The sequence below is a fragment of the Gopherus evgoodei genome, chromosome 12 (genome assembly GCF_007399415.2).
Source record: "Gopherus evgoodei ecotype Sinaloan lineage chromosome 12, rGopEvg1_v1.p, whole genome shotgun sequence".
Taxonomy (NCBI): Eukaryota; Metazoa; Chordata; order Testudines; family Testudinidae; genus Gopherus; species Gopherus evgoodei.
Window position 1 is genome coordinate 1,499,710 of NC_044333.1, and position 268,554 is coordinate 1,768,263.

At 45.9% G+C, this 268,554-nt stretch overlaps 1 protein-coding gene across 1 annotated transcript; it reads left to right on the top strand.

Annotated features, from left to right (window-relative positions):
• The first annotated feature begins 59,709 nt into the window (after window positions 1-59,709).
• Window positions 59,710-241,437, top strand: GLG1 (golgi glycoprotein 1). Its single transcript, XM_030581154.1, has 26 exons — window positions 59,710-60,056; window positions 155,739-155,771; window positions 156,534-156,620; window positions 163,022-163,237; window positions 178,348-178,551; window positions 179,384-179,455; window positions 182,665-182,848; window positions 185,255-185,469; window positions 193,425-193,546; window positions 194,324-194,425; window positions 196,242-196,398; window positions 198,321-198,458; window positions 200,206-200,292; window positions 201,271-201,333; window positions 202,301-202,414; window positions 203,482-203,570; window positions 204,479-204,596; window positions 206,148-206,240; window positions 206,762-206,899; window positions 208,370-208,493; window positions 208,876-209,018; window positions 209,325-209,426; window positions 229,448-229,555; window positions 230,330-230,450; window positions 231,686-231,792; window positions 235,481-241,437. Exons 1-26 carry the CDS (start codon window positions 59,736-59,738, stop codon window positions 235,646-235,648), a joined length of 3,426 nt encoding a protein of 1,141 aa, XP_030437014.1. The 5' UTR covers window positions 59,710-59,735; the 3' UTR covers window positions 235,649-241,437.
• The last annotated feature ends 27,117 nt before the right edge of the window (window positions 241,438-268,554 follow it).

Below are 268,554 nucleotides of genomic sequence, written 5' to 3' on the forward strand. Positions count from 1 at the left end.
GCAACATTGACTCTGGCCCTGAGAGGAGAACTGTTGAGTCCAGTACCACTGGACTCCCCGACTTGCAATGTGGTAGAAGTCCAGCTGCCATCCATGCTGGATGCTTTAGAGGCTGCAAGGGACCTTATTACCATGACAGCATCAGCATCCCCTCAGCTCCAAGCCAAGGTCCCAGTGCTTCTGCGCATGGCACCGTCTCAGGCCAAGCTGACCCTGATTCATCCATTGGCACTATTGGTTGAGCTACAGCACCGATTCCACTCTCGGCACCATTCCAGATCCTGCTGCCACTCAGAGTCTCGGCACCGCTCTCCTTCACGGTGCCAGTCGTATTTGTGGCTCCAGTCGTATTCATGGCACTGCTCTGGCTCCCATCGCTGATCCTGTTCGCGGCACCGTTCTGCTCGCCAATCATGGTCAGGGAGCAGATCCCAGACACAATGCCGTTCCCGATGCTGGTCAACATCTCATCCCCAATCCAGGTCCAGACACCATTCCCCAGTTTCACGGCACCATTCCCCGTCACCTCATCAATGTGCACTGGCACAGATCTGCTCGGCACCGCCATGGCCTTCACGATCCGCTTCTCACTCTTTGGGATCGGAAGCAGGATTGCAATTTTCAGACCGTCGTCATTCAGACCATAGCCACCTGGAGGCAGGGTCTGGGTCTTTGCAGGGGCAGGGATCACTCAGGAGCACACTCAATGGCCGTTCTGGACGTCATGGGCATACCACCAGGCCCAAGGTGCTCTGTCTGAGGCTTCCCAATTGGCCCTGTCCAAGCCACAAGTACCAGAGGCTACTGCCAGTCAGCCTGCCCTAGAGGGCATGGAGGCTGTGGCGACTTCTCTACCTGCTACAGGTCCTCCTCCGACCCCGATTCCTGGGCCGGTCTCCGAGGTTGGGGGCACAGAGCAGCAGGCCCCAGCACCTCCTCCTCCCCTGACAAGGCAGTGGCAGGTACCGCGGTCTCCAATCCCCCTCCAATAGACCTCTGTGCCCACCAGGACCTCCTGCACAGGGTGGCACAAAATATGAACCTACAGGCAGAGGAGGTGGTGGAGTTGGAGGACCCCATGGTGGACATCCTGACCGTGGAAGCCCCATCCAGGGTGGCCCTGCCCCTTATCCTGACCATCCAAAATAACCCCACGATGATCTGACAGACCCCTGCCTCCACACGTACTTTGTCCTCGAGGATCTCGATGAGGTGTACCCAGGGATGAAAGTAACTGAGGACACTTACTGGTATGGGGGGGTGGGTCTGGCCCCCCGCGGAAGGGGCAGGGTTGGGGGGTCAGCTTCCCCCAGCCGGCCCTTCCAGGCTGCCTGGCTCATGATGCCTGGGGCTCCCATGTTAATTTAAAGGGCCCGGAGCTCCGGACACCACTGCTGCAGTAGCAGTTTAAATTGCAAGCCCCAGGGCAGCTCTCCCTTTGCCCCCCTCCCCACCCATCAGCAGCTGCGGGGAACAAAAGGGGCAAGGACGTTAAAACACTGCGGGGTCCTGTGCTGTGGCAGCGCTTTAACATTGCTGTGCGGCCCCACCACCACCACCCAGGGCTGGTACAAGGATGTTTTGCACCCTAGACGAAACTTCCACCTTGCGCCCTCCCCTGTCCCCGAGCCCCTGTCCTGAGGCACCCCACCCACCCCAGCTCACGCCTGCTCCACCTCCTCCCCGAGCACACTGTCGCTGCTTCACTTCTCCTGCTTCCCAGGCTTGCGGCGCCTAAACTGATTGGTGCCGCAAGCCTGGGAGGCGGGAGAAGTGAAGCAGCCACGGTGTGCTCAGGGAGGAGGCGGGGCAGGGGTGAGCTGGGGCGGGGAGTTTCCCTGTGTGCCACCCACCCCCCCTTACTTGCTGCAGGCAGCCCTCCCCTTGTTCCCCTGCCCCAGCTCCCTCCGCCTAAATGCCGGCGGTGACCTGGGCGGCCAAAGATCCGGCCGCTGCCAAAGAAAATGCCACCCCCCCCCCCACAAATCCTAGTGCCCTAGGTGATCACCTAGGTTGCCTAAATGGTTGCACCGGCCCTGCCACCACCTCCACTGTTGGCGGCTCTGTCAGTATGGACCCTACTGGCAGGGCTGCCAATGCGGGGGAAGGCCCCTGCGGCAGCGCTTTAATGTCCCTACACAGTACCGGCTCACTTTCACCCCTGGGTGTACCTCCTGGCTGCAAGACTCCAGCCTGCCCCCGGACACTGCAGGACCTCCCCTTTGATGGAGGGGCCTGTTGTTGGAAAAGACCGACTCAAGGCTACATAGCCTTAAGGACTCAAGGGCAACAAGGAAGTCCCTGGGCATGCACACACCAGCTACCCAGCAGAAACCCTTCAAGCCTCAGCAGCCACAACAGCGCTCGTATCCTCCTTGGCCGAGGCAGGATTTCTATAGGCGGCGGGGGCATAATGGCAGATGGAGGCCCACCAACCCACTGTCAGGACAAGGCCAAGGCCTGACCAAACCTTTGTTGGGCTCAAAACAGGCCTTTGAAGGGACACTTGAGGATGGCATACCGGACCTCATTCAGGATCCTACTCCCTCTTTCTTGAACTGTTTATACCATTTCCACTGTGCTTGGTCTCAGATAACCACGGATTGCTGGGTCCTCCACATGGTGGAAGAGGGATACTCTCTCCAGTTTTCTTCCTCCCCACCCTCCTTCCCTGTCCCTCTTCAGGGACCCTTCTCATGAGCAACTCCTTATTCAGGAGATTCAGGGGGTGATCGAGGAGGTTCTGAGGGAACTCAGGGACAAGGGGTTTTACTCCCGATATTTCCTAATTTCCAAGGCAAAGGGGGGGCTTTGGCCCATTCTGGCCCTGCATGGACTCAATAAGTTCATGGTAAAGTGAAGTTCCTCATGGTCTCCTTGGGGCACCATTATACATTCCCTGGATCCTGGAGACTGGTTTGCCGCCCTCGACTTGAAGGACGCGTATTTCCACATAGCGATTAATTTGGTGGACAGCCCCTTCCTCCACTTTGTGGTCAACTGTGAACACTACCAGTTCATGGCTCTTCCCTTTGAACTCTCCACCAAGTGTATGTCGATCGTGGCAGCCTTCCTTTGCCGACAGCGGGTGCAAGTGTACCCTTATCTCGACGACTGGCTAATCCGGGGATGTACCAGAGAACAGATGCAGTCCCACCTTCGCTTGGTCATGGACACGTTTCTTTGGCTGAGCCTCCTCCTCAATGTGGCGAAATCGACCCTAGAACTGACACAGAGAGTAGAATTCATTGGGGCAGTTCTGGACTCCTTCCAGGCGTGAGCCCTCCTGCCGGACACTCGTTTCCAAGCTATCGTGGGCCTCATCCGGAGCCTTCAGAGCTTCCTGACCTCATCAGCAAGAAGTTGCCTGAGTCTTCTCGGCCACACGGCTTCCTGTATATGTGATCAGGCATGCCAGACTTCGACTCTGCCTGTTGCAAGCCTGGCTTGCATCAGTCTGTCGCCCAAGTCGAGACAGCCTGAACTTAGTGGCCACCATCCCGGAGTGGGTCCTGGCCTCTCTCCAGTGGTGGCTAGATCCCCAGGTGGTAGGCGAGGGAGTCCCCTTTCACAACCTGCAGCCTTCCTTGTCCCTGGTCACGGATGCATTGGCCCTGGGATGGGCGCCCACCTCAGAGACCTTCAGATGCAGGGCCTGTGGCCCCCAGCTGCACTTACCCTTCATATCCACATTCAGGAGCTGATGGCAATGTGCCTTGCCTGTCAGGCTTTCCAGGAGCAGCTAAAGGGTTGTTGTGTGGTAGTCCTCACAGACACCACAGCCATATTCTACATCAACAAGCAGGGGAGGCCTGCTCCTCTCCCCTCTGTCAGGAAGCCATTCGAGCCCACTCCATTCACCTGGCGGCATCCTTTCTCACCGGGGTCCAGAACACACTGGCGGACCGCCTCATCAGGTCCTTCCGCTCCCATGAGTGGTCGCTCCGACCGGATGTCATCCACCTCATCTTCCAAATGTGAGGGTTTCCCCAGGTTGACTTGTTTGCTTCACAGCAACCGGAAATGCCCGGCGTTCTCCTCCTTCCAAGGTCGCTGCCCAGGCTCTCTCACAGACAGATTCCTACTCCTGTGGACGGGTCCCCTATTTTATGCATTCCCATTTCACCTTATGCACAAGGTCCTGCTCGAGGTTCCCAGGGACAGGGCGTGTGTGATTCTGGTGGCTCCGGCGTGGCCCAGGCAGCATTGGTACACCTTGCTGTTGGAACTGTCCATGGAAACTCCAGTCCCATTGCCTCTTCTTCCCGACCTGCTCACTCAGGATCATGGTTGCCTCTGCCACCCTAACCTGCAGTCTCTCCACATCACAAACCTCCTCTCCAGGCACCTGTGCCTCTCATTTTGGAGTACCTCCTGGACCTGAAGCAGCAAGACCTGGCGGCATCCTCTGTGAGAGTTCACCTTGTGGCCATTTCGGCCTTTCACCTGGTCATGTCTGCCTGTTCTGTCTTTGCCATGGTTGGTAGGTTTCTCAAGGACTTAAACCGCCTCTACCTCCAAGTCTGGCAGCCAGTCCCCACGTGGGATCTTAACCTGGCCCTTTTGAGACTCATGGGGCCCCCGTTCAAGCCGCTGGCCACTTGCTCCCTCCTCTATCTCTCCTGGAAGATGGCTTTCCTTATCGCTATCATGTTGGCGAGGTGGGGCTCTGAGCTGAGGGCTCTTACCTTGGAACCAGTCTTTCATAAAGATAAGATGCAGCTTCAACCTCACCCAGCCTTTCTTCCCAAGGCGGTGTCAGCCTTCCATACCAGCCAGAACATTTTCCTCCCAATTTTTTATCCAAAACCGCATGTCAGTCCCCAGGAACAGTGGCTGCACTCCCTTGATGTCTGTAGGGCCCTTGCATTCTACATTGAATGCATGAAGCTGTTTAGAAAATAGACCCAGCTTTTTGTTGTGGTGGCGGCCTGGATGAAAGGCCTCTCAACAGATGTCTTCGTGGATCACATCCTGCATCCACGCTTGCTTTGAGCTGGCCGGTTTACCAACCCCAGCCCTCACTCCATGAGGGCCCAGGCCTTGTCTGTGGCATTTCTGGTCCTCAGTGCATACTTTTTCCTCGTACTACACCATTGTCCAGCACACCAGAGACAATGTGTCGTTTGGTAGAGTGGTACTGCAGTCCACGTTACTTCACTCTGACCCCACCTCCTAGGTAAGGCTTGGAGTCATCTAATTGGAATCGATATGAGGAACCACTCGAAGAAGAAAAACGGTTATTCACCTTTGTCACTGTTGTTCTTCGAGATGTGTTGCTCATATCCATTCCAAACCCACCCTCCTTCCCCTCTGTCGGAGTAACCGGCAAGAAGGAACTGGGGAGGCACCAGGTTGGCTGGGGCATATATCCAACGCCATAAAGGCGCCACTCCAGGGGGCTCCACAGTCGACCCGCTGGCTGTTGCTAGGGTAAAGATTTCCAACAGACGTGCATGCGCACACCTAATTGGAATGGATATGAGCAACGCATCTCGAAGAACAACAGTTACGAAGGTGAGTAACCATCTTTTTCCAGCCCCTGGCAGTAGAAGCGGGACTAGTGCACAGGGGGAAGTCATCCTTCCTTGGGAAAGCGTGGCTCTAGGCATTAGTCCGAGAACATTTAAAAAAGCAACCCCCCTCCAGGTTTTCTGTTCCCTTCCAGGCACCCGGTTCAGCCTGCACTTTAATGCTGAGCCTGCCCCATGCGAATCAGTGAGCAGGCAGAGTGGGGAAGGGCCATGCCATCGCCTTCTGTCTTTCTCCACTGCTCAGCCTCACCTGTTTCTGTTGTGTCCCTCTCTTTCCCTCCCCCCACCATCGCATCACCTAACAGGTCGTTATACTAGGACACTCTCTTTTTATGCGAACTGTCCATCTCTGTGCTTTAATCAGTGAACTCTACTGAGTGCCCCGAACCAATTAAAAACCCTCTGCAAAATGCAACCCTGTCCAACCCTGTCATTGGTGCAGAAATTCCAGAGCTTTGATTTTCGCTGTTCCCCCAGCAGGAGCACGATCACACACAGACACAGACACAGACACAGACGTTACCGAAATATCGGGTTTGCCTAGCTGAGAGTTAATGACAGCTAGACAGGGATACGGAAAAGTTGCTTTATTTTGCAGAAGAAAGGAGAGTTTGTACCTTGGTACAAAAACTTTGTTTTATACAGAGTTTATGAATTTTTTTATACATATTTAGATAAAGATTTTTGCCGTGTTAATACATGATTGGTGGTTGCTAGATCCCGTATTTTTGCTTTTTGGTTAGTGAAAACCGGTTTAGGCCTGATTCCTCTGCCTTAAGGCAGAGGAGAGAAGATAGTTTAAAAGTTTAGGTTACTGTGTATGTGAGGCTTTTGCTTTTTTTTAATGGCCGCCTGTTAGTTGTTAAGGGGGGTTGCTAGTAACTTTTACAGTTTTTTCTTCGGGCCTGACAAGCCCAAATTGTCAGGCCCGTAGTGCAATTTGCGATTAAGCTGGAGGGAGAAATATTGGGTTTTTTTGTTTTTTTGTTTTTTTTTTTAATGTACAGTTGAGCTTTTAGTAACAGCACTACACAAATATTTTGCGCATTGCAATGTTACTTAAATTATTTTCTTCCTTTTCTTTCTATATGTTGTTTATTTGACAATTGTACAGAAAAGGCCAGTAAATTATGACCCAAGGTTTGGGAGGAGGTTTTTTTAAATTAAGGGTATGATTGAGAGAGAGAGCGTGGAAAACAACAACTGCATTTTGTTTTCATATAGGTTTGTAGCGAGGCGGCCTGGCTCCCAGTCGCGCCTGAGAGGGCCGAGGCAGAACAGATGCCAAAGTGGGCGGAGCCACCGCCACCTGTTCCCGCCCCCCAGAAGTCAAGGGGCGGGACAGGAAGCATAAAGACCCGGCCCCAGTGCTCAGTTGGCGGCGGGCCGCCGGAGAGGACAGACGCTGATGCCCTAGCTCCCGCTGCGCCGAGCCAGCCCCGTGCCCGCTACCCTGAGGAGGACCGGCCGGGCCTGCCCCTCACCCGGTATCCTGAGGAGCCGCCTGAACTTCCCCGCGCCCGGCATCCCGAGGAGCAGCCCCGCTTACCCAGCGCTCAGTATCCGGAGGAGCCCATGGTGTGGGACGTTGCAGAGGACACACAGGTACCAACGGGGGGGAGATTGGAAGTGGCCCGGGGGTAGCCGACTCTAGTCTGGCTCCAGGAGACCCCGAACCAATGTCAGTATGTTGCGGCCAGGATTCCCACTGACACAGCAGCAGACTGCCTGCCGCTGCTAGGGCCCCGGGCTGGGATGCAGTGCAGTGGGAGGGCCTGCGTCCCCCCTGCCACCCTTCCAGGGGTGGCAGACTCCCCCTCTTGCTGGCCTGAGAAGGGCCTGAGCCTTGAACTGCTTGTTGCCCCGCCCTGCCCTGCCCTGCCCAAGGGCCTGGGCTTATAGACTATTTGTTGCTCAGCCCCTGCCTGAGGGCCTGAGCTCCTGACTGTTTCCTGCCCCACCCGGCTAGGTCAACAGCTCACCCAACTCGTGGAGCGAGGCGGCCTGGTTCCCAGCCGTGCCTGAGAGGGCCGAGCCCCCACACTGGACCCTTACACGTGGTGCCTTCTCTGAGGAGTTCCGCCCAGGATGTGGGCGCGGGCTCTTGACGCCGGTGAAAAGGGGGCTGGGGGAGAGAGACCTCCCTCCCAAGAGATGGATCTCTCACAACTCTTCGCTCTGGTGACGGAGAACCAGGAGCAACAGCAGGCGGCCCAGTCGCCGCAGCAACAGGAGCCGCAGGCCGCCCAGCTCCAACAGCAACAGCAGCTCATTGAGCAGCTAGGAACCCAACAGCACCACCTGGTTCAAGACCTGGTCACTCAGCACCAGGATTTCCAGCGGCAATGTATCCAGCAGCTCGCGGCGGCGCTGGCCCAACCTGGGGAACCCCAGCTGGGAGGCACGGCTGGGGCCCCGCAGCCCAACCCCCCAATCTGGCTGACGAAGAGGGGCCCCGGTGATGATCCCGAAGCCTTTCTCGTCACGTTCGAGTGGGGGGCCATCGTCACGGGGTGGGCCCAGGACCAATGGGCGTCCATCCTGGCCCTGTACTTGACAGGGACTGCTCAAACCGTCTACCGAGGCCTGTCTGCAGAGGCAGCCCAGGTAAAGGTCACGATTCTGGACGCCCTGGAGATGAGTCCAGAGACTTTCTGACGGCAGTTTAGAAGCCTGGCCTACCCCCATGGCCCAACCTTGGATGGTGGCCCAGGAACTCCAGGAAACTTGCAAGCGGTGGCTGCAGCCTGAATGCCGAACATTGGAGGAGCTGATGGAGCAGGTGGTGCTGGAGCAGTTCACCTATGTCCTCCCGCCGCGAGGGAGGGGCTGGGTCCGCTGCCACAGGCCCGCGACCCTGACTGCTGCCGTCACATTGATGGAGGACTTCCTCGCGGCCAAATCACTGGTGGGTCCAGCCGATTGAGCAGCCCCACCGGGGGCGGAGCGCCCTAACCCCAAGAGGAAGGCGGCGCTCACCCGGACTGACTTGCGAGTTCCCTTCCGGGGAATGGAGGCCTGGACCCTGGCCGCGGTGGCACCCGGGTGACCGCTTTGGCCCCAGCTCCAGCGGTGCGAGGGGGTCACTGGAGCCCTCCCAGGGACAACCCTGGGACCCAGCCACCGACGAGACGGACAGACCTCTGGGGCCCTGTTTCTCCTGCGGGGAGTATGGCCATCTGCAGCGGGACTGCTCGGGACTGGAGTGCATCTTTGGCCAGGTCTGCTCGGGGGAAGCTCGTGCCTGCCATTCACAAGCAGCCAAAATCACTGTGCCTGTGGCTATTGAGGGGTACCCGACGGTGGCCCTCCTCAATTCGGGCTGCGGGCAGACACTGGTCCGCCAACACCTGACGCCCACCTGGGGAAAATCCAGCTACAGTGTATCCATGGGGATATACGACCCTACCCCAGTGCCTGGGCCCAACTGACCATTGATGGAGTCACCCGACCGATGGTAGTGGGACTTGCTCTGCAACTGGCACGCCTGGTGATACTGGGGCGGGACTGGCCCGAGTTTCCGGCAGTCTTACACCATCACACTGGGGGCAACCCACGGGTCACGCCAGTCTTGGAAGGGGAAGCCCCCAGGACCGAGGAAGATGAGAGGGAAGTCCCTGACCCCACCAACCCGGCGGGAGAACTGGAGGACCCTTCCCCGGGGGAGTTGGAGGATCTGTCGACCCCCCACGGACTTTTGCCAAGATCAAAAGGCCGACCCCACACTGAAGCGGGCGTACAAACAGCTGGCCGCTGTTGATGGGACCGTCCTCGATCCACATCGAGTGGCACAGTGGCCATACTTTGAGCTGCGGCAGGACCGCCTGTATCGGGTTGAGAGGGACCCCCACACAGGGGAGTCCCAGACCCAACTCCTCATGCCCTGGTGTCATCGGTGGGCAGTTATGAAGCTGGCCCATGACGTCCCGGCAGCCAGACACCTGGGTCACGAGAAGACTCTATCCCGGATACTGAGGCATTTCTTCTAGCCGGGGATACACCAGGAGGTAAAGAACTATTGCAATTCCTGCCCAGACTGCCAGTTGGCTGCCCCAGCACGAACTCCCAAGGCGCCCCTGGTCCCCATGCCACTAATTGAGACCCCCTTCGAGCACGTGGCCATGGACCTGGTGGGGCCCCTCCCAAAGAGCACTGCGGGGTTTCAGTACATCCTGGTGATGCTGGACTACGCTACCCGGTGCCGCGAGGAAATCCCCCGCCGGAGCATCACAGCCTGTATCATTGCAGGGGACCTGATGAAAGTATTTGCCCACATTGGCCTGCCCCGGGAGATCTTCACGGACCAGGGGACCAACTTTACCTCGTAGCTGCTACAGCAGGTGTGTGGACTCCTGGGGATCAAGCAACTGCGGACGTCGGTCTATCATTCCCAGACCGATGGGTTGATCGAAAGGTTCAACCGGACCCTGAAGGACATGCTGCGGAGGTTCCCCAAGAAGGACCTCTGCCGGTGGGACCAGCTACTTCCACCCTTGCTCCTGGCGGTACGGGAGGTCCCCCAGTCGTCGACCCAGTTCTCGCCATTTGAACTGCTGTACGGCTGCTGGCCCCGGGGCCTATTGGACCTGATGAGGGAAACGTGGGAGCAAACCCCATCACCCGCCCAGGGCCTCTTAAAATAAGCGGCTTAAACAGGCTGGGGCCCTGGCGCGAAAGAACTTGAAAGCCGCTCAAGAAACGCAGGCCCAGACCTACAACCGGGATGCACAGACTCGCGACTTTCAACCCAGAGATTGGGTCTTACTCCTCCTTCCCTCCAGCGAATCAAAGATCCTGGCTCGGTGGCAAGGGCCATATGAGGTGGTTCGAAAAGTGGGCCTGGTTACATATGAGATCAATCAGCCTGACCGGCGAAAGAAGAGACAGTGGTACCACGTCAATCTCCTCAAACCCTGGCAGGAACGAGAGGGTCTTTTGAACAACCCCTATCCACCGGAACCCGAGCTCAGATCCCAGGTAACCCCTTCTGAGGACACAGGGGGACCCCAGCTTGGGGAGACACTGACGGAGGAACAACTCAGACAGACCCAGTGCCTCCTTCAAGCGTTCTCCCACACTTTTACGGCCCAACCGGGGTGCACCTCCCTAGTCTATCATAGGATTCAGACTGAGCCTGGGGTGGTGATTCGGGGCGTGACCAGGCCCTTTCCGTATCAAAGGAGACGGGTCGTCGATGAGGAGGTACGGGCTATGCTAGACTTGGGGATGATTGAACCCTCGCAAAGCAAGTGGCGGAGCCCGGTAGTCCTGGTACTGAATCCCAACGGCTCACAACGATTTTGCATTGACTTCAGACGCGTCTATGCCATCTCCAAGTTCGATGCATATCCCATGCCCCGAATAGATGAACTGTTGGCCCGATTAGAACAGGCCCGGTATATCACCACCCTTCACCTAAGTAAAGGGTACTGGCAGATCCCCCTCGAACCAGCCTCCAGGGAGAAGACCACGTTCGCCACCCCTACAGGCCTATACCAATTTACCAAATGCCATTTGGTCTCCATGGGGCCCCCGCCACGTTTCAGCGCCTGATGGACCGCCTTCTCCAACCCCATCAGGACTATGCGGTGGCCTATCTGGATGACATGGTCATTTACAGTCGCCAGTGGGAGAACCACCTGGAGAGGGTCGTCGCCGTCCTGATGTCCTTGCGGGCAGCCGGGTTAACGGCCAACCCTAAGAAGTGCCGTATTGGCTGGCTAGAAACCACCTACCTGGGATACACTATTGGAAATGGACAGGTAAAACCCCTCGTGGGCAAGGTTCAGGCCATCGCAACCTGCCTGCCGCCCACCACAAAACGCCAGATACGCCAGTTTCTGGGGCTGGCGGGATATTACCAACGGTTCATTCCCCAATTCGCAGCAATTGCCGCCCCCTTGACTGGGCTCCTGACTAAGGACAGCCCACGGCAGGTGAGATGGACCCAAGAGTGTGACGAGGCCTTCCAAACGCTCAAAGCAAGCCTCTGCAGTGAACCCATCTTGTATAGCCCTGATTTCAACCAGACTTTTATCCTGCAGACGGGTGCCTCGGAGGTGGGGCTTGGGGCTGTCTTCTCCCAAGAGGTAGATGGGGAAGAGCATCCGGTCCTCTACATCAGCCAGAAGCTGTTCCCCCGAGAAAAAAATTATGCGGTGGTTGAGAAGGAGGCCCTCACAGCGAAGTGGGTTTGCGACGCCCTGCGGGCCCTACCTCCTTGGGGCCCCGTTCACCTTAGTCACCGACCACGCCGCGCTCCAGTGGTTGGCCTGCATGAAGGACCATAATATGCGGCTGCAGCGGTGGTACCTGGCCCTGCACCTATGCCTTCACCGTTCGCCATAGGGCCAGGAAGGACCACGCAAACGCGGACTTCCTTTCCCGCCTGGGAGGTATGGAAGGGTCTGGCCCCGCTGCACGGGAGCCAGCCTTGGGGGGGTCATGTAGCGAGGTGGCCTGGCTCCCAGCCGAGCCTGAGAGGGCCGAGGCGGAACAGATGCCAAAGTGGGCGGAGCCACCACCACCTATTCCCGCCCCCCGGAAGTCAAGGGGCGGGACAGGAAGCATAAAGGCCCGGCTTCAGCACTCAGTTGGCAGCGGGCCGCTGGAGAGGACAGACGCTGATGCCCTAGCTCCCGCTAGGCTGAGCCGGCCCCGTGCCCGCTACCCTGAGGAGGACCGGCCGAGCCAGCCCCATGCCCGCTACCCTGAGGAGGACCGGCCGGGCCTGCCCCTCGCCCGGTATCCTGAGGAGCCGCCTGAACTTCCCTGCGCCCGGCATCCCGAGGAGCAGCCCCGCTTACCCAGCGCTCAGTATCCGGAGGAGCCCATGGTGTGGGACGTTGCAGAGGACACACAGGTACCAATGGGGGGGAGATTGGAAGTGGCCCGAGGGTAGCCGACCCTAGTCTGGCTCCAGGAGATCCCGAATCAATGTCAGTGTGTTGCGGCCAGGATTCCCACTGACACAGCAGCAGACTGCCTGCCGCTGCTAGGGCCCCGGGCTGGGATGCAGTGGAGTGTGAGGGCCTGTGTTCCCCCCTGCCACCCTTCCAGGGGTGGCAGACTCCCCCTCTTGCTGGCCTGAGAAGGGCCTGAGCCTTGAACTGCTTGTTGCCCCGCCCTGCCCAAGGGCCTGGGCGTATAGACTATTTATTACTCAGCCCCTGCCTGAGCTCCTGACTGTTTCCTGCCTCACATGGCTAGGTCAACAGCTCCCCCAACTCGTGGAGTCAGGCGGCCTGGCTGCCAGCCAGGCCTGAAAGGGCCGAGCCCCCACACTGGACCCTTACAAGGTTATTTTGATATCTTGTTTTTTTTATTTTTAAGAGACGCCAGTTTATTTACATATTATTAAATAAGGTTAAAATAACTTTTTATATAGTTTGTTTTTGTTTGTTTTATACAATTTTTGCTTTTATAAATTTTGCGTTATTAGGGTTACAGCTAGCCTAACTTTGGCTAACAGAGACTGTTATGCATTGTTTTTTTATAAATTTTTGTTAGTTTTTTTTGTATTTTTATATTTTTTTGTACTTTTAGTACAACAAATATTTTTAAACTTTTTATTTGCATTAAGCTATGGATTTTAGATTTTATATTAGATATTTTAATTTTAGCAGTTTTGATTAGATGTAATGACAATGCATGATTAGCATGGACATGAAAGGTATTATTTTTAGTACATTTTTTATTATAACAACGACATAATTTTAAGCTAACTAATAGCAATATATGCAATAACAGTTTTTATAGCAATAATATAATGGGGTTGTTGTACAGTTTTAGTCATAAAGCACAATATATTATACTTAGTATATAAAGAAACATTTTATAAGCTGTATGAAAGGCATACTTTTTAATTTTGCTATATAATTTGAAGCATGTGAATTTGCCCTTATATTTTAGAGATTTTTTTGAACCTTTGGTAACAATGAAAGCAAATTTTGAAATTGATTAGGTACTAAGCTGGTTTAATTAAAGGGTATCTGGAAACTAAGGTCTACTTGCAAAACTTTATTTGCCGGCCAATAAACAATATGATTGCTTGCAGTGGTAATGAGATTAAAATACACACAGCTATTATTAGCTTGAAAAAGTAGGTGTTTTGTTAGGATAGTTTTCTATTTTTTATTTTTTTAGCAAACGTTATTATAAACAGTGACAACTTTTTTTGGCTTTAGTTTATGGATACACTGAAGCTATAGGGGTTTTAACAGCCAAAATGTTTATTGATTTTTTTATTTTTATTTAAAATGTTAGGTGTTATTTTAGGGACATTGACTATAAATTAGTTAGGTATCCAGGTGTTTTAATTTTTTAGATGTTACAGTTAATAATTTAGTTTTATGTGCATTTTTTTTATGGACCTGTTAGGATTCGGTATGTGGAAGCCCACACCTCCCTAACCAGTCCAAATGCTTGGAAGGAGCATTGTGAATGCTCTGGGGGGAAGGGATAGCTCAGTGGTTTGCACATTGGCCTGCTAAACCCAGGGTTGTGAGTTCAATCCTTGAGGGGGCCACTTAGGGATCTGGGGCAAAAATTGGTCCTGCTAGTGAAGGCAGGGGGCTGGACTCAATGACCAGTCCCTTTCAGTTCTAGGAGATTGGTATATTACCTTACACTTTCACTCAGAAAGTGTTCAAGTATGTTTTTATGACCACAGATTAGATGGTACTTTTGATGTGTTTGTAAGGGCAGTGGGCCAAGTTTGGTACTTAAGATTACTTTGAATGGCCATTAGCTGGTCATTTAGGATATTCTGAATTTTTAAACATACTAGATTTTATTGCAATGCTTTTTTAGCCTTAGTGATATTTAATACTATTTTTTGTTAGTAACTTTGGGGTTATAGAACTAAGAGTGGAAATGATATGTAATTTACTAACTCCAGCCTGTACTTGGGTGTATTACAGGGGTAATAGTGTAATGGAGAAGATGGCAGGGGCAGTGGTAACAAGGTGCCTTTGGTACTTGTTATTTAAAATTTAATTATGGAGAGCAATACATGCTGAAGGATTTATTCAGAACACAGGGCACAGCCTGTAGAATAAACGCCAAAATTTAATATCACATTTTTAAGCATGGGTTCCACAAATTAATTAATTAATTACTTAAGGAAATGTATTAGACTTTAGTATATTACATTTTTTTGATTTATTTAAACACTTTGTATTTTAAGTTGAATAAAACAAGTATTTGCATTTTAATGTAACTTTTTTTTGTTTGATTTTAAACTAGACGATTTTATAAAAATATTAAACACAACAATTCTGGCCATGAGACAAACATCATAAGACAGAACATAGAACACAAAACGTAATTTTTATTGTGCTAGTAAATGCATGGTACGTTGAATGCTGTTTAGCTGGCATTAGTTTTTTTTTATTATTTGAAAGACAAAAAACAGAGGTCTACCCTTCTTCGGCTTGACAGTAACAGTGCAAAGGGCAGCTTCAGAGTTTAGAAGACAAGAATAAACGGTTTTTTTTTTGGACATTTCTCTTTTGAACACCGGGTAAAGGCCATTTATTTAGCATATAATTTAAAGGGCTATCCTTAGAGGGGGTTTTTTCAGACCCACCCATTTGTTTTTTGACACTAAAACAGAGAATTAAACAGAGCAGAGGGAATTACGGTTTAATTCAGGATTTTTTTACTTTTATTACACTGACCGCTAAAGGGGATGGGTCAGAAGGATCTCAATTCGATCTCAGAGCTTCATTGCTCACTATGGCTTCCACCCTGAGGAATTACGAATGAGAGGCTCAGTTCCGCCCACACACCTAATGTCCAATGTACAAAGCAAAAAAAACAGTAATTGGTTAACTAAAACAGAACAGAACTAGAACCAGATAGCGTTTTTTTATTTTATTAGGACTTACTTTATTGGAATATGAACCCCAGGAGCCACAGTGAAGTGAGGAAGAGGGGCTAAACGTCCCGGTGGCGCCGCTCCTAGTTTGCCGCAGCCGTCCAGAGTCTGATGTCCGAGCTAGGAGAGTCCCACCTGGGTTGCCAGAAACTGTTACTGAAATGTTGGGTCCGCCTAGCTGAGAGCTAATGACAGCCAGACAGGGATAAGGAAAAGTTGCTTTATTTTGCAGAAAAAAAGGAGATTTTGTACCTTGGTACAAAAACTCTGTTTTATACAAAGTTTATGAATTTTTTATACATATTTAGATAAAGATTTTTGCCATGTTGTTGGTGTCACTCTGGCATAACCCTAGGTAACTCGGGAGGGTGGTAGACCACAAGTGTCAATGAAGCCCTCCTGTTGTAGGCCTCAATGAACCAATGTTCCTCCATGTTAAACACTTTGTGTAACCTAGTGTAACCTAATGTACTAATAGCTGCAAAAATGTAGTGTTAGCAGTTAGTTTTCGGTTGTAACAGCCAGTTCTCTGCTGTAATACATTAAAGCTAGGCTAAAGCACGCTCAAGGCCATTTTAAGATACTGTATACATGTCTTAGCAGCGGAGAGTGGGGAGGAAGGTGGAAGACAAAAGATTGAATGAGAAAAGATACTGCAGCTGGATGGGAAAGGAGGGGGAAGCGAGAAATCAGCTAGTCAGCATGAAAAAGTTTTGTAGTAAACAACTGGGATATAAAAGGAAGAAACTGCTTGTTTTAGGGGGGCAGGATTTGAGAGTTTCTCCCTTGCACCTTATTTGAGCTCAAATAAACTTGGTTTGCTTCTCCACCCTGGTGTGTTTATTGGCGCGGCATACCAGGCAACGGACCCCCCCAGTGTTGCTTGGCCTCAGGCAGTTATCTGCCGGCAACAGTGTTAATATTTGATTGGTGGTTGCTAGACCCTGTATTTTTGCTATTTGGTTAGTGAAAACCGGTTTAGAGCCAGATTCCTCTGCCTTAAGGCAGAGGAGAGAAGATAGTTTAAAAGTTTAGGTTACTGTGTATGTGAGGCTTTTGGGTTTTTTTTTAATGGCCACCTGTTAGTTGTTAAGTGGGGTCGCCAGTAACTTTTACACACACATATATGCAAACTTCCTGCTATTCAGCTCCCCTAATCACTGATTATTTTGTTCCTGCCTGCTCAGCCTGGCTACAAGCAGCTAGAGTTGGAAATGGCTTTGCTGCCTTTCTGATACCTCTCTCTCTCTCTCTCTCTCTCTCTCGCACTTGGTATATCTGAGCACAAAGCTTCGGTGTTGGCAGAGTGGTCTCCACTCAGAGGCAGGATAACTGGAAAGGCTCACTAGCTGGGGAACAGGCATTGTAAAAGGAAAAGCTGATGCCATGCCCTAAAGTGATGCAAACGGGAGCAGGCAAATGATCCAGTGCTCATTCTACACTGTAATTTCAGACCAAAAGCAATTAGGAAAAAGCAGATTCTGCACTTAGAGCGCATGTTCCATAATTAGGCTAAATTTAGTCATCTCACTCTCTAGCGAACAAAAGAAGAATTAAACCTCACAGCCTGCAGCGGTATCTGCTCAGACCTGAGGATAATTGAAACTGCTTCATTGCTAACTGTTTGCGCTTGGATCAGTCCCCAAGGGTTTGAGGGAAGCTTTCTAAACCATCATCATCAGTGAGACCTGTCTGGAAAGCTCTGAAGAGGCTTTCTGGTAATTCCTGCTTCTGGCTGGGCTGCACCTCCCACCAGAGTCACAGTAGGCTGTCACTGCTGCTTCCAAACCCAGCTGATAAGCAGAAGTGCCAGGACACAAGACTGTAAAAGTAAATACCTCCCATACACAGGTGACTCCTGAAGAACAAGCAACCAGTAAGTTCCCTGCTCTGTGGGAAACCTTTGACTCCAAGGATCAGTTCAAATGTATGTTTCTTGTTCAGCCAGCACCTGATATCACTAGTCTCTTTGCCTGCTCCTCCGCCCTTGCTGCTGTGCTTCTCACTGACTAGCCTTTACCTTAGAGCCTGCTCATGTCCCCTGTTCTCTGTTTATTCCTCAGACAGTAGCCCAGAGAGTTCCTCCCATGAAGGCCTGGACACCACCCCCTGCAAGTGGCATTGCCAAGCAGTACCCTCATGATGAGTTATTTCGAATCCCACCTTCTTCTCCCGGTCTCTGCCAGCTACTAGCACAAGCCCTTTGGGCACAAATGGACTTGGCAAGAGTGAGACTGGCTCAGCACAGCTCCTACTAGCTTAGCCAGCCAGGAACACAACCCTTAGCTCAGCTCCTGCTGGTTTGACCAGGTCGCAGCTCCCCTGCCAAGCACAGCAGCAATATGCAGAATCCAGCTGGGGACTGTCTGTCTAACCGTTATTGTTGTGTCTGCCAGCTGGTGCCCAGACAATAGAGCAGGTCTAGCCAATTAGCAGGCAAGTCACCTGCTCATATTTGTATAGAGTTTTGTCTGAGGATGACACTGGCACTCCCGGCATTGAAGCAGAACCTCTCTTATCTTGTCCACTACCACAGGTATCAATGCCAAGGAGTTTTGCACTGTCAAATAAGGTATCGCACCAAGTTCTGCTCCTATCTGCTCATTAAAGGAGCAGGGAGTGCTACCCTCCCACGTGACAGAACTCTTGATCTCTGGCTCCAACACACTATTCCTCTAGCCCTCCTCAGACACGACTTTCTGCACTAACTCAGCCACGGCAAAGCAATGGGATCCCATGCATTTTGAGCAAGCCAGAAAACTTCAGCCAACAGAGGGCAGCAGTGACATGCATGTGCACACATAGACACACTCACTCAGCATGTTCTGGCTAACTTCCAGCATGAGTAAAATTGCATTCCACCGCAATCCCTACTGTCGCTTTAATGAATGAACAGGCGTCTTCATTCCCTTCCCTAGGCAGTGGTGCTGTGGACGGTCTTTGGCTGTGGGTGATAGGATGGCCAGTTCAGCCCTTTACCCTGCCAAGACAGAGGCATTTGAGTTCCATGAAAATGGTAGGTTGTGCCTTTTTTTAATGAGCCTTTCAAAATCTAAGGCCCTGCCTCTAAAAGGGTATCAAATATGATGATGATGATGATGATTTGTCTCCTCTTCCACTGTGCATCAGTTGTTGTGCACCAGTTGTCTGCTTAGCTGCAGTCCTTTGCCCCAGAAATGGCCACATTTCAGGGGCGAATGGAGTGACTGCAGCACATCTGATTAGTGGCTTCAGTGTGTGAAGCACTATACAAATCTCTGTAACCCTTGGTCCAGCACCAGGAATAGCTATTCATTTGAGAGAGCCAATGTTTTCTGACATGGCATAGCTAAGAATCAGCCTAAGAGCAAATTGTAACAGCAAGAGGATCAAAGAAGAGAATGATAGCGGGTGGAAGGGAATACCAAATATTTGGAATCCTCGGTCTCTCGTTTAGAGCCAGAATACACATAATTCCTTTCTGAGGGGAACTGACACCACTGAATAGATGATATAAAACAGGGTGGCTGAGCAAATCAGAAAGATAAGATTGATTTACAGCTTGGGGAATTGTGTAATGATTTTCCTTGTGACTTATGTTCCTGAATTTCACAGGTGCTTTTGAAACTCCCCCACCCCCACAGTCCTTTGGATCAACCACCCATAGAGACACCAGAGGGAAATCAGAGTCCTGTGGCTCATGAGTTACAAACTGGACAAGGTTGACATTTGTGGTCAAGAAGGGGCAGTGTCAGCTAATCAGCTCGATTAGCAGAATAGAAATCACCAGGAGGTGCTGGGATTAATGGGAGGTGGACCCTTGGAAATGTCAGCCCAGTGTACAGCAGTGACTAGAAAGCTGGGATATATTAGATGGGGAGGGGAGGAAAGGAAAGCTCAGGAAATGTGTTGTCTGGAAAGGTTTTGTTAGAGTATGTTTAGCTAAGCAGACACTGTGCGCTACACACAGTGTCCATGTTGGTCTGGAAGAGAGCAGCAAGAACATAGAGCTGGTAACCTCTGGGGAAAGGAGACAAGATCTGGGTCTGGCTATGCCCAAGGATAGCAAAGACTCAGGCGGGATCACGTGGTGAGACAAACCTGATATGAACAAAGGATAAATCTCTGCTCAAGAGAGCACTGGGTGAAAATAAAGAGCCAGCCAATCATACACAGATTAGCTACCACGAGTAGCTAACACCCCTGCATTATTCTCCCTGACCCTGCGAAGAGAGAGGCAAATGCTGGTGTTCTCCAAGTCCCCGTCTCTCCCCAGCAGGGGACCCTCTCCCTGTGAGTCCTCTTGCATAAGAAGGGAATTAGAAATAGAGTGGGTTCCTGGCTATGATTTTTTAATAAGCTCCAGGATGCTTTTCTGGCTCATAGCTGTTGCATGCTCTCTGTGGGACTCGTGCCAAAGAGGAGGGTAGGACTGTGGGGGCAGGGAGTGCTTTTCTGCACAGCAACAGTGAACAGGTGCCAGCTGGCAAGGGAATCCAGAAGCTCTGGCTCCACGTCTGTGCTGCTCCACCCAGCAAAACCCTCCCTTCCCAGTCTATTGTCCTCTCTAGAAGGGTCAGTGTCGCAGAATGTTTTTTGTTACAGTGAAATGGTGTAACCCGTTTTGTCTAGTCAGTGCCCGAGTGTCATAAAAACACAAACCTTACAAAGGAATTTCACTTAGGGTATGTCTACATCTACAATTTTGCAGCGCTGGTTGTTACAGCTGTATTAGTACAGCTGTATAGGGCCAGCGCTGCAGAGTGGCCACACTTACAGCAACCAGAGCTGCAAGTGGTGTTAGATGTGGCCACACTGCAGCGCTGTTGGGCGGCTTCAAGGGGGGTTCGGGGAACGCGAGAGCAAACCGGGGAAGGAGACCAGCTTTGCCGCGGTTTGCTCTCGCGTTCCCCGAACCCCCCTGCAAACTGCAGGGAAGGAGACCTGCTTGCACGGGGGTTCGGGGAACGCGAGAGCAAACCGGGGAAGGAGACCAGCTTTGCCGCGGTTTGCTCTCGCGTTCCCCGAACCCCCCTGCAAACCGCAGGGAAGGAGACCTGCTTGCACGGGGGTTCAGGGAACGCGAGAGCAAACTGGGGAAGGAGACCAGCTTCGCCGCGGTTTGCTCTCGCGTTCCCCAAACCCCCCTGCAAACCGCAGGGAAGGAGACCTGCTTGATTACCAGACGCTTCCTCAGGTATGCTGGGATACCTGCTTATTCCACGGAGGTCAAGAAAAGCGCTGGTAAGTGTCTACACTTGATTACCAGCGCTGGATCACCAGCGATGGATCCTCTACACCCGAGACAAAACGGGAGTATGGCCAGCGCTGCAAACAGGGAGTTGCAGCGCTGGTGATGCCCTGCAGATGTGTACACCTCCTAAGTTGCAGCGCTGTAACCCCCTCACCAGCGCTGCAACTTTGTGATGTAGACAAGCCCTTAGAAAGGCACCAGCAGAGCACGCGTTAGGGAGCCTCTCAGGGAGGAGAGGAGGAGGCTGGCTAGGAGCTGGGCTATTGACTACTTGCAGAGTCGTTAAGGACTCCCAAGGGCGGAGTGGAATAAGTAGGCCAATTCCACAGAAATGATCTTGGCTACAAAGGATCCCTCACAACTCCTTTGAGAATCAGGGATGGATGATGGCTATCAGATTCTTTATGGCCTGTGAGCTTGTGATGAGATCTCCTTGGATTTCTGAGGCCAGGCACTGCTGGAATGCAAAGGAAAACCTGCAGCCAGGAGTCAGATAGGGGTGGTAATCTCCTTTTTTGTCACTCAGGATGTAGGAGATAAGATTCTGGATGCAGCCACCAGGAAAAAATGCTGGCTTGTCAGGTTGTTGTGAGCATGCCCAATGGAATCTCGGCCTCTAGGGAAAACACAGAAGCTGTGAAAAGTTGCACCAGTTATTCATGAGTAAGGCACCAGGTTTGTCACGGAGGTTATGGAAGTAATGGATTCCGTGACTTTCCATGGCTTCTGCAGTAGCCCCTGCGGCTGGCCCAGGAGCCGCCTGAGCAGCTCAGGCAGCCCCTGGGCCAGTTACACTGGCTGCTGCTGGGGCAGTTTTGGGCTCCCCCACCCCCAGCAGCAGGAGTTTGGGGGGGTTCAGGGCTGAGGGTTAGGGTGCAGGGCAGTGCTTACGTGGGGGGGGGTTCCCCCAGAAGGGCGACAGGAACTCCTCTCCCTCAACTCCTAGCTCCAGGTGCTGCCTCTGCCCTCAGGCACCGCCCCCGCAGCTCTCATTGGCCACAATTCCTAGCCAATGGGAGCTGCAGAACTGGGGCGTGGGGCAGAGCAGGGTGGAGGCAGCACATGGAACTGGGAGCTGGAGGTCGCTGCTTCCCAGGAGCCGGATAGGGAACCAGCCTCAGCCCCTGTGACAAAGTGGGACTGTTCTTAATGTTTCCTCTGAATACTGTGTGAGTGCCTCAGTTTCTGGCTGACTCTCTGTCGCCTAGCAACTAATGGCCAGGCACTTCCCCCCCCTGCAAGGGGATGCTAAAGGTGTGGGAGAACAAAGAGGTCAGGTGACCTCCTGGGCTGGGAAAGGGAAAAAGCCCAGAGAAGGAGGGTCTGGAGGGGGTTTTCGGTTTGGGAGCTGGCTGGGGATGAGGGGTGAGGGGCAGATGTGGGGGCCTGCTTCACTGGGCCCCAGTTCCAGTTCTGCTGATCCAGGGCACGAGCATGCAGGCAGGGGTGGCAAACTGTCTCTCAGACAAAATGCCCTCTTGCACTTATTGACGATTCCCTGGTGTTTTTTACAGGCTGGTTTTAGGAGCTCTTAGCAAAGCAAGTCTGGCCCCTTGGATTGCATTACAATCTTCACATCGCGATATGGCTTCAATGCATGGGGCACTGCTTTACCATCTATCACTGCAACGTCATCACACAGTGACAGTGAAAAGCCGGAAACAAGATTTCAGGATGGATGGAAGCCCACCCAATCCCACCTTCCCTGCAGCCAGAGTGAGTGGGAGCACACCTTTCCCTCTTTAAAGCACCAGTTCCCTGGAAACGAAGACTAAAACACCGAGACTGTAAGTGTGTCCTCTGCATCTGGCTAATGCCTGGCACAATGGGGGGGTCCTTTTAAAAAAAATTTGGAGTGAAATTTAAAAACATTAGAAAGCCAGGGAATTAGGAGTGAAGGTTGCATTTCTCAAGCCAGGAGTGAGGCAGATAGAAGGAAGCTACCATGTAGTTCTTTTTAACCATTGTCTTCTGCACACCTGGAAGAAATGCTTAGGCACAAGAAAGCACCTGATTGGTCATTCCTATGGTGCTCCAAAGCTCTGCCCAGGTTTACATGCAGACGCATTTTGAGAAATCTGCACCCAAGCAGCTCCACCATGGTAGCAATGGCAGATCTGCTAGTGCAAAAAGGGCATAGGTGTTTCTAAACATTGCTAGTGATAAATATTTGTATTACAATAGCATCCAAAGGCCTGGTGCCCTATGGTACTGGATGCTGGTGCAAGCATAGAAAAGAGACAAGTATCAGAGGGGTAGCCGTGTTAGTCTAGGTCTGTAAAAGCAGCAAAGAATCCTGTGGCACCTTATAGAGTAACAGACATTTTGGAGCATGAGCTTTCGTGGGTGAATACCCACTTCGGCAGATGCATCTGTTCCAAAATGTCTGTTAGTCTATAAGGTGCCACAGGATTCTTTGCTGCTAGAAAAGAGACAATCCCACTCTTACTATTCACTTATTATTTTCCCTTAGCTTTAGTTGATACATACGATTACTGCTTTTAATTTATAAACCAGATCCTCAGCTGCCGTGAATCAGAGCGTCTCCAGCTAAGTCAATATGTTTCATGACATACAAACAGAGAAATTAGATAAACATCATCACTAATCTTGCTGGAAGGTTGCTGTGTAGTGCTTCTTTATTTCTTAGAAAAAAGAACAGGAGAACCTGTGGCACCTTAGAGACTAACAAATTTATTTCAGCGTAAGCTTTCGTGGGCATAAGCTCATGTCTTCGGATGCATAGAATGGAACATCCAAAGAAGTGAGCTTATGCCCACGAAAGCTTATGCTGAAATAAATGTGTTAGTCTCTAAGGTGCCACAAGCCTGTTCTTTTTGCGGATACAGACTAACACGGCTGCTACTCTGAAACCTTTACTTCTTAGAACACACAGACCTCCAAAAACAGAGAGAAACAAAGCCGCCTGCTCCCTAAAACAGACAGGCACAACTCACCCCACCTTACTGTAGGCTGGCTGGTTCCAAACTGGCTGCTGCTAGATTGCAGGCTTCCCAATAGAACCCCATAGCCTTCAAGCAAGATCAGGGAACCCCTCCCTAGTCCTGCTCTTAAAGCAATAGCCTGCAATTACAACACAGTCCTCAATACGTAAAGGCCTGTGTTTTTTGCAACTGCGAAATAAAAAACAACAAATAATACAAAATAAAATCCATTCGCCCCACAGCGGCGGCTCCTGTCCCATAGGGTCGGGCCAGGCTCCCCCCTCCAGGCGCTGTGACCTGGTGCATGGGATTGCAGAGCTGCTCAGGCTTGGCCAGGCCACGTGCTATCATGATAATGAAGGGGCAGTAGAGCCAGGTTCAAGTGAGTTGTGCTGCGATCCCATGTGCCAGGTTGCAACAGCCAGAATGGGCAGCCAGTTCCAACCCCATGCGGAAGCAACTGCTGCTGTGGGGTGAGGGCAGGCCCTCCCTGTGCTTCCCTTCCTCCCTTCTAAGACAACATTCACAGGGCTCTGTCAATACCCCTCATGCCCCAGCCCACGCCAGCTGAGGACCTAGCCCTGTGACTTCAGGATTGTACAGACCCAGCCCAGAAAGCAAACCAAGGACTTTGCTCGCAAGTGTTTGCATAGTGCCCAAGGAGGAGATAAGAACCTCAGGTCAAAGGGCCTGTTTGAAGGGATGTGGAAGGAAAAAAGAGCTGCTGGCAAAGAGGTGAGCTCTTTGGGGCAGGGGCCATCTCTTTGTTCTGTGTTTGTTCAGTGCCTAGCACTCTGGGGTCCTGCTCCGTGACTGGGGCTCCTAGGCACAACCATAATACAGATGGTAGTGGTGGAACAGCTTGGGACTAGGCTACACTAGGAAGGTTTTGCCAACACTGCTATATCAGTATAGCTATACCAGCTGAGGCCCTCAATGGAGACCCAGCTTATACCAGTATGACATGGGGTAGGACAGGGGTTCCCAAACTTTTTCCCTGCATGACCTAATTTTCAGACACAGTACTTCCTGTGACCCCAAACAGTCTGGAGAATACCAATTTGTAAAATGGTGTCCTCCATACACTCGGGAAGGCCGTGACCCAATTGCTGATGGAGTGTTCCCACTTCGGTCATGACCCACAGTTTGGGAACTACTGGTATAGGTGAACCATCTCCCCAAACAACATAAGCTGTATCAGCAAAAAGACTCTTTCCCCGGTATAGCTAGAGCTCCACAGGAGGAGTTGAGATTTTTTTCATGCCCCAGACATGGTTATGCTGACAAAACTTTGTAGTGTATACCTGGCCTGTGCTGATGTAAAACAAATCTAAGCAAAGGTCTTGCCTAATGGGAGAAGTGCAGTGGCCTTAAAAGTGACCTGGGAAAAGAAATGGATTGGTATCGCCTCCTGATTTTAATCCCTTCTTTATATTGTCTGTGATGAGTGGCTGCTTACAAGTCTTTTTTGGTTATTTATTTATTTTTTTTTAAGAAGTGGAGTTCACTACATTTTTTTTAAATATTAAATTCAGATTTCCTCTCGCATGGAAGTTAGTGACTGAAAAACAAGTCCTGGATGAGTGGAAAAAGGCTAATGTAGTGCCCATCTTTAAAAAAGAGAAAAAGGAGGATCCGGGGAACTACAGACCAGTCAGTCTCACCTCAGTCCCTGGAAAAATCATGGAGCAGGTCCTCAAGGAATCAATTCTGAAGGATCTAGACTGTTCTCAGTGGTAGCAGATGACAGAATAAGGAGTAATGGTCTCAAGTTGCAGTAGGGGAGGTTTAGGTTGTATATTAGGAAAACTTTTTCACTAGGCAGGTGGTGAAGCACTGGAATGGGTTACCTAGGGAGGTGGTGGAATCTCCTTCCTTAGAGGTTTTTAAGGTCAAGCTTGACAAAGCCCTGGCTGAGATGATTTAGTTGGAAATTGGTCCTGCTTTGAGCGGTGGTTGGACTAGATGACCTCCTGAGGTCCCTTCCAACCCTGATACTCTATGGTTCTGTGATTCTAAGTGAAATGGTGACATCACAAGAGGCAAGAGACTAAAAGCCGAGACCTGGGCAGTGCTCCAAAGCTTGACCATGCCTGAATGTGGTTGTGAACAGTCATTTTAGGTGACACGATGCTGAAAACATTTTAGGGCTCAATGCATCTGTCTACACTGCACACTAAGCCCAGGTTCTGACTCAGGGTTGAACCCAAGCACCCCTTCCATCCACATACACATCAGTTTGACTCAGGTCAGCAAGCAGTCAGGGCCTGGGTCCTAAAACCCAGCTAGGGAGATGGATCAGAGCCTGAGTCCTGCTATGAGTTGGTTCCAAACCATCCTTCTGCAGTATGGGTGCAGGTCAAGCCACAGACCCAAGTCAGAAGGTCTGCGTAGCGCAGTATGGACACATTAGCACAGCTGAGACACCCAGGTCCAGCAATTGTAAACTCAGGTTTGCAATAAAGAGTGGATGCTCAAGTGCAGGCTTGAAGACACTGAGTCCACAAGACTGGGTCCTACAGATCCAGGTTTACAATCCCGTGTAGATGTATCCAATGTGAGAGCAGGACAGATCATAAGTAGCATTGTGTTAGCTAAGTGTGAGTAAACATTTTAGTTCTAGATTTTTCCAAAGCATTAGCACGTGAACAAGAAGTGGATGCCAAATGCTCATCTGGGTGTCTGTGGGCAAGTCATATTATCTCCCTGTGCTTTAGTTTTTCAATCAGTAATATGAAGTTACTATCTCCCTTATGGGGCTGTTGGGAACATAAATTCACTTGTGTATTTGTAAAGTGCTTTGAGATCTGGCAATACAAGGGACTAGAGAAGTACAAAATTCCACCAGCTGCAGTCTTCTTAAGGAAACACCCCCTGCCCCTGCTCTTGAAATGACTATGGGCAGGTGATCAAGAACAGTCAACATGGATTCACCAAGGGCAAGTCATGCCTGACCAATCTGATTGCCTTCTATAATGAGATAACTGGCTCTGTGGATATGGGGAAAGTGTTGGACATGATATACCTTGACTGTAGCAAAGCTTTTGATACAGTCTCCCACCGTATTCTTACCAGCAAGTTAAAGAAATATGGATTAGATGAATGGACTATAAGGTGGATAGAAAGCTGGCTAGACTGTCAGACTCAATGGGTAGTGATCAACGGCTTGATGTCTAGTTGGCAGATGGTATCAAGCGGAGTGCCCCAAGGGTCAGTCATGGGGCTGGTTTTGTTCAACATCTTCATTTAATGATCTGGATGATGGGATGGATTGCACCTTCAGCAAGTTTGCGGATGAAACAGCTGGGGGGAGAGGTAGATAAGCTGGAGGGTAGGGATAGGGTCCAGAGTGACCTAGACAAATTGGAGGACTGGGCCAAAAGAAATCTAATGAAGTTCAACAAGTCCTATGTGGAGCACAGGATCTGGTTCAACAAGTGATTATAGTTGGACTGCTTGATATAGTGACCATAATATAATTAAATTTAACATCTCTGTGGTGGGGAAAATTCCACACTGGCCCAGCACTAATATTTAATTTCAGAAAGGGGAACTACACAAAAATGAGGAGGTTAGTGAAACAGAAATTAAAAGGTACAGTACCAAATAGAAAATCCCTGCAAGCTTTGTGGAAACTTTTTAAAGACACCATAATAGAGGCTCAACTTAAATGTACACCCCAATTTAAAAAATAGGTAAGTCTCCATATATTTATCTCATAGAACTGGAACACAGACAGTTTTGCAAGGGAGTTCTCTAGGTGAAAGGGGAGCAAATACAACATCTGTGGGGTAAGTGACTGTCTGTAGTGTATGTCTGTTTGTGTTTGGGGGTTACTTGCTGTATGCTGAGCTCGTGTTTGTCAGTCTGTTTGTTTGTTTGGCTGTTTGACGGACCATGTGCTGTGGCTGGCAGTTGGAGGCTGTGAGCGTTAAAGGAAGGTTTGAAAGCTAGAAGCCTCTGGTAATTGGCTGAGCCTTAATCAGTGGGTGGGGCATTCACACAGGCCATGGCTTTTATATAAGCAACCAGGGGCTGCTAACAGGGAGTTTCGCAAGGGAGTTTGGAGGGGGAGTGGGAAGGGAGCAGGAGTCCCTTGTCGGTCCTATCTGTGCCCCTTTAGTCCCCTTAAAACCTATAAACCAAACTACATTCAAAACTGCTTGCTTTAAACAACCGTTTAAACAACCCTTTCATTAACTAGGAGACAATGAAGGCAGAAGCCCAGCTGCAGAGTGGGGGCTATCCAGTTTATTGCATTGAGTGTAACATGTATGATTACATGCCCTGTGGGCGGGTGGCGTATGTGTGCAGTTGGTGCAAAGAGCTCCTGGCCTTCAGAGACCACGTATGCACTTTGAAGGCCAGGGTGGTGGAACTGGAGGAACTAAGAGAGGCAGAGAGGTATGTTGATGAGTCTTTCTGGGACACTGTAGAATTGTCCCACCTACGGTCAGACAGCCCCTGCGCTGTTGAGGAGGATGAAGTGTCCAGGGAAGCAGAGCAGTCAATGGGAGTAGAGGGAAACCTTCCCACAGTTGGGAGCCTCCTTCCAGATGGTGCTGGGGTTGCCTCTCGCACTGAGGTTACGTCTCTGGAGGAGGGAACTCCAGTTACTAGAAAAGGCAGGTGTTAGTAATGGGAGATAAGATCATTAGAAACGTAGATAGCTGGGTTTGTGATGACCGGGAGAACCGTATGGTGACTTGCCTGCCTGGTGCAAAGATTGCGGATCTCTCAAGGCATCTAGACAGACTTATGTGTAGTGCTGGGGAGGAGGCAGTGGTCGTGGTACACGTAAGTACCAATGACATAGGGAAGGGTAGGAGAGATGTCCTGGAAGCCAAATTTAGGCTGCTAGGGAAGAGACTAAAATCCAGGACCTCTATGGTGGCATTCTCAGAAATGCTCCCAGTTCCACAAACAGGACCAGGTAGGCAGGCAGAGCTTCAGAGTCTCAATGCGTGGATGCGATGGTGTAGGGAGGAGGGGTTTACGTTCATTAGGGACTGGGGAAACTTTTGGGATGGGGAGAGCCTATACAGGAGAGATGGGCTCCACCTAAACCAAAGTGGAACCAGACTGCTGGCACTAAATATTAAAAAGGTTGTAGAGCAGTTTTTAAACTAGGAGATGGGGGAAAGCCGACTGCTGCAGAGGAGCATGTGGATCGGACAGACTTCTCTTAGGGGAGAGTCCAATGATAGAGAATCTCCAGGTTATAGTCAGGAGCAGCGGATGGAAGAGGATAACGTAAGGGCCAGATCAGATGATAAACATTCACATAAAAAAGAATCTGACACATCAGAAAAGGGCAGACAGATAAACGGGGACAAGTTTTTAAAGTGCTTGTACACAAATGCTAGAAGTTTAAATAATAAGATTGGTGAACTAGAGTGCCTTGTGATAAAGGAGGCTATTGATACAATAGGCATCACAGAAACCTGGTGGACTGAGAGCAATCAATGGGACACAATCATTCCGGGGTACAAAATATATCGGAAGGATAGAACAGGTTGTGGGGGAGGTGGGGAGTGGCACTATATCTGAAAGAAAATGTAGATTCAAATGAAGTAAAAATCTTAAGTGAATCCACATGTTCCATAGAATCTCTATGAATAGAAATTTCATGCTCTAATAAGAATATAACATTAGGGATCTATTATCGACCACCTGACCAGGACAGTGATAGTGATGATGAAATGCTAAGGGAAATTAGAGAGGCTATCAAAATTAAGAACCCAATAATAGTGGGGGATTTCAATTATCCCCATATTGACTGGGAACATTTCACTTCAGGACGAAATGCAGAGATACAATTTCTTGATACTTTAAATGACTGCTTCATGGAGCAGCTGGTACGGGAACGCACAAGGGGAGAGGCAACTCTAGATTTAATCCTGAGTGGAGCGCAGGAGCTCGTCCAAGAGGTAACAATAGCAGGATCGCTTGGAAATAGTGACCATAATAAAATAGCATTCAACATCCCTGTGGTGGGAAGAACATCTCAACAGCCCAACACTGTGGCATTTAATTTCAAAAGGGAGAACTATGCACAAATGAGGGGGTTAGTTAAACAGAAGTTAAAAGGTACAGTGACTAAAGTGAAATCTCTGGAAGCTGCATGGGTGCTTTTTCAAGACACCATAATAGAGGCCCAACTTCAATGTATACCCCAAATTAAGAAACACAGTAAACGAACTAAAAAAGAGCCACTGTGGCTTAACAACCATGTAAAGAAGCAGTGAGAGATAAAAAGACTTCCTTTAAAAAGTGGAAGTCAAATCCCAGTGGGGATTAAGTGCAAGAGTATAATAAGAAAAGCCAAAGAGGAGTTTGAAGAACGGCTAGCCAAAGCTCCAAAGGTAATAACAAAATGTTTTTTAAGTACATCAGAAGCAGGAAGCCTGCTAAACAACCAGTGGGGCCCCTTGATGATCAAGATACAAAAGGAGCGCTTAAAGATGATAAAGTCATTGCGGAGAAACTAAATGGATTCTTTGCTTAAGTCTTCACGGCTGAGGATGTTAGGGAGATTCCCAAACCTGAGCTGGCTTTTGTAGGTGACAAATCTGAAGAACTGTCACAGATTGAAGTGTCATTAGAGGAGGTTCTGGAATTAATTGATAAACTCAACATTAACAAGTCACTGGGACCAGATGGCATTCACCCAAGAGTTCTGAAAGAATTCAAAAGTGAAGTTGCAGAACTATTAACTAAGATTTGTAACCTGTCCTTTAAATCAGCTTCGGTACCCAATGACTGGAAGTTAGCTAATGTAAGGCCAATATTTAAAAAGGGCTCTAGAGGTGATCTCGGCAATTACAGACCGGTAAGTCTAACGTCGGTACCGGGCAAATTAGTCGAAACAATAGTTAAGAATAAAATTGTCAGACACCTAGAAAAACATAAACTGTTGAGCAATAGTCAACATGGTTTCTGTAAAGGGAAATTGTGTCTTACTAATCTATTAGAGTTCTTTGAAGGGGTCAACAAACATGTGGACAAGGGGGATCCAGTGGACACAGTATAATTAGATTTCCAGAAAGCCTTTGACAAGGTCCCTCACCAAAGGCTGTTACATAAATTAAGCTGTCATGGGATGAAAGGGAAGGTCCTTTCATGGACTGAGAACTGGCTAAAAGACAGGGTACAAAGGGTAGGAATTAATGGTAAATTCTCAGAATGGAGAGGGGTAACTAGTGGTGTTCCCCAAGGGTCAGTCCTAGGACCAATCCTATTCAATTTATTCATAAATGATCTGAAGAAAGGCGTAAGCAGTGAGGTGGCAAAGTTTGCAGATGATACCAAACTGCTCAAGATAGTTAAGACCAAAGCAGACTGTGAAGAACTTCAAAAAGATCTCTCAAAACTACGTGATTGGGCAACAAAATGGCAAATGAAATTTAATGTGGATAAATGTAAAGTAATGCATATTGGAAAAAATAACCCCAACTATACATACAATATGATGGGGACTAATTTAGCTACGAGTCTGGAAAAAGATCTTTGAGTCATCGTGGACAGTTCTCTGAAGATGTCCACGCAGTGGGCAGAGGCGGTCAAAAAAGCAAACAGGATGTTAAAAATCATTAAAAATGGGATAGAGAATAAGACTGAGAATATATTATTGCCCTTATATAAATCCATGGTACGCCCACATCTCGAATACTGTGTACAGATGTGGTCTCCTCACCTCAAAAAAGATATACTGGTACTAGAAAAGGTTCAGAAAAGGGCAACTAAAATGATTAGGGGTTTGGAGAGGGTCCCATATGAGGAGAGATTAAAGAGGCTAGGCCTCTTCAGCTTGGAAAAGAGGAGACTAAGGGGGGATATGATAGAGATCTATAAAATCATGAGTGATGTGGAGAAAGTGGATGAGGAAAAGTTATTTACTTATTCCCATAATACAAGAACTAGAGGTCACCAAATGAAATTAATAGCAGCAGGTTTAAAACAAACAAAAGAAAGTAGTTCTTCACACAGTGCACAGTTAATTTGTGGAACTCCTTACCTGAGGAGGTTGTGAAGGCTGGGACTATCACAGCGTTTAAAAGAGAACTGGATACATTCATGGTGGTTAAGTCCATAAATGGCTGTTAGCCAGGATGGGTTAGGAATGGTGTCCCTAGCCTCTGTTTGTCAGAGGATGGAGATGGATGGCAGAAGAGAGAGATCACTTGATCATTGCTTGTTATGTTCACTCCCTCTGGGGCACTTTGCATTGGCCACTGTCAGCAGACTGACCTGGTACAGCCGTTCTTATGTTATAAAGGGACCTTGAAATATCATTGAGTCTAGTCTCCTGCCTTCACCAACACGACCAAGTATCGTCCCTGACAGATCTCCCCCCACCCGAATCCCTAAATGCCCCCACCCTCAAGGATTGGTCTCACGACCCTGGGCTGAGCAGGCTAATGCTCAAACCACTGAATTATCCCTCCCCCTTCACTGAGTTATCCCTCAACCTAAGAGAACAAAAAAAAGGGCCACCGTGGTTAAACAACAAACTGAAAGAAGCGGTGAGAGGCAAAAAGGCATCTTTTAAAAAGTGGAAGATAAATCCTAATGAGGAAAATAGAAAAGAGCATAAACTCTGGCAAACGAAGTGTAAAAATATAATTAGAAAGACCAAAAAAGAATCTGAAGAACAGCTAGCCAAGACAACATAAGTAATAGCATTTTTTTTTTAAATACATCAGAAGCAGAAAGCCTGTTAAACAACCAGTGGGGCCACTGAACTAGAGCGATGCTAAAGGAGCACTCAAAGATGATATGGCTATTATGGAGAAATTAAATGAATTCTTTGTTTCAGTCTTCACTGTTGAGGATGTGAGGGAGATTCCCAAACCTCAGCCATTCTTTTTGGGTGACAGATCTGAGAAACTTTCCTAAAGTGAGGTGTCATTAGAGGAGGTTTTGGAACAAATTGATAAACGAAACAGTAATAAGTCTCCAGGACCTGATGGTATTCATCCAAGAGTTCTGAAGGAACTCAAATGTGAAATTGCAGGACTACTAACTGTCATCTGTAACCTATCATTTAAATCAGCTTCTGTACCAAATGACTGGAGGATGCCTAATGTGATGCCAATTTTAAAAAGGGCTCCAGAGGTGACCCTGGCAACTACAGGCCTTTAAGGCTCACTTCAGTACCGGGCAAATTGGTTGAAATATCATAAACAACAAAATTGTCAGACCCATAGATTAACATAATTTGTTGGGAAATAGTCATCATGTTTTTTGTAAAGGGAAATCATGTCTCACCAATCTACTAGAATTCTTTGAGGAGGGTCAACATGCATGTGGACAAAGGGGATCCAGTGGATATAGTGGACTTAGATTTTCAAAAAGCCTTTGAGAAGGTCCGTCACCAAAGGCTCTTAAGCAAAATAAGCAGTCATGGGATAAGCGGAAAGGTTCTCTCATGGATTGGTAACTGGTTAAAAGATAGTAAACAAAGGGTAGGAATAAATGGTCAGTTTTCAGAATGGAGAGAGGTAAATAGTCGTGTCCCCCAGGGATCTGTACTAGACCCAGTCCTATTTAACATATTCATAAACGATCTTGAAAATGGGATAAACAGTGAGGTGGCAAAATTTGCTGATGATACAAAACTACTCAAGATTGCGAAGAGCTACAAAAGGACCTCGCAAAACTGGGTGACTGGGCATACTGCGTACATATGTGGTTGCCCCATCTCAAAAAAGATATATTGGAATTGGAAAACATTCAGAAAAGGGCAACAAAAATGATTAGGGGTATAGAGCAACTTCCATTTGAGGAAAGATTAATAAGACTGGGACTTTTCAGCTTGGAAAAGTGGTGACTAAGGGGGGATATGATAGAGGTCTATAAAATCATGAGTGGTGTGGAGAAAGTAAATAAGGAAGTGTTATTTACTCCTTCTCATAATACATGAACAAGGGGCCACCAAATGAAATTAATAGGTAGCAGGTTTAAAACAAACACAAGGAAGTATTTTTTCATGCAGCACAGTGTCAACCTCTGGAACGCCTTGCCAGAGGGTGTTATGAAGGCCAATACTATAACGAGGTTCAAAAGGGAGTTAGATAGATCCATGGAAGATAGGTCCATCAGTGGCTATTAGCCAGGATGGGCAGGAATGGTGTCCCTAGCCTCTGTTTGCCAGAAGCTGGGGTTGGGTGACAGGGCATGGATCACTTGATGATAACATGTTTGTTTCTTTCCTTTTGGTGCATCTGCCATTGGTCACTGTCAGAGGACAGGATACTAGGCTTGATGGACCTTTGGTCTGATCCAGTATGACTGTTCTTATGTAACAGGAACGGAAGAATCCCATGCACTGCTACAGGCTGGGAACCGACTGGCTAAGCAACAGTTCTGCAGAAAAGGACCTGGGGATTACAGTGGACGAGAACCTGGGTGAGAGTCAACAGTGTGCCCTTGTTTCCAATAAGGGTAATGGTTTATTGGACTGCATTAGTAGGAGCATTGCCAGCAGATTGAGGGAAGTGATTATTCCCTTCTATTTGGCACTGGTGAGGCCACATCTGGAGTATTCTGTCCAGTTTTGGACAAATTGGAGAGAGTCCAGTGGAGGGCAATGAAAATGATTAGGGGGCCGGAGCACATGAGGAGAGGCTGAGGGACAGGACCATCCTTAGGCATACGCAGCCTACGTGGTTGTGTAGGGCACCCGAAAATTTGGCACACCATTTCCCTCACTGGCTGTGACTGAAATCCTCTCTTCTCTGGCCCCTCCCCTGCTCTGGGCCAGCAGGCTTCCCCCTGACCCCAACCTCACCCCCTCCCTCCCTCGCTCCTCAGCCACCTCCGGCTCTGCTGTCCCAGCCCCGGGGAGCCCAAAGTGGCGCGGTTGGTCACTGGCTGCACGGTGGCCTGGCCCACTGCCACCAGGAACGGAGTCCCTCCCTGGACTCTGCCTGCCTGCACCACTTGGTCTCTGGTGGGGGCCGGGCCAGGGCCAGGACAGGAAGTGGGGAAACTTCCACGAGTTGGTGGTGGGGAAAGCCGGGCCGAGGAGGGGAGTGAGGGGGGGACTTAAAGTGACAGTGCGCTCACGGTCGCTCATACTTCCCTAACACACACAGACTGGCTTTCACACCCACATACACTCTGCCTCAAATGAGTCACCGTCCCCCAATACAGATTCTGTCACACACACACAGGCCTGGTACATACTACGACTTTAGGTCGAATTTAGCAGCATTACTTCGATTTAAGCCTGGACCCATCCACACGACAAAGCCCTTTTTTCCGACTTAAAGGGCTCTTTAAATCGATTTATTTACTCCGCCTCCGACGAGGGGATTAGCACTGAAATCAGCCTTGCCGGGTCGAATTTGGGATAGTATGGATGCAATTCGATGGTATTGGCCTCCAGGAGCTATCCCAGAGTGCTCCATTGTGACCGCTCTGGACAGCAACTCAGATGCACTGGCCAGGTAGACAGGAAAAGGTCCACGAACTTCTGCATTTCATTTCCTGTTTGGCCAGCGTGTTTGCAGAGCTCATCAGCATGATGTGCACATTGCTGGGGCACATTGCCCGGCCCGTACTTTGTGAGAAGTCTATGACCATGTCCCTCTCGTCACCACACTGCCGTCGCCTCCTCGCTTGGTTTTACACGAAACAATGATCTGCCGTTGCTCTGATGGAGGGAGGGGTGACTGACGACATGGCTTACAGGGAATTAAAATCAACAAAAGAGATGGCTTTGCATGAAGGAGAAACACAAACTGTCACACAGAATAGCCCCCTCAAGGATTGAACTCAAAACCATGGGTTTAGCAGGCCGTTGATTTTACAGAACAAATCAGGTCAATTTCTTGTTTTGATCCATCTATCTTTTACATCTTAGGCTGGCAGCAGACGGTGCAGTACAACTGCAAGCCATCATCATCTCTTGGGTGCTCGGCAGAAGATGCTGCATTACGACTGCTAACCATCATCATCTCCTGGCTGTTCGCCAAAGGACAGTGCAGTACGAGTGCTAGCCATCGTCATCTCCTGGGTGCTCGGCAGAAGATGGGGCTGAGTCACTCCCATGTCTGCCCAGGCACCCCTGACCGACCTCACCGAGATCGGCTAAAAGAGCACCCAGGAATATGACAACAATGGCTACCAATCGTAATGCACCATCTGCTGCCAAAAGGTAACGAGCTGCTGCTGTGTAGCTATGCAGTTCCACGTCTGCCAGCACCCAGGAGACGTACGGTGATGGTGAGCTGAGCGGGCTCCATGCTTGCTGGGATATGTCGTCTGCTCAGGTAATCCAGGAAAAAAGGTGCAAAACGATTGTCTGCTGTTGCTTTCACGGAGGGAGGGAGGGAGAGCGGGACCTGACAACTTGTACCCAGAACCACCCGTGACACTGTTTTTGCCCCGTCAGGCATTGGGATCTCAACCCAGAATCTCAATGGGCAGCGGAGACTGCGGGAACTGTGGGATAGCTATTCACAGCTACCCACAGTGCAACGCTCCGGAAGTCGATGCTCGCCTCGGTACATGGACGCAGTCCACCGACTTAATGCACTTAGAGCATTTTGTGTGGGGACACACACAATCGACTGCATAAAAACAATTTCTAAAAAAACAACTTCTATAAATTTGACCTAATTTCATAGTGTAGACATACCCACAGTCTCACACTCCCCAACACACAGCCACACGCGCGCACACACACAGGCTCGCTCTCTGTTTCTCACACGCGCTGGCGCTCTCTCGCGCACACACACACACACATTTATAGTATTGTTGTCATTATTACTGCTTGGTACTTGCTGTCAAAATGCTCATGGTGAGCCAGGAGTGGTTAGGGGCTGCAGGAGGGCCATGGGCTCTGGCAAGATGCAGCCCCCATGTGACAGTGCGAAGCCTGCCTTGAGCCACTGTTGCAGAGTCTGCTGTGTATGAAGCTCTGTGTGTGTCAGCAGTAGGCAAGGGCTCTGTCTCCTCGCCACACTGGGGTCAGCAGTGCCGGCTGGGAAACTCCTTCAATGGAGCATAGGGGCACCAGTTTAATAATACTGCGTAGGGCCCCATAAATCCTAAGGACGGCCCTGCTGAGGGAACTGAGGCTATTTAGTCTGCAGAAGAGAAGAGTGGGCGGGGGGATTTGATAGCAGCCTTCAACTATCTGAAAGGGGGTTCCAAAGAGGATGGAGCTCGGCTGTTCTCAGTGGTGGCAGATGACAGAACAAGGAGCAATGGTCTCAAGTTGCAGTGGGGGAGGTTTAGGTTGGACATTAGGAAAAGCTGTTTCACTAGGCGGGTGATGAAGCACTGGAATGGGTTACCTAAGAAGGGGGTGGAATATCCTTCTTTAGAGGTTTTTAAGGCCTGGCTTGACAAAGCCCTAGCTGACATGATTTAGTTGGTGTTGGTCCTGCTTTGAGAACTGCCACTGAGAACAGCCGATCTCCATCCTCTTTGGAACCCCCCTTCAGGTAGCTGAAAGCAGCTATCAAATCCCCCCTCACTCTTCTCTTTTGCAGACTAAAATAACCCCAGTTCCCTCAGCCTCTCCTCATAAGTCATGTGCCCCAACCCCTTGATCATTTTTGTTGCCTTCTGCTGGACTCTCTCCTATTTGCCCACATCCTTTCTGTAGTGGGGGATCCAAAACAGGATGCAATACTCCACATGTGTCCCCATGAGTGCCAAATAAAGGGGAATAATCGCTTCCCTTGATCTGCTGGCACTGCTCCTACTAATGCAGCTTAATATGCCATTAGCCTTCTTGGCAACAATGATCTAGCATAGTGTCTAATGGGCCAATGGGATCTTAGACCCAGTTCTGTACATTTACCATAGATAACTTCCCAAAGTTTGAGATGGTGGAGCAGTTCCACCAAAGGTGTCAACTGACCACACAGTCTCCAGCTCTTCTCCCTGCTATCCTTATATGTCTGGGAGATGCTGGATTAATTTGCAATGGCTGCTGATGAGCAGAATGTGGCAGTCACTTTCCATTTCCCAAACTCTCCCTTTATCCATCTAATCAGGGCCAATAGGCCCTGGAATCTGTAATTGCTCTCTCCCTGCTGTTTTTTCCCCTGTTAAAACTCTCAGGGGAGGCTCTGCTTGGAAGGCACCGAGTGGGAAGATGGAGTGCTGCAGTGTATTGGCCACTCGTTTCTCTCTTCAGTTCCAGAGTTTTGAAGGCCCTCTTCTTTAAACAGCCCCTCTGAATCAACCCCTGTTCTTCCCATATCTGAAACTGCATCTAATACACTACTAGGCTCTAGAACTAGCTATTGGGCCAGTGGAAAGAATTTGCTAATAGGAAAGATGGGCTGGAAGAAAATACAGTTCTTATTTTTATGTTTAAACAACACAGGTCAGGCAGAAATTCTGCCAGTCCCTGCATTCCAGCTGATAGCCAGAAGTCAACTATTGTTGCAGATAGACTTCTTATGGTGTTTCTTTATGAAAAATAAACCTATTTTCTGACCAGTGCTAGTTCTGAGTGCCTCAGGTGGAAAGTGGTATATGAGTCTGCTTCTGCAAGAGTGAATGGGCTGGATCACTGACGGATGGGGGTGTGCTGCACCTTTGGCAGATAGGGCTCTGTTTGCCAAATACTATATAGATCCCTGGCACTGTTTTCATTCTTCGCTGTTTCTCTGGTTTATACAGTATTACATCTCTAATAGTGTACTGTCAGAAAAGACTGGCACGTGTAATATTTCATCAGCCTCAAAACTGTCAGCAGTGCAACGTGTCATACTAAATTGGACCAACTCCTCAAACAGAAGGAAAGGAAGGAAAGAAAAACAAAGCTTTCTAGTTCCGCCAAAAGAGGGGGAACGGGAGTCCTGTAGCCACAGGCTTTGCAGAGCCTGCAGGCTGATACTGAGACCAGGCATGGGACGGTGGTTCAGGTGAAAGATGGAGGGCCGGTGAGACTATTGCTCAGGGCGGTAGGAAGGATTCCTGGACACAGTGAGTTTGGAGGAGGAGACGGAGGGCTTTTGGCGGACAAGTAACTTCTCTTCTCCATTCTGATTGTGAGTCATCTCTGCAATCGGGCAGTTCACAGCCTGGTGAATGCAAAATGGGAGATACACCATGACTCAACACTCCAGGGAATGTTGTAGCTGGGTTGTATCTGGTACCTGGGACAGAAAGGAAAATTGTGACAAAAGTGAACCCCTGGGATAAAATTCACAGGAATTCTCCGGGTGAGGCAAGGTCCCCGCTAACAGCAGGAAGAGTGAGAGTGGCCAGGCTCCGGCGGTGGTGGTGAGCTCAAGCTCTGTGCCGAAGGATTAGAGCCTGGGAACCCCAAGGTGTCCATCCCCATGGGGGAAAGGGCACCTTCCTAATTCAGCCTGAGACACAACGTTAGGCTTTGTCTCTCTAGAGGACCAAAGGGCCTGTGGCTCTGAGGAGCCGTTGATCATGTTTCAAACCCATGTTTCCAGAGCAACAGGTATCTCCCTCTTTCTCTACTAGAGCCTAGAAAAAGTGCTGCCTTTTTTTGCCCTAGGAGCAGCAGCAGGGTTAGAAGAGAGAGGGATTGGATGGCACCAAAGGAGCTTTCTTCTACTTCCAACTGAGTTGGCTCACTCAGGGCCCAAGAACAAGGATCAATAACATCGAAGAGGAACAATGCTTACATCGCCTGGGGAGAGAGCTCTGCATCTCCTGCCAAACCACCTTTTAAGGGTTCTTTGAAGGAAAGAACAAAGCTTTTTGAAGTTCAGTGAGTTAAAAGCTCACAGCTATCCTTCCCATCTGCAACAGACCCTTATGGCTCCCACACTAACACCCTCGACCATTTCAGCCCTGAAACACCCTGCGGTTTGATTTGTGTAAGCTTTGTCTCTCTATCTAGTTTTTTAAACTGTGCACATTACCATAGTGTCTGAATACATCAAAGAGCTGTTGGATTCAAGGGCATGAGGGACAGTGGGACCCCTGGATTTCCAAACAAAGGAGGAGAAAGAAAATAAACCAAATGAAACCAAGTATCAGGGGGTAGCTATGTTAGTCTGTATCCACAAAAACAACGAGGAGTCCGGTGGCACCTTAAAGACTAACAGATTTATTTGGGCATAAGCCTTTATTGGTAAAAAATCCACTTCTTCGGATGTATAGAGTGAAAATTACAGATACAGGCATACATATATATTGGCACAAGAAGAGAAGGGAGTTACCTTACAAGTGGAGAACCAGTGTTGAAGGCCAATTTAGTCAGGGTGGATGTTGTCCATTTCCAATAATTGATGAGGAGATGTCAATACTAAGAAAGGTAAAATTGCTTTTCATAGATTCATAGATTCTAGGACTGGAAGGGACCTCAACAGGTCATCGAGTCCAGTCCCCTGCCCCCATGGCAGGACCAAATACTGTCTAGACCATCCCTGATAGATATTTATCTAACTTACCCTTAGAATCTCCATCTCTGGAGATATTTACAACCTCCCTAGGCAATTTATTCCAGTGTTTAACCACCCTGACAGTTAGGAAGTTTTTCCTAATGTCCAACCTAAACCTCCCTTGCTGCAGTTTAAGCCCATTGCTTCTTGTTCTATCCTTAGAGGCTAAGGTGAACGAGTTTTCTCCCTCCTCCTGATGACACCTTTTTAGATACCTGAAAAGTGCTATCATGTCCCCTCTCAGTCTTCTCTTTTCCAGACTAAACAAACCCAATTCTTTCAGCCTTCCTTCATAGGTCATGTTCTCAAGACCTTTAATCATTCTTGTTGCTCTTCTCTGGACCCTCTCCAATTTCTCCACATCTTTCTTGAAATGCGGTGCCCAGAACTGGACACAATACTCCAGTTGTAGTGAGCCAGCCACTCCCAGTCCCTATTCAAGCCCAAATTGATGGTGTTAAGTTTGCAAATGAATTGTAGCTCATCAGTTTCTCTTTGACGTCTGTTTTTGAAGGTTTTTTTGTTGAAGAATGGCTACTTTTAAATCTGTTATAAACTGTCCAGGGAGATTGAAGTGTTCTCCCACTGGCTTTTGTATGTTACCATTCCTGATGTAAGATTTGTGTCCATTTGTTATTTTATGTAGAGACTGTCAGGTTTGGCCAATGTACATGGCAGAGGGGCATTGCTGACATATGATGGCATATATCACATTAGTAAATGTGCAGGTGACCAAACCTCTGATGGTGTGGCTGTTGTTGTTGGATCCTATGGTGGTGTTGCTACAGCAGATTGGGGACAGAGAAGGCAATGGGGTTTGTTACAGGGATTGGTTCCTGGGTTAGTGTTTCTATGTTTCTACTCCACCATCAGCCACACAAGAGATCCACTTCCTGGACACTACAGTGCAAATAACTGATGGTCACATAAACACTACCCTATACCGGAAACCTACTGACTACTATACTTACCTACATGCCTCCAGGGCCGCCCAGAGGATTCAGGGGGCTTGGGGCAAAGCAATTTCAAGGGGCCCTTGCATTAAAAAAAAGTTGCAATACTATAGAATACTATATTCTCGTGGGGGCAGAAAAAATCACGGACAATGTCTGCTTTCCTTCAAAATTTGTTGTGGTTTTTTTTAATTGAAAAGCTGAAATTCCTCTGCCAAAACCTGGACATGGTTTGGGGTTTCAGAAGTGTATGGCCAAATATTTGCTGCTTGCTGTTTGATTGTTTAAAGAAACAATAAAAAAATTCTGCTTAAAAAATATCCAAAACGTTTGAGCCACCTCAGCTTGTGACCAAACGCTTACGCCCATCCAGTCAGAGATATTTCCAGGTTTCTGATACTCTGCTGGCTTCCTTGATTCATATCTGTCTCTATAACTTTGGGTTCATTTAGGTTAGAACATAAGAACAGCCATACTGGGTCAAACCAAAGGTCCATCCAGCCCAGTATCCTGTCTACCGACAATGGCCAATGCCAAGTGCCCCAGAGGGAGTGAACCTAACAGGTGATGATCAAGTGATCTCTCTCCTGTCATCTATCTCCACCCTCTGACAAACAGTGGCTAGGGACACCTTTTCTTACTCATCCTGGCTAATAGCCATTAGTGGACTTAACCTCCATGCATTTATCTGTTTCCTAGAGACTGGTTCCATGGGGTCCCTCACAAACTGGAGACGGTTCCTGTGAGTTTGTTTTGAGTATGTACATAAGCTATACTACACGAACTGAGCATTTGAGTTTGTTCCAGAATCTGGGATGAGCCTATGTTATGAAAACTAAAATGTTCAAAACAGCACATGCATGTGAATTAAATTAAATTAAATTGCTAAAATTAAATTAACCAGGGGTTCTCAAACTGGGGGTTGGGACCCCTCAGGGGGTCACGAGGTTATTACTGGGGGTCATGAGCTGTCAGCCTTCACCTCAAACCTTGCTTTGCTTCCAGCATTTATAATAGTGTTAAATATTTAAATGTTTTTAATTTATAAGGGGAGGTCGTATTCAGAGGTTTGCTATGTGAAAGGGATCACCAGTACAAAAGTTTGAGAACCACTGAATTAACCCCTCTGGAGCCTCAGGGAATGCAGGGGTGAGGGGGGTCTCCCTTGATAGGGTTAGGAAGCAGGTAGGTGGTGTAGGATATTGCTCTTCTCACGTGATCCCTCCCCCATGCTCTCTTGGCTCTATCACTGTTAATCTAAAGTGGCTAATTTTAAATGAAACTACCCTCCCCTGACATGAATCTCCGTATGGCACCGAAATTAAATGTAGACTAAAATTTGGCATTTGAGAAGTGAAAGGGATGGTAGCCCTAAGGGAAAAGATAACAGCTTCGCTCTTTGTGTTAAATAGCTGTTCGCAAGCCTCAAACTGCTGAATGAGCTTTAGGGTAGGGAAGGCTGTGCCTCCCCTAACAGCCTCCCCTTGCCCCTTATCCAGCCCCCACACATTTCCTGTCCCCCAACTTCCCCCCATCCTGCTGCTTGTCCCCTGACCACCCCCCCGAGACCCCCTCCAACCACCACCCCAGGACTCCACCCCCACAACCCCTGTCCCCTGACTTCCCCAACCCCTATCTCCCCCCCAAGTCCTGACAGACCCCCGGAATGCCCACGATCCAACCCCCCATCCCCTGACCTACCTCCCAGAACCTCTGCTCCCTCCCTGTCCCCTAACTATCCCTGAGACTCCCTGCCCCTTATCCAACCCCCCAGCCCTGGCCCCCTTACCATGCCGCTTACCCCACACCCCTTCCAGAGCCTCAGCATGGCACATCCAGGAGCAGCCTTGGACAGCACTGCAGCGGCGTGGCTCCAGTGGGACCTGAGCTCCTGTCACTCAGCCACAGCTTGTAGCCCCACTCCCTTACTACGCAGCTCTGAGTGGGAGGAGCTCAGGTCTCGCCGGAGCTTGCAGCCCCGCCCTGCCCCCTTACCATGCGGCTCTAAGTGGGAGGAGCTCAGGCCCCACTGGAGTCACGCCACTGCAGTGCCGTCCAGGGCCGCTCCTGGATGTGGCACGCTGAGGCGCCAGGGAATGGGGGAAGGCGGAGGTGGGAGGGAGCCTCCAACATTCTCGTGGGGGCCCTTGCGGGGCCCGGGGCAAATTGCCCCACTTGCCTCCCCCTCTGGGTGGCCCTGCCTGCCTCCAACTTTCATCCAGACCATATCACTCAATCCATTGTCTACAGCCAAGCTCTAAGATACAACTGCATTTGCTCCAATCCCTCTGACAGAGACAAACACGTACAAGAGCTCTATTAAGCCTTCTTAAAACTACAATACCCATCTAGGGAAGCGAGGAAACAGACTGACAGACAAGACAGGTACTCAGAAGTCACCTACTACAGAACAGGCCCAATAAGGAAAATAACAGAAGATCACTGGCCATCACGTACAGCTCCTACCTAAAACCTCTCCAGCACATCATCAACGATCCCCCACTCTCACAGGCCTTGGGAGGCAGGTCAATCCTTGCTTACAGACAGCCCTCCAACCTGAAGCAAATACTCATCAGCAACTACACGCCACACCACAGAAACACTAACAGCCCCTTGCCAGGCTGCCTCCAGGAAACCAACCGGAAGGTAAAGGAAGACTACAAGCCCTGGAGCCTAAGGGCTGATTGATTAGTTTTATGGTAAATTGATGGACTGGGCTAATTTGAGTTGAAAAGAGCAAAGACTTTGCAAAGTTGGGCCATTACAAAGGGACTACACACAGATCCTTTGACAGGGCTCCTCCTCTGGAGGATGTGCTACGTCTGTCTGTGCGTACAGATCTTTACCTGCATCACATCCCACAAAGTTTGACTTTCAGTCCTCCGCCCTTGCTCATGTTATCTCTGGCTGGGCTATTCAGGGTGCTTCAGGGAGTTAGGTACCCAATGCTCATTGACCAGCGGTAAGCGCTGGAAGTCTAACTCTTGTACATATCTTTGCAAATTCCAGCTTTAGCCTTTAATGTTACTGACCATCTTGAGAACAATATTCAGTATGTGTGCATTTATTCAACTGTCTCTCTATTTGGAGAGAGAGAGATAGTTCAGTGGTTTGAGCATTGGCCTACTAAACCCAGGGCTGTGAGTTCAATTCTTGAGGGGGGGTAATTTAGGGATCTGGGGCAAAAATCTGTTTGGGGATTGGTTCTGCTTTGACTAGACTAGATGACCTCCTGAGGTCCCTTTCAACCTTGATATTCTATGAAATCATCATTGGTGGGGCCATTTTCTTATGTATCCTGCACATTCAAGGCAGCTTTATTTAACACAAAAATGGACATACTGGTTTTGTGTACTTTAAATCTGAATTTCTATTAAATGTAAAAAATAAGACTATAAGGTTACGGTATAAAATTGTTTAAATAAATATGTATAGCTATAGTATTTGCTACTGGTTAGGAAAAGGAAGCACAAACTGTAATGAAAAGGCTATATAAAATGTGGATTAAGGCAGACAGCCAGTGTGACGTTCCCCTATGGTGTTATCTGGACTGATGATCTGCTAGGCCACTCCAATCCTCAACTCTGGGAGCCAGCCTTACCTTGCTTTGCTGTGAGAACCCCCACTCCCAGGATGTTCATGCACAGTCTCTGGCATGTAAGCTGCTCCCAGCATGTGAGTGAGCACTTTTGGCCAGCTGCTGCTTGGATTGTGCAACCAAATGACACTAGTCAATATCTCCAGTCCCATACACAATCCTAGGCACCTGCATCTTGCAGTGTCCAGTTATGCCCGCTGGACGCTGCAAGCTTGTATGAGAAATTGAAACAAAGAAATTGATATATACCAGGCTTGTTATCCCAAGCGAAGTCTCTGACAAGCTTCAAACCAACACTGTGCTTCAGGTAAAATAAACGAACAAATTTATTAATTACAGTAGATAGATTTTAAGTGATTATAAGTCAAAGCACAACAAGTCAGATTTGGTCAAATGAAATAAAATAAAATGCATTCAAAGCTGATCTTAACACTTTCAGTGCCCTTACAAACTTAGATGCTTCTCACCACAGGCTGGCTGGGTGCCCTTCAGCCAGGCTCTCCTCTTTGATCAGCGCCTCAGTCGCTTGGTGGTGATGTCTGTAGATGCAGGTGGAAGAGAGAGAGAAAGAGCCTGGCAAATGCATCTCCTGTTTATCATGTTCTTTCTTCCCTCTTGGCTTTGCTCCCAACCGCTTCAGGGTCATGTGAGCATTACCTCATCGTAGACCCTGACTGACCTAGGAAAGGTGAGTGACTCACGTGAGAGTCCAATGGATTGCTGCCTAAGCCACTGTCCTTTGTTCCTGTGAGGCTGGGCTGGGTTTGTCCCATACATGCCCTGAGAGTTTTGCCTAGGCTTGTTTTTATGCCATGAGGACATATTTCAGCCTCATAACTATATACATGAAATTACAACCCATAACATCACTGTAACAATGCTCAGTGCATCATGAGCCTTCCAAAGACACCCAACATGACAAACTTTGCACTAGATACAGCACAATCATATTATAAGGATGAACATGGGGGTGCAGGTGTTCCCCCGAGATACAGCGTGTCAGAACCAGCATGAAAAATTTCAGCCCCCGTGGCTAAAGTTGGGCCAACTGGGGAAAAAATGTCTTGTAATGGGAAGTGTTGGGTGCTCCCAGCCCTACCTATACGACATACACTGACACCTTTAGTGACCCCTCTCTGTCTGCTCTTTTGAGACAGATGGATCTTTGGGACATCTTACTGTACTAAGTTCTGTATCACTGTGGGCCAGGGACTATATCTAATTCCATGCGGGAGGAGGACTACAGCTCCTCGTGGAACTAAGAACAGTGGGAGACGACTAGGCAGATTCACTTTGACCAGTACCACCACGTGAGGAGGATCACATATACTAGTTCGCCATCGGAATCTCTAGAGACCAACACATAAAGAAAGGACTTTTGGATATACAGCCTCAGTTTAAACTAACTCGGGCCTTCTTTCTGTTCCAGCAAACTGATGGGACCTGCTGTCTGAAGGGGCCCCATCCTTCCTGGGAAGGGGTGGAAGGACCCCATAAGACTGATGGGTGCCCTCTGGTAAGTATTTAATATGCATATAGGATTTCTATTGTTTTTATATGTATTCTCCTTGATGCTTTTCACTTTAAGAATAAATGTGCTAACTTAGAAAGAGCTGTGTTGTAAATTATAACCGGTGGCCATTACATAAGCCATCAGAGAGCAAGCAAAGTGCAGACACAGGCCTGTTTAGGCAGTCTGGCTTGCTGGGGATATCACAGTGTAGGCAGGGAACTGTGCAGCTTGGAAAAACCCTGATCAGGATGGAAAGAGATGTGGGTCTCTGTCCAAGAGGTGATGACTGGAAGCCTAGAGCGGGTGCCCTCAAGGGATCACAAAGCGGAAATACAGGTGCAGTTGCCCTGAATTATTAAAATATACACTGACACCTTAACTCCTCTCTGTCCATCCTTTCTACTTTCCTTGACCAAAAAAATGTGTGGATTCACCTCAACTGAGACAGTTTAATCTATTCTATTGCCTTCTTTCCACTTCCCACTACTGCATAACCATGTGTGACAGGATCGGGCCAGATGGCTACAGGAGAGTGATAGAAGGCTGATATGTTAGCCTCAGATTAAGCAGGTCCCTTTTCCCTGGGTAAGGTAACAGAGGTGGTTCTAGAACAATCAGGAACTTGCTGGAACCAATTAAGGCAAGTAGGCTAATTAGGACACAGCCCTATTTGAAATGAGAGGAGTTGATCTGGACTGTGGGTCCCACCAGACGGGACGGTCTCTGGCCTGTCCCACGACCCATTAGGTGGGTCAGCAGAGACTGCAGGGGAGTGTTCTCCTCCTTTTCCCTATGCTGGCCAGTGATGAGGTTAGCTGAGTGAACAGCAGGTTTGTGCCACTAACAAAAGGAGCCAAACTGAGGATTGCCGAAAACCTCTGAGGCAACAAATCCGCCAGGAAGCGCAGAACCCACCAAGGCAGAGGAGGAAGTTTGTCACACATGGTGTTGCTATTGAGCCTGACCCTTTCTCTTTTTTCCCATATCCCCATGTATGTAAAACTGACTATTGCCACCAAATACACAGCATTAAGTCTCACATCAGTGCCTTGAACCCCCCTCCGCTTGCACTCCTTTTAAGGCCTTTGCCTCGTGGGTATCTGCCTGTCTGGCTTCCTCACATCCCAGCTCAGCAAACTCCAGCATGAGCAGAAAACTGGTTCTCTCCTCCTTACCCATAGAAAGAAGCAGAAGCAGGGGTTCCCCATTCAGATCAGGAGATAGTTCAGAGTTGCTCTCTGTCTGTATTTCTAAAAGCTGTCATGGCAGGTTCTGGCCCCCAGCTCCTTCTCCTCCTGTGCAGTCCTGATTTAGAGGGGCGCTAAGGCAGGGCTGGAGCAGAAAGAGGCATGTTGGGAAAGCGGCCTAGAAAACTATGGGCAACTATAGGGAAGTTGCTGTAGGTCAGAGCAGCCCTCAGAGTGTCTCTTTCTTATATCGGTGGCCATTCTAATCTTAGGGCAGCCCAGAATCCAGGAGGCACAAAGGTGATTTTAAAGCACCATTTCCCTGCCAAATTGGGTCATCTTTTCTGGTATCTGGCCCCTTGTTTCTGTCCTGTTCTGCTCTAGCAGTGGCCTCTTCACACAGCGTCAACATAAAGGTAGGAAAAGAAAGATGCCATCTGGAAACCCCTTCTCCTTTCTCATCCAGTCTCTCTCATTCTAAGTCTTCCCTCAAACCATCTTTTCTCCTTTAATGTCTCTCTTACTATTTACTAATAAACATTATTTAGCTCTGTAATTGTATTATTTATTATCAGTGGAAAGCTTTTCGGGATACAATTTGCATTAAAGATGTTACACACAATAAAATGTTACTGTTTAATGACTATGAAAACATCTGTACCTGGGAACCTATAAAATCTATGCAATGTGGCTGGCTCAGGACTGTCCTTCAGGGAGAAAAAAGCAAGCTCACATACTTGATTTGGTTTCTTTTTGGATTTTTACACACTTAATATCCAGAGATGGAACTCTCATGCACCATCATAAACGCATGTTTCATATGAGTGTATTCTGTGGAGTAAGACTAAGGGAATACAAATGCAGCAGAACCTCAGAGTTATGAACTGACCAAGCAACCACACATCTCATTTGGAACTGGAAGTACGCAATCAGGCAGCAGCAAAAACCAAGGGCTGGAGGGAAGAAAACCAAAACAGTGCTGTGCTAAATGTAAACTACTTTAAAAAAAAAAAAAAAGTTTAAAAAAAAAAAGATTTGACAAGGTAAGGAAACTGTTTCTGTGCTTGTTTCATTTAAACTAAGATGGTTAAAAGCAGCATTTTTCTTCTGCATTGTGAAGTTTCAAATAAGTCAACGTTCAGTTGTAAAATTTTGAAAGAATAACTATAATGTTTTGTTCAGAGTTGTGAACATTTGAGTTATGAACAGCCTCCATTCCCGAGGCGTTTTTGAGGTTCTCCTGTACATTAATAGGCATCGGTGTTTTATGCAGCAGCTACAACAGACCTAGTGTCAAGATGACAAGGATGACCAGTAAGGAGAGAGCTAGTTACCAGGTCAAATAAGCTGCAGAAAAGGGCATAATACTGAGAAATATAGAATTAAGTGATAAAGAACTAGTTGGCTGGATGTTATCAGTCCAGTAAGGACAGGAGGAAAAACTCTGGCTACTAACACATTGTCAGTCCTTAATGAGCTAATAAAGGACCATTGTCACCACCAGAGCAGCATCATCACATTGCAGCAAAAAAGCCTGGTAGCTGTCATAGCAGCTGCAGCAGCAGGTGTTGGGGACAAGGCCACGCTGGACTCCCTTCGCACATCCCCTGCCCCCCCCCCCAACCTCCCCGGACACAACACATGGCCCCATCACTCCATCCCCTACTCTGGGAGCACCATATGGGCTGGGACATCCTGCCTCCTGCTAGGATGAGCTGTGCTAGACCAAAGTCCTCCAGCCATTTCCTGATCCCAACAGCCCATCCCTTCCATGGAATCAACAGCCTTCTGTGGCTGCCAAGTCAAGCAGTCAAAAAGTTACAAAATGCCAGCTGTTGGATTGCCTGTGCAACTTCAGTTCAGCCCCCCTTGTGCATATGCACGTACTTTAAGTACATGATCACATTCTGTTTTTTTCCGCACGACCCCTGCCTGACTTCCCTGGAGTTATGCACAAGGAGGCAGAATTAAGGATGTGCAGGCCAACTGGAACTCTAACTTTCCCTAACTTTCTAGAGCTTGACTTTGCATCTTAAAAAAATGTTCTTTTAAGGTAGTTTTTGGTATGTAATTTAAATGTATCATGAGAATGTCTGCAGTTACATTTAATGGGAGAAAACAAAAATCAAAGGGCTATAAAACCTCCTGGTTCAGAGCATGAGACAGCCGCTAAGTGCTAGGGGTTAGGAAGACACATTCCCCGTAAGGGCAGGTTATACCATAATTGCCCACTGCAGATCTGCTTACATCTTCCTCTGCTGCTGGCCACTGTCAGAGTTTGGATACTGGAGACTCTATTTCCACACTGTTCTGCCCACAGCAGGAATGACAAACTTGATGGATTTTAGGGGGACTTGGCTAATAAAATGAGGCAAGGGAAGTGCCAACTGAGAACTCATTAGCCAAACATGCTGTGGCAGATCCACTGAGTCTGAGGGGAGGCCTCTGAACTGCCTCCCTTTCCTAACCTGAGACTCTGATCTCTGGGTCAGTTTGAGACAGCACAGAGATACTAGAGCCCAGGGCGGTTTGTTCACAAAGTCATCCCTGCTTTTAGAGAATCAGGGAGATACTGAGCTCTGGAAAGACCAAGAAAAGAATAAGTAGCTCAATAAGAAAGCAAGAAAATGAGCCATGATCCAAATCAGGTAGAATAAAATGTGGAAGATTAGCTGATCTGGTCAGTCAGGATGGACTGAAACATTTAGCTACCACAACCCTCTTTTGTAGGGAGAGCAAGGACCAAATTCAGCCTTGGAGTAAGTGGGGACAATTCCCACAGACATCAGTTACTCCTACTTATAGCAGGGCTTTCTTTGGCCCTTTGTCATAAGACTGCAAACTCCTCAGTGCAAGGGTGTCTCTGTTTTATTGTTCAGGGCCAAACTCACTAATGCTGATAATGAATAAATAATATGGTAACAATTTCCTATTTCCATCTTCTGGCAAGAGTCTGTAATAACCACTGGGAGGGCAGGTGTATTAGGGAAACTGGAGAATTAGCATTTGGGGATGAAATTGTAATGCCAAAGTTCTATCAATTTCCCAGCCACATCTCTATGGGACAAAAGCTGCTTTCACAGGACACAATATTGTGGGATTTGTTCTTTTGTATAGATGGGAAATGAAACATTAAATCCATTGTGCCTTGTGTTCTGAGACGTGTGAAATACTTGGCTCTGCTAGGTTTGTATACAGTACAAAAATCTAGCATGCTGTCAAAGTCCCATACCAGACATGGACTGGCTACAGACCTTGCTTCTTAGTGAGATACACACCGGATATTCATCATAAGATCCCATAATGTTCTGCCAGGTATGGCTGTTGTGAGCTTAAAGAAGGAATTTTACACACAGCACCATCTAATAGCTGAACAGTATAAATACAGTTTAGCATTCCATTAAATCTCCCCCTTGAAGTTCTACATTCCTACCATTTACACTATATTTTAAATTCAGTATCAGTCTGTTCAGCGTCTGTGAATCCTTCTAAATACACAACCCAAACACACAACACCTTGGTCATCTGACTGTCTATTAGTTGCAATGACTGGCTGTGGACAGTGCAGGATCCTTATTGGGGTTGATTTGTAACTCAGAAGAGCAAAGAATGCATTTTCCTGCTGTAGAATTTTCTTGGCTGTTTGTATAGCTCTCTCAGCCTCTCCATTCACTTGTGGGTAATGTCAGCAGTGGGTAATGATTTTGATCATGTTGTTACATGATAAATCATATTTTGTTTTGAATTACTTAAATTCTGCTGCAGTGAAATGTGGTCCCTTGTCCATCACTAGTTGTTCAGGAACATCAAAGTGCACTTCAGTTTCTCAATAACACTGCAACGTGTTATGTCTTTCAAGTACATGATTTCTATATACCAGAAAAATAGTCCACTGCAACCAGGTCCTCTGATGATGTCCTCTGAATTTGCATCAATCTGCAGCTAATCTGTTCCCAGGTCCCTCTGATAGACGTGTTTGTACTTGTACGATTCAACATTGTCTCTTAAGTTGATTTGTACTGGGTCGTCTTTCAAAACTCCAGTTCATCAAATCCTCTGTCAAGTTCTTCCACCTTTTCATTAAACCCATCATGACTGCCATACTGTCACTGAGAAGGCTGTTGGTCTTTGATTCTTTGCACGTACTCTGAATGCAAAGCTTTTGTCTTCATAAGCTCTTTCTGTGGTGAAGTGGACTATGCAATTCAGAATACCACTAGGGCTAGTCAAAGTTTTGTCAGGTGTTTTCAGCTCTGAAAGGGGGTGAAAAGGTGATTGTAAGACCCTTCTGAAATGACTGTGATGTCAGTTTTAAAGTCAATAGTATTGCCATGAATATTCAGTTTCACTCTTCAGGTAGGCTCTAGGTCATCACAAGTGATAGATCCCAGTAAGAATAACTCTTGATTGACTGACTGTCTGTAACGAGTCAACTCCCTGACTACTTTGGTACAGCAAACAGCTGCAAATTGTCAATATTTTCTGCATTTATTACACCGTGCATCTCTGTCTGGACAGGCATCTCTTGGAATATGACTTCTTCCATACCTTGAGCATGCAGGCTGGAATTTGTTTTCTGGCCCTGGGAGTTCTCTCTCCTTGCTGCACAGGTTTTATGATAATGAATGTTAACAGTCAAGTGTCTTTGTAGCTTCTAAGCTAGTTTCAGGTTTTTCAGGTTTCCCCCTACCTTTTGGTCTGTTGTTTGACTAGTTTAAACTGCTTTGCTTTCTGTATAGCTATGGCTAGGATTAAGTCTGTCTTCAATTGTAGCTGCTGTGAAAGATTTTTATCTGTTAACCTAATAAACATCCTGTCTCTGACATTGTCATGTTTTTTGCATTCCCCAAATCAGTTTTCAGCCAATGTATGCAGAGCTCTTATAAAACATTGAACATTTTCCCCCTGGCTCACGGTGAAAATGTGCTCTTTCATAAACCACATTTCTCTGAGGTATAAAGTATGCATCAAACACAGCTAGAACCCTTGCATGGTCGTCTTTGTGTCATCAGTAAAGTCAAAGGATTTAAAGAGATGCTCTGCATACTTCCTCATAGCAAACATTAAAGATGATACCTATGTATCTCCAGGGTTTTTTTGTAGAATTTATTTGCATTTACAAATCTTGCAAAATACTAGGTCCAGTCTATCCATTTGTCAAAGCTGACGTTCTCTGGGCATTGAAGAGTGGCATGCTGATGAGACCCTGCAAACTTTGTTGCTTTGTTCATTCTTTTTGCAACCTTTGTTGCTGTTTTCCTTCTGTTTCTGTTCTTCTCTCAATGTAGCTTACTTCTGACTCCATGTCACATTCCTGTACCAGATATGAGCTGACTATAAGCTTGCTTCTGAGTGACAGGGCGTGTCTACATTACCCACTGGATTGATGGGCAGCGATCAATCCAGCAGGGATCAATTTATTGCAATAAATTGACTACCGAGCGCTCTCCCGTTGACTCAAGTACTCCACTTGGGCGAAAGGCGCAGCCAGAGTCGACTGGAGAGCGTCAGCTGTCATCTTACCGAAGTGAAGACACCGCAATAAATAGATCTAAGTACATCAACTTCAGCTACATTATTCCACCCCCACCCCCACTCCCCAGTGTAGACCAGGCCACAGACACAACATATGTGTTCATCATGAGATCCTTAGTACTGCCAGGTATGGCTGAAGTAAGCTCAAATAAGATATTTTACAGACAATGCCACTATGACCAGAATCTCAGGGGAGCCATACTGAGGTTACTCAATTAGGGTAAACTGCAAAGAATGGAGCGGACAGTCCCCAAATCTGGTGAATATTCCAATACTTAGATTTACCAAGCAAGCACAAAATAGCTTCTATAATACCTTACTGGTTAGCCAGCTTTAACTAACACAGTTCCATTAAAGCAACCCAGCCTTAGGCCTCAACCAAGACACCCAAGTCAAATATGATGAGGATTACTGAAAATCTTATTTATCATATAAGAAAGTTCTACCAATCCCAAAGGATCGGACACATTGCCTCTCAGGTAAATGAATATTTCAGATCTTACCCAAATACACACTTACAGTCAATTCTTATTAACCATATTAAAATCTGTTAAAGAAGAGAGAGAGTATTGGTTAAAAGATCAGTATACTTACAGACATGAGTACAGTTCTGAGATCAGATTCATAGTGGAGATGGTGAGCTTCATAGTTGCAAAGAATCCTTTTAAAATTAGTCCATAGGTTATAGTCCAATGTTCATATTCAGGCTGATCCAGATGGGACTGGAGATCTCAGTCTTATGACTCAGCCTTCGTCTGCATGAAGCATCAAGCAGATCTGAGATAAAAGGATCAAGACATCTTTATACAGTTCCAGGCCTTCTTTTGACAACTTGAAGACCTCAGGCGAACAATAGGCAATCATACAGACTTTGAAGTAGACCTATTTCCTAAGCATCACCAGTAATTAGCTACAGGGATTAACATAAAGCAATTGCTTGTTTTCCACCATTTGCAGGTGATTTGCTATACATTTCAAAGAGAGATCAATACAGTCATATTGCTGTTTTTACAGTTCATTTAAATTTTGGGATCTCCTTTTGATCTCTGAATTAACAGAATATAACAGATAGGAACTGTTCGATTACATTGTTAACTTCTAACTATATTATTATATATAATGTAAACACACAAAACCACAAACATTATCTACCAATATGTCCTTAAAGGTTGAATCTGGGTCATTTAGCCTGGGAGCTGCTTAACCCTTTCTGGCTATGTGTCACAGCCACATAGTGACCGACTAGTATAATAGAGTTCAGCATGGTTTAACCAGCATATTGTCCTCTAAACACGCCTTTAACATCACACTTTCACAAATGCTCCCCACAGTAAACAGGTGACCACACTATTTGGATTCACTACCTTTTGAGCATGGCTAGTCATCTGTCCTGGGTCAGTCTCCACCAGTTCTCTCTGACTGTGGACAGATCACTGGTGTAACAGCTGCAGTAGTCCACACAATTCTTATAGTGCCTTCCCACAGCATGGTGGTCACCTGGACTGTCTGGTCTACTTTTTGCACTCCACTGCCCTGGAGCCAAGTTTGCAGTTACATGACTTCTTCTAATCTTATGGAGAGAGCTCATGTCGACTCAACAAGAGAGCGCTTACCAGTAAGAGCAGCAAAAAACTGAAAAGGCAGCAGAAAATCTGTGCACAGAAAATGGGAACTTTTGCAAAGGCTGATCTAAGACTGTTGTACTAACTCCTGAAGGTTTCAGAGTAGCAACCGTGTTAGTCTGTATCCGCAAAAAGAACAGGAGTACTTGTGGCACCTTAGAGACTAACAAATTTATTTGAGCATAAGCTTTCGTGGGCTAGAGCCCACTTCATCGGATGCATAGACTGGAACATATAGTGAGGACATATATATATATACATACATACAAAGAACATGAAAAGGTGGGAGTTGCCCAACCAACTCTAAGAGGCTAATTAATTAAGATGAACTGTTGTCAGCAAGAGAAAAAAAAATTTATAGTGATAATCAAGAAAGCCCATTTCAGACAGTTTGACAAGAAGATGCGAGGATACTTAACATGGGGGAAATAGATTCAATGTGTGTAATGGCTCAGCCATTCCCAGTCTCTGTTTAAGCCCAAATTGATAGTATCTAGTTTGCATATCCATTCAAGTTCAGCAGTTTCTTGTTGGAGTCTGTTTTTGAAGCTTTTCTGTTGCAAAATTGCCACCTTTAAATCTGCAAAAAGAACAGGAGTACTTGTGGCACATCAACTTCTCCACCTTTTCATGCTCTCTGTATGTGTATAGGTATCTCCTCAATATATGTTCCATTCCATGCACCCAAAGAAGTGGGCTGTAGCCCATTAAAGCTTATGCTCAAATAAATGTGTTAATCTCTAAGGTGCCATAAGTACTCCTGTTCTTTTTGCGGACACAGACTAACACGGCTGCTACTCTGAAACCTTTCAATCTGTTACTGAATGGCCAGAGAGGTGTTCTACTGGTTTTTGAAAACAGAAGCTGGCATAGACCTCACACCTTTCTGATCCTAGTGGATGCTTCTTTGACCTTGACTTCTCCATTAACAACACACAGCACATCAGTTAAGAAACAGAAAATTAAGAGATCATCACAAAACAAAATCCCATGACACACTCTCTCCCGCTGTAGGGAAGAATTAATAGAAATTCCGCTTAATATTTGACAAATGTTCATTTGGCTTAATTTAATTTTAGAAGATACTAAGCACAGTGATGAACAGCATATAAGAATCTTAACAGAAATGGGTAACCCAGAATCACAGATGTCACTGTCATTTAGTGGGAATGGAGCTCCCCTTTGCCTGCTCTTGAGAAATCTGTTGGCGTGATATACTTGGGTGAAAGTAACTGAGGACACTTACCCGTATGGGGGAGGAGGGGTGACTCTGGCCCCCTGGAAAGGGCAGAGCCTCAGGCGGAAGGGGCAGGGCTGAGGTCAGCATCCCCCAGCCATCTGTTCCAGGCTGCCTGGCCCGCACCACTGGGGCTCCTGTGTTGATTTAAAGGGTCTGGAGCCCTGGGCCCTTTTAAATCACGGGCCCCAGGGAAGCTACTCCCTTTGCCCACCCCTGCCCATCACCAAAAGGGGCAAGGACGTTAAAGCACTGCAGGGTCCTTTGCTGTGGCAACTCTTTAAGATTGCTGCAACCCCCCTCCCCCTGCCGACGGGGTAGTGGTGGTGTACCAACATTAAAGCACTGCCGTGGCAAAGGACCATACTTAAAGCACTTTAATGGACCCTCCTGGCAGGTTCACCAACAGGGGGAAGGGGCAGCAACATTAGGGTTAGGCAGCACTTTAATGTTGCTATCCCTTCTCCCCCCCCCCCCATTGTACCCCTTTCAGGCAATACCCCTGGGTTTATTGGTGGAAGGAGCGCAGAGCACAGGCTTATGTGGTCCATCAGTGTCTCCTTCAGTTTGGAAACTCCAACTGTTCAAATTCCTCTAGGATCTTTGGCACATAAGAAAACTTGAACGCATACCCCAGCTGCCCATGAGGTTTGCCCAGCAAATCTCCATGACAAGAGCCTCCCAACCTTAGCTGGAGTTAACTGACTTAACTATACCCAAAGCAAGCCAAATGCTGACTGGTGAGGGGAGTTCTCACCTTCTTGGTTTTGTGCTGCAATGGCAGGGCAAATTTATTACAAAGAAGTAAAAAAGTCTCCTTCCTCCTCCTGAGGAAGCTTGGAGACATGAAATAATGAGGGCTAAGGTGGCAGGGTGAATGAAGGGGCCTGGAGTAATGTGGTTTCTGGGGAGCAGGCAGGGAAGGGATGGCCCCTGGAGCATGGGATATCAATGGCCTGGTGCAGAAGGGAAGCTGGGGGTCCTGGATGTTTGGGGACAGAGAGGGACAGGAAGGAGTGGAGGTCCTGGGGCCCAGGGCATGGAAGAACTGGAGAGCTGGTGCCTTGAGACTGGGAAATCGGACTCTCAGAGCATGGCTGGGGGTCACAGGGCCGGAAAAGTCAGGCGCACTGGAGAGATTCAGGGGCCTGGAGCACTAGGGTGGGGGCTAGGAAGGCTGCAGGGGGTCCTGGGGCACAAGAAGACTGCGGGGGTCCTAGGGCAGGGGGCGGAGGAAGGCTGCGGGGGTCCTAGGGCAGGGGGCGGAGGAAGGCTGCGGGGGTTCTAGGGCATGGGGCGCAGGAAGGCTGCGGGGGGTCCTGGGGTGCAGGAAGGCTGCGGGGGGTCCTAGGGCACAGGGCGCAGGAAGGCTGCGGGGGGTCCTGGGGCGCAGGAAGGCTGCGGGGGTCCTAGGGCAGGGGGCGCAGGAAGGCTGCGGGGGGTCCTAGGGCAGGGGGTGCAGGAAGTCTGCGGGGGGTCCTAGAGCGCAGGAAGTCTGCGGGGGTCCTAGGGCAGGGGGCGCAGGAAGGCTGCGGGGGGTCCTAGGGCAGGGGGAGCAGGAAGGCTGCGGGGGGTCCTAGGGCAGGGGGAGCAGGAAGGCTGCGGGGGGTCCTAGGGCGCAGGAAGCCTGCGGGGGGTCCTAGGGCACGGGGTGCAGGAAGGCTGCAGGGGGTCCTGGGGCGCAGGAAGGCTGCGGGGGGTCCTAGGGCACGGGGCGCAAGAAGGCTGCGGGGGTCCTGGGGGGCAGGAAGGCTGTGGGGGGTCCTAGGGCACGGGGTGCAGGAAGACTGCGGGGGGTCCTGGGGCGCAGGAAGGCTGCGGGGGGGTCCTAGGGCACGGGGCACAGGAAGGCTGCGGGGGGTCCTAGGGCGCAGGAAGGCTGCGGGGGTCCTAGGGCAGGGGGCGCAGGAAGGCTGCGGGGGGTCCTGGGGCAGGGGGCGCAGGAAGGTTGCAGGGGGTCCTAGGGCACGGGAAGGCTGCGGGGGGTCCTAGGGCAGGGGGCGCAGGAAGGCTGCGGGGGGTCCTGGGGCAGGGGGCGCAGGAAGGTTGCAGGGGGTCCTAGGGCACGGGAAGGCTGCGGGGGTCCTGGGGCAGGGGGCGCGGGAAGGCTGCGGGGGTCCTGGGGCAGGGGGCGCGGGAAGGCTGCGGGGGGTCCTAGGGCAGGGGGCGCGGGAAGGCTGCGGGGGGTCCTGGGGCAGGGGGCGCGGGAAGGCTGCGGGGGGTCCTAGGGCACGGGAAGGCTGCGGGGGTCCTGGGGCAGGGGGTGCAGGAAGGCTGCGGGGGTCCTAGGGCTCGGGGCGCAGGAAGGCTGCGGGGGGTCCTGGGGCAGAGGGCGCAGGAAGGCTGCGGGGGTCCTGGGGCAGGGGGTGCAGGAAGGCTGCGGGGGTCCTGGGGCGCAGGAAGGCTGCGGGGGTCCTAGGGCTCGGGGCGCAGGAAGGCTGCGGGGGGTCCTAGGGCGCGGGACGGCTGCGGGGGTCCTGGGGCGCAGGAAGGTTGCGGGGGTCCTAGGGCTCGGGGCGCAGGAAGGCTGCGGGGGGTCCTAGGGCACGGGAAGGCTGCGGGGGTCCTGGGGCGCAGGAAGGTTGCGGGGGTCCTAGGGCTCGGGGCGCAGGAAGGCTGCGGGGGTCCTGGGGCGCAGGAAGGCTGCGGGGGTCCTGGGGCTCGGGGCGCAGGAAGGCTGCGGGGGTCCTGGGGCAGGGGGCGCGGGAAGGCTGCGGGGGGTCCTAGGGCACGGGAAGGCTGCGGGGGTCCTGGGGCAGGGGGCGCAGGAAGGCTGCGGGGGGTCCTGGGGCAGAGGGCGCAGGAAGGCTGCGGGGGGTCCTGGGGCAGGGGGTGCAGGAAGGCTGCGGGGGTCCTGGGGCGCAGGAAGGCTGCGGGGGTCCTAGGGCTCGGGGCGCAGGAAGGCTGCGGGGGTCCTGGGGCTCGGGGCGCAGGGAGGCTGCGGGGGGTCCTAGGGCTCGGGGCGCGGAGAGGCTGCGGGGGTCCTGGGGCAGGGGGCGCAGGAAGGCTGCGGGGGGTCCTGGGGCTCGGGGCGCAGGAAGGCTGCGGGGGTCCTGGGGCAGGGGGCGCAGGAAGGCTGCGGGGGTCCTGGGGCAGGGGGCGCAGGAAGGCTGCGGGGGGTCCTGGGGCGCGGGAAGGCTGCGGGGGTCCTGGGGCGCGGAAAGGCTGCGGGGGTCCTGGGGCAGGGGGCGCAGGAAGGCTGCGGGGGTCCTGGGGCAGGGGGCGCAGGAAGGCTGCGGGGGGTCCTGGGGCAGGGGGCGCAGGAAGGCTGCGGGGGTCCTGGGGCGCGGGAAGGCTGCGGGGGTCCTGGGGCGCGGGAAGGCTGCGGGGGTCCTCGGGCGCGGGAAGGCTGCGGGGGTCTTGGGGCAGGGGGCGCAGGAAGGCTGCGGGGGGTCCTGGGGCAGGGGGCGCGGGAAGGCTGCGGGGGGTCCTGGGGCAGGGGGCGCGGGAAGGCTGCGGGGGATCCTGGGGCAGGGGGCGCGGGAAGGCTGCGGGGGGTCCTGGGGCAGGGGGCGCGGGAAGGCTGCGGGGGATCCTGGGGCAGGGGCGCGGGAAGGCTGCGGGGGATCCTGGGGCAGGGGCGCGGGAAGGCTGCGGGGGTCCTGGGGCAGGGGGCGCGGGAAGGCTGCGGGGGTCCTGGGGCAGGGGCGCGGGAAGGCTGCGGGGGATCCTGGGGCAGGGGCGCGGGAAGGCTGCGGGGGTCCTGGGGCAGGGGCGCAGGAAGGCTGCGCACGGGAGAGGAGCAGCGGCCCCAAGCCACGGGGGAGGGGTCAGGGGCCCGGGGGTGGGGGCTGGGCTCTGAGGCCGGGCGGCTGAACTCGGGGTCTCGGACTTCCAGCGATAGAAGGCGGCGCTAGGACCCTGAGCCAAGGCTGCAGTTCCGGCCATAGCCACCCAAGAGATGGGAACAGCGCATGCGCGGCGCGCGGATCCCGATAAGGCCTGGCCGCCCACGCGGGAAAAGGGGCGTGTCTCTATGCTGGAGGCGGGTCTGTCCAGTGCCCTGGCGTTGTTGTCATGGCGTGACGGCGCGCTGATTTGCATACGCGCTGCGTGCGGGGGGAGGGTCGGGCGGCAAGCAGGCTGGAGGGTGTCGGATCCAAGATGGCGCCGTGCGGACGTGTCCGGAGCCCCTGGCCGGGCCCGCTGGCGCTGCTGCTCCTCTCGCTCTCGCTCTCGGCCGCGGAGCCGGCCGCAGCGGGGCCCGGGCTGGGGGCGGCGGGCCAGGGCGGCCAGCAGCAGGTCCCGGCGGGCGGGCCGGGCCCCGGGGGGCGGGGGCCCCGCGGCGGCGGCGGCGGCGGCTCCAGCGGCGGGTGGAAGCTGGCGGACGAGCCCGCCTGCCGCGAGGACGTGACTCGCGTCTGCCCCAAGCACAGCTGGGCCAACAACCTGGCCGTGCTGGAGTGTCTGCAGGACGTGAGAGAGGTGGGCGCGGCCGGGCCGGGGGGGAGGGGCTCAGGCATGTTCTGCCCGCGGTGTGCTTCCCGGGGGCACGGAGAGAGCCAGAGCAGTGGGGCCCTGCAGGCCAGGTGGGAGCCTGCGGAGGGCAGCCGGAGTCAGGCCGTGCCTCTGCGCCTGCTGGGCTGAGAGCACTGGTCGTGGTGCTGCCGGCGGGGAGGGGAATGTGGTTCCGGGGGGGTCCACCCTCCCTTCTGATTTAAAGCGGAGGCCCCGAAGTCACCACAATTACCTCTCTGGTGTTTAAATTGCAAGTGCTGCTGGATGATGACAGCGTGTAGGGCAGTGGTTCTCAGCCACGGATACATGTACCCTTGGGCGTGCACAGAGGTCTTCCAGGGGGTACATCAACTCGTGTCGATATTTTCTTGCTTTTACAACTGGCTACGTAAAAAGCACTAGCAAAGTCAGTGCAAACTGAAATGTCATACAGACAATGACTTGTTTATACGGCTTTTATATACTGTTCACTGAAATGTAAATACAATATTTATATTTCAGTAGATTTTTTTATGTGGCATATATGAGAAAATAGACAATTTTTGCAATAGTAGTGTGCTGTGACACTTGTATTTTTGTCTGATTTTGTAAGCAAGTAGTTTTTCAGTGAGGTGTAACTTGGGGGTACACAAGACAAATCAGACTCCTGAAAAGGGGTACAGTTGTCTGAAAAGGTTGAGAGTCACTGGTGAAGGGCAGCACAGTTGTATGTATTGTTGTGTGTAGTGGTAGCTGGACTCAATCCCCTTTTGTCAGTTAACTTATTTCTGTTCTTAACCTCTGTTTGAAGCTTTAATGTTTGGTAGCTTGATGGTAAATATTACACTGTGTATTGCAGATGACACTAAACTGGGAGGAATGGTAGATACGCTGGAGGATAGAGGTAGGATACAGAGGGATCTAGACAAATTAGAGGATTGGGCCAAAAGAAACCTGATGAGGTTCAACAAGGACAAGTGTGAAGTCCTGCAGTTAGGACAGAAGATCCCATGCCCTAGGCAGCAGTTCTGCAGAAAAGGACCTAGGGGGTTACCGTGGATGAGAAGCTGAATATGAGTCAACAGTGTGCTTTTGTTGCCAAGAAGGTTAACGGCATTTTGGACTGTATAAGTAGGGACATTGCCAGCAGATCGAGCGATGTGATCATTCCCCTCTATTCGACATTGGTGAGGCCTCATCTGGAGTACTATGTCCAGTTTCGAGCCCCACACTACAAGAAGGATGTGGAAAAATTGGAAAGGGTCCAGCAGAGGGCAACAAAAATGATTAGGGGGCTGGATCACATGACTTCTGAGGAGAGGCTGAGGGAACTGGGATTGTTTAGTCTGCAGAACAGAAGAATGAGGGGGGATTTGATGGCTGCTCTCAACTATCTGAAAGGGGGTTCCAAAGAGGATGGATCTAGACTGTTCTCAGTGGTAACAGATGACAGAACAAGGAGTAATGGTCTCCAGTTGCAGTGGGGGAGATTTAGGTCGTAGATTAGGAAAAACTTTTTCACTTGGAGAGTGGTGAAGCACTGCAATGGGTTACCTAGGGAGGTGGTGGAATTTCTTTCCTTAGAAGTTTTTAAGATCAGTCTTGACAAAGCCCTGGTTGGGATGATTTAGTTTGGGATTGATCTTGCTTTGAGCAGGGGGTTAGACTAGATGACCTCCTGAGGTCCCCTCCAACCCTGATAGTCTATGATTCTGTTTATAATTGTGCTGCTCATAACACAAATGGGGTTGCTGATGTTTTGATAGTTTTAGGCAACATCCAGAGTATGGCGCATTTTTCTTGGTCACAGAATTCTGGATTGATGCCTTTATTAAACTAAGGGTATGTCTACACTACCCGCTGGATCGGCGGGCAGCGATCGATCCAGCAGAGGGTTGATTATCGCATCTAGTTTGGTCCTTATTTACTAGTAGAGTTGGTAAGAGTGGGGAAGGATTAGGTGTGTGTTAAATATGTTTGAACTGCTGTCTAGTAAATGTAATTGAAAAAAGGGGTATCTCATTATTAGATTCTCATGTCCTCTTTCAGGTGTTTAGCCTATGGACTGGGAAGGAATCCCCTTTCCTCTGCACAATGTACTTCAGTAATTATAATGGTTCTCTTTTCTTTGGAACACTGGTTATTAGACTGCTGTTTGGAGACAAAGGTACTGGAATTGAGGGATCTGTTTTCTGACTCATATGTCAGTTCCTGTTGAATGTGCATCATACTGTGTTTTTCATCAGTACACATTAGGTCTGTTTCACTAGATTAAATTAATGGCCAGTAAATTCAGAATGAGAAGAAATAATTCCTTCTATGTGCAGTCAGACATGGCTATTGAGAGTGGGATTAAATACTGTAGCTGAACTTAATTTTTATTAGAAGGTTTTTATGGTAAGAGAAGGGCAGTCATTTCTCCTGCTTCTCGATATACAGTACTGCACAACTGGCCTTGTTTTGCTTTCCTCTGAAGCAGCAGGTAACATCTACTTCAGGAAGGAGGATACCAGATGAACCTACAATCTCTTCAGAAGAGCGGCTCGTCCATTTGTTTCATTTTTTTTTCCTACTCGCTTCAAACAATAACTGGGTTTTTAATATTGAAATAATTTGATTTCCTCCCTTTCTTAAGTTTATCTCATATGTTTTTGATGGATGGTAAACTGAGCATAGGAATCAAAGCTTGCTCTGGGTTTCTGATAACCCTATTGGTGGGACCCTTTCTTTTGTTGACTTGTGATTTTTACTGCTGTAGTAAAGCAACCTGGTGAACATATGTGGTTATTTTACATCTGCCTCTTATTTTTCTAGAAGTGCTCACATAAATGGGGTACATATGTAGCTGTGGTACTAGTAAGAAGTCTGGAAGAGCAATCGAAAGCTATGTGCTCAAAGCATATGGCAGCAAAATCCAGCTGTGTGATAGATTCCTGTTTGAGTGAGAGAAGGGTCTGGTTGCATTGAGTTCTCAATTTAACAAAAAGCTTTTTGTCTTCTGTAATTGACAGTGATCCACGTTGTGAAACAAGATTCCTTAAATGAACTGTGGGCAGACCATATCACCTGTGGGCAAACACTTTTCACAAAGCGATCACTCCATATCTGACCTCTCAGTCCTCATTCTCAGAGGAAACCTGCACAAGGCCTTCAAATGGTGACCCTGGGTTCTCAAATTCATAATTTTGCTAGAAATTAGAAATCATGGATTAATAAACATGCTGGATTTATGTCTTATTACAACAATCTGTAACCCATTCGCTCACCTTTTTTATTCTGTGACTGCAGAGGTGTTACCTGGCCACTTCACCTTGGATTGTCTCTTTCAGTATGCGTTTACTGCTTATGCTAAACCATCCTCTGTTTAGCTGTGACATTCTGATTACCTTTCCCAGACCTGAAGAAGAGCTCTGTGTAGCTCAGAAGAGCGTGTCTTTTTCACCAACAAAAGTTGGTCCAATAAAAGATATTACCTCAGCCACCTTGTCTTGCTAATTATAAGGGTATCATGGCATTTCTTCAATTTTGCTTAATGAGTTGTATCTGTGTGCTCTGCATTTTTACATGCAATGTGTTTAGCCATATTCTGCATTCTTTTTGTTTTTAAACGGCCTACACTTTTTTTTTTTAACCAGTGGGGCTCCTTTTTATCTGTGTCTTCAGATGTTATATGGCTGCTAATCACCATAGTATCTCATTGCCTTCCACAAAAAATCAATAGCATTATTAACAAAGTCCCTAGCAGATAGACTTCATGGAGTTTCTGGCTTTGATTTTTTTGAAGTAAAATCCTTGCTTGGACTGGCTTTGGTGTTTTGTTTACAGATTTTTTTAAAAAATATTTTTAAGGGAAGTGTTGAGGCTGTTTGACTTTTAAAAATCAGTCAGTATCTTCCAGTGCCTATGGAAAGTACTGCTTTGCTAGCTCTGGAGATTAAGGGGGCTTGTTCCAGCGTTCTTGTGTACTGGAATTTTACCTCCTAACTCCATTGTCTTTTTGCTGTATGATCTCAGTCCCAGAGAGAACTCCAGTGGTTCTTTGCACATGTAGTTCTGTACATCTGTGTAGCTTGAAGCAATTTGAAGTGAAAGTTGTTAAATAAACACAATACACTTCTGTCCACCATGTAGCTGCAATAGGAGTCAGTTGTGCCAGTTTCCTCATATCAGCCTGGTAATATCAGATTTAAAGCTCTGGGAAGTACCTTGAGGGAGTGGTGGAGAAGGAGGGGTGAGATCAGCTAAGTTCCCTGTAAGCAGCTTTCTTAGCGGTGTGCAGGTGCTCAGGGAACCCACCCGGGGGCCTGGTGTGGCCGGGGTGCCCCTCCCTGGGCTCCAGCTTAACCTGGCCCTCAACCTGCTGGGGCAACCTGAACCTGGCCCAGCCCTGGCTGCAGTGGCCAGGCCTGCCCCAAACCTGGTTGTGGGCAGCGGAGGGATACCTATTCTGCGGGCCCAGCCCCAGAGCTGCCATGGTGGGGAGAGGTGCTTCTCTCCCCCCCAGCCCAGGTGCTGCTGTGGAGAGAGAGAGCTAGGGGAAGTCCTCTCTCTGCCCATTGTAGCCCCGGATCAGCCTCCTGCATCCCAAACTCTTCATCCCCGACCCCACACCAGGGCCCAGAGCCCTCATACCCCTGCATCCCAACCTGCCCCAGTCCTGAGCCCCTTCCCGGAACCTCTCGGCCCCAGCCCCAGCCCCACCACATGAATTTTATTATGTGCACCAATATGAAGGTGATGTGTCACACATCACCTCCCTATTGGTGCACATAATAAAATTAATTCGGCACATTGGTGAGAGTAATTAGAGGGAACGCTGGAAGTCAGTCCTTATGATCTGTTCAGTACTTGGTGCCTCTGTTCGTATGGGCTTCCATTACCAAAAGTAATGGTGTTTTGTGAAGTGGAAATATATCTGCAAAGAACTGTCCTCATTTCTCCTCTATTATCAGAGCCAGCAGATATCAGTGACTTATGGTTAGCTTCATTGGGTTGGGCTTGAATCATTGACTTAGCAATGACAGTTATCACTTCTTAAATTCAAAACCAAACACAAACAAACTGAAACTAAGGTTCTTTCTAACCTCAAATTAGAAGTTTTTGCTATTTAGTTACACTATCTTTCAGGGTTAATTAAAAAAGACGTGTCTCAAAATGGTGTAAAATAGATAACACTTTTTACAGACATGGCCCATTTTTTTTGTTTTACCATGGGTAATTAGCCCTTCCTATTGTTTGTTCCACTCATTGATGCCTGAATGGGATTTTTGGGAGGTAGTGTGGCTTCTCTAAGATGTACTATTTTGGGGGTAGATGCTTCTTGCATCTCTCTTTCACTTTCTTCAGTTTTTCTGTTATTACCACTTCTGCTTTTCTCTGTTCCCATTGCAACACATTTCTTTCTTACCCGTCTGCTGATATTCTTCCCTAAGATCTAGTAGTATCTGACATCTGGGGCTATTAGCGCTACAAATAAATCTTTCAATTTACACCCCACTTTGTGACGGCATCGTTCAATCCTGTATGATTTTGATTTCACTCCCAGGGTACAGTTCTGCAGTCTGAATTGAATCCCATGTTTTTATTTGACTTTTGACTGGTGAAGGATACAGTCAGGTACAGCGCAATGATTAACCTGCAGTGTAATAGTTCTGATGGGCAATGTCATGATATATCAGTGTCTGTTTTTACCTCTCAAAGATTCACTACCGAGAAGTAAATTAAAATGGTTATTTGAAGGGCCTACAGTATCTAAACTCTTTGTATACTGAGAGTTTCTACAGTTTACCCTGTCAGTATTTTGATTCTCAACAGTGTTAACCAGTTACTAACCAGCATTGAGTAGCGTGTGGGAAGCTGTGCTGTATGCTCTTTATTCTGTCCAATATGTCTTCCAAGACACCCTGCCTTCAGGTTGGAAATGGAGGGAGAGTTTACGGGAACAAATGCTGTCTAGAACTAGTCATCTTCTATAACGTTCTGGGTTTTTTTTAAGAGGCCCTACAGTGTTTGTAAAGCAAACATGCAAAGTGGTGCCCATAAAATTTTGGTTCTAGAAAGAGTTATTGTAAGGTGAGGAAGTTAAGACTCCTGAGCCCAGCAAAATAGCTAGATTGCAGAATCTTTCAGGAGACACTATCTTTTTACTGTGTGTACAATGATTAGCACAACAGGGTCCCAGTCCCTGAGCAGGGTCTCTAAACACTACTGCAGTACAAGTAATGAATAAGATTTTAAATGCTATCTGGCTGCTGAGCACCAAGTAGGTTGTAGTAACTTGATCATGATCTTATTCCTTTATCTTAAATATTCTCCTGTAGTGGAGAAGGATATAACCTGCTTGAGTTTACCCAGTGCTTCTAATGTCCTCTTCTGTCTGGACAGCTAGCTTTCTTTCCCATACCAGCAAGTTGTTAATGGGGGAGTTGCTGGTACATACATCAGTATGCAACCCCAGCAGGCTGACCTAGACTCAGTGTGACCTTGTTTTTTATGATGTCTAAAAAAAGCCTGAACATTGTTTGTTTTAATATCTACTTGTTACTTTGGATATATCAAAGGAAAGTAACACGTGTTTCCTGGTTTTGCTGCACAATTTTGTGGAGACTAGAGAACTAGAATATGAGCTTTCTCAGCCCTCAGTTGATGGATTGGTTGTGTCCCGTCTCATAGAGCCCTCAGTTGAAAAATTGGGGGTATCGGTCTCCTACAAGGATAGCTTTTCTTCCAAATGTCTATCATGAATGTGTTAAACAGGTGTTAACAAAAACAATACTCAAACAGTAACTAAAATCCCCTCCTTTCTTACTCTCACTAGCCCCCCGCCTGGTCCTTTTGGGCTTGGGGGGGGCATTAGCAAAAACATTTTTAGTGTTTTGAAGTATAAGCACCTTCATGGGGAGAAAATTCTGGATGCTAAAAGGCTCTTTAACCAAGCTTAGAAAAGTATAACAAGAACCAATGGCTGGAAACTGTAGCTAGACAAATTCAAATTGGAAACAAGATCACATTTTGAAGAGTGAAGATGATTGATCATTGGAACAAACAACTGAAGTGATGGATTCTCCATTTCTTGATGTTTTCAGTTCCAGATGGAGGCCTTTCTGGAAGCTATGCTTTAGCCAAAGACAAGTTATTGGGCTCACTTCATAACTGTCAGTGTTTCCAGTATCAGAGTGGTAGTCGTGTTTGTATCAGCGAAAAGAATGAGGAGTACTTGTGGCATTTTAGAGACTAACATTGATTTGAGCATAAGCTTTCGTGGGCTAAAACCAGGGGTGAAAGTGAGCCGGTACGAGCTAGTACTGCATACTGGTAAGAACCCGCACTGGACCATACCCAGGATGGTCCTTTGCTGCAGCAGTGCTTTAAGGATCCTCAAAGCGCTGCAGCGGCAAAGGACCATCCTTAAAGCACTGCCCCATTCCCCCCATCGATGGCCCTGCTGAAAGGGCCCGTATCGGCAGAGCCACCCACAGGGGAGGCAAAAGGGGCAGAGACACTAAAGCGCTGCAGCGGCAACACTTTAAGGGTGGTCTTTTGCCACGGCAGCACTTTAATGTTGCTGCGACTCCCTCTGTTGGCAGCAAAGGACCCTGCAGCATTTTAAGGTCCCTGCCCCTTTTGCTTCCCCCTTCCCCTGCTGACGGTGGGGCAGAGTGGGGAGGGCAAAGGGAGCAGCTGCCCTGGAGTCTGCGATTTAAAAGGGCCCAGGGCTCCGGACGCCGCTGCAGCCTCGGGTCCTTTAAATTAACACGGGGGCCAGGTGACCTGGAAGGACTGGCTGGGAGATGCCGCCCCCCGACCCTCCCGGTACCGGTAAGTGTCCTCAGTTACTTTCACCCCGGCTAAAACCCACTTCATTGGTTTTAGCCCGTGAAAGCTTATGCCCAAATTTGTTAGTCTCTAAGGTGCCACAAGTTCTTCTTGTTGTTTTTAGTGTTTCCTGTATCATCATAGACGTCCTCCTGAATTGTTAGAGGAGCTTAACATTCTTACCGTTAAAAGGACGGGATGTGTGCGTGTATTACTGCTCATTGAACTAACTTGATATAATGGTCATCTTATTGTGCTTGAACATGTACAAAGCATTAAAACATTAACTAATCCTTACAGCCCCCGTGGGGTAGGTGAGTAAGTGTTCCCATTTACAGATAGCTACTCTGAGGCAAAGAGGTAATGCAATTTGCTCAAGTTCAGACAGCAAGTCAGTGGCTGAGCCAAGATTAGAATTTGAGACCTGACTCCCAACCCATGGTCATTACTGTATAGCAGGGGTCGGCAACCTATGGCACGTGTGCCAAAGGTGGCACACGAGCCAATTTTTGATGGCATGGGGGGCGGACTGAGCCGCTCAGCTTGCTGCCACTCTGGGGTTCCTGCTGCTAGCCCCTTGCCAGCGGGGTCCCACTCAGCACCGGATGCTGGCCTAGGGGAAGGAACTCCAGCCTGGCAGCGGGCTGAGACCCTGGCTGGCAGGAGCCAACAGCTGAAACCCAGAGCAGGGTGGGCTGAGCCACAGCCCCACTCACCTTGCTTCCGGTTGGAGTTCCAGTGCAGGCCCCCTGCCAGACAGGGTCCAGGCTTCCAGCCCTACCAGCCGCCAGCTCCACTCACCTCAGCTGCTGATCTGGGGTTCCAGCCGGTTAACAACTGATCTCTCAGAAGCCTATGTGCAGCTTAAAGTACCCAAATACATGCCACCAGTCATTGGAAAACTTAGCAAGGAAAAGCAAGTGCAAGGATCACACTAAACTAATAAGGTCTGCATTTTAATTTAATTTTAAATAAAGCTTCTGGAACATTTTGAAAACCTTGTTTACTTTACATATAACAGTAGTTTGGTTATATATTACAGACTTATAGAGACACCTTCTAAAAACGTTAAAATGTATTACCGACACGGAGTGCCCTAAGTTAGAGAGTATACATGAAGACTTGGCACACCACTGCTGAAAGGTTGCCGACCCCTGCTGTATAGATACACTGCCTCCCAAGGTGAGTGAAACAGCTGGTTGTAAAAGGGAAACAGTAGAATCAGGTCTAAGGACTTGTTTGTACAGCCTGCACTGCAGGGTGCGAATTGCTGCGTGCACTAATGTGCTTTATGCCCTAACTGCCCTGTGTGGATTCTGGGGGAAGGAACTAAGACGCCTCTTTAAAGAGAAATGTAAACATGAACTAGGAAACTTTTAGTTCCTTTCTGCTGAGCTGTAGTTCACACCCATGTAGTCCAAACTGCAGAGCAGTTGCCAAGAAGGCTAATGGCATTTTGGGCTGTATAAGTAGGGGCACTGCCAGCAGATAGAGGGATGTGATCATTCCCCTCTATTCGACATTGGTGAGGCCTCATCTGGAGTACTGTGTCCAGTTTTGGGTCCCACATTACAAGAAGAATGTGGAAAAATTGGAAAGAGTCCAGCGGAGGACAACAAAAATGATTAGGGGTCTTGAGCACATGACTTCTGAGGAGAGGTTGAGGGAACTGGGATTATTTAGTCTGCAGAAGAGAAGAATGAGGGGGGATTTGATAGCTGCTCTCAACTGCCTGAAAGGGGGTTCCAAAGAGGATGGATCTAGACTGTTCTCAGTGGTAGCAGATGACAGAACAAGGAGTAATGGTCTCAAGTTGCAGTGGGGGAGATTTAGGTTGTATATTATGAAAAACTTTTTCACTCGGAGAGTAGTGAAGCCCTGGAATGGGTTACCTAGGGAGGTGGTGGAATTTCTTTCCTTAAAGGTTTTTAAGGTCAGTCTTGACAGAGCCATGGCTGAGATGATTTAGTTGGGATTTGGTCCTGTTTTGAGCAGGGAGTTGGACTAGATACCTCCTGAGGTCCCTTCCCGCCCTGATAGTCTATGATTCTATAGCATAAGTGTTTGTTTCCACCTAAATAAACTTCAGCTCCTCCTTAAACCATTGAGAATTTGGTTCAAAGTTGCAAACCTGATATGTTAAATTGTGAAATTGAATTCTATTGTTCTCAGTCTTATTTTTAGACTTTTAAGTGGGCCTGTCACTTCAGATAGCATAATGGTGGGAGCTATACAAGAACCTAGAAACAGTATAGGGTTTTCCTTACAGGGCAGTTAGCATATAGTCATTGATGGCAAATCATCTGGTTGTATTCCTGACTGCTACTGACTTGCTTCAGGAAGTAGATAAAATCACCTAACCTTTCTGTACATCAGTGTCTTAATCTGTAAAATGGAAATGATACTTATTCCCTTCTATGAAGCATTTTGAGAGTCTCTGAAAGGTACCCTAAGCAAAAAATCATAATGCATCTGCTTTGAAACTGAAGTATCTAATGCTTAAAAATTGTATTTGAGGCTCTCAATATCGTAGCTTAATCTGATTTCCTTTTTTAAAAATAATTCATACATTTAAGAATAATGATTATTATTGATACTATGAGACTAGAATCTTCCTTTGCCTGGGTATTTAACTTTAAAATGGCCAGGTAAAGCAGTTTGCTGCTTTAGCTTCTCTCTATTCCTTAGAAGTCTCTTTCCTCAAATTAATCTGACTTCCTGTTTTTACAGCTCAGATTTGCTTGATAAACTACTGTTAGTCAAATTAGACTACCTAGGTACCTAGACAAACTCCTACTGGGTATCGTCCAGGTCTCCTTTAGGATATCACTTCCCCACAGAGGTCCACTGTAGGAGGTGTGTGCTTAGCCACAGAACTGCTTTAGGTAGGATGGGATTGAGTCCAAAATCAAGGACATAAGTAGCCTTTGTATGCCAGTGGGTCCTCATTTGACCTCTGTCTGCTTGCAAGACTAATTGCACAGTCCATTTTTCCCCCTTTTGTGATGGAAGTAGTTAAGCATTTGTAAATGGCATTTTAGTAGCTAGTTCATAGGAATTAAATACATGCAGCAGGGGTTCCCAAACTTGATTAACAGCTTGTTCAGGGTAAGCCCCTGGCGGGCCGGGAGGCGCTTTGTTTACCTGAGTGTCCGCAGGTATGGCCACTCGCAGCTCCCAGTGGCCACGGTTCCCAGCCAGTGGGAAGCGGTGACCTGGCCCGTGCTGCTTCCCGCAGCTCCCATTGGCTGGGAACGGCGAACCGCGGCCATTGGGAGCTGCGACTGGCCATACCTGCGGACGCTCAGGTAAACAAAGCATCTCCCGGCCTGCCAGGGGCTTACCCTGAACAAGCTGTGAATCAAGTTTGGGAACCCCTGCTATACAGTTATTTCCTGTTTTTTGAGCCCATTCAAATTTTTAAAAAGCTGAATCAGCACCCTTCTTTCAAGAACCCCTGAGAGTGATTGGGATGGAGAGACCTCTTACTCTTGTCTAAAAATTCCTTAATCATTTGTGCAGTGGAAGTCTGCTGAACTGCTGTTTCTTGAGTCTAGCCAGAGGTGCTCCATTATGGAGAGGCAGTCATTGAGTATCTCTTGGAAGAAAATATTTAGATATTGAAATGTGTAACAAGTGTATTAAAATCTGTCAGTTATGTTGAAATATGCATTTCTTTGGATATGAAACAATGTCCATAACTATTTTTACTTTTAAGTGCTTGGGTTTTGTAAAGGGTGAGATAACTACATTGTTGACACTTAGCAACCTTAACTGGTATTTTTTAAACTTTTTTGTTTTGTTTTTTAAATACCTAATTCTAGCCTGCTTCTTGTGTGTGTGTGTGTGTGTGTGTGTGATATATATATATATACACACACACACACACCTGCCCCTGAAAATTTCCACTACATGCATCCGACGAAATGGGTGTTCACCCACGAAAGCTTATGCTCCAAAATGTCTGTTAGTCCATAAGGTGCCACAGGACTCTTTGCTGCTGATTGAAGATCCTTAATTATCTTTGACCACTTAAGTTATGGGATGCTTAAACATGGTAATGGCAAGAAAAAAATCTTGCTTTCTTATCCTGCATGTATGTGCTTTCTCTTGGAGCTCAGGCTTTCCTGGTAAATTGATTGGGTAATCTGAAATTTGACCAGGAACTGGATGGCGTTAGTCTGAAACATCAACTGTTATATGTTGGCTGTATAGTTACCTTCTGCTCTGACAATTGGTGGAACTCGGTGGAAGATGTTTTGTATTAGGAAACAACGTGTAGTACTGCATCTCTTTATTTTAGGTGGTCTCTGTTTTATTGCAAAGCATCAAAATGTGTGAAACCAAAAGTAAACCTTGGAATAAATATGGGATTGTGGAGAAGAACTAGCATATTGGTGAGTGATTTTTAAGCAAACTTGCTTAGTACAAACTCTTGCTGTTAGTTGAAGTGTCTAACTGGTCATAGTTCATTTCAGTATAGTACATCCACTGTCACTGCTTTGTTAATAAAAATCGGTTACTGATTAGACAACTCTACCTGTTTAGCTTGCCTAGCAATGAGATAAGATGGCTGCACAAAGGAGTCAGGAATGGATTGTTTTTTGTATGTAGATGGCTTTAATGAAAATCAGTTGTGTAGTGCAAAGGCTGTCCTCCCTGCTGAAGGGGGAAACGTAGTGATGTAAAGATTTGCAATATTTTCCTGAATCCCCATCTCCACCTCTGTAATGTTAATGGGCTGGGAGGATGACGTTTATAAAGGCCTCCTTTGCTGAATTGGAAGTAGCATTTGACCCTCTTCAAAAAGGCAGATATGAAAAAACTCAAACAACTGATAGTTAGGGTCCCATGGGAAGAAAATATAAGGGAAAAAGGAGTTCAGGAGAACTGGGAATTTCTCAAAGACAATACTGACGGCATAACAGCGAACTATCTTGATGTGAAGGGAAGATAGGAAGACTAGTAAGAAACCAATATGAGTACATTAGGAACTCTTTAATGACCTGAAAATCAAAAAGGAATCCTGCAAAAATTGGAAATATGGCAGAATTGCTGAAGATGAATACTAAATAATAGTGTAAGCATGTGGAGACAAAATCAGAAAGGCTAAGGCACAAAATGTGTACACCTAGCAAGGTATGTGAAAGGCAATTAAGAGATTCTATAAAGGTATTAGAAGCAGGAGAAATAGGAAGGAAGGTTAAGTCCATTATTTAGCAGAGGAGGAGATGACATCAAGAAAGCTGAGGTGTTTAATCCCTGTCTTCCTTCAGTCTTCACTAAAATGGTTAACTGTGACCAGAAATATAACACAATTAATACTGACAACAAGGGGGAAGGAACACAAGCCAGATTAGGGATACATGTTAAAGAATATTTAGATAAGTTAGATGTGTTCACGTTGGCAGGGCCTGATGAAATTCTTCCTAGGGTAGTTAAGAAACTAGCTGAAGCAGTTTCAGAGATGATTATCTTTGAGACCTCATGGAGGACAGGTCAGGTCCCAGAAGTCTGGAGAAGGGCAAACATAGTACCTGGCTTTAAAAAAGAGGATCTAGGGAATTACAGATCAGTCAACCTAACTTTGATACCTGGAAAGATAGTGTAATAAATTAATAATCAGTTTGTAAGTATCTAGAAGACAACGGTGATAAATAATACCCAACGTATTGGCCTACTGGGATGGGGGGGAAACAGTAGACATATATTTCTATTTTAGTAAGGCTTTTAACATAGTGCCACATGATATCCTCATAAGCAAACTTGGGAGATGGGGTCTAATTGAAATTACTATAATATAGATATGAAATTTATCATTTTGTAAAAGTGGTGAACATAAGGGTACAGACTGTGACACTGGATGCATAACTAGTTGAAAAACCTACTTAGAGTAGTTATCAGTGGATTGTTGTCAAACTGGGAGGACATATGTTGTGGGGCCCTGCGGGAGAATCCTAGGTCCAGTACTATTCAGTATTTTCCTTCATGACTTGGATAATGGAGTGAAGTGTATGCTTATAAAATTTGCCAGTGACATCAATCTGGGAGGGGTTGCAATCACTTTAGAGGACAGGAATAGAATTCAAAATGTCCATGACAAATTAGAGAATTGGTCTGAATTCAATAAGATGAAATTCAGTTAACACAAATGCAAAGTACTACACTAAGGAAGGGGAAAAAAAATCAAATGCTAATCAGTAGAACTGCTGAAAAGGATCTGAGGGTTGTACTGGATCACAACTTGAATCTGAGCAGACAATGTAATGCATTTGTAAAAAAAGGCAAATGTCATTCTGGAGTGTAGTAACAGGAGTTGTCGTATGTAAGACACAGGAGGCAATTGTCCTGCTCTACATAGCACTGGTGAGGCCTGAGCTGTAGTACCATGTCCAGTTTTGGGTGCCACATTTTAAGAAAGATGGGGACAAATTGAAGCAAGTCCAGAGGAGAGCAATAAAAGGTTTAGAAAACCTGACTTATGAGGAACGGTTTAAAAAAAAAAGGGACATGTTTAGTGTTGAGAGAAGATTGAGGAGATACCTGATAAGTCGGGGGTCGCAAACTTTTTGGGCCGAGGGCCACATCTGGATGGGGAAATTTGTATGCAGGGCTGGGGCAGAGGGTTGGAGTGCAGGGTGTGGGAGGGGGTACGGTGTGCAGGAAGCGGCTCAGGGCAAGGGATTGCTGCAGAGGAGGGGTGTAGTGTGTATGAGGGGGCTCAGGGAAGGGGGTTGGGATGCAGGAGGGGTGCGGATTGTTGGAGGGGGCTCAGGACAGGGGTGCGGACTGAGCCCTCTGCCCCCCCATTCAAGGGCCGCAGGGAAGTGGTGCCGGCTTCTTCTGAGAGCAGTGCAGGGCCCATGACGCCACAGGGGGCAATCCCGTGGGCAAGATCCAAAGCTCTGAGGGGCTGGATCTGGCCTGTGGGCTGTAGTTTGCCCACCCCTGTGATAAGTCTTCAAAGTTGAGAACTGTTACGAAGAAGGTGGTGATCAATTATTCTCCATGTCCACTGACAATAGGACAAGAAGTAATGGGCTTAATCTGCAACAAGGGAGATTAAGGTAAGATATTAGGAAAATATTTGTAACTATAAGGATAATTAAGTGATGGAATAGGTTCCAGGGGAGGTTGTGGAATCCTCATCCTTGGACATCTTTACGAACAGGTTAGATAAATCTGTCAGCGATGGTCTAAGTATACTTTATCCTGCCTCAGCGAAGAGGATGGGGGTGGAGTAGATAATCTATTAAAGTTCCTTCCTGCTGTATTTTTTTGAGTCTGTCTGTCTCTTCTCCCTCAGAAAACAATTGCTTTTATTAAGATTCATTCATGTCATGACGTTAACTCTTTGGGCAACAGCTGCCAGTTTACATTTCTTTCTTGAATGTAGAAACTTCCTTGGGCAGACAGTCTGTTTATACAGTGCCTAATACAGTTGGGACCTGATCTTGTGCTGGGACTCTAGATGCTGCCATCAAGTAGGAGTAATGAGAGGTTATTACTATGGCTGTTGATTAATCGCAGTTAACTCACGATTAACTGAAAATTGATCGCAGTTAAAAATTAATTGCTATTAATTGCAGGTTTAACTGCACTATTAAAAATAGAATACCAATTGAAATTAAATATTTTGGATATTTTTCTACATTTTCATATATATTGTATTCTGTGTAATTGAAATCATAGCCAATGAGGGTTGGAAGTGACCTTAGGAGGTCATCTAGTCCAACCCCCTGCTCAAAGTGGGACCAATCCCCAGACGGATTTTTGCCACAGATCCCTAAGTGGCCCCCTCAAGAACTGAACTCACAACCCTGGGTTTAGCAGGCCAATACTCAAACCACTGAGCTATCCCTCCCCATCAAGGTTATGTTTTTATTACAAATATTTGCACTGAAAAATGCTGTTTCTTTTATCATTTTTATGATTCACCTCATACAAGTACTGCAGTGCAATCTCTTTGCTGTGAAAGTGCAACTTACAAATGTAGATTTTTTTTTTACATAACTGCACTCAAAACCAAAACAACGTAAAACTTCAGCGCTTACAAGTCCACTGAGTCCTACTTTTTGTTCAGCCAGTTGCTGAGACAAACAAGTTTGTCTTAGCATTTACAGGAGATAATGCTGCCCTCTTCTTATTTACAATGTCACCAGAAAGTGAGAACAGGTATTTGCTTGGCACTTTTGTAGCTGGCATTGCAAGGTATTTACATGCCACTTATGCTAAACATTCGTATGCCCCTTCATGCTTTGGCCACCATTCCAGAGGACATGTTTCCATGCTGTTGACGCTCATTTAAAAATTGTGTTAATTAAATTTGTGACTGAATTCCTTGAGGGAGAATTGTATGTCCCCTGCTCTGTTTTACCCACATTCTGCCATATATTTCATGTTATAGCAGTCTCGGATGATGACCCAGCACGTGTTCATTTTAAGAACACTTTCACAGCAGATTTGACAGAACGCAGGGAAGGTACCAATGTGAGATTTCAAAAGATAGCTACAGCACTCGCCTCAAGGTTTAAGAATCAGATTTTGGAAGGCACTTCAGAGAGGGACGAGGTGTGGAGCATGCTTTCAGAAGTCTTAAAAGAGCAATGCTCCAGTGTGGAAACTATAGAAGGTGAACCACCAAAATAGAAAATCAACCTTCTGCTGGTGACATCTGACTCAGATAATGAAAATGAACATGCATCTATCTGCACTGCTTCGGATTGTTATCGAACAGAACCTGTTATCAGCATGAAGAATAGGAGTACTCTGCCATTAAACAAATTAAATCTATTTCCCCATGTTAAGTATCCTCGCACCTTCTTGCCAGATTATCTGAAATGGGCCATCGTGATTATCACTACAAAGTTTTTTTTCCCCTCCTCCTGCTGATAATTGCTCATCTTAATTAATTAGCCTCTTAGATTTGGTAGGGCAACTCCCACCTTTTCGTGTTCTCTGTATGTGTATGTATATCTCCTTACTATGTGTTCCATTCTATGCATCCGATGAAGTGGGCTGTAGCCCACAAAACTTATGCTCATATAAATTTGTTAGTCTCTAAGCTGCCACGAGTACTCTTGTTCTTTTTGCCGATACAGACTAACACGGCTGCTACTCTGAAGCCTGTCATCACATGGATGCATATCCCCTGGAATGGTGATTGAAGCATGAAGTGACATGGATTTTTAGCATATCTGGCACATAAATATCTTGTGAGGTCGGCTACAACAGTGCCTTGAGAATGCCTGTTCTCACTTTCAGGTGACGTTGTAAACAAGAAGCAGGCAGAATTATCCCCTGCAAATGTAAAACAAACTTGTATGAGCAATTGGCTGAACAAGAAGTAGGACTGAGTGGACTTGCAGGCTCTAAAATTTTACATTGTTTTATTTTTGAATGCATTTTTTTGTACATAAGTCTACATGTGCAAGTTCAACTTTCGTGATAGATTGCACTACAGTACTTGTATAAGGTGAATTGAAAAATATCATTTTTGGTTTTTTACAGTGCAAATACTTGTAATAAAAAAATGGAAAGTGAGCATTGTACACTGTATTGTGTAATTGAGATCAATATATTTGAAAATGTAGAAAACCTCTAAAAATATTTAAATAAATGGTATTGTATTATTTAACTGTGTGATTAATCTCCTGCGATTACTCCTTTTAATAGTGTGACAGCCCTTGTTATTACCCATTATATATGGTATTAGTGAGGCCATTATTGTAAGATTTGTGGTTCTGGTGTCAATGCTTCAAAAAGGATATTGAAAAATTGGAAAGGGTTCAGAGAAGGGTTCTGAAATCTGGAAAACAAGACTTACAGTAAAAAATTTCGGAAGCTCAGTCTGCTTTGTTTCTCTTAAGAGGTGACTTGATCATGCTCTAGAGGTACCTACATGGGGAAAAAAATCTGGTAATGGGCATCCCTTTAATGCAGCAGATAAAGGTATAATGAGATCTAATATTTGGAATTCACCAAGCAATACTGTGGGTTCACGATCTCTCAAAGTTTTTACATCAGGAGTGGGTATCTTCAGGATATGCTATACTTTAAACAGAAGTTATGGTCTTAATCCAGGATTTGCTGGGTGAGGTTCTGTGGTGTATTCAGGAGGTCAGACTAGATGATCATAATGATTCCTTCTGACTTTAAAATCTGTAACGGGAGCAGGCAGGAGGATCTACCAAATGGGATGTTGAAGTGAATGATCAGAGCTGATTGAAAGTCCTTAGAGAGGATGGAGTCAAGGAAGCCAAAGTTTCAAGGAAGTAGGTGTGATTGTCTGTCAAATGCTGTTGAGAGGAGGAGGATGGAATAGAGGTGCTGAGGATTCCTACTCCTGGATTTCTGCTCCTTAGCCAGAGACTGACCAAACTCTTGGTTCCTGAGTTTTTGACCTTTGGAGCAACTGTAATAGAATAGTTTAAACCAGGACACTATTTGCCATTGTGCATCATCCTTTACAGAGTAAAATGTTACCTTTCCTCTGCAAGTTTCCATTCTTTAGTGATGGTGGTTGATGAAAAGCTCCCCATCCCATTAGCCGCAGCTCAACCCTTCAGAGTTTCAGTGATACTTAATAGGCATCCTTTACCGCTTTTTATCCTTCCCTCTAGTATGGCTATGCTAAACATGTAAAACCTTGCAGTTTCTGCTTGTCTTTAGTGCTTCAGTGCCACTTAGCGGAACAGTACCAATGCAACAAAATTATCAGCTTTTATTTATCTACTTGAGACAACCACTGTGCAGAGGTGACTGAATAAATGCCACCCGCGTAGTGAAGATGTGGGGGAGTGTTTCAACCCACCCCCCAAGAAGGCACCTGAAAATTTGACACAAGGTTGGCCCACTCTGACAAACTCTGAAAACCATAGTCTGCCAGCAAAGACTAAGATTTTCTGGAAAAACAGCTATTTCAGAGAAGGAAAGGAGGAGCTGGGGAGAAGAGGTGATGGAATCAGTTGCAGGAGATGAAGAAGATTGGAATGGAAGGAAGACCCAGGCTGGGATAGATGTAACTGGAGGCAGATATTGTGGACATGGGAGAGAGGCATAGATAGAGCTGGTGGGTGGAACCTGTCACAGGGAGAGTAACAAAAATGGGAAGTTGAGCTGCTGGGGAAAAGGGAGCGGCTGCAATGCGGGGACGGGTGTGGTGAGAGGAGAGCTGTGTGAATGGTTGGCGGGCCTGCAGGGAATTTGGGTTTTTTTTTTATATGAATCAGGAAGACAGCAAATTCTGCAGAGTCAATTCTGTATGGATCAGTGAGTTAGAAATTTTTTTTAGGGAATAAATCAAGAAGCAGATAATTGATTATGAAATAGAGTAGTTAAGCAGAGAGGGTCAAGCATTGGGGACAATAGGTTAGCAAGAAAGCTGAGTTTTGGATTTCGAGTGAGGTCTGAGTGACATTTGCTGCAAAGGCCTAGAAGCTGTGCAGGTGTGCACTTGAGAGCTGTGGGTTTGGTTTTTTGCACTGTTGCAGATTCTCACACTAGGGCACAGTGCCCTCTTCAAAGGCCTCATTGTTCCCAGGTTATGCGGAGGTGCATTCCCATTTCTTGTAGGCCTCGATGTTTTGTGTCTGCAGAAGATGACGACTGGATGTTCAGTTTCTTCAGTAGTATGATTTCTCTGCATATGGGTACCATGGCTCAACACAGCCTTTGCCTACCCTTTGGTCTTTGGAAAATGCGCTCTTGGAGTTAGAAGGCTTTACGGACACTTTTTGGCAAGAACTCTTTTTATAATTTAACCTGAATAATTGCAAAGATTAGGTATGCACTAATTACCTTTTTTTATTTTAAACTTTTCCCTCAAAAAAGTCTCTTATCTTGCGGGGTCCCAGAGCCCAGGCTCCAGCCCAAGCCTGAACATCTACATTGCAATTGTATAGTCTTGCAGCCCGAGCCTTGTGAATGCAAGTCAGTTGACATGGGCCTGCTTCAGATGTTTTATTGCAGTGGAGACAGTCCTTGAATATTGACCTTTTATTGACAAACTACTGTAAGATTACAGAATCCAGCATATGTTGAAAAACTAAGCCTCCTTGTACCATGTTCGCTTTAGTTAAGAAGCCCTTCAAAATGAGTCGTGCTTCCTTTTTTGTTGCCTGCTTGTGACCTGCTGCCTGAAAGATGACCAGCCATTCTTCATTTAAATCTCATTGAAGGTATAGTTAGGCAGGGCAAAGGACTGAGTACAGCTTGGTTGTTCCAGTCTAATAAAACAGAGGCTGCACCGTCATGCCGGGCATAGAAACTGACATTGGTAAAGCACTCTTTACCATATACAATCAGAGGAACATTCCTGCCAGTATTTAAAGATCACTTACAGTTTACAATAAAGTCATTATTTAAGAAGTGTTATGCCAAATGAAACTTCATGTTAGCCAGTTAGGTTGCTTGGGTGGCTCATTACTATTACCTGATTTGTGAAGTGGTGTAATATGAAAAGTGCTGTAAGTGTGAAATAGAATGTTGTCACAATTTCATGGCATCCTGCTTTGGAAGTCTGGTTTTCCATCATGAAACTCCACTGTAGGAATTGCATTTCTAACCACAAAACCATTTTAAGCAGTAGTTGACAGTTAGAGATGTACATGCATTAACACCTTACCTCGATATAACACGACGTGATATAACATGAATTCGGATATAACACGGTAAAGCAGTGCTTTGGAGGGACGGGGCTGTGCACTCTGACGGATCAAAGCAAGTTCTCTATAACGCGGTTTCACCTATAACACGGTAAGATTTGTTGGCTCCCAAGGACAGCGTTATATCAGGGTAGAGGAGTACCTTAAGCCCAGGGTTCTATATGCTGGGAATAAATATCCTGTCTCTGCTAACCATCCCTCAGTTTTTCTGTTTCTGTCAACTGTACCAGTCACAGAATCCAACCCTTTTTCCATAACAGTTGACAAACTTAATTGTAGATCATTCTAAAAATTTGCTTTGGCAGCTTTAGTTTTGCCTTTATACTGCATAGCTGTGGGAGAGAGACTATTGTCCTCCGACAGCTTGTTCCAGAGATTTCCAAATTTTGCCACAGTTGCAATTGGGCAACTGTCTTACTATTCTAGTGTTTTCTAGGTGTAAATTAGGACATAATTGACAGTGTTTGGAACACAGTTAACAATTCTGTTAATGTTCAAGATAGAATAGAATACAGTTTTCTCAGACCTATATTGGCTCTGCATTGTGAACAGCAGTAAAAAGTACTTAATACTACTGTCACTAGCGTGGCAGATCTGACTCTGCACGTGCAAGGAACAGATCTGCTGAGCAAGATGGCATTTTTTTACACCATCAGTCTTGAGAATAGAATTACACTTAAAATTTTCATGGATTCCAAGGCCAGAAGGGACCATTGTGGTCAGCTCATCTTATCTCCTGTATAATACAGGCCAGAGAATAGCCCCAAAATAATTTCTAGAGCAGATCTTTTAGAAAAACATCCAGTCTTGATTTAAAAATAGTCAGTAATGGAGAGTCCACGAGGAACTGGTAAATTGTTCCAGTGGTTAATTACTCTAGCACAGGGGTCAGCAACCTTTCAGAAGTAGTGTGCCGAGTCTTCATTTATTCACTATAATTCAGGCCTGCACAACATGTGGCTCGTGGAGGCTCACTGTGCGGCCCGTGGGGGGATTCTAAATCCCCCGCACATGGCGCTCTATGGGCAGCCCAGAGCCCTTTGAATCCTGGCCGCGGCTGAGATTTAAAGGGCTCAGGGCTCCCCGCTGCTGCAGTCAGCCCAGAGCCCTTTGAATCCCAGCTGCGGCTCCAGTAGATGGTCTGGGGCTGGGATTTAAAGGGCTCGGGCTCCCTTCAGTGACAGGAGATCTGGGCCCTTTAAATCCCTGCCCCAGCCTCAGAAAGCTCCGGTTTCCCCCAGCCACTGGAGCCCCGGGCCCTTTAATTTGCCCCTGAGGGCTCCCAGCCACCTCTTCAGCTGGGAGCCCCTGGTTGATTTAAAATCAAGTATTACCTCTCCACCCCCAGCCTTCCTTTTTGGCCCACAGCTGTTTTGGTGGGGCGGCGCTGAGGAAGGAGGGTTTGTTTTTGCAGGGCTGGGCGGTGCTGGGGTGAGATGTTTTCGCAGGGCCGGGAGGTGCTGGGGGAGGAGGTGTGTGTTTCCGTGGGGTCGGGGGGTTTCGGCCCTCAGCTGTTTTCTTTGGAGTAATGTGGCCCTCGCCACTTTGAGTTGTGCAGGCCTGCTCTAATGTAAGGTTTCGCGTGCCAGTAATACATTTTAATACTTTTAGAAGGTCTCATTCTAAGTCTATAATATAGAACTAAACTATTTTTGTATGTAAAATAAATAAGGTTTTTAAAATTCTTAAGAAACTTCATTTAAAATTAAATTAAAATGCAGAGCTCCCCAGACTAGTGGCCAGGCCCTGGGCAGTGTGAGTGCCACTGGAAATGAGCTCGCGTGCCATGGGTTGCCTACCTCTGCCCTAGTATTAAAAATTCACACCTTAATCCAGTCTGAATTTGTCTGGTTTTAACTTCCAGCCAGTGACTGACTCTTTCTCTGCTAGATTGAAGAGCTAATTATAAATTATTGGTTCCCTGAGTAACCACTTACACTCTAAACAAGTCACCCTTAACCTTCTCTTTGTTGAGCTAAATAGATTGAGCTCCTTAGGTTTTGCTATAAGGCAGGTTTTCTAATTATTTAATCATTCTCCTACTCTTCTCTGAGCCCTCTCCAATTTATCAATATCCTTCTTGAATTGTGGACACCAGAACTGAACACCGTGTTTCACAGCTGTTGCGCCGTTGCCAAATTCAAAGGCAAAATAACCTCTCTACTTCTGCTTGAAATTCCCCTGTTTATATGTCCGAGGATCTCTTAGCTCTTTTGACCACAGACTCACACTGGAAGCTTATGTTCAGGTGATTATTTGCAATGACCCCCAAATCTTTTTTAGCTGCTTTCTTAATGAAACTGCATTGTAGTACCAAGATACTCTTCACAGCATGCATGTGATAAATAGGGATGACATATAGGAGGAGGTTTTTGGTGCGTACACTTTGCAGAGCAGCATTCACATTTTCTGTAGAAAATTTCATAGAATATCAGGGTTGGAAGGGACCTCAGGAGGTATCTAGCCCAACCCCCTGCTCAAAGCAGGACCAATCCCCAATTAAATCATCCAACCAATTTTTGCCCCGTATCCCTAAATGGCCCCCTTAAGGGTTGAACTCACAACCCTGGGTTTAGCAGGCCAATGCTCAAACCACTAAGCTATCCCTCCCCAATTAGTTGCATAAACAGATACAGCAATAAGAACACCAGAAAGCTCAGGTGGGCTAAATATAACTTTTACCCATACCTGGAATGAGTATTCAGAATTCTCCACTCTATAAATAAGTGAAATTCTTGCCAGAAATAGCAGCAAAGAATCCTGTGGCACCTTATAGACTAACAGACGTTTTGGAGCATGAGCTTTCATGGGTGAATACCCACTTCGTCAGATGCATGTAGTGGAAATTTCCAGGGGCAGGTATATATATGCAGGCAAGCTAGAGATAATGAGGTTAGTTCAATCAGGGAGGATGAGGCCCTCTTCTAGCAGTTGAGGTGTGAAAACCAAAGGAGGAGAAACTGGTTTTGTAGTTGGCAAGCCATTCACAGTCTTTGTTTAATCCTGAGCTGATGGTGTCAAATTTGCAGATGAACTGAAGCTCAGCAGTTTCTCTTTGAAGTCTGGTCCTGCTTCAATCTCCCTGGCCACGCTATAGCAGACCTTAAGGTGGTCATCCTGCAGCAAAAAAACTTCAGGACCAGTCTTCAAAGAGAAACTGCTGAGCTTCAGTTCATCTGCAAATTTGACACCATCAGCTCAGGATTAAACAAAGACTGTGAATGGCTTGCCAACTACAAAACCAGTTTCTCCTCCTTTGGTTTTCACACCTCAACTGCTAGAAGAGGGCCTCATCCTCCCTGATTGAACTAACCTCATTATCTCTAGCTTGCCTGCATATATATACCTGCCCCTGGAAGTTTCCACTACATGCATCTGACGAAGTGGGTATTCACCCACGAAAGCTCATGCTCCAAAACGTCTGTTAGTCTATAAGGTGCCACAGGATTCTTCGCTGCTTTTACAGATCCAGACTAACACGGCTACCCCTCTGATACTTGCCAGAAATAGTGAGTTATTAGTCTGCCAGTCTTGGTCAGTTGTAAAGGAATGCCACAATGTACAGATGTTGGCAGTGGTAGGAGTACATAACTGTCAGATCACACTCCAGCAGGCAGTGGAATATGAACAGGTTAAACTAACAGTGGCAGCCTGTTGCTGTGTTACAGTAATCACCATTAATTGTATGGTTGCTGCTGTTCATGTGGAATTCCAGCTTTGTCTCTCTAACTTAGAAGTAGGTGAGAATTAACTTTGGGCTGAAATTTCATGCAAAATATCAAAGGGTTATCTTTTAAAAAAAGTGTGACATGGGCCCCTCTTTAATAACTCTATCAGGTCACAATGACCAGGCTCTAAAGAGAAATTTTAAAAAGGTGAGAATATAATCAAGGTTAATGGGAAGCTATTTCATAGTTTATAGGTTTTTAAAAAACATGTTTGAAACCCATTTGTAACTGGAAAAACTTAAATTTTTGAAATGTAAACCTGAGTGGTCTCAAGTGTCTTATAATCAAAGTGATCAAAACAGGTCAGAAGAATCCTACCTATTTGAACTTTGTCTCACTGGTTGTCCTTGTAGTGAACTCATGGAAATTGTCTGATATACTATGTTTTAGTGGCCTGGGATGATAGTATCAGCAGGCTTGAAATGTTTTTTCTTTTTGAAGTGCTTAGCTCATATATTGTACAGTAACCCATTTTTTGTAGGAAATAGGAATAATCTTCAGTTATGGTTTAATCCCTTTTCAAGAGGTTGAGGATTTGATAGTTAACAGCTATATTTTAAAAACAGGAACTCTCCATAATGACTTGCAACAATATTTCTTCTCAAGCAAAGCAGTTAAAATCAGATGTTTGATAAATGCTGGAAAATGTATTTTCCTCTCCAGCTAATCGAAACTTATTAAGCTACATAATGTGAGGTTGGTACCTTATCCTGAAACACCTCATTAAATAATAGATCAAAAGGTCATCCCTCAAATGATGTTTAAAGGGTAGTTCGGAGTTTCCTGAAATGTTCTGTGAAAATGGTATTTTGGTAATGCAGATACTACTTGTTACCTTCTGTACAGAGCTCTCATTACTTTGGATTTTAGCAATAACTTATGGCTGAAGCAAGTTCAGTATTCTGGTAGTGGCTGTCTTGTGGGGCTGGAAGCAGAGGCTGGCTTAGAAGAGATCATGGGCCTGGGATATTGGGGGGTAATAATGTCTAATGTATGTTTAAATCTGTTTTTTGTGCCTGTGGGAAATGTGAGTTTTTGTCTTCTCTCCATAAACATCTGGTGACTTAGATTTTGAAATATTCCAACCTTGAGGTAATGCCCCTTACAGCCTTAGTGATAGAATTGTACATCTCCAGATTCTTTACAAGCAGGGCTAGTAAGTACTTTGTGACACATAGCTGGAAAGGGTTAAACAGCATGCAGGATGAATGACCCAAAGCCCACCTTTAAAGTCATGTTAGAAAGGTATGCAAATGATAATTAGGGCCATTAAATAGACTAGAACTTCAAAATACAAACCTATATTGTTAGAAGTCATACTAATTATGTGCATCTGAGATGCTACCTGTAAACAGACAGTTCCTGTTTGTCTCTAGAACTATTGATTCAGAGATCAAAAGGGAATATTAACATTTGGATGAATCTTGGGTAAAATGTCATTGTCTCTTTGAAGTTTGTAATAGACTGCCTAATTGATAAATTTCCCTCTGTTAATTTAGGTAACTAATTACTGGTGGTGTTTAGAAAGCAAGAGGTTACATCAAAAGACTATTGTTTAACTAGGACTGTGTGGTCAAGTGGATGCTAGAACACTGTATAAAAAGACCCTTGGTTCCTGATTGTCCTCAGATCTGCTTAGGCTTTGTCAGGGGACGTTTGAGTCACAAGACTGAGGTCCCATTTATGCTGGTATGCCTTGAATATGATATTTAGACATTGGACTATGACCTATGAACTGAATTCTAAAGGAACTCTTTGCAACTACAAAGCTCACCATCTCTGCTATGAATCTGAGCTTCAAAGGATTGAACTCATGTCTGTATGTATATTGATCTTTTACGCATACTCTTTTTTGTTATTTTAATACATTTTACTTTAGTTAATTAGAATGGTCTGTAACATGTATTTGGGTAAGATATGGAATGTTCATTAACCTGGGAGGTAATGTGTCCAATTCCTTGGGATTGGTAGAACCTTTTCTTTTATGTGATGAAATGATATGTTCAGAAATCATCATATTTGATGTGGGTACCTGGATGAAGGCCTGAGGTTGGATCACTTTAAGGGAACTGTGTTGTTTGGATTTCTGAGTAACCCCCAGTGAGGTACTACAGAAGCTGTTTTATACTGGTTTGGTAAATCTAAGTATTGGAATATCCACCAGCTTTTTGGGGTTTGGCTGCCCCATTCTTTGCAGCTCACCCTAATTGAGTGACCCCACTAGGACCCTGGTCTCTCTCACATACTGGCAAAACTTTGTGTGTTTTTACACTTCCCTTCAGGGGGATATTTCAGAAGTTCCAGTGCTGGGAGCTTCTTGCCTTTTCTGTCTCCTGCTTTTGTTTGTCAATAAGTTGTAGGCAAACCAACGCTACTGCCGAAAAACCTTCCTTTTGCAAACCAAATAGCAGTTCAGGCCCTTCCAAAACAGGAGCTATTTAGGTTTAATACAAGGAGGTTTTCTTTGCAGTTCAAATGTGTAGGAAGTCTCCGAAAAGTAATGAGATGGTCTTGATAGTAATAGTTTATAAAATCAGTTTTATGACAGTGACAAAGGTAGCCTGAGAGATGGATTCACTTCCATGTAGAAACAGACAAGGGTCTCTGCCAGGACACACTATTTGTTGGCCTCATGTTATCTTTCTGGGCTTTGACTCCATGTAACTGGTCATGTGTAAGAACTTGAAGAGTTCTTCTACAGCTCATGAATCTAGTTTGAGGTGAACTGTAGGGGAGCGTGTGTGGGGAGAGCATCCCAGCTGCAGCTTGGGTTTCAGCCTTCTGTGATATTAACATGCCGTAAAGAATTCTCCAGTAAAAAGAGGAAATTGGGGTCCCATAGTCAATATGTTGTGGTTAAAAAGAAAACAAACTACATTTTCCATGCATCAGAGGAATAGCAGAGGCACAGATTTTTCCTTTGCAGTTTATCTTTAATGTAACATTAAGACACATGGATATTTCTAACATTTTCCCAGTTGTTATGCTAGTCTGCTATCTTTTGGGGTTCTGAATTAATATCAAGCATTACAAAGTACTTGCTGCCTTTTATACTTCGCTACATCCCTTACTGTATAGTTTTTGGATTAAATGATTACGTTTTGAAGGCATTAAACAGGATCAGATATTCAGGATGAGTTTCAAGTTGGTAATGAAAGTGAAAATACATCTTTGGAGTGTTAACAATTAAAATACAAATCAAAACTAAAAGCTTAGTTGCTGTTTCACCAAAATGAAATTTGCAGGGGTTATTGCTTTATAGTCATGTAAAAGTATTCCTTGTTGCAAAATAAACTCCGTTAATCTTTAGACTGCTGATGGGACTTCTGAGAGAGATGCCCTCACTAAGTATAGCTAGCACATGGTAAATTAACATTATTTTAGAAAGCAGTTTTTTTTACCAGAAACTTTGTTCAGTAAGAGAGCATTCTATTGAACCTCCAATCTTGTCTCTCCAGAAGAGACTGAGCGCTAGTATATTAGCTGCATGAAGTCATATGTTGCAACAGTAAAACGGAAGTTAATCTTAGGACAAGTTTGAGATAAAGTGTAGGAATTAGCCAGCAGCTGTAAAATAAGTGCTGCACTGCCTAAGTATCTTCAAGATATTTGTATGAAGAATTAGATGGTACCAAAGAAATTAGTAGTGAATCATAGAATGTCAGAGTTGGAAGGGACCTCAGGAGTTCGTCTAGTCCAACCCTCTGCTCAAAGCAGGACCAATCTCCAGACAGATTTTTGCCCCAGATCCCCAAATGGCCCCCTCAAGGATTGAACTCACAACCCTGGGTTTAGCAGGCCAATGCTCAAACCACTGAGCTATCCCCCCGGAGTCTAATGGTGTCATCTGAATCCTCTGAAGAAATACCAAGGTGACACATTCATAATTACTTTGTGGTAGTGATGCTGCTCAAGGCTGTGTATCAGAACTAGTCAACTACCAGATATTTGGGTATCCTCTTTGTTTTCTGCCTCATGCTTCCAGAAGCTCCGGTTTTACCATTTGAAGAGAGATGTTGCCACTGAGGGGCTTCCTGATGATGTCACTTCAGTCTAACCAGCATGGGACCAACAGATCAAGTCTGCAGAGAGGGCTTGAAGAGCTCCTCTTTTGATTATGCACTCATAAAGTAGTCCGTTGCATGTGTTGTGAAATAGACAGTTGGAAGTATGAATATCAGGGCAAATATGCAACTTGGACAAAGTTTATTGTTCAGATTTCAGGAAGTCAGATACCCTAAATGTAAAAAATCCTGTACTCTTAAAACTTCTAGACTCTGGATTGTAGTCATTTGTTAATTAAACGTTATTTGTATGTCAGTATCATTCTGGAGGCTTTTAGTTTATATTCATATCCCCACCTTTCTCATGCTTTGCAGGTTATAGTGATTGATTTCAGTGTTAACATGTTGTCTAAAACACTGCCTAAGGTAAAATCTCATCATTGTAAGTATCTCAGCTGGAAACCATTAACTCAGTTCAACAGCAATTAACTTTCCCCCTTAGGTCCTTTTGATGTGCAAATGAGGAAGAATTCCTTCTTAAACAGCTGCTTGAGTATCTGAGCTGGCCTGCACACAAGCTTGTCTTGAAATAACTAAATGTGTTTGAATTCATATTTTTAGGTATTTTGATATAGGTTTGTGTGTGTGTGAATATTCTTACATCAAAATAAAGACAGCTCTTCTGAACTATGCATTGTAGTGTAGCCATGTCAGTCCCAGGATATTAGAGAGACAAGGTAGTGTGAGGTAATACCTTCAGAAGTTGGTCCAATAAAAGATATTATCTCACACCACTCTCTCTTCGATGTATAGTTTTTCTGAACTAAGAGTATGTTCATACACACAAGCTTACATCAAACAATGGATTTTAATGTTGCTTTTTAAGTTGCTATATGGAAGAAGTTGTTCCTTTTAGAATCTATCAACGTCTTGGTCTTGAGACAGACACTAGCTTCATTAGTATCACATTGTTATAAACGTTCCATAGAAGCGAAGCTCTGCATGTATAACCTTGGAAATCAGTAGTGTCTTTCTTTCAAATTGTTAAAGCTGTAATATTATTAACAATAGCCTAAATTAATCTGGTGAACAAATGAGGCATAAATTACGTTTACATGCTTCCAATCAATTTAAATGAACATAATGCTTTATAATGTATTTGCTAGTAAGACTTTCATATGCTGTGCATAACCTTGTACTGTACCTCTGAATTATATTATCTTCAGGTGTTGCCCTTTCAGTCCATCAGAAGCTCTGAGACATTTTGAAAACCCAGAAAATGCTCCGCTAGTAATTTTGAAGAGCTCTTTTCAGTCTCTAGCCTCTTGAAAAAGACTGGCTGTCTTAGGCTGAGTGTTGCTGGATTTAAAGCATTGTTTTGACTTTATTTTGGAGCAAAACTGCTACTTACTTGAGCCCTAGAATTCCTTTGGCCTAGTAGTCATGTAGCCAAGAATAGCAATATTCTGTTTTTGTACAAAATGCCTCGTGAGACTCCTATATGACAGGGCTGTGGTCTGAAATAGAATATGGCTGGCTTGAATAGCTTGTCTGTTCTTAGGCTTTACTTTCAGGTATTTAGTAAGTGCTCTCCAAGTAAACATTGCCTCCCCTTCTTCAAGAAAAGTAATGAGGGTTCCTCCTTCTCTATTCTGTAGGTTGAGATCTCAGGTCTTGTCTGTGCAAAAGTTGCACCAGTTTAACTAAACTCATTAAATTCAGCAAGCATTGTATGTGGGTCCATTTAAAGTCACTATATCTGTTTGTAGTAGGTTCTTAAATATGGATTTAGGATCCTAACTTTACAGAACCCAAATTAGAAAACTTTCACCTAGTGAAAGTAGCAAATGGTTAATGAATTACAAGTAATATTACTGGAATAAAATTTAAATGTGCAACATAGGATTAGTGGCTTTTTCCTTAAGTTTCTTATCAAACGTGATCTGGAGAAACGTGTATATGATCCTGAGTACTGGAGCCTAGGAGATGCTGAGCTCTGATCCTGTCTGGTGGTGCTACTGATTCACTTTGAGACCTTGGGCAGCCATCTGACCTCTCCTTTTCCTCATCTGTACATTGAGGGTGATAACCTCCGTGCTCTTCTAGAAGTAGTTTAATGTTAAAATGCTTTAAATATATACAAAGCTACATAAATGCTGAGCATTTATAGCTAAGTAGCATTGCAAGAGGACCTTGGACTTCAACCCTTCCTTCCCCCTAAAAAGGTCACCCAAATCCTGTCAAATTAGTGGCATGTTCCTTCTCTTCTGGCTCTGCAGTAAAAAAAAAAAATTAAAAAAAAAAATCTGACTATTCTGAAATTCTTTCCTCCCTGTCATATGTTAACTCTGTGCTCCTAGAGGAGCTGGTGGTCAGATGCTCCCTCCACTGTATAATTTGTTTGTATACTGGTACCATATGCTTCACCTTTGCTTTGCTCTCTAGAGGATGTACTCTTAGGGCTAATCTGCACTAGAAACACTACAGTGGAATAGCTGCAGTACTATAGTGCTTCAGAGTAGCCATTCACTACAGCAGTGGGAGGGGTTCACCACCTCACTAAGAGGCGGTTGCTAGGTCGATGGAAGAATTCTTCAACCGACCTAGTGTGTCTACACTGGGATTAGGTTGACGTAACTGTATCAGTTTGGCCACCCTTGGTATAGAAGCTGATAGAAAAAGAGGAGGCATTCGCAGTGGTCAGGGTGAGAGATGATTAGAATGTGGACAAGCATTTTAACAGTTGGGGCGAAATGTAAAGGATTGGTTTTTGAACTTTTTTAGAGGGGAAAAAGTGACAAAATGTGGTCATGTCTTGTCTTGTATGGAGAGAGAACCTGAATGGTGGGAAACTGAAGAAGACATTACATTCTGTTCCTGCCACACATTAAATGCTCATTAGGGTGAATTCAAGATTGTGTATCAATAGGGGTTAATGGAGAGATACTTATTGAGCTCTGACTAATTACTTTCCTGTTAAATCTTTGCTTAGTACATGGGAGACACCACAAATTACTTGCAGATCATAAAAAATACAGATTCCCAAGATTCCTATGTATTTTACATTTCTGCGCATTGATACCTAGAGGCACTTACCTTACAGTTTTCTGGTGAAAATGGTTTTATTTTCCTATCATTGAAGGCAAGTTAACTTAAAAGATTTAAACTGAGACTTTTCAGGCTCTGCTTTCAGAAATAGCTGTCATGACAACTTAAATGGGATTCCTTACATGAAATTCAAGTGAGCAGATGGTTCCTGGAGATTGTAGGTAGGGGAGTTCATAAGAGTAACTGGAGTTATCTGTCATTATGCACTGTTTAACCTGTTAGTTGAGTTCTGTTGGACTATTAAACTGGTGGCCTTATCTGCTGTTTATGGCTTTTGTATTAAAGCCTTGTCATAGCATTCCTTCTCAGATCTGAACTTCAGAGTTCAGAAAATGAGATACTAGCGCCTGAATCCTCTAAGCTTAATTACCAGCTTAGATCTGATAGCGCTGCCACCACCCAAAAATATAGTGTTTTGGGGCACTCTGACCTCCCCAGCCTTCCCTGGGGACCCCAAGAATCCAGATCCCTTGGGTTCTTAAAACAAGGAGAAATAAACCATTCCCCCACCTTTCCCCCTCCCAGAATTTCCCTCCCTGGGCTATCCTGAGAGATACTGATCCAACCTCTTAAACCACCATACAGAGAAGCATCTCCCTTCCCTTCCACAAAGAGGCAAACAGATTCAAGGAAAACAAAGAGATTCTATCTCTCCCCCTCCTGTTTCCCCCCCACCCGTTCTTTTTTAGAGAACAGGAGGGTTCTCTAAAAAAGAAATCTTTTAATAAAAGAAAGGAAAAAGTAAAGAATTATCTCTGTAACTTCAAGATGTAAATATTACAGGGTCCTATAGCTTACAGACACCAGAAAGAGACTTCCCCCCAGTACCAATACAAATCAAAATATTCCCAGCAACTACACATATAAAAGTTAACCAGCTAGATCCACAATTGCAAATAGAGTAAAACAATCAAAAAGCCTAAACTGTCTGTTTTTACTCACTATTTGAAAAGAAACTTAGAGAGCCTGTAGTAATGTCTGGTCTCTCTCAGACCCTCCGAGAGAAGAACATACAACGGACAAAGAACACACAAAAACTTCCTTCCACCCAAATTTAAAAGTATCTTGTCTTCTGATTGGTCTTCTGGTCAGGTGACCAGTTCCCTGCTTGTAACCCTTTACAGGCAGAAGAGACATTAACCCTTAACAATCTGTTTATGATAAGCCTATCTATGCGTTCCATACATGCCACGTAGACCAAAACAAGACATGTGTGCAGTTTTCTCCAAGGGGTAAGCTGCTGCAAAGAGAAATGACCAAGCTGACCAGTTTAAGGAGCATCTCAAACTGTCATAATCATAGAAACTTAGTTCTTGGCCTGTTTTGTTTATTGTGAAGTTCTGTGGACCAAAGGTTAAATTTTACATTAAAAATCTAGTAGGGCTTTTTTAGTCTCTATAATAATCATGACATTAAGGATAAAAGTTTCCCACTTCCTGATGTGTTTAAACTAGATTTTATTCAGGATTTTGAAGTATGTTTGTGTGGTGTTTGCCAGTTACCATAGTAAAAAGCGTAACTATTTATAGTTGAGTACTAGCATGCTAAACGTTGGCATAAGCTGTTGTGCTATCATTTGCTAATGCAGATGCCTTGCAGGAATACGGTGTAACCCAAACTGAATGGAGCAGTCATACCTTAATGTCTGACTGTTAATAGATGGCTGGCAGCATCCTCCCTTTGTGGCACACTTCAGTTTCCCTGAACTCACTGCAGAATTAACTAGAAATTCTAAGGCTGAAGCTGTCTGAACTGCTTTTTTTTTTTTCCTCAACCCACTGCATCCTCCTTTCGCAACATCAGTATGATAGTATCAGAAAGTAGTGTCAGTACCAACTGATTTGGCTTCTGCTGTGACCACATGAGAAGTCAGGTTAAGGGGTTAAAAGCTTTGTCAAGCAGCTTAATATGCCATTTAAAGGCTTGCCCTTTTCCTATACCCTGAGTGGGATGACATACGAACCTGCTAAGGGACATTGGAAGGTGACTTGCTTTTTGAGAAGAAATATGTGGTATTTGAATAGCAGCATTAGGGCCATAACTGGAAGCTTCCAGGTAGAAATGCTGCCTGTATACTTAAATGCAAATGACCTGGGCATTTGCACTAATTGAGAGAATACAATCCTTACAGACAAGTAGGTCTCTCTAAAAGAGACTAGCTATAAATCTCCATCAACTGCTGTTAAAATGGTCTAGCAATTAATGATTGAACAGATACGTTATACTGTACCTTGGAGCCTGCCAAAATGAAGACTGGCAGGCTGCCAGAGGGAGCAGGTTGCAGAAGCACTAGCAATCCACTTACAGATTTTTTTCTCAGGAGGTAGATCACAATAGTGACTGTTATCTGCACCCTCCATGACAGAAGGAGGGAAACAGCCTTGTACATGGGTCTCAAACTAAGTTAGTGCTTTATAGAGTATCATTAACCCTTGGAGTGTAGCCAGAGCTAAGCTTGGAGCGCTGAGACTATGCAGGATTGCCTAATTTAGGAGAGAAAGCCCTTGCTTTATGCTCTTGCTGAAACTTCCAGGTGTCTTTCAAGAGAAACATCATATTATTACAGAAATCAGCCTTGAAGTTACAAAGGTGTGTATCACAGTTGTGAGGGGGCTTATTCTTAGGTGGTACAGTCAATGTCCTGGTAATAATTTCCTTTCCTCTAGTTAGCTTGAATTGTTGAACCTTTCCTAAAAAGCAGCATTTTTGGGTGGTATTTGTACAGTTTAAAACTCTGCATAAGCCTTTTGGAAATCTATTTACCAAGTTTTCCTGATGGATTTCCTTCTGAACATAACCAAGGCAATGTTTCCTTCCTCAGTCTGAAACACAGGCCTGGGTATTGCTCAGAGCTATGCCAAGTAGGGCAAAATGAAATTAACAGTGATTGTAATGAGAACTAACAACACTGATTGTAATGAGAATTAGTGGGCATATGTGGTTTATAATTTCCCCCAAAGATTCTCTAAGCTGACAGAGATTATTGTCTCACTTTACATTAGCATCGTATGTTTACTTAGTTGGCATTCATTAGTATATTCACTGGTCATTGTCATTAACTAAAGGCGAAAATTAAAGCAAACAATGATGTAGCTGAACTTGCTATTAAAGGAATGAATATTAATGGAGTTTTGATCCAAAAGATCATATAATCATAGAATATCAGGGTTGGAAGGGATCTTAGGAGGTCATCTAGTCCAATCCCCTGCTCAAAGCAGGACCAATCCCCAACTAAATCATCCCAGCCAGGGTTTTGTCAAGCCTGACCTTAAAAATTTCTAAGGAAGGAGATTCCACCACCTCCCTAGGTAACCCATTCCAGTGCTTCACCACTCTCCGAGTGAAAAAGTTTTTCCTAATATCCAACCTAAACCTCCCCCACTGCAACTTTAGACCATTACTCCTTATTCTGTCATCTGCTACCACTGAGAACAGTCTAGATCCATCCTCTTTGGAACCGCCCTTCAGGTAGTTGAAAGCAGCTATCAAATCCCACCCTCATTCTTCTCTTCTGTAGACTAAACAGTTCCAGTTCCCTCAGCCTCTCTTCATAAGTCATGTGCTCCAGCCCCCTAATCATTTTTGTTACCCTCCGCTGGACTCTTTCCAATTTTTCCACATCCTTCTTGTAATGTGGGGCCCAAAACTGGACACAGTACTCCAGATGAATAGAGGGGAATGATCACATCCCTCAATCTGCTGGCAATGCCCCTACTTATACAGCCCAAAATGCCATTAGCCTTCTTGGTAACAAGGACGCACTGTTGACTCATATCCAGCTTCTTGTCCACTGTAACCCCTAGGTCCTTTTCTGCAGAACCGCCTCCTAGCTATTCAGTCCCTAGTCTGTAACAGTGAATGGGATTCTTCCGTCCTAAGTGCAGGACTCTGCACTTGTTCTTGTTGAACCTCATCAGGTTTCTTTTGGCCCAATCCTCTAATTAGTCTAGGTCCCTCTGTATCTTATCCCTACCCTCCAGCGTATCTACCTCCCAGTTTAGTGTCATCTGCAAACTTGCTGAGAGTGCAATCCACGCCATTCTCCAGATCATTAATGAAGATATTGAACAAAACCAGCCCCAGGGTCGACCCTTGGGGCACTCCGCTTGAAACCGGCTGCCAAGTAGACATGGAGCCCGACGATCTAGCCAGCTTTCTATCCACCTTATAGTCCATTCATCCAGCCCATACTACTTTAACTTGCTGGCAAGAATACTGTAGGAGACTGTATCAAAAGCTTTGCTAAAGTCAAGGAATAACACGTTCCCTGCTTTCCACTCATCCACAGACCCAGTTATTTCCTCATAGAAGGCAATTAGGTTAATTCTATCTTTCCCACATCTATAACACATCTTCACTGTTAGTGAGATCCTGGTTGGAAAAATAACTACACAAAAATGGTACCCTCTTAATCAAGAAATCCATGGGTGTTTAGTCATTAGCTTGTTTTGGTAACACAAAAATAACTTAGTATTACTACTTTTATCACTGCAGTTCTAACACAGCTATGGACAGATCTGTTCAAGTTTTGGTGCATAGAAGCTTTAGTGCCAATATTAGATAAGTGAGAGAGAACCCAGCTAGACTTTCCAATCCCAGACTGAGTCTCTGGTACTGCTGCTTAGAAAACAGATCTTACTTCTGCAGACTGCACAAACTTGGAATTAGGTAATTGAGATGCATCTGGAGCCCCATGCTGGCCTTTTAGTAATTCTTCAGAATAGAACCACACTTGAACCTAATAATGACCTTCAAACTGTTCTGTAGCAAACTGCCTTTAAAAACTTGAAAAAAATGAGCAGGAGGATTTGTCCAGTTTTTAACAGCAGAATTCTGGTAAACTTTGGCTGCTGATGGAGCCTTCTGTGGTAATTAGTATCTCTAATCTGCATTTTTTATTTTTGTGATTATTTTGAGAATAACATCCTCTTGTGCAGGTGGTGGCATATTAGGGTGAATTGGAATCCTTGTGCAGACAGCTAAACTCAAAACAACTGATATACTGCTTTTCATTGCGTACCATTGAAATGTGGGGATCTCTGAGGTGAAAGGCCCAATGTGAAAGCAACACATCACAACCAGTTTAGGACACACAGTGAAGGTTGAATATATACCCAGTTGAAATAGAGGGGAAACTGTAGGTCAGCACAATGTATTTTGAAAAATTGTATTTCAGACTAGAGAAAATGATTCAAGAATTCCATGGAGAAGAAGCCATCTAGAATGGCATCTAAACTTAGATGTACATTTTAATCATTTTTCAAGCAGAGGTTTAATTTTCCATTACCAAAGGAATTAGAACATCATCTTCCCCCTTTCAGTAATCTACATATCCTTACAGTACATGATACTGTTATGTAAAGCCTTTAGATAGTTGTGCTTAGAGGATAGAATACGATCAGATTGTTTCTTGTCCTTGTTTCTTCATACAGTATAAAGTGGTGGTGTAGTAATCCTACTTCCAGTGAAACTTTAAACTTAATAGGAATTATGGAAGATGAATCAAGCCCTCAATTCAAATAATTAATGGATTAATTTGCAGCCCTTTACATATTATAAGCAAATCAAGAACTGGTTTCTGGCTGCAGAATAGCCACTTAAGCCCCGCTTTCATTAGTGAGGGCTGGTTTATACTAATGAAATGTCCCTCTGCATAGCAGAACTTTTTAATGACAGTCTTCCAAAATCTGTGCCATGATAAGGGATAAACTTTACTGTGCCCTTTGTTTTTTTAAAAGTGACTTGGGGAGTAGCTGTTTCATGCTTCCCTCCAGAAACTCATCCCTGTTTGAAGTATTATTGGCACATTGTAATAGAATTTCAGTATCACTGTCCTAAGCTAAATTGGATGAGTAGAGAAGTAGTGAAGGCAGTTCATTCAGCCCTAGGGGTTGAATGAGTAAATCACATTTCCCTCCCTCCCTTTTCCCAAAAGCAAACCAGGCTTCCTGCTGGTGCTTACATGGAAATTGACAGTTCTGGTGAGCTCAGTATCTAACCCACTTTTTGGAGACCAGAAGAAAAAGGGAGACCTCAAAAATCTCAGATGTTGGTGCACTAATATGTGTTTACACAGCTAGAATTCAGGATTTTTCCCCATTGTACGCAAGATTGTTGTTGATTGCTGGTCACTAAACTCCAAGTTTGTGGAAGATGTTTTTAATAAGTAATCATTCAGCTATTGTTGCACATATTGTATACAACAAATGATCCAAGGTTGCTTTTGTCATTGAGGGGTTGTTGAGCTGACCACAGGACATGTTTGTTAAATACAGGCATTTCACTAGGATTAAACATCCTTCACCACTGCTTGAAGTTGTTTAGGCCCTTTTGGACCCACCTTCAATAGCGCAACTTCAACCTTCAATAGTGCAACTTCAACCCTGCTGAAGCTTGGAAAACCAGATGGAGTTCCCAAGAAGTCACACATAAACACCCCGTGAAAGACCCAGCGCAGAAGATCCCTGACTTTGATCTCCCACAAAGCTCATGGGGAATCCTAAACCACATCCACACAAACCATGGCAGAGGTGGATACACAAATGAAAAATGGAAGACTCACCAGTGTGCGACTGTGGTCACCCAGAACAGACCATGGACCATATAACAACTCAGTGCCTGATTCACAAATATGAAGGAGGCATCACAGCAATACACTCAGCTACTCCAGACACAATTACTGTATTTGCTTAAACATCTAAATGTAAAATGATAGTTGTTACTCTACATTTACATCAGCCATACGAAGAAGATGATTAGGACTAAATGAGTGGATTGAAGAGAGCTGAATATGTGCACTAAAAGTATTTAAAAAAAAAAAAGGCAAGGAGGATGCTAGGTTGACCTCAGAATACTGATACTTTCAATGACCACCACAACAGAAATGTCATTCTAATCTTGAAACTAATATGCCTCTGGGCTCCATAATAAATTACCCTTTTTAAGATCCGTTCTGTTGGTTTAGAAATGGAGAGACTGGTTTATTCAAAAAGAGTTCAAAATGTCAGTTTTAAAGGAATATAGAAATTATTCAGAGAGGAGTAAGATTTTGAAACTGGAAGTATTAATTTTGGGCAAAACCTTTTCCTCAAACAGTGAAAACAACCTGTTTTTTAAAAGTGCTGTTTAACCAACGGTCGCAAAATTTCCAGAAATGGGTTTCATTGGAAAGCCAGAGTAAGAACAGCTCTGGGAATAAGGTGTTACTAATTGTCTGTGAAGCAGCCTTGCAAATTCGTGTGTCTGGAGGCCTCTCTTGCCGTTTGTATTAAGTTGTGATTTTGTAACTGCAGGCTTATGTACTTCACAGTGTGACCCACAGGAAATGAAAGTAACACATTTATGACACCATGGGTCTGGTAGCCCAATCAGATCATAATCTAGGCCTTTTTTGCTGTGGTTGTAGTTTAGCTTGGGCCAAACTCCCTTACTGCAGTTGTCACACACGTCTGTAGCAATATACTGGCTTGCCTGTGAGATGCTGGACTTGCCAGACTTAGCCTGTAAAATATAATCATGAATTTAACAAATATGGAGCTAACAGATATGGAACAAAATAGCGTTTTTTTCTTTTTGCAGAGGCCAGTGATCTGTAGATCATACTTTTTTTCTATGCTGCATGTTGTAGCCTGGTGAAGACTTCAAGACTGTTTCTGATATTTTCCTGACATGCTAATCCATAATTCGCTATGGCTTCTTGAATACAAATTGTCTGAACAATTGGCAGCAGCCCTGGCAAGGGAGGACATTTTTATAAGTAAAAACTTGTTTTGTGAGTCAGCTAAGCTGCTCTGTCAGTCTGTAACTATAATTTCCCAGCAAGCTTCCCCTTGTTTGTTCTCTTGTGGTAACAGAGCTGCTCCCAGCACTTGAGTGATAGGTTTGGATTGATAGTTTAAATGGCCCTATGGGGAGCAGAAAGTGTATTTTTGCTTGCTTGTGGACTGCTGTCAGCATTTATTCAGGTATTCTCTGTGTGCTGGCTTCCAGAAAAAGTATTTGTTTAAAAAAAAATACTTTTAAGGCATTGTGTTAGTGATAATTTTACTCTTTAAACAGCCAGGGAAATACTGCGCTGTGCAATTATACTTTTTACACCTGACTGTCCTTTCTTCCTGATGTTTGTGTAGAAGTGCAGATTGTTTTGGCTGGAAAATAATATAAATCAGGGAGTTGAGTTGGCGAATCCAAAGCATTAGTTCGCAGCTTTGCGAACAGGGGGCTGCTAACAGGGAGTTTCGCAAGGGAGTTTTCCAGGTGAAGGAGGAACAAATACAACACCCTTGGGGTAAGTGACTGTCTGTAGTGTGTGTATGTGTGTGTTTGTGTTTGAGGGTTACTTGCTGTATGCTGAGCTTGGGTTTGTCCGTCTGTTTGGTTGTTTGAAGGACCCTGTGCTGTGGCTGGCAGATGAAGCTGTGAGCTTCAAAGGAAGGTTTAAAAATAAGATAATTGGAGATATACCTATCTCCTAGAATTGGAAGGGACCTTGAAAGGTCATCAAGTCCAGCCCCCTGCCTTCACTAGCAGGACCAATTACTGATATTTGCCCTAGATCCCTAAGTGGCCTCCTCAAAGGATTGAACTCACAACTCTGGGTTTAGCAGGCCAGTGCTCAAACCACTGAGCTATCCCTCCCCTAGTTTGAAAGCTAGAAGCCTCTGTTGATTGGCTGAGCCTTAGTCAGTGGGTGGGGCAATCAAGCAGGCCAGGGTTTTATAAAGCAGTGTGCAAGCAACCAGGGAGCTTTGCGAACAGGGGCTGCTAATAGAAAGTTTCACAAGGGAGTTTGGAAGGGGAGTGGGAAGTGGGCAAGAGCCCCTTGCTGTTGTTTTTGTTTTAAAACCTATAAACTAAATGACAGTCAAAACTTCTTGCTTTAAACAACCCCTTCATTAACTAGGAGACAATGCAGGCAGAAGCCCAGCAGCAGAGTGGGGGCTATCCAGTTTGTTGCGCTGAGTGAGGCATGTATGATTACCTGCCTTGTGGTTGGGTGGCTTATGTGTGCAGTCGGTGCAAAGAGCTCCTGGCCCTCAGAGACCAGGGTGGCGGAACTGGAGGAGCTAAGGGAGGCAGAGAGGTATGTTGATGAGGCTTTCCGGGACACTGTAGAATTGTTCCACCTCTAGTCAGACAGCCCCTGCGCTGTTGAGGAGGATGAAGGGCCCAGGGAAGCAGAGCAGTCAATGGGAGCAGAGGGAAATCTTCCCATAGTTGGGAGCTTCCTTCCAGATGGTGTTGGGGTATTCTCTCGCACTGAGGTTACCTCTCTGGGGGAGGGAACCCCAGTTACTAGGAAGAGGCAGATGTTAGTAATGGGAGATTGGATCATTAGAAACATAGATAGCTGGGTTTGTGATGATCAGGAGAACCGTATGGTGACGTGCCTGCCTGGTGCGAAGATTGCGGATCTCTCGAGGCATGTAGACAGACCTATGTGTAGTGCTGGGGAGGAGGTGGTGGTCGTGGTACATGTAGGTACCAATGACATAGAGAAGGGTAGGAGAGATGTCCTGGAGGCCAAATTTAGGCTGCTAGGGAAGGAACTGAAATCCAGGACCTCTGTGGTGGCATTCTCAGAAATGCTCCCAGTTCCACGCGCAGGGCCTGGTAGTCAGGCAGAGCTTCAGAGTCTCAATGCGTGGATGCGATGGTGTAGGGAGGAGGGGTTTACATTCATTAGGAACTGGGGAAACTTTTGGGATGGGGAGAGCCTATACAGGAGAGATGGGCTCCACCTAAACCAAAGTGGAACCAGACTGCTGGCACTAAACATGAAAAAGGTTATAGTCCAGTTTTTAAACTAGGAGATAGGGGAAAGTTGATGGCTGCAGAGGAGCATGTGGATCGGACAGAGACTTCTCTTAGAGGACAGTCTATTGATAGAGATTCTCTAGGTTATAGTCAGGAGCAGAGGACGGAAGAGGATAATGTAAGGGCTGGATCAGACGATAAACATTCACATAAAGAATCTGACACATCAGAAAAGGGCAGACAGATAAACAGGGACAAGTTTTTAAAGTGCTTGTACACAGATGCTAGAAGTCATCATAATAAGATGGGTGAACTAGAGTGCCTTGTGATAAAGGAGGCTATTGATATAACAGGCATCACAGAAACCTGGTGGACTGAGAGCAATCAATGGGACACAATCATTCCAGGGTACAAAATATATCGGAAGGACAGAACCGGTTGTGCGGGGGGGTGGGAGGGAGTGGCACTATGTGTGAAAGAAAATGTAGAATCAAATGAAGTAAAAATTTTAAGTGAATCCACATGTTCCATAGAATCTCTATGGACAGAAATTTCATGCTCTAATGAGAATATAACATTAGGAATCTATTATCGACCACGTGACCAAGACAGTGATAGTGATGATGAAATGCTAAGAGAAATTAGAGAGGTTATCAAAATTAAGAACCCAATAATAATGGGGGATTCCAATTATCCCCATATTGATTGGGAACATGTCACCTCTGGATGAAATGCAGAGACAAAATTTCTCGATACTTTAAATGACTGTTCTTGGAGCATCTGGTATGGGAACCCACAAGGGGAGAGGCAACTCTAGATTTAATCCTGAGTGGAGCACAGGAGTTGGTCCAAGAGGTGGTAACAACAGAACTGCTTGGAAATAGTGACCATAATATAACAACATTTACCATCCCTGTGGTGGGAAGAACATCTCAGCAGCCCAAACACTGTGGCATTTAATTTCAAAAGGGGAAGCTATGCACAAATGAGGAGGTTAGTGAAACAGAAATTAAAAGGTACAGTGACTAAAGTGAAATCCCTGCAAGCTGCATAGGCGCTTTTTAAAGACACCATAATAGAGGCCCAACTTCAATGTATACCCCAAATTAAGAAACACAGTAAAAGAACTAAAAAAGAGCCACTGTGGTTTAACAACCATGTAAAAGAAGCAGTGAGAGATAAAGACTTCCTTTAAAAAGTGGAAGTCAAATCCTAGTGAGGTAAATAGAAAGCAGCATAAACACTGCCAAATTAAGTGTAAAAATGTAATAAGAAAAGCCAAAGAGGAGTTTGAAGAACGGCTAGCCAAAAACTCCAAAGGTGGTAATGAAATGTTTTTAAGTACATCAGAAGCAGGAAGCCTGCTAAACAACCATTGGGGCCCCTTGATGATTGAGATGCAAAAGGAGCGCTTAAAGATGACAAAGTCATTGCGGAGAAACTAAATGGATTCTTTGCTTCAGTCTTCACAGCTGAGGATGTTAGGGAGATTCCCAAACCTGAGCCGTCCTTTGTAAGTGACAAATCTGAGGAACTGTACAAATTGAGGTGTCACTAGAGGAGATTTTGGAATTAATTGATAAATTTAACAGTAACACGTCACTGGGACCAGATGGCATTCACCCAAGAGTTCTGAAAGAACTCAAATGTGAAATTGTGGAACTATTAACTATGGTTTGTAACCTGTCCTTTAAATCAGCTTCTGTACCCAGTGACTGGAAGTGAGCTAATGTAATGCCAATATTTAAAAAGGGCTCTAGAGGTAATCCCGGCAATTAGAGATCTATAAGTCTAATGTCGATACTGGGCAAATTAGTCGAAACAATAGTTAAGAATAAAATTGTCAGACACCTAGAAAAACACAAACTGTTGAGCAATAGTCAACATGGTTTCTGTAAAGGGAAATTGTGTCTTACTAATCTATTAGAGTTCTTTGAAGGAGTCAACAAACATGGACAAGGGGGATCCAATGGACATAGTGTACTTAGATTTCCAGAAAGCCTTTGACAAGGTCCCTCACCAAAGGCTCTTATGTAAATTAAGTTGTCATGAGATAAAAGGGAAGGTCCTTTCATGGACTGAGAACTGGTTACAAGACAGGGAACAAAGGGTAGGAATTAATAGTAAATTCTCAGAGTGGAGAGGGGTAACTAGTGGTGTTCCCCAAGGGTCAGTCCTAGGACCAATCCTATTCAACTTATTCAGAAATGATCTGGAGAAAGGGGTAAACAGTGAGGTGGCAAAGTTTGCGAATGATACTAAACTGCTCTAGATAGTTAAGACCAAAGCAGACTGTAAAGAACTTCAAAAAGATCTCACAAAACTAAGTGATTGGGCAACAAAATGGCAAATGAAATTTAATGTGAATAAATGTAAAGTAATGCACATTGGAAAAAATAACCCCAACTATACATACAATATGATGGGGGCTAATTTAGCTACAACTAATCAGGAAAAAGATCTTGGAGTCTTTGTGGATAGTTCTCTGAAGATGTCCACGCAGTGTGCAGAGGCTGTCAAAAAAGCAAACAGGATGTTAGGAATCATTAAAAAGGGGATAGAGAATAAGACAGAATATATTTTTGCCCTTTTGTAAATCGATGGTATGCCCACGTCTTGAGTAATGCGTACAGGTATGGTCTCCTGATCTCAGAACAGATATATTGGCACTAGAAAAGGTTCGGAGAAGGGCAACTAAAATGATTAGAAGTTTGGAACAGGTCCCATATGAGGCGAGATTAGAGGCTAGGAATTTTCAGCTTGGAAAAGAGGAGACTAAGGGGGGATATGATAGAGGTCTATAAAATCATGAGTGATGTGGAAAAAGTGGATAAGGAAAAGTTATTTACTTATTCCCATAATAGAAGAACTAAGGGTCACCAAGTTAAATTAATAGGCAGCAGGTTTAAAACAAATAAAAGAAAGTTCTTCACACAGCGCACAGTCAACTTGTGGAACTCCTTACCTGAGGAGGTTGTGAAGGCTGGACTATAACAGCGTTTAAAAGAGAACTGGATACATTCATGGTGGTTAAGTCCATTAATTGCTATTAGCCAGGATGAGTAAGGAATGGTGACCCTAGCCTCTGTTTGTCAGAGGGTGGTGTGGACAGCAGGTTACCTGTTAGGTTCAGTCCCTCTGGGGACCTGGCATTGGCCGCTGTCCATGGACAGGATACTGGGCTGGATGGACCTTTGTTCTGACCCAGTACGGCCGTTCTTATGTTCTTTATGATGATTTTTTGAAGTTGATCTATAAATGCTTTTATTTAAACCAGAGGAAAGTTCTGACATGTTTTCAGTATTTGTTTGCAAAAGGGAGGGGGTGGTGAAGAGATGGAGCAAATGGCTCCCTAAGAGTACTCAAAGCATATTTATTTGTACACAAGTATATGGACTATGAGCTGTTAGTGAGTCCTTTTAAAGTGTCCATATGGCCTGTTCCATCTGATGATTAACTTGGGAATTTCTGTAACACATTTTATGAATCTTGGGATGACTCATAGTTTTGGCATAGTGCAAATCGATTTTCTTAGTAGCTAAATGAGCTATAATTAGTGATTTTGTTTTTCTGCAGTAATAGGACTGTAGATGAAAATGTTCAGATTTTGAACTATGCAATCTACATTTGTCCAACTTCATTTTGTACTACTTTTCCAGCCCCTCCTGCTTGAGCAAAAATTAATGGAAGTCTGCCTCCTGTGAGTGGAAGTCAGTGGCTAACACACACTACTGCGTTATCACAGTGCAAACAGGTCCTTGTCTTCATTTGCTTGTATTTCTTCATGAAAGATGAAATTACCTTGTTTTGTTTGCAAATCATAGACTCCCCCCTTACATAGATCCCCACTTACATCATTTAAATCCAAATCTTGCTTTTTCCATCTTTGTTGAGTTCATAGAATCATAGAATATCAGGGTTGGAAGAGATCTCAGGAGGTCATCTAGTCCAACCCCCTGCTCAGAGCAGGACCAATTCCCAACTAAATCATCCCAGCCAGGGCTTGGTCAAGCCTGTCCTTAAAAACCTCTAAGGAAGGAGATTCCACCACCTCCCTAGGTAACCTATTCCAGTGCTTCACCACCCTCCTAGTGAAAAAGTTTTTCCTAATATCCAACCTAAACCTCCCCCACTGCAGCTTGAGACCATTACTCCTTGTTCTGTCATGAGGTACCACTGAGAACAATCTAGATCCATCCTCTTTGGAACCCCCTTTCAGGTAGTTGAAAGCAGCTATCAAATCTCCCCTCATTCTTCTCTTCTGCAAACTAAACAATCCCAGTTCCCTCAGACTCTCCTCATAAGTCATGTGCTCCAGCCCCCTAATCATTTTTGTTGCCCTCCGCTGGACTCTTTCCAATTTTTCCACATTCTTCTTGTAATGTAGGGCCCAAAACTGGACACAGTACTCCAGATGAGGCCTCACCAATGTTGAATAGAGGGGAATGATCATGTCCCTCAAGCTGCTGGCAATGCCCCTACTTATACAGCCCAAAATGCCATTAGCTTTCTTGGCAACAAGGGCACACTGCTGACTCATATCCAGCTTCTCGTCCACTGTAACCCTCTAGGTCCTTTTCTGCAGAACCGCTTCCTAGCTATTCAGTCCCTAGTCTGTAACAGTGAATGGGATTCTTCTGTCCTAAGTGCGGGACTCTGCACTTGTTCTTGTTGAACCTCATCAGGTTTCTTTTGGCCCAATCCTCTAATTAGTCTAGGTCCCTCTGTATCTTATCCCTACCCTCCAGCGTATCTACCTCCCAGTTTAGTGGCATCTGCAGACTTGCCGAGAGTGTAGTCCACGCCATCCTCCAGATCATTAATGAAGATATTGAACAAAACCAACTCTAGGACCAACCCTTGGGGCACTCCACTTGAAACTTGCTGCTAACTAGAAATGGAGCCATTGATCACTACCAGTTGGGCCCGATGAGCTAGCCAGCTTTCTATCCACCTTATAGTCCCTTCATCCAGCTCATACTTCTTTAACTTGCTGGCGAGAATACTGTGGGAGACCGTATCAAAAGCTTTGCTAAAGTCAAGGAGTAACATCCACTGCTTTCCCCTCATCCACAGACCCAGACCATATTTGTGCGTTGCTTGGGGGAAAGATCTTCATATGGGCATTTTCATATCATAGGTGATATTTATGCATTGTTTAAGAGTAGACCGTCAACTATGTCTATGAACTTGGACTCCTCATAGATTGCTTCCAGGGCAAGTACCAACTAAGGAAGGAATAGTTTGAAAAATATGGCAGAAAACTCTACATAGGGCATCATTCCTGCATTGTTTCCCAGGTCTGTTAGTCTTCTTTGTACTGAATTTCCACTAGACCAACATCTCAGTAACATATTTGTAAGAAGCATATGTGATGAAATATTTACATGCTTTGTGGTTACGTGGAGTTTAGACAGACAAGCAAGCATTTTTTGAAATGTCTTCTGTTGTAGTTTTCCAGCAGTTGGTGTACAATGGATGCTAGGATACTAGCTTGATGATCTCATTTGAAGCCCTTGGCAATTACACTTAGAAGACACAGGAAATCTGCCAACTGACACTTTGCTGCTCTGTTTTGAACCGTTTCCTTCATGTTTTGTAAACAAGGAAAAGTGTAAATTCATTTGCTGGCCGCCTCATTCAGTGACTTCTTCTGTTCTGTATATTGTACCAAACTGCCTATCTGCAGAGATTCTTTACAAAATAATTGTTAAAAATACTCATGGGTTTTGCTGCACCAAGTTCCACCAAAAATTTTACTTAAGAGCATTCAGCTCTGTGCTCATGCCCTTCTGCCCTGTAAAACGCTACAGTGATGTGTGCACTATAGAAAGCTGTATGCAGTAGAATACAGTGTTAAATGACTGGCCTTAAAACAACCTGAGGACTTTCTATTGATTCATTAAGTGATGTGACTAATGTCTGTCATGTGGGTATGTTCTTATCCTCTGTCTAGAGAGCAAATTGTGTGTAGTGTAGTGTTTTGTTTTTAGTAGGGTTTTGCTTTTGGAGTTTTTAAAAAGGTGCTGCTGCATGTTTATCCTGTACTTGTTATGATCATGTGTATGTGGAGAAGACACAAACCATGTCATAACCAAGTTAAGAGAAAATATACCTTAGCCTTAAAAGTGGCTTAAAACGTGGGGCCTGCGTCTCCTCCTGCTAAAGCTACATTGGTGCACAGGGGGCTGAAACCCAGCAGATCAGGTCAGCTGAGAATTGTTGTGTAGGGAGAATCTCCATGTGTAGGGCCCTTCCAAATTCAGGGACTGTGAAATTAGCGCTTCCCCACAAAATCCGGTCTCTCCTTGGCTGTTGGGAGCACCCCAGTCTGGGGAGGGGCAGGTCTTGCCTCCCCCTGCTGTAGGAAGCTCCAGTGCTGGGCAGCAGTTCCTGCAGCTGGATGAGGAGATGGGTCTGATCTCCCTCTGTGGAGATGGGTCTGATCTCCCTCTGTGGCTAGGAGCTCCCCAGATGGGGAGTGGGGGAGATGCTTCTAGCTGCAAGTCCCTGCTGCATGCTGTCATATCAGTGTAATTCCTTTTGTGGCCAGTTTTATTCGAGAGTGAATGCCTCTTTCTGGTTTGTTGCTTTGGAAACTGTATAAGCTAGACTGGAAAGAGGCACTTGCTGGAAGATTCTCTGCACCTTGAAGCCTTTAAACCATGATTTGAGGACTTCAGTGGCTCAGACACAGGCTTGATACAAGAGTGGGTGGGTGAGATTCTGTGGCTGCGTTATGCAGGAGGTCAGACTAAATGATCATAATGGTCCCTTGTGACGTTAAAGTCTATAATTCTGTTAGTCCCCCCCCCATGTGGACATCTTATTCCAGAATAATGGTATAACTGCAGTGGTATAATTTATACTGGTAAGTGTTTCCCCTGTAGACAAACCTTTAAAGAGAGACCACCTTGAGGTAAATGAACTTGTTTTAACTGGGTTTTGACTATAACATTGCAGCCTTATGAAGTTATTGCTTGGCATTCTCAAGGAGTGCTTAAGACTTTCTAGATCAAGGATGGGCAAACTGTGGCCCGAGGGTTGCATCCAGCCCTCCAGACATCATAATCTGGCCCTCGAGCTCCAGCCAGTGAGCCAGGTCGGAGGCTTACCCTGCTCCTCATGGCTCCCAGAAGCAAAAGCGTGTCCCCCCTTCAGCTCCTACACATAGGGGCAGACGGGGGCTCCGCATGCTGCCCCTGTCCCAAGTGCTGCCCCTGCAGCTCCCATTGGCCGGGAACTGTGACACCTGCGGACAGGGCAGTATGCAGAGCTGCGTGGCCATGCTTCTATGTAGGAGCTGGAGGAGGGACATGTTGCTGCTTCTGGGAGCTGCTTGAGGTAGGCTCCACCTAGACCCTGCACCCCGACCCCTCCCGCACCCCAACCACCTGCCTCAGCCCTGATCCCCTGCCGAACCCCTCCGTCCCAGCCCAGAACAATCTCCTGCACCCCCAACTCCTCATCCCCAGCCCCACCCCAGAGCCTGCACCCCCAGCTGGAGCCCTCCCCTCATGCCCCAGTCTGGAGCCCCCCCCCGCACCATGAATTCCTCTTTTCTGGCCCCACCCCAGCCCCCAATTTCGTAAGCATTCACAGCCCGCCATACAATTTTCATACCCAGATGTGGCCCTCAGGCCAAAACTTTTGCCCACCCCTGGGCTAGATCATCTAGGTACAAGGTTACTTTATTAGCTTAATTACTATAGATGTCAGGGTAAAAAAAGATATGTTGAGAAACTTGCCATTTCTTACTGCAGCTACGAAAGTAAACATAACTCTGGTGAAAATGCATTTCATCTGCCTGCAAGGAGTCTGAAGACATTGTTCTTCTTCGAGTGCTGTCCCTGTGGGTGCTCCACTCTAGGTGACGGTGTGTCCCGGTGCCATTGATCAGAGATTTTCGATAGCAGTGCCTGGTCGCGATGCACGCACTCAGTTTTTATCTCCCATCTTGTTGGAATCTTCCTCAGTTCCTTCTTGGCTGAAGACGGGACTCGGGGCAGTGCAGCCTTTTCTTCCCTGGTCTCTATAGGAAACAGTAACAAAGAACATAGAAATAATTAGTTATATCCCAGTTGTTTCCCTTCCTTCAGTATAGTCACATAGGTAGTTACTTAGCTAAAAAAAAAATAATAATAATTTCCTCAGGCTTGTCTCCTGTTGAGACACTCTCCTTTGCCATTTGTAATTCATAATGCCAGGAGCTTCAGGATTCAAAAGGTGCATTTCCTGTCAGGACTCCATGCCACGGACAGATGGGCACTAACCTCCCTGCAATGTGCCTCCATTGCATAAGCCTCAAGTCAAGAGCTCATCGCAACAGGGACCTGCCGCTCCAAATGCTGATGGTGGAAAAATCCTTAAAGCCACTTTCGGAGAGGGGAAAGTTAAACCCACTCCCTGGCCAGATCTGAACCAGTTGAGAGCATTGCTTCACCCTCCCTGGAGCAGAGGTAAGAAGCAGAACAGTCTCACAGGAGAGACTTTAACAAGGGTAGGGGGTCTCCCATGAGATCCCTACGCTCTGTGCTGATAGCGCCAAAGGCAGGCGCCTCAGCTTTTTCTGATACCTCAGCCACGGCTCCGACAGAGCGCGGAGGCAGGGACCCGACTTCCTGTGCCGGGAAGGTCCTTGTGGCTCCGGTCCCCTCGGCACTGCAAACGGCCGCAGTGCTGGCAGTGTGCTCCTCCTCGGCACCGAGAAGAAGGTCAGCACCGAGCCTATCTTCCACCGGGGCACCAGCAGCGGACCCCCTGCAGGGCACCTCCAAGCACTCTGCAGCACTACTGTCGCTTGCACTTGCTCCTGCTAATGAGCTAGAGCAGAGAGCAGGCTCAGCTCAGCCCAGGGAGCAGGAGCAACAGTTTCTCATTCAATGTGACCTTCCACTGCCACCTGAGCCTCACTCTCTGCTCCTAGGTACACAGGGCTCATTTTTTGAATCACCGCTCTCTCCACCTAACCTGGCTTTCACTGACAGTGAACTCGATTTACAACAGCAAGCAGATTTCTCTCCTCCACAGGCATCTCTCCCACCTCAGGTCATGGCTCAAGGTCACCAGCCTCAATTTCCCTACTTCGCCCCCCTGTGGGCCGCACCTGGGTTCTCCTACCCTATGCCTTGGCCTCAGTGGTACCCTTGGCCACATCCTCCTACCAGTCATCCTCCTGTGCATCAATCTCCTGCTCCGTCCACTTCTAGGATGCCTCAGGCCGCTCCTGAGTATGCAAGTTATGCACCATATCCTGACTCACCGACCCCTAACTCTCCATCAGCCCTGTACAGAGCCTTCCTCCCTCCCCCTCCACAGACCATGAATGACTGTAAACAATTTCAAGAACTTTTCAGGAGGGTGGCACTCAGTCAACATACTCCCTTAGAAGAGGTTCAGGAGACGCAGCACAGACTCCTCAGAATCCTTCAACCGTCTGCACCCTCAAAAATTGTGCTCCCTATAAATGAAGCGCTTCCAGAGCCAGCTGACACTTTCTGGCAAACCCCAGCTTCTTTAGTACCAACTTGCAAAAAGGCCTAACGTAAACACTATGTCCGTGCTAAGGATGCTGACTTCCTATTTTCTCATCCACCACCGAACTCTCTTGTCATGGGTGCAGTTGCACAGAGGACGAAACAGTCACAATATTGACCCACCTCGCAAGACAAGGACCTTAAACGCCTTGATGTCTTGGGCCGCAAGGTTTATACGTCCTCCACACTACAATTCAGAATTGCAAACTATTCTGCTCTCCTCACCAGTTACGACTTTGATGATTACAATAAACTTTTTGAATTTGCCTCCTGCATTCCAGAGGATAGGAGAGCAGACTTCAAATCAATCCTGACTGGCATCTCTAGACCCGGCAGACACAGCAGCCCATGCAACTGCTGTGGTTATGCACAGATCTTCATGGCTCTCTGCATCCGGCATCTCCAAAGAACCGCAAACCAAAGTGGAGGATCTGCCTTTTGATAAGGACAAACTTTTCTCCAAAAAAACTGATGAACTCCTTCACACCATGAAAGGTTCTAGAGCGACACTGCGCACCCTGGGCATTCACCCATCTCTTCCCAGGAGACGATACCAACCCTACCAAAGAGCACGCATGCAACAGTACTATTGTCCTCAACCCAGACCATACAACGTAACTAGGAATCGTACTAGATCCCCCAAGCACAGACAAAATCAAAATCAAGCCGCCACCTTCCGTCCATCGGGGAATAAACAACAGTTTTGAAACGTTGGTCGAGGGTCTGCACGACCACCCCTTGATTCCGCCGCTTACTTGCCCATTTGGTCACCGCCTCCAGAATTTCCAATATGCCTGGCAGCAGATTACACAGGACTGCAGGGTCCTCAAAATAGTTCAGCCCAGTTACTCTATCCCTTTTATATCCTACCTTCCTACCCTACCCCATCCCTCTTCAGGGATCCTTCTTGCTACCACTTACTTCGTACAGATTTGGTGCATATTCTACAACTAGGTGCAGTGGAACCTGTGCTGACGCAACATCAAGAAAAAGGTTTCTACTCCCATTACTTCCTGACTCAGAAAAAGACCGGAGGATGGAGGCCTGTACTAGATCTACGTCGACTGAACAAATTCGTGAAGATACGAAGATTCAAGATGGTCACACTGGGCACAATAATACCTGCACTGGATCAAGGGGAGTGGTTCACAGCCCTCGACCTACAGGATGCTTACTTTCATTTATCAATTCATTGAGCTCACAGACACTTCCTATGATTCACAATCAGTCACTACCATTTTTAATACAGAGCTCTTCCTTTCGGACTCTTCACAGAACCAAGAGTTTTTTTCCAAGACTCTAGCCATGGTCGTGTCTCACCTCTGCAAACACGGGATCACGTTGTTCCCCTACCTGGACGATTGCCTCATCAAGGACAACTCCTATGGCAAGACAATCCAAGCTACCCATTTCACCATCTCCCTCTTTCACAGCCTAGGCCTCCAAATAAACATCCAAAAGTCCGCCCTGATGCCTACACAACAGATCGAGTTCATCGGAGCTCATTTTGACTCAATCCAGAGCAGGGCATCGCTCCCATATCGCAGATTCCTCGCTATCACGCAGCTCATACGCATGCTCTCTGTTCGTCCCAGGACACAGGCAAGAATCTGTCTACAGTTCCTTGGTCACATGGCAGCCACCACCTTCGTGGTTCAGCATGCCAGGCTGCACATGAGATGTCTCCAGGGCTGGCTCAATTCCAATTTCAAACCCAACAGACATACCTTAGGGATGCTGCTTACTCCTCTTCCCAATGTTATAGCTTCCCTTCATTGGTGGACAAGTCCAGAAAACCTCTGTACAGGGGTTTCCTTCCAGCAACAATCCCCAATGTTCGTGCTCACCGTGGACGCTTCCCTGATTGGTTGGAGAGCGCACCTAGGGGGACACAGGCACAAGGCTGGTGGTCCGCATCAGAGAGAGACCTACACATAAATCTCTTAGAGCTCAGAGCAGTGAGGCGAGCGTGCCTTCACTTTCTTCCCCTCATAAAGAACAAATCTCTTTGGGTCTTAACAGACAACATAGCATGTATGTACTACATAAACCGACAAGGGGGAGCCTGATCACATTCCCTTTGCATGGAAGCCATCCGACTACGGAATTGGTGCATACAACATTGAATACAAATCATTGCTTCCTACCTACCAGGCTGCCACAACACTACTGCAGACGCACTCAGCATGCGCTTCTCGACAGAACACAAATGGGAACTGCACCCCGTGATACTACAACAGCTCTTTTCCCTTTGGGACACCCCATCAATAGATCTCTTTGCCACGACCCAGAATCGAAAATGTCCTCTGTTTTGCTCCAGAGGGGGACTCGGGACTGCATCCCTAGGAGACGCGATCCTCATCCCGTGGAACAACTCCCTCCTGTACGCCTTCCCACCAATCCCTCTGTTACACAGGGTTCTTCAGAAAATTGCAGATGACAAACCCCGGGTCATCCTTATTGCCCCAGCTTGGCCAAGACAGACGTGGTATCCCTACCTACTCCGCATGTCCTCCTTTCAACCACGGGCTCTCCCCAACAGGCCAGATCTCCTTTCCCAGGACAACGGATGGGTTCTTCACCCCTAGCTCCAAAAGCTCCACCTCACAGCCTGGTTCCTTCATGATTCCAAACCCATGAACTAGCCTGTTCTGAACAAGTCCAGTACGTCCTCCTGCACAGTAAGAAAGACAACACTCGTAAAACCTACCTGCCGAAGTAGAAGCGTTTCGCCCTCTGGTGCTCACATAATCACTTGGCACCCAATAACATGACCCTCCCTAACATTCTAGACTGCCTCCTGAAACTAAAACAGGACGCGGACTTTCGCTCAGCTCCATCAAAGTGCACCTGACGGCGCTTACCACCTTCCGTGACCTATTAGAGGGTTATTCACTCTTTACCCACCCCACCATAAAACGCTTTCTCACAGGCCTTCAAAATCTCCACCCTGAAATTCACCCAACAGCGGCTGCCTGGAATCCTAACCTCGTTCTTCATGCTCTCATGAAACCTCCTTTTGAGCCCTTGGCTACCTCCTCTCATCTCCATGTGTCCATGAAGGTGGCTTTCCTAGTCGCCATAACATCAGCGAGGAGAGCTGGTGAAATGAGTGCCCTCATGGCCCACCCTCCCTACACAATCTTCTCCAAAGACAAAGACACTTTGAGACCACATCCTAAATTTCTTCCGAAGATGGTATCTACCTTCTACCTCAACCAACCTATATACTTATCTACTTTCTATCCCAAACCTCACAAGAGGCAACTCTGCATACTCTCGATGTTAGGCGAGCAATCGCCTTTTATTTAGACAGGACTAAACCATTTCATAAGTCCCCACCACTCTTTGTTTCCATTACTGAAAGATCGAAAGGTACGGCTGTCTCTAAACGACGTCTGTCCAGGGGATCTCTAACTGCATCAGATCCTGTTACTGTGCACAAAATCTTCAACCGTCTGAAGGCATTAGAACTCATTCCACTTGAGCCATGTCGACATTTGTTGCCTTCCTACGCAACATTCCATTCCTGACCTCTGCAATGCGGCGACATGGTCATCTGAATGCACGTTTGCAAGACACCATGCCCTCACAGAGGACACCACGGCAGACACCATAGTAGGCCATACAGTACTATCTACAGTACTCACTGCCGCATCTCCAAAGTCCCACCAACCCCATAGTGGGTACTGCTACACATTCACCTAGAGTGGAGCACCCACAGCACTTGAAGCACAGCACTTGAAGAAGAGAAGGTTACTCACCTTGCAGCAACTGAAGTTCTTCAAGATGTGTCCCCTTGTGGGTGCTCCACTCCCTGCCCTCCTCCCCTCTACTTCGGAGTACTAGTACGATTCTCCACAGTAGAGAAGGAACTGAGGAAGGTGCAGGGTGCACACACTCAGGAAGATTGCAATGAGACGGGAGATACAGCTGAGTGCATGCGTCCTGACCAGGCACTGCTACCGAAAATCTCCAATCTGCGGCACTGGGACTCACAGTCACCTAGAGTGGAGCACCCATAGGGACACACATCTTGAAGAACTTGAGTTACTGCAAGGTGAGTAACTTTATTTTCTTAGAATCCTTGACTGAGTTTCCATAGACAGAATAAACTGGGTTGTGATTGTTCAGTATATGCTTGGGCTGCTTTCAATTTGTTCTAAAGCTGTTCTAATCTCAGATCTTGTTTTTGAGAGGAGCTAGGTTGTGGATGAAAATACTGTACCCTAAAAACCATTGAGATGCAGTCGTCTCCTACTCGTTGCACTTCCATTGCATTCAGATGTTTCTCTGTTGTATGTAAGCAGTTTACACACCATAACTTCCCATTTATAGTCAAATTATTAAATGTCACATTTGAAGTCTTTAAAAAAAAAAAGCATCAGAGAAAATTCTGCTGAGTTTATCCTCCATCTGCTAGCTTGTTTAGATCTGTCTCATTTCTAAGTGGTGTTGGTTCATCATTGGGCTGTTAGATTATATGAATGAGGATTGGGAATGCTCAATTCCAGAATATATTTTGAGTTTTCCTTTTATGATTTTAATATATAATTTCATAGCTGAGATAGCTGCGGGCATTCCTCTATCAAATAATATGTACAATTTAAAACACTAACCCATGACAAGATGGCTCTTTACCAGGAGAGAGCCATACTGCTTGGAAATATTAGGTGTATGTCTGGAGATCTCACTCTAAGGCTTTGTCTACATTGAAAAGTTTCTGCGCGGTAAAGCAGCTTTCTGTGGTGTAACTCCCGAGGTGTACACACTGCCAAGCCACTTAATGTGCAGAAACTGCACAGTTACAGCGCTGTAAAAAACCCACGCTGATGAGAGGCGTACAGCTTTCTGCGCCGGGGCTACAGTGCCGCAGTGCCAGTGTAGACACCCTGGTCGATTCCAGCTCTGTGATTGGCCTCTGGCAGGTATCCCACAATGCCTGTTCTCGCCCCTCTGATCATCAGTTTGAACTCTACAGCCTTGCCCTCAGGTGACCAACTGTTGTCCCCACTCCTTAAATTCCTTTGGAATTTTGAAAGTTCCCTTCCTGTTTGCTCGGTGACGCGTTGCAGTGGTCTCAGCCCATCTTTCCAGATGACCATACCAGCTCTACACACCAGACAATCCCCTGCTTGGAGCAGTGCAGAGCAGCTGAATCTCATCAGCATTTGGGGAGAAATCCCAGCTGTGCTCCAGCCTTAGGAATGATGATGCCTGCGGACAGATTTGATGATGCGTGACAAAAAGGGGCCACGACCAGGACACACTGCAGTGCAGGGTCAACGTGAAGGAGCTGCGGAATGCCTGACACAAGGCACGGGAGGCAAACCACTGTTCCTGTGTTATGCCCATGCGCTGCCAGGTCTACAAAGAGCTGGACATGATACTCGGTGGTGACCTCACCTCCACCGCAAAGGCCACCGTGGATACTTCAGTGGCTCGTGTGCCAGTTGTGAGTGGACTGAGCCAGGAGGAGGACATCTTGGACAAGGAAGGGGACCCAGAGGCATAGGGCGACTCAGATGTCAGATGCATGCAGCCAGGAGCTCTTCTCTACTCTGGAGGAGGCTAGCCGGTCACAGCTGTTGGAGCTTGGCGAAGCACAAACAGGAGAGAGAGCCCCTGGTAAGTGGCTTTGATTTTGGGAATTGCTGAAGCGAATTGTTGGGAGCAGAAGGGTTGTAGAAAGCATACTTGTGTCTGTCCATATGATGCATGTACCATCACATGTCTAGTCTGAGCAGCAGAACAGGGTGTTGATTGACTCCCTCACTTCATGGGAATCTGCATCAAAGATCTCCATGAAACTTTCGTGGAGATACTGGGCAATCCGCTGCCCCAGGTTCTTTGGCAGAGCTGCTTTGTTTCTTGCCCCATTAAGGGTAACTTTCCCACGCCACTCTGTCGTCGCATGAGGGGGGACACCATTGCTGCACACATGCAAGCCATATAAGGGCTAGGGCGGAAGCTACAGTCTTGGAGAAGACCCTCCCTTGATTCCCTGCTCACCCTCAGCAGCAGCCTTCCATAATGAACACAGCCTGTGGAAAATATGGGGACAGTAATGATTACAAGGCTCCCTCTTACAGTGCTGGCTCTCCCCAGGAGCCACATGCCCAATGTAGAGGAGACTGAAGGGGGATATGATAGAGGTATATAAAATCATGAGTGATGTGGATAAAGTGGATGAGGAAAAGTTATTTACTTATTCCCATAATACAATAACTAGGGGTCACCAAATGAAATTAATAGGCAGCAGGTTTAAAACAAATAAAAGGAAGTTCTTCACGCAGCGCACAGTCAAGTTGTGGAACTCCTTACCCAAGGAGGTTGTGAAGGCTGGACTATAACAGCGTTTAAAGGGGAACTGGATAAATTCATCGTGGTTAAGTCCATAAATGGCTGTTAGCCAGGATGGGTAAAGAATGGTGTCCGTAGCCTCTGTTTGTCAGAGGATGGAGATGGATGGCAGGAGAGAGATCACTTGATCATTGCCTGTTAGGTTCACTCCCTCTGGGGCACCTGGCATTGGCTACTGTTGGTAGACAAGATACTGGGCTGGATGGAGCTTTGGTCTGACCCGGTTTGGCCGTTCTTATGTGTATAGTCCAGTCCTGGAACACTGATTTCCCCTGCCCCTGTGGTTACTCACCATTTTGGGGGTCTTGTGGCTTGTGTGTGCTTTCCTGAGGTCAGCCAGTTAGTGACAGGTATGTGAATAGTGGCTGTGTTTTAAATCACTGACTCAGTTGTCTGTGTGTTGCAAGCAACACTGCTTCTGTAAAACGTTGTATTTTGGCTTCACAGATATGAGCATGGGAGCCCAACCTCTTTGTTGTTGCCGGCTGAATGGCTGTGCAGAATTAGAAAGCGACCACAAAGAACTAAAGAGGACTTTCTGCGTGATGTCATGATGCACTCCATGGCCAAAAAACAGGAACTGAAGAAGTGATGGGACAGCGAGATGAGGGACCGAATGGAGAATGCGGCGCACCAGAATGAAGCTGCTCTTAAATGTTATGGAGCGCCAGCAGACATGCTCAAGGCGCTACTAGCACTACCAACCAAGCAGCTCCGCGCCCACCCTCCCCTGCGGCCACTGTTGCAAAACTCCTTCCCATGTGCCCTCAGACATCGCCAACACGCTTTTCAACCTTCTGGCTCCAGTCTGTACCTGCTGTTTTGTAATCCTGCCCCATCACAGTCCAGCCCTGCGGACTCTCAGTACCCACTGCACTCAACACCCACCCCTCTGCTGAAGTACAGTACACGCTGCACTGTACTCCAGAGGACAAGGTTGCATGTGATATCTGGATATACACAAATCTTTAACTGTACCGGGACCCCACCTCCTGCTGGGACCCTCCCTTCCTCCATCCCCCACAGTGCTCAGGTTGTTTTTAAATAAAATAATTGTTTTGGTTTGAAAGCAGTCTTTATCCATTAATTGAAAGCAAACAGAGCCCTGCAAAGCAGCATGCAGTTTTCTTAAACCTTCGTAGTGCATCTGCACCAATCAGTCACCTCCAAGCATTACAAGCACTGTACTCCTGAGCATAGCAACAAATATTAGTGTATTTCAGCTTCAAATTGCTGCCTCAAGGCATCTCTGATCCTTATGACCCTGCACTGTGCCCTTCTAGTAGCCCTGTTCTCTGGTTGTTCAAATTCAGCCTTCAGTTGCTGAGCCTCAGTGGTCCAGCCCTGAGTGAAGCTTTCATCCTTCTCTTCACAAATATTGTGACGCATACAGCATGTGATTATAGACGTAGGAATATTGTCATCTGCCAGATCCAGCCTCTCATATAGGCAGTGCTAGTGGCCCTTTAAATGGCCAAAAGCACACTCCTCAGCAGAGTCATTCTGCACTTGTTCAGCCTGTTGTTGAATCATTCCTTGCTGCTATCAAGGTGTCTTGTGTATGGCTTCATAAGCCACAGCATTAAGGGGTAGGCAGGGTCTCCCAGGATTACAGCGGGCATTTCGACTTCCCCTACGGTAATCTTCTGGTTCATGAAGAAAGTCTTTGCTTGCAGATTCCTGAACAAGCCAGCTTTCTGAAAGATGCGTGCATCATGCACCTTTCCAGACCAGCCTGCGTTAATATCTGTGAAACGCCCATGGTGGTCCACAAGCAACTGAAGAACCATAGAGAAATACCCCCTTAGGATTAATGTACTCAGTGGCTAGGTGGTCTGGTGCCAGAATTGGAATATGCATGCATATTCCATCTTCACTCCGCAATTAGGGAAGCCCATTTGTGCAAAGCCATCCACAACATCACGCACGTTGCCCAGAGTCACAGTCTTTCAGAGCAGGATCCGATTAATGGCCCTGCATACTTCTGTCAGCACGAGTCCAGCGGTTGACTTTCCCACTCTGAACTGGTTAGCAACCAATCAGTAGCAGTCTGGAGTACCCAGCTTCCGCAGTGCAGTCGCCACATTCTTCAACGACAGGGCAGCTCTCATTCTTGTGTCCTTGCTCTGCAGGGCTGAGGCAAGCTCATCACACAGTCCCATGAGTGTGGCATTCCTCATCCGAAAGTTCTGCAGTCACTGCTCGTCACCCTACACATGCATGACGATGTGACCCCACCACTCAGTGCTTGTTGTCTGAGCCCAAAAGCAGTGTTCCACTGTGGTCAGCACCTCTGTGAATGCCACAAGCAGTCTCGTGTTGTAGCTACTACGTGTGGGGAGATCAGTGTTGAACTCCTCTTGCCTTTGTAGTTTAAAGAATAACTCCACTGCCACTCATGACGTGTTATTGAGAGCGAGCAGCATATTGGTCAACAGTGTGGAATCCATTCCTGCAGACCGAAGAGGCAGAGCACGCAGTTCATAGACCATTGGAAGGAGGCGCCAAATGCGGATGGACGCACAGGGATTGCTAGGATGTGAAGTAATGCATCATGGGGCATTGGGACAGGACCCAGGATGCCCCCCTCTTAGCGGCAGAAGAGGAGGAGATACTCTGTGGGATAGCGGCCTAGAGGACACTGCTCCAAATATCGCTGCAAGCGTGCACACACAACAGCAGTTTCCCTTCAGAGCTTTCTGAGAGGTGCTGTCACTGCTGGCGATGTAACTCTGCCAGTGTAGACATACCCTAATGAACATTTAATAGCCCTGATGTGAAGGGTCCCAACCTTCCTTGATGAACTGCATGCCCTTGTGAAAAAAAGGTCTCTGAGCGATCACATTTCTTCAGTCTCTTTGTGATCTACTTTTATTGTAAGACCTCTCTAGCTCCTCCAGTCAAATTGCCCCTGGCTAAATTACAATACATTGTTATGACAGTTTTGAACAGCTAATTTAAACAATTAACCAGTCCAGGCTCAATCTTTGACCTTTGCTATGATTGTCGAAAATGCTAAGTTTCTCACCCAGAAAAGAAATACTTGTCCTGGGTGAGAAGGTAAGATTTTTGCAAGACTGGTTAAGGAACTCATTTGAGTGCATGCTTGCTAAATATACACATCTGAAATACATTCACTGGCATTGCTGTGTTGTGCTTTGACCTGTAACTGGTCAGAGCTTTTGTATACTTGTCAGCTACTACGCATGATTTCACTGGAGCATGTGACTGGAAGCCCATTGTTTTGAATGACCAGAGCAAATAAAACAAACAAAACAAATGTGCTGAAATCCCAGCAGGGTCAACTCAAGCCCTTCCAGTTTTTGAGGCAAATAAGCTGATCACCATGCAGTTTACTATTAATCTTCAAGTCTCATTAAAGGAGGGCCTGTTTCAATACAATGGTATGGACACTATTGGTTCTAATGCACTCTTCTAAACACTAGGGCTTTGCTCCCACATCACTTGTCAATTTGCCAAAAATGTCCTCCTGCACTGTGGAATGTCACACAGTTATCTGCTTGGCTGCTGCCTTTCACCCTAGAGTGGTTGCATTTAACCAATAGTATGGCATGAATATAGTTTTAAAAACACATAGAGGATCCTTCAGAATGACAGGAGCTACAGAAGTGTAGGAATGCATTGTTCCGTTAGAGAGACAAGGTGGATGAGGTAATATCTTTTATTGGACCAATGTCTGCTGGTGAGAGAGACAGACTTTTGAGCTTACATAGAACTCTTCTTTGGGTCTGGAAAATCAGTCCCTCCATGGGCCTAGCCATAAGCCATTAAAGCCATCCTTCTAGAGCATCCTGTTTCTCCAGGGGAGCCAGTTAAGAGATGAGGGTACAAAATGTGTTTTATTGTTCTGTCCCTTGAATTGCCATTCACTCCCAGTGTGGGTGTGTACATAAACTTGACTTAAGTTCTGTCAATATTGCCCATATCTGCTCTTCTCAAATCATCCTTCCATGAGCACATATGACAGCTTCCTGAATGTTTGAACCCAAAGTACCCTCAGTCCCTTAAGGGTAGATAGCACTGTGTATCTAGCTTTAGTTTAGACTTGTGAGTGCTCCATAAAAATTAGTTTGTCCCTGCCTTTTAAGGGAGGCAGGCATTTCAGGAACAAGGTGAATTGAGTCCTTAGGGGACCCATAAAGGGATCCCCACTTACATCATTTAAATCCAGCTCTTGCTTTTTTTCATGTTTGTTCAGTTCATAGAATCATAGAATATCAGGGTTGGAAGGGACCTCAGGAGGTCATCTAGTGCAACCTCCCTGCTCAAAGCAGAACCAGTTCCCAACTAAATTATCCCAGCCAGGGCTTTGTCAAGCCTGACCTTAAAAACTTCTAAGGAAGGAGATTCCACCACCTCCCTAGGTAACCCATTCCAGTGCTTCACCACCCTCCTAGTGATATAGTGTTTCCTAATATCCAACCTAAACCTCCCCCACTGCAACTTGAGACCATTGCTTCTTGTTCTGTCATCTGCTACCACTGAGAACAGTCTAGGTCCATCCTCTTTGGAACCCCCTTTCAGGTAGTTGAAAGCAGCTATCAAATCCCCCCTCATTCTTCTCTTCTGCAGACTAAACAGTCGCAGTTCCCTCAGCCTCTCCTTGTAAGTCATGGACTGAAGCCCCCTACTCATATTTGTTGCCTTCCACTGGACTCTCTCCAATTTTTCCACATCCTTCTTGTAATGTGGGGCCCAAAACTGGACACAGTACTCCAGATGAGGCCTCACCAATGTCAAATAGAGAGGGAATGATCACGTCCCTGGATCTACTGGCAATACCCCTACTTATACAGCCCAAAATGCTGTTAGCCTTCTTGGCAACAAGGGCACACTGTTGACTCATATGCAGCTTCTCGTCCACTGTAACCTCTAGGTCCTTGCTGCAGAACCGCTTCCTAGCCGTTCGGTCCCTAGACTGTAACAGTGAATGGGATTCTTCCGTCCTAACTGCAGGACTTTGCACTGTCCTTGTTGAACGTCATCAGGTTTCTTTTGGCCCAATCCTCTAATTTGTCTAGGTTCCTCTGTATCTTATCCCTACCCTCCAGCGTATCTACCACTCCTCCCAGTTTAGTGTCATCTGCAAACTTGCTGAGAGTGCAGTCCACGCCATCCTCCAGATCATTAATGAAGATATTGAACAAAATCCGCTCCAGGGCCGATCCTTGGGGCACTCCGCTTGAAACCAGCTGCCAACTAGACATGGAGCCATTGATCACTACCCGTTGAGCCAGATGATCTAGCCAGCTTTCTGTCCACCTTATAGTCCATTCATCCAGCCCATACTACTTTAAGTTGCTGGCAAGAATACTGTGGGAGACTGTATCAAAAGCTTTGCTACAGTCTAGGAATAACACATCCACTGCTTTCTCCTCATCCACAGACCCAGTTATCTCCTCATAGAAGGCAATTAGGTTATTCAGGCATGACTTGCCCTTGGTGAATCCATGCTGACGGTTCCTGATCACTTTCCTCTCCTCTAAGTGCTTCAGAATTTATTCCTTGAGGACCTGCTCCATGATTTTTCCAGGGACTGAGGTGAGGCTAACTGGCCTGTAGTTCCCCGGATCCTCCTCCTTCCCTTTTTAAAAGATGGGCACTACATTAGCCTTCCAGTTATCCGGGACCTCCCCCGTTCGCCATGAGTTTTCAAAGATAATGGCCGATGGCTCTGCAATTACATTCTCCAATTCCTTTAGCATCCTCGGATGCAGCGCATCCAGCCACATGGACTTGTGCTCATTCAGTTTTTCTAAATAGTCCCGAACCACTTCTTTCTCCACAGAGGGCTGGTCACCTCCTCCCCACACTGTGCTGCCCAGTGCAGCAGTTTGGGAGCTGACCTTATTTGTGAAGATAGACGCAGAACAGTCATTGAGTACATTAGATTTTTCCACATCCTCTGTCACTAGGTTGCTTCCCCCATTCAGTAAGTGACCCACACTTTCCTTGACTTTCTTTTTGTTGCTAACATACCTGAAGAAACCCTTCTTGTTACTCTTAACATCTCTTGCTAGCTGCAACTCCAAGTGTGATTTGGCCTTCCTGATTTCACTCCTGCATGACTGAGCAATATTTTTATACACCTCCCTGGTCATTTGTCCAATCTTCCACTTCTTGTAAGCTTATTTTTTGCGTTTAAGATCAGCAAGGATTTCACTGTTAAGACAAGCTGGTCGCCTGCCATATTTACTATTCTTTCTACACATCAGGATGTTTTGTTTTTTTTCCTGCAAGCTCAGTGAGGATTCTTTACAATACAGCCAGCTCTCCTGGACTCCTTTCCCCCTCGTGTTATTTTCCCAGGGGATCCTGCCCATTAGTTCCCTGAGGGAGTCAAAGTCTGCTTTTCTGAAGTCCAGGGTCCGTATTCTGCTGCTCCCCTTTCTTCCTTGTGTCAGGATCCTGAACTCAACTGTCTCATGATCACTGCCTCGCAGGTTCCCATCCACTTTTGCTTCCCCTACTAACTCTTCTCCGTTTGTGAGCAGTCGGTCAATAAGAGCTCTGCCCCTAGTTGGTTCCTCCAGCACTTGGACCAGGAAATTGTCCCCTACACTCTCCAAAAACTTCCTGGATTGTCTGTGCACTGCTGTATTGCTCTTCCAGCAGATATCAGGGTGATTAAAGTCTCCCATGAGAACCAGGGCCTGCGATCTAGTAACTTCTGCTAGTTGCCAGAAGAAAGCCTTGTCCACCTCATCCCCCTGGTTTGGTGGTCTATAGCAGACTCCCACCACGACATCACCCTTGTTGCTCACAGTTTTAAACTTAATCCAGAGACTCTCCGGTTTTTTCTGCAGTTTCATACCGGAGCTCTGAGCAATCATACTACTCTCTTACATACAATGCAACTCCCCCACTTTTTTTGCCCTGCCTGTCCTTCCTGAACAGTTTATATACATCCATGACAGTACTCCAGTCATGTGAGTTATCCCACCAAGTCTCTGTTATTCCAATCACATTATAGTTCCTTGACTGTGCCAAGACTTCCAGTTCTCCCTGCTTGTTTCCCAGGCTTCTTGTATTTGTGTACAGGCACTTAAGATAACTTGCCGATTGTCCCACTTTCTCAGTCTGAGATAGGAGTCCTCCCCTCTTGCACTCTCCTGCTCGTGCTTCCTCCCAGTATCCCACTTCCCCACTTACCTCAGGGCTTTTGTCGCCTTCCCCCGGTGAACCTAGTTTAAAACCTTCTTCACTAGGTTAGCCAGCCTGCTTGCGAAGATGCTCTTCCCTCTCTTCGTTAGGTGGAGCCCGTCTCTGCCTAGCACTCCTCCTTCTTGGAACACCATCCCATGGTCGAAGAATCCAAAGCCTTCTCTCCGACACCAGCTGCGTAGCCATTCGTTGACTTCCACAATTCGACGATCCCTACCCAGGCCTTTTCCCTACACAGGGAGGATGTACGAGAACACCACTTGCGCCTCAGATTCCTTTCTTCTTCTTCCCCGAGCCACGTAATCTGCAGTGATCCGCTCCAGGACCAGTTCTTGGTTTGTCCTCTGTGCTAAACTTTTGTGGATTTAGGACATATGCTGTGCTGCCCAAAACTGTGGCAAAGGGACCCAAGACTTATTCTCATGGAAGCATTCGGGTCTGTTCCTAAACATTCTCCTGCGTTCTCCTCAGTGGATGCAATCTGTATTTGCCAGAGGCTTGAGCAAATGTATTCATCTCATGCAGAGATCCTTCAGTGAATCAAGAGTATTGCTCTGTATCTGCCTTTCTCACCTCTCTCATCAGTACTCAGAAGGTCCATCCTATTGCTTTGGACATCCCAGCCAGATAAGTGTCTGCTCTTGGAATACTCTGAATCAGAACAGAGTAGATCTGACTAAAATCGCAAAGCTTTAGACAAAGCATAAGAACTAAGAGCTAAGATAAAAGAAGATGAACAGAAATCTAATTCCTTTTCAGCATCATAAACCACTGGAGCCCTGTGTTCAAAAGCTGTGCTTGCCAAGAAAGAGGAGTTAAACTGTTTATCAGGGCAAGATCATCCCTTCACATGCCATCATCAAAGCTCAGAAGCCAAAGGCCGCCTCTGAACCTCAGAAGACTAACATCAGCTAGCAGAAGTAACTGAAAACAGGTATTTACATCTTTGTTCTAAGTTTTCCTGGACTAAGAACAGAACATTTCACCATGCAACTTTCTATTTGTCCCTTCAGTCATATTTGGTGTTTGCCAATAGGGAAATCTTGATTTAATGTGCCTCAGAAGATCAGTTAATGAATAAACTTGTTTGGATCATTACCAGCCGACAGAGGAACATATAGATGGTACTAAAGATGTCTTAAAATTGACTGTCCGTGAGTTCTCTTTAAAATTTTTGTTTAATCAAATTCAGCTATAGAAATAATTAATGCATCAGGAATTGCCTCTAGCTAGCACAAAAATTCTTGCTGCTGCTGCTGCTCAGAGTGATTAGAGGAGTAGGCAGTCAGCTCTGAATTGGTTTCTTGAGATGCCATAATTTAATCAAAAGATGAAAATCATTTGTAAATCAGTGATATTAGCAAGACTCTGAGAGTAGTGTTAATTGCTGGTACAGAGAACTGCCAAATCAGAATAGCGTGAGATTTGGTTTTGGGAAGCTGCAATTAAAACTATCTCTAATTTGATAACAGTATAGGAGTTGAGAAAGAGTGTAACTTTTTTTGTTAATCATTTAAGGTGGGTCGGCCAACTGTAAATGGATGTGATGGGAGAGTGGTAGTCATTCTGAAGAAATGGGGTGCAGATGTTTAATTCTGCAGTCCAGGACCATGTCATCCTGCTTATATACGCTTGCAGAAAGTTCTGTTCCAACTCATTTTTTGCGTGCACAACAGAGGCAAGTCTGCTTGTCACTTGTCTGTAAAACCATTAAGGTGTAATTCTTGACTGAAGAGAAACTGCTGCTGGTGAGCTGGCTGTTTATAGCTGTGTCATCCTAATGGGAAACTGTCGAGCTTGAAATCACAGGGGGTTTCAGGCTGGAATTCTCAAACAAAACTTAGAAGTGGTTCAAATGTTGAGTCTCGGAAGCAGAGGGTCAGCAGAGAAGCAAGTTGTGATTTAGTGTCCCTGTGTTCTTCTGGAGACCAAGGCTAAGTTGAGTGGCTTCTTCAAGTGATGATCCCTATGTGTATTCCACACATGAGGCTGCATGTACGCCAAGTGCCTGAGTCCGGAAATTCTTCATAGAATATCAGGGTTGGAAGGGGCTTAAAAGCAGGACCAGTCCCCGCAGAATCAAATGCCTAAGGCACCTGGGAATCCCAGGCGATCACCCATCCAAGTACTAGCCAGGCCTGGGACGGGTAATGTCTGTTGGCCCACATGTGCACAGTATCGCTCCTTGTGCTCTCGACCGAGGGCATAAGACGCATCGTGGATTGATGCCTCTCCATTCCTCTTCTTGCCACAAATCCAATAGGATCTGAAGCAGAGGGGATGGAGGATGGGTAGTGGAATACAGATAGGGACCACACAGCTCTAAGAATCTCCAGTTACAGTAAGTAGCTTCCACTTCTTCAGTTCATGTGGAGTAAGTGTGTCTCAAAAAACCTAAGTCAAAATATTTACTACTTTCAATTGTAGAATCTGCTGGTTCTTTTGTATTATGTTTGTAGAAGGGAGAAGGTAAACCAAAGTGAAATTCCTTCAGCTGTTCCAGCATCCCTGTCTAGTAAAGTGTACAATCTGGTGAACTAAAATCATGAGGATAATTTCATTTATTTTGTACTGTATCAAGGCTCATAGCTGTTCCATGTCATCAACGTAGTTGTATCATGAAGTTGAGTAGAATTTTATCTAGTCATGTCTGCCACAGCTTGTTTTGAAAAGTTTGGTTTAGTGGTAGGCCTCTAAATACATTTTCATGTTACTGTGGATTTTTCATTTAGTAGTTAAGAAAAATTACTTCAAACTTTTTATTTAGAAAAAAACACCTTGAAAACAGGTGGCAATAATCAATCCAGGACGCATAGTGTCTGCAATAGTCCTCTGCATTCATAGTTAATTTCTGAAATTAAATGAGCCATAGTGTTTACGAGCAAGTCTTTTATAGTTTTACATGAACTCACTGTTCTTAATCAGTAGGGCCCTACCAAATTTGCAGCCATGAAAAATGCGTCATGTCCACGAAATCTGGTCTCCACCATGAAATCTGGTCTTTTGTGTAACTATTACCGTATACCAGTGGTTCCTAAACTTGTTCCACTGCTTGTGCAGGGAAAGCCCTAGCGGTCCGGGCCGGTTTGTGTACCAGCTGCATCCACAGATTCAGCCGATTGCGGCTCCCGGCCAGTGGGAGCTGCTGGAGGTGGCGTGGGCCAATGGACATACTGGCCACCACTTCCAGCGGCTATCATTGGCCTGGCACAGCGAACCTTGCCCAGTGGGAGCCACGATTGGCCGAACTGCGGACGCGGCAGGTAAACAGACCGGCCCAGACCGCCAGGGGCTTTCCCTGCACAAGCAGCTGAACAGCTTTGGGAACCACTGCCCTATACTATAGATTTCACAGGGGAGGCCAGTGTGTTTCTCAAACTGGAGGTCCCAATCCAAAAGGAAGTTGCTGGTCTGGGGAGAGGGGGAAGGTTTGCATGAAGGTCATGGTATTGCCACCCTTAGTTCTGCATTGCCTTCAGAGCTGGGTGGCTTTAAAGTGGTGGCTGCTGGCCAGGCGCCCAGCTCTGAAGGCAGCAGTCAGCAGCAACACAGAATTAAGCTTGGCAATGGGCGGTCAGAGAGTGGCGGCTACTGGCTGAGGGACCACCTCTGAAAGCAGCAGCACAGAAGTAAGGGTAACAATATCATACCATGCCATCCCCATTTCTATGCTGCTGCTGGCTGCAGCTCTGCATTCAGAGCTAGGCTCCCAGCCAGCAGATGCCGCTTTCTGGCCACCCAGCTCTGAAAGCAGCGCTACCATCAGCAGCAGCACAGAAGTAAGGGTGGCAATACAGTTGGCCCCCCTACAATAATCTTGCAATGCCCCCACTACTCCCTTTTGGGTCAGGACCCCTACAGTTACAACACCATGGAATTTCAGATTTTAATAGCTGAAATCATGAAATTTATGATTTTTAAAAACGAATGACCATGAAATTGACTAAAATGGACCGTGAATTTGGTAGGGCCTTATCAATAAGAGATTTATATATTGATAGGATACATTTCTGGTTACCTTACCAGTTCATAGTTACACTTTTTGGTTTAGTGTGCAGAGCTACCCATCTGAAGAGACTGTGGGACTTTACACCAATTAATAATTTTTTATAGGTGTTTCCAGAGTATGGAAGAAAACAAAGGCTAATTGTCTTAAATCGACATTGTTCCCAGAAACACTTTAACTGTTCAGTTACCAACAAAGCAGAAGAGGTTACAAGACCAATGGCTGGCTTTAAAAGTCTCAACACAGGCCATTTGCTAATTCACAGGGTAATGGAGACAGATCATACTGTGACATAGCTGTGTCTGCTAAGTCATGAATGTGACTCTACAAAACTGCCTATCCTGATGTGTTAAGGAAAGAAGACTTGAGAGTTACTATTGGGTTGAATGCCCTTTAGCAGATGCTCTTTTATGACGGAGGAGAGGGACAGACAACAAATGAAACGTTTAATTTATTCACAAACATGGGATTCAGGTTCTCAATTTGCCTCCTGGCTTGTCTTCTAAAATGCAGGATGGATAGGGTAGTATATTTTCTCCTCAGGCATGGCTCTTTCAAACTATCACTGGCAACAACTTAAAAATGGAAGGCAGGATAAACGGGCATGCTATTCTGAAGAACTAGTATGTAGTTCCTAGGACTATCTAAAAGCAGTAATCTGTAGACTTTCCCCCCATAAATCCAAATGGTGCAGCTGAAAAACTGTCAGCTGAACGCATTTCAGATGAAGTGGCGAAGGTGTCAACAGACAGTTTCATGCTTTCCCTAGGCTCAGAATAAAATGTTTTTCCACAAAGACTGAATTTTGGGATGGATATCTTTAAAATAGCTTTTTCCCAATAGGCTGACCAAACTCAGGCTCATTTGAGAGAACTGATTATATTCCAAGACATGAATACTGCAGGACACATGCCAGGGCCACTGCTATCCATCTCAGGTGCTAGAGTAGTGATTAATTTCTCACTCAAAGTGAGAATGCATTGTGAGAGTCTTATGTACAAGGAGGAAGAAGTTGGCACTGTTCTAGGTCTCATGTCACAGTATGTGTTGCTACCTGCAAGCCCTCATGATAGGCTGCCCTGCAAACTTTTAATGCCCATAGTAGAAATCAGATTCTCCACAGATGTTTGACTTGGCACAAGAGTGGTCTGACTTGTTCACATGAAAGACCAGACTTAGTGAACACAGGGAGAGAATCAATATTTTTGATCAAGTGTGCATTTGCCCAGTGCTGCATCAACCAACAATAGGAGGTAACTGGTCATACTTGAGAAAACAAGTGCTACTTAAGTGCTAACAATTTATTTTTTTTTTGCCACATTAGCTGCGGGAGGAGAAAATGTTACCCTTTACTTTTCCTTTAATTTTATACAATGAGCTGGTGGAGAGGAGGGTGATACAATTACTCTACTTAAAACTGAGTTTTTAAGTCTTTTTTTTTATGCTTACAATCCTGTCTATACATCATAGCAAACAGGATGTGGTATTTTTAATGACCCAGAAGCAAATTTATCTAAGAGAATGCTTTACCGCAGGGAAGTGTTTAGCATCATTTCGAGAATGAGCAGCACAGGAAGGGCAGATTTATTTATTTATTTATTTCCCTGAAGTAACCAGGCAGATGAAGTATTTTGAAGTTCAAAGGAATTGGCCCAAGGCCACTATCAACTTTAGGCACTTGATTGTCAAGTAGGGGTTTTTGTGTGCAAGGGGGTTCCTCTGCGGGATTTCTTATGCTCTTCTCTATCATTTCCAATATTGATGAAATGGGGAAGATAACTTTTAACCCTTTTCTGGTGCTGAAATGTGTCCTAGCAGTATTTTATAAGTAGTATATTCATTATGCTAAGACCCACAGATATGTTTTGATGGGTACTTCAGCCTGTTTGCTGCTCAGACCTGTCCTTCACTGATAGCAGGGGAATGCCCTGCCTCCTGAAGTACCCACGAGTTCCTTTTGCCTCCACAGTGGCTGGTGGGTGTAACCAAACCCTTCTGCTCCACAGCTTTTCGAAGGGAAAACTCAAACTTTTATTCTAAATCTCAAACAACAATTTAGCTGTCTATACCCCCAGCTATGTTCCAGGGCTGAATCTGCGTTTTGGGGAGTAAACAGAACAGGGAAGTTATCAAGTCCCACCATTTGGCAGTCAGAGGCTTAGGGATGGTGAGAGCATGGGGTTGCATCCTTGACCATCTTTGCTTATAGCCTTTAATGAGTCTATCCACTATGAACTTGACTAATTTTTTAAAACTACTTATGCTTTTGGCCTTCACAACACACCCTGGCAATGAGTTCCACAGGTTGACTGTACATTGTGTAAAGAAGTACTTCCTTCTGTTTATTTTTAAATCTGCTAACTATTAATTTCATTGGGTGACCCCTGGTTCTTGTGTTATGTGAAGGGGTAACTAACACTTTCTCCACACCATTCAAGATTCTATAGACATCTTTCATATCCCTCCTTAGCTATCTCTTTTCCAAGCTCAACAGACCATACCCTTAATTATTTGTGTTGCCCTTCTCTGTACCTTTTCTAATTCTAATGCAGCTTTTTTGAGATGGGGCAATGCAGTATTCAAGGTATGAGTGTACCATGGATTTATATAGTGGTATTAGGATATTTATTCTATCTATCCCTTTCCTAATGGTTCCTATCATTGTTAACTTTTGTGACTGTTGCTGCACATTGAGCAGATGTTTTGAGAGAACTATCCACAATGACTCCAACGGCTGATCCAGATCCCTTCATTTTGTATTATAGTTGGGATTGTGTTCCAGTGGGCATTATTTGGCATTTATCAACATTGAATTTCATCTGCCGTTTTTTTGCCCGGTCACCCAATTTTGTGAGATCCTTTTGTAATTCTTCACAGTCTGCTTTGAATTTAACTATCTTGAATAATCTCATATCATCTGCAAACATTGCCACCTCACTATTTACCACTTTTTCCAAATCATTTATGAATATGTTGAACAGCTCTTGTCCTGGTACAGATCCCTGGGGGATTCTATTTACCTCTCTCTCTTCTGAAAATTGACTATCTGTTCTTACCCTCTGGAAAGTTGAAGCAGTCTCAGCTACAACAGAGAATGCTGCTTTGCAAGTGCACCATCCCTAAACAAGTTCAGGGAAGGCAGGAGCTGAGGAGACATCAGTGGATGCTTAGAGCAATTCACATGACTCCAATTCAGCCCTCTCTGCAGCCATTTTTTTTTGGGGGGGGTGGGGACACGGGACAAATGGCTTCTCTCATCTCTGGTCAAAATGAGGGTACTGGACACTGTGTAGAGTGAGAATTCTCAAGAACTATGTAGGAATAACAGAAACAAGGTGGGTGAGGTAAGATCTCTTTTTGGATCAGCTTCTGTTTGGGGAGAGACAAGCTTTTGAGCCACATAGACTCTTTCTCAGACCTTCATTACAGGTTGCCTATACGGAGTGATTCTGATCACTTGGAAAACTGGCTGCAAACAATGTTTTAATATGGCCAAATGCAGTGTCCTATATGTAGTAACAAAGAATGTTAGTTCAAAGGACAAATTGGTGCTGATTTAAAGCTGAGGCCCTGAAGTCACCACAATTAACTCTTTGGTGCTTAAATTGCAAATGCTGCTGAATGATAGCGTGTAGGGGGTACACAGAGGTCTTCCAAGGGGTACATCAACTCATGTAGATATTTTCCTGCTTTTACAACAGGCTACGTAAAAAGCACTAGCAAAGTCAGTGCAAACTAAAATGTCATACAGACAATGACTTGTTTGTACTGCTTTTATATACTATTCACTGATGTAAGTACAATATTTATATTTCAGTAGATTTATTTTATGATTATATGGCATAAATGAGAAAGTAGGCAATTTTTCCAGTAGTAGCGTGCTGTGACACTTGTATTTTTATGTCTGATTTTGTAAGCAAGTAGTTTTTCAATGAGGTGTAACTTGGGGATACACAAGACAAATCCCTCTTGAAAAGGGTTACAGTTGTCTGGAAAGGATGAGAGCCACTGGTGAAGGGCAGCACAGTTGTATGTATTGTTGTTGTGTGTAGTGGTAGCTGGACTCAATCCCCTTTTGTCAGTTAACTTAATTCTGTACTTAACCTCTGTTTGAAGCTTTTATCTTTGATGGTAAATATTACACTGTGTATTGCAGATGACACTAAACTGGGAGGAATGGTAGATACGCTGGAGGATAGAGGTAGGATACAGAGGAACCTAGACAAATTGGAGGATTGGGCCAAAAGAAACCTGATGAGGTTCAACAAGGACAAGTGCTAAGTCCTGCAGTTAGGACGGAAGATCCCATGCACTAGACAGCAGTTCTGCAGAAAAGGACCTAGAACGAGAAGCTGAATATGAGTCAACAGTGTGCCCTTGTTGCCAAGAAGGTTAACGGCATTTTGGGCTGTATAAGTAGGGGCATTGCCAGCAGATTGAACGATGTGATTATTCCCCTCTATTCAACATTGGTGAGGCCTCATCTGGAGTACTGTGTCCAGTTTTGGGCCCCACATTACAGGAAGGATGTGGAAAAATTAGAGTCCAATGGAGGGCAACAAAAATGATTAGGGGGCTAGAGCACATGAATTATGAGGAGTTGCTGAGGGAACTGGGATTGTTTAGTCTGCAGAAGAGGAGAATGGGGGGATTTTATAGCTGTTTTCCACTATCTGAAAGGGGGTTCCAAAGAGGATGGATCTAGACAGTTCTCAGTGGTAGCTGATGACAGAACAAGGAGTAATGGTCTCAAGTTGCAGTGGGGGAGATTTTAGTTGGATATTAGGAAACACTATTTCACTAGGAGGGTTGTGAAGCATTGGAATGGGTTCCCTAGGGAGGTGGTGGAATCTCCTTCCTTAGAGGTTTTTAAGGTCAGTCTTGACAAAGCCCTGGCTGGGATGATTTAGTTGGGAATTGGTCCTGCTTTGAGCAGGGGGTTGGACTAGATGACCTCTTGAGGTCCCTTCCAACCCTGATATTCTATGATTCTATTCATTGCCTCTGGAAAGAACAATAAAGCATTCTGGCAACCCTCCAAATGCCAGGTCCTGGGATCAAAGTTGGCAGCAGATCTGTCTCAAAGCTAGCAAACAGGTCTTTGTGACATGCCTTTCCACTGCTCCCCAGGACCATTCAAAAATGAGAAAGAGTGTCATAATGATGATGATGCATTTCTGGGCAAAGAAGCCATTGTTCTCACACTTTTTCATCCCAGTATCAGACTTCCTTGGGCCTCTGCCACCCAGAGACTTGCTAATGCTAGAACCAATCCTCCACCCACAACCAGACAGGCTCAACTAGCTATCTTGTATTTGAATATCCATTTTAAGTGACTGCTTTCAGATGAGTCAGATAACATACCACTGGAACCTAGAAAAGTCAGCACACTTATTCTGCTCACTCATGTAAAGTCCATGGATTCATTTCCTTTAACATGGGAATTAAACTTAGCATGACATTCCTTCAGGTTGCCGTTTAATGTGGGTATATTTGAGTGTCCAAGCTAAAAGGCCAAGTTTCTTCACTATTCTATGTTCAGGAGGCTGTATCTATGCTGAGCATTTTCTGAAATTCTCCCCTGCTGTTAGAGCACGTGGGGAAGAATGTCTGGAAATCTTATGGAGACAAGATCAGTGGAGCCATTGGTTGAGTCCTGAGTATAGATGACTCAACTGTCAGTCCTCTAGTTATTAGCACTAGACCAGCGGTTCTCAAACTGTGGGTCCGGGACCCCAAAGTGTGTTGTGACCCCGTTTTAATGGGGTCGCTAGGGCTGGCATTAGGCTTGTGGGGGACCAGGGTTGAAGCCAAAACCCGAGCCCCACCACCCAGGGTCGAAGCCGAAGCCCAAGCACCACCATCCAGGGTTGAAGCCCTGGGCAGCGGGGCTCAGGCTTCAGCTTCAGCCCTGGGTGGTGGGGCTTTGGTTACAAGTCCCTCACTAGGGGCTGAAGCCTTTGGGCTTTGCCCCTCCGCCTTGGATGGCAAGGCTTGGGCAGGCTCAGGCTTCAGTCCCCCTTCTTGGGGCTGTGTCATAATTTTTGTTGTCAGATGGGGATCATGGTGCAATGATGTTTGAGAACACCTGCACTAGATCAAACAGCCTTTGCTTTAAAGATTAACTTGTAACAAATACAAGCTTATGAGTTTACAGGGTAGGAACTCTCCTTATAAAATATCCTGTTTTCACTGTTTATCCCATTTAGCTAAGGTGTTGCAAATCCCATTGGAAGCAATCCATTTTATTCAAAGACCGTTATAGCTGGAAATAGCCATCAGAAACAGCAGGGCCGATAAGGTACTTCCATTAAGCCGTGTTCTCATTTTAATATTTGTTTCTTTAAGAATAAAGTGCCATTATTAAATTCTTCCCACTTTAGCAATTAGACTTTAAACTATTACATGGATTTTTGTAGCAGTAAAAGCAATGCTGTCACTTTCCCAGAACTGAACCAAGTATAGACTAAGTGGCAAGGAAAAAAGTAATGGATGTTTCTGGCAATGAGGAAACTGAATTTTAATTCAAACATTTCATAGAATCATAGAAGTGTAGGACTGGAAGGGACTCCTGTAGGTCATCAAGTTCAGTTCCCTACACTCAAGGCAGGATTAAGTAATAACTAGATACTTCCTGACAGGTGTTTGTCTAACCTGTTCATAAAAACGTCCATCACAGAGATTCCACAACTTTACTGGGCAATGTGTTCCATTGCTTGACTACTCTGACAGGAAGTTTTTCCAAATGTCTGACCTAAACCTCCCTTGCTTCAATTTAGCCCATTGCTTCTTGTGCTGTCCTCAGAGGTTAAGAAGAATAATTCTTCTCCTTCCTCCTTATAACAACACCCTTTTATGTACTTGAAAATTCTTAATCATGTTTCCCCTCAGTTTTCTCTTCGCCGAACCATTTTTTCAGTCTTTCCTCAGAGGTCGTTTTCAGACCTTTAATTATTGTTGCTCTCCTTTGGACTTTTTCCAATTTGTCCACATCTTTTCTGAAATGTGGTGCCCAAGACTGTACACAATACTCCAGTGGTGGCCTATTAGCATGCAGTAGAATGGAAGAATTACTTCTGGTGTCTGTCTTACAACACCGCTGCTAATACATTCCAGAATATTTGCACTTCAACAGTGTTACACCGTTCACTCATTTAGTTTGTGATCCACTAAGACCTCCCCCCCACCCCTGGATCCCTTTCTTCAGTACTCCTTCCTAGGCAGCCATCTCACGTTTTGTGAGTTTGCAACTGATTGTTCCTTTTTACGTGGAGTACTTTGCATTTGTTCTTATTGACTGAATTTTATCCTGTTTACTTCAGACCATTTCTCCAGTTTGTCCAGATCATTTTGAATTTTAATCCTGTCCTCCAAAGCACTTGCAACCCCTCCCAGCTTGATATCATCTGCAGATGTTATAAATGTACTCTATGCAGTTACCTAAATCAGTGATGAAGATATTGAACAGAACCAGATTCAGAACTGATCCCTGTGAAACACTCCTCAATATTTTGACTGTGAGCCATAGTTTGACTGTGAGCCACTGATAACTAAGTCTACGATTATGTCACGGAATCCGTGACATTTTCTGCCCGTGACATTTTCTGGAGCTCCCAGCCAGCTCTGCCCTCACAGTTCCCAGCCCCCAACCTGGTGGGGGGGACCCTGCAGCTGGCCAGTCGTGGCGAGCAAAGTGGCCCAGCTGCCGTGGGCAAGGGAACTCCGGAGCTCCCATACACTGCATTGATGGGGGACCCGGGAGCTCCAGCAGCAGTGGCTGCTGAACCCACCTATCCCTTTTGTCAGGGATATTTTTAGTGAAAGGGACAGGTCATGGGCTGCCTTGAATTTTTGTTTTTCCTGTGACCTATCCCTGACTTTTACTAAAAATATCCCTGACAAAAACATAGCCTTACTGACGATTACTCTCTGAGAATGGTTGTCCAACCAGTTATGAACCCACCTTTTAGTAGGTCCATTTAGGTTGTATTTCCCTAGTTTGTTTGAGAGAGTCGTGCAATACAGTATCAAAAGCCTTACTAAAAGTCAAGATATACCACATCTTCCCCCTGCCTCCATGATCCACGAGGCTTTTTACCCTGTCAAAGAACGCTTAGGTGGTTTGACATGATTTGTTCTTGACAAATCCATGTTGGCTGTTACTTATCACCTTATCTTCTAGGTGTTGGAAATTGATGCTTGATTATTTGCTTATTTTTCCAGTTACTGAAGTTAAACTGACTGGTCTGTAATTCCCTGGGTTGTCTTTATTCTCCTTTGAATAGATTGGCAGTATGTTTGCTGTCTTCCAGTCCTTTGGAGACTTTCCCATCTTCCATGAGTTTTTGAAGGTAATCGCCAAAGGCTCAATCAGCTCCTTGAGTATTCTGGAATCTATTTCATCAGGCCCTGCCAACATGAAGACATCTAACTTTTCTAAGGCCACATCTGCACTGTCACTTACATCAGCAGAACTTGTGTTTTGGAAAAAATACCGCATTGATTGACATAAGTTTTGCTGGAATAAGTGTTAGTATGCATGACGTGATGTTGGCAGGAGAGCTGACATAGCTACCACCGCTTGATAAGGTGATTTTACTATGTCGATGGGAGAGCGCTCTCCTGTCGGCATAGAGTGGCTACACGAGCGATCTTAGCAGATGCATTGGTACAGCTGTGCCGCTGTAAAGTCACTGGTGTAGACATAGCCTAAGTAATTTTTAACGTCTTTCCTTGTTTTAGCCTCATATCCCACCTTACTTTAACTGGTGTTCACTGTTAGATGTCCTATCACTACTAACATTTTTGGTGAAAACTGAATAAAAAAGGCATTTAGCACTTCTGCCATTTCTACATTTTCTGTCATTGTCTTCCCCCCGATTGAGTAATGGGCCTATCCTGTCCTTGGTCTTCCTCTTGCTTCTGATGTGTTTGTAGAATGTTTTCTTGTTACCCTTTGTTTCTAGGTAGATTCATCTCATTCTGTGCCTTGGCCCTTCTAATTTTGTCCCTATATGCTTGTATTGTTTTTTTTGTATTTGGCCTTCACACGTAAGCAACTTCTGAAATTTTGTCCCTGTCCTACTGGGATTCCTGGAAAAAAATAAATGGACAGTTGCAGGATTAACGGACCATTGCAGGATGTAACCATTCTAAATCTTGTGTATATGACAGAACTGAACAGATCACCACATTTGAGATTGGGAAGGAATGACAAGCCATACAGTGTGAAGGATATTGATTTCCGCTAATGAGTTAAAAGGCATGATGTAAAATTTCCTTCTCCCCAAATACTTCAATTATAGGGACTCCATGTGCGGTAGCTTTTCACCACTAGACCCCTACTTCCACATCTTGAATGATTTGTCATTGCGTATTAGTTATCACCACTGCATAATTCTGCTTGATGGTCTGTGCTCTTCAAGCTAAGGACTAGAATAGCAGGAGGCACAGGCCAAGATTGAAGTATGTGGGAGAATCTTATTTTTCCAAAACAACTCTTGAGACAATGCTATTGACTACAACTTTGCTGAGTTGTGTTTTGTGTTGTGTTCAGTGCAGGGTTTGGATGCAGTGTAGTAAATAAGGGCAGGGGCAGAGAGAGATTGAAAAAAACATAGCGTGTGTGTGTGACTTTGCAACCTTAATGTTCTTTTAATGTTTTTTAATGTAACATGTATTAGATTCCAGAAGTTTGGCACCAAAGCTGAATGTTATCCTAGGAATATTAACTAGAGCATGTTGCACATACTAGACTATATACCGTGTTGTATATGGGGCCAAACAAGCTTTACTGTGACAGCGTTATTTTTCATTTTGACTTTTGTTTCAGACAGTAGCTTCAATGTTAGTATACAAAAGCTGAGGTTAACTTTACAAGTTTTAATAGTGCCATCACCCTTTCATCCAGCCTGGAATTCCCTGTTAACAGGAAGAGAAGACTGTTTAGAATGGATGTTACTTTTGGAAATCGGTACTTTGTCACACAGTGCACAACTACTCTTTGCAGTTCTAGCACAGTGGTTCTCAACCCACCGCCCAGTCAGCACGCAGCTGCAACCCATGTAGATGTACAGGTTGTGTGTGTGTGTAATATATATATAGTGCGTGGATGTGGCCCACGTAAAACACAGAGCTGCATATGTCGCCCGCAATGGTAAATAGGTTGAGAACCACTGTTCTAGCTGTTTAAAAATCTTAATTGGGTACATTAAACTCCCAACAGCATTGTACCTCAAAACCCAATGGGGGCTGGGAGTGTATGAATGGGCTTATAAAGTGCCCTCTCATGTGTTCATGTTCTACTTGATTTTGTATTCTGGAATGCAACTATAAAATTGCAAATGCAGTTTAGGTTGCTGTTGCTAATATTGTATTTTAAGCTGACGCTGCTAGTATACAGTTGGCTCTGTAATGGTAGATTTGTTTTTCTATGGGATCAAGACGTCCTCTGAAACCCCCTGCAGCTGTCCCTAAGCACAGAAGTATTACAAGTTCAGAAGCATGAAACTAAATTGTGCTTATGAATTCTCCATGCTTATTGCAAGTTTTGCAGTGATGTAGCTCATCAATTGAAGTTTTTGGGGCGGGAGGGGTTATAAGAGAAGTGGAGCTAAAGAATTTCTAATTTCTGTCTTTAGAGACAGGTTTCAGAGTGGTAGCCATGTTAGTCTGTATCAGCAAAAAGAACAAGGAATATTTGTGGCACCTTAGAAACTAACAAGTTTGAAAAAACTCATACAGATACCAGGAGACATCATTTTCCTTTCCAAATGCAAACAGATGGACATCATACCAAAAGAACTGAAGGTAAAAAATCCATTACAATCTATATACCACACAAACTATGTTGAGAGATTGTGCCACACACTCTCAAAGAAACTGTGAAACCATCTGATCAACATCCTATACAGCAAACAGGGAAAGATTAAGAATGAGCTCTCAAAACTGGATAGTCTCATAAAAAACCAACCTTCCACACAAACTTCCTTGTGGCTGGACTTCACAAAAACTAGACAAGCCATTTACAACACACACTTTGCTTCTGCCACAAGGGGCCATAACAGTGGTTCCCTTAACGCACCCAACAATATTGTTAATCTATCCAGCTATACTCTTAGCCCAGCGGAAGAATCCGTCCTATCTCAGGGCCTCTCCTTCTGCCCCTCTACCCTCACGAACATGATACAGTTCTGTGATGACCTATAAAAGCAGCAAAGAGTTCTATGGCACCTTATAGACTAACAGATGTATTGGAGCATGAGCTTTCCTCGGTGAATACCCACTTCATCGGATGTGGTGACCTAGAATCCTACTTTCGACATCTCCAACTCAAGGAATATTTCCAAGACACCTCTGAACAGCATACTAAACCACAGAAACCTTCCTACCAACACTACAAAAAGAAGGATTCTGCGTGGACTCTTCCTGAAGGTCAAAACAACAGACTGGACTTCTACATAGTGCTTCCACCGATGTGCACAGGCTGAAATTGAGGAAAAGCAGCATCACTTGCCCCATAACTTCAGCTGTGCAGAACATAACGCCATCCACAGCCTCAGGAACAACTGACCTCATAATAAAAAAGGTGACAAAGGAGGTACTGTGGTCATTATGAATAGGTCGGAATATGAACAAGAGGCTGCTAGGCATCTCTCTAACACCACATTCTACAGGCCATTACTCTCTGATCCCACTGAGGGTTACCAAAAGAAACTAAACCATCTGCTCAAGAATCTCAGTGAAAAAGCACAGGAACAAATGTGCACAGACATACCCCTAGAACCCTGACCAGGGGTATTCTATCTGCTACCTAAAATCCATAAACCTGGAAATCCTGGACGCCCCATCATCTCAGGCATTGGCACCCTGACAGCAGGATTGTCTGGCTGTGGAGACTCTCTCCTCAGGCCTTACGCTACCATCACTCCTAGCTATGTTCGAGACACCACTGACTTCTTGAGGAAACTACAATCCATTGGTAATCTTTCTGAAAACACCATCTTGGCCAGTATGGATGTAGAAACCCTCTAAACCAACATTCCATATAAAGATGGACTACAAGCCGTCAGGAACAGTATCCCCGATTAATGTCATGGCAAACTGGTGGCTGAACTTTGTGACTTTGTCCTTCCCCACAACTATTTCACCTTTGGGGACAATGTATATCTTCAAGTCACTGGCACTGCTATCGGTACTCGCATGGCCCCACAGTATGCCATTGTTTTTATGGCTGACTTAAGGGACAAGAGCTGAGGAAGCGTTCTAATGTCCCTACTCTACTTGCACTACATTGATGACATCTTCATCATCTGGACCCCTGGAAAAGAAGCTCTTGAAGAATTCGACCATGATTTCAACAATTTCCCTCGCACCATCAGCCTCAGCCTGGGACCAGTCCACACAAGAGATCCACTTCCTGGACACTACAGTGCTAATAAGCGATGGTCACATAAACAACACCCTATACCAGAAACCTACTGACCGCTACACTTGCCTACATGCCTCCAGTTTTCATCCAGACCACATCACACAATCCATTATCTACATCCAAGCTCTAAGATACAATCACATTTTCTCCAATCCCTCAGACAGACACACATACCTACAAGATCTGTATCAAGCACTCTTAAAACTACAGTACCCACCTGCTGAAGTGAAGTAACAGATTGACAGAGCCAGAAGAGTACCCAGAAGGCACCTACTCCAGGACAGGCCCAACAAAGAAAGTAACAGAACGCCACTAGCCGTCACCTTCAGCCCCCAACTAAATCCTCTCCAGCTCATCATCAAGGATCCACAACCTATCTTAAAGGACGATCCCTCACTCTCTCAGATCTTGGGAGACAGGCCAGTCCTCGCTTACAGACAGCCCCCCACTCTAAAGCAAATACCAGCAACCACACAACAAAAACACTAACCCAGGAACCTATCCTTGCGACATAGCCCGTTGCTAACTCTGTCCACATATCTGTTCAGGGGACACCATCATAGGACCTAATCACATCAGCCACACATTCAGTGGCTCGTTCACCTGCACATCTGCCAGTGTGATATATGCCATCATGTGCCAGCAATGCCCTTCTGCCATGTACATTTGCGTAGAGACTGTCTGGTTTGGCCAAAGAATAAATGGACACAAATCAGATGTCAAAAATTGCAACATTCAAAAACCAGTGAGAGAACACTTCAGCCTTCCTGGACACTCAATTACAGACCTCAAAGGTGCAATGCTTCAACAAAAAACTTCAAAAACAGACTCCAACAAGAAACTGTAGAACTGGAATTAATATGCAAACTAGATACCATTAAATTAGGCTTGACTAAAGACTGGGAGTGGATGTTCCATTACACAAACTAAAAACTATTTCCCCAGGCTAATTTTTCCCCTACGGTTACTCACACTTTCTTGTCAACTGTTGGAAATGGGCCATCCTGATTATCACTACAAAAATTATTTTTTCTCCTGCTGATAATAGCCCACCTTAATTGATTAGTCTCATTAGAGTTGGTATGTCAACCCCCCATTTTTTCATGTTTTCCACTGCATGTGTCTGATTAAGTGGGTTTTAGCCCACAAAAGCTTATGCCAATTAAATTTGTCTTTAGAGAGAAGTTTAAATTTAATTCCAGGGAATTCACAGAAGCACCCCGTTAACATCGGTTTTTATAATTGGATGCTTGGGCTGAAATGCTGTTTCTCTGAGGATCCAGTCCTTCCTCAGTTGCTCTAGAACAGGGGTCACCAACTTGTGGCTTTGGAGCCACATGCGACTCTTCAGACATTGATATGCAGCTCCTTGTATAGGCACCAACTCCGGGGCTGGAACCACAGGCGCCAACTTTCCAGTGTGCTAGGGGGTGCTCGAAGCTCAGCCCCTGGCTTTCCCACAGGCTCTGCCTGCACTCCACCCCTTCACGCACCCTCCCCTGAGCCTGATGTGTTCTCGCTTCCCCCCCCACCCCCCTCCAGCCTCCTGCATGCCATGAAACAGCTGATCAGGAGGTGTGGAGAGGGAGGGGGAGGCGAGGTGCTGATGGGGGCTGCTGACGTATTACTGTGGCTCTTTGGCAATGTACATTGGTAAATTCTGGCTCCTTCTCAGGCCAAGGTTGGCCACCACTGCTCTAGAAAGTCTACAACATCCTAGAGAGCAGCCGCTTATAGAAGTTTGTAAATGTAGTGCAGTAATGAATTCAGTAGCAAATTCAATAGACCAGCGCATAATATTGGAACGAGCCAGGCAGTCTGGATCAACTATTCACAAAGTTTCAAAGGAGACAGAAGCTGTGTGGTATATTAAACCAAAATGATGTCATTGGTACAGTACAAGTTTGAGGGCTGTGACAGACTTCAGGGCCACTCAAAAAAAATAAAATAAAATCAAGCTTAGATGATTACCTGTCCACTTAACAAGAAAATCCCTCCTCTTCCCCTTTTAATTGGGGGGGAGGGGGTCCTTTGGAATGGACATAGCTTCTACTTGCCATTGATTCAGGGCCTCCTGTGGTGGTGATTTCATTTGTCAGTCTAATCCAGGGGTAGGCAACCTATGGCACGTGTGCAAAAGGTGGCACACGAGCTTATTTTCAGTGGCACTCACACTGCCTGGGTACCGTTCCGGGGGGCTCTGCATTTTAATTTAATTTTAAATGAAGCTTCTTAAACATTTTCAAAACCTTATTTACTTTACATACAACAATAGTTTAGTTCTATATTATAGACTTATAGAAAGAGACCTTCTAAAAACGTTAAAGTGTATTACTGGCCACGCGAAATTTTAAATCAGAGTGAATAAATGAAGACTCGGCACATCACTTCTGAAAGTTTGCTGACCCCTTGAATCCTTCATACTCACCTTTCCTTACCTCACACATTGAGATGCCAACAGCTGGGGAAGCCCAAGCAACAGCTACCTATCAGTTCTGCAGTATCGTTGAATGGATGTGTTAAGACTAAGTGGAGGTAACTTAGTTTAAACCAACAAACAAACCCTCAGGGGGAAATGCCTCAGTTGTTACTGTTTTCTTTTTATAAACAAGTTCTAATCCTTCTAAACTTTGGAGTCTTAAGCAGTTGGGGGAGCCAGGAACTTTTTTAACCATGTTTTAACCATGACACCTCCTATTCTATTATATCTGACATGCTTCCGATGAAGCAGGTATTCACCCACGAAATCTCATGTTCCAATACGTCTGTTAGTCTATAAGGTGCCACGGACTCTTTGCTGCTTTTACTATATCCGTGTCCACAGTTCTGAGTCCTTCACAGTGAAATGTGGGTATTGTCAATATTCCCCAGTGAATCCACTTTTGAAACCAGAATTCCAAAAGTATAAACCCAGTCTGGGTAGGGTTGGCTTTCAAATTTGGGGGTGAATAGATAAGTTTTCAAGTCATGGTTGGCGGCTCCATATGCACTTTCTGAAATTTAAAGGCGGAAGGCCTGGACTTGCCTGCCTGATGACACTTGAGGGAGGATGGTTCTTTGAGTAGCCAGACTGGAATGCTGTCAGACCTGTGGAAAACCTGCCTTATTTAAAGCTAGGGATGGGAAGGTTTGATTTAAATCAAAGCAATTTAAATCACCAATTTTAATCATGATTTAAGTCAGCAAGCTGGAAACCTTGATTTAAATCATTAGTTTTAATTGCGTTTTGCATTTGTACTTTGTTTTCATTAAAAAAAAAAAGTTGATTATTAGTTAGTAACCATTAAAACATGTTGATTTGCATCTAAAAATAGCCTTTAGACTAAATTTAGTTCTTCTTTTTGCTAACCAGGAGGGTACACTCTGGCTCAGATTCTCAGAGGTATTTAAGATTCAAACTTGCATTGAAATCACAGGACTTTGAGGATCTGGGCCTTTATCTATACACTTTTATTTAAGTAGTTATATCGCTTAATTTACATTTATTCTTATTATTAGTTTTTACATTTTTATGTTGATAAACTATGAAAGATGCATTTCTTCTTTACCAGATTAACTTTTTACTCATGATTTGTGGTGATCTTAAACTACCTTAAGTGCTGGATAGATACAAAAATTATCAAAACATGTTTTGCATTTCAAACCAATTTATTAAACAAAGGAAGTGTTACTGGTAGTTAATAAATTGAGTTGATTTGTTTCTGGTCATCACATCTTTCAAGATTTTAAAACTAGTAGATCTCATCCTTTCATACCTAGTTTTATTCATAGATTGGAAGAAGAAAACAAGCTTTCCTGCTTTTTCAACTCCCAATTGATTTCTTAACTTTGAATGAACATTGAACTGAACTAGTTTACACTGAAATGTTGAAGTGTTTACGCTAAACCGTTTGAAGATGCTCATGTTGTCTAAGCTGGTTTAGCACTTCAACAAACTCTTTAACTCCAGGTACTTAGCCAGTGTCGTCTGTGAGTTTAATGGTTTAATTTTCTTAAAACTTGGTAGTAAACACACAATGCTTAGTTTTTGGATATAAATGATTTTAAGTAGATTGTTCAGGCCTTAACTTAGTTCATCAATTTCAAATTTAATTTTAAATAGGTTTATTTTAAAAAAAATAAACATACTTGTTTGAAATAAAAAAAAACTGGCAAAGCAAAAAATCCATTTTTAATTAAAAATATATTTTTATCCAGCCTAATTAGAGCATGGGCTGGGAGAGGGTGCGGAGGGAATCAGAATCCTAGTTTTTAAGGAGCAGAAACTTGCCAGCATGGAATGCCAGTGCAAGTTGGAAGTAGAGGAGGGAGCTCGACTCAAGTCAGCCATTAATGTCTTGCTACTTTTACTACTGGGCTTCCTTCCAATTTTCTTCCCGCTGTGCTGCTCACCGGCAGTATGTTTGAGACGTGACTGACTACAGCTAAAATGATTGCTCTAAATCAGTGTGGAATAATATTTCTTGTCTTAGACATCCTTCTAACCCTGAGAGTTCCAGGTATCTTTTAAATCACTTGGTCTAGCAGTACTTTTTGTCACTGATCCCACAGTGAATGTAGAGAGGTCCAAGATCTGATCATGTTCACTACAATTGCATTGACCTGTGAATTGTTGTGTAAATACCTAGTAGTTTCTCTGATATTAAACTGGAATTTCCCTTTAAAGAACAAAGATGGCTTGCTTGCTTTTTGTAGGGGAGGTATTCTGAACTGGTTCTCCTCCTAGACAGCCAGTAGAGTTCGTGAGCACTGTTACAAGAGGTGGATCCATTTTAGGCCATTAAATTGTACAGTGTAGGAGTTCCCTGAAATGCAGCTAAGCTCAGTTCCTAATTTTTCCATTTTCATGGCCTAAATTAGCCCTGCAAAATTCTGCTTGCCCACTCATATGGAGTGAGTCACTTTTCTTGACAGGTGACGAAAATGTCATGTTTTCTTAGGGAGGAGTTTTCGGGGGGAGGAATAGCTCAGTGGTTTGAGCATTGGCCTGCTAAACCCAGAGTTGTGAGTTCAATCCTTGAGGGGGCAATTTAGGGATCTGGGGCTAAAATCTGGGGATTGGTCCTGCTTTGAACAGGGGATGGAGACTATATGACCTCCTGAGGTCCCTTCAGACCCTAATATTCTATGATTCTATGAACTTTTCTGTGGCATTTGATACCCTAGATCACCAAATACTCTCACCTCACCCTAGGGACCTGCAGGGTAAACAGAAATATCCTGAAATGGCTAGGTTCTTTTGCATAGACCTAACTCACAGGGTCAGTGTGGGCTGGGCAACTGTTCCTCCAGCTCCAAAGGCCCTCTTGCTTGCAGTAGCCTGTGAGGCTGTCTTCTCATGTTGTTCAGTGTCTATATGAAGCTATTGGGGGAGATGGTGAGACATAATGAGTTGAATGCAGATGACACCAGATGACATTTCCTTTGTCACACATGCAACTCTGGCTCTTACCTTTCTCAGTGCGTAGCCAAAACCAGCACTCTGAGCTATTTGCTAGTTAAAACTGAACACAGGCAAGATTGGAATAATGCATGCAGAAAGGCTGCACTTCAGAGAACATTCCTCCTCTGTCACTCCCAGCTGGCCTGGGCATCCATACTGCCTGTCTGCAGCTTTGGGGTCTTCTTGCTGTCATTGGATGCCCAATAGGTCATTGCGACAAAAGGTTGCTTCATCTGCTCAGAATATTGGAATAAATTACACCATCAACCAGTAGGAGAGATCTGTGAGTGTAGGAAATAGAACTTTCATAGGAGCATGACCATGTCGCTTGCCACTTTCACATCTAAATATAAAAATCATTTTTTAACTTGGCTTGCGTGCACTACGCACCCACTTGTGTATCTCACAAACACAGTAGAGAGAACCCTGTAAATTAGTCTGATTGCTTCTCCTGCACTCAGATGCTATGGAGTTTGTGGGACCATATAAGTACCTAGGTAGAACATTGCAGTGAATAGATTGTCTTGATTTATAAACGTCTGTTGTTGTTCTGAGAGTAAATGTAGATAAACTATGAAATGAATATCTCTGCACCCTAATTTATTTTAGACCAGGCTTTTGCTTTTTTTCCTGGACCTACACAGTCAGAGAAGGAAGGATGTGTTTTGCAGTGACTGGATCCAGCAACATCCAGGCTTAGTCTGATACATCTTTCAGCTGCTAACGTCATTTCAGACCTGTGTATACTCACTGCCTTGTTGATCAGATCTGAATGAAAAGCAAGCTGTAGCTCCACTGGCTTCTTACAGTTTCTGCCATGCAACTTCTTGTCTGCAGACTCTCACCCTTTCAGTCTGAGGTAGCTGACAAGCGTGCACTCGCAGTAACCTCAGTTCTTCTGAGGGGATGAGTTAGGTTGCAGACAAGGAATGATACTAATGTTCCTCTTCCCCATACCAAAGCCTGTGCCTCTGCCTTTCAATGTTTTCTCCATGGCAGCTGCTGAGTTGCACTGTTCTAATTCTTCTTACCTATTCTGACTTATCAGAGGCAGAAACCTTCAGTGTGCCAACTTATCTCCTTTGTGTAGAAGCCTCATACTCTTCCTTGGACTAGTTTTCTACACCTTAGAGCTTAGTGACTGCTCGTCTTCTTGCCTCAGCAGAATCTTCCAAATACATTTAGATGATAAAAATCATAGATTATCAAGGTTGAAAGAGGCCTCAGGAGGTCATCTAGTCCAACTCCCTGCTCAAAGCAGGACCAATTCCCCGACTAAATCACCCAGCCAGGGCTTTGTCAAGCCTGACCTTAAAAACCTCTAAGGAAGGAGATTCCACCACCTCCCTAGGTAACCCATTCCAGTGCTTCACCACTCTGAGTGAAAAAGTTTTTCCTAATATACAACCTAAATCTCCTCCACTGCAACTTGAGACCATTACTCCTTGTTCTGTCATCAGGTACCACTGAGAACAGTCTAGATCCATCCTGTCTAAAGAGTTGTGGATTATTGAGATTCAGCCTCTAGAAAGACTGTTGATGGCCTCTATCAGCATTACATTTCCATAACGGGACTGTTGGACAAACATGGAAAGAGCATCTGCAAAAATCCTTAATGTGGTTCTACTCTGTAAAATGACTGTCCACTAGCTAATCATATTTCTGTGTGTTTGAGTCCAGAGTCTGAGTATGGACAAAGTTACTATATTGTCCTCCTGTTGGCTCTGCAGCTGTATTCTTGCTTCTATATCAACAAGATTAACTAAAAGTTACTACTTTCACTTGGGTTGCCAAATCTCTATTACTGGTAGTGAGGCACAGACCTGTAAACCCTGCCTGGGACTCAGCTCTCAGGATGACTTTGCAGAATTAGCAGGGTTTGGGAAGGGGATGTGGACTTATGTTGACTGAATGTGTTTGATTTGTAGTAATTAAGTGAAATAACCTGGAGCCCTTGTGCTTAGTCATCCTTAAACTGAAATTGCACTTTAAGCATTTATTCAAAGCAGCTGGTTGTTTGGTATTTATACGTGTAACAAGATCCCACCAAGTGATTTCTACTCTTAACCGGACAGTGACAGAAACAAGGAGAACTAGCCCTAGGATTCAGTGCAGTTTTGCTCTTCCTGCTCAGATGCTGTAGATCATTCAAACCATGGACCACCTTTCATTCTATTTACTGTAGCTCCTGGGAGCAGCAACACAGGTCAAACCATCTTCATCCTTAACTGACTTTCTCTGGCTTCTGTAAAAGCAAACCTTTAATATATTATTGTATTAATATTGTTTGGTTTTTGGCTTCCCAGTTTGATGTCACTGCATCTCATTTTAGTGTCTTTTCTGAAGAATGTGTCTGCTGCTTTCATGTCTGAAAAGATCAGTAACTTAGAAGAAGGGAGAGGAAGGGTTTGGCAGGGTCAGCAGAGATGGTTATGGAATCCCAATTTTTTTGGAACACAGAGAAACATGTTTTGTTGCAGAATACAGGAGTTATGAGATGGCTTTGTATTGGAAGCAGTGTCTCACACAAGTAAAAAACAAACCAAAAAAACCTATTTCTAAGACTAAAAATTGCTTCTGGTTCTCTTTGACATTTTAACCCTTCACTGTAAAGGTACAGAGTTGCATACATGTTTGGGTGGCAGTTCGTGCTCAGACATTTGGACATAATTTATATTGCATCAGCTAGGCATTCTTGGCCAGGGCACACCTGCTCAAGTAGAAACAGTTGTTCCAATTGATTTAAAGGACTTTCAGCCCTGCTTGCCTTTTTTTAGGTTGTTCCCTTTGCTTAGTGAGAAAAATGAAACAGCCAGAGCATCAAGGGAGTTGGAGTTGGGGGGTGCTGACTGTCTTCGGTGTGTGTGATCTTTTCATTGACATTTAAGCAAATATAATATGCAGTGTGAGTCCTCCAAACAGATTTGCTTTTAAAACACTAATTATCAAGTAGGGGCTTCCTACTGATAAATTACAATGCAAGATTTGTTTCCTGTCTTTTACTAAATGTGGAACTATAGACCATATAAAGGAGACTTCAGTTACCTTGGTGTATCATTTTACTATATATGTATTTAGATTGCTGTAATACTCAGAGTATGGTACATGCTTTCCACATATGTTTGCCCTGAAGAGTTTATCTTTCAGATTATAAAATGAATGAAATCTAGAAAAGGGGCTGAACCACATAAGCATTGATGGATTGATATCTGCATGTGTTGGTAGTACCAGGCTTTTTTTGCTTACATACGCTGTTTCCAGCTTCCCTGCATCCTAGCATTTTTTCCTGGTGAATTTCTTGTAGGCTTCATGTCACATGGTTCTTGAGGGACAGGCATGAGATGGGAGTGACCTGGCTTACTAGCTTGAAAAGGTCAATCCATTTGTAAGGTGCATTCCATATGTGGGAGAATTGAATGACTTGGATAACAAAGATGATATCAGTGTGTTCCTTTTTGTCCCTGTTCTGGCAGATACAAGGCTGGATAAATAGTGAGAGAACAGGGATGCAGAGCCCAGAAGGGTGACGACAAACCTGAACCTGATGAGAGAGAGAAGGAAGCCAGTGGAGAGATTCGAAGGGGGTATTAAATATAAATCTAAGTCTGAAACAAAAACAGAGTTCTCCAGCACTTGAAATGTAACCATTGTCAGTGCCAGCTGCAATACTTTTAGTTACTACTTCATAAAAAGTATGTCAGTGTGATAAATGCAACAAACTCTTTTCCAGTGGAGATAATGCTCCATCAACACTTTCTCTTCCTCAAAGCAGAGATCTTGAATGTGAGAATGGTGGAATTTGTGAAACTGACTGAGATCCTATCCCTTCCCAGTAGCATAAAAACTGGAAGCGAACAAAGGAGGAGAGGAAGCTCAGCCAACTGTGGTTAAGAGAATCTTAGATCTCCCCATGTCCTCAGACTCTACCCACAATTGGTGGTTGTCTAGTCCCACATCTGGCTGTGGATCATTTTCAGATAATGCTGAATCCCAAAGACGAAGGATGAAATTTTGTATATATGTCTTAGGGGAGGGCTCTGTGTATCTTGCAAATTGTGGGGTAGCAGTATACATAACCAAGTTTGTGTACCATAGAACAAACTATTTACGGTCTGTCTTTAGAAGAAATTGCATGACATTTGATAGTTCATGATATAGATTACTCCAGGGGGAATTCTGCACCACTGCACTTGCAGAGAATTCATATCCCTGCAGATTTCTTTGCTTCCCTGCAGAAAAATGACTTTCTGACAGGGAAGCAAAGGGAAGCCACAAGAGCAGTCACATGCCACTCCCCAGCAGTTGTGTTGGGTGTCCAGAGCAGCCAGCGGAGAGGTAAATCGCCATGGTGGGGAATGAGAGAGCTGGGGATGCCCTGACGGGTGGCTTCGACCCTGTGCTGGGCTCAGCTGCTAGTTCCATCTGGGCTGGGGGTGGAGGAAGACATGATTTCCTCTTCCTCTGCAAGGAGTGGCCTGGTCCAGGTCAGAACCACCCCCGGAAACCTCCCTGGCTGCAGGAAGCTCCACACCGCCACAGCTTCCTGCTCCCCTGTCCACCTAACACCCATGCATCTGAACCCACCCCAGGCAGCTGCACCCAGAACCACCTCCCTCTCCCAGGTGCCTTCACCCAGAACCCCCCACACCCAAACCCACCCACCCTGATGAGACCCCCTGCACCTGGATCACACTGATGAGACTCCCTGCACTCAGATTGCCATCCCACTGAATGCCAGCTGCACCTGATCCCCCACCCTTGTACCCAAACCCCACCACCTGCTGAGCCCCTGCACTTGAATTTACCCCCAGCCCCAACCACCTTTAGCTGGACCCCCACCCAGAACCCCACAACAAGCCCTTGTGCATCCAGATCACCCAGACTTGCCACTAAGTCACTCGTCCTCAGCTTGCCCCACCCAAAACCCTTTCACTCCACTCCTGGATCACACCCACACTAAGCCCCTCCACACTTGGATCCTGCTGGGCTGAGCCTGCCTGCCAGCACTTGATGTGGGAGGGGTCTTTCTGGGGCAGGCCCGGCCCTTGCGTAGGGTCAGGGGCTGGTGCAGCCTCACTGCCCAGTTCGTGTTGGCAGGGGAGGGGGGAGAACTGCTGGGTGATCTCTCATCTCCATGGAGCCAGTAGCCTGTGCTCCCTACTGCCATGTTGGAGCCTCCACGTTTATTTATTGACAAATAAAATTTGCAGAATTTCAAAATATCGTGCTGAGAATTTTTAATTTTTTGGCACAGAATTTCCTGAGGAGTAATAGCTTTGCTGGGAGGTAGCATGGTGACACTAGGTCCGAAATCTAAAATTAGAGCCGTGACTCCTTAGTTCTGTTTTTTGAATCAAGATTGGATATTCTTCTAAAAAATATACTTTAGTTCAAACACACTTATTTGGGGGAAGTTCTATGCCCTGTTAAGCAGGAAGTCAGACTACATGATCACGTTGGTTTCTTATGACCTTAGAATCTGTGAATCTAATTCAGCATGGGTTTTTATTATTTGTAATGCAGCATGGAAGCAAAACATTGACTTTATTTTGTGTCTATATACTGTGGGGGGTGGTCACTCTGAGGTATTGCTTTTCTTTAATTTGAATCAGGATAGTACCTTATTCTGTAAATCACATGTGCTGCCAAGTGTTGCTGAGTGTGCAAGGGTCAGTCATCCATGCTTTTTAAAGCTGCTAAGAAGTGGAAGTCCTACCAGTGCTACCCCTTAATTTTGATTAAGTGTTCCATATTTTAATAGTCTGGTTAGGAGGTGTCAGATGAATTTGAGTCTCCACCCCTCTCTCGTTACTTAAAAGTTCCTCCTTTCTATCCCTTCTACTTTCCCTAGAGCCTCTTGATTACTGCAGAAGGTCTGTGTCTCCACTACTCTATTCCTTTTTCATCCAGGGATCTCAAAACCTCAGTCGTTTGGGTAGTTTCTCCCATGCCTGCCTCTGCTGTTGCCCAGAGCTTTCATAAATAGCACCATGAAACTGTTGTGATTGACTCTTTTGCTGCTGCTTGCTGCCCATAGGGTTCTGTGTAGTTAGAACCCTGCAAATCTGTGGATATCTGCTTTATATCCATAGACCATTTTTGCCCAGCTGCAGATACAAATTTTGTATCCATGCAGGGCTCTATGTATAGTAGTCTTTCATTTCACTGGGCTGCTGCTTAGGAAACCATGTGTAGATGTAGAGCCACTGAAGTGATCGCTCTTCAGACTTAGGAAGGCAGCACTGCCATGGGTTACATTTAGAAGGCTTATTTTGTAGCCATAAGAGCTAATTATTTTACTATGCTTAAGACTATATAAAAAGATTAGAGAATTATTTTCGTTTTGTATGCTTGCTTTGAGTGTGTCACTATGTGTGTTTTACCTGTCCATATGGATCTCTCACATAGCAAAAGGAGAGAAGAATCTTTATGAAGGTAGAGAAATGCGACTGTAAACAAATTGGCAGGGAGATTTGGGATCAGACACTACCTCATCCCATCAGTAACTTCTGTTTTTAAAAGACTAGATTTCTAGTTGATACAGTATTTAAATTCTGCAGAAGGTGATGACTGAGTCCCCCACACTCATCATGTTTTCCCCCTTACCATTAGTATGTGAATCCTTCAAACCCTGGTTTATAGCTCATCACAGCCTTCCCTAGTTTAAGCTATTGCCACTTATGAGTGAATTGGCCTTGAATGTGCCTGGGGGCCCTTAGGAGCCGTTGTACTCTTTCAGTCAGGTTGTATGCAGTTAAATATTCCTACGCAATGAAAATAGTATAGTTCACCCCTCTCAAGAATTAGGACAAACAGCCCAGAATTGGACCTGAACCTACATCTCTACAGGAGAATGTTACTGGAAATAACGCGGCACCTAAGACCACATGACCCATCCTGTCCTTCCCAGTGAAAGCATGTTTCTGTTTAACACAGCAGAAGACTCACCGCAAAGTATTAGGAAAGCCACATTTTCATTTTTTAAGTGATGAATGTTTTTAATAAAAAGTTGTCTAATGCTCTCAGGTGAGTGTCCAGAGCCTATAGCACTTGTAGATATACTGTCCCACAGGAACTAAGCCCTAACCCTATGCAGATTTGAACCTAAACTGGTGAGATTGAAGGTCACTTGGTATTGTCATAAAAACAAATAACCAAATCAACTGGGAAGATTTCTGGGTTTGCGCTCTCATCCTTGCAAATCCTTTTGCTTACCAGACTCATTAGATCAGCGCTGCCCACCTTAGGGAAACTACAGTGCTAGCCTCCATCCTTCTGTGAAAAAACTCTGTCCTTGTCTAACAGATTTGATGGCAGGTTTAATTGAGGGCATTCTGGCTCTTGCTTTTCAATTAGTTCAGTCTGAAACTGATCTATTTTGGTTCCAACCGTTGCTGAATGATTAAGATGAGAGTAGAGAGGTGGAAACTTAATCTGTTGTAAATCACAGACATTTAGTGGTTAGAAGCAGATGTAACTTTTAAAATACTGTAAATTTGACATTTGTGTTTTAATATTTCATTTTGGAACATGCGCGCTGCAATATGAGGAAATTGTGAACTGGCTCTTATATCTTTTAACAAAGCTGACAGTCCAATCTTCAGGTTATCAAAAAGCTGGGAAATAGTTTTCTTGTAATGATACTGGGAGAGCCATCTAAATTAAATGCTAAACCTTCAAGTGCCACTTGTATTTCTCATTTGGGTTAGAGCTGGAGAGGTAAAAATCTACCCTTTGCCTGTGCACCAAATAAGTGGAAAGTATTTAGAGGTCACAAGTAACTGCTATAAGTAAGGAGTTGGGAAGTTTAGAAGAAACTTCCCATTTTAACTTGAGCTGCTGTCATTCATTCTTGCTCTGAAGCAGTATTGGGTGCATGCATGTCTCCATATTTAAAAAGCTGTTATAGTAAGTTACTGAAACCTCATGGACTACATCCTAACTTTCCATATTTAATTGACATGCAAGAATTACTTGAAAAATTGTTGTTGGCTCGTGACAATTGGAGTTTTTGGAGTCTTGTTTCAGAGACCTATAGCTGTGAAAGAGCAAATAGATAATGTGGACGTAAGTATGAGAAGTAGTAGTGTTGGGCTCCAGTGGAGTTATAAAATGTTATCCCTTGATCATGGGGTCATTTTCCTATGGGAGCAGAGATAAGTGGGTGACAGTAGGTGTCATATTCATGCCCTTCCTTTCTCAGTAGACAGGTGACACTGAATTGGTCTCGCTTAGGAGACCTGCCCAACCTGAATGGGGAAACTCCTAGCCCACTGAAATACTGATAGGGTGCTGACTTGAGGATGGGAGACTTGTGTGTTTTGAGCATCCAGCCCACAATTGCAATTTTTAAAAAAACTTACAGCTTTTAATGGTGTTAAATGAATTGGCACCTGCGATGAGGAAAGGAAACAAATGACAGGTTCATTTTAAGTGAAAGTGGTAAAATGGATCCCAAAATGAAGTCTTGAGGTCTGTGACCTGTTAGAGCTGAGCTGAAGTCTCTGGTACCAAGCACTGCACATCAGATCTACAAAATGATATTGAAGTAGATGCTGATCATGTGCATTCTTTCTGTCTTCACAGCACCATTATGGAAGAAACTTGGCTCTTCCAGAAGTTAGTAGTCTTTCTCAGGTGCCAGTGACTGTGGTATCAAGACACTACTCCCATCCACTTCTGTACCTGCCAAACCCTTTTATCTCTCTATATAGAGAGAAAGATAAATGTTGAAATGAGAAAAGTTGGTCTTGCATCCTGAGCTACTGATTCATCCTGGATAAATGTTTCCCTTTAGCCCAGGTCTCCTGCTGAATATGTTAGAATTAGACTGGTCTGGTCTGTTTGTTAGTAAACTTATCACTTGAATTTCTATGGGGCTTGGGCAGTATTTTCATCTTTATGGATTATGGAATCCAGTATGTACACACATTAAATCTAATCCATATGACACCAGAACATCAGAATCTATTCATTCCTCTTGGTGAAGGAATGAATTCCAACTTTACCTGTTGGTCCAGACTTCTCATCCTTCCAGAGCTGAAATATGGGACACTGCCTGCCAAGTGCAGAACACTGACACTGAAGTAAGGCAGCCATATCTTCTCTTTCTCTTTGAATTTGGGTGGTTATAGTCCGTCAGCATCTGTACCATCGGGTCTACTTGTGCTTTTTCAGAAGTGTTCTGCCTTCTTGGCTTTATAACACGTGGGTAACGGAGTACACATCAGGAGAAGCACATGAGACCTGGCTATGTGGGAGCTACATGAATACTGCTCTTACTGTGCAACTTAAAAACTGTAACGTGAAACTGTGCTTGGAAAATTGCTGAACAGTATCACGTCTCACTAAAACTGGGACAATTATGCGGTGGTGTTTTCTTTGTCAGTGAAGTCTTAATGGCATTTATGCAGCAGCATTCTTGTTATGTAGCTTTTAAAGCTTCCTAATTACTGGCTTTTGTGAAATAACTTTCATGGTAAGAAGAAATCTTAAAATGTTTTGAAAATGCAAATTTGTATCCTTAATTTTTTTGCAGTATTTTGAAGATTTAACATCCTCAACCTTTCACATACATTAACCAGTTCATGTTAGATCTGGACTAAAACGCCGTTCTTTCTTTTTCTTTCAGCCGGACAATGAAATCTCTTCAGACTGCAACCATGTAAGTATCAGTTGATTTTCTTTGCTCTCTGGCTAGCTACAGCATTTGAAACTTACTTCCTGTAGCAACCCCTGACTGTTTTGAAGAGACAGAAAACAACACTTTCCACAAGCTGTAATATTTTCTGTGCCAATATGGGTTGGGCTGACGCTCAGCAAGAGACCATGGAGCCAGTTTCTGTACCACTACACACCATGTCATTTAGACTTTCTAAGTTCAGATTTGCAGTAGGAAGGTGCTGGCCATTTAACTCTAAATCTTCACCTGCGGATCACTTGGGTTTAGCTAGGAGTGTCCAAAATTTCTAGAGTTCTCAGTGTGACCTCATCTTTCATGGAGGTTGCAGCTCCCAGTACACAATGTTTGGTCTTCTCTGGAGGTGAGTTCCTTGGCTCAAAATGGTAGTATAGTATAGATGCAATAAATCGACCGCTGAGTGCTCTCCCGTCGACTCCAGTACTCCACTAGAACAAGAAGCGCAAGCAAAGTTGACAGGAGAGCGTTAGCTGTCGATTTAACGCAGTGAAGACACCATGGTAAGTAGATCTAAGTACATTGATGTCAGCTATGCTATTCACTTAGCTGAAGTTGTGTATCTTAGAGCAACCCTGCGCAGTAGTATAGACAAGCCCTAAATGTATGTGAAGGAGATTGCCTCAGTTTCTGTTTTAGTCTGAAGCCAAAAAAATCTGTTTGTCATCTGTAGATGTAAAACTTCCAACCCTTCCTATACAAAATAATGTATTCTCTCTTTTTATTTAGCTGTTGTGGAACTACAAGTTGAACCTGACTACGGACCTGAAGTTTGAATCCGTGGCCAGAGAGGTCTGTAAGTCCACCATAGCAGAGGTGAGGGTGAAGAAAGGGGATGGCTTCACCTGTTTGTTATATTAGTAGGTTCTTCTTACCCCTCTGCCACCAAAGCAAAAGCACTTCAAATCCATCTAAAGAACACGTAGAGCTTGTCTAGATTGGGAAAATGAATGCTATGCTAAAATGATAGCTAATTGGTAATTAACGCGTTTAAACACTGCTTAGAACCTAATATAGACAAAGATGTTAAAAAATGAGTTAGCTGAACCAGTCTAGACAAGCCCTGTCTACAGGTAGATTGACCTAACAATAGACCATGTCCCATCTTCAACATTTGGAGGGAGGGAAAGAGGAGGGGAGGGGAGCGGAGGGGGGAGGCCGGGTTCCTGGGGATATTATTTGATATTTGCAAAAATGTCTAACTTGAGTTATAGTAAGTGGTTGGATAGGAGGAATGATAAGAACAGAATAAAGAGAAACAATAAACTAAGAACTCCTCAGTTCCTACTTGACCTGTCACAAATCCACAGGGACTAGTCTATGGTCCAGTCCCTTGGAAGTGGTCTCTTTTAGTGTGCTGCACCCCCGAGACCCACACAGTTCCATAGAGGCAGGCCCATGGCCTCCGAGACTCTGAAATTGGGCCTTCCACAATCCCTTTCTCTCTCCATGGCTCCCTGCAAAAATCCAGCCAAAACAGTCTCCTGTGGGAGGCTTGTATTGTGCCCCTCCAGGGCACAACGTTCTCAGAATTTGCAGCGACAGCAGCAACATTTTCAGAACAAGGGAACAATTTATTAGTCATCAAGCATACAGAATCTGAAAGTCCTTAGAGTAGTACAGAGAGACAAAAGGTTAAGACGTGGTCCATGCTGACCCAGCTTGTGTAATCAGCCAGCCAAGCTGTTATGGAATCCATTTCTCTGTCTGCTTTTCAGTCCCCAAGGAAAACATCTGTCCCCCACTGTGCCCAAAGGCCAGCCCTTGTCCCAGCCACCTGACAGCTTGCCCCTTTTTTCTCTACCTGGGGCCTTTGCTCCGCTTTCCTGTCTAAAAGTGGGGGATATCTACTACTACTTGGTCATTGGCTGCTAACTGTAACTGTCCTGTCTATTGGGGATCCCGTTGTTTTTCTGAATTATCTTGTTTAATGACCCATTCATTCCGCCACAGACAGCTAAATGAGAATCACCTCAGGTCTGCCCCCAAGAGCAGATCTACCCCTTGCACCCCCTGGATAGGAATGCAGAGTACATTGGGAAAGTGAGGCACACACAGGAATTCTAAAAATATTAAAGATTCCTACTTTGTCACACCTTCCACCAGGTGTTTTGTGTAGATTGGATTCTTTCATTCTTTACTGAGTACTAACAGCCACTCCATAGTTAAGGTTGCAACTGAGTTTCCATTACAAACCTCATTTTCCATGTTCCCTTCCCCAGTAAAATCCATGTGTCATATTGGCATCAAAATTGATTAGCTAGGTCTGGGATCAAGGTAGAATTTTTCTTTTAAATTTGAAGTGGTTCAAACAACGGGCTCCTGAACGACGAATTCTTCTAGTTTTAGCTTGCCCTAGGAGTTAGTCATCTAGTTTGGCACTCTGCTGTGTTTGGAAGTTTATAGCTACAAAATGGAAGCAACACCACAAATAGCTCTACAAGCTGACACTTTGCAGTCAGAGTTAAGCCAAATGCTTTCTATTTTCAACTCTTTGGTTTCTGTAATAGAGCTGCTGCAGAATTTTTACAACCCAAGCATGTTTGAGAATGCTCCCTTATCAAAGCACAGTTAATTTCCATTTTTATATGACTGTCTAGCATTCTTGTAAACATTACACTATAAATCTTAGATAAAAGCTCCTAAATGCAGTGGAGAAAGACACAGAATTTTAATGGTACATTAACTGCCATAGTCTTCCTCTTACATAATTTTGTGGTGAATAATGATACAAACAGGTGGCATCCTGGTTTTATAAAATTCCAGTTTGATTTTAATATCAATCATACATGCTACAACTCTTACTGATATTTAACAGCAAAGTAGATGCATGAAACAATCTTGGTTTTGCATTGGATAATGTAGATTATCAACTTGAAATTTTGCAAACTGACTAATAAAAAGGGGGAGCTTTTAATAGACCACCCTTTAAAATGTTTAAGAATTAAAGTGATACCATACCTTCCTATTGGGGGAACATGACTTCAAATTTTTATTTAGTACATTACATACCAATTTGAATTGTCCTGTTTGGTTCTAGACCACTTTGGCTACATTTTGATTTTAATATATTGTGATTTTTCTCAAAAGCACTTGAGGGAATTAGGCAACCAATTTCCATTGGATGTCACCAGGAGTTAGGCACCCTAAAAGTTTACTATTAAAATGCAACAAAAAGTCCTGTGGCACCTTGTAGACTAACAGATGTATTGGAGCATGAGCTTTCCTGGGTGAATACCCACTTTGTCAGATGTATGTCTATTAAAATGGTTAATGCTAATGTGAAATGGTAGACTCATAGACTTTAAGGTCAGAAGGGACCATTTTGATCATCTAGTCTGACCTCCTACACAATGCAGGCCACAGAATCTCACCCATGCACTCCTGTAACAAACCCCTAACCTATGTCTGAGTTACTGGAGTCCTCAAATTGTGGATTGAAGACCTCAAGCTGCAGAGAATCCTCCAGCAAGTGACCCGTGCCCCATGATGCAGAGGAAGGCTAAAAACCTCCAAGGCCTCTGCCAATCTGCCCTGGAGGAAAATTCCCGACTCCAAATATGGCGATCAGTTAAACCCTGAGCATGTGGGCAAGACTCGCTAGCCAGCCCCCAGGAAAGAATTCTCTGTAGTAACTCAGATCCCACCCCATCTAACATCCCATCACAGACCACTGGGCATACTTACCTGCTGATAATCAAAGATCGGTTGCCAAATTAATTGCTAAAATTAGGCTATCCCATCATACCATCCCCTCCATAAGCTTATCAAGCTTAGTCTTAAAGCTAGATATGTCTTTGCTCTCACTACTCCCCTTGGAAGGCTGTTCCAGAATTTCACTCCTCTAATGGTTAGAAACCTTCTTCTAATTTCAAGTCTAAACTTCCTAGTGTCCAGTTTATATCCATTTGTTCTTGTGTCCACACTGGTACTAAGCTTAAATAATTCCTCTCTCTCGCTGATATTTATCCCTCTGATATATTTATAAAGACCAATCATATCCCCCCTTCTTTTGGTTAGGCTAAACAAGCCAAGCTCTTTGAGTCTCCTTTCATAAGACAGGTTTTCCATTCCTCAGATCATCCTAGTAGCCCGTCTCTGAACCTGTTCTAGTTTGAATTCATCCTTCTTAAACATGGGAGACCAGAACTGCACACAGTATTAGAGATCTCTATCCATATACAGATCAGATCTTGGCAGTCTGTAGCACACCCCAAGCACTGTCTCAGGGGAGACTCTAGTAGCTTTCTTTCCCAGTGTGATTTTTGCCCAGACAGTCTATCTTCTTCACTCCATCACTTCTTATTTCTTTACAGTTAACCTCATCATAGATATACAGTGCTACTTCACCACCGTTGCCTTTATTTCTGTCTTTCCTAAATAGCACATAGCCTTCAATACCTGTACTCCAGTCATGACTAGTATTCCACCATGTTTCTGTTATCTCTATAATATCCGGTTTCATTTCCTGCACCGGTAGCTCTAGTTCCTCCATTTTGTTACCTAGGCTCCTCGCATTAGTGTACAAACATCTTAATTTTTGCTGTTTGGCTTCATGACATTTACCCGATTAGGCAACAGACATTCTACCACCAGTATCACCTATTAGACTGGTATCTACACTACCCTTCCTCCTTATGTCCATTTTCCTGCCCACGGCTGCATTCTCTCTTAGTTTGTTTTCTTCCCTCTCAATGTTAAATTCTGGCATGGAGATTACCTAGACATCTCCCAACCATTTCCCCCAAATTCCTAGTTTAAAGCTCTCTTAATCAGTTGTGCCAGCCTCCATCCTAGAAGTCTATTTCCCTCCTTACTCAGGTGAAGTCCATCCCGAGAGAACAGTCCTCTGTCCATGGATGCTTCCCAGTGGCCGTACATCCCAAAGCCCTCCTTATAGCACCATTGCCTGAGCCATCTGTTGACCGCCATAATCTTGTCACACCTTTGTTGCCCTTCTCTAGAAACAGGTAGAATCCCACTGAAGATCACCTGAGCCTCGATTTCCTTAAGCGTTTTCCCCAGTCTGGCATAGTCTCCCTTGATACATTCCAGTGAGAATCTAGCCGTATCATTTGTTCCCACATGAAGGACAGTCAGCGGATTCTTTCCCACTCCCGTTGGGATCCTTTTCAGCCTCAGGTCCACATCCCGTATCTGAGCACCCGGCAGACAGCACACCCTTCTGTTCTCTGGATCAGCTCTAGTTACAGGATTGTCTATTCTTCTCAGTAAGGAGTCCCCAATCACGTAGACCTGCCTTTTCCTGGTGACAGTGTGATTCTCTGGTCTATCCCCTGTTCCCTCTGGCTGCAAGTCCTCTTGATTCCTATTCACCCTTGCAATCCTCCGCAACCCATCCCGTATCCTCCTGGGGCTCATATTTCGTGTTGTCTCCATTGACTCTTCCCCTCTTCCTATAAGACTAGCTGCTCTTCTCTTTTTCCTTGCCCTCTCACCTTCAGCGACCACCTGCTGTGCCCTTTCTTCATTTTCCAACTCTGCAAACCTGTTCCTGAGCTCTATTTCTCCTTCACTGGCCCGTCGTTTCCTCTGCTGGTTCTCTTAGTCACATGCTTCCACTTTCCTCACCCAGCAGTCTCCCCTCAGAATTCTTTGGTCCTGTTTCCATCTGCAAGTCTGAGCTTATTCCTTCAGCCTCCTCATGTCTTGGCTCCATCATCCGCTTGAACCCCCTTCTACACTCTACCAGAGTTTCCACCTGCATCTCCAGTCCTCGGATCTTTTCTTCCATCAGCTCTATCAGGCGGCACTTCATGCAGATGAAACTCTTTTCAGGTACCCCCTCCAGGATCATGTACATGCCGCAGCTTTCACATCCAGTCATCCTCATTGTGTCTTTCACTGCTGCCTCTGTATCAGTCATAGCTTTCCCACCTAAATCCTGTTAATCCAGGAAACACAAACCAAAACAAACCCGCAACAGGCACCAGAACACCGGCAGACCACCACCCACTCCCTTCACTAGGCTGTCAGTTCCTCTGCCTAGGTCTCTAAATCTCCCCCACAAACTCCCCCCGTAAACTCCTCTGTTTACAGCTCTGTTTGATAATATTATGGTTTGTATAAGCATTTGGCCAGGAGTTTAACCCACGATAACGGTTGGCTTCCTGTAGAGCCAAAAATGGGGTTTCTTTAGAAGTGGCCAGAGGCAGCAAGCTAGTACTTGCTGTGTTCTCTGCACAGTTGACTGAGCTAGATCCCATCTTTGAAACTGAATTATTTGCACTTAACTCAAAAGAAATTATGCATTTTGTCTTGTCTTTAGTGATCTCACCCAACAACTCTTATAACTGTAATTTCTCTAGGGGTAATATACGTTAAAATGTTGAAATTACACTGTATTTTTAATGTTAGATTATTTGATAAAACCATTGTCCTTACAAATGAAGTTTTCAAATGGCCACATGCTATAGTTAGCTGGTATGTTTAGAGAATAATTGATTGATAGATTATCAGGCCAAAAGGAGTCATTGTGATCGTCTAGATTGACCTTCTACATAACACAGTCCAGAGAACTTCCCCGAATTAATTCCTGTTTGACCTGGAGAATATTTTTTGTCTAGCTTCAACTAGCAGCCATTTGTTACTGATTATACCTCCAGCTGCTAGATGGAAGAGCTCTAACCATTAAAGGAGTGAAGCTCTGGAACAGCCTTCCAAGGGGAGTAGTGGGGGCAAAAGACATATCTGGCTTCAAGACTTAAGCTTGATGAGTTTATGGAGGGGATGGTATGATTGGATAGCCTAATTTGGGCAATTAATTGATCTTTGATTATTAGCTGGTAAATATGCCCAGTGGTCTGTGATGGGATGGCTTTTTTAAAACTCCTTGGGTATATCTACACAGAATTTTGGAGTGGGAGTGAGCCTGCCAGCCCAGGTTGACATATTTTGGCTAGCGCTCTAAGTATAGCTGTATAGACAGTATTCTGAATTTGTGATTTGGACTCTGAAGTCCACCTCCCGCTCTGGTGTTCCAGCCTGAGCTGCAGCCTTAGAATGCTGTGTACACAGTTTAGTGCTAGCGTGAGCCCCACTAGCCTGGCCTGTTGCCTTGGGCTGGGAGTCTCACTACTGCTTGGCCCAAACTGGTGTGTAGACATAGCTTTCATCACACCGTTTGTACACCTGCTGATCTGAAAATGTCTAACTGCTCCTACTAAATAATTGAACACAACTCTTTTTCGGAACAGATCAAAGAATGTGCAGATGAGTTAGCTGGGAAAGGCTACTTGGTGTCCTGTTTGGTGGACCATAGAGGTAACATCACTGAATACCAGTGTCATCAGTATATCACCAAAATGACAGCCATCATCTTCAGTGATTACCGTCTGATCTGTGGCTTCATGGATGATTGCAAGAATGATATTAATATCCTCAAATGTGGCAGCATTCGACCTGGAGAAAAGGTACCCACAGAGCAGGTGGATGGGAAGTGGGTTCATAAAGATGATACTTGAGGAAACTGAATGCTATTGTGGGACTTATGTACACCAGACTTAATTATAATGACTGAAAACCAGAAAAAGAGGCACAAACTACCATAGAAGGTGATGTCTCTGCTTGCAGTGATTACCTTTTTAACAAGTTGTCTCAATTATTGTTAATGCTTGAAGTACTTTACTGACATGCTAGGAAATATGCTGTTGTACTTGCTCCCAGCTCAGCTGCGATCGATTTGTCTCCACTCCCACCAGACCTCCGACACAATTTAAAATAGTAAACAAATTATGTCTTTGGTCATGCTTATGTGACTTTTGCTTTATATGGTGACTCTTACAGTCAGGATTAATTAGACCTGTCTCTAGTCTGTTCCTTGATGCACACTGTCAAATCTGATCTAGGAAAGTCTTTAGTGTAGGGGAGTCTGCTCGTGTGGCCTGCCTGACCCATCCCTCCTTTCTCAGGGGGTTTAAATTTGATACAAGACAAAGCAGAACTCGGATCTTGCTGTGCAGATGTCTTCATGGGCCTTCGTTTGTGTTTTTTTTGCAGCATACCATTTGCTGCAAGAAGAAAGAGAAGGTTTGGTAGAAGAGTTCTTTGGAACCTCTGGTGTATTTAAGTGACGTTCACTAATAGTGTACTGTTTTTGTGAATTAAAAAGTCCATTTGTCCTTTCACCCTCCATTGGTTAATTTCTGGGCTGTTAAAATAGATTGTGTTGTCCCTGTTAATGCCCTCTTCATTCCATTATGATAGAAGAGCCGCACTCAATTTGAGTGTTTTAATGTTTGTTCCTGATTGGTTGGTCAGCCCTAATCACATCTGCCAGCTCTTGCAGCAACCCATCTGACTGTACAGCATCACATTTCACTGGAAGTGTAGGGCAGTAGCCAGTTTAGACAAGCTATATCCACTTCAATGCTGATTGTTCATTAATGAACCATTTAAAGACACCAAAGAAGTTTGTGGTAGGATAGTTGGAGGAAATAGGATGGATTTCTGGGTACTACCTCCACATTTCTATTTCTGTGGAGCTTATGTAATCAACATTATGGTACTGTTTGTATCAGTGAACTGTTGCTGTATGGGTAAGTTGATGACAAGGGATAAAGTTAAACTTGACTAAACTTTGTACAGTGCTTTGAAATACAAAGTCCTTAACTTTAATTACATTGCTACAGGTTGAATCAACCACTGGTGGAATAGTGAAAAGGTGCTGTCCTAGAAAATAGAACAATTTCTTGGTGGAGATGCGGATGCAGTGCTTTGCTGCTCCAATGAGACCTTCACTGGCATTAGCGGATCCTTTACTGTGCAGCATCTTAAATTGCAATGCAAGTGCGGACAGGAAGGTTGTGTAACTGAACAGCAGAAAGTGCAAGGAGGTAGTGCTTAGACCACCTTGTTCTGTGGCTGTTCCTAGTCTAGGCAAATGAGTGAAACTGGCAGGCCCCTAGAGCTTTGGATTGGTAATTGTCTTGAGTACTTTTCAGCAACCTTGATTTCTCCGTAAAACCAAACCTCTGTTTTTGTCCTTTTAAACTGGAAGGTCTTTGGGACAGAGACTTAAATCACATGTATGGTATTGGTCCCCTATACTGAGTTGGCACTTAACTGTGGTTTGGCCAAATTAAAATATTTATAGAACCAGTGAAAGAATCTAGCTGAGAGGGAGAACAATAAGAGTGCTGAATCATAGAATATCAGGGTTGGAAGGGACTTCAGGAGGTCATTTAGTCCAACCCCCTGCTCAAAGCAAGACCAATCCCCAACTAAATCATCGCAGCCAGGGCTTTGTCAAGCCTGACCTTGAAAACCTCTAAGGAAGGAGATTCTACCACCTCCCTAGGTAACCCATTCCAGTTCTTCACAACCCTTCTTGTGAAATAGTTTTTCCTAATATCCAACCTAAACCTCCCCCACTGCAACTTGAGACCATTACTCCTTGTTCTGTCATGAGGTACCACTGAGAACAATCTAGATCCATCCTCTTTGGAACCCCTTTTCAGGTAGTGGAAAACAGCTATCAAATCCCCCCCTCATTCTTCTCTTCTGCAGACTAAACAATCCCAGTTCCCTCAGCTTCTCCTCATAAGTCATGTGCTCCAGCCCCTAATCATTTCTGTTGCCCTCCGCTGGACCCTTTCCAATTTTTCCACATCGTTCTTATAGTGCGGGGCCCAAAACTGGACACAGTACTCCAGATGAGGCCTCACCAATGTCGAATAGAGGGGAATGATCATGTCCCTCAATCTGCAGGCAATACCCCTACTTATACAGCCCAAAAGGCCGTTTGCCTTCTTGGCAACAAGGACACACTGTCGACTCATATCCAGCTTCTTGTCCACTGTAACCCCTAGGTCCTTTTCTGCAGAACTGCTGCCTAGCCATTTAGTCCCTAGTCTGTAGCAGTGCATGGGATTCTTCCATCCTAAGTGCAGGACTCTGCACTGTCCTTGTTGAACCTCATCAGGTTTCTTTTGATCCAATCCTGTAATTTGTCTAGGTCCCTCTCTATCCTATCCTTACTCTCCAGCATATCTACCACTCTCCCAGTTTAGTGTCATCTGCAAACTTGCTGAGAGTGCAGTCCACACCATCCTCCAGATCATTAATGAAGATATTGAATGAAACTGGCCCCAGGACTGACCCTTGGGGTACTCCACTTGATACCGGCTGCCAATCAGGTATGGAGCTATTGATCACTGCCCGTTGAGCCCGACGATCTAGCCAGCTTTCTATCCACCTTATAGTCCATTCATCCAGCCCATACTACTTTAAGTTCTGGCAAGAATACTGTGGGAGACTGTATCAAAAGCTTTGCTAAAGTCAAGGAATAAACATCCACTGCTTTCCCCTCCTCCACAGACCCAGTTATCTTGTCACAGAAACCAGTTAGGTTAATCTGGCAAGACTTGCCCTTGGTGAATCCATGCTGACTGTTCCTGATCACTTTCCTCTCCTCTAAGTGCTTCAGAATTGAATCCTTGAGGACCTGCTCCATGATTGTTCCAGGGACTGAGGTGAGGCTGACTGGCCTGTAGTTTCCCAGATCCTCCTCCTTCCCTTTTCTAAAGATGGGCACTACATTAGCCTTTTTCCAGTCATCCGGGACCTCCCCCAATCGCCATGCATTTTCAAAGATAATGGCCGATGGCTCTGCAATCACATTCTCCAATTCCTTTAGCACCCATGGATGCAGCGCATCCAACCCTATGGATTTGTGCTCATCCAGCTTTTCTAAATAGTCCCGAACCCCTTCTTTCTCCACAGAGGACTGGTCACCTCCTCCCCATGCTGTGCTGCCCAGTGCAGCAGTTTGGGAGTTGACCTTGTTTGTGAAGACAGAGGCAAAATAAACATTGAGTACCTTAGCTTTCTCCACATCCTCTGTCACTCACTAGGTTGCCTCCCTCATTCAGTAACGGGCCCACACTTTCCTTGACTTTCTTCTTGTTGCTAACATACCTGAAGAAACCCTTCTTGTTACTCTTAACATCTCTTGCTAGCTGCAACTCCAAGTGTGATTTGGCCTTCCTGATTTCACTCCTGCATGCCTGAGCAATATTTTTATACTCCTCCCTAGTCTGCTTCTTGTAAGCTTCTTTTTTGTGTTTAAGATCAGCAGGGATTTCACTGTTAAGACAAGCTGGTTGCCTGCCATATTTACTATTCTTAATACACATCGGGATGCTTTGTTCCTACAATCTCAATAAAGGTTCTTTAAAAAACAGCCAGCTCTTCTGGACTTCTTTGCCCCTCAAGTTATCCTCCCAGGGGATCCCGCTCATCAGTTCCCTGATATCTAGGGCATATCTCATGCTTGAGGTAATCACCTAGGATTTCGCACCTAGCTGTGAAACCCATTGGCGAAGTGTGTCTGGTCCTGCTCTAGTAGCTGGTAATACATAAATCGCCTCTGCTGCCAGGTAATCTGGTAACTCAAGTGGCAGAAGTGTGCTATGTTCATAAAGGTCCTGACCTTGCTGATAAACTTCGGGGAGGTCAGTCTGATTCCACATAATGGAATTTGTTTTTACGTGTCCTTCTTTCAGTAAGACAGTAAATTTCATATAAAAATACATGAAAGGAACATTAAGGTTACAAAATCAAGAGTTTAGGAAACACCAGAATTCAGGCTGCCTCTGTAATCTTAACTCGCCCCGCTTGTGCATGTGCATTATGATAGACTTGAGTTACATCATCACATGGTTTTTTCCCACAACATCTGCTTTCATTCAGTGCATAGATGAACAGTGCTCTGGGAACAAATCAGGGTTCTGTAGCGGTTAAGTCTGTAGGATTCATGCTTCGTCTGTTGCCAAAGTTGAAAGATACCATGAACGAGCCAGGTTTGTAGAAGAGGAAAGATGGTCTTGTGCTTAAAGCAGTCAAAAGCTACCTTGGAGAACAGGATTCTAACTTTGTCTCTACTAGAGTTCTTATGTGATGTTGGCCAAAGCAAGTCACTAAACCAAATTTTTCATAGGTGTCCACTCATTTTCTGGATGCATAACCTGAAACATGTTGGGTCCTGATTTCCAGAAGTGTGCTAAGCACGCATAACAAGATGTGTCATATGTCTTTTTTTTCTTTTGTCAGCTGCCTATCTGCCATGACACTTGCAGCAACAAACAGCTGTTGTCCTACTGTGAAAACTGCTTTAAGTGGCTACATGAGGAGTATTCCTCCTTCCTGCATTGTTTAGTCTTTCCGCAGATTCTTGTTCACACTTTACCTCATAATGCACAGGCTTCTATGAGTTGCCCATTTAAGCTCTTGTCTCTCGTCACCCGACCATGTCTCAGTGAATTGATGTAACTATTGGTTTAATACACAGCCTCTGTACACCCATGGTGTGAGACTGGACAGCTATCTATCTCTCACTTTTATGGAGGTGAACGCCATGGGACCACCAGGCCCCTTCATATCAGGCTACTGCCAAATAAAATATTTGCTCATTCATAACTTCATTATAAGTCACTGGGATAAACTGGCTTCCCCTTTTTTCATTTGAGTTGCATTAGAGTGGAACTTCTAGGGCTAAGCCCACATCTACACTATGGGTGCCACAGCAGCTCAGCTCAGGCACTGCAGCTGTGCCACCGCGTAGCATCACAGCATAGGCAAGAGGGTCTCACAACACATTTTTTGGTGGTGGCTGCACTGACACTTAAATACTTAATTAACTTTAGGAAAAACAAATATGCACATAGACATGTCCAAATCATTGTAATTTATTCATGTAGAGATTTTTTGCAGACTCGATAATAAAAATAATGCTGTGAAAAGTGATATCTGCGTGTTAATGTCACTTTTCACAGCACACTTAGTAGCTACCTGGGAGGCTGTGAAAATAAGTGATATTCACAAACATACAGATATCACCTTTCTCAGCCCCCCAGCTAGCTAGTAAGTCTGCTGTGAGAAGTGACACTTGCATGTTGGTTAATATCACTTCTCTCAGCAAGTCCCGGGACCCATTAAGCTCCAGATGGGGAGGTCAGAAGGGGAGGCAGTGGGGGCCAATGGGAATGGGGGAAGGCAGCAGGAGCCGGGGCAATGGAGGTGGGTAGTGAGCCCCACTGCTGCATGGCTAGAACAAGAGGTTGGTGGCTGGGGTAGGGGGATCAGTGCCCACAGCCAGAACTGGGGGCAGGAACTGTATGCCTGGAGCCATGCATTAGAGCCCTCTGCCACACAGCCGGAACCAGGGTCTGGAGGCCAGGGCCAGGGAGTCTGCACTCCTCACCCAACTGCCAGAGCCTCAGGCTGTGTGGCCAGGCTCCCGAAGTTCCGCTGCTGGAGCCCACCGCCCAAAACTCTTCCCCCTCACCAAGGTACGTTGAGAACTCATCTTGCTCTTGTAGTGCTGTGCCCCGCCTGTGTCCAGAGGTGGTGCAGGGTGGCGCATGTAGGAGCAAAGGGAAGGGCGGGAGAGGGGCCGATGGTCCCCGTGCCCCCGCCCATCACCACTCAGGAAGCTGCCATAGCTGCATGAAAAGTCCCGGCCACAACTGAGAAACACTGGCACACCCTTCCTTTAGTGATGGAAGGGTTTTTTCAGTCTCTAGTTAATTCACCTCTGAGCAGGTAGTTAGGTCAGCAGCAGCATTCTTCTGCTCATCTAGCCGCATATATACTGAGGGTTAGGTTGGCTTAACTGCAGCTCTCAGACTTAAGAATTTGTCATTTAATGACAGCAGTGTAGCTCGTCACTCTAAATTTTTAAGTGTAGACCAGGCCTAAGACTCTCTTCCAGCCCTTGTCTCACCTTTCCTTTTCTGTAAACTGTCTCCTCTGGTTTATCCCTTTATTTGCGCTCTAGTCCATTTTATTCCATCTCATCATTTCTTCTGCCTTGTTGCTTGTTTTGCCCTCTATCTACTGGGTTGTACCTCCTGCTGTTCTGTTCCTTGTGTGAGCAACAGAGTGCAATGTATGTTTCCTGATTTCAGACTTCATTTTGCTGCATGTATCAGAAAGGAGCGTATGTGGAAAGCAGTAAAAGTGCCGTTGTATATTACAGCTGCATGCTTGGCGCATTTTCTGCTGACAGTGAGCATACTTATGTCTCCTTTCCTCTCACCTGGATGTTGTGCTGTGTCATGAGTTTGGTTCCCTGGTGTTTAATCCCTGCTTTGTTTTATACAATAGAAGCTTAATGTGATACTCTTTTCACTGAGAAGTGTGGTGGCAGTTGAACCTTTCTCCTTCAGATCTGTCAGCATAAGCTAGCCATTTCTCTGACCTTTGCCTACACACACACACGTGCACCAGTTTAACTAAATGTGTGTGATTCAACCTGTTTAGTTTAAACTGGTGCAAATTTGTATCTAGACAAAGCCTCTTTCTGAGCTGGCTTAGGTACTGTTTTCTTCCCATGGGTATTAAAACTGACAGCAGTTTAAAAAAAATCGCATTTCTCTCAGGGTAGTTTACCTGCTAGTGTTATAGGTAACATTTAAGATCTCTGTAAGAGATTAGAGGAATATAATATTTCTCTTTTTTCTGTTTTTCAATTAGCTTTGGGCCTAGTCAGTATCATTGTTGTGTCAGTCTTTAACACAGCTACAGAGTAGAGAAAAACAAAGTTAAATAGGAAAATATGATAGTTAAAAAGAAATGAGTGAAGGGTTGCATAGTTCCTTGCGCTACCTTTAACTTTTGTATTTTGAACTGACTAGACTTCAAATAGACAGCATCTCTTTAATTTTGATTTCCACTATTGGCTACTTAAAGCTGCTAAAGTGGGACTTGTAGTAGACCCACTGGGAAATGGTTGGTTTTCTATAAATTAGTTATTTTGGTTCAATTGGGTCATCTACCTGGCTTCCTGTGTTAGCTACTGACTACTTGCACAGCACTTGGCTTGAATGGCAAAGACACTGGTCAGTTTGACTTTCTGCCTTTCCTACACAAGCACAATGCAGGTGTTTCAGCTCCAGCTGGCTAGAGGGGGTTAGTGGGCAGCACTAGGAAGCACCTAGTCCCTGTGTTATCTCAGAACAAGTATTTGCTGCCCCTACTCTATTGGCGCAGCTTCCCATCTTTACTTTATCTGTTTTCTCCCAATCTTTGCACTGCATCCTCCACTCCTTGGTTTTCTTTTGTCTCCTTTTCATTCCTAGCTCACCCCAGTGCTTCTGCAACTAGAGCAACAGGAATTTTATGCACAAGTCAAATTTTACTCTTTAGTACCACCCAATGTTCCCCACCCCCTCGGGGTTTTTTGAAAATGAGAGGGAGACGTAATCACCAACAGGAATTGCACGTAAAGGTTGAATTTGCATAGGTCACATTTTACAGAAATCTGTTTTAGGAATCCTTTAGAGCTTTAAAACTATCCTTTTGTCTGTCTAGGGAAAAGAAATGTGGCTTGGGCATCAAATCCAACCAAGATGGCCTTTAAAAAGAGGGAAAAATTAAAACTAATACATTGTAAAACAGTTCTAAAAATTACCTTAAATGCCATATTTTAAATTTTTTCAATGCATTCCATAGATTGAAATGCTCTGTTCCTCCTGGGGAAAGATGGTTAGCCCGCTTTTTTCAAAGAACTAAAGTTTCCATTTCTAACTTGGCAGGATTTCAAGATATTGGACTATAAATCTGTCTGTGCTGGAATGAATTACCTATCTGTTTTTCAGACCTGTGCAACATTAGGTGAAATTCCCAATTTGTGGGTAGTGGGAGAGAAGAGGCATGTTTTTCTAGCATGTTTATTTTTTTTAAAATGGCTGGAAGCTGTTGTGTATCCTTTAGAATTTTGGAAATATTTCTGGCAAAGATGCATTAGCAAGCAGAGTGCTGGTGTAGGTGTGTGATAAATGCAATTTATCACATGGCTCTGCACTGCAGCTAGAGCTTAATGAGTAATGCAGTCATTCTGAACTCATGCCAGTTATTTTTTGTCACCTTTCTGTGTGCTTCTGTCAAACTGCATTAAAATACTATTATGGTTGCATGTTTAAGTACACTAGTCAAGAAATGACTCTTCCACATAGTCTGTTTTCTTTTTAATGGTATAATTACATGCGCACTATTCCTGGAGAACACTGTATACTATTCAACATTATAAAATCTTATAATCTTTTCTTTCTGGCATATTAAGCTATTTCACTGTCAGACTGAAGCAGTTAACTTGGATTTTTATATAATTTAAGATACTCTTCTCTGTGGTATGGATTTAATGATTTAGTCAGCAACCATGTTCTATAGTCAGCATTTTAAAGAAATTGGTAGCTAAAGTTAAGCTCCTGAATTGCATATTTAGGCACTGAAAGAAGTAGCTTGATTTTCAAAAGTTCCAAGCTTCTTGCAGCTCCTATTGATTTTCATGTGAAGTCAGAGCAGCAGGGAGCTTGGCACTTGAGAAAATCAGGCTTCTTTCAGTGCCTGAATGTGCAATTCAGAGGAGCATAACTTTAGAACCAATTTTTAAAAAGCTTGGTCTATTTTTTTTCCTCAAACAGCAGCTCAGTCTTATGCACTTATGAGTAGGTGACACAGTTAACTATTATGCTAATTTAGTTACAAACTTAAATGGCCTATGTATGTCTGCAAACTTCCACTGTTCTGTTGTACTGGATATATGGTAAATTTGAAAGCAGTTTAGTATGTATTTTAAATGACTGGAATACAGAGTAGTGCAGAGTATGGAAGATACATATTTATCCAAGGTCGTAGAACATATGGGAACTAATATATGATCATGTATTCATGATATAATTTTATTACATAGATGTATTCATGATGTTACAGTAACTCCTCACTTAAAGTTGTCCCGGTTAACGTTGTTAGGTTGCTGTTCAGTTAGGGAACATGCTCGTTTAAAGTTGTGTAATGCTCCCTTCTAATGTCATTTGGCAGCTGCCTGCTTTGTCCACTGCTTGCAAGAAGAGCAGCCCGTTGCAGCTAGCTAGTGGGGACTTGTAACCAGAATGGACCAGGAGCCCCTCATCAGCTCCCTGCTACCCTAAGTTCCCTGTGCTGCAGCCACCCAGCAGGCTATCATTTGCTGGCATTTCAGCTGCCCCCCCCCCCCCCCCCCACTGCCATGTGCTGCTCCCAGAGACTCCTGCTTGGTGTGTGTGTGTGCGTGTGTAATGTCAGGGTGTCCTCCTGCACTCTGCTTACCCCTTTTCCATATAGAGCAGGGAGGGGACATGGAGGGAGAGAGACAGAGCGAGCTTGGGGCAGCAGCTGCTCTCTCAGCTTCCTGATCCACTTAAAAAGACAATGCACTTAAAAGTGGATCAACTTACTTAAAGGGGCAGTGTGCATCTTTCTCTCCCACACACAAGGTGTGTGTCTGTCTGTCTGCTATAATGTCTCCCCTCCCCCATGTTCATGCTGCCTTGCGTGAGAGGCTACATTAACAACAATGTGTTAACCCTTGAGAGCTCAGCCAAGGGCTAGTTCATCATTTAGCAGCAAGACATTCCCTGGGAAATATTCCACCCTCTCCCACCCTCTAACTTCACCACCTCAATCAAGCTTCACAATCATCATAGCCGTGAACAATATTAAATTGTTTAAAACATATTTTGTGTGTATAGCTATATAATATATAGATTTTTGTCTGGTGAAAAAAATTTCCCTGGAACCTAACCTCCCCATTTACATTGATTCTTATGGGGAAATTGATTTTGCTTAACATCGTTTCGCTTAAAGTTGCATTTTTCAGTAACATAACTACAATGTTAAGTGAGGAGTTACTGTATTTTATTATTTTAGTTAACTCTTTTAGTAGGTTGTGTACATGCAAATAAAATAGCTTCCATCCCATTCATGTACCTAATGTGTGTTGAAATCTTTATATGAATTTTTAATTAAAGAAAATCCCATGGTATGAGGAAATCTTGAAGAAAGTGCTCTATAGTTCTTCTGCCTTAGGGCTAGAAACCGTACCCTTCCTAGGTAGGAAAAGTTTTCATTGTCTCATGCCCCAACAAAGAGGGGATGCCATTTAGATTTGGTTTTGGTGAGTAGTGAGGACCTCATAGAAGAAATGGTTGTAGGGGACAACGTTGGTTCGAGTGATCATGAGCTAATTCAGTTCAAACTAGATGGAAGGAGAAACAAAAATAGATCTGGAACTAGGGTTTTTGACTTCACAAGGGCTAACTTTAAAGAATTAAGAAAATTAGTTAGGGAAGTGGATTGGACTGAAGAACTTGTGGATCCAAAGGTGGAGGAGGCCTGGAATTACTTCAAGTCAAAGTTGCAGAAACTATCAGAAACCTGCATCCCAAGGAAGGGGGAAAAATTCATAGACAGGAGTTGTAGACCAAGCTGGATGAACAAGCATCTCAGACAGGTGATTTAAAAAAAAAAAAAAAGCAGAAAGCCTACAAAGAGTGGAAGATGAAAGGGATTAGCAAGAAAAGCTACCTTATTGAGATCAGAACATGTAGGGATGAAGTGAGAAAGGCTAAAAGCCATGTAGAGTTGGACTTTGCAAAGGGAATTAAAACCAATAGTAAAAGGTTCTATAGCCATATAAATAAGAAGAAAACAGAGAAAGAAGTGGGACTGCTAAACACTGAGGATGGAATGGAGGTTAAGGATAATCTAGGCATGGCTCAATATCTAAATAAATACTTTGCCTCAGTCTTTAATGAGGCTAATGAGGAGCTTAGGGATAATGGAAGGATGACAAATGGGAATGAGGCTATGGAGGTAGATATTGCCCCATCCGAGGTGGAAGCCAAACTCGAACAGCTCAATGGGACGAAATCGGAGGGCCCAGATAATCTTCATCCAAGAATATTAAAGGAACTGGCATATGAAATTGCAAGCCCATTAGCAAGAATTTTTAATGAATCAGTAAACTCAGGGGTTGTACCGTATGACTGGAGAATTGCTAACATAGTTCCTATTTTTAAGAGAGGGAAAAAAAGTGATCCGAGTAACTATAGGCCTGTTAGTTTGACATCTGTAGTATGTAAGGTCTTGGAAAAATTTTTGAAGGAGTAAGTAGTTAAGGACATTGAGGTCAATGGTAATTGGGACAACATACAACATGGTTTTACAAAAGGTAGATCGTGCCAAACCAACCTGATCTCCTTCTTTGAGAAGGTAACAGATTTTTTAGACAAAGGAAACACAGTGGATCTAATTTACCTTGATTTCAGTAAGGAATTTGATACGGTTCCACATGGGGAATTATTAGTTAAAGTGGAAAAGATGGGGATCAATATGAAAATTGAAAGGTGGATAAGGAACTGGTTAAAGGGGAGACTACAATGGGTCGTACTGAAAGGTGAGCTGTCAAGCTGGAAGGAGGTTACTAGTGGAGTTCCTCAGGGATCAGTTTTGGGACCAATCTTATTTAATCTTTTTATTACTGACCTTGTCACAAAAAACGGGAATGTGCTAATAAAGTTTGCAGATGACACGAAGCTGGGAAGTATTACTAACACAGAGAAGGACCGGGATATCATGCAAGATCTGGATGACCTTGTAAAGTGGAGTAATAGTAATAGGATGAAATTTAATAGTGAAAAGTGCAAGGTCATACATTTAGGGATTAACAACAAGAATTTTAGTTGTAAATTGGGGACACATCAGTTGGAAGTAACGGAGGAGGAGAAGGACGTTAGAGTATTGTTTGATCACAGGATGACTGAGCCGCCAATGTGATATGGCCGTTAAAAAAGCTAATGTGGTTTTAGGATGCATCAGGCGAGGTATTTCCAGCAAAGATAAGGAGGTGTTAGTACCGTTATACATGGCACTGGTGAGACCTCATCTGGAATACTGTGTGCAGGTCTAGTCTCCCATGTTTAAGCAGGATGAATTCAAACTGGAACAGGTACAGAAAAGGGCTACTAGGATGATCCGAGGAATGGAAAACCTGTCTTATGAAAGGAGACTCAGAGCTTGGCTTGTTTAGCCTAACCAAAAGAAGGTTGAGGGGGGGATATGATTGCTCTTTATAAATATATCAGAGGGATAAATATCAGGGAGGGAGAGAAGTTATTTAAGCTTAGTACCAATGTGGAGACAAGAACAAATGGATATAAACTGGACACTAGGAAGTTTAGACTTGAAATTAGACAAAGGTTTCTAACCATTAGAGGAGTGAAGTTCTGGAACAGCCTTCCAAGGGGAGTAGTGGGAGCAAAAGACATATCTGGCTTTAAGACTAAGCTTAATAAGTTTATGGAGGAGATGGTATGATGGGATAGCCTAATTTGGGCAATTAATTTATCAATTGATCTTTGATTATTAGCAGGTAAGTATGCCCAGTGGTCTGTGATGGGATGTTAGATGGGATGGGATCTGAGTTACTGCAGAGAATTCTTTCCTGGGTGCTGACTGGTGAGTCTTGCCCACATGGTCAGGGTTTAACTGATCGCCATATTTGGGGTCAGGAAGGAATTTTCCTCTAGGGCAGATTGGCAGAGGCTCTGAAGGTTTTTCGCCTTCCTCTGCATCATGGGGCACGGGTCACTTGCTGGAGGATTCTCTGAAGCTTGAGGTCTTCAAACCACAATATGAGGACTTCAGTAACTCAGACATAGGTTAGGGGTTTGTTACAGGAGTGGGTGGGTGAGATTCTGTGGCCTGCATTGTGCAGAAGGTCAGACTAGATGATCATAATGGTCCCTTCAGACCTTAAAGTCTGTGTGTCTGTGAGATGCATGAGAGGATCTTTCAAACAGAGCTTGCAGCTTGGAAGGCAGGCTGGAGCAGGGAGTTGTCAAATGTGTTTAAGCCACATTTTATGAAGTTTGTAATATTAAGTGGTTCAATTGCAATGGCTATATGTGCATCATCACAGGGATTTGAGGGCAAAGGTTTGTGTCTAACATGGATAGACACTGGTTATGGATAAATCAGTAGAGTGGGGTAATCTGACATGATGCCACACGCTAGCAGTATTCTGTAATGGCACCTGTGAAGGCTGCTGACTCAACTCAGTTGACACATCCATAAATTTTTTACCTAATATTTTTGGCCATTTAAAAAAAAGTGTCAGTAGTTCTGGGATTGGTGGTGATATAAGTAACTCGTGGCTTTTGAATGCTGCTTGTGGTCCTATTGTGCTAGTACCAACAAGACAGGTATCAAAGGCTACCTGAGCCGGGAGAAATGTCGGAACAGGAGGGAATGTTTATTGGAAGAATTATGTGGCTTTAAATAGTAATGTTACTGTTTGAAAGATTCCTGTTTTGTTCCAACCTCTGCTGCTATCTGCTCATGGCTTTTATGGTAACACTGGCTTGACATATAGCGAGGGACTGAAGGAGAGAAGGGCTCACTTTGAATGCCTGTTAATGCAGTACACACGAGCAGATTGATTTATCCAGGCAGTCAGATAGGGCACTACTGAACAATTTCCCTTAGAGCAGGTGGTTGTCACACCAAAGCAGCATAGATTGAAGGAAAGGGGCTGATAGTTAAAAGTCCTCTAGTCATAGAACTCTTCTCAGCTAGCCATCTTGGACAGAGCTCCACCAGAGATGGATTCATATTTTAAGGGCTCAGACTTTCTGAAGGCCCCTTATTGTTTTAATTGGAAACCAATGAGCTTCCTCAGGTTGCTTGCTATCGTTACTCACGATCCTCTCGATTCAAAGTTACGTTCGGACTCTGTTGAGCCCACTTGGCAGTGGATGTTAGCCTGGAGTTGCTTACCTTATGAGACTCAATGCAGTGTTGGATGCTTTGACTTTTTTAGCACTGAGAATCCTAGATTGCTAAATGCTCCTTTGTGAATGCTTAACATCACTAATTATCAGTGACCAGAGTGAAGGCCACAGTGACAGAGCAGCTTTCTAATTCCTCCCCTCCCCAAAATATGTTCCTTTAATGTGACACTGCTACTTGCTGTTGCCATGGTGATGATAAAGCTATGTCAGATTAAAGATAACTTGGCCATTTTGGTAAACTGCTCAAAGCAGTGTGTCTAAATGGTGATAATCTCATTTAATCACATTAAAGCAAACCCAGAAGCATTGAAGGAGGCTACACCACTGTGAACCATCAGCACATCAGCAGTCTGTTATGATACGGTATGTGGATCATGCCGTGCAAGATTGTTGAATTACAAAGAGAGGTAGGGACAGTGAATACAAAGCAGATCGCTTTGCAGTTTAATTTTATTTGGCCTCTCCTGGCTTGGAGCATGATGGTGGAGTCTCTCTCTCTCCTCTCAATCTGAATTTGGGAGCCAACTATTTCCAGGCTTTGTGAATTGTTGCTCCTACCAACTGTATGAATGTCCATGCACTGGAACAGAATGCATGTCTGCATAACTTTCAAGTCTGTATATAAATTGAGTGTCACTTAATTCTGGTGGTAGGTATCTATAAAGGGCTAAAATTATTTGGGCATTCTTAGCCACTTGCTAAGCCTAGTATGTGGCATGTGTAAGTCAGCATTATGGGCTGCTTGGGGTACAGAATATGGATTTTAACACATTGGATAAATTAAATTGGTAATCAGGCATTTTCCGCATTCCCGTGTGTAAGGAAGTATTCGTTCTTGTCTTCTGCTCTTGTAAATAATGGATCAAAAATCCTATTGGTAAAGGTCTTGATGCGGTCTGTTTGTTATGTAGGATGCACACTCACAAGGAGAGGTGGTGGCCTGCCTGGAGAAAGGGCTGGTAAAGGAGGCAGAGGAGAGTGATCCCAGAATTAAGGTTTCTGATGAGTGTAAGAAAGCAATTCTTCGTGTGGCTGAACTCTCCTCTGATGACTTCCACTTGGACCGACACCTGTACTTCGCATGCCGCGATGACCGGGAACGCTTCTGTGAAAACGTGAGTAGCTGCAAGTATTAGTCCAGTCTTATCCCACAAATCAACGCCTGAAAAGAGCCCAAGGACAGAGAGGAAGATCCCATAATGGCTGAAGCGATTCTGGGAACTACCTGTCAGCCTTCATACATCATCTTCTGTGGTGAAACCTGTGCAAGAGATCAACTGTATTAGGCAGCCTTTGGTTACTACTCTATTCCACTGTCAATAGCATATGACCTCCGTTAAGCATCTCATTTTTGTCAGTCCTTTGAGTGGCTGGAAACAAATTCTCAGTTTTTATTTTTATCTCTGTGGTTTGAGTAGCAGATTTTCTTGTTACTCTAAGCTTTTAGTTAAGCACCTTTGGCACCAGGAACTCCTATAAGGTCTTATGAAAAGTACATTTTGATCTCATTGTGTGGTTTTAGAGTGGACAGGAGAGGAGAATCTCGGCTCTACTCCCATTCTTGTCATGATGTTGAATTGATGGCAGCTGAAGCATCATAGGCTCTGCTAATGGAGCAGTGCCATTGAGTGATGCAGCAGGAAAGCAGACATATTGCTTTGTTCTGGTTCTCTTGCATTAATAGAAAAGGTATTTTCTCAGCAAAAAGATGGCAGGAGCCAGAGTAAGGAAACTCATCTGAAATATTTTCCTTTACAAAAAACCACCTTCAATTCTGTGCTATGTTTAACAATGTTAGTGAGTTATTCCCATAATGCACATGAACACTGCTTCGTTAGTTTAAAAGTAGGACTTTGGTACCATAGCACAATACTATAGGATTTTGGTTAGCAAGAGGGTAAGCTGTAAACTGTCCTAAATGACCAGTGCTGCTGTTCTGTTTCACAGACTCAGGCTGGGGAAGGCCGGGTTTACAAGTGCCTTTTTAACCACAAGTTTGAAGAATCTATGAGTGAAAAGGTAGGTATCTATTTCAGCTGGGCAAATCCTTTACCCAGCAGTTATCGATCATCCATCCAGCTAACTGACCCTCTGTCTGATTCATCCCTATCCCCGGTATTACTAAATTTACAGTAACCCACTTTTAAGCTGGCCAGATAGATATGGGTCCCTTGAGTAACTTTGAACAGATACCTTTAAATTGGGACACTCATGCTTCCAGGTGTATGCTGATGGTATGGATTGGTTACTTTTGTTTAGCTTTGGGAGTGCTATATTTGGTATATAAAGCATTAGGGATATACCACTGTAGTTCATCTACCAAACCAGGGAAAGCGAAGGCCAGGAAATGCAGGGATCTGGCCAAGTAAAAATTTCTCTCCTGTTCTTTGGGTGACTATACCTACTTTAAACATTGAATGTTGGTGTTGCTGTTTATCCCTGAAGTTCTGGATAAGTGGTGTTGCTTTCCTGTGTAGACTAAACCAGATTATTTTGATGCATCTCTCGATATAGGCATTGCATATTAAACCTATCACTTTGTCACCAGGCTACTCACCAAGACTACTTCTGCCCCTGATTTCCCTGCCCTCCCAGCTTAAGACTTCAGTGTCGTGCCTGGTTTGAGCCAGGCCCACTAGCCTGCTGCAGACCCAGATGCAAGTCTGAACCACGTCCCCTTAACAGCTTTAGGCTTAATTGAAAGCAGGTTAAGAAGTGTTCCTGTCTTTAACACTCAGATGCCCAACTCCCAATGGGGTCCAAACCCCAATAAATCCGTTTTACTTGTATAAAGCTTATACAGGATAAACTCATAAATTGTTCACCCTCTATAACACTGATAGAGAGAGATACACAGCTGTTCCCCACCCCCACCCACCCCCAGTATTAATACATACTCTGGGTTAATTAATAAGTAAAAAGTGATTTTATTAAATTCAGAAAGTAGGATTTAAGTGGTTCCAAGTGGTGACAGACAGAACAAAGTGAATTACCAAGCAAAATAAAATTAAAAGATGCAAATCTAAGCCTAGTACAGTAATAAACTGAATACACATAAAATCTCACCCTCAGATGTTTCAATAAGCTTCTTTCACAGACTGGGCACAATCCTTTCTCCTGGTACAGCCCGTGTTCCAGCTCAGATGGTAGCTAGGGGATTTCTCATGATAGCCAGTCACCTTTTTTCTGTTCTACCCACTCACATATCTTTGGCACAAGGCAGGAGTCTTTTGTCTCTCTGGGTCCCCCCATCCCCAGTGGAAAAGTACCAGGTTAAAGATGGATTCCGGTTCAGGTGACATGATCACATGTCACTGTAAGACTTCATTGCCCATTTGCCAGCACACACATATACAGGAAGACTTACAAGTAAAACAGTGCCATCTACAGTCAGTTATCCTGGTTAATGGGAGCCATCAAGATTCCAAACCACCATTAATGGGCCACACTTTGCATAACTGCAATAGGCCCTCAGAGTTATATTTCAGATTTCTAGTTTCAGATACCAGAGTGGTACATTTATACAAACAGGATGACGACACTCAGTAGATTATAAGCTTTGTAATGATACCTTACAAGAGATCTTTTGCATGAAACATATTCCAGTTACATTATATTCACCCTCGTCAGCGTATTTCCATAAAATCATATCAAGTGTAACGTCACAGATGCATTGTCTATTGTAACTGCAGTTTTCCTATTAAACTCTATAGAGAAATTTAGAACTGTAACAAATAAACTTAATCTTACAGATGTGCCAGACTGGAGTTCAAAACCTTTTCTGTCTGTACCTATATTTTCACCTTGTTTAATGGCACATGAACATAAATGCAAGCAATACAGGAGTAATTCAGTCTGGATGCTGTGCAGTATGCTGCCATCGAGTAGCTCAATGCAGAATAGTGTAGAATAGGAGCGTCATGAGGAGTGAATGTGAGTTGTGGGGGAAGGGAGGAGAAAGGATCTTTATCATCCATACTAGAGGTTCTTACTTATAGCTTTAGTGGCATACATGTTTGAGAGAGAGGAACCCCTTCCACTCCCAAAACAGCATCATATCGATTGGAGTTAAAGAGAATTTAAATATTTGTTGTCTGAAGAGATGGAGATGAGAGGTATCTGGGCAGACCTGCTTTGGGGCTCACTAGAGTGAATGAGCCTGTGATGAGATACCTGGAGGCAATGTACTACTGCATTTTCTTCAGATGTTTTAACTGTCTAACAGTTCAGTTAAAATGAGTTGAAATCAAAACTGTAGGAGTAGCGCCTGCTTTTAAGAATGACTCCAGCTAAGCGTCATTTCTCACAAGTGGCTGCCATTTTTCCAAAGTATGAGAAAGAGAAGCATTTTCATACCCTCCCAGCATGTGCTCCCAAAGCAGCAGTGAACTTTTACAAGCTTCAGAGCTGACAGCCTGCACTCTGGCAGGCCAGAGAGCTGGTTCTAAGAGTACCTGGTGTGTTTGAGCGGCAACAGACTGTGATGGCCTGGAGCTTGCACCCTTGTGTGCTCCCTTTTGGTCAGCTGTGGTGATGCAATGGAGACCCGCCTCGCTTCTCTTCACCTGGCTTATAAACAAATGCAGACAGACTCTCTTAAATCAAAGAGCACCCCTTTTCCAAAGGTCTCCTTTATTAACTAGAGCCATAAATATAAGCAGGATACTCTCTTCTTTCTTGAGTCTGTCTTTGGAAACCACCTGGGTTCCTCCTTTCATGGCTTCCTTAAGCAGGAATCCCCAGCTTTCCTCTCGAGAGCTGGGTTCTGTTAATCAGATTTCCTTGTCCTTCCTAAGCAGGAGCCCTTAGTTCTCTTCTCTGAAGCAGAGGGGTTTTCAGCAGCTCTGAGGCCTTTGCCAGTCTCTGCCTTAGCTGGCCGCTGTTCCTTAATCAGGCTTCAGCCTTTCCCTGCTGGTATATATGGGTGTCTGTCTGCTGTGAGGGAGGAGGCACCTTGTCCCCAATTGGTTGGAGGAGAGGGGAGTCTTGCCCCGCCCTCTCTGCATGGCTCCTGGTCCCAGGCCTTTGAGAGGAAATCCTGTCATTCTGTCTCTAAACACCATTCATTCCTGGAACTTTTCTCTCTTTGTCCCCTTAGGTCCTTGTGTTGGACCTTTCAACCCCTTAAAGGGCCATGCTATGGTAGAGTGGGCTGACCATTAGGCCCCATGACAGTATATATTTGTATTGATTGACAGCTCAGCTGTTGTAACACTTATCTTCCTCAGTGTCGTGATGCACTGACAACCCGTCAAAAGCTGATTGCTCAGGACTATAAAGTCAGTTATTCATTGGCAAAATCCTGTAAAAGTGACCTGAAGAAGTACCGCTGCAACGTGGAGAACCTTCCCCGGTCCCGGGAAGCCAGGCTTTCCTACCTGCTGATGTGTCTAGAGTCTGCAGTGCACAGAGGTGAGAGGGGTGAGAGTTGGGTAACCTGATTTGCTTGCTTATTTGGAAACTTAGCTACAATAGATTCCACTTAATAGCAATCCCAACACTGCCAGCTTTTGCTTAATAGCAGCATTTTGCCAGGGGCCGATCCGTCCCATTGACTATAAAGTTAATGGGATTCAGATGGTGGCAACACGCATGTTGCTTACTAAGAACTTTCTTTTGGAAGAAAGCCCTGGCCACAGGCACGTTTGCAGGGCTGCAGCCAGGGAAGGAAGCAATGGGACATGTTCAGCACTGACTACAGGCAAGTTTGTGTGGCTGCAGCCAGGGAAAACCTGACTCAGTGCTTCCTTCCCTGGCTATAGACCCATAAACCTGCCTTCCACTTATTGGCAATTTCCAGATAACGGCTACTTCTGTTGCTGGATACCAAGAGGTTAATCATTAAGCAGAATATTCTATTTTCAAGCTCTGGCTCATCAGATTAAAATGGAACTGCCTGCTGATGATACTTCCATCAGTGGTGTGTCCCTCATGCAACAGTACTTGATATAAGACTTGCATATGCCCAAGCTGTTAGAGATTTGGTGGATTGTTTTGTAGCTAAGGTTTGAAATAAAATCTGGCCTGTAACTCTTAATATGTTTGTGGAAGACCATTGCTTATTTTAATTCTTGCATCATGTCAGTGATCTCAGTGTGAAGATTATCAAATGGAGAATAGTTTCCAAAGTGTGCTCAAGTGATTCCTAATATGTACTTTAAAATCCTTGACAATAAAATGGCAAAGTCTACTTAAATTGTTGCTGTGGAACTGAAACCTGATGCAGCTGTACTAAATCCTTCGCTCCACAGCTAATCTAAGTGGTTTTCCTCTTTGTTTATATAGTAAACATGAAATATACATTACTTAGTATATGATATAAACCACGACCTTAATTTATGATCAGCTCACAACATGAAAGTCAAAGCTATTCACTTACTCTTTTGTCTGTTGTAAGTAGCCCTTCCTCCTCAACTAAGTTGTTTAAGTAAATTAATTTTCTTACTATACACATGTATGTATACATCAGCAGAGCATACTGCATCCTAATGATACACAATGCTAATCAATGATCTTCTTTAAATGTAGAGAGCAAAGATAATGAGTGCTGAGGCTGCCCTGGAACCCAGAACTGTCCCACAGGCATTGCAGAACATATGGGCCTATCAGAGGGTCTCAAAAAGCAGGGCCATGTTACATAAACTTGACAAAGCTGCTATAAAACTGTGTACAAGTGGCACACAATGTTACACATTCTTAACTTGTGTCTTGGAGACATTTGTACCACTCTGCAGTAGGACTGCATGCTGTAATGCCTCTGGTGCAATGAGGGTCAAAGTGCTGTGGCAACCTTTCTCAAAGTCTTCGCATTTATGGCCTTGAATGAGTAATTACATTTGGATTGTGTAAAAATTGTACTACTTACTGCCTATGTAGCGTTTTCTTTATAGGACAGGTGTCGACTGGGTGCTTCCCTGAATTCCTCAACCCTGCAGCAGCTGCTGTGGTGTGTTTAATTTCCTCTTTGCTGATGGAAGTTGTTATGCAATACCTAGGCCAGAGGTGCACACATTCTAGCTCGGAAGGAACATTGCTTCACACACCCAGCCATATAATCTAAGCATAACTTGGGAACTGGCAAAAGTTGGAGTTGAGAGATTTCCAGTTTCAATTTTTGGAGTCAAACTGCATAAGGGAATTCCAGGAAGATTTCTAATTAGCATATCTTAAACTTTTTAAAGCTGAATTTCTGTACAACTATTGTCTACTTGCTAGAAATCCAGCATGTCATTTCTGTAATGTGCCTGAACTTCATGGCCCTCTGAGTATGAGAGTCTGCTGTCTCCCATGAAACCTTTCTCCCCCTAACTGGCATGTTAACCCATCATTTGGCCAGAATAATCTTTTCCAGTTATGTAAAAGGCCCTTAATTTACTGCAAGTGGCTTCCATCTCTGCAGTGAAACTGATCACTTAAATGTGCTGAGAATAGATGATAACCTCGTAGTTCAAGGCTAGAAATCCATTGAGGGCTTCTGGTTATGGTACAAAAGCTGCTCTTGAACAGTACAGGCTCAAACTGGAATGTTCCTGTAAATGTTTTCAGAATATAATAGAATATTCTATTTAAAGAACTTCCTATTCCCAGCAGTCATATTACTATTGATTTGAAGTATTAACAGTGACTGTTAGTGTTTGTTCACTGGTTTATCGGGAGGTGGTCAGTAATTATCTATATTGCCTCGGTACTATACAGAATGCCGATATTGTCTCTACTCCTTCAGTGTGTGAAGTGTTCAATTACTATATGCTTCCTCGCACTGCAGAAAGACATCACTAAGCATTAACACTAAATCACGTCTACCTTCGCTTGGCCTAGGTCGGCAAGTGAGCAGTGAGTGCCAGGGTGAAATGTTGGATTACCGGCGCATGCTAATGGAAGACTTCTCACTGAGCCCGGAAATCATTCTGAGCTGCCGAGGGGAGATTGAACACCACTGCTCAGGACTGCATCGGAAAGGGCGTACTTTGCATTGCCTGATGAAAGTTGTACGTGGGGAGAAGGGAAATGTTGGACTGAACTGCCAGCAGGCGGTAAGGAGAGGCTTATGTCACTTCAATTCCATGTTGTGTGCTCTGTAGAAGAACTGCTCTTACTCCAATTTCTTACGTTGCTCTGAGGATTTTAATGGATGCAGTCTAGCTGGTGGTAGCTATACATCCTGGTAGCATGAATCTAGACTTAGTATCCAGCAGCAGTTGAATAATTTTGCTTTAAAAATCCAGTTGTGGTGATCCATTTCTTTAACTTCGCTTTAAAAATTCCAACTGCATACTTGATCTCCAGATGCTGTAGTTCTTTAAAATCATCTGGCTCTTCCCTACAACACAATGTAGGGAAACTTCCATTTATACAAGGATATTCCCCTTTTTTGTTTGCCAGAAATGTAAAAGTTCTTTGCAATTTTTCTTTTCACTATGCTGTTTTACTCTTTTATTTCTCCCAGTTTGAACAATGAAAATAGACTAATCGTTTTCAAGTTCTGATATGCTATAGTGCTGCAAAGTTTGAGTTGCAAGCATTTCAGGGAATGTTAACTTTTCTCCAAAAGATGAGGAAAAAATAGCAATTTTTCTTTTGTCTTTAAGTTTTATAAAAACTGTTTTCTAAACATGTTTGGCCCAGATTTGACCTGACTAACTCTATAAATTGAACTCACTAATTCATTAATGTCTGTTTTCAAACTTATTAGTTCCGCTTAATTTCAAGTTTGTACTTAATTTCTGTTTTAATGACTATACAGCTTGTTTATGTGAGTTGATCCTGGAAGACTGACACTGTGAAGGGAATTGACAGTTGATAAATGGTGTAGGGATTTTACTTCTAGTGTGACATGGCGGTCTGGGTGAGCAGCTAAACTGGTAACGGCAATATGTGGAAGTCAGTCTAGCCCTCTAGAACCTTGCCTTTCAGTTCTTTACTGACAGCAGTCAGTGAAGGAGCACCCTACCCCTGTTGGTGCAGAATCATATGCTGAGCTGTTGATGCCTGTGAGGCTGGGTTTTTTGGCCCCTCAGTTTGGATGTCTAGATGTTTGAGTTTACTCTTTGGGATGCATTGATGGCCTCCGCATTTTCTTCAGGGATATTGTTCTCTGCAGCTCCATTAACTTCAATGCTGCACTAATAGCTCTAGGTGCTTTATGCAGTGCCAGCTTGGCCTTTTGTTGATGTGTTGTCCCTGGTGAATGTCCTGAGTTGCAGAGAACGCTAGGATCTCTTCACAATTGGTGATCCTTAGGGACATTGAGAGTAGAGGGTTTATAAACTTGCTAGAGCTGAAAGCCAGTAGGCTCCCTCTCAAACATTTTCTCCCACAGACCAGAGGGCAACTGTGACCATATTGTCTGAAAATCTGCACCGATGTATTACCTACATGGACAGGAGTTAGTCACCTTGCTGTGTCAGGAGACAATCAGTCTGCTATGCACCTTGCAGGGATTAAACTCTTCAGTTGATGATTTGATTAGAAAAAATCTGGATTGTCTTGTGTTCGATCAAACGTGCAGTGTCTTGACTAATATTTGTCAAGCTGTGGTCATCCATACATTGACTAGTTTACCTGCACTGAAGCAGATGTTCTGCTTTGTAACAGAGACCCACCATGCATATCAGACCACCTTCGTTCACACTGTGGAAAAGGGCTCCAATGGCCATCTCATTTCATTCTCATCCTGAGAATGCTGAGGAATAATCAACAGAATAGTCAAGGTAACCTTAGTCACTTTGCTCTGGTCCCAGCAGAGCCAGCCCTTCCAAAGTTCATCCACCTACTTACCTCAGAGTCAATATTTATTGTCCCAGCAGAACAGCCGGGTGTTTACTTATACCTTGAGTTTCTTCATTTGATAGCGCTGCTAACAAGTTTCTGTGGAAGCGTGAAGGGGGTGTACCAGGCCCTGAGGCTCCCAGCTGGAGACCTCATGGCCTTACCATTCCCCACCTTAGGAAAGAGCGGAAGAGGTGAGTCCTCCAGGTTGCCTAGAGCAGCTCTGGGGAAGCAGCAAATCAGAAGAGGCTGCAGGGAGCAGCCAGTCAGAGTCCAGCAGGCTCATATAACAGGAGCTGCTGGAGTGAGCAGATTCAGTTGCTGTCTGGAACCAGGGGAGTAAGAAAGGTGTTCCCTGGCTGGCTGCAGGGACTCAGACTTCAGCCCTGAGATAAGGGTGAAAGTAGTGGGGCCACGGGGAAGTAGCCAAGGGAAACACAGCAATTAAAGGGACAAGCAGGTAGCTGTGCTTATACGGTCACTGGGTTGGGACCCAGATTTAAGGGCAGGCCTGCGTTCCCTCCCCCGCCCCCCAACCAACCAGGTACTAGGGAAGTGGCTTAAGCCCTGAGAAGAGAAGTAGCCCAGGAAGGAGCTGAAGACCCTGAGAGGGAGGTCAGCATTTGTGGGACTCTTGATACCATCCCGGAAGGGGATTGAACTGTAATGAGTGACTCATCTGGGGCAATAGGCAAAGGCTCCAGGAAGGAAGCCCTGGGGGCACTGCTTCAAACCAGAGCAGGGACAGTTTGAGAGAGATCCCAGAAGGGGCTGAGAAACTGTTTGAATTAGGGTGGTGCGATAAGCCCTGCTGGACTGGTTGAGGACTGAGCCCAGAGATAGGGCTATGGACAGAGACTTTATTGAGGGCACTGTGGCAAGCCCTGTTGAACTACCCTGGAAGGGGTCTGTTTTGTTTGTGCAGATACGAACTGTTTGACTTGGCCGGAGGGCTGTGTCACTGAAAACCCACCTGAGAAGTTTAACTGCCAGCAGGGATCACCATAAACAATGCAGTGCAGAGGGATGGAGGTGCAGACACACCCAGATGATGGGCTCTTGCATAAGGGGAGTGACCCTGCCACAGGAAGGATGTCTTGTCTCCTCCTTGTTTGAGGAGATAAAGACAGTCCTGTTTGTCTTGAAAATCTTCCACTAGGTGGTGTCATGCTACCAGACAGATGTGGTTTAAAGGGATGGTTTAAAGTTAGCAAGGTCTGGATCCTGGTTCTCATCTGGTTCTGTTCATTCTTTGATTCTAGTCTGGTGTTAAGGCTATCCCTGGTTATGACTTAGGTCACTGTTTCTGCCACTGTTTCATGCCCTTGCAAAAGGAACCATGGCATTTGTCCAGCCTCTGAAACAGTTTTTAAAGGTCTTATAAACTTTTGCTTTCCTGTGTGTGCATTGTTGGATCCTAGTGCTTCACACTGTTACTGATCAAATTTATCGAAGGGCCTCCTGAGCCCAAGCATTCTTGTGTTCTGAACAATCTCCCACTGAAGACCTTGGTCTCTGTAGCCATTGGATCAGCCAGGAGGGTCTTGCATTTGCAGATACAGATAATCTACCCATATATCATATATCACTTCCTCTTTGTGGCAATTGGACCTCACCCCAAATTTCTGATAAAAGTGGGTTTGACATTTCAGTGTCAGTCACCATCTGTACTTCTTCAAAAGTATCTGAGTATACTCTGAGGATGATTGCCTGTTGTTAAGCTTGGCAGAATTCTATTTTATTTATTTATTTTTTCTAATTTTGTAAATTCATCCAACCAGGAGGATAGAAGCTTTACTGGCATATGGCAGCAGTGTGCCCTTACCTGAAATCCACAGGGCTATGGAGTTTTGGTTCCACCTTCTCAGATTACTATCATCAGTGCTACATCAAGGACAGATGCTGGTTTTGGGAGGGCAGTACCTCTGTCACTGTTTCACAAGGCTCCAGACCCCACCTCCTTATGGAGGGAACTGCTAGCCACTCTTGTGTTGTGTCTCTGTAAAGCAGGCATGGGCAAACTATGGCCCATGGGCCACATCTAGCCTGCCAGAGATTTTAATCCAGGCCTCAAGCTTCCGCTGGGGAGCAGGGTCTGGAGCTTGCCCCGTTCTGGCTCTCCGCGCAGCTCCCAGAAGCAGCGACATGTCCTCCCTCCAGCTCCAACAAATAGATGCAGCCAGGGGACTCCGCTCTGCATGCTGCCCCCACAGCTGCAGGGTTGGTGCCTGCAGACAGGGCATTGTGCAGCGGAGCTGCCTGGCCACACCTCCGCGTAGGAGCCGGGCGGGGGGGGGGCATGCAGCTGCTTCCAGGAGCCACTTGAGGTAAGCACTGCCTGGAGCCTGCAATTCTGCCCACCCAACTGTTCCCCTGCCCCAGCCGGGATCCCCCTCCTGCACTCGGAATCCCTCGGTCCCAGCCCAGAGCACTCTCCTACACCCAAACCCCTCATCCCCAGCCCCACTCCAGAGCCTGCACCCCCAGCCGGAGCCCTCCTCCCTGCTCCAGCCCGGAGCCCCCCTCGTGCACTGTGAACGCTTCATTTCTGGCCCCACTCCGGAGCTTGCACCCCCAGCCAAAGCCCCCTCCCACAACCCATGCTTCAGAGCTACAAACAAAGCTCCTGGGGGCAGAAAGGAACAGACACACAGCTAGAGTGGGGAAGATATCTAAAAGTTTCTTCTTCATTAGAGTGGAGTTTGTAGATCTCAAGAGATGTGTATGTGTATGTATTTGCCTTCTTAACAGCTAGCTATGTCCTGGAGAGGGACTGTGGCCAAATGGATGAGTATGTGACCCGTACAGCATCATTCTGGAGTCAGTACAGGCAGAACAGGAGCTGTTGTTGACACATGATTTCTCTTACTCTCCTCACCTTTTCTGGCCTAACTTTTTTCTTTGGTCCCCTCTTCTCTTATTAACCCCATAAGCATGTCATCCCTTCACACTGACTCAACAAATATCCTGGACTTCAGAGTAACAATCCTGGAATCTTGTATAGATAACTGGCCTGAAGCCTTCTTAATGCCTTACATATGCCATGTCATTGCAGGGGGGGAGAGGCGGAAGGGCATGGGAATTCCTCTAGTACAGTGGTTTTTAATCTGTGGTCCAAGGATCCCTGGGGATCTGCAGGCTGTCTAAGATTTCCAAAGGGGTCTGCAGGTTGAAACCCACTGCTCTAATATCTTCTTCGTGACCCAATGTCAGGTTGATGCTTTCTGAGGCAGAGGAATAGAGAGAACTCTGGTATGAGTGCCACACCCTGATCGTTTGGAGGAGCTACTGTTCAATAATTGAAAGCATTTCTCTGTGTCCCCATTGTGGTGTGTTAATGAATGGGATGTGCAGTTCATATGGCAGTGGGCTTTTTTATCTGATCCTTGCCAGACTGGGTGGTAATGGGTAGTATTTTTAGTATCATCTTTGACAAAATCCAAGGAAATTTGAAGTGAGTTAGCTTATCCAGAGAGACTTTGTATTTAATATGGCTTATTGTGACTGCCAGGCAGGGTATTTTTATTTTTTGAGTTGCCTACCTCCTTAGAAGCTGCAATCAGGATAATTAACTTCCCGCCAAGAACAAGTTATTGGAAATCTTGTGTGTTCCCTGAAGGTAGCATAGTATATGGCCTCCTTTCATGATTTTGAACTTCCTGTTGGATATATAGTACCAACTTTTTATTTTCATTGGTTCTTTTGGTGTACGTTCTCTAGTTGCCCCATGATGTCAGTGCCTTGATGCCTCTGTAAATGCACCTAAAGATGCTAAGATGAAAATCTTAATACTCTTAATCCAACTGCTGTAGGGATCTAAACAGCCACAGAAACTTGAAATGGGCTGGAGACACATATCGATTTAGGTGGTTAGGAGCCAAAGCACAGTTGCCTTATGAGTGAGAATTCCACTTTTCAATTTAAATGGTTTCTCAGGAGAAAATTCAGCTTGCCTGAAGGGTGAAAATACTGTAAATATCTGCCTTCCTCCTGGCCATCCAGTTGCTGGCTGCCATTTCAGTGAGAAGTGAAATGGAGCAAAAGGTCTAGGGGCATCCAAGTGATGTATACAAAATTGCTTCCCAATAGATGCAAGAAATGAGGTGTTTGCCCAAATTTCCTTTATGCACTTCAGTATAGAGGTCTGCTCAGGCCTAATTTTTAAGCTTGACCGAAGCCAGAAAGTCATGTCATTTTCCAGCCTTTCCCTCATAGACCTGAGTCAGCATCATTTGTGCAGCAGCAGCTGCATGTGTCCCATTCCTGCCAGCTGCTGCCCCCTGTTGCACTGCATGGATGCCATGGAGCAAAAGGCACTGTGACTCCTTGGCACGCTTTCGATCCCAGGGACCGAAAGAAGAAACCCGACCCGAAGAGGGTCAGGTTGTGTTCCCACCTGACTTGAACCAGATGCTTGTCAGGTCCTGTTGTGGTCAGGTTACAGGGCTCTACCTCAGTAAATGCATCTTAAACTAACTCTCCTATGCAGTAGCCCAACCAAGGGCCCTCTGGAGAGGAGCTGTGTTGTAGAGTTGATGACAGAGTCCATAGCTCCTGTCTCAGGACTGTGCCTTAGCAACTAGACCATGTTTCGTCCCCATCTTGTGGCCAGACTAGTCTGGTCAGAAGTTCAGAATTTATCATTCTCCCACTGTCATTCAATAGATAGATTAAATACATGTCAAAATGGTTACACTTGAAATCTCTCTGCCTATTTGAGTTTAAATTCATCAAAAATTAGGTAAGTTAATTCAGTTTAACCCTTCAACAGACTAAACAAGTGGACAAATGCTTTCTAACCTATCTATCTAAGACTAGAAGCCCAAATATATACTTTGGCTCTTGGCTTATATACCACAACGGGAGAGTTTTAAGTTCCATCACTAGGGCCCTACCAATTTCATGGCAGTGAAAAACATGTCACGGACCATGAAATCTGATCTCCCTGAAATCAGCCAGGCTGGGGACGGACTGGACTGGTGCTTCCCCTGCACAGCTGTTATCGGAGGAAGATCAGACCCACCTTCACATGTACCACCCTCACTTCTGCGCTGCAGCAGCCTCAGCACTGGGATCCGGACTTCCACCCCTCCGGCTCCTGCCTAGGCTTGGGGCACCTGAGCTCGGGGCTGCTGCCACTGCCTGCAGCTCCTGCCGGGGCTCCGGGCTTCTGCTCATTCGCTCCCTCACCCATGGCTCCTGCCGGGGCTTGGGGCTTCCACCTCCTGTCCAGGTTCAGGGACCTGGGCTGAGGGCTGCCAGCCCCTGCAGCTCCAGCTACCGCAGCTCCTGCCAGACTCAGGGATTCCCCCCCACCCTCTCCTGTCTAGGCTTTGGACCCTGGGCTGGGGGCTGCCACCCCACGCACCTCCAGCCCAGGCTCAGGGACCTGTGCTTGGGGCTTTTGCGTCCCTCAGCTCTTGCCTGAGCTCCAAGCTAGGCTCTGAAGGCAGCACAGAAGTAGGTATAGCAATCCTGTAGCCCCTCTGCAACAGTTCTGGGACCTCACACAATCAGCTTTTGGATCAGGATTCCCATGGTTACAACACTAAACGTCTGAAATCAACCAATTTTAAGACCCTGTGGCTTTGAAATTGACCAGTGTGAACCATGAATTTGGTAGGGCCCTACCCATCATCCAGCAATTAGTGGGTGGCCTCTTGTAAATGCCAAAATCCAAATATTTACTCTGAAAGCCCTTAAAGTGAGATGGGAAATTATTGCTTTATAAACAGAGCTTTGAATCAAATATTTATACAATGTATGCGTGTACCTCCCCATCACCATCTATTCGGTTCATTGTTTCCAAACAATAAGCAGAATAGCACTGGAGAAATCCCAATTCATGGAACCATGGAGTAAGATCTTTTCCTATTTACTGTCCTTGGTTCACTTGAGAATCTATACAGAGGCTTCAGTAGCTATCCAGTTAGAAACTTGATTTTGAGAAGTGTTTCAGTTAAAGGTCATTTACTCAGATGCACAGATTTGGGCTTTTTCTTGGGAAAGGATACAGTATGTAACTGTAATGGGAGTGAGTGAAAAACCTTTCTTCTCTAAAGCATTCTGCACTGTCAGTTGCTAAAAGGAGCAACTGTCAAATAGGTGTGGTGTTTATTACAAAGCAGTTAGCGTTGTGGAATTGCCAGTTAGGAGCACTCTGACACTGATCTCCCATGCTGGCTAAGCTGTTTTCCTGTCTCCAATTCCTCTCTTCCAGCTTCAAACTCTGATTCAAGAGACTGACCCAGGTGCAGATTACCGCATTGACAGAGCTTTGAATGAGGCTTGTGAATCAGTAATACAGACGGCTTGCAAACACATACGATCTGGAGATCCAATGTAAGTGGATTTTTCATAAGTCACACTGTACTTTACACATGCCCAGTAGCAACAGTAGAGTTCACTTGAGTAACCAAAATAGATATTAACCAGTCTAAAAATGAAGACTCCCAAGCAATCAAGAGCAGGTACCAGCAATTTATATAGCAGCTGGAAGTGGGATCCAATCTACAAGCAGCTCTTGCTGTAGATTGTGCTGAATTTTTTTGTTATAGAACTAGCGTGGTGTTAACAAGGGTTGTCTAGCTTTATTAGTTGTAGGTTGAACTTGTATCATTTGGTGTGCTATCTTCTGTTACACGCACCTTCAGAATGTCATTTTTCTAATGAGAAATGCAGGAAAAAAAGTATCAAAAGGTTTTTTGAAAGATAGGAGAAGGAAAACTATATTGCAGAGACAACTGCCCTATTTGTACCCTCTTCTGAGCCTGTTTTTTATTTATATATTAAAATATGATGCTTTTGCCTGATTTAACTGTGAACACATTTGTCTTGTTCATATACACAGTGGAATTTAACACAGCACACATGGGAGTGTAACTTTTGATTTATTCCTTTTTTAGGTAGAATGCTGGGTTTTTATTTTATTTATTTATTTTTTTAAAAACGCTCTGTGATGTGACTTTCACCTCTTGCCAGCCAAAATTTTTCTATGGAAAGGCAGATCTGCTGCATACAGAGTTTGAATCAGTACAGTGAGTGGTGTATGTGGGGGACACACGGCACGGCCTCTCTCCTTTCTCATTTTCTTCTCTCCTGTTTCCCTTCTGTTCCCAGGATTCTGTCATGCCTTATGGAACACTTGTACACTGAGAAGATGGTAGAGGACTGTGAACACAGGCTCCTGGAGCTCCAGTACTTTATTTCTCGTGACTGGAAGTGAGTACTGTAAAACAGAGGGTTTAATTTTTCTCTGTGTTAGCACATCAGCTGTGCCAGATAAGCAACCCCTGTACACCAGCACTGCTTTCTGTTTCTCAACTGGAGATACTTTATGCCAGCATGTTTATGCCCTGGAGACTTGGCGCCTCATCTCTGTGTCCAGTGCCTTGGCAGCCAAATCTGCTGTGGGGCCACCCACCTATTCCTGGTGTTGATGCAGAGCTAGAGATTGAACTTTTCAGCCTGTGTGTCTTTATTTAGAGCTCTGAGACTTGAGAGGAGGGAAGGCATGTGCACAGTTTTAAGCAGTTCATTGCCTGCGTTTCAGATAAAGATTACTTGCCCAGTGGATGGGAGTGATCTTTAGTAGTGATGGGTGGGTATTCATTTAAAAATATTGCTATTTAGTATAGGGAGGTTTCACTATTTCTGTAAGAGGTTTCCTATTCTTTCATTGAATGTGGAATGCTTCCATTCCTGCCTTGTTTCACTCCCAAAATCCTTGTAAGCCCTGTCTTTCTGGCCAGTACGGACTAGGTGGAATTCCCTTTAGAGCATCACTGCCTTTTTATTTGGACAGAGTATCTCCAGTGATGGACACACAGGTTTCATTTCCCTCCTTGCCCTGCCTCCTTTGGCTGCATTTATTGCCTGAGCCACACTTCCCGCAAGCCACACTTCCACTCTTGTTTGAAGCAAACCACTTGATTAATCTACAGAATTTTTCGTTCTGTTGACTAATGCTTATTTAACCCTCATGCTGTTTGAACAAAGATCATTCTAACTCAAATCCTAAGTGGAGAGGTGGTGCCCAGCCTTTCATGTTTATAACCACCATTCCCTTGAGTTGGCTAACGAAGCTGCAGTGTAATTCCCTAGTAGTGCAGGCAGAATGGAAATCTTGCATGATTTTATTTTTCTTATTGCTTCTCAAAAGCAAGTGTTTGCAGAACTGTTTTGTCTACAAATCTCCTCCTCCTCCCTGCCCTTCTGAAAATGCCATGAAGGCCTGAGGCTATTTATAAACCTCACCACTAAACTTCTCTCCCACTACATTTCCATTCCAGAAGGCCTCATTTTGGTGTAATATAATGAAACATTTCCTCCCAAGAGCAGATTCCATGTGTGCAGAGCGGGGACACTGAGGCTTCCCTTCGCCCTGTCTCCCCAAATCTGAACTGATTGTGGTTAACTGGAACTAAATCTGCCTCCTGTAAAACAGACTTATTTCAAAATGGAAATAACGGTACTGGCATTGGAGGTGCTCTTTAGGCAAATCTAGTGTGTACTCAGCTTCACTTCATCGCCTGGCCCGCTGTCGTGCTACCTCAGGGAGCTGATTTTCTCCAAGTTTGTGCACTAAGCATTGCCAGGCCTGGTCAGCATTGGGATGGGAGATCTTAAGGGAAAACAGAGGTGCTTCAGGAAGTGATGTGGGTGATTCATTCAGTGACTCTTCCTTCTGAGTCAGTACTAGAGCAATCCCCTTACATGTTATGGGAGACTGTGCTGCTGGAGGTGGTCACTTTTGGGAGAAGATATAAAATCAAGATCTGGACTACCTGAAGACACCAGTGATGCCAGAGCATTTGTTGCAAGAATAAAGACTTGATTCCAGATTGTGTTATACAGTCTACCAGCCTGCTGCTTTGGTTGGTTACAGAGTTCTCATGCTTTGCTGTGTTCAGTTAATAGTGGATCTGTCCACTTCATAAGCGTTTCTGTTGCCTAAAAATATATAAGGCATTTGGTAGGTGTTGGGGTGTGAAAGGTGCTGTGGTAATGATGTTTGCTTCCTTTTTTTCTTCTACAGATTGGATCCAGTCCTTTATCGCAAGTGCCAGGGAGATGCTTCTCGACTCTGTCATACCCATGGCTGGAATGAGACTACTAGTGACCTGATGCCTACAGGGGCTGTCTTTTCCTGTTTGTACAGACATGCCTACCGCACGGAGGAGCAGGGAAGGAGGGTATGCACTTAATATTAACTTTTCATTCTCTTCAATGGTGATCTGTCGGAGTTGGATGCATGTTCAGTTATCAGTCATGCTGTATTAACAGTCAGTACTACTGAAAACTAATTAGACAAGGCAGTTGCAAAGATCCTTACCAGCTGTGTTCCTCCATGGACGTACCTTTAATGTCTATTAGAACTTCAGTGGAAAGAAGAGAAATGTAGTGTCTTACCAGCTCAAGGAATTGCAGCAAAGCTTGAGACCCAAGAATCCTGTGTTTAAATCTGTGCATAGACGCTGTGTAAAGGCCTCTAGCAAATCATTCGACTGCCATGTGCTCCAGCCACTTAGCTGCCAAATTGCTTTTATACAAAAAGTCCCCCTGTCATAAAGGCCAGGCTGTTCTCAAATTAAGACCCGAGTCAGTTCAGAGCAATTTCCTTTGGTTTACACAATCTGTTAAGAAGCTCTGCGTAGTGACATAAGCTATCTTTTAACCCTGGGTAGCAGAAACCATAATGTATTTCCCAGTAAAACTTATGACTAGAACACAGTAAAGATTTGACTTACTGCACTGGTGCTTTCCTCCTTGGATATGTGATTCAGAAACTTTTTACTGTTGTTCTGTGGGTTCTTGTGCTGAGTTTGCTGCCCTCTAGTGTCTTTGTTGGGGGACATAGCCTCTCTTGGAAACATTTCGGTGCTTAAAGTTCCATTTGCTGCTTTGGTGGTTGCGCTGTCGGATGCAGTTCCAGTGAGTTTTGGTGGGATTATGCAAAGATCTTGCTTACAAAATGATTCTCTAGAGCCTGACGTAAATTGTCTTATGATGGGGGAGGTCAAATATTGATCAAAAGTTCCTTCCTTGTAGGGAAGGAATCTTGTATTCGGTGGTTTCCAGTTCAGCCTTTTAGTGCCATGAGCTGAACTTCTCATTGCAATGCCTATTACATTAGTACTAACTGCAGGAATTTCAGGTCCACTGCAAATGATCTAGCAGTTATGGGAGAAAAGTTGTTTATATGTGGGGAGCAGGTGTGTCATCTTGCAATTTAGTGTTAATGAAGGACTGATCCCACTGATTAGAGCTGTACTTTGTCCACAATATTTGGCTATATAAATATCCCACCTGGTATTTACCTAATTTCCAGTAAGTGGTGGCCACAGTGTTCTATGTAACTTTCAATACTCCATGCTGTTCCAGGTTTAAAACCTCATATAACTCTGCCAATGCATCTCACACCTGAGTTGCAGATATCCTGCTTTTTCAGTACTGCAGCCCCTCAGTCCTCACCAGCATCACCACCTGCTGTTGCAGTCCTGAACCCTTCCACAATTTGCGCTTCTACTTCAGTCTTGACATCAGCATCCTTGTTATGCTAATATAGGGCTCACCTAAAGGAAGTGACAGGACACATGCAAGGATATGGAGTGTCCTTCATAAACTGTCACCACTGAGTTATGAGTGTCTTCAGATTCAGACATAGTCCTCGAGAATAGACAACCTCTTTTCATATGTAATGCAGCGGTGTCCTGTTTTCCAACTTAGAGGCCTATTCTGGTATGTAGTTCCAAAGCCAAGTGAATGTTACCTTCTAGCAAAATGTTTGTTGCTGAATAATACATGCCACAAAGACCACGGAACAAAGTATCTGTCCCTAGGGGGAAAATTTTCTCTAAGCAATGAGGAAAGCCAGAATTGAGGATACTTTGGAACTCAGATCACCTGGCTAGTAGAGGCCAAACTTATCGTGGGGCTGAAGCTCTCCATATGTAGGAGAGAATGATCTGCTCTCACCAGAGGTTAGGAAGAAGAGAGATTTCTTGTTACTTTCTATGGCACATCATTTATCAGTAACTGAACAAATCAATTTGCTGTGTAGTAGGTCAGAGCTGCATATTAGTCCCCTTTAAACAGTTCTCTGTTCCCCATTTAGCTGTCACGAGAGTGCAGAGCAGAAGTACAACGAATCCTTCACCAGCGTGCAATGGATGTGAAGCTGGATCCAGCCCTCCAGGACAAGTGCATGATCGACCTGGGAAAATGGTGCAGTGAAAAAACAGAGACAGGGCAGGTACTGTGGATTGCTTTATGGCAGTTACTCCAATTGCAAATGTGTGGGGATGAAGGAAACCCTGTGTTGCTGGCAGGTGTTGATTCTTTATGTTCATAGCTTATAGTTTATTAATATTAGTAAATCCCCAGGCACTTTAATAAATAAAATATATAATAGGCAAAAAGTCATGGGTAGTAATGTGTGTCTGTGAAGAAGAAACTACACCGCTATGGAAGTTGCCTGGTAGGAGAGATCTGAATGCTTAATATGAAGTGATAGTTGCTGTATCAAAGGAGAGCCCACAGTCTTAACTATCTTTTTTTCAACTCATATTTGTAATATCCTGTTACAAACTTGACATTTATTTTCCCCATAAACTTTGTCCCATTTCCATTTGGCAAATATTGACATGCTTCCTGTGTTTGAAAAGAGCTGAAATTAACATCTGCTGCTCTTTAACAAGACTCCAACAGATAGTTCTTTCATATTAAATCATTGTGCACTGGCATAGTTCTAGGGAGAGAGCTGTTAATTAGTGTATGCGAAAGAGATCACCTCACTCATTTTAAGTGTTTCTCACAGGTAGATTTTGGTATCATACGTGCTGGAATTAAGGGTTCTGGGGATGCTGCCACACTCCCTGCCTTGAAGTGATTTCCTCAGACTGGGTTTACAGTTTGGTTCAATGGCTCTCAACGCCCCCACTATACAAATTGTTCCAGCCCCCCTGTTTGGTAGTGTGAGATGTTCGTCCATGTGTGAAGGTTGCACTTAGCAAACTAAGAGCAAACCATCTGACAGAATATTCCAGCATGTGGTGTTCCATCCTAAGGGCATTCCCAGTCACTGCTGATAGTGTCTATTACTTGATGTATGCCAAAAATTTAAACTACATTTGAAAATTCAGACAGAGGTGCTTACATTTTATGTTCAAAATGTGATTAGTGTTTTTAAAAAACAGTATTTTTCCACTTGAAAATAAGACCAAGTGGACAGAGGCTCATTTTCATCCAGAGATGTTTTCTCTTCAAAGCAGAAAAATGCAAAATATCCAAAGTTCAGAATTGTTCTTGAATTCAAGACCATTTGCATTGAAAACATGAAAATCATGTCTTCTGGGTGGTGAAAGAAGCTCAATCAAAATAAACATTTTTCATCATTTTTATCTCGTTCATTGGCTGTGGAAGGCAGCTTGATCGAGAACAGTAAAGCGTTTGGAGTTGGAAATTTGAGTTCTGCTGCTGTCTCCCCTCGTGCAAATCACTGCTCTTGTGTACCTCGTCTTACCCTGTCTGTAAAGCATCAAGGCCAGCTTCCCCATCACCTATGAATTTACTAAGGAACTGAGCAGGGAAGCCACCAGAAGAGTAAGGAACTTGAAACATAAAATGAACATGGAAAATCTTTAAGTATAATCTCATCCCAAATTAAAAACTAAAGAGCAGACTTTCTGAGGAAGGCCATGTGTTGGGGATAGGAAAGAAAAGCATGGGGTCCAGCAGTCCTGCAAGACTCCAAGCTACTTTATAGCTGAGGCCCTTCATCCAGCATAACACCTTGTTGCTCTTGCAACCTTGAGTTGAGCTGAACAACTGGAACTTTTCCAAGGCAGTGTTTAGTTCTCAGAAAGCAGGCAGACGTAGGGCCTAGTGAACATTAGGGATCCTTTACTTGCTAAGATGTTGTATGCGTCATCATTTCTCTGGCATGGGGCTCTGAATTTTCACTATCTTGTCACATGTTAAGATGACTTGTGTCTCTGTAGGAACTTGAATGCCTCCAGGACCATCTTGATGACTTAGTGGTCGAGTGCAGAGACATAGTTGGAAATCTTACTGAGTTGGAATCTGAGGTAAGCAGTTTTCAGCCTGGCACAAAGGGAAGAGTCTGTAACAAAGCATATCCAGCTGCCCTCATACCAATCCTGAGGGGAAAAATACACACACACCCCATTTCTGTGGTGGGTTCCTAATGTATCAACAACCCGCCACAGAAATTCAACCATCTTTGAGGTAAAGCAAGTCATCCCGTGTCAGTACTGCACAAATTTTTGTAGGGAAACTAAATAACAGCTGGGATATGAGATGGGCTGAGTGCAGACACCACAGTGAAGGGGGCCAGGGTACTGGGGCTAACACCTGTACTCTTGCAGAAAGGAACACGAGATCTTAATGATCTAAATTTGCTCAGGAGCTCAGATTTTGGCCTTCTCTGAAAGCAGTTGCAGCAGCACCTGCCTAACGTTTTGCTGGAGGCAATGTTAGGTAATGAGTGGTGGGAAGAGCATCATCAGTGGAGTCGACAGCAGCACTTCTTGCAGCAGGCCAGGTTTCCATTGAGTGCCTTTCCATCTAATCATTGGCTCTGTTTTACATCCAACAAGCTCTCTGCTCTAGGGGCTTTCTCCTTCCCACATTTCCAACGCATTTTGCTGAAAATGGCTACTAATCTCCAGCTGTCTAGGTTGCTGTGCGGCACCTATCAATGTAGTATCTCTGGAATGAGTTCCTCCTAGTGAGACTGAGCTGGCTGAATTATCTGAGTGGTAAGGGCTTCTCCAGCTCTGTGGAGAGCTGTTCTGCTCCAAGCCCCCGACCTGGAAGGCTCTCCCATCATCACCACACACTTGGCTGGAGCATGCAGTGTGACTGCCAATGCCAAAGGGCGAAACTGTCTGGATTTCATCTGAACAAAATACCATAAACTCAAGTGGACAGCTTGACTTGGAGCACAATTTTCAGAACTTTTAATGTATGAGCAGAGCCTTTCCCTTATGGCAGTTTGCTGTGCAGTTATTACTGAAGCTGAATGTTGCATGTCTCCTCTGCAGGATATTCAGATTGAAGCCTTGCTGATGAGAGCGTGTGAGCCCATCATTCAGACGTTCTGTCATGTAAGTTCTTCGTGATAATCTGGGAATGCTAGGGAAATGAGGACAGTGTTGGAAAGGTTAGAATTTCCATTGTTCAAGCATTGTTGGAAGTACCAGACCCAGGCATCAGAATGAATGCTAATATAAATGGGTGCAATTAGTGGTGATTTTATGCCGCATGTTTGTTTTGCCTAAGGATAAAAACCAAGAGAACACCCAAACCCTGTGTGTGGTGCCAGAATTGCAGCCGGGGATATATTACTTTACAATAATTTAATGACCTAGGATTAGGTAACCATTTTCAGCCCGTGTGTGTGTACAGGAGTGTCATAAATACACAGCTCTGAGCCCTAGTCAGAATGTTCACAGAACTAAAAAACAAGCAAGGCAGATGAATTGTATATCTAATAGCCCGCTGAATCCCAAGACTCTTAATTCCATCTAGGGCTTCTGCTATTATCATACTCCCTGTTACAGGAGTTAGGACTTCTAGATGAAATTGACCTGTAATTCAAAATATTACTGTTTATATTAGGTCAGAACCCAGTTCCACAGCAGCAGTGGCTCCGCTTCCTTCCCAACATTCTTGCAGCCTCTCATCTTTACTGCATCACTCTGTGGTATTGATTAGTCACACTTTATGATAAGCAGGTAGATTCACATCTGTTAGTCACAAAGTTCTTATCATGGATGTCAGTGTTGGCTGTGTGTGTGTGTGCGCGTGTGTGTGTGCGTGCGCGCTCATGCTGCTTTGAGAGCACTCCACTCTCAAACATGTGACTAAGTATCTACAGAGGGATTAATGTTAATTCACACAGGGTCACATAATGAGCTCAAGTTCAAAGTAGAGAACAGCGCTATTAATTTCACTGCCTTGAATTCTTATTGGTGGTCATGTCATTTGATTGGTTGATTTATAAAAAGCGAGGCGGAATGGGAATGTTTTCAAGAGGGTAACAGCATGTCCCTCCTTCCTTTCTTCCTTCAGGAGATGGCAGATAACCAGATAGACTCTGGGGACTTGATGGAATGTTTGATTCAGAACAAGCACCAGAAGGAGATGAATGAGAAGTGCGCCATTGGAGTCACTCACTTCCAGCTGGTGAGCAAATATTTGCCTCCATACACCGTATTCCTTGTAACATCTCACTTTTGTCCAGGGAGAAGTGGGTAGGAGACTTCTGATCATGCTCCTCTTCATGATCCAAGACCAGTACAGCTCTTGTGAATTCACTTCATAAGTCTGATCCCTTATTTCATGTCACTATTTATACATCTAGTCATAAACTTTCACTTTTGAATGTTAGCTCTAATTCCGTTGATGCCCCTTCCCTGTCTCTCTTCGAGGCAGGGCCCAGTGCATTCTGCAGCACAGTCGGAACAAATTCTTTGGCAATATTAAATATTAAGGCTACAATGTAGTTGCGGAATCCGTGACTCCAGCCTGCGTCAGTCAGGAGCTTCAGGCTCCCCCACCGCCTGTGGGGGCCTGGAGCTGCGGGTTACCCCTGCCACCTCTGGCGGCCCCCACAGCTCCTGGGCGGCGGGGTGGGGGACCCCTTAGAGCTCCCAGTCACGGCGGGCCCCTGGAACTGTGGATGGCGGGGGTACCCACAGCCTCTGCGCAGCTGCCCTACTTCAGGCGGTGTGGAGACCTGCTGATCCCCATTTTGTCAGGGATATTTTAAGTAAAAGAAAAATTCATGGAAGTTGTGACCTGTCTGTGACTTCCGTGGATTTTTCTTATTTGCCCATGACCTGTCCATGACTTTTACTTAAAAATATCCCTAACAAAATCTTAGCCTTTGTGATGAGTAGTCAACAGGGGCAGCTGCCCCAGGAAAGCTCGAGCCTGCCGCTGACCTTGTTAGGCAAATTATGACGTTGCTCTTCGAAGCCTGTCACTCCTTGAGACTCATTCTGTAGTGAGGATGTCTTGAGATTGTGGCTAACATTGTCTGAGGCATGGGGGTAGAGGTGAAGAGGAGAAATTGGCCAGAGGGGGCTCATGCTTCTGGCCAGTGAAATAGCATCAGGTACATAACGTATAGACTCTGTCTGAATAGAGCATGGCAATTCAGGTGCTATGGCATATGCTGTTTCAAGGAAGTCTAGTGTCTCATCTTGTTTTGATATACTCCTTTTAATGTCTGCTTCTTTTTCACTTAGGTTCAAATGAAGGATTTCAGATTCTCATACAAATTTAAAATGGCTTGCAAGGAGGATGTGCTGAAACTTTGCCCCAACATCAAAAAAAAGTATGTAGCAACTGAGTGACTAGAAGCATGTAATGAAGTCCTCTAACAACATTCTTTGCCTCTGTTGTCAGAAGTGTTAGCCTGCCCCAGTGAAAATCGCTATTTCTGTTAAGCTTTGCTTGATTGTATGCGGCAAACGTTTACGATGGAGGAGGTTCCTCTTCAGGAAAATACTACTTCTGCCTTAGTTGCAAATTTCTAATTTTGCTTTTCTCTTCAATGGCCATAAGAATAGGCAGACACCCCAGAATTTGAAAGCACTTACGTTATCCATTGTCTTGTGCTACTCCTGAGATATAGGAGAAAGTGTTGATTAACTGATGAAAGAAGCTCCACAAATTTTCAGCAGGTTTGTTCTCTTCAAAAGAAAAAAGTTTTAATGGCCTAATATGATCTACGAACAATTGATGATAAAAATGTGAATTGGAACACAAGCTCAGGCCTACTCTTGCTTTATGCAGCGTATGGTAGGTGGTGTAGTCACTCGTCCTCTAGTGCTCGTGCTTACCTTGGAGACCATACCCCTGACATTGAGAGTGAGATTTTCAAAAGCACCTACATGATTTGAGAGCACAAGTCCCAGGTTTTCAGTGGGATTTTACACAAGTCTCCCTGTGCTTGCATTTATAGTGTCCAGTACAGAACCAAGCTGCTGAGTCTGGATTTGGGATTAGAAATCCTCAAATTGTCTATTTTAATCTTCAGTCCAGTTACTCTCATCTAATTGTGCCTGGGCTAGATCAAATGCACAAGCACTTTATGCTGACGTGGCATTCCTGAGCATCCTGGGTTACTAAGTTACTTTGCTTCTTGGTGACTTGGTGTCCTAACGCTAGCCCTTTGGCCTGGTGTGCAGGGCCAAGGAATGGGTTGGCATGATAAATAGGGACCTGTTTCCTTTTCTGCAGGGTGGACGTGGTGATCTGTCTAAGCACTACGGTGCGCAATGACACACTGCAGGATGCCAGGGAGCAGCGAGTGTCTCTGAAGTGCCGCAAACAGCTGCGCGTTGAGGAGCTAGAGATGGTGAGTATGCATGAGGCTCGTGGCCATCTATTTTCCAATAATAGTTTCCTCTCTTGCATGCTTTGGAAAATGAATTAAGCTCATGAGATATATCTGCTTTCTACTGGGAGAGCTAAAAGGAACAACTTTTAAAGCAGCACATCAAAAAGCCAGTTGCCTTTCAGACTCACAGTGATGACTTAGTGTTCTGATGCCGGCTGCCTGAACATAGCTCTTAATACTCAGCAGCTGGATGGCAGTACACAACCACTGACTTCCCCTAGCCCCCATGAGGAAAGCGTGAGCCATATTTTACACATGAGGAAGTTGAGGCCCAGAGATGAAGTGACTTGTCCAAGGCCACTCAGTGAGTCAGTGGCTCAGCAAGGATTAAAACCTGTTTTTCTCTACCTCCTCTTTCTCTGACATTGGTAGTATTTACAGTAATAGAGCCACAAGACTTTTCCCCTGCGTTGTTTTGTGTAAATGGTGAAGTTCTGTCTGACCATCCCCAGCACCCTCAGAGGCAGCATGCTCAGTCTGTGGGTCGGGGGCAGTGAATGTCTTGCATCACTGAGCAGCACCTTCAATTAAAGAGCACACCAGGATGGGTTCCCGTGAGAGTTCTGGCCTTTAATCTTCAATCAGAAGGATGTTGGCGGACTTGGACCCTGGTGTGGAGGGAAAGGGAGGAATCTTCACTGGTGTGGAGGAACCCTGCATTTAGAGGGAGGTAGGAGTCCCCCCCCCACTCAGTGTTAGTTTTCTATGTGACCTCAGTGTAAATGCAAAGCAGTTGGTTCAGTACGGCAGTGTAAAATAGAGTTTCACTCTAAGGCTGTCTCTACACTGCCACTTTCAGCACTAAAACTTTAGTTGCTCCGGGCTGTGAAAAAACACCCCCCGAGCGACAGAAGTGTTAGCACTGAAAAGTGCCAGTATAGACAGTGCTGTGTGGCTCCCGGTGATAAAGATACCACCCCTCGTTCGGGGTAGTTATTTTTAATCTCCAGGAGACCTCTCCCCGGCGATAAAGCATGACTCCACTGCCCATGTCACGGCACTGCCATGGCTGCATTGTGATGTGGACAGTTGTAGACATACCCTAAAACCTACAGCCAGCTCTAAGACATGACCATGTCTTGATCTGCTACATGGATTTGCAAAACTGATTATTCACTGGCTTTTACCACTTGCCCTGACCAGGATAATTCGGACATAAGATCAGGTAAGCATGAAAATGAAGCTGGTGAATATACATACGTGACAGATGTCTGTGACCGGAACAAGAGAGCCAGATATTATCAGTCCTGCAAGGAAAGGTGGCCAGTGAAAAGTACTCAGAGTGGGATATGCATCCAAGATAGTACCTAGACATGTGACAACTCAGTGACCTTTTCAGCACTGATCATTCTTACCCACTGGATCCGCACTGAAGACTTCTCTTTTGTGATACTTCAGTGCCTCCTTTGTCTGCTGTTGTGAATATGCTGTAGTTCCTGGATAAAACACTAATTGACTTTTTGCTTGAGTCAGTAACTGCTTGTTTTCCTGGGTCTACTTATCTTATAGACGGAGGATATTCGACTGGAACCAGAGCTGTATGAGGCTTGTAAGAGTGACATCAAGAACAATTGCCCGAATGTGCCCTATGGCAATGCACAGGTGATGGGCCTTTTAACTATTTCCATGTCAGTTTTTCACTGCACATAGCCTGGTTTTGAAGAACGTCCTTTTCTTACCAAGCACGCAGCATTAGACTTGCATTTTGGAGTATTTTCCAACTTTTGTGAAGATTGGAGCATTTCAGTGTCCAGCTCTTTCTGCATAACATCAGAGCACAATGTGGCAGTTGGTTTATCCCTATGTACTAAGGCAAAGTTAGCAATTTGTAAATTTAGTTGAATAGGAAGGTGTCATGACCATCTTATTAAAACTAACAATTGGCTAGCTGAATACAATCTGCCCTGCAGTACAACATGAGTGAGAGATTGATTTATTTATATTGATTTATTTATATAGGGGGAGTTAAATTCCAGCCTCTGATGCCTAGGATTTAACAAGTGCAGATACTTGAAAATGAGCCCACAGGGGAACACCAAAAGTATTTCTTGACAAAGTATAAAGGGGAGGATTTTCCCCACCGGTGTGCCTTTCTCAACTGTTGTCATACTGTCTTGCTGCAGATTATTGAGTGTTTGAAGGAAAACAAGAAGCGTTTGAGCAACCGGTGTCATCAGAAAGTGTTTAAACTGCAGGAGAATGAGATGATGGATCCAGAACTAGACTACACACTCATGAGGGTCTGCAAGCAAATGATCAAGGTAATAGTCACATGCTGACCAGTGAGAGGATAGATTTGAGACCACAGGGAAAGTTAACTCACCTAGAACTCTCAGGATATTCATGCTTGACACAAGGCAGGGGGAAAAGATTGGTTTTATTTAAAAAAAAAACCAAAAAAAAAAACCCCACAAGTTCTGTATTCTCTACAATGACTTCTTGCCAGAATGGCTGCTTCAGACCATGCTGCTTTTTACACAATATAATTAGGTCCTTTTTTGACTTATAACCTTGAATCAACATGAAAGAGGAGATCACTGAAAGAACACTCAACTGCAGTCCCTGCCCCCAAATGCCATTGTGTCCTGTGATCAAGGTAGGCTGGGGTACAAGCAAATCTGTTGCCTGGAGTATCAGCTGGTGTTGGAGGAGAAAGAGAATTGACGTGCTTGAGTTTTTGATAGAACTTGGATCTAGTCTAGTCTGCTGCTGCACTGGATCCCTTTCTATCCAAGGAAAAAAAGTTGTCAAGAATGCAGATTGATGTAACTCTTTCAGGTCACTGCTAATACAGCCTTTTGTCAAGTGACAGATAAGGCATAATCATACAGCTGCTCTGGCCACTCGCAAGATTAAACCACCCTCAAGCTCAGAATGCTGACACCTCCTAGTCAGGAGACAACATTAAACACTAATAAACACTTTACTTCATAGCTGGAGGAGCACCAAGACATTGCGTTAACATGGAGAGTTAATAAAACAGTAACCGGGCTCCATTAATGTCTGACTGTAGGGCTGGTAATGGACCCAGGCTTTTAAAAAAAAAAATCTGTAGCATAATCAAGGCTGGTGGAAGGTTACCACAGCATGGAAGCCTCAACTACTGCTCCTCGAACTAGAGGCCCTGCAAGAGTAGGATCCACCAGAGCAGTGGTTAGTCTGTAGAGTGCTGGTCAATCCATTGATCTAGATGGACGATTTTATTATCTCTGTGCACTACGTTCAGCTCTCCAGTGCTCCATAAATTGCACTGAGCACTGCCTCAGTGTTCTGGGGTCCTGCACAGCACCTGTTGCACAGGGCAGTGACTTGAAGGTGCGATCATCAGCTTCAGTTTATTCCTGTTTCTGGAGCAAACAGGGACAAAGAAGAAGATGGGTATGAGATCCAGACAGACATAATGGAAGTTTTGCACCAAAACGTGGAATGAGAAAACTATGAATGGGGAAGCAAAGGGGCATCTGGCTTTGCTTGGTGTTACTGACAGAGAGCAGTAAGCTGCCGCCTGGGACCTCAGTTGCTAGCAACTGCTCAGACCATGCTGCATAAATCCGTATTCTCCTCCCTTCTCTCCCCTGCCAAAGCAGAGGGTGAGAGGAATTGTTGTTAGTGATGGGTATTGGGGAGGGAGTCAGGCATGGTCCCTCTTGGGCTTGGGCAGGTGACTGTTTAGTCTCTCTTGTGAATGCATGACGTTTCATATGCTATAAAACCTGGGTTTCTCTTTGCAGAGATTCTGTGCTGAAGCAGATTCGAAGAACATGTTGCAGTGTCTGAAACAGAATAAGAACAATGAGGTGATGGACCCTAAATGTAAACAAATGATCACCAAGCGACAGATCACACAGAACACAGGTACCGTAGCCTCCACTTCTCCTTTTTATCCAGGGGAAGGAGCTAGTTACCTGCCTGGGTTGAGGAGTGATCTGCTCAGCCTTAACTGCAGATACCTTCCCTTCATTTAATTCCCGTTCACCTAGTCTAAGAGCAAACAGTCTCTCCACCCTAGTTACTGAGTGTCATGTGATTATTGGTTTCACTTGTTACTTCGTTGTCAATTTCTACAAAGTACAAAGTGACAATTTAGCTCTTTCAAACTGCTGAAAGACACTGTCATCCAGAAGGAATTCCTACTGCAGATCCTCTTTGGAGCTCTGTCAGTTTGTTGTTACATCTTTTGTTCCAATAGTGTGAAAATTCTAATGTGGTTCCTTTCCCTCTTTCCTCTCTTGGTTAGATTATCGCTTGAATCCAGTGCTCAGAAAGGCCTGCAAACAAGACATCCCCAAATTTTGCCAAAATATTCTGAGTACGGCTAAGGATGATGCAGAGTTGGAGGGGCAGGTCGTCTCCTGCCTCAAGTTGAAATATGCAGACCAGGTGAGTGGGGAAGGTAAATATGTAACTATGATCTGCATAGAAATGTGCGCAGTAACTCTGATTGACCCTCCATCCTAGTAAATTAGGCTGTCTTGCAGTGTGTATGTACGTAATCTTGTGCTACGTATGGATAAGAGTCCAAGTGCTTTGCACTCACAATTTAACCATCATTACCTCTTAGCAGTCACTATAGAATAAACATATTAAATTCATTTAACCCTGTTATTCAAGGTGCCAGGACAGCTGACTAGCAAAAATCAAACTCATTATTTGGTTGGCTAATTGCTATCTTCCTCCTCTCGATAGCGTCTGTCTCCAGACTGCGAGGATCAGATCCGAGTGATAATCCAGGAATCTGCTCTTGATTACCGGCTAGATCCCCAGCTGCAAATGCACTGTTCTGATGAGGTAGGAGACATGACCACTATACCCCTTAGTTTAGCTGAAAGCTCTCCTCAGCCGCTTCACACTCAGTCTCACCTCTTTTTAACAAAATGAACCCTTTTGACAAGGGAGCTTAACTACTCAGAGCTAGTTCCAGGCTCTCTGTCTGCAACTTGTGCCTAGCACAAAATAATGGTATTCTTCTGCACAATCAGTATTTCTAAGTCAGCCTTTGCCTCTGGCATGCACATTGACACTGATACACTCATCATCGTCACTTGTGAAAAGCAGACAAGTTAATGTGTCCTTTTGAGTTTCCCATCAATCATGAGTGAACCATAGTAGCTGAAATCTGCTTTGTTTTTTCCATATCAGTTTAAGCAATGACTCATGAATGACATATTTCATGCCAGAGCTGTGTTTGTGCCAATTTTCTTCACCCTGCTCATGCCATTCAGACCTGGGTATCTCAGAGCAACAGGAGTAGGCATTGGGGTCAGTAGGGTCGTGGGAGGTGGCACTGCTGGCAAGGTGGAGGGAGAGAAGGAGAGACAGAAATTGAGTAAGCTAGTCTTTAGATGTTTTAAAGGATGAGTATGTATGTCCTCGGAGATTTTGAGGGTTAAATTGTACAGCACCTCCTGCTATCTTAGCTTTTGGTAGCGTCCATATGAAGGCTAAAGCTGTTGCAACCCACAGTCCCATGTTGAATATGGAGTCTGCTCAGAATATCATGGCATTTTAAACCTTCAGCCAGACTGCTCCTGTAATCTGCCACAGACATAGCACATAGGGTGACCGGTGGCCAGTCAAAAAGGGACCCTGGTGATTCCAGTCAGCACTGTTGACCGGGCCATTAAAAGTCCTGTCGGCGGTGCTGCAGCGCTAAGGCAGGCTGGTCTCTACCTGTCCTGGCTCCACACTGCAGCCCAGAAGCGGCTAGCAGATCCGGCTTCTACGTGGGGGGAGAGGGCCACAGGGCTCCACACATTGCCCCCACCCCAAGCACCAGCTCCACACTCCAACTAGCTGGGAACCACGGTCAATGGGAGTTGCGGGGGCAGTGCCTGAGGACAAGAGCAGCATGCAGAGCTGCCTTCCATGCCTCTGCCTAGGAGCCGGACCTGCTGGCCACTTCCGGGGCACAATACAGAGTCAGGACAGGCAAGAAGTCTGCCTTAGCCCCACTGCGCCACTGACCGGGAGCTACCTAACGTAAGCCTGTGCCCAGCCCTGAGCGCCCCCCCTCCACCACCAGGAACCCCCTCCTGCAGCCTAAACCCCTCATCCTCAGTACCACCCCAGAGCCTACACTCCTAGCCAGAACCCACACCTCTACCCCACCGCAGAGCCTCCTGCCATACCTCGAACCCCTCCTCCCCAGCCTGGAGCCCCCTCCTGCACCCTGAACCCCTCATCCTCGGCTCCAGACAGAGCCCTCACCCCCTCCCGCACCCCTGCCACCCAGCCCAGTGAAAGTGAGTGAGAGTGGGGGAGAGTGAGCCACCTAGGGAGGGGGAATGTAGTGAGTGCGGGGAGGGGGCAGGACCTTGGGGCAGGGCTAGGGTGTTCGGTTTTATGTGATTAGGAAGTTGGCAACCCTAATAGCACAACAGGTAGAGGTCACTTTTAATCCGTTCACTGACCTCTTCTTGACGTACAGGACATGTTGAGTACATTCCAAGCAGGCCATCTTTGTATCAGCTCGTAAGGTAAGCCTGCCTCAGTGAGCGAGATAAAAAGAATTACTGGAACTGCCAGGCTCTTTGAGCCATAGTTACTAGAAGGGTATTTTCTCTCTGTAAAGAGTAAGCAAGTAAGCTGTGATTGCCACAGTTGTCTTCAAATGAAGATAATGTTTTTATAAGATTACGAGTTTCCTAAATTTGGGCCCATTTTTTGTTGAAAGTTTTGTGGTGCATGTTCAGATTAGCTGTCATTCTTTCCATCTGTAGCCTCTTACTTTAGAAATTTGTTTTTCTTGGATAATTCTCTCCAAGTGAGGCCCCTGTGTGTATTCCACTTGAGATATGCATCTTTCTGAGACTGGATGATAATTGTTAGCAGTGTCTGGTGGTCCGTTCCTGTGTCCTACACCTTCCCATGTTCCCTTCCAAGGAGATAAGTGCCGGGGCGGACTGCCTTTCCACTTCCTTTCTATCACCTGTGCTCTGAGACAGAACTGCTCTAATGTCCCCAGCGTTACTTAGCTGTTTTTCTTAGCTGTAAATAGTTTTTCTTTACTAAGTTAGTTTTTGATAAGCTCTGTAAAGAACTTTGGGGTTCTCCCACCCCATTTATATTATGTCCAAGGCCCCAGGTTTTAAGAAATGTTTGGTCTGTCTCTGGGCCTTTCCAGTCAGCAACAGCCATAACACCTGCTTGTATTGCCTTGGGAAACTTCTATCCCCTCCAAGTGTAGCGTCCCTGTACCCAGGAGGTTTACTGTTGGTCTCCATTCAGCCCTTTCATAGTGTCAAGGAGGTTCATGAAGGTGTTAGTGGTAGCGGGGACGCATCTGTTGTCAGGGCAAGTCATTGCTCCCATACTTGGAGGCTGATTGTCCTCACAGAAATCATGCTAGGAACTACAACGGGGTGGGCGAACTTTTTGGTCCAAGAGCCACATCTGAGTGGGGAAATTGTATGCAGGGCTGGGGCGGGGGGTTGGGGTGCGGGAGGGAGGGAGTGTGGGGTGTGGGGAGGGGTGGTGTGCAGGAAGGGGCTCAGGACAAGCGATTGGGGCAGAGGAGGGGTACGGGATGTATGAGGGGGCTCAGGGCAAGGAGTTGGGGGGCGGGGTACAGGAGGGGTTCGGGCCCTGACCCGGCACCGCTTACCTAAAGCAGTCCCAGGGTGGCAGCAGTGTGCACTGGGGCCAGGGCAGGCTTCCAGCCTGCCTGCCCTGTCTCCGGCCCCCACGCCGCTCCAAGAAATGCTGCGGCCCCTAGGGGCTGGGGGGGGTGGTGGGCTCCGCGCACGCTGCCCTTGCCACGCCTCCAGAATCTCCCATTGGCCACGATTCCTCATTCCCAATAGAAGCTGCAAGGTACGGTGCCTGGAGCCAAGAGCATTCTAGGATGGAGGCTCGCCGACCTCATCAAGAGAGCTTTAAACTAGGAAGTTGGGGGAGATGGTTGGGAGATGTTCGGGAGATCTCCACGCCGGAATATAACCTGGAGAGGAAAGTAAACAAAGTGAGAGGGGATACCCTTGCGGTCTCAAGATTTGATCCAAGGAGGAATAGTGGAGTAGAAACCAGAGTAACGGGTGATGCTGGTGGTAAAAGGTCTCTGCACGACGGGGGAAAGAATGTCACTGACGCCAAACGCCGAAAATTAAAAGGTCTGTACACTAATGCGAGGAACCTAGGTAACAAGATGGAGGAACTGGAGTTACTGGTGCAGGAAGTGAAACTGGATATTATAGGGATAACTGAAACCTGGTGGAATAGTACTCATGACTGGAGCACGGGTATTGAAGGCTATGTGCTGTTTAGAAAAGACAGGAAGAAAGGCAAAGGTGGTGGAGTAGCCTTGTACATCAATGATGAAATTAACTGTAGCGAAATAAGAAGCGATGGAATGGATAAGACAGAGTCTGTCTGGGCAAAAATCACACTGGGTAAAAAAGCAACTAGAGCTTCCCCTGAGATAGTGCTTGGGGTGTGCTACAGACCGCCGGGATCTGATTGGGATATGGATAGAGACCTCTTTAATGTCTTTAATGAAGTAAACACAAAGGGGAAATGTGTGATTATGGGGGACTTCAACTTCCCGGATATAGACTGGAGGACGAGTACTTGCAAGAATAATAGGGGTCAGATTTTTCTGGATGTGATAGCGGATGGATTTCTTCATCAAGTAGTTGAAGTACCTACGAGAGGAGATGCCATTTTAGATTTGGTGTTGGTGAGCAGTGAGGAACTCGTAGAAGAAATGGTGGTAGGGGACAACCTTGGTTCGAGTGATCATGAGCTGATTCAGTTCAAACTAGATGGAAGGATAAACAAATGTAGATCTGGGATTAGGGTTTTTGACTTCTCGAGGGCTAATTTTAAAGAGTTAAGGAAATTAGTTAGGGAAGTGGATTGGACGGAGGAATTAGTGGATTTAAATGCGGAGGAGGCCTGGAATTACTTTAAGTCACAGCTGCGGAGACTGTCGGAAGCCTGCATCCCGAGAAAGGGGAAAAAAACCATGGGCAGGAGTTGTAGGCCAAACTGGATGAGCAAGCAACTCAGAGAGGGGATTAGACAAAAGCAGAAAGCTTACAAGGAGTGGAAGAAAGGCAGGATCAGTAAGGAAAGCTACCTTGGTGAGGTCAGAACATGTAGGGATAAAGTGAGGAAGGCTAAAAGCCACATTGAACTGGACCTTGCAAAGGGAATCAAAACCAATAGTAAAAGGTTCTACAGCCACATAAATAAGAAGAAAACAAAGAAAGAAGAAGTGGGGCCGCTATACACTGAGGATGGAATGGAGGTTAAGGATAACCTAGGCAGGGCCCAACATCTAAACAAGTACATTGCCTCAGTTTTTAATAAGACTAGTGAGGAACCTTGCGATGATGGAGGGATGATAAACGGGAATGTGGATATGGAAGTGGATATTACCGCAACTAAGGTAGAGGCCGTACTTGAACAGCTCGATGGGACGAAGTCGGAGGGCCCGGACAATCTCCATCCGAGGATATTAAAGGAACTGGCGCGTGAAATTGCAAGCCCGTTAGCAAGAATTTTTAAGCAATCGATAAACTCGGGGGTTGTGCCGTATGACTGGAAGATTGCTAATGTAGTTCCTATTTTTAAGAAAGGGAATAAAAGTGATCCGGGTAATTATAGGCCTGTTAGCTTGACGTCTGTAGTATGTAAGGTCTTGGAAAAAATTTTAAGGGAGAGAGTAGTTAAGGACATAGAGGTCAATGGTAATTGGGATGAATTGCAACACGGATTTAGTAAAGGTAGATCGTGTCAAACCAATCTGATCTCCTTCTTTGAGAAGATGACGGATTACTTAGATAAAGGAAATGCGGTAGATATAATTTACCTAGATTTCAGTAAGGCGTTCGACACGGTTCCGCACGGGGAACTGTTAGTCAAATTGGAAAAGATGGGAATGAATATGAAAGTTGTAAGGTGGATAAGGAACTGGTTAAAGGGGAGACTCCAGAGGGTCGTATTGCAAGGTGAACTGTCAGGCTGGAAGGAGGTCACTAGTGGAGTCCCTCAAGGATCGGTTTTGGGACCGATCTTATTTAACCTTTTTATTACTGACCTTGGCACAAAGAGCGGGAATGTGCTAATAAAGTTTGCGGATGACACGAAGCTGGGGGGCATTGCTAACACGGAGAAGGACAGGGATACTATTCAGGAAGATCTGAACCACCTTGTAAACTGGAGTAATAGAAATAGGATGAAATACAATAGTGAAAAGTGCAAGGTTATGCATTTAGGAATTAATAAGAATTTTGGATATACGTTGGGGGCGCATCAGTTGGAAGCGACGGAGGAGGAGAAGGACCTTGGGGTATTGGTTGATAACAGGATGACTATGAGTCGCCAATGTGATACGGCTGTTAAAAAAGCAAATGCAATTTTGGGATGCATCAGGCGGGGTATTTCCTGCAAGGATAAGGAGGTGTTAGTACCGTTATACAAGGTGTTGGTGAGACCCCATCTGGAATACTGTGTGCAGTTCTGGTGTCCCATGTTCAAGAAGGATGAATTCAAACTGGAACAGGTTCAGAGACGGGCTACAAGGATGATCCAAGGAATGGAAAAACTGCCTTATGAAAGGAGACTCAAAGAGCTTGGCTTGTTTAGCCTGGCCAAAAGAAGGCTGCGGGGGGATATGCTTGCTCTATATAAATATATCAGGGGGGTTAACGTTAGGGAGGGAGAGGAATTATTTAAGTTTAGTACTAATGTAGGCACGAGGACGAATGGGTATAAACTGGATATTAGGAAGTTTAGACTTGAAATTAGACGAAGGTTTCTAACCATTAGGGGAGTGAAGTTCTGGAACAGCCTTCCGAGGGAAGTAGTGGGGGCAAAAGACTTTCCTGGCTTTAAGACAAAGCTTGATAAGTATATGGAGGGGATGTTATGATAGGATCATTAATTTGGGCAATTGATCTTGGATTACCACCAGATAGGTCTGCTCAATGGTCTGCGGGGAGATGTTGGATGGAATGGGAACTGAGTTACTGCAGAGAATTCCTTCTTGGGTGCTGGCTGGTGACTCTTGCCCACATGCTCAGGGTTTAGCTGATCGCCATATTTGGGGTCGGGAAGGAATTTTCCTCCAGGGCAGATTGGCAGGGGCCCTGGAGGTTTTTCGCCTTCCCCTGCAGCGTGGGGCACAGGTCGCTTGCTGGTGGTTTCTCTGCAGCTTGAGGTCTTCAAACCAATTTTGAGGATTTCAATAACTCGGTCCTGGGATAGGGGTTGTTATAAAATTGGATGGGTGGGGTTCTGTGGCCTGCCTTGTGCAGGAGGTCAGACTAGATGATCAGATTGGTCCCTTCTGACCTATGAGTCTAAGAGCAACACACATGGAGCCCTCTGCCCCACCGCCCGGGGGCTACTTCGGAGAGCAGTGTGGGGCTCGTAGCGCCATGGGGGGCAATCCCGCAGGTCAAATCCAAAGCCTGAAGGGGCCAAATCCGGCCCACGGGCCGTAGTTTGCCCACCCTTGCTCTACAAGGAAGTGCTACACAGCAAAATGGAAGAGATTTTCCAGATGGTGCCAATGTCATCAGGTATCCCTGGAGAGTTCCCAAATCCTCCTTTTATTGGGCTATTTTCCCTCCCTGGGGATATCAAGATTATTGCCAGCTCCTTAAGGGTACACTTAGCAGCTGTTAGTGCCTTTCACCCCTGGATGGACGACTGTACCATCTTTGCCCATCCAGTCCCAGGGTGAGGTGTTTCTCTGGTGCTGAAACCATCCCCAGCATAAGACCTCAGTTTAGTCCTATCTAAATCCTCAGTTGAGCCTGTAGCCTCATGTTCTTCAGCCATTTACCCATGCAAGTTGTCCTTGTTGCCATTACCTCGGCAGGGAGTGGGAGAACTGGCAGCCCTACACAGCCCTACTCTCCCTACACAGTCTTCCATAGGGTGCAGTCTCAAGAGCCCTAATTTTGTTCCCCTAAACTTTGTCGCCTTCACTGAACGGAAGAGAGGAGAATCTGTCTCCTCGCAGAGACTTTCTAAATGGATTTTGGGCTGCACCCGTTCGGCTTGTGCACAGCCCGACGTGTCTTTGCCAAGTTCATGGCGGTTATGGCAGCTGTTCTTCACTGACACCACGTGCACGTCTTCCCGTATCTTGACAACTGGCTTATACGGGGCCGATCTCACCAACAAGTCCGGTCTCAAGTACAACTGGCCATGGACACGTTCATTTGCTTGGGCATCATGGAGAATGCCAGCAAATCTGTCCTCTCCCCTACTCAAGCAATAGAGTTCATCGGAGCAGTCCTGGACACAACCCAAGGAAGAGCTTTCCTCCCGGAGGCCTGGCGCCTGGCTATAGCAAGCATAATTACCAGCCTCTCCAAGTTTCCCACCACAACAGCAAGGCAGCGTCTCAGGTTGCTGGGTCACATGGCATCCTGTACCTATGTGGTTCAACACACCAGGCTAAGACTCAGGCCTCTACAGATATGATTGGCATCAGCTCATCGTCTGGGCCGCGACAGTCTAGATATGGTGCTCACGGTCCTTGAGCGCACACTCAATTCCCCATGCTGGTGGCTGGATCCCCGCATGATGGGTGCCGGGGTCCCGTTCCATCCCCCTCAAACCACCCTGACCCTGGTTATAGATGCATCTGCCCTGAGATGGAGGGCCCACCTTGGGAGCCTGACAACGCAGGGCTTATGGCACAAAAGCGACCTGTCATTACACATCAATATCAAAGAGCTCAGGGCGATTCGCCTTGTGTGCCAAGCATTCCTTCCCCACTTACAAGGGCACTGTGTAGCAGTCCTAACGGACAACACCATGGCCATGTTCTATCTGAACAAACAGGGCGCTGCCTGGTCATTGCCACTCTGCCAAGAAGCCCTCCTTCTGTGGGAATTCTGGTTAGCCTACTCCATCACGCTTCAAGCCTCGTACCTGCCAGGTGTCCAGAACGTACTGGCGGACAGCATGAGCAGGTGTTTTCTCACCCATGAATGGTCGATCCGCTCAGACATCTTTCACCCTGTTTTTCGCATCTGGGGGTTTCCCCGAGTCAACTTGCTCGCTTCATGGACCAACAAGAAGTGCCCAGCCTTCTGTTCCTTCTGCCTGGTCGGTCTCGGAGAGGCAGGTGCTCCTGGAAAGTCGTAAGCCATCAACTAGGCTTACCTACGAGGCTAAGTGGAAGAAGTTTTCCGGATGGTGCACTCAGCAGTAAGTGTTCCCGCTCCAGGCTTCAATCCTATGCATCTTGGACCACCTGATTGTTCTTGAAGGACCAGCCCCTAGCCTTTGGGTCCCTTAAGGTTCACCTCATGGCCATCTCTGCGTTCCACTCAGGCACGACTAGGCACTCAGTGTTTGCACACTCGGTCATACAGCGTTTCCTCAAAGGCTTGGAGAAAATCCATCCTCCAACGAAGCCGCCCATGCCTGCATGGGACCTTAACATAGTCCTCTCCTGCCTTATGGGCCCTCGTTTTGAGCTGCTGGCCTCCTGCTCACTCCTCTATCTCTCTTGGAAGGTCTCCTTACTAGTGGCCATCGCTTCCGCCCGTCGGGTGTCCGAACTACGGGCTCTCACGTGTGAACCGCCCTATACCATTTTTCATAAAGGTAAAGTTCAACTGAGACCTCACGCAGCTTTTCTGCCAAAAGTGGTGTCTCGTTTCCATGTGAGTCAGGACATCTTCCTGCCAGTTTTCTACCGAAAACCGCATGCTGACCTTCGGGAACAGCGCCTCCATTCTCTGGACATTAGAAAGGCGCTCACCTTCCATATAGACCAAACAAAGCCCTTCTGTAAAACAACCCAGTTATTTGTCACCATTACGGAGCGGATGAAAGGCACTCCGGTTTCCTCTCAGCGAATATCTTTGTGGATCACCAGGTGTATTCGTACTTGCTGCAACTTGGCAAACGTCCCGCCATCTGCTGTCATGGCTCAGTCCACGAGAGCTCCGGCATTGTCAGCAGCCTTTCTGGCACACCTTCCTCTCCAGGAAATCTGCAGGGCTGCCATGTGGGCCTCAGTGCACACCTTCAGGTCCCATTCCATCGTTCAGCACTCTCGGGACGATGCGGCTTTGGCAGAGCTATTCTTCAATCTGCAGTTCCTTGACTCCAACCCCACCTCCGAGGTAAGGCTTGGGAGTTACCTAACTGGAATTGATATGAGCAATCACTCAAAGAAGAAAAAATGGTTATTTACCTTTCTGTAACTATTCTTCGAGATGTGTTGCTCCTATCTATTCCATCCCCCCACCTTCCCCTCTGTCGGAGTAGCTGGCAAGAAGGAACTGAAGTGGGGTCAGGCTGGCAGGGTCTTACATAGAACGCCGTATCAGCGCCACTCCAGGGGGCTTCCCAGGCATCCCGACGGATAGCTGCTATGGAAAAAGCTTCCGACTTCCATGCAGGCAGCCCATGCGCACACCTATCTGGAATAGATATGAGCAACACATCTCGAAGAACAAGTTACAGAAGATAAGTAACCGTTTTTTCTTAAAGGTATGTGGTCACTCTCTATAGTCCACCACCCACCCTTCTTCTCGTCTGCTTTGGATTCTTATCCGAAGGGTATTCGTTGTAGAGGAGTAAGTGAAGTAACTTATGCCCTTGGCTGAGAGCATGAGGAGGGGCAGGGCACAGGCCAGAGGATACTGTTAACAAAAAATCTTTTGGTCTCAGGTGCATGGAGCACACAGGGAAGGTGCAACCATTTGGGCGGACTAGGCGGTTACCTAGGGCGCCGAGATTTGGGGGCACCAAAAAGCGCACCCCAAAATTTTTTTTAATGGTTGAGCAGCCACTGCTGCTGGGACAGAGAGGGAGTCTGAGCTGCCGGCGGCAGCCCGCAGTCCAGGGTGTCCCCTGGGTCAGGGCACCACCGCGGCAGCCCGCAGTCCAGGGGCCCACTGGGTCAGGGCGCCGCCGGAGGGGGCGGCAGGCAGCTCCTGTGGAGCTGCCAAAGTGGTGCCTGCGGGCGGTCCAGTGGTCCGCGGTTGGGTGGAGCTGCCGCAGTCGTGTCTGCGGACAGTCGGCTGCTCGCATGGCTCTGGTGGACCTCCCACACGCACCACTGTGGCAGCTCCACCGGAGCCGCGGGACCAGCGCGCGGGGCGGCAAAATTGACGTCCGCCTAGGGCGCTCAAACCCGTAGCGCCGGTCCTGGGAGCACATGCATACACATGGTGAAATTACACATAGAGAAAACACATCTCAAAGCTTTACTGTACGAGGGAATAACTTTGTTTTTATGAAGTCATCTGCGTACAATACATTTGGACAAGAGCACTCATTTCTTAGTGTACCACAAAATCAAAGTCCGTTTCTCCATGGATTGCAAACCTAGCAAGCATATCTTTAAGAAGATACATCTTTGCTGGTTTCTTTAAACAAGAATGAATTAACCAAAAGTTCTGTTTCAGGACATGCTGCAGATATTTCTCTCTCAGCCTTCTCCAGCAGGTCCAGCAAAATCTGACAATAGGGTTTGCCCTTAAATGCAGCTGTATTACTGGATCTGCAGCAAACAAGAAAATTGTCTGGGTAAACATTGTTAGGCTGCCATAAGCTGTTAAGAAATATCATGCTCTCCAGACATGTATACACATCCTTTAGCAAAGGCTACTCTGTGGCTTTGGGATAAAACAGCAGATAAGTTTCCACTCCCCCACCAGTGACACCCATTGCAAATTATCCATATCAGAATTCAAATTACAAACCAAAGGCTTTAAAGATTGGGAGAACCATGGAATGCATACAGTTGGCCAGCTATTCATTGAAGGAACATTTCTAACTTACTTAAAGATCAAAACTAACTTCAAGAATATAAGAATGGCCATACTGGGTCCGACCAAAGGTCCATCCAGCCCAGTATCCTGTCTGCCAACAGTGACCAAAGCGAGGTGCCTCAGAGGGAGTGAACCTGTCATGTCGTCCACACCAGCCTCTGACAAACAGAGGCTAGGGACACCATTCCTTACCCATCTTGGCTAATAGCCATTAATGGACTTAACCTCCGTGAATTTAACAGGCTTTAAAAGAGAACTGGATATAGTCCAGCCTTCACAACCTCCTCAGGCAAGGAGTTCCACAGGTTGACTGTGCGCTGTGTGAAGAAGAACTTCCTTTTATTTGTTTTAAACCTGCTGCCTATTAATTTCATTTCGTCCCCCCTAGTTCTTCTTCGAGTGATTGCTCATGTGTATTCCACAGTAGGTGGGCATGCTCATCACGTGCACCAGTGCCAAAAGTTTTTCCCTTACAGTACCCATACTAGGGGAGTGCCGCTTGTATATTGCACTTAAGGGGAGCCACGCGCTCCCCCCACCCTCAGTTCCTTCTTGCCGCCAGTGAAGGTAGTTGGAACTTTGTGCTCCAGCTCTGCTCTTCTCGACCTTAGTGGTAGCATTCGTGGATTGTTTCTTCAGTTGTTAGAGTGGGCTCAGGGACCCTCGATGCCACCTGCCAGCAAGTGTAGGCACCGAGAGAGGCACTGGGAACACTCCCCTTCGCAATGCAACTGCTGCAGCTGCTCTCGACGGGATAGACGTCTTTCCCGTTCCACTTCCCGCTCACCTAGACTTCGCACTTGAGACCCCCTGCGATGCCTCGGCACAAGGGCACCGGACCTCCTGACGCCATCACAAGTACCGAAGCAGCACTTCAGGCGGGTAAAGTTCCTTGATGTCGAGGTCCAGGTCCCGAGGGACGCAGCATCTCAGGCACCACCACGCCTACTGCTCTCGTGAGACAATGCACTTGATGGGGACCTCGGCCTCGGCACCTAGCCACCCGTCCTCGGTCTGCACTGCTCAACTGGGACAGATAGCGCCACCAGGCTCCCAGCTGGGTCAGTGGCAAGGTGCCCTGTGGCAAGGGCAGTGGTGCCAATGGACTCCGTGGCCACCGATGCCTGCCCAGACAGGGGCCCACTCAGTTGCCGGAGCGTCTCAGGCTCCATTGGCCTCGTCCGGCTGCCTAAGAGACAATTCTGTGGACCACAAGTCAGCGGATCTGCGCCTGGACTCGACCCCTTGGTACCGACCGAGGCCTTCGGTTCCGTGCGGGCCCGCTCCCTGGCACCGGAAAACACCCATAACGGCACCTCCACCTTCAGTCCCACAGGAGGACTTCAAGGAACACCAAGACCTGCTAAAGCGGGTGGCATCCAGCCTTCAGCTTCAGGCTGAGGAGATGGAGGGCCCATCCTATTCCCTCTTCAACGTGTTGTCTCCCTCGGCACCAGGCCGCATGACTCTGCCCCTGCACCTAGACAGGTTTGAGGCACTGAGAGATCTCATCACCTCGGTCACGGCCTTCCCAGTGACAACAGCAAGAGTGTGCCTTTGAATTCTGGGCCACATGACAACATGTACGTACGTGGTCCACTATGCCAGACTCCGAATGAGGCCCCTCCAATTCTGGCTAGCCTCCCAATTTTCTCAGGCCCGGGACAGGCTGGACAAGGTTCTCACGGTTCCACTCCCCAGTACTGGCTTCCGTTCTGTGATGATCTTGCCCAAGCAATATGCTGCAAGGAGTTCCCTTTCAGGATGCCAGCCCATCTGTAAACCTGGTGACCAGTGCATTGGACTTGGGTTGTGGATCCCACACAGGGAACACGCAGACTCAAGAGACGTGGTCAGTCCCGGACCTGTACCTCCACATAAATGTCAAAGAGCTCAGAACAATGCGGTTGGCGTGCATGGGCTTCCACACGCACCTTCACGGCAAGGTGGTCAGAGTCCTCACAGACAACACTGCCGCCATGTACTATATCAACAGGCAAGGCGGCACTCACTCCCTGACCCTCTGCTGGGAAGTCCTGAGCCTATGGGAGTTCTGTATAGCCCACAAAATCTCCCTGAGGGCCGCACACCTCCGGGGTGTCCACAATACGATGGTGGATCGCCTCAGCAGGATTTTCTCCCCTCAATACGAGTGGTCGCTCCACTCGGAGGTCACTCGCTGGCTCTTCTGAGAGTGGGGAGTTCCCCAGGTCGACCTCTTTGCAACCCACCAGAACTGGCATTCCCCTCAGTTCTGCTCTGGAGGAGTGGTAGGGAGGGGCGTGGTCTCCGATGCGTTCCTCCTATGGTGGTCAGGCGAGCTCCTTTATGCTTTCCCACCATTTTCCCTCATAGACAAGGTCCTGCAAAAGATAAAAGCAGACAAGGTGAGAGTCATTCTCATAGCACCAGCATGGGCCCGCCTACACTGGTATGGGACCCTCCTTCGCCTCTTGGCAGCCCCCCCGAGGACACTGCCGCTTTGCCCGGACTGCCTCTCCCAGGATGGGGGCCGCCTCCTCCATCCCAACCTAGCCGCACTCCATCTGACAGCGTGGTTGCTCCGTGGCTAGATGAGGAGGAGGGCAGGTGTTCGGAGCAGGTAAAGCAGGTCCTCCTGGAAAGCAGGAAGCCGTCCATATGCTGGACGTATGTGGCGAAGTGGTCCAGGTTCTCCAAGTGGGTGAATGAGCGGGGAATTTCCCCCTCCTCTGCACTTCTCCAGCTCATTCTGGACTACTTCGTGTCTCTTAGGGCCCAAGGACTGGCACCCACCTCGGTCAGGGTACACCTGGCGACCATATCAGCCTTCTACCCGCTTGTGCAAGGGCGCTCGGTCTTCTCCCACTCTATGACCTCCTATTTCCTGAAGGGCCTCGACTGTTCGGTTCCATATGCTAGACCCCCCCATGCCACAATGGGACCTAAACCTGGTTTTGTCCCGACTCACAGGGCCTCCCTTTGAAACTCTGGCCACATGGTCCTGGTCTCACCTCTCGTGGAAGGTGGCCTGCCTTGTAGCGATCACGTTGGACCAGTGGGTCTCGGAACTTAGGGCCTTGACCTCAGAACACCCCTATACCGTCTTCCACAGGGATAAAGTCCAGCTTCTCCCACACCCGGCTTTCCTCCTGAAGGTGGTCTCCACCTTCCATATGGAGCAGAGCATTTTCCTCCCTGTGCTCTGTCCTAAGCCCCATTCCTCCAGTGAGGAACGCTGCCTCCACACACTCGATGTGGGTAGGGCACTGGCCTTTTATCTGGAACGGACTAAGCCGTTCCGGAAATTCTCGCAACTTTTTGTTGCCTCGGCTGAGCAGGTGAAGGGGCAACCCATGTCCACCCAGCATACGCACGTGTTACGATCTGGCAGGGGTTCCCCCACCACCGATCATTAGGGCACACTCTACAAGGGCTCTGGCCTCATCAGCTGCCTACATAGCCCATGTCCCTATCCAAGACATTTGTAGGGCAGCCACTTGGGCCTCATTTCACACATTTACGCGATCGTCGCCTAGTCTAGGGACAACGCTGGATTCGGCAGGGCAGAACTTCATCCCGAGCCACTGTGAACTCCTACCCATCTCCAATAGATATTGCTTGGAATCATCTACTGTGGAATACACGAGCAGTCACTCAAAGAAGAAAGGGCAGTTACCTGTTCCATAACTGGTGTTCTTCTAGATGTGTTGCTCATGTCTATTCCACACCCTGCCCTCCTTCCCCTCTGTTGGAGTTGTCCGGCAAGAAGGAACCGAGCGTGGGGGGAGCACGTGGCTCCCTTCATAGCACGATATACAGGCACCACTCCAGGGGTCACTGCGGTGCTCCCCCAGTACGGATACTGTGAAGGGAAAAACTTCAGCACCAGTGCACGTGGCGAGCACGCACACCTACTGTGGAATAGACATGAGCAACACATCTCGAAGAATGCCAGTTACGGAACCGGTAACTGTCCTTTCTTATATTATGGGAACAAGTAAATAACTTTTCCTTATTCACTTTCTCCACATCACTCATGATTTTGCAGACCTCTATCATATCCCCACCCTTAGTCTCCTCTTTTCCAAGCTGAAAAGTCCTAGCCTCTTTAATCTTTCCTCATAAGGGACTTGATCCAAACCCCTAATCATTTAGTTGCCCTTCTCTGAACCTTTTCTAATGTCAGTATATCGTTTTTGAGATAGAGACCACATCTGTACACAGTATTCTAGATGTGGGTGTACCATGGATTTATATCAGGGCAATAAGGTATTCTCTGTCTTATTCTCTATCCCTTTTTTAATGGTTCTTAACATCCTGTTTGCTTTTTTAATTGCCATTGCAAACTGCGTGCATGTCTTCACAGAACTATCCACGATGACTCCAAGATCTCTTTCCTGATTAGTTGTCGCTAAATTAGCCCTCATCATATTGTATGTATAGTTAGGGTTATTTTTTCCACTGTGCATTACTTTATCCACATTAAATTTAATTTATCATTTTGTTGCCCAATCACTTAGTTTTGTGAGATGTTTTTGAAGTTCTTCAGTCTGTTTTGATCTTAACTATCTTGAGCAGTTTAGTGTAGTCTGTAAACTTTGCTACCTCACTGTTTACCCCTTTCTCCAGATCATTTATGAATAAGTTGAATAGGATTGGCCCTAGGACTGACCCTTGGGGAACACCACTAGTTACCCCTCTCCATTCTGAGAATTTACCATTTTTTTCTACCCTTTGTTCCCGGTCTTTTAACCAGTTCTCAGTTTATGAAAGGACCTTCCCTCTTATCCCATGACAATTTAATTTACGTAAGAGCCTTACCTTGTCAGAGGCTTTCTGGAAATCTAAGTACACTATGTCCACTGGATCCCCCTTGTCCACATGTTTGTTGACCCCTTCAAAGAACTCTTAATAGGTTAGTAAGACGTCATTTCCCTTTACAGAAACTATGTTGACTTTTGCCCAACAATTTTCTCCTACATGTCTGACAATTTTATTCTTTACTATTGTTTCAACTAATTTGCCCAGTACCGATGTTAGACTTACCGGTCTGTAACTGCCAGGATCACCTCTAGAGCCCTTTTTAAATATTGGCTTTACATTAGCTAACTTCCAGTCATTGGGTACAGAAGCTGATTTAAAGGACAGGTTACAAACCATAGTTCTTCAATTTCACATTTGAGTTCTGTCAGAACTCTTGGGTGAATGCCATCTGGTCCTGGTGACTTCTTACTGTTAAGTTTATCAATTAATTCCAAAACCTCCTCTAATGACACTTCAATCTGTGACAGTTTCTCAGATTTGTCACCAAAAAGATTGGTTCAGGTTTGAGAATCTCCATGACATCCTCAGCCATGAAGACTGAAGCAAAGAATTACTTTAGTTTCTCCACAATGACTTTATCATCTTTAAGTGCTTCTTTTTTATCTTGATCGTTCAGGGACCCCACTGGTTGTTTAGCAAGCTTCCTACTAAACTGGTCCACTCTCCGATGACACAAGTACTTTCAAGTTAGGCATTGTAACTCAACTTTCTAGAAAAGCTTTTTCTACAGAAAACTAACTTTAATAGAAGTGATGATGTCTGATCAATTAGGAAACAAAAAAAAATCACTAAATTATAAATTTTTGCAGACCGAAAAAAAAGGCTATATATGACATGCTGAGAAAATAATCTGGGTAGACAAATTACCTTGAGGAATGAACTTCGATCTGGAAAAGGATCAGCAGCATTAGCGTGTAGCATGATAAAGAAAATTTCTGAGATACTGTTTCAATGGTACTTCACACCTGTCAGGTTAAGAAATAGAGAGATTTCTATGGGGATAGATGTTGGAAATATTATGGTGATAGAGGAAATGTTATCCATATATAGTAGACATGTCCAGTCAGAGATTATTGGAGTGCAATTCATAACCAAATATCACAAATGGTTGGATATTTATTACCAAATTATCCTTTGGTAATCCTCCTGGGGCTTCACAGCTGAAACAGTCACACAAGAGGAAATGAAGAATTAATCTCTCGTCAGCTTGTAGCTGCTGGGCTACTGATAGAAAAATAGCCCAACTATAGAGAAATGGTTCCAAAATAAAATGAGGAGGTGGTGGTTGTGGAAAAATGAACACACCAATTACATACCCAGCAAAGTAGACAGAGGACAAATACTTAGATATTTGGTTACTTTTTATTCAGTACTCAGAGCCCTTTTACCTGCCAAACAAACCAGCACATCTGTCCAATATTTTTGAATATTAACATATGACGCACCTGGTCTGTTAAATGTGTGTAATCTGAGAGTCACTCAATTCCATTAAATCCCTAGAAAAAGTGTGTATGAGTGTTATACTACTGCTCACTTTGTAATAGAGCGACACTTGTTCAATAGCAGAGAGTCCTGTGGCACCTTATAGACTAACAGACGTATTGGAGCATGAGCTTTCGTGGGTGAATACCCACTTCATTGGATGCATCCAACGAAGTGGATATTCACCCACGAAAGCTGATGCTCCAATACGTCTGTTAGTCTATAAGGGTATGTCTACACTACGGGATTATTCCGATTTTACATAAACTGGTTTTGTAAAACAGATTGTATAAAGTCAAGTGCACGCAGCCACACTAAGCAAATTAATTCGGTGGTGCGTGTCCGTGGTCCAAGGCTAGCGTCGATTTCCGGAGCGTTGCACTGTGGGTAGCTATTCCATAGCTATCCCATAATTCCCACAGTCTCCCCCGCCCCTTGGAATTCTGGGTTGAGATCCCAGTGCCTGATGGGGCAAAAATCATTGTCGCAGGTGGTTCTGGATAACTGTCGTCACTCATTCCTTCCTCCGAGAAAGCAACGGCAGACAATCATTTCGCGCCCTTTTTCCCAGGATTGCCCTGGCAGACACTAAAGCACGGCAACCATGGAGCACATTCAGCTTTTTTTTTTTTTTTTACAGTCACCGTATGTGTACTGGATGCCGCTGACAGAGGTGATACTCCAGCACTGCACAGCGGCATTCATTTGCTTTTGCGTGATAGCAGAGACGGTTATCAGTCATTCTGTACCATCTGCTGCCATTGTAAATTGGCAATGAGATGACGGTTATCTGTCGTTCTGTACTGTCTGCTGCTATCATGGGTGCCCCTGGCTGAGGTCGGCCAGGGGCGCAAAGGCAAAAATGGGAATGACTCCCAGAGTCAATCCCTCCTTTATGGTTTCTAAAAATAGAGTCAGTCCTGCCTAGACTATGGGGCAGTGTACTAGAGAACCAGTGTACCAGAGAGCACAGCTGCTCTATGTCAGATCCTGCAGAAATGATGAGCTGCATGCCATTCATGGGGGGTGCCCTGCAACAACCCCACCCGTTGCTTCCCTTCTCCCCAAACCTTCCTGGGCTACCGTGGCAGTGCCCCCCCATTTGTGTGATGAAGTAATAAAGAATGCAAGAATAAGAAACACTGACTTGTTAATGAGATAAAATGAGGGGGAGGTAGCCTCCCGGTGCTATGACAGTCCAGGCGGGACATTAAGTGGTGTGGGGGAAAGGAGCCCAGCCTCCCGCTGCTATGACAGTCCAGGCAGTACAGAATCTTTTCTTTACAGAGGAAAGGGAGGGGGCTGATGGAGCTCAGCACCCAGTTGCTCTGATGAGGACGGTTACCAGCTGTTCTGTACCATCTACTGGGAATGACCAGGAATCATTCCTATTTTTACCCAGGCGCCCCCGGCCAGCCTCACCTGAGGCCAGCCAGAAGCACTCACGGGCTGATGATGAGGACGGCTACTAGTCCTACTGCACCATCTGCCACCGGGGAGGGGAGAGGAGCGGATATTGCTCTTCACTGCCGCAGCATCGCATCTACCACCAGCATTCAGTTGACATAGGGTGACACTGAAAAAAGTCAAACGATTTCTTTCCCTTTTCTTTCACGTGGGCGGGGAGGGAGTAAATTGACGAGCTATACCCTGAACCACCCCGGACAATGTGTTTGAACCTACAGGCATTGGGAGCTCAGCCAAGAATGCAAATACTTTTCGGAGACTGCTGTGGACTGTGGGATAGCTGGAGTCCTCAGTACCCCCTCCCTCCCTCCATGAGCGTCCATTTGATTCTTTGGCTTTCCGTTACGCTTGTCACGCAGCACTGTGTAATGTAGCCTGGAGATTTTTTTCAAACGCTTTGGCATTTCGTCTTCTGTAACAGAGCTCTGATAGAACAGATTTGTCTCCCTATGCAGCGATCAGATCCAGTATCTCCCGTACGGTCCATGCTGGAGCTCTTTTTGGATTTGTAACTGCATCGCCACCCGTGCTGATCAGAGCTCCACGCTGGGCAAACAGGAAATGAAATTCAAAAGTTTGCGGGGCTTTTCCTGTTTACCTGGCCATTGCATCCGAGTTCAGATTGCTGTCCAGAGCGGTCACAGTGGTGCACTGTGGGATACCACCCGGAGGCCAATACCGTCGATTTGCGGCCACACTAACCCTAATCCGATATGGTAATACCGATTTTAGCGCTACTCTTCTCGTTGGGGAGGAGTACAGAAACCGATTTGAAGAGCCCTTTATATCGATATAAAGGGCCTTGTAGTGTGGATGGGTGCGCCATTAAATCGGTTTAACGCTGCTAAAATCGGTTAAAAACGCATAGTGTAGACCAGGCCTAAGGTGCCACAGGACTCTTTGCTGCTTTTACAGATCCGGACTAACACGGTTACCCCTCTGATACTTGTTAAATAGAGAGATCTGATGACTATATTCCTGTAAGACTCTTTAAACAAAAACTCTCTGTTGTCAAGATTGTTGTTTTATTTCTGATATTTCCATGGCGAGGATTTGTAAGTCTGTTAATTGCTAAATAAATAGTTTAAAATAGTGGCTGTATTTGTCTGTGTACAGCCTTTTTTTACTTCAGGAATTCGGGGCTCCAAATGAGGGATGGATGGTAACACAGCTCAAGGCTTGTTCCCTAGCCATTGCATATAATACTGCCCTAACATGGCAGCATACAAATGCTTTGAAAAACAACCTGGGTCCTACATTATTTCATTCATATTGAAATAGGGTTTTTCCCCCCCCAAACAGATCTCCAGGTTGTGTGCAGAGGAAGCAGCAGCGCAGGAACAGACTGGGCAGGTGGAGGAGTGCCTGAAAGTTAACCTGCTCAAAATTAAACCTGAGATGTGTAAAAAGGTAAAAAAAAGAAATGGTGTGTCTCCCAAACCAAACAGGCCTTAAAGCATAATTACTCCCTAAGTTTCAGACGAATGAACATGGTTCGTTGCGTGGCACAGACCAGGAACAGTGTGAAGCCAGTGCTATGTGGACTTCTGTCCATGGCTGAGCCAGTGCACCTCATGCTGACCTGCAGCATCCTCTACCATTTCAGTCCTGGCTCTGACATATCCCTCCCTGCCAGGGAACCTTAATCCTGATAAGCACTATGCCTTACTAGTCCAGTCCTGGATTCCCCACTCACACACTTCCACTGTACCTCAGTGCATAGCTGCCTCCCACTCTTACTTTAACCCTAGGCCTCTTGAGCACAGATTGACACTGGATCTGGCAAGGAGCTTTGTCAACTACCCCCAAAGATCTATCACCTCACTTTAATCCAGACCTGTTAGTCATGCCAAATTATTTGCCTTTGTGTTATAGATTAGTGTGTATCTATTTAATTAATTGAATGATGCTGATCCATTCTGGAACAGCTTCAGTTCACTTATGGGAGGAGGGATAGCTCAGTGGTTTGAGCATTGGCCTGCTAAACCCAGGGTTGTGAGTTCAGTTCTTGAGGGGGTCATTTAGGGATCTGGGGCAAAAATCTGTCTGGAGATTGGTCCTGCTTTGAGCAGGGGGTTGGACTAGATGACCTCTTGAGGTCCCTTCCAACCCTGATATTCTATGTTGCTTTCTTCTCCCTCCTTTAATGTGTACCTGTAATGTGTAATAATCTTTCCTCCACAGGAGGTGCTCAACATGCTGAAGGAGAGCAAAGCAGACATATTTGTTGATCCAGTGCTTCACACAGCCTGTGCCCTAGACATCAAACACCACTGTGCAGCCATCCCACCTGGAAGAGGACGTCGTAAGTGTTGGCCTGTCATACTGTGTGAGATGTCCCAGCTCCTGGAGTGACCTAAAACTGGGATCTTTCTTGGATGATTTGAGGTCCTCTTAAATAATAGACGTTGCTTCCAGTTGTCATGGCTGGTGAACGAGGAATACTGCCACTTGTATGGTATATGGGCATCCTTCCTCTCTGTGCTTGGCTTCTTAGCTTGGAAATCTTTCCTTGCATGGTCTGATAAAAGTTAAGCTAGTTTTGTTCTTTCTAATGCAGTTTAAAATTAACATACTATTTTTCTTGAAATAATGTTAATTTCTGCTACAGAATCAGAAATAGGTTAAAAATGTACTGCCGCATACCCTCTTCAGTACCGAAAGCATTGCAGGTATCTTTAGTATTCCTTCACATTTCTACTCCACAAAGGATGGACCTGATAGTGCTTGAAGTAAACCACTTTTCTAAATATATGTTACTCTGTCTAGTGCAGATGGCACACCTGACACGGGGTTTGTCTACACTTATCCGGGGGATCGATGCATCGGCGGTCGATTTAGTGGATCTAGTGAAGACCCACTAGATCAACCGCAGATCACTCTCCCGTCGACTCCTGTACTCCACCGGACCGAGAAGAGTAAGGAGAGTCGACGAGAGAGCATTCCCCATTGACATGGTGTAGTATGTACCGCGCAGTAAGTAGATAAAAGCTATGTCGACTTGAGTTACGCTATTCATGTAACTCAGATTGTGTAGCTTAGATCAACTTTCCCCTGTAGTGTAGACAAGGCCACAGTCTGCACAGACCCCAGGCAGATCCTTGACTTGTGTTGAACTTCCTCTAAGTTCTTGGAGAAGATGCACAATATTTAGCATTCTTAAAATATTTTTAGAGAGCCGTTTTGTGAATCATAAAATATCCTGTCAGTTCAGCTGAGCTTAAGCCTCAGATACATAAAGTTAACCCTTTAATCCCCCTCCGTGAGTCAGCGTTCCTTGCCACTTAAATATTTGAGGTGAGACCTTAGCTGGGCTGCTAGCTCTAAGGGTTAAACAGAGTTTTCCTTTGAAACCAGTCTTAGGTTAAATTTTCCAACACTGATTAATAGGAAGTTTGATGGATGGCTTGGCTGTACAACGTTGTAAACAGACAACCAATGTTCTAAGGAATTGGAATGCACCTCCCAAGCACTCTGTATTGTGACCTGTCCCTGGGGCCAGTTTGTATGTGTTGTGATACCATGTTCTCCATTTCGCAGAGATGTCTTGCCTGATGGAAGCTTTGGAAGACAAGCGTGTGAGGTTACAGCCTGAATGTAAGAAACGCCTTAATGATCGGATTGAAATGTGGAGCTATGCTGCAAAGGTGAGGATGCAGTGTGGGCTCTAAATCCCACTTGGCTTTTGGCATTAGTCACTTCACTAAACTGAGCAATGGTGAATTGTCTGTTAGGACAGGGGGTGCCCCCCAAACTTTGTTCCCCGAGGCCCACTTGTGCCGCTGCAATAGGCACTGTTGACCCACTATTAATATTTTTTGAGAAAAATATTAATTTTAATTATTACATACATATAAACTATAACCCTGGAAATAAAAAATATGCATGTTTTCTTTTCATTTTAATGTAAATAATTGTAATGATAGAAATTCGTAGCAATATGCACTCAAAGAAATGCCTCAAGATCTTTGATACCAAGCAGTTTTAGTAAAACTACAATTAAAAATATTGAGAGCAAAATGTGTTCAAACAGGAAAAACACAATGTATAAATGTACAATGTATAAAACTGAACAATAAGCAATGCCACAATGTTCACAAAATTCTTACACGTTTGTTTTTAAAACAAATAATTGTCCAACTTTGAACACTATATTGTTTTTTCAGTTTTTTAGTGTAAATTCTGAATCTCTGTGCTATGTAAGTAAAGACCCACTCTTCCTCTCTACTAATTAGAAAAGAATAAAATATTGTAAATAAAAATATATAGAATAAGTTTTATATTATAACATGCTGAAGCAATGGGTACTCCTCCGATCCAGTAAAGGAGAATCCAAACTTTGTGTGTGTCATCTTATTTTCCTACCACTTAATTTATTTTTTTGGCTGGTTCATTTTATGTAGCTGTAGATGGTCTGGGGCTTTCATTATTTTCTCCATCAGTGCACCCTTCTCGTTTTCAAAAAATAAATCAGTCCATGTCAGATTGAAATACTGCATGCTGTTTTTCACGGTTGTAAATGGCAGACCGTATGTACATTGCAGTGAAACACACCGTTGTACACGAAAATTAAACTTGACTTTTTTTTAAATAGTTTTTCTTATACTCTCTCCAGCATACACAGCTCCAAATGTGACACTCTCATATATTTTTTACTTAGATTACATGAGTCATGTGGAGTTAGATTTACTAAGAGCTTGAGTAGAGAATGCAGTTGCGATGGCGGACCACCCAGCCCCGAGTTTGGGAACCCATGTTCAGAGACTGACACATGGTTCTTGTGATTCAGACCATTAGTGTCTTGTGAAGGAATTGGCAAGAGAGTAAGGTGGGGATTGTGCTTCCAACCATGGGAAGGCTAAAGAACAGACATGCCTCAGTCCTGTGAAGTGACTCAGTGAATGCAATCAACTGTGTTTATGCCTCTGTCAAACGGAACAGTGGGAAAGGACAGTTGTTCTGCTTTCAAATCACAGCTCAGATGGTTTAATAAATACAAAACAGGGTTCAGTTAATAAATAAGGTGGTAATATAGAGTTCAGGCTGCTGCTTTGTTCCATTCTGATCTTGCTGTGCCCCGATGTTGCAGCATCTGTTGTGTGTGTCAGGCTGCAGTCAGTCCCATGCACACCAAGCCAAGTAAAGAACAAAGTTTCGACTGTAATTCAGGGGGTTGGACTAGATACCTCCTGAGGTCCCTTCCAACCCTGATATTCTGTGAAAATGGAAAGGAGGACTGTAATAGCCTCAGAACCTACCTCTTGTGAGCACCCCGTCTGGTTGGGTGTGTCTGCAGTCTTTAAACCTGCCATCAGACTGTACCCTGAGGCCTTCCACCCTGGAGGCAGTGGTTTTGCCCTCTTAGTCTGTTTTGGCCCCAGTCTTCAGCTGGGTCTCCTGACAGTTCAATCCCCTTTTGGGGGTTCACGGATGTTCAATTGTAGGCCCTTCCCCAGTGGCACCTGGAAGGGCGGGGGGGGGGGGGGAATCTGGGCCAGCCCACTGCTCCGGGCCCCAGCGTTCACTGATGTCCTACCCTTAGCTCAGAGCTCTTCTAAGCTCAGGCCATGTCTACATCTAAAATTTTGCAGCGCTGGTTGTTACAGCTGTATTAGTACAGCTGTATTAGTACAGCTGTATAGGGCCAGCGCTGCAGAGTGGCCACACTTACAGGAACCAGCGCTGCAAGTGGTGTTAGATGTGGCCACACTGCAGCGCTGTTGGGCGGCTTCAAGGGGGGTTCGGGGAACGCGAGAGCAAACCGGGAAAGGAGACCAGCTTTGCCGCGGTTTGCTCTCGCGTTCCCCAAACCACCCTGCAAACCGCAGGGAAGGAGACCTGCTTGCTCGGGGGTTCGGGGAACGAGAGAGCAAACCGGGGAAGGAGACCAGCTTCGCCGCGGTTTGCTCTCGCGTTGAACGCGAGAGCAAACCGGGAAAGGAGACCAGCTTTGCCGCGGTTTGCTCTCGCGTTCACGAACCACCCTGCAAACCGCAGGGAAGGAGACCTGCTTGCTTGGGGGTTCGGGGAACGAGAGAGCAAACCGGGGAAGGAGACCAGCCTTCGCCGCGGTTTGCTCTCGCGTTCCCCGAACCACCCTGCAAACCGCAGGGAAGGAGACCTGCTTGCTCGGGGGTTCGGGAACGAGAGAGCAAACCGGGAAGGAGACCAGCTTCGCCGCTGGTTTGCTCTCGCGTTCCCCGAACCACCCTGCAAACCGCAGGAAGGAGACCTGCTTGCTCGGGGGTTCGGGGACGCGAGAGCAAGCCGGGGAAGGAGACCAGCTTGATACCAGAGGCTTTCTCAGGTATGCTGGATACCTGCTTATCCCACGGAGGTCACGAAAAGCGCTGGTAAGTGTCTATACTTGATCACCAGCGCTGGATCCTCTACACCCGAGACAAAACGGGAGTACGGCCAGCGCTGCAAACAGGGAGTTGCAGCGCTGGTGGTGCCCTGCAGATGTGTACACCTCCTAAGTTACAGCGCTGTAACTCCCTCACCAGCGCTGCAACTTTCTGATGTAGACAAGCCCTCAGACCCAGTCGCTCTTCCATGCTTCCCTGGTCCCTACAAGCACTGGGCTGTCTGTTGTGCTGCAGTTCCCTCAGCCAGCCACACCATTCATGCTCCTTCAGTTCTAGCAAGGAACTGCACTGTCTCTGGTCTGGCTCTCTAGCTCCTTTTTATAGGGCCCTCCTGGGCCCTGATTGGCTGCTTCCCTTGCAGCCACTCTAGCCTGCTTGGAGGACTTCTTCATTGCTTATTATCTGGGATGAGAGTGGCAGGACCCTCAGGCCTCCAGCAGGAGTCCTCTGGGCCTAGTCCACCCCATCACAAGGACCCTTAATTTATTTATATAACTCTTTTCTCAGCATTTGGGTTACTTGCCTAATAACACTGAAATCAAACTGCTTTCAGTATCCCTCGGGACTAGTTCACAGACAGGGCAAAGGGTACCAACAGAGGAAGAGCTATGAGGGTGGGAGAGGTGATATGAACAAAAAGGCAGGACACTGGAGAGAGCTACAGGAGGAGCTGGGATGTCGTTGGGGCAGTTAGGAGCTTTAGAGCTTTGTGTCCCAGTTGATGGAATCCATCTCCTACTGGCCTATTGATGTATCCCAGTTCATGTGTATTATGTAATTGTGTCCCAGGGAAAGTTCAGTTATAAAAAGAGGGCATGCTGACTGCTTACAGGAGGCAAATGGGGAATTTACAAGTGTCCTTATCTAGCTCGTAAAATAGCATCTTTCTGCATGTTGTTAGTTTCTCTGTAAAGACTGATGTAGAAACTGAAGTCCTGTTAATTATGTTTCCTGCCTCGCCCCCTAGGTTGCCCCAGCAGAAGGCTTTTCTGATCTTGCTATGCAAGTGATGACTTCTCCGTCCAAGAACTACATCTTGTCTGTTATCACAGTCAGCATCTGTGTACTCTTCCTGATTGGCCTCCTGTGTGGACGCATCACCAAGCGGGTGACACGAGAGCTCAAGGACAGGTAGAGCCTGGATTGCCTGCTGAAGAAATGCCTGCCCAGTGCCCAGTTTGTACAGCCCTCCTCTGTATAGTCTGCCCACCCACCCCCTTTTGGGAGAAGAGAATAAAAAAAAAGAATTAGAACAGCAGCAGGTGTCGGCTCAGTTTTCCCATCTTGGATCTCATCTGTGGCATCTTCACCGTCCTATGAAAGAGTCAGTGTGCAACATTGGCAGCTCAGCCAGCAGCTTTCGTTACCCTTTTGTTAGCGGACTCCTGTTACCTGCCTGTAGACAAGTCTCTTTATTGTATCGTTGGACCTGCCATCAGCAAATCGGACTGACATGACCTGCAGCTCAAGCAGTAAATTTTAAAGTAAATTTTTAAAGGAAGAAAAATATATAAGTACCACTCATATGAGTTAGGCAGCATTTCTTCCTGGGATGTGTTCATGCTCTGTGGCTGGGTAAAACTGAGGTAGGAAATTAGAGGGTAAATAGCATCACTCACCACAGTTGGCCTTGTTTCAGACATCTTGCTCATCCTATTCCAAGCATCTTCAGGGCATAGTTCAGACTGCTAAGGATGTCAGTCAGCTCAGTCATCCTCCGAATGTCCTGGTTTTGTTACTGTGGGTTTTTTGTTTGAAAAGATGCCCTCAAATTCCCATTTTCCTCTGCCACTCACAGGATAAAATAAAATACTGGCCAGGATCAAAAACTCCAGTGGTCTGATACGCCATTTGAGCTGTATAGCATAGACTTTATTAGGCGTGGGAAAGGGTGTGGAGGTTAGGCGTAGAAGTGTAATGCATTGACAGCTGCATTGTACATACCCTGATTAACTCGCCTGTTAACCTTTGTTCGTCAAAGGCAATGCAGTTAGATTTTATCACTCTTTTATTTCATCCCTCAGTTGCCAAGCTAAGAAACACTCTGCCCCCCCCCTCCAAATTAGCTAGCCAAAGATGATGATGATGATACATCAGCAATGCTCCATGTTGCCCAGTGATGTTGAGTAGGATTGAGATAGCAATGTCTGCTTCAGTAGAAGGATCATTTTTGGGTTAGTGCAGTGATTCATCATTGGCTTCTCTGGGTTTTAATTGTTTGAGTTACAGCTTTAAAAATAGAGTAAATTTTTCAAACCTCTAAAACACTGGTTGATATAGATGCAATTTGGCATTGGGGGATGTAGGTCAGAGGTGCTGGCCCTAAATGTCAAGCAGGAGAAAAGTGCTGATAGTGTGAGGTGAAGGACAGACATGCTGATCTTCATGGGGAATAGCTTTGTTGTCACCAACTGATGGGCACACATAGGCTCTAGTCACATTTCCAGAACTTGGTTCCCAGCCCCCTTTTCCCAGCTCAAGGGAGGTGATTTGTAGAAACACCTTCAGCTGTGGTGACTTCTTACCATTTTCTTTACCATTTCCTCTAGGCCACTCTCTGGTTGGGACCTGGGATACAAAGGTTGAGTGTGTGGTTCAAATGTGGCAGTGTTGCACGAGAGTCGGCATGTACAGTAAGATATAGATAAATATATTTTATTAACCTGTTAGATGTATTCTCCTGTGCGTGCTGAAATATAAATCATGTGCCTAATGCTGTCCACCTAGGCTAATGCTTGATCTATAACTTTCTTTTCCTGCTCCCTGTTGTTGCACCGCTAAGTAATTTCTGAAATTTCCAGTGTTATGTATCGATCTGATACAAGGTGGGGGCATTTCTGAATGTGAACCAGCTGATTCTAATCATGCTATGTAAACATACTGATCTCTAAAAATACTGTGATTGCTTTTGCAAAATGCTAGAGAGGGGTACAAAGTTAGGTTTTTGGTAACATCTCTCTTCACCATGCCACTTTGAAGATAAAAATAAACTATTTTGAGACCCAGTCTTAGTAGTATGGTGATGACAGACTAGAAAAGCTCACGTGAAAGACAGTGGTTGGTGTCTGGAGTCGAACCATGAGAGGCAAGGGACTGTACACACTGGTCAGGCGATGATGGGAGAACCTGGGCGGTGGAGCAGGTTCCATAGAAGAGATCTGATATGCTGTAGGGTTCCAAATAGGTGACATGTAAGTCATCCATGGAACAGAAACGGAGCCTAAATTCCTTCCCCCACCTTCCTTGCCCAATGCTACTTGTGTGGTTTCCCTGATTCTGCAGGTTTGAATAAAGCTGAGAGCCAGGAAGACGACGGCAGATCCCGTCACTTGCTTGAAGTGTAAAAGGGTGACACAAGTATGCATGTGGCAGTTGCAAAAGCGCATGGTTTTACCTCTCGCTCAGCATCATTGCAACACTTTGTAACTGTCGGGGCAGCAGGTCAGACAGGTGGGGTGGATTCAAAGTGCAGGAGGAGGGGGAACAAGATTGTACATTCTCCCCAGTGCACAGTCTTGCTTCTTTGGCAATCCTAGTGCTGCTTACGTTTTGCTAAGGCAAAATTGAATTGCCATCCAGAGACTTTGTATTTGTGAGGGAGCATTTGCTACCTGTTTAACTTGAAGAACCCGACTGAGGAGTTGACTAGCATCTTCTGGTGAATCCCAAATGTAATTGTAGTGAAATACTGTAGATGCTTTGTCAGCCGTGGTTCTGGCTGTGAATCTTGGTGAGGGAATAAGGGAAGTGCTGTTTGACTTTCCAGCTGAAGTTCTGTATCCAAGTAGATTAGGACATGGGAAGACTTGATTTCCTGTGTTTTCCGTTGCAGTAGACATGAGAGGAATGTTAAAGGCAAAAGACTAGTCAGCTGTGTAGTGTAGATGGTACGAACAGAGTGAACGTTGTTCTGTGGAATGCAGGGTCTCTTCTAGCCAGTCTCTGTATGCGTGTGTGCTCAATTTGAATGCAGTATTGTCTTGTTACTTTAACCAGCTGCAGTTATCGGCCCTGCAACTGTGTGTTGCTGAGACCTTCCTCGTACCCAGGTGCATCTCTTGCTAACTAGATTGTGCATTGGTGTGAAGCCTTCACTAAGCAAACCCCAAGCAGCAACTGCACTTTCTGGGTATTGCATTGAGCATCTGCAATCTACCTGGTGTTTGCCTTCAAAATTTCATCCGGGGACTTAGTTTCAGATGTCAGTGGACAATGGAGCTGCTGTCAGTGGGGGAAGTAAGGGAAGCAGTTTAATGAAGCCGGAAGGTGTGACATGACATATGTTTCTGGGTGGTTCCCTTCTGTAATGGCATGGTCGGAAGTGCAATAGTGCACAGGCCCAAGGGTCCTGTTGGAACTACAAAAGGGGATAAAATAAAGTCGAGAGACCCATTTCTTGCAGGGAACTGACATAGTTAGGACTGGGCAAAGAGAACTTTGTCACTGGCTGCCACAGTTTTAGCCATTTCACGATCGTTAAGATTTACACCCAATTCACCACCTTACAGAGGGGCCCCCCTAACATATTGCCATGCCAAACATAATGACTCTGGCATAGGAGCATCTTTTTAGGGAGACTAGAAATATTCCAATATAGTGTGTTAGAAATGCCATCCTAGCCATCATAGCCTGTAAGGGCCTGTGCATCTAGAGAAGGCCTCTAGATAAAACACAACAAAATAACCAGTCTTATTCCAAATGTATCCTGATTGGTGAGCACCTGCCCCTTGGATCTCTAATGCAAACATTTGCTGACTGTGTCAGTAAATGCCCATAGTGGGTGGTCATTCCCTAAAGCGGAAAGGGAAATACACAATTGTAAAATGCACTGTTGCCTTCTTGAATTTAGGGAAACTTTTTATTTTGATTTAATGAGAACATTAGAAGTACTTGGGAATCAACTATTTCAGAGGGGACTTGGTGGAAAGTGGCTTGTAGATCTGAGGCCTCCTTGCCACTTCCCTACTCTTAGCCCTAATGTTCATCATTCCCCTCCACCATTGACTTAACCGTCACCCCTCAGTTTGGGGAGGCTGCTATCCATTCCATGGAGTATACTGTAAATGTCTATCTTTCCCATGGCTAAGCATTCCTTCTTGGGGGCTTGTTCTAGATATTGTAGAGCTGATGCTCCTGGGAATGGCTTGACTGGAGTATCCAAGGGGGGAAATAACTCTTAGTAAGGAATGGTGCTCCTCTACACCCTGCCTTCCTCTTCTGCTCAGATGCCTAATGGTACATTCCAAGCTTACTCTCACTTGGCAAGATCATGTGTTTGGATAACATGGGAAGGATTGTGTATCCCAGGCCCGTGCATCTCAGTACTTAACTTTAGCTAACCAGGTGGTGGTGGTTTGCGTGTTCTTGTAACAAAATAGCCTTATTTATTGTTTACTAATGGGTTGATTTTTCTTTCTTGTTGCCTTTTGGTTAGCTTTGTCCCTGAGTTTTCTTGCCCCCCAGAAAATCACTTTTCATATGCAGGTGGCTGCAATTAAGGGTGAGGCCAGGAGCAGCATTCCTTCTCATGCTTTGCATGAAACTTGTGTCCCTCTCCCTCTGCTGCTGCAGAAGGGCTGAAAGACCCTACTGAAGTTAGAATAATTCTCTGCAAGTTCCACATGTGAGGATTCCTTCCAGAGTCTGGCACGTGTGAACCATGCAAACATCATGATCTTGGCCCTGAGTGAGACTCTTGTGAGCATGCTGTGTGAAGATGCACTGTATGCTGGGGAGGGCTGAGCAGGACAGCAGTTTCTAACATGCAGTTAACTGTTAGCAAAGAAGTTGCTTTTCTTTGCAGGGGGAGAAACTGGAAGGAAAATGTGACATACAAACTCAGTGCCAGAGGTGGTAAGCTCTGGTTTATCACTTTCAGCTGAATGTGCTTAAGTTGGAGTATGATTTCTGTTAATGCAGAACTATTTAGTTCAGAAAGAATGTAGTTGTTTGAGTCCTTTTGCCAGCTTTTGGTTTTCAAAGTTAATTCTGAGTTCAGTGTGAAACCAGGTCAGAACCGGTCAACTAGCTTTTCCCCCCTGTTAAAATATTTCTGTATAATTTTATAAACTGTTTGTGATTTGACTAAACCAATGAGGTCTTTTACGTTAGTGTCATGGAGAGGAGCAGCACCCAGATATGTACTGTTGCTTTCCAGCTTCTGAGGGTAAGGAGATGGGCCAGCCTAGGTTTTCAGCCTAATAATGAGACACTGTGTTGGGCCCCAGTCACAGTGTATGCTCTGATTCACAGCAAAGGCTCAGCTGAATGGGAGAGGAGAGGACTAACTAGTACAGCCAAGATCTCTTGCACTGTATGTGTTGCCGAATGTTACCTGCTGAACCTGTCTGTAAGGGTGAGGGAGCAGCATCCTGCCTCCTTTACTGGCTAGAAACAGCCTGTGCCACGACCATTTCCCCAAAACAAACTCTTTATTTTTTGATTTTGTAATTGATTGAAAGCAAAAGATCTGTGTTCTAGGGTAAATCACCGAAATGCCAGAGTGCAAAGAGCAGTGGAGAGATTGGATGTTTGCATAAGGGGAGACATGTTAACACATGCACAGGGAAGGGTCTCTAAGTAGTATGCAGGGGTAATATTGGGAGCCTCCCCAAGTACAATGTACAAAACAGACTAAGCAGGAAATCATAGACTGTACAGTAAAAACTGTTTCAACTTAGTCCTTTTTTTAACGTAACATTAACAAGACTCTTTGTAAATTGTTTTCCTTTCTGTGTATAAAATCCTGGCAGTTTCTTGTTTTTTACATGTTCATGCTGTGTAATTTTGAGATGTTACTGAGATTCTGAACATAATGTGCTTTTTTTCTGTACAGATGAAATGGGAGAATTTAATAAAAAAAAGTCTGCAGGTTTTTACTTGTTTTATCTTTGTTAATTGTGAATTAAAAGGAATTCACCCACAGCTTTGTCCAGAGTGAAACTTTCTGAAGCTAATCCTGATTGTTTGATTTTTTTTAATTGTTTTACTGACCACCGAATAGCCATACAACCGAGTCGCATATCAAACAACTATCAAGAGAGACTGAACAGAATCTGGCCACTTAGTTTGTAGTTTAAAAATTCTGACCTTCCTGCCCTACGCCAAGTTCCTAGAGACAAAAGGCTTGGTAGGCCATTACCAATCTCCTGCCTTTTACACTTCCTGGGGTTCTCTTTAAAGACTGAAAATATCTGTAAAAAACATTGGCAAAGTGATCCTCCCATTAGATCAAATGCCTGCCTGTTTGCTTCCCCTATTTCATCTCCATCATCTGTGCTTTACATACCGTGCTATACCACACCATCACTGAGCTAAAGAGTGGGCTGTGCATATCAGTCCCGAACGCTCCACCCCCTGCTGGTATCCAAAAATTGCTACAGCTCCGAATGCCATAAGTGATGATTGAATTGTGCATTGAGGGGCCATGGGAAGTCGCATGCTATGAGCACACACTTAAGCTGAGTTTGATTTGGAGAGGTTATGCTAGTGCGAACCTCACCAACTGCAGTATGTCTCAATGGAACCAATGTTCTTGGTAAACCAGAATATGTAACTTTTTGTGGCTAAACAGAGTTAATTTATACAGATCCAGGCTGTAAACAAGGGGTGGAAGCAGGTTTGCTAAAACTGGTAGGTCAGATAAGTGTTGGTTGTCAACTCAAGGCATCTCAGGCTGTCCATGTTCTCCTATGACACAAGAGTCCCAGTAGGTTTGAACTGGCAGTCAGTTCACTAACTAGGGAAGCCAAGTTCCCTGACTAATTGGTTTATTGTACTCCAGGGAACCAAATGAGAATGCAGGAGACTGGTTGTTCATGCTGCATGTGTGCTATGCGCTATGTATACAACCTGGGAGTACTGACACTCACCCCACAGACATCTGTCTTCTAGTTCTCCAGCAGTATCTCTGGATATTTTTCTGTTTTAGCCCCATTTCTTTTCTCTTGATGCTTCAAAAACATCCCTGAAGATCCTGTCTACCCCTTTGAGAGTCAGACACTTAACTGTAGACATGGTAACTTAACAAATTTGGGCATTTTAAAATGGCTATTTTAAAATACGTTCTAAACCAAAAAACCACCTACTTAATACCGTGCCCTCCTGACTTTCTTGAAGTGTTGAAGCCAAGGTTGTGATAGGATTGGGATTGACAGACCTGGAACCTAAAGCTATCTGTCCGTAGAACAGATGAAGCACAGGAGCAGGGCAAGTTAGTTCTTCTGAAACTAGTCTGTTCCCCAAAGGCCAAATTCTGCACTTGTGTAAATCTGATAGACTCATAGATTTAAGGTCTAAAGGGACCATTATGGTCATCTAGTCTGACCTGCACAATGCAGGCCACAGAATCTCACCTACCCACTCCTGTAACAAACCCCTAACCTATGTCTGAGTTATTGAAGTCCTCAAATTGTGGTTTAAAGACCTCAAAGTGCAAAGAATCGTCCAGCAAGTGACCCGTGCCCCACGCTGCAGAGGAAGGTGAAAAACCTCCAGGGCTTCTGCCAATCTTCCATAAAGAAAATTCCTTCCCGACCCCAAATATGGCAGTCAGCTAAACCCTGAGCATGTGGGCAGGACTCACCAGCCAGACACCCAGAATTCTTTGTAGTAACTCAGCTTCCACCTCATCTCACATCCCATCACAGACCACTGGGCATATTTACCTGCAAATAATCAAAGATCTATTAATTGCCAAAATTAGGCTATCCCCTCCATAAATTTATCAAGCTTAGTCTTTAAGCCAGCTATGTCTTTTACCCCCACTACTCCCCTTGGAAGGCTGTTCCAGAACTTCACTCCTCTAATGGTTAGAAACCTTCATCTAATTTCAAGTCTAAACTTCCTAGTGTCCAGTTTATATCCATTTGTTCTTGTCTCCACATTGGTACTAAGCTTAAATAACTCCTCTCCCTCCCTGATATTTATCCCTCTGATATATTTATAAAGAGCAATCATATCCCCGCCCCCCCCCGACCTTCTTTTGGTTAGGCTAAACAAGCCAAGCTCTTTGAGTCTCCTTTCATAAGACAGGTTTTCCATTCCTCAGATCATCCTAGTAGCCCGTCTCCGAACCTGTTCCAGTTTGAATTCATCCTTCTTAAACATGGGAGACCAGAACTGCACACAATATTCCAGATGAGGTCTCACCAGTGCCTTGTATAATGGTACTAACACCTCCTTATCTTCACTGGAAATACCTCTCCTCAAGCATCCTAAAACCGCATTAGCTTTTTTAATGGCCATATCACATTGGCGGCTCATAGTCATCCTGTGATCAACCAATGCTCCAAGGTCCTTGTCGTCCTCCTCTGTTACTTCCAACTGATGTGTTCCTGATTTATAACCAAAATTCTTGTTGTTAATCCCTAAATGCATGACCTTGCACTTTTCACTATTAAATTTCATCCTATTACTATTACTCCATTTTATAAGGTCATCCAGATCTTCCTGTATGATATCCTGGTCCTTCTCTGTTAACAATACCTCCCTGCTTTGAGTCATCCGCAAACTTCATTAGCACATTCCCACTTTTTGTGCCAAGGTCAGTAATAAAAAGATGAAATAAGATTGGTCCGAAAACCGATCCCTGAGGAACTCCACTAGTAATCTCCTTCCAGCTTGACAGTTCACCTTTCAGTACGACCCATTGTAGTCTCCTCTTTAACCAGTTCCTTATCCATCTTTCAATTTTCATATTGATCCCCATCTTTTCCAATTTAACTAATAATTCCCCATGTGGAACCATATCAAATGCCTTACTGAAATCGAGGTAAATTAGATCCACTGGGTTTCCTTTGTCAAAAAAATCTGTTACCTTCTCAAAGAAGGAGATCAGGTTGGTTTGGCTCGATCTACCTTTTGCAAAACCATGTTGTATTTTGTCCCAGTTACTATTGACATCAATATCCTTAACTACGTTCTCCTTCGTCTAATTTTTTCCAAGACCTTGCATACTACAGATGTCTAACTAACAGGCCTATAGTTACTCGGATCACATTTTTTCCCTTTCTTAAAAATAGGAACTATGTTAGCAATTCTCCAGTCGTACGGTACAACCCCTGAGTTTACTGATTCATTAAAAATTCTTGCTAATGAGCTTGCAATTTCATGTGCCAATTCCTTTAATATTCTTGGATGAAAATTATCTGGGCCCTCTGACTTTGTCCCATTGAGCTGTTCGAGTTTGGCTTCTACCTCTGATATGGTAATATCTAGCTCCATAGCCTCATTCCCATTTGTCATCCTTTCATTATCCCTAAGCTCCTCATTAGCCTTATTAAAGACTGAGGCAAAGTATTTATTTAGATGTTGGGTGTTTAGCGGTCCCACTTCTTCCTTTCTTCTTTTCTTCTTATTTATTTGGCTACAGAACCTTTTACTATTGGTTTTAATTCCCTTTGCAAGGTCCAACTCTACATGGCTTTTGGCCTTTCTCACTTTATCCCTACATGATCTGACCTCAATAAGGTAGCTTTTCTTGCTAATCCCACCTTTCTTCCACTCCTTGTAGGCTTTCTGCTTTTTCTTAATCGCCTCTGTGAGATGCTTGTTCATCCAGCTTGGTCTACAACTGCTGCCTATGATTTTTTCTCCCTTTCTTGGGATGCAGGCTTCTGATAGTTTCTGCAACTTTGACTTGTAATTCCAGGCCTCCTCCGCCTTTAGATCCACAAGTTCTTCAGTCCAATCCACTTCCCTAACTAATTTCCTTAATTCTTTAAAGTTAGCCCTTGTGAAGTCAAAAACCCTAGTCCCAGATCTATATTTGTTTATCCTTCCACCTAGTTTGAACTGAATTAGCTCGTGATCACTCGAACCAAAGTTGTCCCCTATAACCATTTCTTCTATGAGGTCCTCACTACTCACCAAAACCAAATCTAAAATAGCACCCTCTCTTGTTGGTTCTTCAACTACTTGGTGAAGAAATCCATCAGCTATCGCATTCAGAAAAATCTGAGCCCTATTATTATTATTACTAGTTCCCATCCAAGGGCAGAATTCTGACCATCAGATCTGAAATCCCAAATACTAACATGATTTACTAAAAGAAAGTACACTAATATAAATAAGCAGTGAACAGTGAATTACTAGGAGCTGATCTTGTGTCCTCATTTAAATAAATGGCTTTATCTGCATGCGTAAGGATTTGATGAGTAATGAGTGCCTACTCAGGGACTGCTACCTTAGGGTATGTCTACACTACCCGCGGATCGATCTATTGGGGATTGATGTATCGCGTCTCATATAGACATGATACATCAATCCCCGAACGTGCTCCCCGTTGGCTCTGGAACGCCACCAGGGCGAGAAGCGGGAGCGGCAGCTGTCGATCCCGCACTGCAAGGACATGAAGTAATTCAATCTAAATCGATCTAAGATACGTCAACTTCAGCAATGCTATTCTCGTAGCTGAAGTTACATATCTTAGATCGATATCGCCACCCCCCAGTGTAGATAAGGCCTTAGAGAGAATCATTTAAAATCAATTCCTTCAAACCTGCCACCTCTCTGTCATAAATAGCGCCTTAGAAGCCAGGCACTGTGAGACAGACTGTGTGGCCTCAGCCATTAGGAACCCCAACTGTCTGCAAAATCCTTGACTGGAGTACTGTTACAGTATAGTTTACACTGCAGGTTCTTTCTCTGGTAGCAAGCAGGAAATCACCATGGGGTGTTTCCACAACATCAGCACTTGTCTGAATGAGGCAAGAGAAGCAGAGGCTGAACTAGATCATGTTTCTACTCCATGTGGGGGGCGGGTTCTAAAGGGGGAAGGAGGAGAAGTGGGAAGCTGTGGAGGAAAAACTCATTTGGGGAGCTTCTAAGGGAGCAGAGGATCAGCCCCTGGCCCCTTCATGAGGAGAGCAGGGAGGCCCACTATGTTCTCCTGATACAGACCTGAATCTTGCTCCCTCAGGGGAAAAGGGGAACACAAGGTGTGAGCTGCAGGGAATCCTCTCCTTCCTCTTCCTGTCCGAGTGTCCTGTCCAAAGCTGGATTCTTAGCACAGGAACTCTGGGGCAAGCCACTGCCAGCTGGCTTGGGCCCACACCACCTAGAAGGCAGCTGGGGTGGGAACCCTGCTGGCCTGGCCATTCCAGGCATGATAGAGGAAGCCCTGCAGTCCACTGCCCCTACCTGTCCTGGTTTGGTGTCTGAGGCTTGAGGACTGAGCCATAGTCTGGTCTTGTTTTACCAGCAGGGCTATGTGTGTCAGGGGTTTGATTATTTTTTTAACCAACTGTTACACCGGAAAGAGCCCTAGTGCAGGTGCAGTTTTACTGGTCTAGCTCAGTGTTTCTCAAATGCGGTCACAGAGCTGGGTGGTGACTGGGGTGAGGGGGAAGTATCGCCCACTCTCCCTCCCTCCCTTCCTCTTGCTTCTGCATGTGCCACCCTGCACCGCCTCTGGAGACAGGTGGGGCCCAGTGCTGAAGGAGCAAGGTGAGTTCTCGACCTACAGGGGGTGGGGGGGACCCAGTGGGGCTCAGGCTTCCACTCTGGGGTCGTTGGACAGCGGGCTTCAGTGGCGGGACTTAGGAAGCCCGGTTGCACAGAGAAGGGTCTAGCTATGGGGCTTCGGGCGCCAGCCCACCAGCTCCAGCCGCAATGTTTCAGGTGCGGCCTGCTAGCTCTGGCCATGCGACCCCAGCCTGCGGCCAGGCCCATGGGGCTTCAGGCTCTAGCACACTGCTGTGCAGCAGCAGACCCCAATCCCTGGCTCTGGCCACTCATTCTGATCCCAGGCACTAGCCCTGGACACCAACCACTAGCACCGGCTGTGCAGCGTCTGGCGCCACCCTGGGCTCCAGTGGGTGCTGGTCCTGGGCGCCAATCCCCAGCAGCGGGCACCAGCCTCAGTTGTGGATCCCTGGGCCTGGCTGCCAACCCCTAGCACCAGCCGTGTGGCAGTGGGTGCTGAACCCGGGCTCCAGCAGGCACCTGCCCCTGATGCTGGTCCCAGGTGCCTGCCCCCCAGGTGTGGCTGCGGGGTGCTGACCCAGGGTGCCAATCCCCAGCCCTGGCCATGTAGCAGCAGATGCCAGCCTTGGGCACTGAGCCACTGTGCAACTCCTGACCCTGGTTCTGGCTGTGCAGCACCTGCCCCGGGTTCTGGCTGCAAGCACTGACCCCCAGCTCTGGTCGCAGATCTCATACCCACTCCCATCGCTCCTGGTCCCTGCTACCTCCCCCAGCCCTATCTCCATTCCCCCTCCCATTGCCCTTGGGCCCCACTGCTTTCCCCTCCAATCCCTCCATCTAGGGCTTAATTTGTCCTGGGGCTTGCTGTGAAAAGTTATATTAGCAAACATGCAAATACCACTTTTCACAACATTATTACTGAGCATGCAAAAAATAAACAAACATACCTAACTAAATTACAATGATTTGGATGTCTATATGTGCATATTTATTTTTCCTAAAGTTGTTAAAATGTTTTAGGAAAAAGTGTCCGTGCAGTCACGGAAAAATTTGTTGTGAGAACCTCTGTTCTAGCTCATTTTGCATCCTGCACCAACAGCAGATGTAACAATAAGCACTTTTGTACTGATAAAACTACACGCCTGCTTGAGGTGGTTTTGCTGCTTTAACTATACCAGCCTAGTTAAAACCGCAAAGTGTCCAGAGTGAGTGCATGCTGTCATCCTCCCCAAGGAGCAGAAAACGGCTGGGGAGAGAACCCGGAAGGACAGTTAGTGCAGTGCAAAATCTCTTCAGCCTGACTGGTTCTTCACTGCCTGTGTCTTCACCCGCTCAGCAAGGACTTTTGGGCCCCAGCTGAAGAACTTTCTCTTTGTTGTTTGGGTGATGCTGAAAGATTTCTCCTATTCTCTCTGTGCTTAAAAACAAGCACTTAAGCTTAAATGTGTGTGCTGCTTATTAAATGCGAACAGGTTTAGAACAAGATCAAAGACCCCAAAACTGTATAACGGAATAATTCACATTCCTGGGAGTTCTTGTTCTGAGAAAAAGGTGCTATGAACCCTGGGTGGGTTTTTGAAGGACTGTTCACCTGCCTAAATCTTTATTGTAGTTGGGGGGTGATCTCTAGTAAGCTTGTTCTTAATAAATATTCTCTCTAATGTTTTTACCTTAAGAATACATGTACTTGCTTAGAAAGAGCTGTGTAATAGTTCAACTGTTCCCATTACATTCTTTATAGCCCTTGAGAGGGCAAAGGTGGCCTGCTTAGGCGGTCTGACTTGCTGTGGAATACAGGGTAGGGAGAGAACTGTGCATCCTGGAAATACCCTGGTCAGGAAGGAGATGCATGAGTCTGCCCGAGAGGGGTAGTGGCTGGAGAGCTGGAAGCCTGACAGTGGGTGCCCTTGCTGGACCACAGGGATGTATGTGTGTGGGAAAGAGGTGCAGTTGCCCTGAATTGTGACACATATGGTGGGATCTATAACAGTGTTAATTGCGTAAGTGCCATCAACAATGCAAGCAAGTAGTGTAGAAGGGAAAAGCACAGAGAAAGTCTTTTTGGGAAAGGAATGATTAAAAGAGATGTGGGGGGAGAAGTGAATTATGATCAGCTCATGAAAAAGTGGCTAGTAGAACTATGCAAAGAAAGGCAGCTCAACCCTGAGGGCTGGACAAAGACATAGCTAGTAAATTTGCTGTATTCTAATCACTAGAAGAGGAATAATGGTCCAAATTTTCAGGGAACTTCCAGTCCACTGGCAGAGTCCAGCAGGTGAGGAAAATCTTGGAAGCAACTCCCTAGATTCTAGAAAGAAACAGAGAAGAGGCTGACATAAGCAGCAACCACATTCCATCTCACCTGAATGCATCACTGCAGCTGTGATTGTGGACAGATCCACAGGCGAACCAAGTGAAGGATACAACTGGAGATAGCAGACCAGGAGCAACAGAGCCAGCACAAGCGAGAAGAGAAGGATTGTCAAAATCAGCTTGGGGCAGAGAAATCTCCAGCAGGACCAGGCTTGACAACATCAGCTCGAGTTGGAGGAACTATGCCAGCCGGACTGTAGTGTGGCAGGTAAAGCCAGATCCAAGGTATCTGTCCCAGTGGGTAGTGTAAGGTATTTCTATGCTCCAATTAGACATCCGGGCTGGTTCGTGCAAGCTGACGTGCTCACGGGGCTCTGGCTGCAACCTGAGCTCTGGAATCCTCTGATCTCACAGGGTTTTAGATCCTGGTCTCTGGCCCAAGCCTGACCGTCTATACTGCGATTAAACAGCCCCTTAGCCCAAGTCAGCTGGCACAGGCCAACCATGGGTGTCTATTTGCAGTGTAGACATACCCATGGACTCCAAATGATTTCTTTGCTGTGGACCCTGGAGTGGGGAATACAGGTGCAGTTGCCCTGAACTATGACAGTCCATTCCTGTGACGAGAGAAAAGAGGAATCAGGAGTAGGAAAGGGGTGAGGAGTGAGTCAAAGGTGGAGAAAATGTGGCTGGGAGTTATTGATTTGCTTGTTAAATTTATTAGGGTTACTCTTCTGGGGGTGGGGGTGTTCTGTAAGTCCATCAATGTATTGCTTGTGTCACTTGTGGTCTCATACGGAGGTTACTTCTCCCTTCTGCAAGTCCCCTCCCAATGGAGCTATCCTGCAGGACCTAGGTTCCCCAGGGCTGCGTTCTTCCAGCCCCAGAATCAGACGAATACATACATTAACAGAGCACATCTGAGAGGACTGGGTTAATCAACACTCCCAAGCTGACCCCTTAGATGTTCCTGGATTCAGTAGGCTGGGTCAAGCTGCACCTCCAAGCTGTCACCCTCATATGTCATGGGCACCACACCAGAATAGAGTACAGGCTGGGTCGAGTAGCACTTTCAATCTGACACACTTATATGCCCCTGGACTCAGCAGACTGGGTCGAGCAGCACATCCAAGCTACCACTCTCATTTGTCCCAGGTTCAGCATGTCCCTGTCCCCACTTTCATGTTACAATTGTTCTGGTAGTAACCCACTTGATGAGCAAACCTCACAGGATTTTTGGGCACTGCAGGGATATTTAGCTTAGGTACAAGAAATGTTGCTGCAGAGCGAATGAGGAAGCCAAAAAACACTCACGAAGGGGAGAGAGAGAGAGATGCAACCAGCTTAACATGAAAGTTATTTATTGCCAAGTAATAACCACAGGGGAGCGAAACAAACAAAACAGTTACAATATTAAATCTAACTTAAATTTGATTATAAAAGTCAGGTTTAGAAAACTGTAACTGATCGCACAAGTCAGGGTCAGAAGGCTATGCCGAGAGAGAGAGAGAGATCTGGGTTCTCACCGCTCCACGAAGCTTGAATCGATCAGGGGTCCCCGGTGAGGGTGGTAGCTGAGGGTCTGGAGTGCTGGAGACAGGCAGAGCCCCCAGCATCATCAGTCAGGAGAAGATGACGTCCCGGTGGAACTGATGTAGATTTTAGATCCAGGCATCAGAACACTAAGGGTATGTCTACATCTACAATTTTGCAGCGCTGGTTGTTACAGCTGTATTAGTACAGCTGTATAGGGCCAGCGCTGCAGAGTGGCCACACTTACAGCAACCAGCGCTGCAAGTGGTGTTAGATGTGGCCACACTGCAGCGCTGTTGGGCGGCTTCAAGGGGGGTTCGGGGAACGCGAGAGCAAACCGGGGAAGGAGATCAGCTTCGCCGCGGTTTGCTCTCACGTTCCCCGAACCCCCCTGCAAACCGCAGGGAAGGAGACCTGCTTGCACGGGGGTTCGGGGAACGCGAGAGCAAACCGGGGAGGGAGACCAGCTTTGCCGCGGTTTGCTCTCGCGTTCCCCGAACCCCCCTGCAAACCAGGGAAGGAGACCTGCTTGATTACCAGACGCTTCCTCAGGTATGCTGGGATACCTGCTTATTCCACGGAGGTCAAGAAAAGCGCTGGTAAGTGTCTACACTTGATTACCAGCGCTGGATCACCAGCGCTGGATCCTCTACACCCGAGACAAAACAGGAGTACGGCCAGCGCTGCAAACAGGGAGTTGCAGCGCTGGTGATGCCCTGCAGATGTGTACACCTCCTAAGTTGCAGCGCTGTAACCCCCTCACCAGCACTGCAACTTTGTGATGTAGACAAGCCCTTACTTGAGCATGGGTAGGGGGTTTTGTAGGGAGAGAACAATCGTTCAAGGGAGAACACTAGATTTGTTTATGGGTAAACTGATGGCTCAAGGGAGTACACCAAAGTTGTTTTGTTCAGGCTAGATAATAGGAACTGCTCGTTCCTGGCTATGGGCGGTGTTTCCTGGGGGGAGCTCACAATGCAATTAGGCAGCTTCAGTATTTTGGATACCAATAAAGAATTTTACTAGAATTGGTCTGGTAACTACTGAGCTGGGTGTGTTCAGGTCGGTTCATCAACATCTGGAGCAGAAATCCCCCATCATGCAGTGCTTCCCTAGCTTTGCTGGTCTCAGAGTTCAGTGCAGTTCTAGCATTGGAATCTCTCTTCTCCATTCTGTATGGTAATGGAGATGCCTCCCTGTCCCATCTCCAATGCAAATGAGGCTAGGGGAGTTTCCTTAATCCTGTCACCCTTGTCTGGAGGAGTTTAGGTGTGTCTCCCATGCCTTTTCATTGCTTTTTGTAAGTCTTTCTTCTGATTGGCTTTGGTTTAGGCAGGGGTGTGGGGGAGGATTTTTGCCAGACACGCTCTGCAGTGTGGGTGCAGGCGTGGAGGAGGTGGAGGCTGGGGGTGAATCAGTGCTGGGGTTGGCAGGGCAGAACTTGCAATAGGAGAGAGGGGGAAAAGAGTCAAGAGTAGAGGAGAGTGAAGCCAAAGCATAGAGGGAATCAACAACCATGCCAGTGGAAGAGAGGGCATGAAGGAGAGGGCTGAGAGAAGTCACCAACACTGATGGATTGGAAATCACAGAAAGGCCGGATGAGAGGGTGAGAGATGATGGGCAATGCTGAATGAGACCAGCTGATGGTCACAGAGAGGCTAGAGAGAGAGCAGTATATAGTGAAGACCAAGTAAAGCAAATTGCCTTTTTGGTGAGTGGGAGAGTTGAACCTGGGCTGCAGGTCAAATGAAGATATGAGGGTGAGGAAATGTGCAGCTAAGGGTCAGATGGGTCATCACCTTGAAGTCACCAAGGATGAGGGTGGGAGATTGTGAGGAAAGGAGGAGAGAGAACCAGGAGTTTAAATCAGACAGGAAAGCTGATTGGGAGGAGTTATACCAAATTTTTCACAGATGGTCACTACTTGTATGCACCTCATTTCTGGGTGGCTGATTTGAGACCCTGGAGTCCGATTTGCAGAAGTGCTGAGTACTCACAGCTGCAACTGAAGTCAGTGGGAGCTGTGCTCTAGTCATATAAAGTGCTATTGTAACGGCGACAGACCTCTGGAGTTTAGTGCATGAGCTAAAAGCCAACCGGCTGGTAGCTAAAGCCGTAGAGCAGACTCATTTTCTCTCTCTCTCTAAGTGCTCTCAGTGTCACTAGATGGGACAGAACACCACACCCTGCAGGTGTGTGGGTTACACTATGGCCTGGTCTACACTACAAGTTTATATCAAATTTAGCAGCATTAATCCGAATTAACCCTGCACCTGTCCACACAACGAAGCCCCTTATATCGATATAAAGGGCTCTTAATACCGGTATCTGTAATCCTCCCCGACGAGGGGAGTAGCGCTGAAATCGGTATTGCCATGACAGATTAGGGTTAGTGTGGCCGCAATTCGACGGTATTGGCCTCCAGGAGCTATCCCACAGTGCACCATTGTGACCACTCTTAACAGCAATCTGAACTCGGATGCACTGGCCAGGTAGACAGGAAAAGCTCTGCAAACTTTTGAATTTCATTTCCTGTTTGCCCAGCGTGGAGCGCTGATCAGCACAGGTGACCATGCAGTCCCAGAATCAAAAAAGAGTTCCAGCATGGACCGTACGGGAGATACTGAAGCTGATCTCTGTATGGGGAGATGAATCTGTTCTATCAGAACTCCGTTCCAAAAGACGAAATGCCAAAACATTTGAAAAAATCTCCAAGGCTATGATAGAGAGAGGCCACAACATGGACTCAACACAGTGCTGAAACTTAAGAAGCTGAGACAAGCGTAACGGAAAGCCAAAGAATCAAATGGACGCTCACAGAGGGAGGGAGGAGGGACTGAGGACTCTAGCTGACCCACAGTTCCCGCACTCTCCGAAAATCATTTGCATTCTTGGCTGAGCTCCCAAAGCCCAAAGGGTCAGAAACATCGTTGCGGGTGGTTCAGGGTATATGTCGTCAGCCCCACCCGGAAAGAAAAGGGAAAAAAATCGTTGCTCACCTTTTTACAATGTCACTTTATGTCTACTGGAATCTGCTGGCAGATGCAGTGCTGCAGCACTACACAACAGCATCCCCTCCCTTCCCCTCCCCGATGGCAGACGGTGCAATATGACTGGTATCCGTCATCATCATCCCGTGAGTGCTCCTGGCTGGATTCGGTGAGGTTGGCTGGGGGCGCCTGGGCAAAAATGGGAATGACTCCTGATCATCCCCTTCTTTAAGCTTTGTCTAATGGAGATTCAGTCCTGCCTGGACTACCATAGCAGCTGGAGGCTGCCTCCCCATTATTTTATCTTGCTAAAAGGTCAGTGTTTCTTATTCCTGCATTCTTTATTACTTTATCACACAAATGTGGGGACACTGCCACAGTAGCCCAGGAGGGGTGGTGGAGGAGGGAAGCAACGGATGGGGTTGTTGCAGGGGCACCCCCTAGAATGGCATGCAGCTCATCATTTTTGCGGGATCTCTGGGGCTCTGACCCAGAGCGGCCGTTTGGCTCTCTGGTTCTTTAGTAGGCTTGCCGGATATTCTAGGCAGGACTGACTCTCCATTAGACAAAACTTAAAGAAGAGCATGACCCGGGGAGTCATTCCCATTTTTGTCCATGTGCTCTCGGCCGACCTCACCAAGGCCAGCCAGGAGCACCCATGACAGCATCAGACAGTACAATATGACTGGTAACCGACTCTGCTAACTTGCGAAGGCAAGTGAATGCTGCTGCGTAGCACTGCTGTATTGCGTCTGTCAGCAGCATCCAGTACACATACGGTGACAGTGACAAAAGGCTAAATGGGCTCCATGGTTGCCATGCTATGGCGTCTGCCAGGGAAATCCAGGGAAAAGGGGGCGAAATGATTGTCTGCCATTGCTTTCACGGAGGGAGGATTGACTGACAACATTTACCCAGAATAACCCGTGACATTGTTTTTGCCCCATCATGCATTGTGATCTCAACCCAGAATTCCAATGGGCGGGAGAGACTGCAGGAACTATGGGATAGCTACGGGATAGCTACCCACAGTGCAACGCTCTGGAAAACGACGCTAGCCTCGGTACATGGAGGCACACCGCCGAATTAATGTGCTGCATGCACTCGACTTTATACAATCTGTTTCCAAATACCAGTTTCTGTAAAATCAGAATAATCCCGTAGTGTAGACATACACTATGTAATGCTATGTACTCTGAAAACTTAGGTCAGTGGCTCTCAACCTTTCCAGGCTACTGTACCCGTTTCTGATTGGTCTTATGTACCCCAAAGTTTCACCTCACTTAAACACTACTTGCTTACAAATTTGGACATAAAAATACAAAAGTGTCACAGCCCACGACTACTGACAAATTGCCGACTTTCTCATTGTTCCCATACAATAAAATAGGACTATCAATCGCATTAACTCAAAAAAATTAATCACGATGAATCGCAGTTTTAATCGCACTGTTAAACAACAGAATACCAATTGAAATGTATTAAACGTTTTTGGATGTTTTCCTATCTTTTCAAATATATTGATTTAAATTACATCACAATACAATGTGTACAGTGCTCACTTCATATTATTCTTATTACAAATATCTGCACTGTAAAAATGATAGAAGAAATAGTATTTTTCAGTTCACCTCATACAAGTACTGAATTGCAATCTCTTTATCATAAAATGCAACTTACAAATGTAGATTTTTTTGTTAGATAATTGCACTCAAACTGAGGGGACTTGTTTTACATTGTTTTATTTTTGAATCCAGTTATTTTTTGTACATAATTCTTTATTTGTCAGTTCAACTTTCATGATAAAGAGATTGCACCACAGTACTTGTATTTGGTGAATTGAAAAACACTATTTCTTTTGTTTTTTACAGTGCAAATATTTGTAAAAAAAATAAATATAAAGTGAGCACTGCACATTTTGTATTCTGTGTAGTAACTGAAATCAATATATTTGAAAATGTAAAAAACATCTAAAATATTTAAATAAATGGTATTCAATTATTAACAGGCTGGTTAATCATGTGATTATTTTTTTTAATCATTTGACAGCCCTATAATAAAATAAATCCATTCGAATATAAATATTGTACTTACATTTTAGTGTACGTAGGCAAGTATAAACAAGTTATTGTATAAAACTTTAATTTGTACTGACTTTGCTAGTGCGTTTTATGTAGCTTGTAGTAGCACTAGGCAAATATCTCGATGAGTTGATGTACCCCCTGGTTGAGAACCACTGACTTGAGTCACAGGTGCCTCAAATTGGAAATCCAAAATTAGCAAAAAGAACAGGAGTACTTGTGGCACCTTAGAGACTAACAAATTTATTTCAGCATAAGCTTTCGTGGGCTACAGCCCACTTCATCAGATGCATAGAATGGAACACTCAGACAGGAGATATTTATACATACAGAGAACATGAAAAGGTGGAAGTATGCATACCAACTGGAAGAGTCCAATCAATTGAGATGAGCTATCGTCAGCAGGAGGAAAAAAAACCTTTAAAGTGATAATCGAGATGACCCATAGAAGGTGTGAGGAGAACTTAACATAGGGAAATAGATTCAATTAGTGTAATAACCCAACCATTCCCAGTCTCTGTTTAAACTTAAGTTAATTGTATCTAATTTGCATATTTGCCAAAATTAGCAGTTACTTTTGACCTTAATCTTTTTTCTGCCTTGGTTCCCCGTCAGTAAAATGGGGGTAATACCACCCCTTCATCTTTGTGTTTTGAAAATAAATTGGTTAATACTTGTGAATCAGACATGGTGCTGATGAATTCCACAGAAAAGGCCATCAGGATTTGAATAGTCAGCAGTAAACAAGGCACGGGGCCACATATTGAACAACGAGAAGGAAATATAATATTGAACAGCTGCTCATTCAGTGAACACAGTCCATCTATGTGCTGAACAAGGCAGGGATCCTGTGGATAAAATAGCACAATTGTGTAATTAGAGATCGCATCAGAATGCATGTGCACAAAGGGGCTGAGTTAAGGTATTAGAGGCAACCTTAATTCCAGTGTTTTCTAACTCTGTAAGCTGTGTTCTTTTAAGGTGGTTTTTGTGTGTGTAGTGTGACAGTGATTCACCAGCCAGTGCCCCCACCTTGTGTCTGGGTAGGTTATTGCAGGGTTTTCTCTAGTCATCCGACCCGCCATCCAGGTTTGCTGGTTGTTCTTTTTACATTGTGACTTGGTCCTCTGCCCAAGGCACACTTGGTCTCGTGCCTTTTGAGATAAATCAGGGTGTGAACTCAGTAGTCGGAGGATGTCACATTAGGTCCAGACCCAGCAGTCTCCTGACCCCTGCCTGCACCAGCCCCACAGCCTGTCTGCAGCCAGCCCCTGCTGCCCACCCCCCCGCCCTCTTGTGTTTGAGTCTTCGTGCAAGTCTCCCCCATGAGGTTGTAGGTGCAGGGTTGCCAGGGATCCAGTTTTTGACAGAAACACCTGGTCGAAAAGGAACCCAGGTGACTCTGATCAGCACAGCTGACCGGGCTGTTGTGACATTCCCCTCTGATGTTATCTGGACTGGTGATCTGCTAAGTCACTCCAAACCTTGGCTCTGGGAGCCAGCCTTACCCTGCTCTACTGTGAGAACCCCCATTCCTGGGCCGTTCACGCACAGCATCTGTCATGTAAGCTGCTCCTTCGATCGTGCAACCGAATGACACTAGCCACAGGGACAGCTTTAGGCCAATTCAACCGATTCCCCTGAATCGGGGCCTGTGCCCAAGCCTCAGGACTCCCGTGGCTATTTAAAGGGTCGGGGTAGTAGAAGCAGGGGAGCCCTGGGCTCTTTAAATAGCCCCCAGAGCCTAGAGTAGTGGGGGGCTCCAGGGGCTATTTAAAAGGCCAGGACTCCAGCTGCCTCCGCTGCCCTAGTCCTTTAAATAGTCCTACCCTGCCCACAGCCAGCTCCCATCTCCAGCCAGCCCTGCACCCCCTGCCCTGCCTCTAGCCCTGCATCGCACCCCCTGCCTGCACTGCCTGCCCTGTCTGCAGCCAGCCCTGCACCCCCTGCCCTGTCTCCAGCCAACCCCTGCCACACCCCCGTGGCCCTTCCCGCACCAGCCACACCCCCTGCCCTGCCCACAGCCAGCCCATCTCCAGACAGCCCCACACCCCCTGCCCGCAGCCAGCCTCTGCTGCACCCCCTGCCCTGCCTTCATCCCCGCAGCCCCTGCTCTGCTTTTCTGATAATAAAGATGTGAGTGGTGTAGATCCAGAGCAGAAAGGCAACTTCAACTCTGCTGACTAAACAGAAATATCTGATGATCCTGCAACTTGGCCAGAATACATTAGCCAGCATATCAGGGAGTATTTAGTAAAACAAGGGCCGCCTAAAATTATTGTAGAATATTGCCCTAAAAATAAGATTGGGAAACACTTTTCAAAGTTTCACTGCAAAAGGAAACTTTCAAATGGTGAAATTGTACGTCATCCATGGGTGATATACTCGGTGTCAGCCGACAAGATCTTTTGTTATTACTGTAAGATTTTTTGCAATAATGTGACAAGTTCATTAGCATCTAATGATTTAATGATTGGTCTAATATTCATGACAAGATTGGCTGAGCACGAAAACTCAAAAGGACATTTACAAGCTGTGCTTAGTTGCTGTGTGTCACGGAGTGTGGGGGAGTCCGGCCCTGAACCCCTCTTCCTGGGACTCACAGTGACTCTTAGCCAGCCAGTAAAACAGAAGATTTATTGGACAACAGGAACACAGGTTACAGCAGAGCTTGCAGGCACAGTCAGGACCCCTCCACCGAGTCCCTCTGGGCTTTCAGGGTGCTTGGATCCTAGCTAGGATACCCTGAATTCCGCCCACACAGCCCCAAGCCCAAACTCCAACTGCTTCCCTCCTGCCGCTTCCTTCCTTTGTCCCCTTCCTGGGCAAAGGTGTTGACCTTTCCCCTCCCTTAGCTAGCTCAGGTTACAGGCCCTGGCATTGTCCATCCCCTAAAGTTCTCCCCTGCTCTCCCACTCCCCACACAGACAGTCCCTACTGCATCACATCTCTCCCCCCTTCGAGACTGAACTGAGCGGGGTCACTCAGCCCAGTGACCTGGGGAAGTTCAGGGCCCCCTCTCCGGGACAACGCATCCGCTGTCAGGTTGGCACTTCCCTTCACATGGACCACGTCCATGTCATAGTCCTGCAGGAGCAGGCTCCACCTCAGGAGCTTGGCGTTGGCTCCTTTCATCTGGTGCAGCCAGGTCAGGGGAGAGTGGTCGGTGTACACGGTGAAGTGTCGCCCAAAGAGATATGGCTCTAGCTTCTTAAGGGCCCACGCCATGGCCAGGCATTCCTTCTCGATGGCCGCGTAGCTTTGTTCCCGGGGTAGCAGCTTCTTACTCAGGTACACGATGGGGTGTCTCTTCCCCTTTTTATCCTCCTGCATTAACACCGCCCCCAGTCCCGTGTCTGAGGCATTGGTGAACACCATAAAGGGTTTGTCAAAATCTGGGTTTGCCAGAACTGGGCCGCTAACCAGAACCTCCTTCAGCGCCCGGAAAGCCTCCTGGCACTGCTCAGTCCAGGTCACCTTGTCTGGCTCCCCCTTTTTGCACAGTTCAGTGATGGGGCCGGCTATGGCACTAAAGTGGGGCACGAACCTTCGATAGTACCCCGCCATCCCAATAAAGGCCTGGACCTGCTTTTTGGTTTGGGGAGCAGGCCAGTCTCTGATCACCTCCACCTTGGCTGGTTCCGGCTTCAGGCAGCCGCTCCCCACCCGATGGCCCAGGTAAGATACTTCAGCCATCCCCACCTTGCACTTCTCAGCCTTTACTGTTAACCCAGCCTTTCGGAGTCGGTCCAGGACTTGTTTAACCTGGGACATGTGGTCCTCTCAGGTCTGGCTGAAGACGCAGATGTCGTCAATATACGCCACGGCAAAACTCTCCATCCCCCTCAGTAGCTGATCCACCAGGCGCTGGAAGGTGACCGGTGCTCCCTTGAGGCCGAAGGGCAGGGTCAGAAACTCATAGAGCCCCAGAGGGGTGATAAAGGCCGATTTCAGCCTGGCATCTGCGTCCAGCGGCACTTGCCAGTAGCCTTTGGTAAGATCCATAGTGGTGAGGTACCGAGCACCTCCCAGCTTGTCTAGGAGCTCGTCAGGCCTGGGCATAGGGTAGGCATCAGATACGGTGATGGCATTGAGCTTTCGATAGTCCACACAGAACCGGATTGACCCATCCTTCTTGGGAACCAGCACCACTGGCGAGGCCCAAGGGCTGGAAGACGGCTGGATCACTCCCAAAGCCAGCATGTCCCTGACCTCCCTTTCAAGATCCTGGGCAGTTTTACCAGTGACCCGAAAAGGGGAGCATCTTATAGGGGGATGTGACCCGGTCTCCACCCTGTGGACAGTCAAATTAGTGCGCCCAGGCTGGTTGGAAAACAGCTGTCGGTATAGATGCAGCAACCCCCTGATCTCAGCGTGTTGGGCCGGGGTCAGCTGATCAGAGAGGGGAATCGCCTCCAGGGGGGAACCAGCTTTTGTCCCAGGGAATAGATCTACTAAGGGGTCATCTCCCTGCCCCTCCCAATGTCCACACACGGCCAACACCACATTCCCCGTCATAGTATGGTTTCATCATGTTCACATGGTACACCCGAGGGTGATGTGCCCGGTTTGACAGCTCCACCACATAGTTTACCTCATTCAGTTGCTTGATAACCTTGAAGGGCCCTTCCCAGGCGGCCTGGAGTTTGTTTCTCCTCACAGGGATGAGAACCATCACCTGATCTCTGGTGGCGAAGGCACGGGCCCGTGCCATGCGGTCATACCAGACCTTCTGCCTCCTCTGGGCTCGGGCCAGATTCTCCCTGGCCAGGCCCATGAGCTCAGCCAGTCTTTCCCGGAAGGTCAGGACATACTCCACCACTGACTCTCCCTCGGGAGAGGCCTTCCCCTCCCATTCGTCCCTCATCAGGTCTAGGGGCCCCCTAACCCGCCTTACATACAACAGTTCGAAAGGTGAAAACCCGGTAGATTCCTGGGGCACCTCCCTGTACGCGAACAGCAGGTGAGGTAAGTACTTGTCCCAATCCTGCAGGTGCTGGTTCATAAATGTTTTTAGCATCATCTTCAGCGTCCCATTGAACCTTTCTACCAGCCCGTTGGACTGGGGGTGATACGCTGAGGCCCAGTTGTGCTGGACCCCACATTTCTGCCATAAGGACCGGAGCAGGGCCGACATGAAGTTGGACCCCTGGTCCGTTAAGACCTCCTTGGGGAACCCCAACCGGCTGAAAATTGTCAGCAGCGCATTTGCCACTGTGTCTGCTTCAATAGAGGACAAGGCCACCGCCTCGGGGTAGCGAGTGGCAAAATCCACCACCACCAGGATGTATTTCTTCCCTGACCGGGTCATCTTGCTGAGGGGTCTCACTATGTCCATGGCCACCTTCTGGAAAGGTTCTTCTATGATGGGTCAAGGCCTCAAAGCCGCTTTCCCCTTGTCCCGGGCCTTCCCCACCCTCTGGCAGGGGTCACAGGATTGGCAGTACTGTCGGACATGGGTAAAGACCCCAGGCCAGTAAAAGTTCTGTAGCAGCCTCTGCCTGGTGTGTTGGATTCCCTGGTGCCCTGCGAGAGGGATGTGATGGGCCAGGTACAGCAGCTTGTGACGAAACTTCTGGGGAACCACCAGCTGCCTCCTGATCCCCCATGACTCTACTTCCCCTGGGAGAGCCCATTCTCGGTACAGGAACCCCTTCTCCCACAGGAACCTCTCCTTGCAACCTCTCCTCATGGTCTGTACCGCACTAAGGTCAGCCCGGTCCCTGTGCTTCCGCAAGGAGGGATTTTTCTGCAACTCGGCCTGGAACTCAGCAGCTGGGACAGGGATGGGGACCGGCTCTCTCTTGCTGGCTGGGTCTGAGGCCGCAGCCTCTCTGAACCGTGCCCCTGGGCGTTCCCCGCTCCCTGGGTTAGGGTCCTGCACCTCGGGTCGAGTACCTTCCCCGTTGTCGGGGTGCAGTGCCCTTTGCCGACTCTGACTACGAGTCAAGACCAGGGCACTCTGGGTGTTACTAGGCCAGTCCTCGAGGTCCCCTCCCATTAACACGTCAGTGGGCAAATATCGGTGTACCCCCACATCCTTGGGGCCCTCCTTGGCCCCCCATTTCAGGTGTACCCTTGCCACGGGCACCTTGAATGGGGTCCCGCCCACGCCCATCAGGGTCAGGTAGGTGTCGGGCACCATCCGATCTGAGGCCACCACCTCGGGCCGGGCCAGCGTCACCTCTGTGCCCGTGTCCCAGTACCCAGTGACCTTCCTCCCATCTACCTCCAGGGAAACAATGCACTCCTTCCGGAGGGGCAGCCCCGCGACCACCCGGTAAACCAAAAACCTGGAGCCTGGAGCATCCAGAGGTGGTATGTTGCCAGCCCCCCTTTCCTGGGAATGTAGCCCCTCCTCCGATTGGGTTTTTACCCAGTCCACCCTCTGTGGGTTGGGTCTGCTTGGTCTATCCCTGAGCTTGGGGCACTGGGCCCGTATGTGACCTCATTGGCCACAGCGATAGCAGCCCATGTCTCGTGGGTCCCCTTGAGTGGGTCGGAGGGACCTGCCGCTGGATGTTCCCCTTTTGGGGGGGTTCTCCATGGGATCCCGATGGGAGGTCCCATGATGACTCTCTCTCTGCGTTGAGGCAGGCTTGTTTCTTCGAGACTCCTCCCTGCCATCCCCTGCCCGACTGTCCACAAATTGGTCGGCCAGCTGGCCTGCGTGCTGTGCGTTCTCCGGCTTCTGGTCCATCAACCACAGCCTCAAGTCGGACGGGCACTGCTCGTACAGGTGCTCCAGTATGAATAGGTCAAGCAGGTCCTCTTTAGTTTGGGCCCCAGCTGTCCACTTGCGGGCATACCCCTGCGCCCGGTTGACCAGTTGTAGGTATGTGACCTCACGGGTTTTACGCTGGCTCCGGAACTTTTTCCGGTACATCTCAGGAGTCAGCCCAAACTCGCGGAGCAGGGCCTGTTTGAACAGTTCGTAGTCCCCTGCCTCCGCCCCTTTCAGTCGGCTGTACACCTCCACGGCTGTGGAGTCCAGTAAGGGGGTGAGAACTGCGATCCTGTCTGCAGGGTCAACCCTGTGCAGCTCGCATTCTCAAAAGCCGTCAGGAAGATATCTATGTCCTCCCCCTCCTTACGCCGGGGCAGCAAGTGCTTATCAAAGCTCTTTGTAGGCTTGGGTCCCCCCTCACTCACCGCAGCCGGGGCCTCACTTCTCCTCAGCTGGGCCAGGTCCAGCTCATGTTTACGCTGTTTCTCCTTCTCCTCCCGCTCATGTTTACGCTGGTTCTCCTCATGTTTACGCTGGTTCTCCTTCTCCTCCCACTCACGCTGGCGCTGGTTCTCCTCATGTTTACGCTGTGTCGCCTTCTCCTCCAGCTTTTGCCTCTTTAACTCGAGCTTCTCCCTTTCATATTCCAGCTGCGTCCACTCCACGGATGCCGAGCATTGCCGGGAGGATCCCCTGCTGGGGGGTGGGCTTCGCCGGGAGGATCCCCTGCTGGCCGGGGGTGTCACGGTGCCCTCAGTATACACTGGGCTCCTCCCCGCCCTTCCCCTAGGCCTAGGAAGGGGGGGTCTCGGGAAGCCCTCATCCGCCGGCTGACCACTCCCAGCGGGGACAGACACTGGTGCCTGCGCTGCATCTGCCCGGCTGCTTCCCTCAGAGACAGGGCTCCGTTCATTCATGCGGTCTCCCTGCTCCAGCTGAGCAATCAGCTGGTCCTTGCTGAGCCTCCCTGGGTGCAGCCCCCTCTGCTTGCACAGCTCCACCAGGTCACACTTGCGCCGCTTGGCATACATCTTCCTGCTGACCACTCACAGGCCGGGGTGCTCGCCGCTCCCCACGGTTTCCAGGGGGACCCCTAGTGCACCAGCCCTTCTTGAGGTCACCACCTCTCTGCCAGGGTCGAGCTGTAGACTCCTCCGCCCCTTGGACCGCTCGCTGCAATCCCCCGAGGGACCCTGTTACTGCAAAGTCCTTCTCACTGGGCACACACTCCCAGGGGTTAATCACCCCTTCGTTTTACTGCTCCCCAGTCACTTACTACAGGAAGCGCCGTCCACAGGGTGCAGTATCTCCCGCCGCTGCCACCAGTTGTCACGGAGTGTGGGGGAGTCCGATCCTGCACCCCTCTTCCTGGGACTCACAGTGACTCTTAGCCAGCCAGTAAAACAGAAGGTTTATTGGACAACAGGAACACAGGTTACAGCAGAGCTTGCAGGCACAGTCAGGACCCCTCCACCGAGTCCCTCTGGGCTTTCAGGGTGCTTGGATCCTAGCTAGGATACCCTGAATTCCGCCTACACAGCCCCAAGCCCAAACTCAAACTGCTTCCCTCCTGCCGCTCCCTTCCTTTGTCCCCTTCCCGGGCAAAGGTGTTGACCTTTCCCCTCCCTTAGCTAGCTCAGGTTACAGGCCCTGGCATCGTCCATCCCCTAAAGTCCTCCCCTGGTCTCCCACTCCCCATCCAGACAGTCCCTATTGCATCACACTGTGACCTTCAGCAAAGGTTATCTGCTGAAAAGCCATTGACGTAATACAACAAAAACTTATTGACCAAGAAGCAAAATGCTGGCATCAAGTTCTTGAGAGACTAGTCGCTGTTGTTCAGTTGCTAGCAGAACAAAACTTATTTCGTAGATCTGATGAACAGCAGGGAACATCATACAATGGAAGTTTTCTTGGAGTTATTGAATTACTGGAAAAGTTTGAACCAGTGATGCAGGAACATTTACGAAGAATCAAGAACAAGAAATACATGACCATTATTTAGGAAAAAACATTCAAAATGAACTTATTAGTATTGTAGGAATGCTGTTAAACGTGAAATAATAGCTCAAATTAAGGCTGCTAAGTATTTTGCTATTATACTCGACTGCACTTCTGACATTAGTCACCAAGAACAAATGTCATTGACAATTAGGTATGTGGCTGATGGTGTATCACCAAATATTCTGGCAGGAATATGTGAATATTTCATTAAGTTCATAGTAGTAGAAAGCAACACTGGTGAATATTTGTACAATATCCTTTTAAGTGAACTCGAAGACCTGGGATTGGATGTTGCAAATATCGATGGGCAGGGCTATGACAACAGCACAAATACGAAGGGAAACATATCAGGTGTACAAGCACAACTTTTGAAAACAAACCCAAGAGCTTTTTTTTACACCATGTGCATGTCACAACGATAATCTCATTTTGGGAGACGTGGCCAAAACATGTCCAGATGCGATGAGTTTCTTTGGAGCCTTGTAGCATATTTACGTCCTTTTTTCTGCATCTACTAAAAGATGGACTATTTTTAGAAAACATGTTACTGGCCTTTCTGTAAAGCCACGATGGGAATGTAGAATGCAAAGCATCAAAGCTTTGCAGTTTCAAGGAGGGTAGTTTTATGATGCACTCATAGAGGTAGCAGAAATAATTGATCATGCCCAAGCAAAAGGTGAAGCTGAATCGCTGGCTATTCAAATGAAGGATGATAAGTTTTTGGCTTTGCTAGTTTTCTGGCATGATTTACTTTTTCAAGTGAATTTTGTGAGCAAAGAGCTACAGCGTGATACAATGGATATTTCTGCAGCAATTTCTCCATTTGAAAAGCTTTGTAACTGGTTAAAAATGTACAGAGAGAAGAGTTTTCAAGAAGTGTTAACTGGTGCCAATGAATTTGCCAAATATCTAGATGTGACTCTAATATTCCAGATTAAAAGCTTGTGCAAACGAAAAAAACAATTTGAGTATGAGTCTGCAGACGAGCCTTTTCTGATCCAAAAGAAGCTTACAGAGTGCAGTGCTTCAATCAAGTCTCAGACAAAGCTTTACAGTCACTTGAACCAAGGTTTGAACAATTACAAAAGCATGTGAGTTTATTTGGATTTTTATGCAAATTCAAAAATCTTCCCAAGGACGCTATACAAAAATCTGCTACTGATCTGGAACTAGCATTGACAGATGTCAAACTAGTGCAGGAAAACGAACAAGTTTCAACTGTGAAATCAGTTGACATAACTGACTACATGCTTTGTGAAGAACTGGAAGCATTAAAGCCAATTCTTCCTTTTGATTGTAGAACCCCTCTAAAAATGCTTTAATTTCTTGCATATAATAACCGATCAACAGCATTCCCAAATTTATTTATAGCAATTCAAATCTTCCTGACTTTCTGGTAACTATAGTCTCAGGAGAGAGGAGCTTCTCGAAGTTAAATCTAACTAAAACATATCTGCAATCAACAATGCAAGAAGACCGAATAAACAGTTTGCCAATCATGTCAATTCAATGTGAAGTAATTAGGTAATATACTGAAAAATTTTGCTGAACAAAAATCAAGGATCATAGTTTTAAAAACATACAGGTGAGGTGTACAATAAAGTTTCTCTCAACCAACTTGATATGTACATAATATATAATTTTGTTATTTATATAGTTATGGAAAGTAAATAATGCATGGAAGAAATGAAAGGCTTTTTTTTACATTTTTTTTTAAGTCATCCCTGCTGGGTCCCTGCCAAAAATGTTCAGATTGGGCCCCGCACTTCCTAAAGCCGGCCCTGATTAGCCAATATCTCCGGTCCCAGACACAACCCTAGTAACCTCCGTCTTGCAGTGTCCAGTTATGCCCTGGGTCAGCATCTGTGCACTCAGCCTGTGACTCAGATTTTCAGAAGGAACTGTGTAATTGACCTCCTGGAGGGGAGCAGGCCCACAGGGACAGAGAAAGAGGTGGCAGAGTACCCCAATCCAGGTCCCAGTTTTTCAGGATGCTATTCCTGATAAGTTTTTGGAAAGTAACTGTCTCTCTTTACATCAAGATGCAGCTTCAACACCTGTGGCAGCAGAGGAGTTGGGACCAGGAAATTGCAAGGTGGTAGTTTGTCAGAATACAGATGACCCAACTGACAGAGATGGGAGTGCTCTCTCCCAGGGTGGTGAGAGACAGGGAGCAGTTATGGAAAAGGTGTATCTGATCAGAGGGTGAACATACCTAGCATAGAGAGCACAGATGATAGTCCTCTACGGGTCAGGGAAGGACACAGTGCTGGGAGGAGGAAACACAAGGGAACCCCAAAACAGGAGCTGGATTTTATGCATAGTCCTGGGGTTTGGAGACTGCTCCGCAAAGGGACAGTCAATGTGCAGGAGCCCCGTGAACCCTTATCTTGCCAGACCCTGAGATATCAAAATGCTAGAAATATGACTAAATTAAGAGTCCACACAGAAGGAAACACTGGAGGGACAGAAAAGCCAGTGACTGATTACAGGGGAGAGAGTCAAAGGACACTGTGGGTGATGAACAAACAAACCTCAAACTACACTATCTAACCTGAGGGCATGGTATCATAAAGATACTTGTAAACACGCATCTGTGATAAAAATATTCATATTAATGTAACCTCCTGCACCCCAAACCCCTTGGCCCCAGCTTGGAGCCCCATCCTACATTCCAAACCCCTCATTCCTGGCTCCACCCAGAGCCTGCACCCACCTGCCCATACTCCAACACCCTGCCCCAGCCCGGAGCCCCCTCCTGCATCCCTCGTTCCTGGCTCCACCCAGAGCCTGCACCCTCAGTCCTCACCCACCTGCCCATACTCCAACACCCTGCCCCAGCCCAAAGGCCCCTCCTGCACCCTGCAACCCTCATCCCTGGCCCCACTCCAGAGCCTGCACCCACAGTCCTCACCCACCTGCCCATATTCCAACACCATGCCCCAGCCCAGAGCCCCCTCCTGCACCCTGCACCCCGCACCGCTGGCCCCACTCCAGAGCCTGCACCCGCAGTCCTCACCCACCTGCCCATACTCCAACACCCTGCCCCAGCCCGGAGCCCCCTCCTGCGCCCTGCACCCCTCATCCCTGGCCCCACTCGAGCCTGCACCCGCAGTCCTCATCCACCTGCCCATATTCCAACACCCTGCCCCAGCCCAGAGCCCCCTTCTGCACCCTGCACCCCTCATCCCTGGCTCCACCCAGAGCCTGCACCCGCAGTCCTCACCCACCTGCCCATACTCCAACACCCTGCCCCAGCCCAGAGCCCCCTCCTGCATCCCTCATCCCTGGCCCCACTCCAGAGCCTGCACCCGCAGCCCTCACCCACCTGCCCATACTCCAACACCCTGCCCCAGCCCAGAGCCCCCTCCTGCACCCTGCACCCCTGGCCCCACTCCAGAGTGTGCACCCGCAGTCCTCACCCACCTGCCCATACTCCAACACCCTGGCCCAGCCCGGAGCCCCCTCCTGCACCCTGCACCCCTCATCCCTGGCCCCACTCCAGAGCCTGCACCCGCAGTCCTCACCCACCTGCCCATATTCCAACACCCTGCCCCAGCCCGGAGCCCCCTCCTGCACCCTGCACCCCTCATCCCTGGCTCCACCCAGAGCCTGCACCCGCAGTCCTCACCCACCTGCCCATACTCCAACACCCTGCCCCAGCCCGGAGCCCCCTCCTGCAGCGCTCGCCCTGGCCCCACTCCAGAGCCTGCACCCGCAGTCCTCACCCACCTGCCCATATTCCAACACCCTGCCCCACCCCTCATCCCTGGCTCCACCCAGAGCCTGCACCCGCAGTCCTCACCCACCTGCCCATTTTCCAACACCCTGTCCCAGCCCGGAGCCCCCCCCCCCTGCACCCCGCACCGCTGGCCCCCTGCAGAGCCTGCACCCCCAGCTGCTGCCCAGTGACGGTGAGGGAGGGGGCAGGGCAGGGCGGCGCACCCGGTGCCTCTCTCGCCTAGGG

Bases quoted from the DNA above. Each gene is read 5' to 3' on its own strand.
- GLG1 (XM_030581154.1), top strand. From the start codon at position 59,736: ATGGCGCCGTGCGGACGTGTCCGGAGCCCCTGGCCGGGCCCGCTGGCG. The intron at 185,470-193,424 runs GTAAGGAGAGGC...CCTCTCTTCCAG, and splicing joins GACTGAACTGCCAGCAGGCG to CTTCAAACTCTGATTCAAGA. The intron at 198,459-200,205 runs GTACTGTGGATT...GTGTCTCTGTAG, and splicing joins AAAAAACAGAGACAGGGCAG to GAACTTGAATGCCTCCAGGA.